This window comes from Heterodontus francisci, chromosome 23 (assembly GCF_036365525.1).
Source record: "Heterodontus francisci isolate sHetFra1 chromosome 23, sHetFra1.hap1, whole genome shotgun sequence".
Classification (NCBI taxonomy): domain Eukaryota; kingdom Metazoa; phylum Chordata; class Chondrichthyes; order Heterodontiformes; family Heterodontidae; genus Heterodontus; species Heterodontus francisci.
In genome coordinates this window covers 71867891-72156248 of record NC_090393.1, presented here as the reverse complement: position 1 = coordinate 72156248, position 288358 = coordinate 71867891, and positions in this window count along the sequence as shown.

Sequence of the window (288358 nt, the reverse complement as noted above, 5' to 3'; positions counted from 1 at the left end):
CCTGTTTCCGGGGTCACTGATCAAACTATTTCCGGGGTTACTGACCGCCCTGTTTCCAGGATAACTGACTGCCCTGTTTCCAGGTTAACTGACAGCCCTGTTTCCAGGGTAACTGACTGCCCTGTTTCCAGGGTAACTGACCGCCCTGTTTCCGGGGTAACTGATCTCCCTGTTTCTGGGGTAACTGACCGCCCTGTTTCCAGGATAACTGACTGCCCTGTTTCCAGGTTAACTGACTGCCCTGTTTCCAGTGTAACTGACTGCCCTGTTTCCAGGGTAACTGACCGCCCAGTTTCCAGGGTAACTGATCACCCTGTTTCCAGGATAACTGACTGCCCTGTTTCAGGGTAACTGACCGCCCTGTTTCCAGGGTAATTGATCTCCCTGTTTCCTGGGTAACTTATCACCCTTTTTCCGGGTAACTGACTGCCCTGTTTCCAGGGAAACTGATCTCCCTGTTTCCAGGGTAACTGATCACCCTGTTTCCGGGGTAACTGACTGACCAGTTTCCGGGGTAACTGATCACCCTGTTTCCGGGGTAACTGACTGCCCTGTTTCCAGGGGAACTGATCTCCCTGTTTCCAGTGTAACTGATCACCCTGTTTCCGGGGTAACAGACTGCCCTGTTTCCAGGGCAACTGACCGCCCTGTTTCTGGGGTAACTGACTGCCCTGTTTCCAGGGTAAATGTTCACCCTGTTTCCGGGGTAAATGATCACCCTGTTTCCGGGGTAACTGACTGCCCTGTTTCCAGGCTAACTGACCGCCCTGTTTCCGGGGTAACTGACTGCCCTGTTTCCAGGGTAACAGTTCACCCTGTTTCCGGGGTAAATGACTGCCCTGTTTTCGGGGTAACTGACCGCCCTGTTTCCAGGATAACTGACTGCCCTGTTTCCAGGGTAACTGATCACCCTGTTTCCGGGCTAACTGTGCGCCCTGTTTCCATGGTAAAAATCTGCCCTGTTTCCGGGGTAACTGACCGCCCTGTTTCCAGGATAACTGATCACCCTGTTTCCGGGTTAACTGAGTAATCTGTTTCCAGGGTCACCGACCGCCCTGTTTCCGGGGTAACTGACTGCCCAGTTTCCAGGGTAACTGACTGCCCAGTATCCATGGTAACTGATCACCCTGTTTCTGGGGTAACTGACCACCCTGTTTCCAGGGTAACTGACTGCCCAGTTTCCAGAGTAACTGATCATCCTGTTTCCGGGAAAACTAACTCCCCTGTTTCCAGGGTAACTGACTGCCCTGTTTCCAGGGTAACTGACTGCCCAGTTTCCAGGGTAACTGATCACCATGTTTCCGGGATAACTGACAGCCCTATTTCCGGGATAACTGACTGCCCTGTTTCCAGGGTAACTGACTGCCCTTTTTCCGGGGTAACTGACTGCCCTATTTCTAGGGTAACTGATCACCCTGTCTCCGGGAGAACTGACTGCCCTGTTTCCGGGATAACTGACTGGCTGTTTCCAGGGTAACTGACTGCGCTGTTTCCGGGATAACTGACTGCCCTGTTTCCAGGGTAACTGACTGCCCAGTTTCCAGGCTAACTGATCACGCTGTTTCGAGGGTAACTGACTAATCTGTTTCCAGGGTAACTGACTGCCCTGTTTCCGGGTTAACCGACTGCCCTGTTTCCGGGGTAACTGACTGCCCTGTTTCCGGGGTAACTGACTGCCCTGTTTCCGGGGTAACTGACAGCCCTGTTTCCAGGATAACTGATCACCCTGTTTCCGGGGTAACCGACCACCCTGTTTCCAGGGTAACTGACTGCCCAGTTTCCAGGGTAACTGATCTCCCTGTTTCCAGGGTAACTGACCGCCCTTTTCCAGGGTAACAGACTGCCCAGTTTCCAGGTTAACTGATCGCCCTGTTTCTGGCATAACTGACTGCCCTGTTTCCGGCATAACTGACTGCCCTGTTTCCAGGGAAACTGACTGCCCAGTTTCCAGGGGAGCTGACTGCCCTGTTTCCGGGGTAACTGACTAACCTGTTTCCAGGGTGACTGACTGCCCTGTTTCCAGGGTAACTGACTGCCCAGTTTCCGGGGTAACTGACTGCCCAGTTTCCAGGGTAACTGATCACCCTGTTTCCAGGATAACTGACTGCCCTGTTTCAGGGTAACTGACCGCCCTGTATCCAGGGTAATTGATCTCCCTGTTTCCTGGGTAACTGATCACCCTGTTTCCGGGTAACTGATCACCCTGTTTCCAGGGAAACTGATCTCCCTGTTTCCAGGGTAACTGATCACCCTGTTTCCGGGGTAACTGAATGACCTGTTTCCGGGGTAACTGATCACCCTGTTTCCGGGGTAACTGCCTGCGCTGTTTCCAGGGGAACTGATCTCCCTGTTTCCAGTGTAACTGATCACCCTGTTTCCGGGGTAACAGACTGCCCTGTTTTCAGGGCAACTGACCGCCCTGTTTCCGGGGTAACTGACTGCCCTGTTTCCAGGGTAACAGTTCAACCTGTTTCCGGGGTAAATGACTGCCCTGTTTTCGGGGTAACTGACCGCCCTGTTTCCAGGATAACTGACCGCCCTGTTTCCAGGGTAACTGACTGCCCAGTTTCCAGAGTAACTGATCATCCTGTTTCCGGGATAACTGACTCCCCTGTTTCCAGGGTAACTGACTGCCCTGTTTCCAGGGTAACTGATCACCCTGTTTCCGGGATAACTGACTGCCCTGTTTCCAGGGTAACTGAGTGCCCTTTTTCCGGGGTAACTGACTGCCCTATTTCTAGGGTAACTGATCACCCTGTTTCCGGGAGAACTGACTGCCCTGTTTCCGGGATAACTGACTGCCCGGTTTCCAGGTTAACTGACTGCCCTGCTCCGGGATAACTGACTGCCCTGTTTCCAGGGTAACTGACTGCCCAGTTTCCAGGGTAACTGATCACGGTGTTTCGAGGGTAACTGACTGATCTGTTTCCAGGGTAACTGACTGCCCTGTTTCCGGGTTAACCGACTGCCCTGTTTCCAGGGTAACTGACTGCCCTGTTTCCGGGGAAAGTGACTGACCTGTTTACAGGGTGACTGACTGTCCAGTTTCATGGATAACTGATCACCCTTTTTCCGGGATAACTGACTGCCCTGTTTCCGGGATAACTGAATGCCCTGTTTCCAGGGTAACTGACTGCCCTGTTTCCGGGGTAACTGACAGCCCTGTTTCCAGGATAACTGATCACCCTGTTTCCGGGGTAACCGACCACCCTTTTTCCAGGGTAACTGACTGCCCAGTTTCCAGGGTAACTGATCTCCCTGTTTCCGGGGTAACTGACCACCCTGTTTCCAGTATAACTGACTGCCCTGTTTCCAGGGTAACGGACCGCCCTGTTTCCAGGGTAACTGACTGCCCAGTTTCCAGGTTAACTGATCGCCCTGTTTCCGGCATAACTGACTGCCCTGTTTCCGGCATAACTGACTGCCCTGTTTCCAGGGTAACTGACTGCCCTGTTTCCAGGGGAACTGACAGCCCTGATTCCGTGGTAACTGACTAACCTGTTTCCAGGGTGACTGACTGCCCTGTTTGCAGGGTAACTGACAGCCCAGTTTCCGGGGTAACTGACTGCCCTGTTTCCAGGGTAACTGACTGCCCAGTTTCCAGGGTTACTGATCACCCTTTTTCCGGGATAACTGACTGCCCTGTTTCCGGAATAACTGACTGCCGTGTTTCCAGGGTAACTGATCACCCTGTTTCCGGGATAACTGACTGCCCTGTTTCCAGGGTAACTGTCTGCCCTGTTTCCGGGGTAACTGATCTCCCTGTGTCCGGGATAACTGACCGCCCTGTTTCCAGGATAACTGACCGACCTATTTCCGGGGTAACTGACTGCCCTGTTTCCAGGGTAACAGACTGCCCTGTTTCAAGGAAAACTGACTGCCCTGTTTCCATGGTAAATGACTGCCCAGTTTCCAGGGGAACTGATCACCCTGTTTCCAGGATAAATGACTGCCCTGTTTCCAGGGCAACTGACCGCCCTGTTTCCAGGGTAATTGATCTCCCGGTTTCCGGGGTAACTGATCACCATGTTTCCGGGAAACTGACTGCCCTGTTTCCAGGGTAACCGATCTCCCTGTTTCCAGGGTAACTGATCACCATGTTTCCGGGGTAACTGATCACCCTGTTGCCGGGAAACTGACTGCCCTGTTTCCAGGATAACTGACTGCCCTGTTTCCATGGTAACTGACTGCCCAGTTTCCAGGGTAACTGATCTCCCTGCTTCCAGGGTAACTGATCACCCTGTTACTGGGGTAACCGACTGCCCTGTTTCCGGGGTAACTGATCACCCTGTTTCCGGGGTAACTGATTAACCTATTTCCAGGGTAACTGACCGCCCTGTTTCCAGGGTAACTGACTGACCTCTTTCCGGGGTAAATGAGTGCCCTGTTTCCGGGATAACTGACTGCCCTGTTTCCAGGGTAACTGACTGCCCATTTTTCGGGGTAACTGATCACCCTGTTTCCGGGGTCACTGATCAAACTATTTCCGGGGTAACTGACCGCCCTGTTTCCAGGATAACTGACAGCCCTGTTTCCGGGTTAACAGACAGCCCTGTTTCCAGGGCAACTGACCGCCCTGTTTCCGGGGAAACTGACTGCCCTGTTTCCAGTGTAACTGACCGCCCTGTTTCCCTGGTAACTGTCTGCCCAGTTTCCAGGGTAACTGATCTCCCTGTTTCCAGGGTAACTGATCACCCTGTTTCCGGGGTAACTGACTGCCCTGTTTCCTTGGTAACTGATCACCCTGTTTCCAGTTTAACTGATCACCCTGTTTCCGGGGTAACTGACTGCCCTGTTTCCAGGGCAACTGACCGCCCTGTTTCCAGTTTAACTGACTGGCCTGTTTCCAGGGTAACTGTTCACCCTGTTTCCGGGGTAAATGATCACCCTGTTTCCGGGATAGCTCACTGCCCTGTTTCCAGGGTAACTGACTGCCCTGTTTCCAGGGGAAATGACTGCCCTGTTTCCGGGGTAACTGACTAACCTGTTTCCAGGGTGACTGACTGCCCTTTTTCCAGGGTAAATGACTGCCCAGTTTCCGGGGTAACTGACTGCCCTGTTTCCAGGCTAACTGACTGCCCTGTTTCCGGGGAAAGTGACTGCCCTGTTGACAGGGTGACTGACTGTCCAGTTTCCTGGATAACTGATCACCCTTTTTCCGGGATAACTGACTGCCCTGTTTCCGGGATAACTGAATGCCCTGATTCCAGGGTAACTGACTGCCCTGTTTCCGGGGTAACTGATCACCCTGTTTCCAGGGTAACTGATTAACCTATTTCCAGGGTAACTGACCGCCCTGTTTCCAGGTTAACTGACTGAACTGTTTACGGGGTAAATGACTGCCCTGTTTCCGGGATAACTGACTGCCCTGTTTCCAGGGTAACTGACTGCCCATTTTCGGGGGTAACTGATTAACCTATTTCCGGGGTAACTGACCGCCCTGTTTCCAGGTTAACTGACTGCCCTGTTTCCAGTGTAACTGACTGCCCTGTTTCCAGGGTAACTGACCGCCCTGTTTCCGGGGTAACTGATCTCCCTGTTTCCGGGGTAACTGACTGCCCTGTTTCCAGGATAACTGACCGCCCTATTTCCGGGTATCTGACCGCCCTGTTTCCAGGATAACTGACTGCCCTGTTTCCAGGATAACTGACTGCCCTGTTTCCATGGTAACTGACTGCCCAGTATCCAGGGTAACTGATCACCCTGTTTCCAGGATAACTGACTGCCCTGTTTCCAGGGCAACTGACCGCCCTGTTTCCAGGGTAATTGAGCTCCCTGTTTCCGGGGTAACTGACCACCCTGTTTCCGGGAAACTGACTGCCCTGTTTCCAGGGTAACTGATCTCCCTATTTCCAGGGTAACTGATCACCCTGTTTCCGGGGTAACTGATCACCCTGTTTCCGGGAAACTGACTGCCCTGTTTCCAGGATAACTGACTGCCCTGTTTCCATGGTAACTGACTGCCCAGTTTCCAGGGTAACTGATCTCCCTGTTTCCAGGGTAACTGATCACCCTGTTTCCGGGGTAACTGACTGCCCTGTTTCCTGGGTAACTGATCACCCTGTTTCCAGTTTAACTGATCACCCTGTTTCCGGGATAACTGACTGCCCTGTTTCCAGGGCAACTGACCGCCCTGCTTCCGGGGTAACTGACTGTCCTGTTTCCAGGGTAACTGTTCACCCTGTTTCCGGGGGAAATGATCACCCTGTTTCCAAGGTAACTGACTGCCCTGTTTCCAGGGTAACTGACCGCCCTGTTTCCGGGGTAACTGACCTCCCTGTTTCCAGGATAACTGACCGCCCTATTTCCGGGGTATCTGACCGCCCTGTTTCCAGGATAACTGACTGCCCTGTTTCCAGGGTAACTGACCGCCCTGTTTCCAGGGTAACTGACTGCCCAGATTCCAGGGTAACTGTTCACCCTGTTTCCGGGATAACTGACTGCCCTGTTTCCAGGGTAACTAACTGCCCTGTTTCCGGGATAACTGACTGCCCTGTTTCCGGGATAACTGAATGCCCTGTTTCCAGGGTAACTGACTGCCCTGTTTCCGGGGTAACTGATCACCCTGTTTCCAGGGTAACTGATTAACCTATTTCCAGGGTAACTGATCACCCTGTTTCCAGGGTAACTGATCACCCTGTTTCCAGGGTAACTGATCACCCTGTTTCCGGGGTAACTGACTGCCCTGTTTCCTTGGTAACTGATCACCCTGTTTCCAGTTTAACTGATCACCCTGTTTCCGGGGTAACTGACTGCCCTGTTTCCAGGGCAACTGACCGCCCTGTTTCCGGGGTAACTGACTGCCCTGTTTCCAGGGTAACTGTTCACCCTGTTTCCAGGGTAAATGATCACCCTGTTTGCGGGGTAACTGACTGCCCTATTTCCAGGGTAACTAACGGTCCTGTTTCCGGGGTAACTGACCGCACTGTTTCCAGGATAACTGACCGCCCTATTTCCGGGGTATCTGACCGCCCTGTTTCCAGGATAACTGACTGCCCTGTTTCCAGGGTAAATGACCGCCCTGTTTCCAGGGTAACTGACTGCCCAGTTTCCAGGGTAACTGTTCACCCTGTTTCCAGGGTAACTGACCGCCCTGTTTCCAGGGTAACTGCCTGCCCATTTTCCAGGGTAACTGTTCACACTGTTTCCGGGGTAACTGACTGCCCTGTTTCCGGGATAGCTCACTGCCCTGTTTCCAGGGTAACTGACTGCCCTGTTTCCAGGGGAAATGACTGCCCTGTTTCCGGGGTAACTGACTAACCTGTTTCCAGGGTGACTGACTGCCCTTTTTCCAGGGTAAATGACTGCCCAGTTTCCGGGGTAACTGACTGCCCTGTTTCCAGGCTAACTGACTGCCCTGTTTCCGGGGAAAGTGACTGCCCTTTTGACAGGGTGACTGACTGTCCAGTTTCCTGGATAACTGATCACCCTTTTTCCGGGATAACTGACTGCCCTGTTTCCGGGATAACTGAATGCCCTGTTTCCAGGGTAACTGACTGCCCTGTTTCCGGGGTAACTGATCACCCTGTTTCCAGGGTAACTGATTAACCTATTTCCAGGGTAACTGACCGCCCTGTTTCCAGGTTAACTGACTGAACTGTTTACGGGGTAAATGACTGCCCTGTTTCCGGGATAACTGACTGCCCTGTTTCCAGGGTAACTGACTGCCCATTTTCGGGGGTAACTGATTAACCTATTTCCGGGGTAACTGACCGCCCTGTTTCCAGGGTAACTGACTGCCCAGATTCCAGGGTAACTGATCACCCTGTTTCCGGGATAACTGACTAATCTGTTTCCAGGGTTACTGACCGCCCTGTTTCCAGGATAACTGACTGCCCTGTTTCCGGGGTAACTGACCGCCCTGTTTCCGGGGTAACTGATCTCCGTGTTTCCGGGGTAACTGACCGCCCTGTTTCCAGGATAACTGACCGCCCTATTTCCGGGTATCTGACCGCCCTGTTTCCAGGATAACTGACTGCCCTGTTTCCAGGATAACTGACTGCCCTGTTTCCATGGTAACTGACTGCCCAGTTTCCAGGGTAACTGATCACCCTGTTTCCAGGATAACTGACTGCCCTGTTTCCAGGGCAACTGACCGCCCTGTTTCCAGGGTAATTGAGCTCCCTGTTTCCGGGGTAACTGATCACCCTGTTTCCGGGAAACTGACTGCCCTGTTTCCAGGGTAACTGATCTCCCTATTTCCAGGGTAACTGATCACCCTGTTTCCGGGGTAACTGATCACCCTGTTTCCGGGAAACTGACTGCCCTGTATCCAGGATAACTGACTGCCCTGTTTCCATGGTAACTGACTGCCCAGTTTCCAGGGTAACTGATCTCCCTGTTTCCAGGGTAACTGATCACGCTGTTTCCGGGGTAACTGACTGCCCTGTTTCCTGGGTAACTGATCACCCTGTTTCCAGTTTAACTGATCACCCTGTTTCCGGGATAACTGACTGCCCTGTTTCCAGGGCAACTGACCGCCCTGCTTCCGGGGTAACTGACTGTCCTGTTTCCAGGGTAACTGTTCACCCTGTTTCCGGGGGAAATGATCACCCTGTTTCCAAGGTAACTGACTGCCCTGTTTCCAGGGTAACTGACCGCCCTGTTTCCGGGGTAACTGACCTCCCTGTTTCCAGGATAACTGACCGCCCTATTTCCGGGGTATCTGACCGCCCTGTTTCCAGGATAACTGACTGCCCTGTTTCCAGGGTAACTGACCGCCCTGTTTCCAGGGTAACTGACTGCCCAGATTCCAGGGTAACTGTTCACCCTGTTTCCGGGATAACTGACTGCCCTGTTTCCAGGGTAACTAACTGCCCTGTTTCCGGGATAACTGACTGCCCTGTTTCCGGGATAACTGAATGCCCTGTTTCCAGGGTAACTGACTGCCCTGTTTCCGGGGTAACTGATCACCCTGTTTCCAGGGTAACTGATTAACCTATTTCCAGGGTAACTGATCACCCTGTTTCCAGGGTAACTGACCGCCCTGTTTCCAGGGTAACTGACTGCCCAGTTTCCAGGGGAACTGTTCACCCTGTTTCCGGGATAACTGACCGCTCTGTTTCCGGGATAGCTCACTGCCCTGTTTCCAGGTTAACTGACTGCCCTGTTTCCAGGGGAAATGACTGCCCTGTTTCCAGGGTAACTAACTGCCCTGTTTCCGGGGAAACTGACTGCCCTGTTTCCGGGATAACTGACTGCCCTGTTTCCGGGATAACTGAATGCCCTGTTTCCAGGGTAACTGACTGCCCTGTTTCCGGGGTAACTGATCACCCTGTTTCCGGGGTAACTGATTAACCTATTTCCAGGGTAACTGACCGCCCTGTTTCCAGGGTAACTGACTGACCTGTTTCCGGGGTAAATGAGTGCCCTGTTTCCGGGATAACTGACTGCCCTGTTTCCAGGGTAACTGACTGCCCATTTTTCGGGGTAACTGATCACCCTGTTTCCGGGGTCACTGATCAAACTATTTCCGGGGTAATTGACCGCCCTGTTTCCAGGATAACTGACAGCCCTGTTTCCGGGTTAACAGACTGCCCTGTTTCCAGGGCAACTGACCGCCCTGTTTCCGGGGAAACTGACTGCCCTGTTTCCAGTGTAACTGACCGCCCTGTTTCCATGGTAACTGACTGCCCAGTTTCCAGGGTAACTGATCTCCCTGTTTCCAGGGTAACTGATCACCCTGTTTCCGGGGTAACTGACTGCCCTGTTTCCTTGGTAACTGATCACCCTGTTTCCAGTTTAACTGATCACCCTGTTTCCGGGGTAACTGACTGCCCTGTTTCCAGGGCAACTGACCGCCCTGTTTCCGGGGTAACTGACTGCCCTGTTTCCAGGGTAACTGTTCACCCTGTTTCCGGGGTAAATGATCACCCTGTTTGCGGGGTAACTGACTGCCCTATTTCCAGGGTAACTAACGGTCCTGTTTCCGGGGTAACTGACCGCCCTGTTTCCAGGATAACTGACCGCCCTATTTCCGGGGTATCTGACCGCCCTGTTTCCAGGATAACTGACTGCCCTGTTTCCAGGGTAAATGACCGCCCTGTTTCCAGGGTAACTGACTGCCCAGTTTCCAGGGTAACTGTTCACCCTGTTTCCAGGGTAACTGACCGCCCTGTTTCCAGGGTAACTGCCTGCCCAGTTTCCAGGGTAACTGTTCACACTGTTTCCGGGGTAACTGACTGCCCTGTTTCCGGGATAGCTCACTGCCCTGTTTCCAGGGTAACTGACTGCCCTGTTTCCAGGGGAAATGACTGCCCTGTTTCCGGGGTAACTGACTAACCTGTTTCCAGGGTGACTGACTGCCCTTTTTCCAGGGTAAATGACTGCCCAGTTTCCGGGGTAACTGACTGCCCTGTTTCCAGGCTAACTGACTGCCCTGTTTCCGGGGAAAGTGACTGCCCTTTTGACAGGGTGACTGACTGTCCAGTTTCCTGGATAACTGATCACCCTTTTTCCGGGATAACTGACTGCCCTGTTTCCGGGATAACTGAATGCCCTGTTTCCAGGGTAACTGACTGCCCTGTTTCCGGGGTAACTGATCACCCTGTTTCCAGGGTAACTGATTAACCTATTTCCAGGGTAACTGACCGCCCTGTTTCCAGGTTAACTGACTGAACTGTTTACGGGGTAAATGACTGCCCTGTTTCCGGGATAACTGACTGCCCTGTTTCCAGGGTAACTGACTGCCCATTTTCGGGGGTAACTGATTAACCTATTTCCGGGGTAACTGACCGCCCTGTTTCCAGGGTAACTGACTGCCCAGATTCCAGGGTAACTGTTCACCCTGTTTCCGGGATAACTGACTGCCCTGTTTCCAGGGTAACTAACTGCCCTGTTTCCGGGATAACTGACTGCTCTGTTTCCGGGATAACTGAATGCCCTGTTTCCAGGGTAACTGACTGCCCTGTTTCCGGGGTAACTGATCACCCTGTTTCCAGGGTAACTGATTAACCTATTTCCAGGGTAACTGATCACCCTGTTTCCAGGGTAACTGACCGCCCTGTTTCCAGGGTAACTGACTGCCCAGTTTCCAGGGGAACTGTTCACCCTGTTTCCGGGATAACTGACCGCTCTGTTTCCGGGATAGCTCACTGCCCTGTTTCCAGGTTAACTGACTGCCCTGTTTCCAGGGGAAATGACTGCCCTGTTTCCAGGGCAAGTAACTGCCCTGTTTCCGGGGAAACTGACTGCCCTGTTTCCGGGATAACTGACTGCCCTGTTTCCGGGATAACTGAATGCCCTGTTTCCGGGGTAACTGACTGCCCTGTTTCCGGGGTAACTGATCACCCTGTTTCCGGGATAACTGACCGCTCTGTTTCCGGGATAGCTCACTGCCCTGTTTCCAGGTTAACTGACTGCCCTGTTTCCAGGGGAAATGACTGCCCTGTTTCCAGGGCAAGTAACTGCCCTGTTTCCGGGGAAACTGACTGCCCTGTTTCCGGGATAACTGACTGCCCTGTTTCCGGGATAACTGAATGCCCTGTTTCCGGGGTAACTGACTGCCCTGTTTTATGGGGTAACTGATCACCCTGTTTCCGGGGTAACTGATTAACCTATTTCCAGGGTAACTGACCGCCCTGTTTCCAGGGTAACTGACTGACCTGTTTCCGGGATAACTGAATGCCCTGTTTCCAGGGTAACTGACTGCCCTGTTTCCGGGGTAACTGATCACCCTGTTTCCGGGGTAACTGATTAACCTATTTCCAGGGTAACTGACCGCCCTGTTTCCAGGGTAACTGACTGACCTGTTTCCGGGGTAAATGAGTGCCCTGTTTCCGGGATAACTGACTGCCCTGTTTCCAGGGTAACTGACTGCCCATGTTTCGGGGTAACTGATCACCCTGTTTCCGGGGTCACTGATCAAACTATTTCCGGGGTAACTGACCGCCCTGTTTCCAGGATAACTGACAGCCCTGTTTCCGGGTTAACAGACTGCCCTGTTTCCAGGGCAACTGACCGCCCTGTTTCCGGGGAAACTGACTGCCCTGTTTCCAGTGTAACTGACCGCCCTGTTTCCATGGTAACTGACTGCCCAGTTTCCAGGGTAACTGATCTCCCTGTTTCCAGGGTAACTGATCACCCTGTTTCCGGGGTAACTGACTGCCCTGTTTCCTTGGTAACTGATCACCCTGTTTCCAGTTTAACTGATCACCCTGTTTCCGGGGTAACTGACTGCCCTGTTTCCAGGGCAACTGACCGCCCTGTTTCCGGGGTAACTGACTGCCCTGTTTCCAGGGTAACTGTTCACCCTGTTTCCGGGGTAAATGATCACCCTGTTTGCGGGGTAACTGACTGCCCTATTTCCAGGGTAACTAACGGTCCTGTTTCCGGGGTAACTGACCGCCCTGTTTCCAGGATAACTGACCGCCCTATTTCCGGGGTATCTGACCGCCCTGTTTCCAGGATAACTGACTGCCCTGTTTCCAGGGTAAATGACCGCCCTGTTTCCAGGGTGACTGACTGCCCAGTTTCCAGGGTAACTGTTCACCCTGTTTCCAGGGTAACTGACCGCCCTGTTTCCAGGGTAACTGCCTGCCCAGTTTCCAGGGTAACTGTTCACACTGTTTCCGGGGTAACTGACTGCCCTGTTTCCGGGATAGCTCACTGCCCTGTTTCCAGGGTAACTGACTGCCCTGTTTCCAGGGGAAATGACTGCCCTGTTTCCGGGGTAACTGACTAACCTGTTTCCAGGGTGACTGACTGCCCTTTTTCCAGGGTAAATGACTGCCCAGTTTCCGGGGTAACTGACTGCCCTCTTTCCAGGCTAACTGACTGCCCTGTTTCCGGGGAAAGTGACTGCCCTTTTGACAGGGTGACTGACAGTCCAGTTTCCTGGATAACTGATCACCCTTTTTCCGGGATAACTGACTGCCCTGTTTCCGGGATAACTGAATGCCCTGTTTCCAGGGTAACTGACTGCCCTGTTTCCGGGGTAACTGATCACCCTGTTTCCAGGGTAACTGATTAACCTATTTCCAGGGTAACTGACCGCCCTGTTTCCAGGTTAACTGACTGAACTGTTTACGGGGTAAATGACTGCCCTGTTTCCGGGATAACTGACTGCCCTGTTTCCAGGGTAACTGACTGCCCATTTTCGGGGGTAACTGATTAACCTATTTCCGGGGTAACTGACCGCCCTGTTTCCAGGATAACTGACTGCCCTGTTTCCAGGTTAACTGACTGCCCTGTTTCCAGTGTAACTGACTGCCCTGTTTCCAGGGTAACTGACCGCCCTGTTTCCGGGGTAACTGATCTCCCTGTTTCCGGGGTAACTGACCGCCCTGTTTCCAGGATAACTGACCGCCCTATTTCCGGGTATCTGACCGCCCTGTTTCCAGGATAACTGACTGCCCTGTTTCCAGGATAACTGACTGCCCTGTTTCCATGGTAACTGACTGCCCAGTTTCCAGGGTAACTGATCACCCTGTTTCCAGGATAACTGACTGCCCTGTTTCCAGGGCAACTGACCGCCCTGTTTCCAGGGTAATTGAGCTCCATGTTTCCGGGGTAACTGATCACCCTGTTTCCGGGAAACAGACTGCCCTGTTTCCAGGGTAACTGATCTCCCTATTTCCAGGGTAACTGATCACCCTGTTTCCGGGGTAAGTGATCACCCTGTTTCCGGGAAACTGACTGCCCTGTTTCCAGGATAACTGACTGCCCTGTTTCCATGGTAACTGACTGCCCAGTTTCCAGGGTAACTGATCTCCCTGTTTCCAGGGTAACTGATCACCCTGTTTCCGGGGTAACTGACTGCCCTGTTTCCTGGGTAACTGATCACCCTGTTTCCAGTTTAACTGATCACCCTGTTTCCGGGATAACTGACTGCCCTGTTTCCAGGGCAACTGACCGCCCTGCTTCCGGGGTAACTGACTGTCCTGTTTCCAGGGTAACTGTTCACCCTGTTTCCGGGGGAAATGATCACCCTTTTTCCAAGGTAACTGACTGCCCTGTTTCCAGGGTAACTGACCGCCCTGTTTCCGGGGTAACTGACCGCCCTGTTTCCAGGATAACTGACCGCCCTATTTCCGGGGTATCTGACCGCCCTGTTTCCAGGATAACTGACTGCCCTGTTTCCAGGGTAACTGACCGCCCTGTTTCCAGGGTAACTGACTGCCCAGTTTCCAGGGTAACTGTTCACCCTGTTTCCGGGATAACTGACCGCCCTGTTTCCGGGAAAGCTCACTGCCCTGTTTCCAGGGTAACTGACTGCCATGTTTCCAGGGGAAATGACTGCCCTGTTTCCGGGGTAACTGACTGCCCAGTTTCCAGAGTAACTGATCATGCTGTTTCCGGGATAACTGACTCCCCTGTTTCCAGGGTAACTGACTGCCCTGTTTCCAGGGTAACTAACAGCCCAGTTTCCAGGGAAACTGATCACCCTGTTTCCGGGATAACTGACAGCCCTGTTTCCGGGATAACTGACTGCCCTGTTTCCAGGGTAACTGACTGCCCTTTTTCCAGGGTAACTGACTGCCCTATTTATAGGGTAACTGATCACCCTGTTTCCGGGAGAACTGACTGCCCTGTTTCCGGGATAACTGACTGCCCTGTTTCCAGGGTAACTGACTGCCCTGTTTCCGGGATAACTGACTGCCCTGTTTCCAGGGTAACTGACTGCCCAGTTTCCAGGGTAACTGATCACGCTGTTTCGAGGGTAAATGACTAATCTGTTTCCGGGGTAACTGACTGCCCTGTTTCCAGTGTAACTGACTGCCCTGTTTCCAGGGTAACTGACCGCCCTGTTTCCGGGGTAACTGATCTCCCTGTTTCCGGGGTAACTGACCGCCCTGTTTCCAGGATAACTGACCGCCCTATTTCCGGGTATCTGACCGCCCTGTTTCCAGGATAACTGACTGCCCTGTTTCCAGGATAACTGACTGCCCTGTTTCCATGGTAACTGACTGCCCAGTTTCCAGGGTAACTGATCACCCTGTTTCCAGGATAACTGACTGCCCTGTTTCCAGGGCAACTGACCGCCCTGTTTCCAGGGTAATTGAGCTCCATGTTTCCGGGGTAACTGATCACCCTGTTTCCGGGAAACAGACTGCCCTGTTTCCAGGGTAACTGATCTCCCTATTTCCAGGGTAACTGATCACCCTGTTTCCGGGGTAAGTGATCACCCTGTTTCCGGGAAACTGACTGCCCTGTTTGCAGGATAACTGACTGCCCTGTTTCCATGGTAACTGACTGCCCAGTTTCCAGGGTAACTGATCTCCCTGTTTCCAGGGTAACTGATCACCCTGTTTCCGGGGTAACTGACTGCCCTGTTTCCTGGGTAACTGATCACCCTGTTTCCAGTTTAACTGATCACCCTGTTTCCGGGATAACTGACTGCCCTGTTTCCAGGGCAACTGACCGCCCTGCTTCCGGGGTAACTGACTGTCCTGTTTCCAGGGTAACTGTTCACCCTGTTTCCGGGGGAAATGATCACCCTTTTTCCAAGGTAACTGACTGCCCTGTTTCCAGGGTAACTGACCGCCCTGTTTCCGGGGTAACTGACCGCCCTGTTTCCAGGATAACTGACCGCCCTATTTCCGGGGTATCTGACCGCCCTGTTTCCAGGATAACTGACTGCCCTGTTTCCAGGGTAACTGACCGCCCTGTTTCCAGGGTAACTGACTGCCCAGTTTCCAGGGTAACTGTTCACCCTGTTTCCGGGATAACTGACCGCCCTGTTTCCGGGAAAGCTCACTGCCCTGTTTCCAGGGTAACTGACTGCCATGTTTCCAGGGGAAATGACTGCCCTGTTTCCGGGGTAACTGACTGCCCAGTTTCCAGAGTAACTGATCATGCTGTTTCCGGGATAACTGACTCCCCTGTTTCCAGGGTAACTGACTGCCCTGTTTCCAGGGTAACTAACAGCCCAGTTTCCAGGGAAACGGATCATCCTGTTTCCGGGATAACTGACAGCCCTGTTTCCGGGATAACTGACTGCCCTGTTTCCAGGGTAACTGACTGCCCTTTTTCCAGGGTAACTGACTGCCCTATTTATAGGGTAACTGATCACCCTGTTTCCGGGAGAACTGACTGCCCTGTTTCCGGGATAACTGACTGCCCTGTTTCCAGGGTAACTGACTGCCCTGTTTCCGGGATAACTGACTGCCCTGTTTCCAGGGTAACTGACTGCCCAGTTTCCAGGGTAACTGATCACGCTGTTTCGAGGGTAAATGACTAATCTGTTTCCGGGGTAACTGACTGCCCTGTTTCCGGGGTAACTGACTGCCCTTTTTCCAGGGTAACTGACCGCCCTGTTTCCGGGGTAACTGACCGCCCTGTTTCCAGGATAACTGACCGCCCTATTTCCGGGGTATCTGACCGCCCTGTTTCCCGGATAACTGACTGCCCTGTTTCCAGGGTGACTGACTGCCCTTTTTCCAGGGTAACTGACTGCCCAGTTTCCGGGGTAACTGACTGCCCTGTTTCCAGGGTAACTGACTGCCCTGTTTCCGGGGAAAGTGACTGCCCAGTTTACAGGGTGACTGACTGTCCAGTTTCCTGGATAACTGATCACCCTTTTTCCGGGATAACTGACTGCCCTGTTTCCGGGATAACTGAATGCCCTGTTTCCAGGGTAACTGACTGCCCTGTTTCCGGGGTAACTGATCACCCTGTTTCCAGGGTAATTGATTAACCTATTTCCAGGGTAACTGACCGCCCTGTTTCCAGGGTAACTGACTGACCTGTTTACGGGGTAAATGACTGCCCTGTTTCCGGGATAACTGACTGCCCTGTTTCCAGGGTAACTGAACGCCCATTTTCCGGGGTAACTGCTCACCCTGTTTCCGGGGTAACTGATTTACCTATTTCCGGGGTAACTGACCGCCCTGTTTCCAGGATAACTGACTGCCCTATTTCCAGGTTAACTGACTGCCCTGTTTCCAGGGTAACTGACTGCCTTGTTTCCAGGGTAACTGACTGCCCTGTTTCCGGGATAACTGACTGCCCTGTTTCCAGGGTAACTGATCACGCTGTTTCGAGGGTAAATGACTAATCTGTTTCCGGGGTAACTGACTGCCCTGTTTCCGGGGTAACTGACAGCCCTGTTTCCAGGATAACTGATCACCCTGTTTCCGGGGTAACCGACCACCCTATTTCCAGGGTAACTGACTGCCCAGTTTCCAGGGTAACTGATCTCCCTGTTTCCGGGGTATCTGACCACCCTGTTTCCAGCATAACTGACTGCCCTGTTTCCAGGGTAACTGACCGCCCTGTTTCCAGGGTAACAGACTGCCCTGTTTCCAGGTTAACTGATCGCCCTGTTTCCGGCATAACTGACTGCCCTGTTTCCGGCATAACTGACTGCCCTGTTTCCAGGGTAACTGACTGCCCTGTTTCCAGGGGAACTGACTGCCCTGTTTCCGGGGTAACTGACTAACCTGTTTCCAGGGTGACTGACTGCCCTGTTTCCAGGGTAACTGACTGCCCAGTTTCCGGGGTAACTGACTGCCCTGTTTCCAGGGTAAAAAACTGCCCTGTTTTCGGGGTAACTGACTGCCCTGTTTCCAGGGTAACTGACTGCCCAGTTTCCAGGGTTACTGATCACCCTTTATCCGGGATAACTGACTGCCCTGTTTCCAGGATAACTGACTGCCGTGTTTCCAGGGTAACGGATCACCCTGTTTCCGGGATAACTGACAGCCCTGTTTCCAGGGTAACTGTCTGCTCTGTTTCCGGGGTAACTGATCTCCCTTTTTCCGGGATAACTGACCGCCCTGTTTCCAGGATAACTGACCGCCCTATTTCCGGGGTAACTGACTGCCCTGTTTCCAGGGTAACTGACTGCTCTGTTTCCAGGATAACTGACTGCCCTGTTTCCATGGTAACTGACTGCCCAGTTTCCAGGGTAACTGATCACCCTGTTTCCAGGATAAATGACTGCCCTGTTTCCAGGGCAACTGACCGCCCTGTTTCCAGGGTAATTGATCTCCCGGTTTCCGGGCTAACTGATCACCCTGTTTCCGGGAAACTGACTGCCCTGTTTCCAGGGTAACCGATCTCCCTGTTTCCAGGGTAACTGATCACCCTGTTTCCGGGGTAACTGATCACCCTGTTTCCGGGAAACTGACTGCCCTGTTTCCAGGATAACTGACTGCCCTGTTTCCATGACTGACTGCCCAGTTTCCAGGGTAACTGATCTCCCTGTTTCCAGGGTAACTGATCACCCTGTTTCCGGGGTAACTGACTGCCCTGTTTCCGGGGTAACTGATCACCCTTTTTCCAGTTTAACTGATCACCCTGTTTCCGGGGTAACTGACTGCCCTGTTTCCAGGGCAACTGACCGCCCTGTTTCCGGGGTTACTGACTGCCCTGTTTCCAGGGTAACTGTTCACCCTGTTTCCGGGGTAAATGATCACCCTGTTTCCGGGGTAACTGACTGCCCTGTTTCCAGGGTAACTGACCGCGATGTTTCCGGGGTAACTGACCGCCCTGTTTCCAGGATAACTGACCGCCCTATTTCCGGGGTAACTGACCGCCCTGTTTCCAGGATAACTGACTGCCCTGTTTCCAGGGTAACTGACCGCCCTGTTTCCAGGGTAACTGACTGCCCAGTTTCCAGGGTAACTGTTCACACTGTTTCCGGGATAACTGACCGCCCTGTTTCCGGGATAGCTCACTGCCCTGTTTCCAGGGTAACTGACTGCCCTGTTTCCAGGTGAAATGACTGCCCTGTTTCCGGGGTAAATGACTGCCCTGTTTCCAGGGTAACTGACCGCCCTGTTTCCGGGGAAACTGACTGCCCTGTTTCCAGGGTAACTGACTGCCCAGTTTCCTGGATAACTGATCACCCTTTTTCCCTGATAACTGACTGCCCTGTTTCCCGGATAACTGAATGCCCTGTTTCCAGGGTAACTGACTGCCCTGTTTCCGGGGTAACTGATCACCCTGTTTCCGGGGTAACTGATTAACCTATTTCCAGGGTAACTGACCGCCCTGTTTCCAGGGTAACTGTTCACCCTGTTTCCGGGCTAAATGACTGCCCTGTTTCCGGGATAACTGACTGCCGTGTTTCCAGGGTAACTGACTGCCCATTTTTCGGGGTAACTGATCACCCTGTTCCTGGGGTCACTGATCAAACTATTTCCGGGGTAACTGACCGCCCTGTTTCCAGGATAACTGACTGCCCTGTTTCCAGGTTAACTGACAGCCCTGCTTCCAGGGTAACTGACTGCCCTTTTTCCAGGGTAACTGACTGCCCAGTTTCCGGGGTAACTGACTGCCCTGTTTCCAGGGTAACTGACTGCCCTGTTTCCGGGGAAAGTGACTGCCCTGTTTACAGGGTGACTGACTGTCCAGTTTCCTGGATAACTGATCACCCTTTTTCCGGGATAACTGACTGCCCTGTTTCCGGGATAACTTTATGCCCTGTTTCCAGGGTAACTGACTGCCCTGTTTCCGGGGTAACTGATCACCCTGTTTCCAGGGTAATTGATTAACCTATTTCCAGGGTAACTGACCGCCCTGTTTCCAGGGTAACTGACTGACCTGTTTACGGGGTAAATGACTGCCCTGTTTCCGGGATAACTGACTGCCCTGTTTCCAGGGTAACTGAATGCCCATTTTCCGGGGTAACTGCTCACCCTGTTTCCGGGGTAACTGATTTACCTATTTCCGGGGTAACTGACCGCCCTGTTTCCAGGATAACTGACTGCCCTGTTTCCAGGTTAACTGACTGCCCTGTTTCCAGGGTAACTGACTGCCCTGTTTCCGGGATAACTGACTGCCCTGTTTCCAGGGTAACTGACTGCCCAGTTTCCAGGGTAACTGATCACGCTGTTTCGAGGGTAAATGACTAATCTGTTTCCGGGGTAACTGACTGCCCTGTTTCCGGGGTAACTGACAGCCCTGTTTCCAGGATAACTGATCACCCTGTTTCCGGGCTAACCGACCACCCTGTTTCCAGGGTAACTGACTGCCCAGTTTCCAGGGTAACTGATCTCCCTGTTTCCGGGGTAACTGACCACCCTGTTTCCAGCATAACTGACTGCCCTGTTTCCAGGGTAACTGACCGCCCTGTTTCGAGGGTAACAGACTGCCCTGTTTCCAGGTTAACTGATCGCCCTGTTTCCGGCATAACTGACTGCCCTGTTTCCGGCATAACTGACTGCCCTGTTTCCAGGGTAACTGACTGCCCTGTTTCCAGGGGATCTGACTGCCCTGTTTCCGGGGTAACTGACTAACCTGTTTCCAGGGTGACTGACTGCCCTGTTTCCAGGGTAACTGACTGCCCAGTTTCCGGGGTAACTGACTGCCCTGTTTCCAGGGTAACTGACTGCCCTGTTTCCGGGGTAACTGACTGCCCTGTTTCCAGGGTAACTGACTGCCCAGTTTCCAGGGTTACTGATCACCCTTTTTCCGGGATAACTGACTGCCCTGTTTCCGGGATAACTGACTGCCGTGTTTCCAGGGTAACGGATCACCCTGTTTCCGGGATAACTGACAGCCCTGTTTCCAGGGTAACTGTCTGCTCTGTTTCCGGGGTAACGGATCAACCTGTTTCCGGGATAACTGACTGCCCTGTTTCCAGGGTAACTGTCTGCTCTGTTTCCGGGGTAACTGATCTCCCTTTTTCCGGGATAACTGACCGCCCTGTGTCCAGGATAACTGACCGCCCTATTTCCGGGGTAACTGACTGCCCTGTTTCCAGGGTAACTGACTGCTCTGTTTCCAGGATAACTGACTGCCCTGTTTCCATGGTAACTGACTGCCCAGTTTCCAGGGTAACTGATCACCCTGTTTCCAGGATAAATGACTGCCCTGTTTCCAGGGCAACTGACCGCCCTGTTTCCAGAGTAATTGATCTCCCGGTTTCCGGGCTAACTGATCACCCGGTTTTCCAGGAAACTGAGTGCCCTGTTTCCAGGGTAACCGATCTCCCTGTTTCCAGGGTAACTGATCACCCTGTTTCCGGGGTAACTGATCACCCTGTTTCCAGGATAACTGACTGCCCTGTTTCCATGACTGACTGCCCAGTTTCCAGGGTAACTGATCTCCCTGTTTCCAGGGTAACTGATCACCCTGTTTCCGGGGTAACTGACTGCCCTGTTTCCGGGGTAACTGATCACCCTTTTTCCAGTTTAACTGATCACCCTGTTTCCGGGGTAACTGACTGCCCTGTTTCCAGGGCAACTGACCGCCCTGTTTCCGGGGTTACTGACTGCCCTGTTTCCAGGGTAACTGTTCACCCTGTTTCCGGGGTGAATGATCACCCTGTTTCCGGGGTAACTGACTGCCCTGTTTCCAGGGTAACTGACCGCGATGTTTCCGGGGTAACTGACCGCCCTGTTTCCAGGATAACTGACCGCCCTATTTCCGGGGTAACTGACCGCCCTGTTTCCAGGATAACTGACTGCCCTGTTTCCAGGGTAACTGACCGCCCTGTTTCCAGGGTAACTGACTGCCCAGTTTCCAGGGTAACTGTTCACACTGTTTCCGGGATAACTCACTGCCCTGTTTCCAGGGTAACTGACTGCCCTGTTTCCAGGGGAAATGCTGCCCTGTTTCCGGGGTAAATGACTGCCCTGTTTCCAGGGTAACTGACCGCCCTGTTTCCGGGGAAACTGACTGCCCTGTTTCCAGGGTAACTGACTGCCCAGTTTCCTGGATAACTGATCACCCTTTTTCCGGGATAACTGACTGCCCTGTTACCGGGATAACTGAATGCCCTGTTTCCAGGGTAACTGACTGCCCTGTTTCCAGGGGAACTGACTGCCCTGTTTCCGGGGTAACTGACTAACCCGTTTCCAGGGTGACTGACTGCCCTGTTTCCAGGGTAACTGACTGCCCAGTTTCCGGGGTAACTGACTGCCCTGTTTCCAGGGTAAAAAACTGCCCTGTTTTCGGGGTAACTGACTGCCCTGTTTCCAGGGTAACTGACTGCCCAGTTTCCAGGGTTACTGATCACCCTTTATCCGGGATAACTGACTGCCCTGTTTCCAGGATAACTGACTGCCGTGTTTCCAGGGTAACGGATCACCCTGTTTCCGGGATAACTGACAGCCCTGTTTCCAGGGTAACTGTCTGCTCTGTTTCCGGGGTAACTGATCTCCCTTTTTCCGGGATAACTGACCGCCCTGTTTCCAGGATAACTGACCGCCCTATTTCCGGGGTAACTGACTGCCCTGTTTCCAGGGTAACTGACTGCTCTGTTTCCAGGATAACTGACTGCCCTGTTTCCATGGTAACTGACTGCCCAGTTTCCAGGGTAACTGATCACCCTGTTTCCAGGATAAATGACTGCCCTGTTTCCAGGGCAACTGACCGCCCTGTTTCCAGGGTAATTGATCTCCCGGTTTCCGGGCTAACTGATCACCCTGTTTCCGGGAAACTGACTGCCCTGTTTCCAGGGTAACCGATCTCCCTGTTTCCAGGGTAACTGATCACCCTGTTTCCGGGGTAACTGATCACCCTGTTTCCGGGAAACTGACTGCCCTGTTTCCAGGATAAATGACTGCCCTGTTTCCATGACTGACTGCCCAGTTTCCAGGGTAACTGATCTCCCTGTTTCCAGGGTAACTGATCACCCTGTTTCCGGGGTAACTGACTGCCCTGTTTCCGGGGTAACTGATCACCCTTTTTCCAGTTTAACTGATCACCCTGTTTCCGGGGTAACTGACTGCCCTGTTTCCAGGGCAACTGACCGCCCTGTTTCCGGGGTTACTGACTGCCCTGTTTCCAGGGTAACTGTTCACCCTGTTTCCGGGGTAAATGATCACCCTGTTTCCGGGGTAACTGACTGCCCTGTTTCCAGGGTAACTGACCGCGATGTTTCCGGGGTAACTGACCGCCCTGTTTCCAGGATAACTGACCGCCCTATTTCCGGGGTAACTGACCGCCCTGTTTCCAGGATAACTGACTGCCCTGTTTCCAGGGTAACTGACCGCCCTGTTTCCAGGGTAACTGACTGCCCAGTTTCCAGGGTAACTGTTCACACTGTTTCCGGGATAACTGACCGCCCTGTTTCCGGGATAGCTCACTGCCCTGTTTCCAGGGTAACTGACTGCCCTGTTTCCAGGTGAAATGACTGCCCTGTTTCCGGGGTAAATGACTGCCCTGTTTCCAGGGTAACTGACCGCCCTGTTTCCGGGGAAACTGACTGCCCTGTTTCCAGGGTAACTGACTGCCCAGTTTCCTGGATAACTGATCACCCTTTTTCCCTGATAACTGACTGCCCTGTTTCCGGGATAACTGAATGCCCTGTTTCCAGGGTAACTGACTGCCCTGTTTCCGGGGTAACTGATCACCCTGTTTCCGGGGTAACTGATTAACCTATTTCCAGGGTAACTGACCGCCCTGTTTCCAGGGTAACTGTTCACCCTGTTTCCGGGGTAAATGACTGCCCTGTTTCCGGGATAACTGACTGCCGTGTTTCCAGGGTAACTGACTGCCCATTTTTCGGGGTAACTGATCACCCTGTTCCTGGGGTCACTGATCAAACAATTTCCGGGGTAACTGACCGCCCTGTTTCCAGGATAACTGACTGCCCTGTTTCCAGGTTAACTGACAGCCCTGCTTCCAGGGTAACTGACTGCCCTTTTTCCAGGGTAACTGACTGCCCAGTTTCCGGGGTAACTGACTGCCCTGTTTCCAGGGTAACTGACTGCCCTGTTTCCGGGGAAAGTGACTGCCCTGTTTACAGGGTGACTGACTGTCCAGTTTCCTGGATAACTGATCACCCTTTTTCCGGGATAACTGACTGCCCTGTTTCCAGGGTAACTGACTGCCCTGTTTCCGGGGTAACTGATCACCCTGTTTCCAGGGTAATTGATTAACCTATTTCCAGGGTAACTGACCGCCCTGTTTCCAGGGTAACTGACTGACCTGTTTACGGGGTAAATGACTGCCCTGTTTCCGGGATAACTGACTGCCCTGTTTCCAGGGTAACTGAATGCCCATTTTCCGGGGTAACTGCTCACCCTGTTTCCGGGGTAACTGATTTACCTATTTCCGGGGTAACTGACCGCCCTGTTTCCAGGATAACTGACTGCCCTGTTTCCAGGTTAACTGACTGCCCTGTTTCCAGGGTAACTGACTGCCCTGTTTCCGGGATAACTGACTGCCCTGTTTCCAGGGTAACTGACTGCCCAGTTTCCAGGGTAACTGATCACGCTGTTTCGAGGGTAAATGACTAATCTGTTTCCGGGGTAACTGACTGCCCTGTTTCCGGGGTAACTGACAGCCCTGTTTCCAGGATAACTGATCACCCTGTTTCCGGGGTAACCGACCACCCTGTTTCCAGGGTAACTGACTGCCCAGTTTCCAGGGTAACTGATCTCCCTGTTTCCGGGGTAACTGACCACCCTGTTTCCAGCATAACTGACTGCCCTGTTTCCAGGGTAACTGACCGCCCTGTTTCGAGGGTAACAGACTGCCCTGTTTCCAGGTTAACTGATCGCCCTGTTTCCGGCATAACTGACTGCCCTGTTTCCGGCATAACTGACTGCCCTGTTTCCAGGGTAACTGACTGCCCTGTTTCCAGGGGATCTGACTGCCCTGTTTCCGGGGTAACTGACTAACCTGTTTCCAGGGTGACTGACTGCCCTGTTTCCAGGGTAACTGACTGCCCAGTTTCCGGGGTAACTGACTGCCCTGTTTCCAGGGTAACTGACTGCCCTGTTTCCGGGGTAACTGACTGCCCTGTTTCCAGGGTAACTGACTGCCCAGTTTCCAGGGTTACTGATCACCCTTTTTCCGGGATAACTGACTGCCCTGTTTCCGGGATAACTGACTGCCGTGTTTCCAGGGTAACGGATCACCCTGTTTCCGGGATAACTGACAGCCCTGTTTCCAGGGTAACTGTCTGCTCTGTTTCCGGGGTAACGGATCAACCTGTTTCCGGGATAACTGACAGCCCTGTTTCCAGGGTAACTGTCTGCTCTGTTTCCGGGGTAACTGATCTCCCTTTTTCCGGGATAACTGACCGCCCTTTTTCCGGGATAACTGACCGCCCTATTTCCGGGGTAACTGACTGCCCTGTTTCCAGGGTAACTGACTGCTCTGTTTCCAGGATAAATGACTGCCCTGTTTTCAGGGCAACTGACCGCCCTGTTTCCAGGGTAATTGATCTCCCGGTTTCCGGGCTAACTGATCACCCTGTTTCCGGGAAACTGAGTGCCCTGTTTCCAGGGTAACCGATCTCCCTGTTTCCAGGGTAACTGATCACCCTGTTTCCGGGGTAACTGATCACCCTGTTTCCAGGATAACTGACTGCCCTGTTTCCATGACTGACTGCCCAGTTTCCAGGGTAACTGATCTCCCTGTTTCCAGGGTAACTGATCACCCTGTTTCCGGGGTAACTGACTGCCCTGTTTCCGGGGTAACTGATCACCCTTTTTCCAGTTTAACTGATCACCCTGTTTCCGGGGTAACTGACTGCCCTGTTTCCAGGGCAACTGACCGCCCTGTTTCCGGGGTTACTGACTGCCCTGTTTCCAGGGTAACTGTTCACCCTGTTTCCGGGGTAAATGATCACCCTGTTTCCGGGGTAACTGACTGCCCTGTTTCCAGGGTAACTGACCGCGATGTTTCCGGGGTAACTGACCGCCCTGTTTCCAGGATAACTGACCGCCCTATTTCCGGGGTAACTGACCGCCCTGTTTCCAGGATAACTGACTGCCCTGTTTCCAGGGTAACTGACCGCCCTGTTTCCAGGGTAACTGACTGCCCAGTTTCAAGGGTAACTGTTCACACTGTTTCCGGGATAACTCACTGCCCTGTTTCCAGGGTAACTGACTGCCCTGTTTCCAGGGGAAATGCTGCCCTGTTTCCGGGGTAAATGACTGCCCTGTTTCCAGGGTAACTGACCGCCCTGTTTCCGGGGAAACTGACTGCCCTGTTTCCAGGGTAACTGACTGCCCAGTTTCCTGGATAACTGATCACCCTTTTTCCGGGATAACTGACTGCCCTGTTTCCGGGATAACTGAATGCCCTGTTTCCAGGGTAACTGACTGCCCTGTTTCCGGGGTAACTGATCACCCTGTTTCCGGGGTAACTGATTAACCTATTTCCAGGGTAACTGACCGCCCTGTTTCCAGGGTAACTGTTCACCCTGTTTCCGGGGTAAATGACTGCCCTGTTTCCGGGATAACTGACTGCCGTGTTTCCAGGGTAACTGACTGCCCATTTTTCGGGGTAACTGATCACCCTGTTCCTGGGGTCACTGATCAAACTATTTCCGGGGTAACTGACCGCCCTGTTTCCAGGATAACTGACTGCCCTGTTTCCAGGTTAACTGACAGCCCTGTTTCCAGGGTAACTGACTGCCCTTTTTCCAGGGTAACTGACTGCCCAGTTTCCGGGGTAACTGACTGCCCTGTTTCCAGGGTAACTGACTGCCCTGTTTCCGGGGAAAGTGACTGCCCTGTTTACAGGGTGACTGACTGTCCAGTTTCCTGGATAACTGATCACCCTTTTTTTCGGGATAACTGACTGCCCTGTTTCCGGGATAACTGAATGCCCTGTTTCCAGGGTAACTGACTGCCCTGTTTCCGGGGTAACTGATCACCCTGTTTCCAGGGTAATTGATTAACCTATTTCCAGGGTAACTGACCGCCCTGTTTCCAGGGTAACTGACTGACCTGTTTACGGGGTAAATGACTGCCCTGTTTCCGGGATAACTGACTGCCCTGTTTCCAGGGTAACTGAATGCCCATTTTCCGGGGTAACTGCTCACCCTGTTTCCGGGGTAACTGATTTACCTATTTCCGGGGTAACTGACCGCCCTGTTTCCAGGATAACTGACTGCCCTGTTTCCAGGTTTACTGACTGCCCTGTTTCCAGGGTAACTGACTGCCCTGTTTCCGGGATAACTGACTGCCCTGTTTCCATGGTAACTGACTGCCCAGTTTCCAGGGTAACTGATCACGCTGTTTCGAGGGTAAATGACTAATCTGTTTCCGGGGTAACTGACTGCCCTGTTTCCGGGGTAACTGACAGCCCTGTTTCCAGGATAACTGATCACCCTGTTTCCGGGGTAACCGACCACCCTGTTTCCAGGGTAACTGACTGCCCAGTTTCCAGGGTAACTGATCTCCCTGTTTCCGGGGTAACTGACCACCCTGTTTCCAGCATAACTGACTGCCCTGTTTCCAGGGTAACTGACCGCCCTGTTTCGAGGGTAACAGACTGCCCTGTTTCCAGGTTAACTGATCGCCCTGTTTCCGGCATAACTGACTGCCCTGTTTCCGGCATAACTGACTGCCCTGTTTCCAGGGTAACTGACTGCCCTGTTTCCAGGGGATCTGACTGCCCTGTTTCCGGGGTAACTGACTAACCTGTTTCCAGGGTGACTGACTGCCCTGTTTCCAGGGTAACTGACTGCCCAGTTTCCGGGGTAACTGACTGCCCTGTTTCCAGGGAAACTGACTGCCCTGTTTCCGGGGTAACTGACTGCCCTGTTTCCAGGGTAACTGACTGCCCAGTTTCCAGGGTTACTGATCACCCTTTTTCCGGGATAACTGACTGCCCTGTTTCCGGGATAACTGACTGCCGTGTTTCCAGGGTAACGGATCACCCTGTTTCCGGGATAACTGACAGCCCTGTTTCCAGGGTAACTGTCTGCTCTGTTTCCGGGGTAACGGATCAACCTGTTTCCGGGATAACTGACAGCCCTGTTTCCAGGGTAACTGTCTGCTCTGTTTCCGGGGTAACTGATCTCCCTTTTTCCGGGATAACTGACCGCCCTGTGTCCAGGATAACTGACCGCCCTATTTCCGGGGTAACTGACTGCCCTGTTTCCAGGGTAACTGACTGCTCTGTTTCCAGGATAACTGACTGCCCTGTTTCCATGGTAACTGACTGCCCAGTTTCCAGGGTAACTGATCACCCTGTTTCCAGGATAAATGACTGCCCTGTTTCCAGGGCAACTGACCGCCCTGTTTCCAGGGTAATTGATCTCCCGGTTTCCGGGCTAACTGATCACCCTGTTTCCGGGAAACTGAGTGCCCTGTTTCCAGGGAAACCGATCTCCCTGTTTCCAGGGTAACTGATCACCCTGTTTCCGGGGTAACTGATCACCCTGTTTCCAGGATAACTGACTGCCCTGTTTCCATGACTGACTGCCCAGTTTCCAGGGTAACTGATCTCCCTGTTTCCAGGGTAACTGATCACCCTGTTTCCGGGGTAACTGACTGCCCTGTTTCCGGGGTAACTGATCACCCTTTTTCCAGTTTAACTGATCACCCTGTTTCCGGGGTAACTGACTGCCCTGTTTCCAGGGCAACTGACCGCCCTGTTTCCGGGGTTACTGACTGCCCTGTTTCCAGGGTAACTGTTCACCCTGTTTCCGGGGTAAATGATCACCCTGTTTCCGGGGTAACTGACTGCCCTGTTTCCAGGGTAACTGACCGCGATGTTTCCGGGGTAACTGACCGCCCTGTTTCCAGGATAACTGACCGCCCTATTTCCAGGGTAACTGACCGCCCTGTTTCCAGGGTAACTGACTGCCCAGTTTCCAGGGTAACTGTTCACACTGTTTCCGGGATAACTCACTGCCCTGTTTCCAGGGTAACTGACTGCCCTGTTTCCAGGGGAAATGCCGCCCTGTTTCCGGGGTAACTGATCACCCTGTTTCCGGGGTAACTGATTAACCTATTTCCAGGGTAACTGACCGCCCTGTTTCCAGGGTAACTGTTCACCCTGTTTCCGGGGTAAATGACTGCCCTGTTTCCGGGATAACTGACTGCCGTGTTTCCAGGGTAACTGACTGCCCATTTTTCGGGGTAACTGATCACCCTGTTCCTGGGGTCACTGATCAAACTATTTCAAGGGTAACTGACCGCCCTGTTTCCAGGATAACTGACTGCCCTGTTTCCAGGTTAACTGACAGCCCTGTTTCCGGGGTAACTGAATGCCCTTTTTCCAGGGTAACTGACTGCCCAGTTTCCGGGGTAACTGACTGCCCTGTTTCCAGGGTAACTGACTGCCCTGTTTCCGGGATAACTGAATGCCCTGTTTCCAGGGTAACTGACTGCCCTGTTTCCGGGGTAACTGATCACCCTGTTTCCAGGGTAATTGATTAACCTATTTCCAGGGTAACTGACCGCCCTGTTTCCAGGGTAACTGACTGACCTGTTTACGGGGTAAATGACTGCCCTGTTTCCGGGATAACTGACTGCCCTGTTTCCAGGGTAACTGAATGCCCATTTTCCGGGGTAACTGCTCACCCTGTTTCCGGGGTAACTGATTTACCTATTTCCGTGGTACCTGACCGCCCTGTTTCCAGGATAACTGACTGCCCTGTTTCCAGGTTAACTGACTGCCCTGCTTCCAGGGTAACTGACTGCCCTGTTTCCGGGATAACTGACTGCCCTGTTTCCAGGGTAACTGACTGCCCAGTTTCCAGGGTAACTGATCACGCTGTTTCGAGGGTAAATGACTAAGCTGTTTCCGGGGTAACTGACTGCCCTGTTTCCGGGGTAACTGACAGCCCTGTTTCCAGGATAACTGATCACCCTGTTTCCGGGCTAACCGACCACCCTGTTTCCAGGGTAACTGACTGCCCAGTTTCCAGGGTAACTGATCTCCCTGTTTCCGGGGTAACTGACCACCCTGTTTCCAGCATAACTGACTGCCCTGTTTCCAGGGTAACTGACCGCCCTGTTTCCAGGGTAACAGACTGCCCTGTTTCCAGGTTAACTGATCGCCCTGTTTCCGGCATAACTGACTGCCCTGTTTCCGGCATAACTGACTGCCCAGTTTCCAGGGGAACTGACTGCCCTGTTTCCAGGGGAACTGACTGCCCTGTTTCCGGGGTAACTGACTAACCTGTTTCCAGGGTGACTGACTGCCCTGTTTCCGGGGTAACTGACTGCCCTGTTTCCAGGGTAACTGACTGCCCAGTTTCCAGGGTTACTGATCACCCTTTATCCGGGATAACTGACTGCCCTGTTTCCGGGATAACTGACTGCCGTGTTTCCAGGGTAACGGATCACCCTGTTTCCGGGATAACTGACAGCCCTGTTTCCAGGGTAACTGCCTGCTCTGTTTCCGGGGTAACTGATCTCCCTATTTCCGGGATAACTGACCGCCCTGTTTCCAGGATAACTGACCGCCCTATTTCCGGGCTAACTGACTGCCCTGTTTCCGGGGTAACTGACTGCTCTGTTTCCAGGATAACTGACTGCCCTGTTTCCATGGTAACTGACTGCCCAGTTTCCAGGGTAACTGATCACCCTGTTTCCAGGATAAATGACTGCCCTGTTTCCAGGGCAACTGACCGCCCTGTTTCCAGGGTAATTGATCTCCCGGTTTCCGGGCTAACTGATCATACTGTTTCCGGGAAACTGACTGCCCTGTTTCCAGGGTAACCGATCTCCCTGTTTCCAGGGAAACTGATCACCCTGTTTCCGGGGTAACTGATCACCCTGTTTCCGGGAAACTGACTGCCCTGTTTCCAGGATAACTGACTGCCCTGTTTCCATGACTGACTGCCCAGTTTCCAGGGTAACTGATCTCCCTGTTTCCAGGGTAACTGATCACCCTGTTTCCGGGCTAACTGACTGCCCTGTTTCCGGGGTAACTGATCACCCTGTTCCTGGGGTCACTGATCAAACTATTTCCGGGGTCACTGACCGCCCTGTTTCCAGGATAACTGACTGCCCTGTTTCCAGGTTAACTGACAGCCCTGTTTCCAGGATAACTGACCGCCCTATTTCCGGGGTAACTGACCGCCCTGTTTCCAGGATAACTGACTGCCCTGTTTCCATGACTGACTGCCCAGTTTCCAGGGTAACTGATCTCCCTGTTTCCAGGGTAACTGATCACCCTGTTTCCGGGGTAACTGACTGCCCTGTTTCCGGGGTAACTGATCACCCTTTTTCCAGTTTAACTGATCACCCTGTTTCCGGGGTAACTGACTGCCCTGTTTCCAGGGCAACTGACCGCCCTGTTTCCGGGGTTACTGACTGCCCTGTTTCCAGGGTAACTGTTCACCCTGTTTCCGGGGTAAATGATCACCCTGTTTGCGGGGTAACTGACTGCCCTGTTTCCAGGGTAACTGACCGCGATGTTTCCGGGGTAACTGACCGCCCTGTTTCCAGGATAACTGACCGCCCTATTTCCGGGGTAACTGACCGCCCTGTTTCCAGGATAACTGACTGCCCTGTTTCCAGGGTAACTGACCGCCCTGTTTCCAGGGTAACTGACTGCCCAGTTTCCAGGGTAACTGTTCACACTGTTTCCGGGATAACTGACCGCCCTGTTTCCGGGATAGCTCACTGCCCTGTTTCCAGGGTAACTGACTGCCCTGTTTCCAGGGGAAATGCTGCCCTGTTTCCGGGGTAAATGACTGCCCTGTTTCCAGGGTAACTGACTGCCCTGTTTCCGGGGAAACTGACTGCCCTGTTTCCAGGGTAACTGACTGCCCAGTTTCCTGGATAACTGATCACCCTTTTTCCGGGATAACTGACTGCCCTGTTTCCGGGATAACTGAATGCCCTGTTTCCAGGGTAACTGTCTGCCCTGTTTCCGGGGTAACTGACCACCCTGTTTCCGGGGTAACTGATTAACCTATTTCCAGGGTAACTGACCGCCCTGTTTCCAGGGTAACTGTTCACCCTGTTTCCGGGGTAAATGACTGCCCTGTTTCCGGGATAACTGACTGCCGTGTTTCCAGGGTAACTGACTGCCCATTTTTCGGGGTAACTGATCACCCTGTTCCTGGGGTCACTGATCAAACTATTTCCGGGGTAACTGACCGCCCTGTTTCCAGGATAACTGACTGCCCTGTTTCCAGGTTAACTGACAGCTCTGTTTCCAGGATAACTGACCGCCCTATTTCCGGGGTAACTGACCGCCCTGTTTCCGGGATAACTGACTGCCCTGTTTCCAGGGTAACTGACCGCCCTGTTTCCAGGGTAACTGACTGCCCAGTTTCCAGGGTAACTGTTCACACTGTTTCCGGGATAACTGACCGCCCTGTTTCCGGGATAGCTCACTGCCCTGTTTCCAGGGTAACTGACTGCCCTGTTTCCAGGGGAAATGACTGCCCTGTTTCCGGGGTAAATGACTGCCCTGTTTCCAGGGTAACTGACCGCCCTGTTTCCAGGGAAACTGACTGCCCTGTTTCCAGGGTAACTGACTGCCCAGTTTCCTGGATAACAGATCACCCTTTTTCCGGGATAACTGACTGCCCTGTTTCCGGGATAACTGAATGCTCTGTTTCCAGGGTAACTGACTGCCCTGTTTCCGGGGTAACTGATCACCCTGTTTCCGGGGTAACTGATTAACCTATTTCCAGGGTAACTGACCGCCCTGTTTCCAGGGTAACTGTTCACCCTGTTTCCGGGGTAATTGACTGCCCTGTTTCCGGGATAACTGACTGCCGCGTTTCCAGGGTAACTGACTGCCCATTTTTCGGGGTAACTGACTGCCCTGTTTCCAGGGTAACTGATCACCCTGTTTCCGGGATAACTGACTGTCCTGTTTCCGGGATAACTGACTGCCCTGCTTCCAGACTAACTGACTGACCTGTTTCCAGGATAACTGATCACCCTGTTTCCGGGGTAACTGACTGCCCTGTTCCTGGGGTCACTGATCAAACTATTTCCGGGGTAACTGACCGCTCTGTTTCCAGGATAACTGACTGCCCTGTTTCCAGGTTAACTGACAGCCCTGTTTCCAGGGTAACTAACTGCCCTGTTTCCAGTGTAACTGACCGTCCTGTTTCCGGGGTAACTGATCTCCCTGTTTCCGGGGTAACTGACCGCCCTGTTTCCAGGATAACTGACCGCCCTATTTCCGGGTATCTGACCGCCCTGTTTCCAGGACAACTGACTGCCCTGTTTCCGGGATAACTGAATGCCCTGTTTCCATGGTAACTGACTGCCCAGTTTCCAGGGTAACTGATCACCCTGTTTCCAGGATAACTGAATGCCCTGTTTCAGGGTAACTGACCACCCTGTTTCCAGGGTATTTGATCTCCCTGTTTCCTGGGTAACTGATCACGCTGTTTCCGGGTAACTGACTGCCCTGTTTCCAGGGGAACTGATCTCCCTGTTTCCAGTGTAACTGATCACCCTGTTTCCGGGGTAACAGACTGCCCTGTTTCCGGGGCAACTGACTGCCCTGTTTCCGGGGTAACAGGCTGCCCTGTTTCCAGGGTAACTGTTCACCCTGTTTCCGGGGTAAATGATCACCCTGATTGCGGGGTAACTGACTGCCCTGTTTCCAGGGTAACTGACGGTCCTGTTTCCATGGTAACTGACTGCCCAGTTTCCAGGGTAACTAATCTCCCTGTTTCCAAGGTAACTGACCGCCCTGTTTCCGGGGTAACAGACTGCCCTGTTTCCAGGATAACTGTTCACCCTGTTTCCGGGGTAAATGATCACCCTGTTTCCGGGGTAACTGACTGCCCTGTTTCCGGGGTAACAGGCTGCCCTGTTTCCAGGGTAACTGTTCACCCTGTTTCCGGGGTAAATGATCACCCTGATTGCGGGGTAACTGACTGCCCTGTTTCCAGGGTAACTGACCGTCCTGTTTCCGGGGTAAGTGACCGCCCTGTTTCCAGGATAGCTGACCGCCCTATTTCCGGGGTATCTGACCACCCTGTTTCCAGGATAACTGACTGCCCTGTTTCCAGGGTAACTGACCGCCCTGTTTCCAGGGTAACTGACTGCACAGTTTCCAGGGTAACTGTTCACACTGTTTCCAGGATAACTGACTGCCCTGTTTCCGGGATAGCTCACTGCCCTGTTTCCAGGGTAACTAACTGCCCTGTTTCCAGGGGAAAAGACTGCCCTGTTTCCAAGGTAACTGTTCACCCTGTTTCCGGGATAACTGACCGCCCTGTTTCCGGGATAGCTCACTGCCCTGTTTCCAGGGTAACTAACTGCCCTGTTTCCAGGGGAAAAGACTGCCCTGTTTCCAAGGTAACTGTTCACCCTGTTTCCAGGGTAACTGACCGCCCTATTTCCGGGTATCTGACCGCCCGGTTTGCGTGGTTACTGATCACCCTGTTTCTGGGGTAACTGATTAACCTATTTCCAGGGTAACTGACCGCCCTGTTTCCATGGTAACTGACTGCCCAGTTTCCTGGGTAACTGACTGCCCTGTTTCCGGGGTAACTGATTACCCTGCTTCCAGTTTAACTGATCACCCTGTTTCCGGGATAACTGACTGCCCTGTTTCCAAGGTAACTGTTCACCCTGTTTCCGGGGTAAATGATCACCCTGTTTCCGGGGTAACTGACTGCCCTGTTTCCAGGGTAACTGACTGCCCTGTTTCCGGGGTAACTGACTGCCCTGTTTCCGGGGTAACTGATTAACCTATTTCCAGGGTAACTGACCGCCCTGTTTCCAGGGTAACTGTTCACCCTGTTTCCGGGGTAAATGACTGCCCTGTTTCCGGGATAACTGACTGCCGTGTTTCCAGGGTAACTGACTGCCCATTTTTCAGGGTAACTGATCACCCTGTTCCTGGGGTCACTGATCAAACTATTTCCGGGGTAACTGACCGCCCTGTTTCCAGGATAACTGACTGCCCTGTTTCCAGGTTAACTGACAGCCCTGTTTCCAGGATAACTGACCGCCCTATTTCCGGGGTAACTGACCGCCCTGTTTCCGGGATAACTGACTGCCCTGTTTCCAGGGTAACTGACCGCCCTGTTTCCAGGGTAACTGACTGCCCAGTTTCCAGGGTAACTGTTCACACTGTTTCCGGGATAACTGACCGCCCTGTTTCCGGGATAGCTCACTGCCCTGTTTCCAGGGTAACTGACTGCCCTGTTTCCAGGGGAAATGACTGCCCTGTTTCCGGGGTAAATGACTGCCCTGTTTCCAGGGTAACTGACCGCCCTGTTTCCGGGGAAACTGACTGCCCTGTTTCCAGGGTAACTGACTGCCCAGTTTCCTGGATAACAGATCACCCTTTTTCCGGGATAACTGACCGCCCTGTTTCCGGGATAACTGAATGCTCTGTTTCCAGGGTAACTGACTGCCCTGTTTCCGGGGTAACTGATCACCCTGTTTCCGGGGTAACTGATTAACCTATTTCCAGGGTAACTGACCGCCCTGTTTCCAGGGTAACTGTTCACCCTGTTTCCGGGGTAATTGACTGCCCTGTTTCCGGGATAACTGACTGCCGCGTTTCCAGGGTAACTGACTGCCCATTTTTCGGGGTAACTGACTGCCCTGTTTCCAGGGTAACTGATCACCCTGTTTCCGGGATAACTGACTGTCCTGTTTCCGGGATAACTGACTGCCCTGTTTCCAGGGTAACTGACTGCCCTGTTTCCGGGGTAACTGACTGCCCTGTTTCCAGACTAACTGACTGCCCTGTTTCCAGGATAACTGATCACCCTGTTTCCGGGGTAACTGACTGCCCTGTTCCTGGGGTCACTGATCAAACTATTTCCGGGGTAACTGACCGCCCTGTTTCCAGGATAACTGACTGCCCTGTTTCCAGGTTAACTGACAGCCCTGTTTCCAGGGTAACTAACTGCCCTGTTTCCAGGGTAACTGACCGCCCTGTTTCCGGGGTAACTGATCTCCCTGTTTCCGGGGTAACTGACCGCCCTGTTTCCAGGATAACTGACCGCCCTATTTCCGGGTATCTGACCGCCCTGTTTCCAGGACAACTGACTGCCCTGTTTCCAGGATAACTGACTGCCCTGTTTCCATGGTAACTGACTGCCCAGTTTCCAGGGTAACTGATCACCCTGTTTCCAGGATAACTGAATGCCCTGTTTCAGGGTAACTGACCGCCCTGTTTCCAGGGTAATTGATCTCCCTGTTTCCTGGGTAACTGATCACGCTGTTTCCGGGTAACTGACTGCCCTGTTTCCAGGGGAACTGATCTCCCTGTTTCCAGGGTAACTGATCACCCTGTTTCCGGGGTAACTGACTGACCTGTTTCCGGGGTATCTGATCACCCTGTTTCCGGGGTAACTGACTGCCCTGTTTCCAGGGGAACTGATCTCCCTGTTTCCAGTGTAACTGATCACCCTGTTTCCGGGGTAACAGACTGCCCTGTTTCCGGGGCAACTGACCGCCCTGTTTCCGGGGAAACTGACTGCCCTGTTTCCAGGGTAACTGTTCACCCTGTTTCCGGGGTAAATGATCACCCTGTTTGCGGGGTAAATGACTGCCCTGTTTCCAGGGTAACTGACGGTCCTGTTTCCATGGTAACTGACTGCCCAGTTTCCAGGGTAACTGATCTCCCTGTTTCCAAGGTAACTGACCGCCCTGTTTCCGGGGTAACAGACTGCCCTGTTTCCAGGATAACTGTTCACCCTGTTTCCGGGGTAAATGATCACCCTGTTTCCGGGGTAACTGACTGCCCTGTTTCCAGGGTAACTGACCGTACTGTTTCCGGGGTAACTGACCGCCCTGTTTCCAGGATAGCTGACCGCCCTATTTCCGGGGTATCTGACCACCCTGTTTCCAGGATAACTGACCGCCCTGTTTCCAGGGTAAGTGACCGCCCTGTTTCCAGGGTAACTGACTGCACAGTTTCCAGGGTAACTGTTCACACTGTTTCCAGGATAACTGACTGCACAGTTTCCAGGGTAACTGTTCACACTGTTTCCGGGATAACTGACTGCCCTGTTTCCGGGATAGCTCACTGCCCTGTTTCCAGGGTAACTAACTGCCCTGTTTCCAGGGGAAATGACTGCCCTGTTTAAAGGGTAACTGTTCACCCTGTTTCCGGGATAACTGACCGCCCTGTTTCCGGGATAGCTCACTGCCCTGTTTCAGGGTAACTGACTGCCCTGTTTCCGGGGTAACTGATCACCCTGTTTCCGGGGTAACTGATTAACCTATTTCCAGGGTAACTGACCGCCCTGTTTCCAGGGTAACTGACTGACCTGTTTCCGGGGTAAATGAGTGCCCTGTTTCCGGGATAACTGACTGCCCTGTTTCCAGGGTAACTGACTGCCCATTTTTCGGGGTAACTGATCACCCTGTTTCCGGGGTCACTGATCAAACTATTTCCGGGGTAACTGACCGCCCTGTTTCCAGGATAACTGACTGCCCTGTTTCCGGGTTAACAGACTGCCCTGTTTCCAGGGCAACTGACCGCCCTGTTTCCGGGGAACCTGACTGCCCTGTTTCCAGGGTAACTGACCGCCCTGTTTCCGGGGTAACTGACTGCCCAGTTTCCAGGGTAACTGATCTCCCTGTTTCCAGGGTAACTGATCACCCTGTTTCCGGGGTAACTGACTGCCCTGTTTCCTTGGTAACTGATCACCCTGTTCCCAGGGTATCTGATCACCCTGTTTCCGGGGTAACTGACTGCCCTGTTTCCAGGGCAACTGACCGCCCTGTTTCCGGGGTAACTGACTGCCCTGTTTCCAGGGTAACTGTTCACCCTGCTTCCGGGGTAAATGATCATCCTGTTTGCGGGGTAACTGACTGCCCTGTTTCCAGGGTAACTAACGGTCCTGTTTCCGGGGTAACTGACCGCCCTGTTTCCAGGATAACTGACCGCCCTATTTCCGGGGTATCTGACCGCCCTGTTTCCAGGATAACTGACTGCCCTGTTTCCAGGGTAACTGACCGCCCTGTTTCCAGGGTAACTGACTGCCCTGTTTCCGGGGTAACTGACTAACCTGTTTCCAGGGTGACTGACTGCCCTTTTTCCAGGGTAACTGACTGCCCAGTTTCCGGGGTAACTGACTGCCCTGTTTCCAGGCTAACTGACTGCCCTGTTTCCGGGGAAAGTGACTGCCCTGTTGACAGGGTGACTGACTGTCCAGTTTCCTGGATAACTGATCACCCTTTTTCCGGGATAACTGACTGCCCTGTTTCCGGGATAACTGAATGCCCTGTTTCCAGGGTAACTGACTGCCCTGTTTCCGGGGTAACTGATCACCCTGTTTCCAGGGTAACTGATTAACCTATTTCCAGGGTAACTGACCGCCCTGTTTCCAGGTTAACTGACTGAACTGTTTACGGGGTAAATGACTGCCCTGTTTCCGGGATAACTGACTGCCCTGTTTCCAGGGTAACTGACTGCCCATTTTCCGGGGTAACTGATTAACCTATTTCCGGGGTAACTGACCGCCCTGTTTCCCGGATAACTGACTGCCCTGTTTCCAGGTTAACTGACTGCCCTGTTTCCAGGGTAACTGACTGCCCTGTTTCCAGGGTAACTGACCGCCCTGTTTCCGGGGTAACTGATCTCCCTGTTTCCGGGGTAACTGACCGCCCTGTTTCCAGGATAACTGACCGCCCTATTTCCGGGTATCTGACCGCCCTGTTTCCAGGATAACTGACTGCCCTGTTTCCAGGATAACTGACTGCCCTGTTTTTTTTTTTTTTTCCTCTGTTTTTTTTTTAAGGTGGCCTTTATAACCCAGGCCCCTTTTATATTTTTCACATCGAGGGGGCCTTTATCCCTCAGGCCCCCTTTCTGTACATATTTACAGTTTTAAAATAACTTTATTAAAACAGATAAATAAACAAAAAACTCAAATTAAAATGCCATTCTCGGCGTCGACGATGCACTCCAGTCCCTGCGGTGCCCACCGGTCGCGGAAGGCCTCAAGCGTACCGGCGGACACCGCATGCTCCTTTTCCAGGGACACCCGGGCGCGAACGTAACCGCGGAAGAGGGGCAGGCAATCGGGGAGGACGGACCCCCCGACGGCCCGCAACCTGGACCTGTGAATTGCCACCTTGGCCAGGCCCAGGAGCAGACCGACGAGGAGATCCTCCTCCCGGCCCAAGCCCCTCCGCACCGGGTGCCCAAAGATCAGGAGCGTGGGACTGAAGTGCAGCCAGAATTTGAGGAGCAGCCCCTTCAGATACTCAAATAGGGGCTGCAACCTCGCACACTCCATATAAATGTGGAACACGGACTCGTCCAGGCCGCAGAAAGTACAGGTGGCCTGGGAGTCCGTGAACCTACTTAAAAGCCTATTGCACGGGACTGCTCTGTGCAGCACCCTCCACCCCAGGTCCCCGATGTAAAGGGGGAAGACTCCCGCGCAGAGAGACCTCCATCGGGGTTTCCACTCGCCGCCAGATGGCAACGCGGACCGCCAGGGCGTGTCCGGCCGGCTGACGAGGGCGAGGAAGTGGAGAGTGTGCAGGAGCAGCCCGTACAGGAAACCCCTCCGCGCCGATTGGAATGGCACGGAGGGCATTTCCGAGAGGCGGCTCGGGTTGTGCGGGACCGGCTCCCGAGGAGGGTTTCGGGGCCTGGGTCCGATGAGCAGTTCCGGCCGAGCGGGAGTCAGCTCGGCCGGGATCGCTCCGCACTCCCGAGCCCCCTCGCCACCCGCAGTGAGGGGCGTCCCGGGGGTTTCGGCTACTCCTCCGCCCGCCGGACCGTCCCCGGAGTCGGCCGCCCGGACAGCCGAGGCGCTCTCCTCCGCCGGCGGGGGAGCGCCCTGACTGGAGGCGACCATGTTCCAGACTCGGAAAAGATCCCGGTAAAAGACAGGCAACTCCCTCAGAGAGGCGCGGCTAACGGACTCCACCGGGAGTTGCGTGTCGTCTTGAAGGCAGTGACACTGGCGGAAAAAATACGTCGCCAGCGCACACCATCTGGGAGGACGCTCGACGTACAGGTATCTCTGCAGGGTACTGACTGCCCTGTTTCCATGGTAACTGACTGCCCAGTTTCCAGGGTAACTGATCACCCAGTTTCCAGGATAACTGACTGCCCTGTTTCCAGGGCAACTGACCGCCCTGTTTCCAGGGTAATTGAGCTCCCTGTTTCCGGGGTAACTGATCACCCTGTTTCCGGGAGACTGACTGCCCTGTTTCCAGGGTAACTGATCTCCCTATTTCCAGCATAACTGATCACCCTGTTTCCGGGGTAACTGATCACCCTGTTTCCGGGAAACTGACTGCCCTGTTTCCAGGATAACTGACTGCCCTGTTTCCACGGTAACTGACTGCCCAGTTTCCAGGGTAACTGATCTCCCTGTTTCCAGGGTAACTGATCACCCTGTTTCCGGGGTAACTGACTGCCCTGTTTCCGGGGAAACTGATCACCCTGTTTCCAGTTTAACTGATCACCCTGTTTCCAGGGTAACTGACCGCCCTGTTTCCAGGGTAACTGACTGCCCAGTTTCCAGGGTAACTGTTCACCCTGTTTCCGGGATAACTGACCGCCCTGTTTCCAGGGGAAATGACTGCCCTGTTTCCGGGGTAACTGACTGCCCTGTTTCCAGGGTAACTGACTGCCCTGTTTCCGGGGAAACTGACCGCCCTGTTTCCAGGGTAACTGACTGCCCAGTTTCCTGGATAACTGATCACCGTTTTTCCTGGATAACTGACTGCCCTGTTTCCGGGATAACTGAATGCCCTGTTTCCAGGGTAACTGACTGCCCTGTTTCCGGGGTAGCTGATCACCCTGTTTCCAGGGTAACTGATTAACCTATTTCCAGGGTAACTGACCGCCCTGTTTCCGGGGTAAATGACTGCCCTGTTTCCGGGATAACTGACTACCCTGTTTCCAGGGTAACTGACTGCCCATTTTACGGGGTAACTGATCACCCTGTTTCCGGGGTCACTGATCAAACTATTTCCGGGGTAACTGACCGCCCTGTTTCCAGGATAACTGACTGCCCTGTTTCCAGATGAACTGACAGCCCTGTTTCCAGGGTAACTGACTGCCCTGTTTCCAGGGTAACTGACCGCCCTGTTTCCGGGGTAACTGATCTCCCTGTTTCCGGGGTAACTGACCGCCCTGTTTCCAGGATAACTGACCGCCCTATTTCCGGGTATCTGACCGCCCTGTTTCCAGGACAACTGACTGCCCTGTTTCCAGGATAACTGACTGCCCTGTTTCCATGGCAACTGACTGCCCAGTTTCCAGGGTAACTGATCACCCTGTTTCCGGGGTAACTGACTGCCCTGTTTCCAGGGGAACTGATCTCCCTGTTTCCAGTGTAACTGATCACTCTGTTTCCGGGGTAACAGACTGCCCTGTTTCCAGGGCAACTGAACGCCCTGTTTCCGGGGTAACTGACTGCCCTGTTTCCAGGATAACTGTTCACCCTGTTTCCGGGGTAAATGATCACCCTGTTTCCGGGGTAACTGACTGCCCTTTTTCCGGGGTAAATGACTGCCCTGTTTTCGGGGTAACTGACCGCCCTGTTTCCAGGATAACTGACTGCCCTGTTTCCGGCGTAACTGATCACCCTGTTTCCGGGCTAACTGTGTGCCCTGTTTCCAGGGTAAAAAACTGCCCTGTTTCCGGGGTAACTGACCGCCCTGTTTCCAGGATAACTGATCACCCTGTTTCCGGGCTAACTGAGTAATCTGTTTCCAGGGTTACTGACCGCCCTGTTTCCGGGGTAACTGACTGCCCAGTTTCCAGGGTAACTGACTGCCCAGTATCCATGGTAACTGATCACCCTGTTTCTGGGGTAACTGACCACCCTGTTTCCAGGGTAACTGACTGCCCAGTTTCCAGGGTAAATGATCATCCTGTTTCCGGGATAACTGACTCCCCTGTTTCCAGGGTAACTGACTGCCCTGTTTCCAGGGTAACTGACTGCCCAGTTTCCAGGGTAACTGATCACCCTGTTTCCGGGATAACTGACTGCCCTGTTTCCAGGGTAACTGACTGCCCTGCTTCAGGGGTAACTGACTGCCCTATTTCGAGGGTAACTGATCACCCTTTTTCCAGGAGAACTGACTGCCCTGTTTCCGGGATAACTGACTGCCCTGTTTCCAGGGTAACTGACTGCCCAGTTTCCAGGGTAACTGATCACGCTGTTTCGAGGGTAACTGACTAATCTGGTTCCAGGGTAACTGACTGCCCTGTTTCCGGGTTAACCGACTGCCCTGTTTCCGGGGTAAATGACTGCCCTGTTTCCGGGGTAACTGACTGCCCTATTTCCAGGATAACTGATCACCCTGTTTCCGGGGTAACCGACCACCCTGTTTCCAGGGTAACTGACCGCCCTGTTTCCAGGGTAACAGACTGCCCAGTTTCCAGGTTAACTGATCGCCCTGTTTCCGGCAGAACTGACTGCCCTGTTTAAGGCATAACTGACTGCCCTGTTTCCAGGGTAACTGACTGCCCTGTTTCCAGGGGAACTGACTGCCCTGTTTCCGGGGTAACTGACTGACCTGTTTCCAGGGTGACTGACTGCCCTGTTTCCAGGGTAACTGACTGCCCAGTTTCCGGGGTAACTGACTGCCCTGTTTCCAAGGTAACTGACTGCCCTGTTTCCGGGGTAACTGACTGCCCTGTTTCCAGGGTAACTGACTGCCCAGTTTCCATGGTTACTGATCACCCTTTTTCCGGGATAACTGACTGCCCTGTTTCCGGGATAACTGACTTCCGTGTTTCCAGGGTAACTGATTACCCTATTTCCGGGATAACTGACTCCCCTGTTTCCAGGGTAACTGTCTGCCCTGTTTCCGGGGTAACTGATCTCCCTGTTTCCGGGATAACTGAGTGCCCAGTTTCCAGGATAACTGACCGCCCTATTTCCGGGGTAACTGACTGCCCTGTTTCCGGGGTAACTGACTGCCCTGTTTCCAGGATAACTGTTCACCCTGTTTCCGGGGTAAATGATCACCCTGTTTCCGGGGTAACTGACTGCCCTTTTTCCGGGGTAAATGACTGCCCTGTTTTCGGGGTAACTGACCGCCCTGTTTCCAGGATAACTGACTGCCCTGTTTCCGGCGTAACTGATCACCCTGTTTCCGGGCTAACTGTGTGCCCTGTTTCCAGGGTAAAAAACTGCCCTGTTTCCGGGGTAACTGACCGCCCTGTTTCCAGGATAACTGATCACCCTGTTTCCGGGCTAACTGAGTAATCTGTTTCCAGGGTTACTGACCGCCCTGTTTCCGGGGTAACTGACTGCCCAGTTTCCAGGGTAACTGACTGCCCAGTATCCATGGTAACTGATCACCCTGTTTCTAGGGTAACTGACCACCCTGTTTCCAGGGTAACTGACTGCCCAGTTTCCAGGGTAACTGATCATCCTGTTTCCGGGATAACTGACTCCCCTGTTTCCAGGGTAACTGACTGCCCTGTTTCCAGGGTAACTGACTGCCCAGTTTCCAGGGTAACTGATCACCCTGTTTCCGGGATAACTGACTGCCCTGTTTCCAGGGTAACTGACTGCCCTGCTTCAGGGGTAACTGACTGCCCTATTTCGAGGGTAACTGATCACCCTTTTTCCAGGAGAACTGACTGCCCTGTTTCCGGGATAACTGACTGCCCTGTTTCCAGGGTAACTGACTGCCCAGTTTCCAGGGTAACTGATCACGCTGTTTCGAGGGTAACTGACTAATCTGGTTCCAGGGTAACTGACTGCCCTGTTTCCGGGTTAACCGACTGCCCTGTTTCCGGGGTAAATGACTGCCCTGTTTCCGGGGTAACTGACTGCCCTATTTCCAGGATAACTGATCACCCTGTTTCCGGGGTAACCGACCACCCTGTTTCCAGGGTAACTGACCGCCCTGTTTCCAGGGTAACAGACTGCCCAGTTTCCAGGTTAACTGATCGCCCTGTTTCCGGCAGAACTGACTGCCCTGTTTAAGGCATAACTGACTGCCCTGTTTCCAGGGTAACTGACTGCCCTGTTTCCAGGGGAACTGACTGCCCTGTTTCCGGGGTAACTGACTGACCTGTTTCCAGGGTGACTGACTGCCCTGTTTCCAGGGTAACTGACTGCCCAGTTTCCGGGGTAACTGACTGCCCTGTTTCCAAGGTAACTGACTGCCCTGTTTCCGGGGTAAATGACTGCCCTGTTTCCAGGGTAACTGACTGCCCAGTTTCCATGGTTACTGATCACCCTTTTTCCGGGATAACTGACTGCCCTGTTTCCGGGATAACTGACTTCCGTGTTTCCAGGGTAACTGATTACCCTATTTCCGGGATAACTGACTCCCCTGTTTCCAGGGTAACTGTCTGCCCTGTTTCCGGGGTAACTGATCTCCCTGTTTCCGGGATAACTGAGTGCCCAGTTTCCAGGATAACTGACCGCCCTATTTCCGGGGTAACTGACTGCCCTGTTTCCGGGGTAACTGACTGCCCTGTTTCCAGGATAACTGTTCACCCTGTTTCCGGGGTAAATGATCACCCTGTTTCCGGGGTAACTGACTGCCCTTTTTCCGGGGTAAATGACTGCCCTGTTTTCGGGGTAACTGACCGCCCTGTTTCCGGGGTAACTGACTGCCCTGTTTCCGGCGTAACTGATCACCCTGTTTCCGGGCTAACTGTGTGCCCTGTTTCCAGGGTAAAAAACTGCCCTGTTTCCGGGGTAACTGTCTGCCCTGTTTCCGGGGTAACTGATCTCCCTGTTTCCGGGATAACTGAGTGCCCAGTTTCCAGGATAACTGACCGCCCTATTTCCGGGGTATCTGACCGCCCTGTTTCCAGGGTAACTGACTGCCCTGTTTCCAGGGTAACTGTTCACCCTGTTTCCAGGGTAACTGACCGCCCTGTTTCCAGGGTAACTGCCTGCCCAGTTTCCAGGGTAACTGTTCACATTGTTTCCAGGATAACTGACTGCCCTGTTTCCGGGATAGCTCACTGCCCTGTTTCCAGGGTAACTGACTGCCCTGTTTCCAGGGGAAATGACTGCCCTGTTTCCGGGGTAACTGACTAACCTGTTTCCAGGGTGACTGACTGCCCTTTTTCCAGGGTAACTGACTGCCCAGTTTCCGGGGTAACTGACTGCCCTGTTTCCAGGCTAACTGACAGCCCTGTTTCCGGGGAAAGTGACTGCCCTGTTTCCAGGGTAACTGACTGCCAAGTTTCCTGGATAACTGATCACCCTTTTTCCGGGATAACTGACTGCCCTGTTTCCGGGATAACTGAATGCCCTGTTTCCAGGGTAACTGACTGCCCTGTTTGCGGGGTAACTGATCACCCTGTTTCTGGGGTAAATGATTAACCTATTTCCAGGGTAACTGACCGCCCTGTTTCCAGGGTAACTGACTGACCTGTTTCCGGGGTAAATGACTGCCCTTTTTCCGGGATAACTGACTGCCCTGTTTCCATGGTAACTGACTGCCCAGTTTCCAGGGTAACTGATCTCCCTGTTTCCAGGGTAACTGATCACCCTGTTTCCGGGGTAACTGACTGCCCTGTTTCCGGGGTAACTGATCACCCTGTTTCCAGTTCAACTGATCACCCTGTTTCCCGGATAACTGACTGCCCTGTTTCCAGGGCAACTAACCGCCCTGTTTCCGGGGTAACTGACTGCCCTGTTGCCAGGGTAACTGTTCACCCTGTTTCCGGGGTAAATGATCACCCTGATTCCGGGGTAACTGACTGCCCTGTTTCCAGGGTAAATGACTGCCCTGTTTCCGGGGTAACTGACCGCCCTGTTTCCAGGATAACTGACCGCCCTATTTCCGGGGTATCTGACCGCCCTGTTTCCAGGATAACTGACTGCCCTGTTTCCAGGGTAACTGACCGCCCTGTTTCCAGGGTAACTGACTGCCCAGTTTCCAGGGTAACTGTTCACCCTGTTTCCGGGATAACTGACCGCCCTGTTTCCGGGATAGCTCACTGCCCTGTTTCCAGGGTAACTGACTGCCCTGTTTCCAGGGGAAATGACTGCCCTGTTTCCGGGGTAACTGACTGCCCTGTTTCCAGGGTAACTGACTGCCCTGTTTCCGGGGAATCTGACTGCCCTGTTTCCAGGTTAACTGACTGCCCAGTTTCCTGGATAACTGATCACCCTTTTTCCGGGATAACTGACTGCCCTGTTTCCGGGATAACTGAATGCCCTGTTTCCAGGGTAACTGACTGCCCTGTTTCCGGGGTAACTGATCACCCTGTTTCCGGGGTAACTGATTAACCTATTTCCAGGGTAACTGTCCGCCCTGTTTCCAGGGTAACTGATTGACCTGTTTCCGGGGTAAATGAGTGCCCTGTTTCCGGGATAACTGACTGCCCTGTTTCCAGGGTAACTGACTGCCCATTTTTCGGGGTAACTGATCACCCTGTTTCCGGGGTCACTGATCAAACTATTTCCGGGGTAACTGACCGCCCTGTTTCCAGGATAACTGACTGCCCTGTTTCCGGGGTAACAGACTGCCCTGTTTCCAGGGCAACTGACCGCCCTGTTTCCGGGGAAACTGACTGCCCTGTTTCCAGGGTAACTGTTCACCCTGTTTCCGGGGTAAATGATCACCCTGCTTCCGGGGTAACTGACTGCCCTGTTTCCAGGGTAACTGACCGCCCTGTTTCCATGGTAACTGACTGCCCCGTTTCCATGGTAACTGATCTCCCAGTTTCCAGGGTAACTGATCACCCTGTTTCCGGGGTAACTGACTGCCCTGCTTCCTGGGTTACTGATCACCCTGTTTCCAGTTTAACTGATCACCCTGTTTCCGGGGTAACTGACTGCCCTGTTTCCAGGGCAACTGACCGCCCTGTTTCCGGGGTAACTGACTGCCCTGTTTCCAGGGTAACTGTTCACCCTGTTTCCGGGGTAAATGATCACCCTGTTTGCGGGGTAACTGACTGCCCTGTTTCCGGGGTAACTGATCACCCTGTTTCCAGGGTAACTGATTAACCTATTTCCAGGGTAACTGACTGCCCTGTTTCCAGGTTAACTGACTGAACTGTTTACGGGGTAAATGACTGCCCTGTTTCCGGGATAACTGACTGCCCTGTTTCCAGGGTAACTGACTGCCCATTTTCCGGGGTAACTGATCACCCTGTTTCCGGGGTAACTGATTAACCTATTTCCGGGGTAACTGACTGCCCTGTTTCCAGGATAACTGATCACCCTGTTTCCGGGGTAACTGATCACCCTGTTTCCAGCTTAACTGATCACCCTGTTTCCGGGATAACTGACTGCCCTGTTTCCGGGATAACTGACTGCCCTGTTTCCAGGGTAACTGTTCACCCTGTTTCCAGGGTAAATGATCACCCTGTTTCCGGGGTAACTGACTGCCCTGTTTCCAGGGTAACTGACTGCCCTGTTTCCGGGGTAACTGACCGCCCTGTTTCCAGGATAACTGACCGCCCTAATTACGGGGTATCTGACCGCCCTGTTTCCGGGATAACTGACTGCCCTGTTTCCAGGGTAACTGATCACCCTGTTTCCGGGATAACTGAAAGCCCTGTTTCCGGGATAACTGACTGCCCTGTTTCCAGGGTAACTGACTGCCCTGCTTCAGGGGTAACTGACTGCCCTATTTCGAGGGTAACTGATCACCCTTTTTCCGGGAGAACAGACTGCCCTGTTTCCGGGATAACTGACTGCCCTGTTTCCAGGGTAACTGACTGCCCAGTTTCCAGGGTAACTGATCACGCTGTTTCGAGGGTAACTGACTAATCTGGTTCCAGGGTAACTGACTGCCCTGTTTCCGGGTTAACCGACTGCCCTGTTTCCGGGGTAAATGACTGCCCTGTTTCCGGGGTAACTGACTGCCCTATTTCCAGGATAACTGATCACCCTGTTTCCGGGGTAACCGACCACCCTGTTTCCAGGGTAACTGACCGCCCTGTTTCCAGGGTAACAGACTGCCCAGTTTCCAGGTTAACTGATCGCCCTGTTTCCGGCAGAACTGACTGCCCTGTTTAAGGCATAACTGACTGCCCTGTTTCCAGGGTAACTGACTGCCCTGTTTCCAGGGGAACTGACTGCCCTGTTTCCGGGGTAACTGACTAACCTGTTTCCAGGGTGACTGACTGCCCTGTTTCCAGGGTAACTGACTGCCCAGTTTCCGGGGTAACTGACTGCCCTGTTTCCAAGGTAACTGACTGCCCTGTTTCCGGGGTAACTGACTGCCCTGTTTCCAGGGTAACTGGCTGCCCAGTTTCCAGGGTTACTGATCACCCTTTTTCCGGGATAACTGACTGCCCTGTTTCCGGGATAACTGACTTCCGTGTTTCCAGGGTAACTGATCACCCTCTTTCCGGGATAACTGACTCCTCTGTTTCCAGGGTAACTGTCTGCCCTGTTTCCGGGTAACTGATCTCCCTGTTTCCGGGATAACTGAGTGCCCAGTTTCCAGGATAACTGACCGCCCTATTTCCGGGGTATCTGACCGCCCTGTTTCCAGGGTAACTGACTGCCCTGTTTCCAGGGTAACTGTTCACCCTGTTTCCAGGGTAACTGACCGCCCTGTTTCCAGGATAACTGACTGCCCTGTTTCCGGGATAGCTCACTGCCCTGTTTCCAGGGTAACTGACTGCCCTGTTTCCAGGGGAAATGACTGCCCTGTTTCCGGGGTAACTGACTAACCTGTTTCCAGGGTGACTGACTGCCCTTTTTCCAGGGTAACTGACTGCCCAGTTTCCGGGGTAACTGACTGCCCTGTTTCCAGGCTAACTGACAGCCCTGTTTCCGGGGAAAGTGACTGCCCTGTTTCCAGGGTAACTGACTGCCAAGTTTCCTGGATAACTGATCACCCTTTTTCCGGGATAACTGACTGCCCTGTTTCCGGGATAACTGAATGCCCTGTTTCCAGGGTAACTGACTGCCCTGTTTGCGGGGTAACTGATCACCCTGTTTCTGGGGTAAATGATTAACCTATTTCCAGGGTAACTGAACGCCCTGTTTCCAGGGTAACTGACTGACCTGTTTCCGGGGTAAATGACTGCCCTGTTTCCGGGATAACTGACTGCCCTGTTTCCATGGTAACTGACTGCCCAGTTTCCAGGGTAACTGATCTCCCTGTTTCCAGGGTAACTGATCACCCTGTTTCCGGGGTAACTGACTGCCCTGTTTCCGGGGTAACTGATCACCCTGTTTCCAATTCAACTGATCACCCTGTTTCCCGGATAACTGACTGCCCTGTTTCCAGGGCAACTAACCGCCCTGTTTCCAGGGTAACTGACTGCCCTGTTGCCAGGGTAACTGTTCACCCTGTTTCCGGGGTAAATGATCACCCTGTTTCCGGGGTAACTGACTGCCCTGTTTCCAGGGTAACTGACTGCCCTGTTTCCGGGGTAACTGACCGCCCTGTTTCCAGGATAACTGACCGCCCTATTTCCGGGGTATCTGACCGCCCTGTTTCCAGGATAACTGACTGCCCCGTTTGCAGGGTAACTGACCGCCCTCTTTCCAGGGTAACTGACTGCCCAGTTTCCAGGGTAACTGTTCACCCTGTTTCCAGGATAACTGACTGCCCTGTTTCCAGGGTAACTGACCGCCCTCTTTCCAGGGTAACTGACTGCCCAGTTTCCAGGGTAACTGTTCACCCTGTTTCCGGGATAACTGACCGCCCTCTTTCCAGGGTAACTGACTGCCCAGTTTCCAGGGTAACTGTTCACCCTGTTTCCAGGGTAACTGACTGCCCTGTTTCCAGGGGAAATGACTGCCCTGTTTCCGGGGTAACTGACTGCCCTGTTTCCAGGGTAACTGACTGCCCTGTTTCCGGGAATCTGACTGCCCTGTTTCCAGGTTAACTGACTGCCCAGTTTCCTGGATAACTGATCACCCTTTTTCCGGGATAACTGACTGCCCTGTTTCCGGGATAACTGAATGCCCTGTTTCCAGGGTAACTGACTGCCCTGTTTCCGGGGTAACTGATCACCCTGTTTCCGGGGTAACTGATTAACCTATTTCCAGGGTAACTGTCCGCCCTGTTTCCAGGGTAACTGACTGACCTGTTTCCGGGGTAAATGAGTGCCCTGTTTCCGGGATAACTGACTGCCCATTTTTCGGGGTAACTGATCACCCTGTTTCCGGGGTCACTGATCAAACTATTTCCGGGGTAACTGACCGCCCTGTTTCCAGGATAACTGACTGCCCTGTTTCCGGGGTAACAGACTGCCCTGTTTCCAGGGCAACTGACCACCCTGTTTCCGGGGAAACTGATTGCCCTGTTTCCAGGGTAACTGTTCACCCTGTTTCCGGGGTAAATGATCACCCTGCTTCCGGGGTAACTGACTGCCCTGTTTCCAGGGTAACTGACCGCCCTGTTTCCATGGTAACTGACTGCCCCGTTTCCAGGGTAACTGATCTCCCTGTTTCCAGGGTAACTGATCACCCTGTTTCCGGGGTAACTGACTGCCCTGCTTCCTTGGTAACTGATCACCCTGTTTCCAGTTTAACTGATCACCCTGTTTCCGGGGTAACTGACTGCCCTGTTTCCAGGGCAACTGACTGCCCAGTTTCCTGGATAACAGATCACCCTTTTTCCGGGATAACTGACTGCCCTGTTTCCGGGATAACTGAATGCTCTGTTTCCAGGTTAACTGACTGAACTGTTTACGGGGTAAATGACTGCCCTGTTTCCAGGGTAACTGACTGCCCAGTTTCCTGGATAACAGATCACCCTTTTTCCGGGATAACTGACTGCCCTGTTTCCGGGATAACTGAATGCTCTGTTTCCAGGGTAACTGACTGCCCTGTTTCCAGGGTAACTGACTGCCCTGTTTCCGGGGTAACTGACCACCCTGTTTCCGGGGTAACTGATTAACCTATTTCCAGGGTAACTGACCGCCCTGTTTCCAGGGTAACTGTTCACCCTGTTTCCGGGGTAATTGACTGCCCTGTTTCCGGGATAACTGACTGCCGTGTTTCCAGGGTAACTGACTGCCCATTTTTCGGGGTAACTGACTGCCCTGTTTCCAGGGTAACTGATCACCCTGTTTCCGGGATAACTGACTGTCCTGTTTCCGGGATAACTGACTGCCCTGTTTCCAGGGTAACTGACTGCCCTGTTTCCGGGGAAACTGACTGCCCTGTTTCCAGGGTAACTGACTGCCCAGTTTCCTGGATAACTGATCACCCTTTTTCCGGGATAACTGACTGCCCTGTTTCCGGGATAACTGAATGCCCTGTTTCCAGGGTAACTGACTGCCCTGTTTCCGGGGTAACTGACCACCCTGTTTCCGGGGTAACTGATTAACCTATTTCCAGGGTAACTGACCGCCCTGTTTCCAGGGTAACTGTTCACCCTGTTTCCGGGGTAAATGACTGCCCTGTTTCCGGGATAACTGACTGCCGTGTTTCCAGGGTAACTGACTGCCCATTTTTCGGGGTAACTGATCACCCTGTTCCTGGGGTCACTGATCAAACTATTTCCGGGGTAACTGACCGCCCTGTTTCCAGGATAACTGACTGCCCTGTTTCCAGGTTCACTGACAGCCCTGTTTCCAGGATAACTGACCGCCCTATTTCCGGGGTAACTGACCGCCCTGTTTCCGGGATAACTGACTGCCCTGTTTCCAGGGTAACTGACCGCCCTGTTTCCAGGCTAACTGACTGCCCAGTTTCCAGGGTAACTGTTCACACTGTTTCCGGGATAACTGACCGCCCTGTTTCCGGGATAGCTCACTGCCCTGTTTCCAGGGTAACTGACTGCCCTGTTTCCAGGGGAAATGACTGCCCTGTTTCCGGGGTAAATGACTGCCCTGTTTCCAGGGTAACTGACCGCCCTGTTTCCGGGGAAACTGACTGCCCTGTTTCCAGGGTAACTGACTGCCCAGTTTCCTGGATAACAGATCACCCTTTTTCCGGGATAACTGACTGCCCTGTTTCCGGGATAACTGAATGCTCTGTTTCCAGGGTAACTGACTGCCCTGTTTCCGGGGTAACTGATCACCCTGTTTCCGGGGTAACTGATTAACCTATTTCCAGGGTAACTGACCGCCCTGTTTCCAGGGTAACTGTTCACCCTGTTTCCGGGGTAATTGACTGCCCTGTTTCCGGGATAACTGACTGCCGTGTTTCCAGGGTAACTGACTGCCCATTTTTCGGGGTAACTGACTGCCCTGTTTCCAGGGTAACTGATCACCCTGTTTCCGGGATAACTGACTGTCCTGTTTCCGGGATAACTGACTGCCCTGTTTCCAGGGTAACTGACTGCCCTGTTTCCGGGGTAACTGACTGCCCTGTTTCCAGACTAACTGACTGACCTGTTTCCAGGATAACTGATCACCCTGTTTCCGGGGTAACTGACTGCCCTGTTCCTGGGGTCACTGATCAAACTATTTCCGGGGTAACTGACCGCCCTGTTTCCAGGATAACTGACTGCCCTGTTTCCAGGTTAACTGACAGCCCTGTTTCCAGGGTAACTAACTGCCCTGTTTCCAGTGTAACTGACCGTCCTGTTTCCGGGGTAACTGATCTCCCTGTTTCCGGGGTAACTGACCGCCCTGTTTCCAGGATAACTGACCGCCCTATTTCCGGGTATCTGACCGCCCTGTTTCCAGGACAACTGACTGCCCTGTTTCCAGGATAACTGACTGCCCTGTTTCCATGGTAACTGACTGCCCAGTTTCCAGGGTAACTGATCACCCTGTTTCCAGGATAACTGAATGCCCTGTTTCAGGGTAACTGAGCACACTTTTTCCAGGGTATTTGATCTCCCTGTTTCCTGGGTAACTGATCACGCTGTTTCCAGTTTAACTGATCACCCTGTTTCCGGGGTAACTGACTGCCCTGTTTCCAGGGCAACTGACCGCCCTGTTTCCGGGGTAACTGACTGCCCTGTTTCCAGGGTAACTGTTCACCCTGTTTCCGGGGTAAATGATCACCCTGTTTGCGGGGTAACTGACTGCCCTGTTTCCGGGGTAACTGATCACCCTGTTTCCAGGGTAACTGATTAACCTATTTCCAGGGTAACTGACCGCCCTGTTTCCAGGTTAACTGACTGAACTGTTTACGGGGTAAATGACTGCCCTGTTTCCGGGATAACTGACTGCCCTGTTTCCAGGGTAAATGACTGCCCATTTTCCGGGGTAACTGATCACCCTGTTTCCGGGGTAACTGATTAACCTATTTCCGGGGTAACTGACTGCCCTGTTTCCAGGATAACTGATCACCCTGTTTCCGGGGTAACTGACTGCCCTGTTTCCAGGGTAACTGACTGCCCAGTTTCCTGGATAACAGATCACCCTTTTTCCGGGATAACTGACTGCCCTGTTTCCGGGATAACTGAATGCTCTGTTTCCAGGGTAACTGACTGCCCTGTTTCCGGGGTAACTGATCACCCTGTTTCCGGGGTAACTGATTAACCTATTTCCAGGGTAACTGACCGCCCTGTTTCCAGGGTAACTGTTCACCCTGTTTCCGGGGTAATTGACTGCCCTGTTTCCGGGATAACTGACTGCCGTGTTTCCAGGGTAACTGACTGCCCATTTTTCGGGGTAACTGACTGCCCTGTTTCCAGGGTAACTGATCACCCTGTTTCCGGGATAACTGACTGTCCTGTTTCCGGGATAACTGACTGCCCTGTTTCCAGGGTAACTGACTGCCCTGTTTCCGGGGAAACTGACTGCCCTGTTTCCAGGGTAACTGACTGCCCAGTTTCCTGGATAACTGATCACCCTTTTTCCGGGATAACTGACTGCCCTGTTTCCGGGATAACTGAATGCCCTGTTTCCAGGGTAACTGACTGCCCTGTTTCCGGGGTAACTGACCACCCTGTTTCCGGGGTAACTGATTAACCTATTTCCAGGGTAACTGACCGCCCTGTTTCCAGGGTAACTGTTCACCCTGTTTCCGGGGTAAATGACTGCCCTGTTTCCGGGATAACTGACTGCCGTGTTTCCAGGGTAACTGACTGCCCATTTTTCGGGGTAACTGATCACCCTGTTCCTGGGGTCACTGATCAAACTATTTCCGGGGTAACTGACCGCCCTGTTTCCAGGATAACTGACTGCCCTGTTTCCAGGTTAACTGACAGCCCTGTTTCCAGGATAACTGACCACCCTATTTCCGGGGTAACTGACCGCCCTGTTTCCGGGATAACTGACTGCCCTGTTTCCAGGGTAACTGACCGCCCTGTTTCCAGGGTAACTGACTGCCCAGTTTCCAGGGTAACTGTTCACACTGTTTCCGGGATAACTGACCGCCCTGTTTCCGGGATAGCTCACTGCCCTGTTTCCAGGGTAACTGACTGCCCTGTTTCCAGGGGAAATGACTGCCCTGTTTCCGGGGTAAATGACTGCCCTGTTTCCAGGGTAACTGACCGCCCTGTTTCCGGGGAAACTGACTGCCCTGTTTCCAGGGTAACTGACTGCCCAGTTTCCTGGATAACAGATCACCCTTTTTCCGGGATAACTGACCGCCCTGTTTCCGGGATAACTGAATGCTCTGTTTCCAGGGTAACTGACTGCCCTGTTTCCGGGGTAACTGATCGCCCTGTTTCCGGGGTAACTGATTAACCTATTTCCAGGGGAACTGACCGCCCTGTTTCCAGGGTAATTGTTCACCCTGTTTCCGGGGTAATTGACTGCCCTGTTTCCGGGATAACTGACTGCCCTGTTTCCAGGGTAACTGACTGCCCAGTTTCCTGGATAACAGATCACCCTTTTTCCGGGATAACTGACTGCCCTGTTTCCGGGATAACTGAATGCTCTGTTTCCAGGGTAACTGACTGCCCTGTTTCCGGGGGAACTGATCTCCCTGTTTCCAGTGTAACTGATCACCCTGTTTCCGGGGTAACAGACTGCCCTGTTTCCGGGGCAACTGACCGCCCTGTTTCCGGGGTAACTGATCACCCTGTTTCCAGCTTAACTGATCACCCTGTTTCCGGGATAACTGACTGCCCTGTTTCCGGGATAACTGACTGCCCTGTTTCCAGGGTAACTGTTCACCCTGTTTCCAGGGTAAATAATCACCCTGTTTCCGGGGTAACTGACTGCCCTGTTTCCGGGGTAACTGACCGCCCTGTTTCCAGGATAACTGACCGCCCTAATTACGGGGTATCTGACCGCCCTGTTTCCGGGATAACTGACTGCCCTGTTTCCAGGGATATTGATCACCCTGTTTACGGGATAACTGAAAGCCCTGTTTCCGGGATAACTGACTGCCCTGTTTCCAGGGTAACTGACTGCCCTGTTTCCGGGGTAACTGACCACCCTGTTTCCGGGGTAACTGATTAACCTATTTCCAGGGTAACTGACCGCCCTGTTTCCAGGGTAACTGTTCACCCTGTTTCCGGGGTAATTGACTGCCCTGTTTCCGGGATAACTGGCTGCCGTGTTTCCAGGGTCACTGACTGCCCATTTTTCGGGGTAACTGAGTGCCCTGTTTCCAGACTAACTGACTGACCTGTTTCCAGGATAACTGATCACCCTGTTTCCGGGGTAACTGACTGCCCTGTTCCTGGGGTCACTGATCAAACTATTTCCGGGGTAACTGACCGCCCTGTTTCCAGGATAACTGACTGCCCTGTTTCCAGGTTAACTGACAGCCCTGTTTCCAGGGTAACTAACTGCCCTGTTTCCAGTGTAACTGACCGTCCTGTTTCCGGGGTAACTGATCTCCCTGTTTCCGGGGTAACTGACCGCCCTGTTTCCAGGATAACTGACCGCCCTATTTCCGGGTATCTGACCGCGCTGTTTCCAGGACAACTGACTGCCCTGTTTCCAGGATAACTGACTGCCCTGTTTCCATGGTAACTGACTGCCCAGTTTCCAGGGTAACTGATCACCCTGTTTCCAGGATAACTGAATGCCCTGTTTCAGCGTAACTGACCACCCTGTTTCCAGGGTATTTGATCTCCCTGTTTCCTGGGTAACTGATCACGCTGTTTCCGGGTAACTGACTGCCCTGTTTCCAGGGGAACTGATCTCCCTGTTTCCAGGGTAACTGATCACCCTGTTTCCGGGGTAACTGACTGACCTGTTTCCGGGGTATCTGATCACCCTGTTTCCGGGGTAACTGACTGCCCTGTTTCCAGGGGAACTGATCTCCCTGTTTCCAGTGTAACTGATCACCCTGTTTCCGGGGTAACAGACTGCCCTGTTTCCGGGGCAACTGACCGCCCTGTTTCCGGGGTAACTGATCACCCTGTTTCCAGCTTAACTGATCACCCTGTTTCCGGGATAACTGACTGCCCTGCTTCCGGGATAACTGACTGCCCTGTTTCCAGGGTAACTGTTCACCCTGTTTCCAGGGTAAATAATCACCCTGTTTCCGGGGTAACTGACTGCCCTGTTTCCGAGTTAACCGACTGCCCTGTTTCCGGGGTAAATGACTGCCCTGTTTCCGGGGTAACTGACTGCCCTATTTCCAGGATAACTGATCACCCTGTTTCCGGGGTAACCGACCACCCTGTTTCCAGGGTAACTGACCGCCCTGTTTCCAGGGTAACAGACTGCCCAGTTTCCAGGTTAACTGATCGCCCTGTTTCCGGCAGAACTGACTGCCCTGTTTAAGGCATAACTGACTGCCCTGTTTCCGGGATAACTGAATGCCCTGTTTCCAGGGTAACTGACTGCCCTGTTTCCGGGGTAACTGATCACCCTGTTTCCGGGGTAACTGATTAACCTATTTCCAGGGTAACTGACCGCCCTGTTTCCAGGGTAACTGACTGACCTGTTTCCGGGGTAAATGACTGCCCTGTTTCCGGGATAACTGACTGCCGTGTTTCCAGGGTAACTGACTGCCCATTTTTCGGGGTAACTGATCACCCTGTTCCTGGGGTCACTGATCAAACTATTTCCGGGGTAACTGACCGCCCTGTTTCCAGGATAACTGACTGCCCTGTTTCCAGGTTAACTGACAGCCCTGTTTCCAGGATAACTGACCGCCCTATTTCCGGGGTAACTGACCGCCCTGTTTCCGGGATAACTGACTGCCCTGTTTCCAGGGTAACTGACCGCCCTGTTTCCAGGGTAACTGACTGCCCAGTTTCCAGGGTAACTGTTCACACTGTTTCCGGGATAACTGACCGCCCTGTTTCCGGGATAGCTCACTGCCCTGTTTCCAGGGTAACTGACTGCCCTGTTTCCAGGGGAAATGACTGCCCTGTTTCCGGGGTAAATGACTGCCCTGTTTCCAGGGTAACTGACCGCCCTGTTTCCGGGGAAACTGACTGCCCTGTTTCCAGGGTAACTGACTGCCCAGTTTCCTGGATAACAGATCACCCTTTTTCCGGGATAACTGACCGCCCTGTTTCCGGGATAACTGAATGCTCTGTTTCCAGGGTAACTGACTGCCCTGTTTCCGGGGTAACTGATCACCCTGTTTCCGGGGTAACTGATTAACCTATTTCCAGGGGAACTGACCGCCCTGTTTCCAGGGTAATTGTTCACCCTGTTTCCGGGGTAATTGACTGCCCTGTTTCCGGGATAACTGACTGCCCTGTTTCCAGGGTAACTGACTGCCCAGTTTCCTGGATAACAGATCACCCTTTTTCCGGGATAACTGACTGCCCTGTTTCCGGGATAACTGAATGCTCTGTTTCCAGGGTAACTGACTGCCCTGTTTCCGGGGGAACTGATCTCCCTGTTTCCAGTGTAACTGATCACCCTGTTTCCGGGGTAACAGACTGCCCTGTTTCCGGGGCAACTGACCGCCCTGTTTCCGGGGTAACTGATCACCCTGTTTCCAGCTTAACTGATCACCCTGTTTCCGGGATAACTGACTGCCCTGTTTCCGGGATAACTGACTGCCCTGTTTCCAGGGTAACTGTTCACCCTGTTTCCAGGGTAAATAATCACCCTGTTTCCGGGGTAACTGACTGCCCTGTTTCCAGGGTAACTGACTGCCCTGTTTCCGGGGTAACTGACCGCCCTGTTTCCAGGATAACTGACCGCCCTAATTACGGGGTATCTGACCGCCCTGTTTCCGGGATAACTGACTGCCCTGTTTCCAGGGATATTGATCACCCTGTTTACGGGATAACTGAAAGCCCTGTTTCCGGGATAACTGACTGCCCTGTTTCCAGGGTAACTGACTGCCCTGTTTCCGGGGTAACTGACCACCCTGTTTCCGGGGTAACTGATTAACCTATTTCCAGGGTAACTGACCGCCCTGTTTCCAGGGTAACTGTTCACCCTGTTTCCGGGGTAATTGACTGCCCTGTTTCCGGGATAACTGGCTGCCGTGTTTCCAGGGTCACTGACTGCCCATTTTTCGGGGTAACTGAGTGCCCTGTTTCCAGACTAACTGACTGACCTGTTTCCAGGATAACTGATCACCCTGTTTCCGGGGTAACTGACTGCCCTGTTCCTGGGGTCACTGATCAAACTATTTCCGGGGTAACTGACCGCCCTGTTTCCAGGATAACTGACTGCCCTGTTTCCAGGTTAACTGACAGCCCTGTTTCCAGGGTAACTAACTGCCCTGTTTCCAGTGTAACTGACCGTCCTGTTTCCGGGGTAACTGATCTCCCTGTTTCCGGGGTAACTGACCGCCCTGTTTCCAGGATAACTGACCGCCCTATTTCCGGGTATCTGACCGCGCTGTTTCCAGGACAACTGACTGCCCTGTTTCCAGGATAACTGACTGCCCTGTTTCCATGGTAACTGACTGCCCAGTTTCCAGGGTAACTGATCACCCTGTTTCCAGGATAACTGAATGCCCTGTTTCAGCGTAACTGACCACCCTGTTTCCAGGGTATTTGATCTCCCTGTTTCCTGGGTAACTGATCACGCTGTTTCCGGGTAACTGACTGCCCTGTTTCCAGGGGAACTGATCTCCCTGTTTCCAGGGTAACTGATCACCCTGTTTCCGGGGTAACTGACTGACCTGTTTCCGGGGTATCTGATCACCCTGTTTCCGGGGTAACTGACTGCCCTGTTTCCAGGGGAACTGATCTCCCTGTTTCCAGTGTAACTGATCACCCTGTTTCCGGGGTAACAGACTGCCCTGTTTCCGGGGCAACTGACCGCCCTGTTTCCGGGGTAACTGATCACCCTGTTTCCAGCTTAACTGATCACCCTGTTTCCGGGATAACTGACTGCCCTGTTTCCGGGATAACTGACTGCCCTGTTTCCAGGGTAACTGTTCACCCTGTTTCCAGGGTAAATAATCACCCTGTTTCCGGGGTAACTGACTGCCCTGTTTCCAGGGTAACTGACTGCCCTGTTTCCGGGGTAACTGACCGCCCTGTTTCCAGGATAACTGACCGCCCTAATTAAGGGGTATCTGACCGCCCTGTTTCCGGGATAACTGACTGCCCTGTTTCCAGGGATATTGATCACCCTGTTTACGGGATAACTGAAAGCCCTGTTTCCGGGATAACTGATTGCCCTGTTTCCAGGGTAACTGACTGCCCTGCTTCAGGGGTAACTGACTGCCCTATTTCGAGGGTAACTGATCACCCTTTTTCCGGGAGAACAGACTGCCCTGTTTCCGGGATAACTGACTGCCCTGTTTCCAGGGTAACTGACTGCCCAGTTTCCAGGGTAACTGATCACGCTGTTTCGAGGGTAACTGACTAATCTGGTTCCAGGGTAACTGACTGCCCTGTTTCCGAGTTAACCGACTGCCCTGTTTCCGGGGTAAATGACTGCCCTGTTTCCGGGGTAACTGACTGCCCTATTTCCAGGATAACTGATCACCCTGTTTCCGGGGTAACCGACCACCCTGTTTCCAGGGTAACTGACCGCCCTGTTTCCAGGGTAACAGACTGCCCAGTTTCCAGGTTAACTGATCGCCCTGTTTCCGGCAGAACTGACTGCCCTGTTTAAGGCATAACTGACTGCCCTGTTTCCAGGGTAACGACTGCCCTGTTTCCAGGGGAACTGACTGCCCTCTTTCCGGGGTAACAGACTAACCTGTTTCCAGGGTGACTGACTGCCCTGTTTCCAGGATAACTGAGTGCCCAGTTTCCGGGGTAACTGACTGCCCTGTTTCCAAGGTAACTGACTGCCCTGTTTCCGGGGTAACTGACTGCCCTGTTTCCAGGGTAACTGACTGCCCAGTTTCCAGGGTTACTGATCACCCTTTTTCCGGGATAACTGACTGCCCTGTTTCTGGGATAACTGACTTCCGTGTTTCCAGGGTAACTGATCACCCTATTTCCGGGATAACTGACTCCCCTGTTTCCAGGGTAACTGTCTGCCCTGTTTCCGGGGTAACTGATCTCCCTGTTTCCGGGATAACTGAGTGCCCAGTTTCCAGGATAACTGACCGCCCTATTTCCGGGGTAACTGACTGCCCTGTTTCCAGGGTAACTGACTGCCCTGTTTCCAGGGTAACTGTTCACCCTGTTTCCAAGGTAACTGACCGCCCTGTTTCCAGGGTAACTGCCTGCCCAGTTTCCAGGGTAACTGTTCACACTGTTTCCAGGATAACGGACTGCCCTGTTTCCGGGATAGCTCACTGCCCTGTTTCCAGGGTAACTGACTGCCCTGTTTCCAGGGGAAATGACTGCCCTGTTTACGGGGTAACTGACTAACCTGTTTCCAGGGTGACTGACTGCCCTTTTTCCAGGGTAACTGACTGCCCAGTTTCCGGGGTAACTGACTGCCCTGTTTCCAGGCTAACTGACTGCCCTGTTTCCGGGGAAAGTGACTGCCCTGTTGACAGGGTGACTGACTGTCCAGTTTCCTGGATAACTGATCACCCTTTTTCCGGGATAACTGACTGCCCTGTTTGCGGGATAACTGAATGCCCTGTTTCCAGGGTAACTGACTGCCCTGTTTCCGGGGTAACTGATCACCCTGTTTCCGGGGTAATTGACTGCCCTGTTTCCGGGATAACTGACTGCCGTGTTTCCAGGGTAACTGACTGCCCATTTTTCGGGGTAACTGACTGCCCTGTTTCCAGACTAACTGACTGACCTGTTTCCAGGATAACTGATCACCCTGTTTCCGGGGTAACTGACTGCCCTGTTCCTGGGGTCACTGATCAAACTATTTCCGGGGTAACTGACCGCCCTGTTTCCAGGATAACTGACTGCCCTGTTTCCAGGTTAACTGACAGCCCTGTTTCCAGGGTAACTAACTGCCCTGTTTCCAGTGTAACTGACCGTCCTGTTTCCGGGGTAACTGATCTCCCTGTTTCCGGGGTAACTGACCGCCCTGTTTCCAGGATAACTGACCGCCCTATTTCCGGGTATCTGACCGCCCTGTTTCCAGGACAACTGACTGCCCTGTTTCCAGGATAACTGACTGCCCTGTTTCCATGGTAACTGACTGCCCAGTTTCCAGGGTAACTGATCACCCTGTTTCCAGGATAACTGAATGCCCTGTTTCAGGGTAACTGACCACCCTGTTTCCGGGGTAACTGATCTCCCTGTTTCCGGGATAACTGAGTGCCCAGTTTCCAGGATAACTGACCGCCCTATTTCCGGGGTAACTGACTGCCCTGTTTTAGGGGTAACTGACTGCCCTGTTTCCAGGGTAACTGTTCACCCTGTTTCCAGGGTAACTGACCGCCCTGTTTCCAGGGTAACTGCCTGCCCAGTTTCCAGGGTAACTGTTCACACTGTTTCCAGGATAACGGACTGCCCTGTTTCCGGGATAGCTCACTGCCCTGTTTCCAGGGTAACTGACTGCCCTGTTTCCAGGGGAAATGACTGCCCTGTTTCCGGGGTAACTGACTAACCTGTTTCCAGGGTGACTGACTGCCCTTTTTCCAGGGTAACTGACTGCCCAGTTTCCGGGGTAACTGACTGCCCTGTTTCCAGGCTAACTGACTGCCCTGTTTCCGGGGAAAGTGACTGCCCTGTTGACAGGGTGACTGACTGTCCAGTTTCCTGGATAACTGATCACCCTTTTTCCGGGATAACTGACTGCCCTGTTTGCGGGATAACTGAATGCCCTGTTTCCAGGGTAACTGACTGCCCTGTTTCCGGGGTAACTGATCACCCTGTTTCCGGGGTAATTGACTGCCCTGTTTCCGGGATAACTGACTGCCGTGTTTCCAGGGTAACTGACTGCCCATTTTTCGGGGTAACTGACTGCCCTGTTTCCAGACTAACTGACTGACCTGTTTCCAGGATAACTGATCACCCTGTTTCCGGGGTAACTGACTGCCCTGTTCCTGGGGTCACTGATCAAACTATTTCCGGGGTAACTGACCGCCCTGTTTCCAGGATAACTGACTGCCCTGTTTCCAGGATAACTGACAGCCCTGTTTCCAGGGTAACTAACTGCCCTGTTTCCAGTGTAACTGACCGTCCTGTTTCCGGGGTAACTGATCTCCCTGTTTCCGGGGTAACTGACCGCCCTGTTTCCAGGATAACTGACCGCCCTATTTCCGGGTATCTGACCGCCCTGTTTCCAGGACAACTGACTGCCCTGTTTCCAGGATAACTGACTGCCCTGTTTCCATGGTAACTGACTGCCCAGTTTCCAGGGTAACTGATCACCCTGTTTCCAGGATAACTGAATGCCCTGTTTCAGGGTAACTGACCACCCTGTTTCCAGGGTATTTGATCTCCCTGTTTCTTGGGTAACTGATCACGCTGTTTCTGGGTAACTGACTGCCCTGTTTCCAGGGGAACTGATCTCCCTGTTTCCAGGGTAACTGATCACCCTGTTTCCGGGGTAACTGACTGACCTGTTTCCGGGGTATCTGATCACCCTGTTTCCGGGGTAACTGACTGCCCTGTTTCCAGGGGAACTGATCTCCCTGTTTCCAGTGTAACTGATCACGCTGTTTCCGGGGTAACAGACTGCCCTGTTACCGGGGCAACTGACCGCCCTGTTTCCGGGGTAACAGATCACCCTGTTTCCAGCTTAACTGATCACCCTGTTTCCGGGATAACTGACTGCCCTGTTTCCGGGATAACTGACTGCCCTGTTTCCAGGGTAACTGTTCACCCTGTTTCCAGGGTAAATAATCACCCTGTTTCCGGGGTAACTGACTGCCCTGTTTCCAGGGTAACTGACTGCCCTGTTTCCGGGGTAACTGACCGCCCTGTTTCCAGGATAACTGACCGCCCTAATTACGGGGTATCTGACCGCCCTGTTTCCGGGATAACTGACTGCCCTGTTTCCAGGGATATTGATCACCCTGTTTACGGGATAACTGAAAGCCCTGTTTCCGGGATAACTGACTGCCCTGTTTCCAGGGTAACTGACTGCCCTGCTTCAGGGGTAACTGACTGCCCTATTTCGAGGGTAACTGATCACCCTTTTTCCGGGAGAACAGACTGCCCTGTTGCCGGGATAACTGACTGCCCTGTTTCCAGGGTAACTGATCACCCTTTTTCCGAGAGAACAGACTGCCCTGTTTCCGGGATAACTGACTGCCCTGTTTCCAGGGTAACTGACGCCCAGTTTCCAGGGAAACTGATCACGCTGTTTCGAGGGTAACTGACTAATCTGGTTCCAGGGTAACTGACTGCCCTGTTTCCGGGTTAACCGACTGCCCTGTTTCCGGAGTAAATGACTGCCCTGTTTCCGGGGTAACTGACTGCCCTATTTCCAGGATAACTGATCACCCTGTTTCCGGGGTAACCGACCACCCTGTTTCCAGGGTAACTGACCGCCCTGTTTCCAGGGTAACAGACTGCCCAGTTTCCAGGTTAACTGATCGCCCTGTTTCCGGCAGAACTGACTGCCCTGTTTAAGGCATAACTGACTGCCCTGTTTCCAGGGTAACGACTGCCCTGTTTCCAGGGGAACTGACTGCCCTGTTTCCGGGGTAACTGACTAACCTGTTTCCAGGGTGACTGACTGCCCTGTTTCCAGGGTAACTGACTGCCCAGTTTCCGGGGTAACTGACTGCCCTGTTTCCAAGGTAACTGACTGCCCTGTTTCCGGGGTAACTGACTGCCCTGTTTCCAGGGTAACTGACTGCCCAGTTTCCAGGGTTACTGATCACCCTTTTTCCGGGATAACTGACTGCCCTGTTTCTGGGATAACTGACTTCCGTGTTTCCAGGGTAACTGATCACCCTATTTCCGGGATAACTGACTCCCCTGTTTCCAGGGTAACTGTCTGCCCTTTTTCCGGGGTAACTGATCTCCCTGTTTCCGGGATAACTGAGTGCCCAGTTTCCAGGATAACTGACCGCCCTATTTCCGGGGTAACTGACTGCCCTGTTTCCAGGGTAACTGACTGCCCTGTTTCCAGGGTAACTGTTCACCCTGTTTCCAGGGTAACTGACCGCCCTGTTTCCAGGGTAACTGCCTGCCCAGTTTCCAGGGTAACTGTTCACACTGTTTCCAGGATAACTGACTGCCCTGTTTCCGGGATAGCTCACTGCCCTGTTTCCAGGGGAACTGATCTCCCTGTTTCCAGGGTAACTGATCACCCTGTTTCCGGGATAACTGACCGCCCTATTTCCGGGGTATCTGATCACCCTGTTTCCGGGGTAACTGACTGCCCTGTTTCCAGGGGAACTGATCACCCTGTTTCCAGTGTAACTGATCACGCTGTTTCCGGGGTAACAGACTGCCCTGTTTCCGGGGCAACTGACCGCCCTGTTTCCGGGGTAACTGATCACCCTGTTTCCAGCTTAACTGATCACCCTGTTTCCGGGATAACTGACTGCCCTGTTTCCGGGATAACTGACTGCCCTGTTTCAAGGGTAACTGTTCACCCTGTTTCCAGGGTAAATAATCACCCTGTTTCCCGGGTAACTGACTGCCCTGTTTCCAGGGTAACTGACTGCCCTGTTTCCGGGGTAACTGACCGCCCTGTTTCCAGGATAACTGACCGCACTAATTACGGGGTATCTGACCGCCCTGTTTCCGGGATAACTGACTGCCCTGTTTCCAGGGATATTGATCACCCTGTTTACGGGATAACTGAAAGCCCTGTTTCCGGGATAACTGACTGCCCTGTTTCCAGGGTAACTGACTGCCCTGCTTCAGGGGTAACTGACTGCCCTATTTCGAGGGTAACTGATCACCCTTTTTCCGGGAGAACAGACTGCCCTGTTTCCGGGATAACTGACTGCCCTGTTTCCAGGGTAACTGACTGCCCAGTTTCCAGGGAAACTGATCACGCTGTTTCGATGGTAACTGACTAATCTGGTTCCAGGGTAACTGACTGCCCTGTTTCCGGGTTAACCGACTGCCCTGTTTCCGGGGTAAATGACTGCCCTGTTTCCGGGGTAACTGACTGCCCTATTTCCAGGATAACTGATCACCCTGTTTCCGGGGTAACCGACCACCCTGTTTCCAGGGTAACTGACCGCCCTGTTTCCAGGGTAACAGACTGCCCAGTTTCCAGGTTAACTGATCGCCCTGTTTCCGGCAGAACTGACTGCCCTGTTTAAGGCATAACTGACTGCCCTGTTTCCAGGGTAACGACTGCCCTGTTTCCAGGGGAACTGACTGCCCTGTTTCCGGGGTAACTGACTAACCTGTTTCCAGGGTGACTGACTGCCCTGTTTCCAGGGTAACTGACTGCCCAGTTTCCGGGGTAACTGACTGCCCTGTTTCCAAGGTAACTGACTGCCCTGTTTCCGGGGTAACTGACTGCCCTGTTTCCAGGGTAACTGACTGCCCAGTTTCCAGGGTTACTGATCACCCTTTTTCCGGGATAACTGACTGCCCTGTTTCTGGGATAACTGACTTCCGTGTTTCCAGGGTAACTGATCACCCTATTTCCGGGATAACTGACTCCCCTGTTTCCAGGGTAACTGTCTGCCCTGTTTCCGGGGTAACTGATCTCCCTGTTTCCGGGATAACTGAGTGCCCAGTTTCCAGGATAACTGACCGCCCTATTTCCGGGGTATCTGACCGCCCTGTTTCCAGGGTAACTGACTGCCCTGTTTCCAGGGTAACTGTTCACCCTGTTTCCAGGGTAACTGACCGCCCTGTTTCCAGGGTAACTGCCTGCCCAGTTTCCAGGGTAACTGTTCACATTGTTTCCAGGATAACTGACTGCCCTGTTTCCGGGATAGCTCACTGCCCTGTTTCCAGGGTAACTGACTGCCCTGTTTCCAGGGGAAATGACTGCCCTGTTTCCGGGGTAACTGACTGACCTGTTTCCGGGGTATCTGATCACCCTGTTTCCGGGGTAACTGACTGCCCTGTTTCCAGGGGAACTGATCACCCTGTTTCCAGTGTAACTGATCACGCTGTTTCCGGGGTAACAGACTGCCCTGTTTCCGGGGCAACTGACCGCCCTGTTTCCGGGGTAACTGATCACCCTGTTTCCAGCTTAACTGATCACCCTGTTTCCGGGATAACTGACTGCCCTGTTTCCGGGATAACTGACTGCCCTGTTTCCAGGGTAACTGTTCACCCTGTTTCCAGGGTAAATAATCACCCTGTTTCCGGGGTAACTGAGTGCCCTGTTTCCAGGGTAACTGACTGCCCTGTTTCCGGGGTAACTGACCGCCCTGTTTCCAGGATAACTGACCGCCCTAATTACGGGGTATCTGACCGCCCTGTTTCCGGGATAACTGACTGCCCTGTTTCCAGGGATATTGATCACCCTGTTTACGGGATAACTGAAAGCCCTGTTTCCGGGATAACTGACTGCCCTGTTTCCAGGGTAACTGACTGCCCTGCTTCAGGGGTAACTGACTGCCCTATTTCGAGGGTAACTGATCACCCTTTTTCCGGGAGAACAGACTGCTCTGTTTCCGGGATAACTGACTGCCCTGTTTCCAGGGTAACTGACTGCCCAGTTTCCAGGGAAACTGATCACGCTGTTTCGAGGGTAACTGACTAATCTGGTTCCAGGGTAACTGACTGCCCTGTTTCCGGGTTAACCGACTGCCCTGTTTCCGGGGTAAATGACTGCCCTGTTTCCGGGGTAACTGACTGCCCTATTTCCAGGATAACTGATCACCCTGTTTCCGGGGTAACCGACCACCCTGTTTCCAGGGTAACTGACCGCCCTGTTTCCAGGGTAACAGACTGCCCAGTTTCCAGGTTAACTGATCGCCCTGTTTCCGGCAGAACTGACTGCCCTGTTTAAGGCATAACTGACTGCCCTGTTTCCAGGGTAACGACTGCCCTGTTTCCAGGGGAACTGACTGCCCTGTTTCCGGGGTAACTGACTAACCTGTTTCCAGGGTGACTGACTGCCCTGTTTCCAGGGTAACTGACTGCCCAGTTTCCGGGGTAACTGACTGCCCTGTTTCCAAGGTAACTGACTGCCCTGTTTCCGGGGTAACTGACTGCCCTGTTTCCAGGGTAACTGACTGCCCAGTTTCCAGGGTTACTGATCACCCTTTTTCCGGGATAACTGACTGCCCTGTTTCTGGGATAACTGACTTCCGTGTTTCCAGGGTAACTGATCACCCTATTTCCGGGATAACTGACTCCCCTGTTTCCAGGGTAACTGTCTGCCCTGTTTCCGGGGTAACTGATCTCCCTGTTTCCGGGATAACTGAGTGCCCAGTTTCCAGGATAACTGACCGCCCTATTTCCGGGGTAACTGACTGCCCTGTTTCCAGGGTAACTGACTGCCCTGTTTCCAGGGTAACTGTTCACCCTGTTTCCAGGGTAACTGACCGCCCTGTTTCCAGGGTAACTGCCTGCCCAGTTTCCAGGGTAACTGTTCACACTGTTTCCAGGATAACTGACTGCCCTGTTTCCGGGATAGCTCACTGCCCTGTTTCCAGGGTAACTGACTGCCCTGTTTCCAGGGGAAATGACTGCCCTGTTTCCGGGGTAACTGACTAACCTGTTTCCAGGGTGACTGACTGCCCTTTTTCCAGGGTAACTGACTGCCCAGTTTCCGGGGTAACTGACTGCCCTGTTTCCAAGGTAACTGACTGCCCTGTTTCCGGGGAAAGTGACTGCCCTGTTGACAGGGTGACTGACTGTCCAGTTTCCTGGATAACTGATCACCCTTTTTCCGGGATAACTGACTGCCCTGTTTGCGGGATAACTGAATGCCCTGTTTCCAGGGTAACTGACTGCCCTGTTTCCGGGGTAACTGATCACCCTGTTTCCAGGGTAACTGATTAACCTATTTCCGGGGTAACTGACCGCCCTGTTTCCAGGATAACTGACTGCCCTGTTTCCAGGTTAACTGACTGCCCTGTTTCCAGGGTAACTGACTGCCCAGTTTCCAGGGTAACTGATCACGCTGTTTCGAGGGTAACTGACTAATCTGGTTCCAGGGTAACTGACTGCCCTGTTTCCGGGGTAACTGACTGCCCTGTTTCCGGGGTAACTGATTTACCTATTTCCGGGATAACTGACCGCCCTGTTTCCAGGATAACTGACTGCCCTGTTTCCAGGTTAACTGACTGCCCTGTTTCCAGGGTAACTGACTGCCTTGTTTCCAGGGTAACTGACTGCCCTGTTTCCGGGATAACTGACTGCCCTGTTTCCAGGGTAACTGACTGCCCAGTTTCCAGGGTAACTGATCACGCTGTTTCGAGGGTAAATGACTAATCTGTTTCCGGGGTAACTGACTGCCCTGTTTCCGGGGTAACTGACAGCCCTGTTTCCAGGATAACTGATCACCCTGTTTCCGGGGTAACCGACCACCCTATTTCCAGGGTAACTGACTGCCCAGTTTCCAGGGTAACTGATCTCCCTGTTTCCGGGGTATCTGACCACCCTGTTTCCAGCATAACTGACTGCCCTGTTTCCAGGGTAACTGACCGCCCTGTTTCCAGGGTAACAGACTGCCTTTTTCCAGGTTAACTGATCGCCCTGTTTCCGGCATAACTGACTGCCCTGTTTCCGGCATAACTGACTGCCCTGTTTCCAGGGTAACTGACTGCCCTGTTTCCAGGGGAACTGACTGCCCTGTTTCCGGGGTAACTGACTAACCTGTTTCCAGGGTGACTGACTGCCCTCTTTCCAGGGTAACTGACTGCCCAGTTTCCGGGGTAACTGACTGCCCTGTTTCCAGGGTAACTGACTGCCCACTTTCAAGGGTTACTGATCACCCTTTATCCAGGATAACTGACTGCCCTGTTTCCGGGATAACTGACTGCCGTGTTTCCAGGGTAACGGATCACCCTGTTTCCGGGATAACTGACAGCCCTGTTTCCAGGGTAACTGTCTGCTCTGTTTCCGGGGTAACTGATCTCCCTGTTTCCGGGATAACTGACCGCCCTGTTTCCAGGATAACTGACCGCCCTATTTCCGGGGTAACTGACTGCCCTGTTTCCGGGGTAACTGACTGCTCTGTTTCCAGGATAACTGACTGCCCTGTTTCCATGGTAACTGACTGCCCAGTTTCCAGGGTAACTGATCACCCTGTTTCCAGGATAAATGACTGCCCTGTTTCCAGGGCAACTGACCGCCCTGTTTCCAGGGTAATTGATCTCCCGGTTTCCGGGCTAACTGATCACCCTGTTTCCGGGAAACTGACTGCCCTGTTTCCAGGGTAACCGATCTCCCTGTTTCCAGGGAAACTGATCACCCTGTTTCCGGGGTAACTGATCACCCTGTTTCCGGGAAACTGACTGCCCTGTTTCCAGGATAACTGACTGCCCTGTTTCCATGACTCACTGCCCAGTTTCCAGGGTAACTGATCTCCCTGTTTCCAGGGTAACTGATCACCCTGTTTCCGGGGTAACTGACTGCCCTGTTTCCGGGGTAACTGATCACCCTTTTTCCAGTTTAACTCATCACCCTGTTTCCAGGGTAACTGACCGCGATGTTTCCGGGGTAACTGACCGCCCTGTTTCCAGGATAACTGACCGCCCTATTTCCGGGGTAACTGACCGCCCTGTTTCCAGGGTAACTGACTGCCCAGTTTCCAGGGTAAATGTTCACACTGTTTCCGGGATAACTGACCGCACTGTTTCCGGGATAGCTCACAGCCCTGTTTCCAGGGTAACTGACTGCCCTGTTTCCAGGGGAAATGCTGCCCTGTTTCCGGGGTAAATGACTGCCCTGATTCCAGGGTAACTGACTGCCCTGTTTCCGGGGAAACTGACTGCCCTGTTTCCAGGGTAACTGACTGCCCAGTTTCCTGGATAACTGATCTCCCTTTTTCCGGGATAACTGACTGCCCTGTTTCCGGGATAACTGAATGCCCTGTTTCCAGGGTAACTGACTGCCCTGTTTCCGGGGTAACTGACCACCCTGTTTCCGGGGTAACTGATTAACCTATTTCCAGGGTAACTGACCGCCCTGTTTCCAGGGTAACTGTTCACCCTGTTTCCGGGGTAAATGACTGCCCCGTTTCCGGGATAACTGACTGCCGTGTTTCCAGGGTAACTGACTGCCCATTTTTCGGGGTAACTGATCACCCTGTTCCTGGGGTCACTGATCAAACTATTTCCGGGGTAACTGACCGCCCTGTTTCCAGGATAACTGACTGCCCTGTTTCCAGGTTAACTGACAGCCCTGTTTCCAGGATAACTGACCGCCCTATTTCCGGGGTAACTGACCGCCCTGTTTCCGGGATAACTGACTGCCCTGTTTCCAGGGTAACTGACCGCCCTGTTTCCAGGGTAACTGACTGCCCAGTTTCCAGGGTAACTGTTCACACTGTTTCCGGGATAACTGACCGCCCTGTTTCCGGGATAGCTCACTGCCCTGTTTCCAGGGTAACTGAATGCCCTGTTTCCAGGGGAAATGACTGCCCTGTTTCCGGGGTAAATGACTGCCCTGTTTCCAGGGTAACTGACCGCCCTGTTTCCGGGGAAACTGACTGCCCTGTTTCCAGGGTAACTGACTGCCCAGTTTCCTGGATAACAGATCACCCTTTTTCCGGGATAACTGACTGCCCTGTTTCCGGGATAACTGAATGCTCTGTTTCCAGGGTAACTGACTGCCCTGTTTCCGGGTTAACTGATCACCCTGTTTCCGGGGTAACTGAATAACCTATTTCCAGGGTAACTGACCGCCCTGTTTCCAGGGTAACTGTTCACCCTGTTTCCGGGGTAATTGACTGCCCTGTTTCCGGGATAACTGACTGCCGTGTTTCCAGGGTAACTGACTGCGCATTTTTCGGGGTAACTGACTGCCCTGTTTCCAGGGTAACTGATCACCCTGTTTCCGGGATAACTGACTGTCCTGTTTCCGGGAAAACTGACTGCCCTGTTTCCAGGGTAACTGACTGCCCTGTTTCCGGGGTAACTGACTGCCCTGTTTCCAGACTAACGGACTGACCTGTTTCCAGGATAACTGATCACCCTGTTTCCGGGGTAACTGACTGCCCTGTTCCTGGGGTCACTGATCAAACTATTTCCGGGGTAACTGACCGCCCTGTTTCCAGGATAACTGACTGCCCTGTTTCCAGGTTAACTGACAGCCCTGTATCCAGGGTAACTAACTGCCCTGTTTCCAGTGTAACTGACCGTCCTGTTTCCGGGGTAACTGATCTCCCTGTTTCCGGGGTAACTGACCGCCCTGTTTCCAGGATAACTGACCGCCCTATTTCCGGGTATCTGACCGCCCTGTTTCCAGGACAACTGACTGCCCTGTTTCCAGGATAACTGACTGCCCTGTTTCCATGGTAACTGACTGCCCAGTTTCCAGGGTAACTGATCACCCTGTTTCCAGGATAACTGAATGCCCTGTTTCAGGGTAACTGACCACTCTGTTTCCAGGGTATTTGATCTCCCTGTTTCCTGGGTAACTGATCACGCTGTTTCCGGGTAACTGACTGCGCTGTTTCCAGGGGAACTGATCTCCCTGTTTCCAGGGTAACTGATCACCCTGTTTCCGGGGTAACTGATTAACCTATTTCCAGGGTAACTGACCGCCCTGTTTCCAGGGTAACTGTTCACCCTGTTTCCGGGGTAAATGACTGCCCCGTTTCCGGGATAACTGACTGCCGTGTTTCCAGGGTAACTGACTGCCCATTTTTCGGGGTAACTGATCACCCTGTTCCTGGGGTCACTGATCAAACTATTTCCGGGGTAACTGACCGCCCTGTTTCCAGGATAACTGACTGCCCTGTTTCCAGGTTAACTGACAGCCCTGTTTCCAGGATAACTGACCGCCCTATTTCCGGGGTAACTGACCGCCCTGTTTCCGGGATAACTGACTGCCCTGTTTCCAGGGTAACTGACCGCCCTGTTTCCAGGGTAACTGACTGCCCAGTTTCCAGGGTAACTGTTCACCCTGTTTCCGGGATAACTGACCGCCCTGTTTCCGGGATAGCTCACTGCCCTGTTTCCAGGGTAACTGACTGCCCTGTTTCCAGGGGAAATGACTGCCCTGTTTCCGGGGTAAATGACTGCCCTGTTTCCAGGGTAACTGACCGCCCTGTTTCCGGGGAAACTGACTGCCCTGTTTCCAGGGTAACTGACTGCCCAGTTTCCTGGATAACAGATCACCCTTTTTCCGGGATAACTGACCGCCCTGTTTCCGGGATAACTGAATGCTCTGTTTCCAGGGTAACTGACTGCCCTGTTTCCGGGGTAACTGATCACCCTGTTTCCGGGGTAACTGATTAACCTATTTCCAGGGTAACTGACCGCCCTGTTTCCAGGGTAACTGTTCACCCTGTTTCCGGGGTAATTGACTGCCCTGTTTCCGGGATAACTGACTGCCGTGTTTCCAGGGTAACTGACTGCGCATTTTTCGGGGTAACTGACTGCCCTGTTTCCAGGGTAACTGATCACCCTGTTTCCGGGATAACTGACTGTCCTGTTTCCGGGAAAACTGACTGCCCTGTTTCCAGGGTAACTGACTGCCCTGTTTCCGGGGTAACTGACTGCCCTGTTTCCAGACTAACGGACTGACCTGTTTCCAGGATAACTGATCACCCTGTTTCCGGGGTAACTGACTGCCCTGTTCCTGGGGTCACTGATCAAACTATTTCCGGGGTAACTGACCGCCCTGTTTCCAGGATAACTGACTGCCCTGTTTCCAGGTTAACTGACAGCCCTGTTTCCAGGGTAACTAACTGCCCTGTTTCCAGTGTAACTGACCGTCCTGTTTCCGGGGTAACTGATCTCCCTGTTTCCGGGGTAACTGACCGCCCTGTTTCCAGGATAACTGACCGCCCTATTTCCGGGTATCTGACCGCCCTGTTTCCAGGACAACTGACTGCCCTGTTTCCAGGATAACTGACTGCCCTGTTTCCATGGTAACTGACTGCCCAGTTTCCAGGGTAACTGATCACCCTGTTTCCAGGATAACTGAATGCCCTGTTTCAGGGTAACTGACCACCCTGTTTCCAGGGTATTTGATCTCCCTGTTTCCTGGGTAACTGATCACGCTGTTTCCGGGTAACTGACTGCCCTGTTTCCAGGGGAACTGATCTCCCTGTTTCCAGGGTAACTGATCACCCTGTTTCCGGGGTAACTGACTGACCTGTTTCCGGGGTATCTGATCACCCTGTTTCCGGGGTAACTGACTGCCCTGTTTCCAGGGGAACTGATCTCCCTGTTTCCAGTGTAACTGATCACCCTGTTTCCGGGGTAACAGACTGCCCTGTTTCCGGGGCAACTGACCGCCCTGTTTCCGGGGAAACTGACTGCCCTGTTTCCAGGGTAACTGTTCACCCTGTTTCCGGGGTAAATGATCACCCTGTTTGCGGGGTAAATGACTGCCCTGTTTCCAGGGTAACTGACGGTCCTGTTTCCATGGTAACTGACTGCCCAGTTTCCAGGGTAACTGATCTCCCTGTTTCCAAGGTAACTGACCGCCCTGTTTCCGGGGTAACAGACTGCCCTGTTTCCAGGATAACTGTTCACCCTGTTTCCGCGGTAAATGATCACCCTGTTTCCGGGGTAACTGACTGCCCTGTTTCCAGGGCAACTGACCGCCCTGTTTCCGGGGTAACAGGCTGCCCTGTTTCCAGGGTAACTGTTCACCCTGTTTCCGGGGTAAATGATCACCCTGATTGCGGGGTAACTGACTGCCCTGTTTCCAGGGTAACTGACCGTCCTGTTTCCGGGGTAAGTGACCGCCCTGTTTCCAGGATAGCTGACCGCCCTATTTCCGGGGTATCTGACCACCCTGTTTCCAGGATAACTGACTGCCCTGTTTCCAGGGTAACTGACCGCCCTGTTTCCAGGGTAACTGTTCACCCTGTTTCCGGGGTAAATGACTGCCCCGTTTCCGGGATAACTGACTGCCGTGTTTCCAGGGTAACTGACTGCCCATTTTTCGGGGTAACTGATCACCCTGTTCCTGGGGTCACTGATCAAACTATTTCCGGGGTAACTGACCGCCCTGTTTCCAGGATAACTGACTGCCCTGTTTCCAGGTTAACTGACAGCCCTGTTTCCAGGATAACTGACCGCCCTATTTCCGGGGTAACTGACCGCCCTGTTTCCGGGATAACTGACTGCCCTGTTTCCAGGGTAACTGACCGCCCTGTTTCCAGGGTAACTGACTGCCCAGTTTCCAGGGTAACTGTTCACCCTGTTTCCGGGATAACTGACCGCCCTGTTTCCGGGATAGCTCACTGCCCTGTTTCCAGGGTAACTGACTGCCCTGTTTCCAGGGGAAATGACTGCCCTGTTTCCGGGGTAAATGACTGCCCTGTTTCCAGGGTAACTGACCGCCCTGTTTCCGGGGAAACTGACTGCCCTGTTTCCAGGGTAACTGACTGCCCAGTTTCCTGGATAACAGATCACCCTTTTTCCGGGATAACTGACCGCCCTGTTTCCGGGATAACTGAATGCTCTGTTTCCAGGGTAACTGACTGCCCTGTTTCCGGGGTAACTGATCACCCTGTTTCCGGGGTAACTGATTAACCTATTTCCAGGGTAACTGACCGCCCTGTTTCCAGGGTAACTGTTCACCCTGTTTCCGGGGTAATTGACTGCCCTGTTTCCGGGATAACTGACTGCCGTGTTTCCAGGGTAACTGACTGCGCATTTTTCGGGGTAACTGACTGCCCTGTTTCCAGGGTAACTGATCACCCTGTTTCCGGGATAACTGACTGTCCTGTTTCCGGGAAAACTGACTGCCCTGTTTCCAGGGTAACTGACTGCCCTGTTTCCGGGGTAACTGACTGCCCTGTTTCCAGACTAACGGACTGACCTGTTTCCAGGATAACTGATCACCCTGTTTCCGGGGTAACTGACTGCCCTGTTCCTGGGGTCACTGATCAAACTATTTCCGGGGTAACTGACCGCCCTGTTTCCAGGATAACTGACTGCCCTGTTTCCAGGTTAACTGACAGCCCTGTTTCCAGGGTAACTAACTGCCCTGTTTCCAGTGTAACTGACCGTCCTGTTTCCGGGGTAACTGATCTCCCTGTTTCCGGGGTAACTGACCGCCCTGTTTCCAGGATAACTGACCGCCCTATTTCCGGGTATCTGACCGCCCTGTTTCCAGGACAACTGACTGCCCTGTTTCCAGGATAACTGACTGCCCTGTTTCCATGGTAACTGACTGCCCAGTTTCCAGGGTAACTGATCACCCTGTTTCCAGGATAACTGAATGCCCTGTTTCAGGGTAACTGACCACCCTGTTTCCAGGGTATTTGATCTCCCTGTTTCCTGGGTAACTGATCACGCTGTTTCCGGGTAACTGACTGCCCTGTTTCCAGGGGAACTGATCTCCCTGTTTCCAGGGTAACTGATCACCCTGTTTCCGGGGTAACTGACTGACCTGTTTCCGGGGTATCTGATCACCCTGTTTCCGGGGTAACTGACTGCCCTGTTTCCAGGGGAACTGATCTCCCTGTTTCCAGTGTAACTGATCACCCTGTTTCCGGGGTAACAGACTGCCCTGTTTCCGGGGCAACTGACCGCCCTGTTTCCGGGGAAACTGACTGCCCTGTTTCCAGGGTAACTGTTCACCCTGTTTCCGGGGTAAATGATCACCCTGTTTGCGGGGTAAATGACTGCCCTGTTTCCAGGGTAACTGACGGTCCTGTTTCCATGGTAACTGACTGCCCAGTTTCCAGGGTAACTGATCTCCCAGTTTCCAAGGTAACTGACCGCCCTGTTTCCGGGGTAACAGACTGCCCTGTTTCCAGGATAACTGTTCACCCTGTTTCCGGGGTAAATGATCACCCTGTTTCCGGGGTAACTGACTGCCCTGTTTCCAGGGCAACTGACCGCCCTGTTTCCGGGGTAACAGGCTGCCCTGTTTCCAGGGTAACTGTTCACCCTGTTTCCGGGGTAAATGATCACCCTGATTGCGGGGTAACTGACTGCCCTGTTTCCAGGGTAACTGACCGTCCTGTTTCCGGGGTAAGTGACCGCCCTGTTTCCAGGATAGCTGACCGCCCTATTTCCGGGGTATCTGACCACCCTGTTTCCAGGATAACTGACTGCCCTGTTTCCAGGGTAACTGACCGCCCTGTTTCCAGGGTAACTGACTGCACAGTTTCCAGGGTAACTGTTCACACTGTTTCCAGGATAACTGACTGCCCTGTTTCCGGGATAGCTCACTGCCCTGTTTCCAGGGTAACTAACTGCCCTGTTTCCAGGGGAAAAGACAGCCCTGTTTCCAGGGTAACTGTTCACCCTGTTTCCGGGATAACTGACCGCCCTGTTTCCGGGATAGCTCACTGCCCTGTTTCCAGGGTAACTGACCGCCCTATTTCCAGGTATCTGACCGCCCGGTTTGCGTGGTAACTGATCACCCTGTTTCTGGGGTAACTGATTAACCTATTTCCAGGGTAACTGACCGCCCTGTTTCCATGGTAACTGACTGCCCAGTTTCCTGGGTAACTGACTGCCCTGTTTCCGGGGTAACTGATTACCCTGTTTCCAGTTTAACTGATCACCCTGTTTCCGGGATAACTGACTGCCCTGTTTCCAGGGTAACTGTTCACCCTGTTTCCGGGGTAAATGATCACCCTGTTTCCGGGGTAACTGACTGCCCTGTTTCCAGGGTAACTGACTGCCCTGTTTCCGGGGTAACTGACTGCCCTGTTTCCAGGATAACTGACCGCCCCATTTCCGGGGTTTTTCACCGCCCTGTTTCCAGGATAACTGACTGCCCTGTTTCCAGGGTAACTGACCGCCCTGTTTCCAGGGTAACTGACTGCCCAGTTTCCAGGGTAACTGTTCACCCTGTTTCCGGGATAACTGATCTCCCTGTTTCCGGGGTAACTGACCGCCCTGTTTCCAGGATAACTGACCGCCCTATTTCCGGGTATCTGACCGCCCTGTTTCCAGGACAACTGACTGCCCTGTTTCCAGGATAACTGACTGCCCTGTTTCCATGGTAACTGACTGCCCAGTTTCCAGGGTAACTGATCACCCTGTTTCCAGGATAACTGAATGCCCTGTTTCAGGGTAACTGACCACCCTGTTTCCAGGGTATTTGATCTCCCTGTTTCCTGGGTAACTGATCACGCTGTTTCCGGGTAACTGACTGCCCTGTTTCCAGGGGAACTGATCTCCCTGTTTCCAGGGTAACTGATCACCCTGTTTCCGGGGTAACTGACTGACCTGTTTCCGGGGTATCTGATCACCCTGTTTCAGGGGTAACTGACTGCACTGTTTCCAGGGGAACTGATCTCCCTGTTTCCAGTGTAACTGATCACCCTGTTTCCGGGGTAACAGACTGCCCTGTTTCCGGGGCAACTGACCGCCCTGTTTCCGGGGAAACTGACTGCCCTGTTTCCAGGGTAAATGTTCACCCTGTTTCCGGGGTAAATGATCACCCTGTTTGCGGGGTAAATGACTGCCCTGTTTCCAGGGTAACTGACGGTCCTGTTTCCATGGTAACTGACTGCCCAGTTTCCAGGGTAACTTATCTCCCTGTTTCCAAGGTAACTGACCGCCCTGTTTCCGGGGTAACAGACTGCCCTGTTTCCAGGATAACTGTTCACCCTGTTTCCGGGGTAAATGATCACCCTGTTTCCGGGGTAACTGACTGCCCTGTTTCCAGGGTAACTGACCGTCCTGTTTCCGGGGTAACTGACCGCCCTGTTTCCAGGATAGCTGACCGCCCTATTTCCGGGGTATCTGACCACCCTGTTTCCAGGATAACTGACTGCCCTATTTCCAGGGTAACTGACCGCCCTGTTTCCAGGGTAACTGACTGCACAGTTTCCAGGGTAACTGTTCACACTGTTTCCAGGATAACTGACTGCCCTGTTTCCGGGATAGCTCACTGCCCTGTTTCCATGGTAACTGACTGCCCTGTTTCCAGGGGAAAAGACTGCCCTGTTTCCAGGGTAACTAACTGCCCTGTTTCCAGGGGAAAAGACTGCCCTGTTTCCAGGGTAACTGTTCACCCTGTTTCCGGGATAACTGACCGCCCTGTTTCCGGGATAGCTCACTGCCCTGTTTCCAGGGTAACTGACCGCCCTATTTCCGGGTATCTGACCGCCCGGTTTGCGTGGTAACTGATCACCCTGTTTCTGGGGTAACTGATTAACCTATTTCCAGGGTAACTGACCGCCCTGTTTCCATGGTAACTGACTGCCCAGTTTCCTGGGTAACTGACTGCCCTGTTTCCGGGGTAACTGATCACCCTGTTTCCAGTTTAACTGATCACCCTGTTTCCGGGATAACTGACTGCCCTCTTTCCAGGGTAACTGTTCACCCTGTTTCCGGGGTAAATGATCACCCTGTTTCCGGGGTAACTGACTGCCCTGTTTCCAGGGTAACTGACTGCCCTGTTTCCGGGGTAACTGACCGCCCTGTTTCCAGGATAACTGACTGCCCTGTTTCCAGGGTAACTGACCGCCCTGTTTCCAGGGTAACTGACTGCCCAGTTTCCAGGGTAACTGTTCACCCTGTTTCCGGGATAACTGATCTCCCTGTTTCCGGGATAGCTCACTGCCCTGTTTCCAGGGTAAATGACTGCCCTGCTTCCAGGGGAAATGACTGCCCTGTTTCCATGGTAACTGACTGCCCTGTTTCCAGGGTAACTAACTGCCCTGTTTCCGGGGAAACTGACTGCCCTGTTTCCAGGTTAACTGACTGCCCAGTTTCCTGGATAACTGATCACCCTTTTTCCGGGATAACTGACTGCCCTGTTTCCGGGATAACTGAATGCCCTGTTTCCAGGGTAACTGACTGCCCTGTTTCCGGGGTAACTGATCACCCTGTTTCCGGGGTAACTGATTAACCTATTTCCAGGGTAACTGACCGCCCTGTTTCCAGGGTAACTGACTGACCTGTTTCCGGGGTAAATGACTGCCCTGTTTCCGGGATAACTGACTGCCGTGTTTCCAGGGTAACTGACTGCCCATTTTTCGGGGTAACTGATCACCCTGTTCCTGGGGTCACTGATCAAACTATTTCCGGGGTAACTGACCGCTCTGTTTCCAGGATAACTGACTGCCCTGTTTCCAGGTTAACTAACAGCCCTGTTTCCAGGGTAACTGACTGCCCTGTTTCCAGGGTAACTGACCGCCCTGTTTCCGGGGTAACTGATCTCCCTGTTTCCGGGGTAACTGACCGCCCTGTTTCCAGGATAACTGACCGCCCTATTTCCGGGTATCTGACCGCCCTGTTTCCAGGACAACTGACTGCCCTGTTTCCAGGATAACTGACTGCCCTGTTTCCATGGTAACTGACTGCCCAGTTTCCAGGGTAACTGATCACCCTGTTTCCAGGATAACTGAATGCCCTATTTCAGGGTAACTGACCGCCCTGTTTCCAGGGTAATTGATCTCCCTGTTTCCTGGGTAACTGATCACGCTGTTTCCGGGTAACTGACTGCCCTGTTTCCAGGGGAACTGATCTCCCTGTTTCCAGGGTAACTGATCACCCTGTTTCCGGGGTAACTGACTGACCTGTTTCCGGGGTAACTGATCACCCTGTTTCCGGGGTAACTGTCTGCCCTGTTTCCAGGGGAACTGATCTCCCTGTTTCCAGTGTAACTGATCACCCTGTTTCCGGGGTAACAGACTGCCCTGTTTCCGGGGCAACTGACCGCCCTGTTTCCGGGGAAACTGACTTCCCTGTTTCCGGGGTAACTGACGGTCCTGTTTCCATGGTAACTGACTGCCCAGTTTCCAGGGTAACTGATCTCCCTGTTTCAAAGGTAACTGACCGCCCTGTTTCCGGGGCAACAGACTGCCCTGTTTCCAGGATAACTGTTCACCCTGTTTCCGGGGTAAATAATCACCCTGTTTCCAGGGCAACTGACCGCCCTGTGTCCGGGGTAACTGACTGCCCTGTTTCCAGGGTAACTGACCGTCCTGTTTCCGGGGTAACTGACCGCCCTGTTTCCAGGATAACTGACCGCCCTATTTCCGGGGTATCTGACCATCCTGTTTCCAGGATAACTGACTGCCCAGTTTCCAGGGTAACTGATCACCCTGTTTCCAGGATAACTGAATGCCCTGTTTCAGGGTAACTGACCACCCTGTTTCCAGGGTATTTGATCTCCCTGTTTCCTGGGTAACTGATCACGCTGTTTCCGGGTAACTGACTGCCCTGTTTCCAGGGGAACTGATCTCCCTGTTTCCAGGGTAACTGATCACCCTGTTTCCGGGGTAACTGACTGACCTGTTTCCGGGGTATCTGATCACCCTGTTTCAGGGGTAACTGACTGCCCTGTTTCCAGGGGAACTGATCTCCCTGTTTCCAGTGTAACTGATCACCCTGTTTCCGGGGTAACAGACTGCCCTGTTTCCGGGGCAACTGACCGCCCTGTTTCCGGGGAAACTGACTGCCCTGTTTCCAGGGTAAATGTTCACCCTGTTTCCGGGGTAAATGATCACCCTGTTTGCGGGGTAAATGACTGCCCTGTTTCCAGGGTAACTGACGGTCCTGTTTCCATGGTAACTGACTGCCCAGTTTCCAGGGTAACTGATCTCCCTGTTTCCAAGGTAACTGACCGCCCTGTTTCCGGGGTAACAGACTGCCCTGTTTCCAGGATAACTGTTCACCCTGTTTCCGGGGTAAATGATCACCCTGTTTCCGGGGTAACTGACTGCCCTGTTTCCAGGGTAACTGACCGTCCTGTTTCCGGGGTAACTGACCGCCCTGTTTCCAGGATAGCTGACTGCCCTATTTCCGGGGTATCTGACCACCCTGTTTCCAGGATAACTGACTGCCCTATTTCCAGGGTAACTGACCGCCCTGTTTCCAGGGTAACTGACTGCACAGTTTCCAGGGTAACTGTTCACACTGTTTCCAGGATAACTGACTGCCCTGTTTCCGGGATAGCTCACTGCCCTGTTTCCATGGTAACTGACTGCCCTGTTTCCAGGGGAAAAGACTGCCCTGTTTCCAGGGTAACTAACTGCCCTGTTTCCAGGGGAAAAGACTGCCCTGTTTCCAGGGTAACTGTTCACCCTGTTTCCGGGATAACTGACCGCCCTGTTTCCGGGATAGCTCACTGCCCTGTTTCCAGGGTAACTGACCGCCCTATTTCCGGGTATCTGACCGCCCGGTTTGCGTGGTAACTGATCACCCTGTTTCTGGGGTAACTGATTAACCTATTTCCAGGGTAACTGACCGCCCTGTTTCCATGGTAACTGACTGCCCAGTTTCCTGGGTAACTGACTGCCCTGTTTCCGGGGTAACTGATCACCCTGTTTCCAGTTTAACTGATCACCCTGTTTCCGGGATAACTGACTGCCCTCTTTCCAGGGTAACTGTTCACCCTGTTTCCGGGGTAAATGATCACCCTGTTTCCGGGGTAACTGACTGCCCTGTTTCCAGGGTAACTGACTGCCCTGTTTCCGGGGTAACTGACCGCCCTGTTTCCAGGATAACTGACCGCCCTATTTCCGGGGTTTTTGACCGCCCTGTTTCCAGGATAACTGACTGCCCTGTTTCCAGGGTAACTGACCGCCCTGTTTCCAGGGTAACTGACTGCCCAGTTTCCAGGGTAACTGTTCACCCTGTTTCCGGGATAACTGACCGCCCTGTTTCCGGGATAGCTCACTGCCCTGTTTCCAGGGTAAATGACTGCCCTGCTTCCAGGGGAAATGACTGCCCTGTTTCCATGGTAACTGACTGCCCTGTTTCCAGGGTAACTAACTGCCCTGTTTCCGGGGAAACTGACTGCCCTGTTTCCAGGTTAACTGACTGCCCAGTTTCCTGGATAACTGATCACCCTTTTTCCGGGATAACTGACTGCCCTGTTTCCGGGATAACTGAATGCCCTGTTTCCAGGGTAACTGACTGCCCTGTTTCCGGGGTAACTGATCACCCTGTTTCCGGGGTAACTGATTAACCTATTTCCAGGGTAACTGACCGCCCTGTTTCCAGGGTAACTGACTGACCTGTTTCCGGGGTAAATGACTGCCCTGTTTCCGGGATAACTGACTGCCGTGTTTCCAGGGTAACTGACTGCCCATTTTTCGGGGTAACTGATCACCCTGTTCCTGGGGTCACTGATCAAACTATTTCCGGGGTAACTGACCGCTCTGTTTCCAGGATAACTGACTGCCCTGTTTCCAGGTTAACTAACAGCCCTGTTTCCAGGGTAACTGACTGCCCTGTTTCCAGGGTAACTGACCGCCCTGTTTCCGGGGTAACTGATCTCCCTGTTTCCGGGGTAACTGACCGCCCTGTTTCCAGGATAACTGACCGCCCTATTTCCGGGTATCTGACCGCCCTGTTTCCAGGACAACTGACTGCCCTGTTTCCAGGATAACTGACTGCCCTGTTTCCATGGTAACTGACTGCCCAGTTTCCAGGGTAACTGATCACCCTGTTTCCAGGATAACTGAATGCCCTATTTCAGGGTAACTGACCGCCCTGTTTCCAGGGTAATTGATCTCCCTGTTTCCTGGGTAACTGATCACGCTGTTTCCGGGTAACTGACTGCCCTGTTTCCAGGGGAACTGATCTCCCTGTTTCCAGGGTAACTGATCACCCTGTTTCCGGGGTAACTGACTGACCTGTTTCCGGGGTAACTGATCACCCTGTTTCCGGGGTAACTGTCTGCCCTGTTTCCAGGGGAACTGATCTCCCTGTTTCCAGTGTAACTGATCACCCTGTTTCCGGGGTAACAGACTGCCCTGTTTCCGGGGCAACTGACCGCCCTGTTTCCGGGGAAACTGACTTCCCTGTTTCCGGGGTAACTGTTCACCCTGTTTCCGGGGTAAATTATCACCCTGTTTCCGGGGTAACTGACTGCCCTGTTTCCAGGGTAACTGACGGTCCTGTTTCCATGGTAACTGACTGCCCAGTTTCCAGGGTAACTGATCTCCCTGTTTCAAAGGTAACTGACCGCCCTGTTTCCGGGGTAACAGACTGCCCTGTTTCCAGGATAACTGTTCACCCTGTTTCCGGGGTAAATAATCACCCTGTTTCCAGGGCAACTGACCGCCCTGTTTCCGGGGTAACAGACTGCCCTGTTTCCAGGGTAACTGACCGTCCTGTTTCCGGGGTAACTGACCGCCCTGTTTCCAGGATAACTGACCGCCCTATTTCCGGGGTATCTGACCATCCTGTTTCCAGGATAACTGACTGCCCTGTTTCCAGGTTAACTGACCGCCCTGTTTCCAGGGTAACTGACTGCACAGTTTCCAGGGTAACTGTTCACACTGTTTCCGGGATAACTGACTGCCCTGTTTCCGGGATAGCTCACTGCCCTGTTTCCAGGGTAACTAACTGCCCTGTTTCCAGGGGAAATGACTGCCCTGTTTCCAGGGTAACTGTTCACCCTGTTTCCGGGATAACTGACCGCCCTGTTTCCGGGATAGCTCACTGCCCTGTTTCCAGGGTAACTGACCGCCCTATTTCCGGGTATCTGACCGCCCGGTTTCCATGGTAACTGACTGCCCAGTTTCCTGGGTAACTGACTGCCCTGTTTCCGGGGTAACTGATCACCCTGTTTCCAGTTTAACTGATCACCCTGTTTCCGGGATAACTGATTGCCCTGTTTCCAGGGTAACTGTTCACCCTGTTTCCGGGGTAAATGATCACCCTGTTTCCGGGGTAACTGACTGCCCTGTTTCCAGGGTAACTGACTGCCCTGTTTCCGGGGTAACTGACTGCCCTGTTTCCAGGATAACTGACCGCCCTATTTCCGGGGTTTTGACCGCCCTGTTTCCAGGATAACTGACTGCCCTGTTTCCAGGGTAACTGACCGCCCTGTTTCCAGGGTAACTGACTGCCCAGTTTCCAGGGTAACTGTTCACCCTGTTTCCGGGATAACTGACCGCCCTGTTTCCGGGATAGCTCACTGCCCTGTTTCCAGGGTAAATGACTGCCCTGCTTCCAGGGGAAATGACTGCCCTGTTTCCGGGGTAACTGACTGCCCTGTTTCCAGGGTAACTAACTGCCCTGTTTCCGGGGAAACTGACTGCCCTGTTTCCAGGTTAACTGACTGCCCAGTTTCCTGGATAACTGATCACCCTTTTTCCGGGATAACTGACTGCCCTGTTTCCAGGGTAACTGACTGACCTGTTTCCGGGGTAAATGAGTGACCTGTTTCCGGGATAACTGACTGCCCTGTTTCCAGGGTAACTGACTGCCCATTTTTCGGGGTAACTGATCACCCTGTTTCCGGGGTCACTGATCAAACTATTTCCGGGGTAACTGACCGCCCTGTTTCCAGGATAACTGACTGCCCTGTTTCCGGGTTAACAGACTGCCCTGTTTCCAGGGCAACTGACCGCCCTGTTTCCGGGGAACCTGACTGCCCTGTTTCCAGGGTAACTGACCGCCCTGTTTCCGGGGTAACTGACTGCCCAGTTTCCAGGGTAACTGATCTCCCTGTTTCCAGGGTAACTGATCACCCTGTTTCCGGGGTAACTGACTGCCCTGTTTCCTTGGTAACTGATCACCCTGTTCCCAGGGTATCTGATCACCCTGTTTCCGGGGTAACTGACTGCCCTGTTTCCAGGGCAACTGACCGCCCTGTTTCCGGGGTAACTGACTGCCCTGTTTCCAGGGTAACTGTTCACCCTGCTTCCGGGGTAAATGATCATCCTGTTTGCGGGGTAACTGACTGCCCTGTTTCCAGGGTAACTAACGGTCCTGTTTCCGGGGTAACTGACCGCCCTGTTTCCAGGATAACTGACCGCCCTATTTCCGGGGTATCTGACCGCCCTGTTTCCAGGATAACTGACTGCCCTGTTTCCAGGGTAACTGACCGCCCTGTTTCCAGGGTAACTGACTGCCCAGTTTCCAGGGTAACTGTTCACCCTGTTTCCAGGGTAACTGACCGCCCTGTTTCCAGGGTAACTGCCTGCCCAGTTTCCAGGGTAACTGTTCACACTGTTTCCAGGATAACTGACTGCCCTGTTTCCGGGATAGCTCACTGCCCTGTTTCCAGGGTAACTGACTGCCCTGTTTCCAGGGGAAATGACTGCCCTGTTTCCGGGGTAACTGACTAACCTGTTTCCAGGGTGACTGACTGCCCTTTTTCCAGGGGAACTGACTGCCCAGTTTCCGGGGTAACTGACTGCCCTGTTTCCAGGCTAACTGACTGCCCTGTTTCCGGGGAAAGTGACTGCCCTGTTGACAGGGTGACTGACTGTCCAGTTTCCTGGATAACTGATCACCCTTTTTCCGGGATAACTGACTGCCCTGTTTCCGGGATAACTGAATGCCCTGTTTCCAGGGTAACTGACTGCCCTGTTTCCGGGGTAACTGATCACCCTGTTTCCAGGGTAACTGATTAACCTATTTCCAGGGTAACTGACCGCCCTGTTTCCAGGTTAACTGACTGAACTGTTTACGGGGTAAATGACTGCCCTGTTTCCGGGATAACTGACTGCCCTGTTTCCAGGGTAACTGACTGCCCATTTTCCGGGGTAACTGATTAACCTATTTCCGGGGTAACTGACCGCCATGTTTCCCGGATAACTGACTGCCCTGTTTCCAGGTTAACTGACTGCCCTGTTTCCAGGGTAACTGACTGCCCTGTTTCCAGGGTAACTGACCGCCCTGTTTCCGGGGTAACTGATCTCCCTGTTTCCGGGGTAACTGACCGCCCTGTTTCCAGGATAACTGACCGCCCTATTTCCGGGCATCTGACCGCCCTGTTTCCAGGATAACTGACTGCCCTGTTTCCAGGATAACTGACTGCCCTGTTTTTTTTTTTTTTTCCTCTGTTTTTTTTTAAGGTGGCCTTTATAACCCAGGCCCCTTTTATATTTTTCACATCGAGGGGGCCTTTATCCCTCAGGCCCCCTTTATGTACATATTTACAGTTTTAAAATAACTTTATTAAAACAGATAAATAAACAAAAAACTCAAATTAAAATGCCATTCTCGGCGTCGACGATGCACTCCAGTCCCTGCGGTGCCCACCGGTCGCGGAAGGCCTCAAGCGTACCGGCGGACACCGCATGCTCCTTTTCCAGGGACACCCGGGCGCGAACGTAACCGCGGAAGAGGGGCAGGCAATCGGGGAGGACGGACCCCCCGACGGCCCGCAACCTGGACCTGTGAATTGCCACCTTGGCCAGGCCCAGGAGCAGACCGATGAGGAGATCCTCCTCCCGGCCCAAGCCCCTCCGCACCGGGTGCCCAAAGATCAGGAGCGTGGGACTGAAGTGCAGCCAGAATTTGAGGAGCAGCCCCTTCAGATACTCAAATAGGGGCTGCAAACTCGCACACTCCATATAAATGTGGAACACGGACTCGTCCAGGCCGCAGAAAGTACAGGTGGCCTGGGAGTCCGTGAACCTACTTAAAAGCCTATTGCACGGGACTGCTCTGTGCAGCACCCTCCACCCCAGGTCCCCGATGTAAAGGGGGAAGACTCCCGCGCAGAGAGACCTCCATCGGGGTTTCCACTCGCCGCCAGATGGCAACGCGGACCGCCAGGGCGTGTCCGGCCGGCTGACGAGGGCGAGGAAGTGGAGAGTGTGCAGGAGCAGCCCGTACAGGAAACCCCTCCGCGCCGATTGGAATGGCACGGAGGGCATTTCCGAGAGGCGGCTCGGGTTGTGTGGGACCGGCTCCCGAGGAGGGTTTCGGGGCCTGGGTCCGATGAGCAGTTCCGGCCGAGCGGGGGTCAGCTCGGCCGGGATCGCTCCGCACTCCCGAGCCCCCTCGCCACCCGCAGTGAGGGGCGTCCCGGGGGTTTCGGCTACTCCTCCGCCCGCCGGACCGTCCCCGGAGTCGGCCGCCCGGACAGCCGAGGCGCTCTCCTCCGCCGGCGGGGGAGCGCCCTGACTGGAGGCGACCATGTTCCAGACTCGGAAAAGATCCCGGTAAAAGACAGGCAACTCCCTCAGAGAGGCGCGGCTAATGGACTCCACCGGGAGTTGCGTGTCGTCTTGAAGGCAGTGACACTGGCGGAAAAAATACGTCGCCAGCGCACACCATCTGGGAGGACGCTCGACGTACAGGTATCTCTGCAGGGTACTGACTGCCCTGTTTCCATGGTAACTGACTGCCCAGTTTCCAGGGTAACTGATCACCCAGTTTCCAGGATAACTGACTGCCCTGTTTCCAGGGCAACTGACCGCCCTGTTTCCAGGGGAATTGAGCTCCCTGTTTCCGGGGTAACTGATCACCCTGTTTCCGGGAGACTGACTGCCCTGTTTCCAGGGTAACTGATCTCCCTATTTCCAGCATAACTGATCACCCTGTTTCCGGGGTAACTGATCACCCTGTTTCCGGGAAACTGACTGCCCTGTTTCCAGGATAACTGACTGCCCTGTTTCCATGGTAACTGACTGCCCAGTTTCCAGGGTAACTGATCTCCCTGTTTCCAGGGTAACTGATCACCCTGTTTCCGGGGTAACTGACTGCCCTGTTTCCGGGGAAACTGATCACCCTGTTTCCAGTTTAACTGATCACCCTGTTTCCAGGGTAACTGACTGCCCTGTTTCCAGGGTAACTGACTGCCCAGTTTCCAGGGTAACTGTTCACCCTGTTTCCGGGATAACTGACCGCCCTGTTTCCAGGGGAAATGACTGCCCTGTTTCCGGGGTAACTGACTGCCCAGTTTCCAGGGTAACTGATCTCCCTGTTTCCAGGGTAACTGATCACCCTGTTTCCGGGGTAACTGACTGCCCTGTTTCCGGGGAAACTGATCACCCTGTTTCCAGTTTAACTGATCACCCTGTTTCCAGGGTAACTGACTGCCCTGTTTCCAGGGTAACTGACTGCCCAGTTTCCAGGGTAACTGTTCACCCTGTTTCCGGGATAACTGACCGCCCTGTTTCCAGGGGAAATGACTGCCCTGTTTCCGGGGTAACTGACTGCCCTGTTTCCAGGGTAACTGACTGCCCTGTTTCCGGGGAAACTGACCGCCCAGTTTCCTGGATAACTGATCACCGTTTTTCCTGGATAACTGACTGCCCTGTTTCCGGGATAACTGAATGCCCTGTTTCCAGGGTAACTGACTGCCCTGTTTCCGGGGTAACTGATCACCCTGTTTCCAGGGTAACTGATTAACCTATTTCCAGGGTAACTGACCGCCCTGTTTCCGGGGTAAATGACTGCCCTGTTTCCGGGATAACTGACTACCCTGTTTCCAGGGTAACTGACTGCCCATTTTACGGGGTAACTGATCACCCTGTTTCCGGGGTCACTGATCAAACTATTTCCGGGGTAACTGACCGCCCTGTTTCCAGGATAACTGACTGCCCTGTTTCCAGATGAACTGACAGCCCTGTTTCCAGGGTAACTGACTGCCCTGTTTCCAGGGTAACTGACCGCCCTGTTTCCGCGGTAACTGATCTCCCTGTTTCCGGGGTAACTGACCGCCCAGTTTCCAGGATAACTGACCGCCCTATTTCTGGGTATCTGACCGCCCTGTTTCCAGGACAACTGACTGCCCTGTTTCCAGGATAACTGACTGCCCTGTTTCCATGGTAACTGACTGCCCAGTTTCCAGGGTAACTGATCACCCTGTTTCCGGGGTAACTGACTGCCCTGTTTCCAGGGGAACTGATCTCCCTGTTTCCAGTGTAACTGATCACTCTGTTTCCGGGGTAACAGACTGCCCTGTTTCCAGGGCAACTGAACGCCCTGTTTCCGGGGTAACTGACTGCCCTGTTTCCAGGATAACTGTTCACCCTGTTTCCGGGGTAAATGATCACCCTGTTTCCGGGGTAACTGACTGCCCTTTTTCCGGGGTAAATGACTGCCCTGTTTTCGGGGTAACTGACCGCCCTGTTTCCAGGATAACTGACTGCCCTGTTTCCGGGGTAACTGATCACCCTGTTTCCGGGCTAACTGTGTGCCCTGTTTCCAGGGTAAAAAACTGCCCTGTTTCCGGGGTAACTGACCGCCCTGTTTCCAGGATAACTGATCACCCTGTTTCCGGGCTAACTGAGTAATCTGTTTCCAGGGTTACTGACCGCCCTGTTTCCGGGGTAACTGACTGCCCAGTTTCCAGGGTAACTGACTGCCCAGTATCCATGGTAACTGATCACCCTGTTTCTGGGGTAACTGACCACCCTGTTTCCAGGGTAACTGACTGCCCAGTTTCCAGGGTAACTGATCATCCTGTTTCCGGGATAACTGACTCCCCTGTTTCCAGGGTAACTGACTGCCCTGTTTCCAGGGTAACTGACTGCCCAGTTTCCAGGGTAACTGATCACCCTGTTTACGGGATAACTGAAAGCCCTGTTTCCGGGATAACTGACTGCCCTGTTTCCAGGGTAACTGACTGCCCTGCTTCAGGGGTAACTGACTGCCCTATTTCGAGGGTAACTGATCACCCTTTTTCCAGGAGAACTGACTGCCCTGTTTCCGGGATAACTGACTGCCCTGTTTCCAGGGTAACTGACGGCCCAGTTTCCAGGGTAACTGATCACGCTGTTTCGAGGGTAACTGACTAATCTGGTTCCAGGGTAACTGACTGCCCTGTTTCCGGGTTAACCGACTGCCCTGTTTCCGGGGTAAATGACTGCCCTGTTTCCGGGGTAACTGACTGCCCTATTTCCAGGATAACTGATCACCCTGTTTCCGGGGTAACCGACCACCCTGTTTCCAGGGTAACTGACCGCCCTGTTTCCAGGGTAACAGACTGCCCAGTTTCCAGGTTAACTGATCGCCCTGTTTCCGGCAGAACTGACTGCCCTGTTTAAGGCATAACTGACTGCCCTGTTTCCAGGGTAACTGACTGCCCTGTTTCCAGGGGAACTGACTGCCCTGTTTCCGGGGTAACTGACTGACCTGTTTCCAGGGTGACTGACTGCCCTGTTTCCAGGGTAACTGTCTGCCCAGTTTCCGGGGTAACTGACTGCCCTGTTTCCAAGGTAACTGACTGCCCTGTTTCCGGGGTAACTGACTGCCCTGTTTCCAGGGTAACTGACTGCCCAGTTTCCATGGTTACTGATCACACTTTTTCCGGGATAACTGACTGCCCTGTTTCCGGGATAACTGACTTCCGTGTTTCCAGGGTAACTGATTACCCTATTTCCGGGATAACTGACTCCCCTGTTTCCAGGGTAACTGTCTGCCCTGTTTCCGGGGTAACTGATCTCCCTGTTTCCGGGATAACTGAGTGCCCAGTTTCCAGGATAACTGACCGCCCTATTTCCGGGGTAACTGACTGCCCTGTTTCCAGGGTAAATGACTGCCCTGTTTCCAGGGTAACTGTTCACCCTGTTTCCAGGGTAACTGACCGCCCTGTTTCCAGGGTAACTGCCTGCCCAGTTTCCAGGGTAACTGTTCACACTGTTTCCAGGATAACTGACTGCCCTGTTTCCGGGATAGCTCACTGCCCTGTTTCCAGGGTAACTGACTGCCCTGTTTCCAGGGGAAATGACTGCCCTGTTTCCGGGGTAACTGACTAACCTGTTTCCAGGGTGACTGACTGCCCTTTTTCCAGGGTAACTGACTGCCCAGTTTCCGGGGTAACTGACTGCCCTGTTTCCAGGCTAACTGACTGCCCTGTTTCCGGGGAAAGTGACTGCCCTGTTGACAGGGTGACTGACTGTCCAGTTTCCTGGATAACTGATCACCCTTTTTCCGGGATAACTGACTGCCCTGTTTCCGGGATAACTGAATGCCCTGTTTCCAGGGTAACTGACTGCCCTGTTTCCGGGGTAACTGATCACCCTGTTTCCAGGGTAACTGATTAACCTATTTCCAGGGTAACTGACCGCCCTGTTTCCGGGGTAAATGACTGCCCTGTTTCCGGGATAACTGACTACCCTGTTTCCAGGGTAACTGACTGCCCATTTTACGGGGTAACTGATCACCCTGTTTCCGGGGTCACTGATCAAACTATTTCCGGGGTAACTGACCGCCCTGTTTCCAGGATAACTGACTGCCCTGTTTCCAGATGAACTGACAGCCCTGTTTCCAGGGTAACTGACTGCCCTGTTTCCAGGGTAACTGACCGCCCTGTTTCCGGGGTAACTGATATCCCTGTTTCCGGGGTAACTGACCGCCCTGTTTCCAGGATAACTGACCGCCCTATTTCCGGGTATCTGACCGCCCTGTTTCCAGGACAACTGACTGCCCTGTTTCCAGGATAACTGACTGCCCTGTTTCCATGGTAACTGACTGCCCAGTTTCCAGGGTAACTGATCACCCTGTTTCCGGGGTAACTGACTGCCCTGTTTCCAGGGCAACTGATCTCCCTGTTTCCAGTGTAACTGATCACTCTGTTTCCGGGGTAACAGACTGCCCTGTTTCCAGGGCAACTGAACGCCCTGTTTCCGGGGTAACTGACTGCCCTGTTTCCAGGATAACTGTTCACCCTGTTTCCGGGGTAAATGATCATCCTGTTTCCGGGGTAACTGACTGCCCTTTTTCCGGGGTAAATGACTGCCATGTTTTCGGGGTAACTGACCGCCCTGTTTCCAGGATAACTGACTGCCCTGTTTCCGGGGTAACTGATCACCCTGTTTCCGGGCTAAATGTGTGCCCTGTTTCCAGGGTATAAAACTGCCCTGTTTCCGGGGTAACTGACCGCCCTGTTTCCAGGATAACTGATCACCCTGTTTCCGGGCTAACTGAGAAATCTGTTTCCAGGGTTACTGACCGCCCTGTTTCCGGGGTAACTGACTGCCCAGTTTCCAGGGTAACTGACTGCCCAGTATCCATGGTAACTGATCACCCTGTTTCCGGGGTAACTGATCTCCCTGTTTCCGGGATAACTGAGTGCCCAGTTTCCAGGATAACTGACCGCCCTATTTCCGGGGTAACTGACTGCACTGTTTCCAGGGTAACTGACTGCCCTGTTTCCAGGGTAACTGTTCACCCTGTTTCCAGGGTAACTGACCGCCCTGTTTCCAGGGTAACTGCCTGCCCTGTTTCCAGGGTAACTGTTCACCCTGTTTCCAGGGTAACTGACCGCCCTGTTTCCAGGGTAACTGCCTGCCCAGTTTCCAGGGTAACTGTTCACACTGTTTCCAGGGTAACTGACTGCCCTGTTTCCAGGGGAAATGACTGCCCTGTTTCCGGGGTAACTGACTAACCTGTTTCCAGTGTGACTGACTGCCCTTTTTCCAGGGTAACTGACTGCCCAGTTTCCGGGGTAACTGACTGCCCTGTTTCCAGGCTAACTGACTGCCCTGTTTCCGGGGAAAGTGACTGCCCTGTTGACAGGGTGACTGACTGTCCAGTTTCCTGGATAACTGATCACCCTTTTTCCGGGATAACTGACTGCCCTGTTTCCGGGATAACTGAATGCCCTGTTTCCAGGGTAACTGACTGCCCTGTTTCCGGGGTAACTGATCACCCTGTTTCCAGGGTAACTGATTAACCTATTTCCAGGGTAACTGACCGCCCTGTTTCCAGGTTAACTGACTGAACTGTTTACGGGGTAAATGACTGCCCTGTTTCCGGGATAACTGACTGCCCTGTTTCCAGGGTAACTGACTGCCCATTTTCCGGGGTAACTGATTAACCTATTTCCGGGGTAACTGACCGCCCTGTTTCCAGGATAACTGACTGCCCTGTTTCCAGGTTAACTGACTGCCCTGTTTCCAGGGTAACTGACTGCCCTGTTTCCAGGGTAACTGACCGCCCTGTTTCCGGGGTAACTGATCTCCCTGTTTCCGGGGTAACTGACCGCCCTGTTTCCAGGATAACTGACCGCCCTATTTCCGGGTATCTGACCGCCCTGTTTCCAGGATAACTGACTGCCCTGTTTCCAGGATAACTGACTGCCCTGTTTCCATGGAAACTGACTGCCCAGTTTCCAGGGTAACTGATCACCCTGTTTCCAGGATAACTGACTGCCCTGTTTCCAGGGCAACTGACCGCCCTGTTTCCAGGGTAATTGAGCTCCCTGTTTCCGGGGTAACTGATCACCCTGTTTCCGGGAGACTGACTGCCCTGTTTCCAGGGTAATTGATCTCCCTGTTTCCAGGGTAATTGAGCTCCCTGTTTCCGGGGTAACTGATCACCCTCTTTCCGGGAGACTGACTGCCCTGTTTCCAGGGTAACTGATCTCCCTATTTCCAGCATAACTGATCACCCTGTTTCCGGGGTAACTGATCACCCTGTTTCCGGGAAACTGACTGCCCTGTTTCCAGGAAAACTGACTGCCCTGTTTCCATGGTAACTGACTGCCCAGTTTCCAGGGTAACTGATCTCCCTGTTTCCAGGGTAACTGATCACCCTGTTTCCGGGGTAACTGACTGCCCAGTTTCCAGGGTAACTGACTGCCCAGTATCCATGGTAACTGATCACCCTGTTTCTGGGGTAACTGACCACCCTGTTTCCAGGGTAACTGACTGCCCAGTTTCCAGGGGAACTGATCATCCTGTTTCCGGGATAACTGACTCCCCTGTTTCCAGGGTAACTGACTGCCCTGTTTCCAGGCTAACTGACTGCCCAGTTTCCAGGGTAACTGATCACCCTGTTTACGGGATAACTGAAAGCCCTGTTTCCGGGATAACTGACTGCCCTGTTTCCAGGGTATAAAACTGCCCTGTTTCCGGGGTAACTGACCGCCCTGTTTCCAGGATAACTGATCACCCTGTTTCCGGGCTAACTGAGAAATCTGTTTCCAGGGTTACTGACCGCCCTGTTTCCGGGGTAACTGACTGCCCAGTTTCCAGGGTAACTGACTGCCCAGTATCCATGGTAACTGATCACCCTGTTTCTGGGGTAACTGACCACCCTGTTTCCAGGGTAACTGACTGCCCAGTTTCCAGGGTAACTGATCATCCTGTTTCCGGGATAACTGACTCCCCTGTTTCCAGGGTAACTGACTGCCCTGTTTCCAGGCTAACTGACTGCCCAGTTTCCAGGGTAACTGATCACCCTGTTTACGGGATAACTGAAAGCCCTGTTTCCGGGATAACTGACTGCCCTGTTTCCAGGGTAACTGACTGCCCTGCTTCAGGGGTAACTGACTGCCCTATTTCGAGGGTAACTGATCACCCTTTTTCCAGGAGAACTGACTGCCCTGTTTCCGGGATAACTGACTGCCCTGTTTCCAGGGTAACTGAATGCCCAGTTTCCAGGGTAACTGATCACGCTGTTTCGAGGGTAACTGACTAATCTGGTTCCAGGGTAACTGACTGCCCTGTTTCCGGGTTAACCGACTGCCCTGTTTCCGGGGTAAATGACTGCCCTGTTTCCGGGGTAACTGACTGCCCTATTTCCAGGATAACTGATCACCCTGTTTCCGGGGTAACCGACCACCCTGTTTCCAGGGTAACTGACCGCCCTGTTTCCAGGGTAACAGACTGCCCAGTTTCCAGGTTAACTGATCGCCCTGTTTCCGGCAGAACTGACTGCCCTGTTTAAGGCATAACTGACTGCCCTGTTTCCAGGGTAACTGACTGCCCTGTTTCCAGGGGAACTGACTGCCCTGTTTCCGGGGTAACTGACTGACCTGTTTCCAGGGTGACTGACTGCCCTGTTTCCAGGGTAACTGTCTGCCCAGTTTCCGGGGTAACTGACTGCCCTGTTTCCAAGGTAACTGACTGCCCTGTTTCCGGGGTAACTGACTGCCCTGTTTCCAGGGTAACTGACTGCCCAGTTTCCATGGTTACTGATCACACTTTTTCCGGGATAACTGACTGCCCTGTTTCCGGGATAACTGACTTCCGTGTTTCCAGGGTAACTGATTACCCTATTTCCGGGATAACTGACTCCCCTGTTTCCAGGGTAACTGTCTGCCCTGTTTCCGGGGTAACTGATCTCCCTGTTTCCGGGATAACTGAGTGCCCAGTTTCCAGGATAACTGACCGCCCTATTTCCGGGGTAACTGACTGCCCTGTTTCCAGGGTAAATGACTGCCCTGTTTCCAGGGTAACTGTTCACCCTGTTTCCAGGGTAACTGACCGCCCTGTTTCCAGGGTAACTGCCTGCCCAGTTTCCAGGGTAACTGTTCACACTGTTTCCAGGATAACTGACTGCCCTGTTTCCGGGATAGCTCACTGCCCTGTTTCCAGGGTAACTGAATGCCCTGTTTCCAGGGGAAATGACTGCCCTGTTTCCGGGGTAACTGACTAACCTGTTTCCAGGGTGACTGACTGCCCTTTTTCCAGGGTAACTGACTGCCCAGTTTCCGGGGTAACTGACTGCCCTGTTTCCAGGCTAACTGACTGCCCTGTTTCCGGGGAAAGTGACTGCCCTGTTGACAGGGTGACTGACTGTCCAGTTTCCTGGATAACTGATCACCCTTTTTCCGGGATAACTGACTGCCCTGTTTCCGGGATAACTGAATGCCCTGTTTCCAGGGTAACTGACTGCCCTGTTTCCGGGGTAACTGATCACCCTGTTTCCAGGGTAACTGATTAACCTATTTCCAGGGTAACTGACCGCCCTGTTTCCGGGGTAAATGACTGCCCTGTTTCCGGGATAACTGACTACCCTGTTTCCAGGGTAACTGACTGCCCATTTTACGGGGTAACTGATCACCCTGTTTCCGGGGTCACTGATCAAACTATTTCCGGGGTAACTGACCGCCCTGTTTCCAGGATAACTGACTGCCCTGTTTCCAGATGAACTGACAGCCCTGTTTCCAGGGTAACTGACTGCCCTGTTTCCAGGGTAACTGACCGCCCTGTTTCCGGGGTAACTGATATCCCTGTTTCCGGGGTAACTGACCGCCCTGTTTCCAGGATAACTGACCGCCCTATTTCCGGGTATCTGACCGCCCTGTTTCCAGGACAACTGACTGCCCTGTTTCCAGGATAACTGACTGCCCTGTTTCCATGGTAACTGACTGCCCAGTTTCCAGGGTAACTGATCACCCTGTTTCCGGGGTAACTGACTGCCCTGTTTCCAGGGCAACTGATCTCCCTGTTTCCAGTGTAACTGATCACTCTGTTTCCGGGGTAACAGACTGCCCTGTTTCCAGGGCAACTGAACGCCCTGTTTCCGGGGTAACTGACTGCCCTGTTTCCAGGATAACTGTTCACCCTGTTTCCGGGGTAAATGATCATCCTGTTTCCGGGGTAACTGACTGCCCTTTTTCCGGGGTAAATGACTGCCCTGTTTTCGGGGTAACTGACCGCCCTGTTTCCAGGATAACTGACTGCCCTGTTTCCGGGGTAACTGATCACCCTGTTTCCGGGCTAAATGTGTGCCCTGTTTCCAGGGTATAAAACTGCCCTGTTTCCGGGGTAACTGACCGCCCTGTTTCCAGGATAACTGATCACCCTGTTTCCGGGCTAACTGAGAAATCTGTTTCCAGGGTTACTGACCGCCCTGTTTCCGGGGTAACTGACTGCCCAGTTTCCAGGGTAACTGACTGCCCAGTATCCATGGTAACTGATCACCCTGTTTCCGGGGTAACTGATCTCCCTGTTTCCGGGATAACTGAGTGCCCAGTTTCCAGGATAACTGACCGCCCTATTTCCGGGGTAACTGACTGCACTGTTTCCAGGGTAACTGACTGCCCTGTTTCCAGGGTAACTGTTCACCCTGTTTCCAGGGTAACTGACCGCCCTGTTTCCAGGGTAACTGCCTGCCCTGTTTCCAGGGTAACTGTTCACACTGTTTCCAGGGTAACTGACTGCCCTGTTTCCAGGGGAAATGACTGCCCTGTTTCCGGGGTAACTGACTAACCTGTTTCCAGTGTGACTGACTGCCCTTTTTCCAGGGTAACTGACTGCCCAGTTTCCGGGGTAACTGACTGCCCTGTTTCCAGGCTAACTGACTGCCCTGTTTCCGGGGAAAGTGACTGCCCTGTTGACAGGGTGACTGACTGTCCAGTTTCCTGGATAACTGATCACCCTTTTTCCGGGATAACTGACTGCCCTGTTTCCGGGATAACTGAATGCCCTGTTTCCAGGGTAACTGACTGCCCTGTTTCCGGGGTAACTGATCACCCTGTTTCCAGGGTAACTGATTAACCTATTTCCAGGGTAACTGACCGCCCTGTTTCCAGGTTAACTGACTGAACTGTTTACGGGGTAAATGACTGCCCTGTTTCCGGGATAACTGACTGCCCTGTTTCCAGGGTAACTGACTGCCCATTTTCCGGGGTAACTGATTAACCTATTTCCGGGGTAACTGACCGCCCTGTTTCCAGGATAACTGACTGCCCTGTTTCCAGGTTAACTGACTGCCCTGTTTCCAGGGTAACTGACTGCCCTGTTTCCAGGGTAACTGACCGCCCTGTTTCCGGGGTAACTGATCTCCCTGTTTCCGGGGTAACTGACCGCCCTGTTTCCAGGATAACTGACCGCCCTATTTCCGGGTATCTGACCGCCCTGTTTCCAGGATAACTGACTGCCCTGTTTCCAGGATAACTGACTGCCCTGTTTCCATGGAAACTGACTGCCCAGTTTCCAGGGTAACTGATCACCCTGTTTCCAGGATAACTGACTGCCCTGTTTCCAGGGCAACTGACCGCCCTGTTTCCAGGGTAATTGAGCTCCCTGTTTCCGGGGTAACTGATCACCCTGTTTCCGGGAGACTGACTGCCCTGTTTCCAGGGTAATTGATCTCCCTGTTTCCAGGGTAATTGAGCTCCCTGTTTCCGGGGTAACTGATCACCCTCTTTCCGGGAGACTGACTGCCCTGTTTCCAGGGTAACTGATCTCCCTATTTCCAGCATAACTGATCACCCTGTTTCCGGGGTAACTGATCACCCTGTTTCCGGGAAACTGACTGCCCTGTTTCCAGGAAAACTGACTGCCCTGTTTCCATGGTAACTGACTGCCCAGTTTCCAGGGTAACTGATCTCCCTGTTTCCAGGGTAACTGATCACCCTGTTTCCGGGGTAACTGACTGCCCAGTTTCCAGGGTAACTGACTGCCCAGTATCCATGGTAACTGATCACCCTGTTTCTGGGGTAACTGACCACCCTGTTTCCAGGGTAACTGACTGCCCAGTTTCCAGGGGAACTGATCATCCTGTTTCCGGGATAACTGACTCCCCTGTTTCCAGGGTAACTGACTGCCCTGTTTCCAGGCTAACTGACTGCCCAGTTTCCAGGGTAACTGATCACCCTGTTTACGGGATAACTGAAAGCCCTGTTTCCGGGATAACTGACTGCCCTGTTTCCAGGGTATAAAACTGCCCTGTTTCCGGGGTAACTGACCGCCCTGTTTCCAGGATAACTGATCACCCTGTTTCCGGGCTAACTGAGAAATCTGTTTCCAGGGTTACTGACCGCCCTGTTTCCGGGGTAACTGACTGCCCAGTTTCCAGGGTAACTGACTGCCCAGTATCCATGGTAACTGATCACCCTGTTTCTGGGGTAACTGACCACCCTGTTTCCAGGGTAACTGACTGCCCAGTTTCCAGGGTAACTGATCATCCTGTTTCCGGGATAACTGACTCCCCTGTTTCCAGGGTAACTGACTGCCCTGTTTCCAGGCTAACTGACTGCCCAGTTTCCAGGGTAACTGATCACCCTGTTTACGGGATAACTGAAAGCCCTGTTTCCGGGATAACTGACTGCCCTGTTTCCAGGGTAACTGACTGCCCTGCTTCAGGGGTAACTGACTGCCCTATTTCGAGGGTAACTGATCACCCTTTTTCCAGGAGAACTGACTGCCCTGTTTCCGGGATAACTGACTGCCCTGTTTCCAGGGTAACTGAATGCCCAGTTTCCAGGGTAACTGATCACGCTGTTTCGAGGGTAACTGACTAATCTGGTTCCAGGGTAACTGACTGCCCTGTTTCCGGGTTAACCGACTGCCCTGTTTCCGGGGTAAATGACTGCCCTGTTTCCGGGGTAACTGACTGCCCTATTTCCAGGATAACTGATCACCCTGTTTCCGGGGTAACCGACCACCCTGTTTCCAGGGTAACTGACCGCCCTGTTTCCAGGGTAACAGACTGCCCAGTTTCCAGGTTAACTGATCGCCCTGTTTCCGGCAGAACTGACTGCCCTGTTTAAGGCATAACTGACTGCCCTGTTTCCAGGGTAACTGACTGCCCTGTTTCCAGGGGAACTGACTGCCCTGTTTCCGGGGTAACTGACTGACCTGTTTCCAGGGTGACTGACTGCCCTGTTTCCAGGGTAACTGACTGCCCAGTTTCCGGGGTAACTGACTGCCCTGTTTCCAAGGTAACTGACTGCCCTGTTTCCGGGGTAACTGACTGCCCTGTTTCCAGGGTAACTGACTGCCCAGTTTCCATGGTTACTGATCACCCTTTTTCCGGGATAACTGACTGCCCTGTTTCCGGGATAACTGACTTCCGTGTTTCCAGGGTAACTGATTACCCTATTTCCGGGATAACTGACTCCCCTGTTTCCAGGGTAACTGTCTGCCCTGTTTCCGGGGTAACTGATCTCCCTGTTTCCGGGATAACTGAGTGCCCAGTTTCCAGGATAACTGACCGCCCTATTTCCGGGGTAACTGACTGCACTGTTTCCAGGGTAACTGACTGCCCTGTTTCCAGGGTAACTGTTCACCCTGTTTCCAGGGTAACTGACCGCCCTGTTTCCAGGGTAACTGCCTGCCCAGTTTCCAGGGTAACTGTTCACACTGTTTCCAGGGTAACTGACTGCCCTGTTTCCAGGGGAAATGACTGCCCTGTTTCCGGGGTAACTGACTAACCTGTTTCCAGTGTGACTGACTGCCCTTTTTCCAGGGTAACTGACTGCCCAGTTTCCGGGGTAACTGACTGCCCTGTTTCCAGGCTAACTGACTGCCCTGTTTCCGGGGAAAGTGACTGCCCTGTTGACAGGGTGACTGACTGTCCAGTTTCCTGGATAACTGATCACCCTTTTTCCGGGATAACTGACTGCCCTGTTTCCGGGATAACTGAATGCCCTGTTTCCAGGGTAACTGACTGCCCTGTTTCCGGGGTAACTGATCACCCTGTTTCCAGGGTAACTGATTAACCTATTTCCAGGGTAACTGACCGCCCTGTTTCCAGGTTAACTGACTGAACTGTTTACGGGGTAAATGACTGCCCTGTTTCCGGGATAACTGACTGCCCTGTTTCCAGGGTAACTGACTGCCCATTTTCCGGGGTAACTGATTAACCTATTTCCGGGGTAACTGACCGCCCTGTTTCCAGGATAACTGACTGCCCTGTTTCCAGGTTAACTGACTGCCCTGTTTCCAGGGTAACTGACTGCCCTGTTTCCAGGGTAACTGACCGCCCTGTTTCCGGGGTAACTGATCTCCCTGTTTCCGGGGTAACTGACCGCCCTGTTTCCAGGATAACTGACCGCCCTATTTCCGGGTATCTGACCGCCCTGTTTCCAGGATAACTGACTGCCCTGTTTCCAGGATAACTGACTGCCCTGTTTCCATGGAAACTGACTGCCCAGTTTCCAGGGTAACTGATCACCCTGTTTCCAGGATAACTGACTGCCCTGTTTCCAGGGCAACTGACCGCCCTGTTTCCAGGGTAATTGAGCTCCCTGTTTCCGGGGTAACTGATCACCCTGTTTCCGGGAGACTGACTGCCCTGTTTCCAGGGTAATTGATCTCCCTGTTTCCAGGGTAATTGAGCTCCCTGTTTCCGGGGTAACTGATCACCCTCTTTCCGGGAGACTGACTGCCCTGTTTCCAGGGTAACTGATCTCCCTATTTCCAGCATAACTGATCACCCTGTTTCCGGGGTAACTGATCACCCTATTTCCGGGAAACTGACTGCCCTGTTTCCAGGAAAACTGACTGCCCTGTTTCCATGGTAACTGACTGCCCAGTTTCCAGGGTAACTGATCTCCCTGTTTCCAGGGTAACTGATCACCCTGTTTCCGGGGTAACTGACTGCCCTGTTTCCGGGGAAACTGATCACCCTGTTTCCAGTTTAACTGATCACCCTGTTTCCGGGATAACTGACTGCCCTGTTTCCAGGGCAACTGACCGCCCTGCTTCCGGGGTAACTGACTGTCCTGTTTCCAGGGTAACTGTTCACCCTGTTTCCGGGGGAAATGATCACCCTGTTTCCAAGGTAACTGACTGCCCTGTTTCCAGGGTAACTGACCGCCCTGTTTCCGGGGTAACTGACCGCCCTGTTTCCAGGATAACTGACCGCCCTATTTCCGGGGTATCTGACCGCCCTGTTTCCAGGATAACTGACTGCCCTGTTTCCAGGGTAACTGACCGCCCTGTTTCCAGGGTAACTGACTGCCCAGTTTCCAGGGTAACTGTTCACCCTGTTTCCAGGATAACTGACCGCCCTGTTTCCAGGGGAAATGACTGCCCTGTTTCCGGGGTAACTGACTGCCCTGTTTCCAGGGTAACTGACTGCCCTGTTTCCGGGGAAACTGACCGCCCTGTTTCCAGGGTAACTGACTGCCCAGTTTCCTGGATAACTGATCACCGTTTTTCCTGGATAACTGACTGCCCTGTTTCCGGGATAACTGACTGCCCTGTTTCCAGGGTAACTGATTAACCTATTTCCAGGGTAACTGACCGCCCTGTTTCCGGGGTAAATGACTGCCCTGTTTCCGGGATAACTGACTACCCTGTTTCCAGGGTAACTGACTGCCCATTTTTCGGGGTAACTGATCACCCTGTTTCCGGGGTCACTGATCAAACTATTTCCGGGGTAACTGACCGCCCTGTTTCCAGGATAACTGACTGCCCTGTTTCCAGGTGAACTGACAGCCCTGTTTCCAGGGTAACTGACTGCCCTGTTTCCAGGGTAACTGACCGCCCTGTTTCCGGGGTAACTGATCTCCCTGTTTCCGGGGTAACTGTCCGCCCTGTTTGCAGGCTAACTGACCGCCCTATTTCCGGGTATCTGACCGCCCTGTTTCCAGGACAACTGACTGCCCTGTTTCCAGGATAACAGACTGCCCTGTTTCCATGGTAACTGACTGCCCAGTTTCAAGGGTAACTGATCACCCTGTTTCCAGGATAACTGACTGCCCTGTTTCAGGGTAACTGCCCGCCCTGTTTCCAGGGTAATTGATCTCACTGATTCCGGGGTAACTGATCACCCTGTTTCCGGGTAACTGACTGCCCTGTTTCCAGGGTAACTGATCTCCCTGTTTCCAGGGTAACTGATCACCCTGTTTCCGGGGTAACTGACTGACATGTTTCCGGGGTAACTGATCACCCTGTTTCCGGGGTAACTGACTGCCCTGTTTCCAGGGCAACTGATCTCCCTGTTTCCAGTGTAACTGATCACCCTGTTTCCGGGGTAACAGACTGCCCTGTTTCCAGGGCAACTGAACGCCCTGTTTCCGGGGTAACTGACTGCCCTGTTTCCAGGATAACTGTTCACCCTGTTTCCGGGGTAATATATCACCCTGTTTCCGGGGTAACTGACTGCCCTTTTTCCGGGGTAAATGACTGCCCTGTTTTAGGGGTAACTGACCGCCCTGTTTCCAGGATAACTGACTGCCCTGTTTCCGGGGTAACTGATCACCCTGTTTCCGGGCTAACTGTGTGCCCTGTTTCCAGGGTAAAAAACTGCCCTGTTTCCGGGGTAACTGACCGCCCTGTTTCCAGGATAACTGATCACCCTGTTTCCGGGCTAACTGAGTAATCTGTTGCCAGGGTTACTGACCACCCTGTTTCCGGGGTAACTGACTGCCCAGTTTCCAGGGTAACTGACTGCCCAGTATCCATGGTAACTGATCACCCTGTTTCTGGGGTAACTGACCACCCTGTTTCCAGGGTAACTGACTGCCCAGTTTCCAGGGTAACTGATCATCCTGTTTCCGGGATAACTGACTCCCCTGTCTCCAGGGTAACTGACTGCCCTGTTTCCAGGGTAACTGACTGCCCAGTTTCCAGGGTAACTGATCACCCTGTTTACGGGATAACTGAAAGCCCTGTTTCCGGGATAACTGACTGCCCTGTTTCCAGGGTAACTGAATGCCCTGCTTCAGGGGTAACTGACTGCCCTATTTCGAGGGTAACTGATCACCCTTTTTCCGGGAGAACTGACTGCCCTGTTTCCGGGATAACTGACTGCCCTGTTTCCAGGGTAACTGACTGCCCAGTTTCCAGGGTAACTGATCACGCTGTTTCGAGGGTAACTGACTAATCTGGTTCCAGGGTAACTGACTGCCCTGTTTCCGGGTTAACCGACTGCCCTGTTTCCGGGGTAAATGACTGCCCTGTTTCCGGGGTAACTGACTGCCCTATTTCCAGGATAACTGATCACCCTGTTTCCGGGGTAACCGACCACCCTGTTTCCAGGGTAACTGACCGCCCTGTTTCCAGGGTAACAGACTGCCCAGTTTCCAGGTTAACTGATCGCCCTGTTTCCGGCAGAACTGACTGCCCTGTTTAAGGCATAACTGACTGCCCTGTTTCCAGGGTAACTGACTGCCCTGTTTCCAGGGGAACTGACTGCCCTGTTTCCGGGGTAACTGACTAACCTGTTTCCAGGGTGACTGACTGCCCTGTTTCCAGGGTAACTGACTGCCCAGTTTCCGGGGTAACTGACTGCCCTGTTTCCAAGGTAACTGACTGCCCTGTTTCCGGGGTAACTGACTGCCCTGTTTCCAGGGTAACTGACTGCCCAGTTTCCAGGGTTACTGATCACCCTTTTTCCGGGATAACTGACTGCCCTGTTTCCGGGATAACTGACTTCCGTGTTTCCAGGGTAACTGATCACCCTATTTCCGGGATAACTGACTCCCCTGTTTCCAGGGTAACTGTCTGCCCTGTTTCCGGGGTAACTGATCTCCCTGTTTCCGGGATAACTGAGTGCCCAGTTTCCAGGATAACTGACCGCCCTATTTCCGGGGTAACTGACTGCCCTGTTTCCAGGGTAACTGACCGCCCTGTTTCCGGGGTAACTGACCGCACAGTTTCCAGGGTAACTGTTCACCCTATTTCCGGGATAACTTACTGCCCTGTTTCCGGGACAGCTCACTGCCCTTTTTCCAGGGTAACTGACTGCCCTGTTTCCAGGGGAAATGACTGCCCTGTTTCCGGGGTAACTGACTAACCTGTTTCCAGAGTGACTGACTGCCCTTTTTCCAGGGTAACTGACTGCCCAGTTTCCGGGGTAACTGACTGCCCTGTTTCCAGGGTAACTGACAGCCCTGTTTCCGGGGAAAGTGACTGCCCTGTTTCCAGGGTAACTGACTGCCAAGTTTCCTGGATAACTGATCACCCTTTTTCCGGGATAACTGACTGCCCTGTTTCCGGGATAACTGAATGCCCTGTTTCCAGGGTAACTGACTGCCCTGTTTGCGGGGTAACTGATCACCCTGTTTCTGGGGTAAATGATTAACCTATTTCCAGGGTAACTGACCGCACTGTTTCCAGGGTAACTGACTGACCTGTTTCCGGGGTAAATGACTGCCCTGTTTCCGGGATAACTGACTGCCCTGTTTCCATGGTAACTGACTGCCCAGTTTCCAGGGTAACTGATCACCCTGTTTCCGGGGTAACTGACTGCCCTGTTTCCGGGGTAACTGATCACCCTGTTTCCAGTTCAACTGATCACCCTGTTTCCCGGATAACTGAATGCCCTGTTTCCAGGGCAACTGACCGCCCTGTTTCCGGGGTAACTGACTGCCCTGTTTCCAGGGTAACTGTTCACCCTGTTTCCGGGGTAAATGATCACCCTGTTTCCGGGGTAACTGACTGCCATGTTTCCAGGGTAACTGACTGCCCTGTTTCCGGGGTAACTGACCGCCCTGTTTCCAGGATAACTGACCGCCCTATTTCCGGGGTATCTGACCGCCCTGTTTCCAGGGTAACTGACTGCCCTGTTTCCAGGGTAACTGACTGCCCAGTTTCCAGGGTAACTGTTCACCCTGTTTCCGGGATAACTGACCGCCCTGTTTCCGGGATAGCTCACTGCCCTGTTTCCAGGGTAACTGACTGCCCTGTTTCCAGGGGAAATGACTGCCCTGTTTCCGGGGTAACTGACTGCCCTGTTTCCAGGGTAACTGACTGCCCTGTTTCCGGGGAATCTGACTGCCCTGTTTCCAGGTTAACTGACTGCCCAGTTTCCTGGATAACTGATCACCCTTTTTCCGGGATAACTGACTGCCCTGTTTCCGGGATAACTGAATGCCCTGTTTCCAGGGTAACTGACTGCCCTGTTTCCGGGGTAACTGATCACCCTGTTTCCGGGGTAACTGATTAACCTATTTCCAGGGTAACTGACCGCCCTGTTTCCAGGGTAACTGACTGACCTGTTTCCGGGGTAAATGAGTGCCCTGTTTCCGGGATAACTGACTGCCCTGTTTCCAGGGTAACTGACTGCCCATTTTTCGGGGTAACTGATCACCCTGTTTCCGGGGTCACTGATCAAACTATTTCCGGGGTAACTGACCGCCCTGTTTCCAGGATAACTGACTGCCCTGTTTCCGGGGTAACAGACTGCCCTGTTTCCAGGGCAACTGACCGCCCTGTTTCCGGGGAAACTGATTGCCCTGTTTCCAGGGTAACTGTTCACCCTGTTTCCGGGGTAAATGATCACCCTGCTTCTGGGGTAACTGACTGCCCTGTTTCCAGGGTAACTGACCGCCCTGTTTCCATGGTAACTGACTGCCCCGTTTCCAGGGTAACTGATCTCCCTGTTTCCAGGGTAACTGATCACCCTGTTTCCGGGGTAACTGACTGCCCTGCTTCCTTGGTAACTGATCACCCTGTTTCCAGTTTAACTGATCACCCTGTTTCCGGGGTAACTGACTGCCCTGTTTCCAGGGCAACTGACCGCCCTGTTTCCGGGGTAACTGACTACCCTGTTTCCAGGGTAACTGTTCACCCTGTTTCCGGGGTAAATGATCACCCTGTTTGCGGGGTAACTGACTGCCCTGTTTCCGGGGTAACTGATCACCCTGTTTCCAGGGTAACTGATTAACCTATTTCCAGGGTAACTGACCGCCCTGTTTCCAGGTTAACTGACTGAACTGTTTACGGGGTAAATGAATGCCCTGTTTCCGGGATAACTGACTGCCCTGTTTCCAGGGTAACTGACTGCCCATTTTCCGGGGTAACTGATCACCCTGTTTCCGGGGTAACTGATTAACCTATTTCCGGGGTAACTGACTGCCCTGTTTCCAGGATAACTGATCACCCTGTTTCCGGGGTAACTGATCACCCTGTTTCCAGCTTAACTGATCACCCTGTTTCCGGGATAACTGACTGCCCTGTTTCCGGGATAACTGACTGCCCTGTTTCCAGGGTAACTGTTCACCCTGTTTCCAGGGTAAATGATCACCCTGTTTCCGGGGTAACTGACTGCCCTGTTTCCAGGGTAACTGACTGCCCTGTTTCCGGGGTAACTGACCGCCCTGTTTCCAGGATAACTGACCGCCCTAATTACGGGGTATCTGACCGCCCTGTTTCCGGGATAACTGACTGCCCTGTTTCCAGGGTAACTGATCACCCTGTTTCCGGGATAACTGAAAGCCCTGTTTCCGGGATAACTGACTGCCCTGTTTCCAGGGTAACTGACTGCCCTGCTTCAGGGGTAACTGACTGCCCTATTTCGAGGGTAACTGATCACCCTTTTTCCGGGAGAACAGACTGCCCTGTTTCCGGGATAACTGACTGCCCAGTTTCCAGGGTAACTGACTGCCCAGTTTCCAGGGTAACTGATCACGCTGTTTCGAGGGTAACTGACTAATCTGGTTCCAGGGTAACTGACTGCCCTGTTTCCGGGTTAACCGACTGCCCTGTTTCCGGGGTAAATGACTGCCCTGTTTCCGGGGTAACTGACTGCCCTATTTCCAGGATAACTGATCACCCTGTTTCCGGGGTAACCGACCACCCTGTTTCCAGGGTAACTGACCGCCCTGTTTCCAGGGTAACAGACTGCCCAGTTTCCAGGTTAACTGATCGCCCTGTTTCCGGCAGAACTGACTGCCCTGTTTAAGGCATAACTGACTGCCCTGTTTCCAGGGTAACTGACTGCCCTGTTTCCAGGGGAACTGACTGCCCTGTTTCCGGGGTAACTGACTAACCTGTTTCCAGGGTGACTGACTGCCCTGTTTCCAGGGTAACTGACTGCCCAGTTTCCGGGGTAACTGACTGCCCTGTTTCCAAGGTAACTGACTGCCCTGTTTCCGGGGTAACTGACTGCCCTGTTTCCAGGGTAACTGACTGCCCAGTTTCCAGGGTTACTGATCACCCTTTTTCCGGGATAACTGACTGCCCTGTTTCCGGGATAACTGACTTCCGTGTTTCCAGGGTAACTGATCACCCTATTTCCGGGATAACTGACTCCCCTGTTTCCAGGGTAACTGTCTGCCCTGTTTCCGGGGTAACTGATCTCCCTGTTTCCGGGATAACTGAGTGCCCAGTTTCCAGGATAACTGACCGCCCTATTTCCGGGGTATCTGACCGCCCTGTTTCCAGGGTAACTGACTGCCCTGTTTCCAGGGTAACTGTTCACCCTGTTTCCAGGGTAACTGACCGCCCTGTTTCCAGGGTAACTGCCTGCCCAGTTTCCAGGGTAACTGTTCACACTGTTTCCAGGATAACTGAATGCCCTGTTTCCGGGATAGCTCACTGCCCTGTTTCCAGGGTAACTGACTGCCCTGTTTCCAGGGGAAATGACTGCCCTGTTTCCGGGGTAACTGACTAACCTGTTTCCAGGGTGACTGACTGCCCTTTTTCCAGGGTAACTGACTGCCCAGTTTCCGGGGTAACTGACTGCCCTGTTTCCAGGCTAACTGACAGCCCTGTTTCCGGGGAAAGTGACTGCCCTGTTTCCAGGGTAACTGACTGCCAAGTTTCCTGGATAACTGATCACCCTTTTTCCGGGATAACTGACTGCCCTGTTTCCGGGATAACTGAATGCCCTGTTTCCAGAATAACTGACTTCCCTGTTTGCGGGGTAACTGATCACCCTGTTTCTGGGGTAAATGATTAACCTATTTCCAGGGTAACTGACCGCCCTGTTTCCAGGGTAACTGACTGACCTGTTTCCGGGGTAAATGTCTGCCCTGTTTCCGGGATAACTGACTGCCCTGTTTCCGGGGTAATTGACTGCCCTGTTTCCGGGGTAACTGATCACCCTGTTTCCAGTTCAACTGATCACCCTGTTTCCCGGATAACTGACTGCCCTGTTTCCAGGGCAACTGACCGCCCTGTTTCCGGGGTAACTGACTGCCCTGTTGCCAGGGTAACTGTTCACCCTGTTTCCGGGGTAAATGATCACCCTGTTTCCGGGGTAACTGACTGCCCTGTTTCCAGGGTAACTGACTGCCCTGTTTCCGGGGTAACTGACCGCCCTGTTTCCAGGATAATTGACCGCCCTATTTCCGGGGTATCTGACCGCCCTGTTTCCAGGATAACTGACTGCCCTGTTTCCAGGGTAACTGACCGCCCTGTTTGCGGGGTAACTGATCACCCTGTTTCTGGGGTAAATGATTAACCTATTTCCAGGGTAACTGACCGCACTGTTTCCAGGGTAACTGACTGACCTGTTTCCGGGGTAAATGACTGCCCTGTTTCCGGGATAACTGACTGCCCTGTTTCCATGGTAACTGACTGCCCAGTTTCCAGTGTAACTGATCTCCCTGTTTCCAGGGTAACTGATCACCCTGTTTCCGGGGTAACTGACTGCCCTGTTTCCGGGGTAACTGATCACCCTGTTTCCAGTTCAACTGATCACCCTGTTTCCCGGATAACTGAATGCCCTGTTTCCAGGGCAACTGACCGCCCTGTTTCCGGGGTAACTGACTGCCCTGTTTCCAGGGTAACTGTTCACCCTGTTTCCGGGGTAAATGATCACCCTGTTTCCGGGGTAACTGACTGCCCTGTTTCCAGGGTAACTGTCTGCCCTGTTTCCGGGGTAACTGACCGCCCTGTTTCCAGGATAACTGACCGCCCTATTTCCGGGGTATCTGACCGCCCTGTTTCCAGGGTAACTGACTGCCCTGTTTCCAGGGTAACTGACTGCCCAGTTTCCAGGGTAACTGTTCACCCTGTTTCCGGGATAACTGACCGCCCTGTTTCCGGGATAGCTCACTGCCCTGTTTCCAGGGTAACTGACTGCCCTGTTTCCAGGGGAAATGACTGCCCTGTTTCCGGGGTAACTGACTGCCCTGTTTCCAGGGTAACTGACTGCCCTGTTTCCGGGGAATCTGACTGCCCTGTTTCCAGGTTAACTGACTGCCCAGTTTCCTGGATAACTGATCACCCTTTTTCCGGGATAACTGACTGCCCTGTTTCCGGGATAACTGAATGCCCTGTTTCCAGGGTAACTGCCTGCCCTGTTTCCGGGGTAACTGATCACCCTGTTTCCGGGGTAACTGATAAACCTATTTCCTGGGTAACTGACTGCCCTGTTTCCAGGATAACTGATCACCCTGTTTCCGGGGTAACTGATCACCCTGTTTCCAGCTTAACTGATCACCCTGTTTCCGGGATAACTGACTGCCCTGTTTCCGGGATAACTGACTGCCCTGTTTCCAGGGTAACTGTTCACCCTGTTTCCAGGGTAAATAATCACCCTGTTTCCGGGGTAACTGACCGCCCTGTTTCCAGGGTAACTGACTGCCCTGTTTCCGGGGTAACTGACCGCCCTGTTTCCAGGATAACTGACCGCCCTAATTACGGGGTATCTGACCGCCCTGTTTCCGGGATAACTGATCTGCCCTGTTTCCAGGGTAACTGATCACCCTGTTTACGGGATAACTGAAAGCCCTGTTTCCGGGATAACTGACTGCCCTGTTTCCAGGGTAACTGACTGCCCTGCTACAGGGGTAACTGACTGCCCTGTTTCCAGGGTAACTGTTCACCCTGTTTCCGGGGTAAATGATCACCCTGTTTGCGGGGTAACTGACTGCCCTGTCTCCGGGGTAACTGATCACCCTGTTTCCAGGGTAACTGATTAACCTATTTCCAGGGTAACTGACCGCCCTGTTTCCAGGTTAACTGACTGAACTGTTTACGGGGTAAATGAATGCCCTGTTTCCGGGATAACTGACTGCCCTGTTTCCAGGGTAACTGACTGCCCATTTTCCGGGGTAACTGATCACCCTGTTTCCGGGGTAACTGATAAACCTATTTCCGGGGTAACTGACTGCCCTGTTTCCAGGATAACTGATCACCCTGTTTCCGGGGTAACTGATCACCCTGTTTCCAGCTTAACTGATCACCCTGTTTCCGGGATAACTGACTGCCCTGTTTCCGGGATAACTGACTGCCCTGTTTCCAGGGTAACTGTTCACCCTGTTTCCAGGGTAAATAATCACCCTGTTTCCGGGGTAACTGACTGCCCTGTTTCCAGGGTAACTGACTGCCCTGTTTCCGGGGTAACTGACCGCCCTGTTTCCAGGATAACTGACCGCCCTAATTACGGGGTATCTGACCGCCCTGTTTCCGGGATAACTGACTGCCCTGTTTCCAGGGTAACTGATCACCCTGTTTACGGGATAACTGAAAGCCCTGTTTCCGGGATAACTGACTGCCCTGTTTCCAGGGTAACTGACTGCCCTGCTTCAGGGGTAACTGACTGCCCTGTTTCCAGGGTAACTGTTCACCCTGTTTCCGGGGTAAATGATCACCCTGTTTGCGGGGTAACTGACTGCCCTGTTTCCGGGGTAACTGATCACCCTGTTTCCAGGGTAACTGATTAACCTATTTCCAGGGTAACTGACCGCCCTGTTTCCAGGTTAACTGACTGAACTGTTTACGGGGTAAATGACTGCCCTGTTTCCGGGATAACTGACTGCCCTGTTTCCAGGGTAACTGACTGCCCATTTTCCGGGGTAACTGATCACCCTGTTTCCGGGGTAACTGATAAACCTATTTCCGGGGTAACTGACTGCCCTGTTTCCAGGATAACTGATCACCCTGTTTCCGGGGTAACTGATCACCCTGTTTCCAGCTTAACTGATCACCCTGTTTCCGGGATAACTGACTGCCCTGTTTCCGGGATAACTGACTGCCCTGTTTCCAGGGTAACTGTTCACCCTGTTTCCAGGGTAAATAATCACCCTGTTTCCGGGGTAACTGACTGCCCTGTTTCCAGGGTAACTGACTGCCCTGTTTCCGGGGTAACTGACCGCCCTGTTTCCAGGATAACTGACCGCCCTAATTACGGGGTATCTGACCGCCCTGTTTCCGGGATAACTGACTGCCCTGTTTCCAGGGTAACTGATCACCCTGTTTACGGGCTAACTGAAAGCCCTGTTTCCGGGATAACTGACTGCCCTGTTTCCAGGGTAACTGACTGCCCTGCTTCAGGGGTAACTGACTGCCCTATTTCGAGGGTAACTGATCACCCTTTTTCCGGGAGAACAGACTGCCCTGTTTCCGGGATAACTGACTGCCCTGTTTCCAGGGTAACTGACTGCCCAGTTTCCAGGGTAACTGATCACGCTGTTTCGAGGGTAACTGACTAATCTGGTTCCAGGGTAACTGACTGCCCTGTTTCCGGGTTAACCGACTGCCCTGTTTCCGGGGTAAATGACTGCCCTGTTTCCGGGGTAACTGACTGCCCTATTTCCAGGATAACTGATCACCCTGTTTCCGGGGTAACCGACCACCCTGTTTCCAGGGTAACTGACTGCCCTGTTTCCAGGGTAACAGACTGCCCAGTTTCCAGGTTAACTGATCGCACTGTTTCCGGCAGAACTGACTGCCCTGTTTAAGGCATAACTGACTGCCCTGTTTCCAGGGTAACGACTGCCCTGTTTCCAGGGGAACTGACTGCCCTGTTTCCGGAGTAACTGACTAACCTGTTTCCAGGGTGACTGACTGCCCTGTTTCCAGGGTAACTGACTGCCCAGTTTCCGGGGTAACTGACTGCCCTGTTTCCAAGGTAACTGACTGCCCTGTTTCCGGGGTAACTGACTGCCCTGTTTCCAGGGTAACTGACTGCCCAGTTTCCAGGGTTACTGATCACCCTTTTTCCGGGATAACTGACTGCCCTGTTTCTGGGGTAAATGAGTGCCCTGTTTCCGGGATAACTGACTGCCCTGTTTCCAGGGTAACTGACTGCCCATTTTTCGGGGTAACTGATCACCCTGTTTCCGGGGTCACTGATCAAACTATTTCCGGGGTAACTGACTGCCCTGTTTCCAGGATAACTGACTGCCCTGTTTCCGGGGTAACAGACTGCCCTGTTTCCAGGGCAACTGACCGCCCTGTTTCCGGGGAAACTGATTGCCCTGTTTCCAGGGTAACTGTTCACCCTGTTTCCGGGGTAAATGATCACCCTGCTTCCGGGGTAACTTACTGCCCTGTTTCCAGGGTAACTGACCGCCCTGTTTCCATGGTAACTGACTGCCCCGTTTCCAGGGTGACTGATCTCCCTGTTTCCAGGGTAACTGATCACCCTGTTTCCGGGGTAACTGACTGCCCTGCTTCCAGGGTAACTGATCACCCTGTTTCCAGTTTAACTGATCACCCTGTTTCCGGGGTAACTGACTGCCCTGTTTCCAGGGCAACTGACCGCCCTGTTTCCGGGGTAACTGACTGCCCTGTTTCCAGGGTAACTGTTCACCCTGTTTCCGGGGTAAATGATCACCCTGTTTGCGGGGTAACTGACTGCCCTGTTTCCGGGGTAACTGATCACCCTGTTTCCAGGGTAACTGATTAACCTATTTCCAGGGTAACTGACCGCCCTGTTTCCAGGTTAACTGACTGAACTGTTTACGGGGTAAATGACTGCCCTGTTTCCGGGATAACTGACTGCCCTGTTTCCGGGGTAACTGACTGCCCATTTTCCGAGGTAACTGATCACCCTGTTTCCGGGGTAACTGATTAACCTATTTCCGGGGTAACTGACTGCCCTGTTTCCAGGATAACTGATCACCCTGTTTCCGGGGTAACTGATCACCCTGTTTCCAGCTTAACTGATCACCCTGTTTCCGGGATAACTGACTGCCCTGTTTCCGGGATAACTGACTGCCCTGTTTCCAGGGTAACTGTTCACCCTGTTTCCAGGGTAAATAATCACCCTGTTTCCGGGGTAACTGACTGCCCTGTTTCCAGGGTAACTGACTGCCCTGTTTCCGGGGTAACTGACCGCCCTGTTTCCAGGATAACTGACCGCCCTAATTACGGGGTATCTGACCGCCCTGTTTCCGGGATAACTGACTGCCCTGTTTCCAGGGTAACTGATCACCCTGTTTACGGGCTAACTGAAAGCCCTGTTTCCGGGATAACTGACTGCCCTGTTTCCAGGGTAACTGACTGCCCTGCTTCAGGGGTAACTGACTGCCCTATTTCGAGGGTAACTGATCACCCTTTTTCCGGGAGAACAGACTGCCCTGTTTCCGGGATAACTGACTGCCCTGTTTCCAGGGTAACTGACTGCCCAGTTTCCAGGGTAACTGATCACGCTGTTTCGAGGGTAACTGACTAATCTGGTTCCAGGGTAACTGACTGCCCTGTTTCCGGGTTAACCGACTGCCCTGTTTCCGGGGTAAATGACTGCCCTGTTTCCGGGGTAACTGACTGCCCTATTTCCAGGATAACTGATCACCCTGTTTCTGGGGTAACCGACCACCCTGTTTCCAGGGTAACTGACCGCCCTGTTTCCAGGGTAACAGACTGCCCAGTTTCCAGGTTAACTGATCGCCCTGTTTCCGGCAGAACTGACTGCCCTGTTTAAGGCATAACTGACTGCCCTGTTTCCAGGGTAACGACTGCCCTGTTTCCAGGGGAACTGACTGCCCTGTTTCCGGGGTAACTGACTAACCTGTTTCCAGGGTGACTGACTGCCCTGTTTCCAGGGTAACTGACTGCCCAGTTTCCGGGGTAACTGACTGCCCTGTTTCCAAGGTAACTGACTGCCCTGTTTCCGGGGTAACTGACTGCCCTGTTTCCAGGGTAACTGACTGCCCAGTTTCCAGGGTTACTGATCACCCTTTTTCCGTGATAACTGACTGCCCTGTTTCTGGGATAACTGACTTCCGTGTTTCCAGGGTAACTGATCACCCTATTTCCGGGATAACTGACTCCCCTGTTTCCAGGGTAACTGTCTGCCCTGTTTCCGGGGTAACTGATCTCCCTGTTTCCGGGATAACTGAGTGCCCAGTTTCCAGGATAACTGACCGCCCTGTTTCCGGGGTAACTGACTGCCCTGTTTCCAGGGTAACTGACTGCCCTGTTTCCAGGGTAACTGTTCACCCTGTTTCCAGGGTAACTGACCGCCCTGTTTCCAGGGTAACTGCCTGCCCAGTTTCCAGGGTAACTGTTCACACTGTTTCCAGGATAACTGACTGCCCTGTTTCCGGGATAGCTCACTGCCCTGTTTCCAGGGTAACTGACTGCCCTGTTTCCAGGGGAAATGACTGCCCTGTTTCCGGGGTAAGCGACTAACCTTTTTCCAGGGTGACTGACTGCCCTTTTTCCAGGGTAACTGACTGCCCAGTTTCCGGGGTAACTGACTGCCCTGTTTCCAGGCTAACTGGCTGCCCTGTTTCCGGGGAAAGTGACTGCCCTGTTGACAGGGTGACTGACTGTCCAGTTTCCTGGATAACTGATCACCCTTTTTCCGGGATAACTGACTGCCCTGTTTCCGGGATAACTGAATGCCCTGTTTCCAGGGTAACTGACTGCCCTGTTTCCGGGGTAACTGATCACCCTGTTTCCAGGGTAACTGATTAACCTATTTCCGGGGTAACTGACCGCCCTGTTTCCAGGATAACTGACTGCCCTGTTTCCAGGTTAACTGACTGCCCTGTTTCCAGGGTAACTGACTGCCCTGTTTCCAGGGTAACTGACCGCCCTGTTTCCGGGGTAACTGATCTCCCTGTTTCCGGGGTAACTGACCGCCCTGTTTCCAGGATAACTGACCGCCCTATTTCCGGGTATCTGACCGCCCTGTTTCCAGGATAACTGACTGCCCTGTTTCCAGGATAACTGACTGCCCTGTTTCCATGGTAACTGACTGCCCAGTTTCCAGGGTAACTGATCACCCTGTTTCCAGGATAACTGACTGCCCTGTTTCCAGGGTAACTGATCTCCCTATTTCCAGCATAACTGATCACCCTGTTTCCGGGGTAACTGATCACCCTGTTTCCGGGAAACTGACTGCCCTGTTTCCAGGATAACTGACAGCCCTGTTTCCATGGTAACTGACTGCCCAGTTTCCAGGGTAACTGATCTCCCTGTTTCCAGGGTAACTGATCACCCTGTTTCCGGGGTAACTGACTGCCCTGTTTCCGGGGAAACTGATCACCCTGTTTCCAGTTTAACTGATCACCCTGTTTCCGGGATAACTGACTGCCCTGTTTCCAGGGCAACTGACCGCCCTGCTTCCGGGATAACTGACTGTCCTGTTTCAAGGGTAACTGTTCACCCTGTTTCCGGGGGAAATGATCACCCTGTTTCCAAGGTAACTGACTGCCCTGTTTCCAGGGTAACTGACCGCCCTGTTTCCGGGGTAACTGACCGCCCTGTTTCCAGGATAACTGACCGCCCTATTTCCGGGGTATCTGACCGCCCTGTTTCCAGGATAACTGACTGCCCTGTTTCCAGGGTAACTGACCGCCCTGTTTCCAGGGTAACTGACTGCCCAGTTTCCAGGGTAACTGTTCACCCTGTTTCCGGGATAACTGACCGCCCTGTTTCCAGTGGAAATGACTGCCCTGTTTCCGGGGTAACTGACTGCCCTGTTTCCAGGGTAACTGACTGCCCTGTTTCCGGGGAAACTGACCGCCCTGTTTCCAGGGTAACTGACTGCCCAGTTTCCTGGATAACTGATCACCGTTTTTCCTGGATAACTGACTGCCCTGTTTCCGGGATAACTGACTGCCCTGTTTCCAGGGTAACTGACTGCCCTGTTTCCGGGGTAACTGATCACCCTGTTTCCAGGGTAACTGATTAACCTATTTCCAGGGTAACTGACCACCCTGTTTCCGGGGTAAATGACTGCCCTGTTTCCGGGATAACTGACTACCCTGTTTCCAGGGTAACTGACTGCCCATTTTTCGGGGTAACTGAACACCCTGTTTCCGGGGTCACTGATCAAACTGTTTCCGTGGTATCTGACTGCCCTGTTTCCAGGTGAACTGACAGCCCTGTTTCCAGGGTAACTGACTGCCCTGTTTCCAGGGTAACTGACCGCCCTGTTTCCGGGGTAACTGATCTCCCTGTTTCCGGGGTAACTGACCGCCCTGTTTCCAGGATAACTGACCGCCCTATTTCCGGGTATCTGACCGCCCTGTTTCCAGGACAACTGACTGCCCTGTTTCCAGGATAACAGACTGCCCTGTTTCCATGGTAACTGACTGCCCAGTTTCAAGGGTAACTGATCACCCTGTTTCCAGGATAACTGACTGCCCTGTTTCAGGGTAACTGCCCGCCCTGTTTCCAGGGTAATTGATCTCCCTGTTTCCTGGGTAACTGATCACCCTGTTTCCGGGTAACTGACTGCCCTGTTTCCAGGGTAACTGATCACCCTGTTTCCGGGGTAACTGACTGACATGGTTCCAGGGTAACTGATCACCCTGTTTCCGGGGTAACTGACTGCCCTGTTTCCAGGGCAACTGATCTCCCTGTTTCCAGTGTAACTGATCACCCTGTTTCCGGGGTAACAGACTGCCCTGTTTCCAGGGCAACTGAACGCCCTGTTTCCGGGGTAACTGACTGCCCTGTTTCCAGGATAACTGTTCACCCTGTTTCCGTGGTAAATGATCACCCTGTTTCCGGGGTAACTGACTGCCCTTTTTCCGGGGTAAATGACTGCCCTGTTTTCGGGGTAACTGACCGCCCTGTTTCCAGGATAACTGACTGCCCTGTTTCCGGGGTAACTGATCACCCTGTTTCCGGGCTAACTGTGTGCCCTGTTTCCAGGGTAAAAAACTGCCCTGTTTCCGGGGTAACTGACCGCCCTGTTTCCAGGATAACTGATCACCCTGTTTCCGGGCTAACTGAGAAATCTGTTTCCAGGGTTACTGACCGCCCTGTTTCCGGGGTAACTTACTGCCCAGTTTCCAGGGTAACTGACTGCCCAGTATCCATGGTAACTGATCACCCTGTTTCTGGGGTAACTGACCACCCTGTTTCCAGGGTAACTGACTGCCCAGTTTCCAGGGTAACTGATCATCCTGTTTCCGGGATAACTGACTCCCCTGTTTCCAGGGTAACTGACTGCCCTGTTTCCAGGGTAACTGACTGCCCAGTTTCCAGGGTAACTGATCACCCTGTTTACGGGATAACTGAAAGCCCTGTTTCCGGGATAACAGACTGCCCTGTTTCCAGGGTAACTGACTGCCCTGCTTCAGGGGTAACTGACTGCCCTATTTCGAGGGTAACTGATCACCCTTTTTCCGGGAGAACTGACTGCCCTGTTTCCGGGATAACTGACTGCCCTGTTTCCAGGGTAACTGACTGCCCAGTTTCCAGGGTAACTGATCACGCTGTTTCGAGGGTAACTGACTAATCTGGTTCCAGGGTAACTGACTGCCCTGTTTCCGGGTTAACCGACTGCCCTGTTTCCGGGGTAAATGACTGCCCTGTTTCCGGGGTAACTGACTGCCCTATTTCCAGGATAACTGATCACCCTGTTTCCGGGGTAACCGACCACCCTGTTTCCAGGGTAACTGACCGCCCTGTTTCCAGGGTAACAGACTGCCCAGTTTCCAGGTTAACTGATCGCCCTGTTTCCGGCAGAACTGACTGCCCTGTTTAAGGCATAACTGACTGCCCTGTTTCCAGGGTAACTGACTGCCCTGTTTCCAGGGGAACTGACTGCCCTGTTTCCGGGGTAACTGACTAACCTGTTTCCAGGGTGACTGACTGCCCTGTTTCCAGGGTAACTGACTGCCCAGTTTCCGGGGTAACTGACTGCCCTGTTTCCAAGGTAACTGACTGCCCTGTTTCCGGGGTAACTGACTGCCCTGTTTCCAGGGTAACTGACAGCCCAGTTTCCAGGGTTACTGATCAAGCTTTTTCCGGGATAACTGACTGCCCTGTTTCCGGGATAACTGACTTCCGTGTTTCCAGGGTAACTGATCACCCTATTTCCGGGATAACTGACTCCCCTGTTTCCAGGGTAACTGTCTGCCCTGTTTCCGGGGTAACTGATCTCCCTGTTTCCGGGATAACTGAGTGCCCAGTTTCCAGGATAACTGACCGCCCTATTTCCGGGGTAACTGACTGCCCTGTTTCCAGGGTAACTGACCGCCCTGTTTCCAGGGTAACTGACCGCACAGTTTCCAGGGTAACTGTTCACCCTATTTCCGGGATAACTTACTGCCCTGTTTCCGGGACAGCTCACTGCCCTTTTTCCAGGGTAACTGACTGCCCTGTTTCCAGGGGAAATGACTGCCCTGTTTCCGGGGTAACTGACTAACCTGTTTCCAGAGTGACTGACTGCCCTTTTTCCAGAGTAACTGACTGCCCAGTTTCCGGGGTAACTGACTGCCCTGTTTCCAGGGTAACTGACAGCCCTGTTTCCTGGGAAAGTGACAGCCCTGTTTCCAGGGTAACTGACTGCCAAGTTTCCTGGATAACTGATCACCCTTTTTCCGGGATAACTGACTGCCCTGTTTCCGGGATAACTGAATGCCCTGTTTCCAGGGTAACTGACTGCCCTGTTTGCGGGGTAACTGATCACCCTGTTTCTGGGGTAAATGATTAACCTATTTCCAGGGTAACTGACCGCCCTGTTTCCAGGGTAACTGACTGACCTGTTTCCGGGGTAAATGACTGCCCTGTTTCCGGGATAACTGACTGCCCTGTTTCCATGGTAACTGACTGCCCAGTTTCCAGGGTAACTGATCTCCCTGTTTCCAGGGTAACTGATCACCCTGTTTCCGGGGTAACTGACTGCCCTGTTTCCGGGGTAACTGATCACCCTGTTTCCAGTTCAACTGATCACCCTGTTTCCCGGATAACTGACTGCCCTGTTTCCAGTGCAACTGACCGCCCTGTTTCCGGGGTAACTGACTGCCCTGTTTCCAGGGTAACTGTTCACCCTGTTTCCGGGGTAAATGATCACCCTGTTTCCGGGGTAACTGACTGCCCTGTTTCCAGGGTAACTGACTGCCCTGTTTCCGGGGTAACTGACCGCCCTGTTTCCAGGATAACTGACCGCCCTATTTCCGGGGTATCTGACCGCCCTGTTTCCAGGATAACTGACTGCCCTGTTTCCAGGGTAACTGACCGCCCTGTTTCCAGGGTAACTGACTGCCCAGTTTCCAGGGTAACTGTTCACCCTGTTTCCGGGATAACTGACCGCCCTGTTTCCGGGATAGCTCACTGCCCTGTTTCCAGGGTAACTGACTGCCCTGTTTCCAGGGGAAATGACTGCCCTGTTTCCGGGGTAACTGACTGCCCTGTTTCCAGGGTAACTGACTGCCCTGTTTCCGGGGAATCTGACTGCCCTGTTTCCAGGTTAACTGACTGCCCAGTTTCCTGGATAACTGTTCACCCTTTTTCCGGGATAACTGACTGCCCTGTTTCCGGGATAACTGAATGCCCTGTTTCCAGGGTAACTGACTGCCCTGTTTCCGGGGTAACTGATCACCCTGTTTCCGGGGTAACTGATTAACCTATTTCCAGGGTAACTGACCGCCCTGTTTCCAGGGTAACTGACTGACCTGTTTCCGGGGTAAATGACTGCCCTGTTTCCGGGATAACTGACTGCCCTGTTTCCAGGGTAACTGACTGCCCATTTTTCGGGGTAACTGATCACCCTGTTTCCGGGGTCACTGATCAAACTATTTCTGGGGTAACTGACCGCCCTGTTTCCAGGATAACTGACTGCCCTGTTTCCGGGGTAACAGACTGCCCTGTTTCCAGGGCAACTGACCGCCCTGTTTCCGGGGAAACTGACTGCCCTGTTTCCAGGGTAACTGTTCACCCTGTTTCCGGGGTAAATGATCACCCTGCTTCCGGGGTAACTGACTGCCCTGTTTCCGGGGTAACTGACCGCCCTGTTTCCATGGTAACTGACTGTCCCGTTTCCAGGGTAACTGACCTCCCTGTTTCCAGGGTAACTGACCGCCCTATTTACGGGGTATCTGACCGCCCTGTTTCCGGGATAACTGACTGCCCTGTTTCCAGGGTAACTGACCGCCCTGTTTCCAGGGTAACTGACTGCCCAGTTTCCAGGGTAACTGTTCACCCTGTTTCCGGGATAACTGACCGCCCTGTTTCCGGGATAGCTCACTGCCCTGTTTCCAGGGTATCTGACTGCCCTGTTTCCAGGGGAAATGACTGCCCTGTTTCCGGGGTAACTGACTGCCCTGTTTCCAGGGTAACTGACTGCCCTGTTTCCGGGGAAACTGACTGCCCTGTTTCCAGGTTAACTGACTGCCCAGTTTCCTGGAAAACTGATCACCCTTTTTCCGGGATAACTGACTGCCCTGTTTCCGGGATAACTGAATGCCCTGTTTCCAGGGTAACTGACTGCCCTGTTTCCGGGGTAACTGATCACCCTGTTTCCGGGGTAACTGATTAACCTATTTCCAGGGTAAATGACAGCCCTGTTTCCGGGATAACTGACTGCCCTGTTTCCAGGGTAACTGACTGCCCATTTTTCGGGGTAACTGATCACCCTATTACCGGGGTCACTGATCAAACTATTTCCGGGGTAACTGACCGCCCTGTTTCCAGGATAACTGACTGCCCTGTTTCCGGGTTAACAGACTGCCCTGTTTCCAGGGCAACTGACCGCCCTGTTTCTGGGGAAACTGACTGCCCTGTTTCCAGGGTAACTGTTCTCCCTGTTTCCGGGGTAAATGATCACCCTGTTTCCGGGGTAACTGACTGCCCTGTTTCCAGGGTAACTGACCGCCCTGTTTCCATGGTAACTGACTGCCCACATTCCAGGGTAACTGATCTCCCTGCTTCCAGGGTAACTGATCACACTGTTTCCGGGGTAACTGACTGCCCTGTTTCCTTGGTAACTGATCACCCTGTTTCCAGTTTAACTGATCACCCTGTTTCCGGGGTAACTGACTGCCCTGTTTCCAGGGCAACTGACCGCCCTGTTTCCGGGGTAACTGACTACCCTGTTTCCAGGGTAACTGTTCACCCTGTTTCCGGGGTAAATGATCACCCTGTTTGCGGGGTAACTGACTGCCCTGTTTCCAGGGTAACTGACCGTCCTGTTTCCGGGGTAACTGACCGCCCTATTTCCAGGATAACTGACCGCCCTATTTCCGGGGTATCTGACCGCCCTGTTTCCAGGATAATTGACTGCCCTGTTTCCAGGGTAACTGACCGCCCTGTTTCCAGGGTAACTGACCGCCCAGTTTCCAGGGTAACTGTTCACTCTGTTTCCAGGGTAACTGACCGCCCTGTTTCCAGGGTAACTGACTGCCCAGTTTCCAGGGTAACTGTTCACACTGTTTCCAGGATAACTGACTGCCCTGTTTCCGGAATAGCTCACTGCCCTGTTTCCAGGGTAACTGACTGCCCTGTTTCCAGGGGAAATGACTGCCCAGTTTCCGGGGTAACTGACTGCCCTGTTTCCAGGCTAACTGACTGCCCTGTTTCCGGGCAAAGTGACTGCCCTGTTTACAGGGTGACTGACTGTCCAGTTTCCAGGATAACTGATCACCCTTTTTACGGGATAACTGACTGCCCTGTTTCCGGGATAACTGAATGCCCTGTTTCCAGGGTAACTGACTGCCCTGTTTCCGGGGTAACTGATCACCCTGTTTCCAGGGTAACTGATTAACCTATTTCCAGGGTAACTGACTGAACTGTTTACGGGGTAAATGACTGCCCTGTTTCCGGGATAACTGACTGCCCTGTTTCCAGGGTAACTGACTGCCCATTTTCCGGGGTAACTGATCACCCTGTTGCCGGGGTAACTGATTAACCTATTTCCGGGGTAACTGACCGCCCTGTTTCCAGGATAACTGACTGCCCTGTTTCCAGGTTAACTGACTGCCCTGTTCCCAGGGTAACTGACTGCCCTGTTTCCAGGGTAACTGACCGCCCTGTTTCCGGGGTAACTGATCTCCCTGTTTCCGGGGTAACTGACCGCCCTGTTTCCAGGATAACTGACCGCCCTATTTCCGGGTATCTGACCGCCCTGTTTCCAGGATAACTGATCACCCTGTTTCCAGGATAACTGACTGCCCTGTTTCCAGGGCAACTGACCGCCCTGTTTCCAGGGGAATTGAGCTCCCTGTTTCCAGGGTAACTGATCACCCTGTTTCCGGGAAACTGACTGCCCAGTTTCCAGGGTAACTGATCTCCCTATTTCCAGGGTAACTGATCGCCCTGTTTCCGGGGTAACTGATCACCCTGTTTCCGGGAAACTGACTGCCCTGTTTCCAGGATAACTGACTGCCCTGTTTCCATGGTAACTGACTGCCCAGTTTCCAGGGTAACTGATCAGCCTGTTTCCGGGGTAACTGACTGCCCTGTTTCCGGGGTAACTGATCACCCTGTTTCCAGTTTAACTGATCACCCTGTTTCCGGGATAACTGACTGCCCTGTTTCCAGGGCAACTGACCGCCTTCTTCCAGTGTAACTGACTGTCCTGTTTCCAGGGTAACTGTTCACCCTGTTTCCGGGGGAAATGATCACCCTGTTTCCAAGGTAACTGACTGCCCTGTTTCCAGGGTAACTGACCGCCCTGTTTCCGAGGTAACTGACCGCCCTGTTCCCAGGATAACTGACCGCCCTATTTCCGGGATATCTGACCGCCCTGTTTCCAGGATAACTGACTGCCCTGTTTCCAGGGTAACTGACCGCCCTGTTTCCAGGGTAACTGACTGCCCAGTTTCCAGGGTAACTGTTCACCCTGTTTCCGGGATAACTGACCGCCCTGTTTCCGGGATAGCACACTGCCCTGTTTCCAGGGTAACTGACTGCCATGTTTCCAGGGGAAACGACTGCCCTGTTTCCGGGGAAACTGACTGCCCTGTTTCCAGGGTAACTGTTCACCCTGTTTCCGGGGGAAATGATCACCCTGTTTCCAAGGTAACTGACTGCCCTGTTTCCAGGGTAACTGACCGCCCTGTTTCCGAGGTAACTGACCGCCCTGTTCCCAGGATAACTGACCGCCCTGTTTCCAGGGTAACTGACTGCCCTGTTTCCGGGGAAACTGACTGCCCTGTTTCCAGGGTAACTGACTGCCCAGTTTCCTGGATAACTGATCACCCTTTTTCCAGGATAACTGACTGCCCTGTTTCCGGGATAACTGAATGCCCTGTTTCCAGGGTAACTGACTGCCCTGTTTCCGGGATAACTGAATGCCCTGTTTCCAGTGTAACTGACTGACCTGTTTCCGGGGTAACTGACTGCCCTGTTTCCAGGATAACTGACTGCCCTATTTCCAGGGTTACTGACTGCCCATTTTTCGGGGTAACTGATCACCCTGTTTCCAGGATAACTGACTGCCCTGTTTCCAGGTTAACTGACAGCCCTGTTTCCAGGGTAACTGACTGCCCTGTTTCCAGGGTAACTGACCGCCCTGTTTCCGGGGTAACTGATCTCCCTGTTTCCGGGGTAACTGACCGCCCTGTTTCCAGGATAACTGACCGCCCTATTTCCGGGTATCTGACCGCCCTGTTTCCAGGACAACTGACTGCCCTGTTTCCAGGATAACTGACTGCCCTGTTTCCAGGGTAACTGACTGCCCAGTTTCCGGGGTAACTGACTGCCCTGTTTCCAGGGTAACTGACAGCCCTGTTTCCGGGGAAAGTGACTGCCCTGTTTCCAGGGTAACTGACTGCCAAGTTTCCTGGATAACTGATCACCCTTTTTCGGGGATAACTGACTGCCCTGTTTCCGGGATAACTGAATGCCCTGTTTCCAGGGTAACTGACTGCCCTGTTTGCGGGGTAACTGATCACCCTGTTTCTGGGGTAACTGATTAACCTATTTCCAGGGTAACTGACCGCCCTGTTTCCAGGGTAACTGACTGACCTGTTTCCGGGGTAACTGATCACCCTGTTTCCAGTTTAACTGACCGCCCTGTTTCCAGGATAACTGACTGCCCTGTTTCCAGGGTAACTGACTGCCCTGTTTCCGGGGTAACTGATCACCATGTTTCCAGATTAACTGATCGCCCTGTTTCCGGGATAACTGACTGCCCTGTTTCCAGGGCAATTGACCGCCCTATTTCCGGGGTAACTGACTGCCCTGTTTCCAGGGTAACTGTTCACCCAGTTTCCGGGGTAAATGATCACCCTGTTTCCGTGGTAACTGACTGCCCTGTTTCCAGGGTAACTGACTGCCCTCTTTCCGGGGTAACTGACCGCCCTGTTTCCAGGATAACTGACCGCCCTATTTCCGGGGTATCTGACCGCCCTGTTTCCAGGATAACTGACTGCCCTGTTTCCAGGGTAACTGACCGCCCTGTTTCCAGGGTAACTGACTGCCCAGTTTCCAGGGTAACTGTTCACCCTGTTTCCGGGATAACTGACCGCCCTGTTTCCGGGATAGCTCACTGCCCTGTTTCCAGGGTAACTGACTGCCCTGTTTCCAGGGGAAATGACTGCCCTGTTTCCGGGGTAACTGACTGCCCTGTTTCCAGGGTAACTGACTGCCCTGTTTCCGGGGAAACTGACTGCCCTGTTTCCAGGTTAACTGACTGCCCAGTTTCCTGGATAACTGATCACCCTTTTTCCGGAATAACTGACTGCCCTGTTTCCGGGATAACTGAATACCCTGTTTCCAGGGTAACTGACTGCCCTGTTTCCGGGGTAACTGATCACCCTGTTTCCGGGGTAACTGATTAACCTATTTCCAGGGTAACTGACCGCCCTGTTTCCAGGGTAACTGACTGACCTGTTTCCGGGGTAAATGAGTGCCCTGTTTCCGGGATAACTGACTGCCCATTTTTCGGGGTAACTGATCACCCTGTTTCCGGGGTCACTGATCAAACTATTTCCGGGGTAATTGACCGCCCTGTTTCCATGATAACTGACTGCCCTGTTTCCAGGTTAACTGACAGCCCTGTTTCCAGGGTAACTGACTGCCCTGTTTCCAGGGTAACTGACCGCCCTGTTTCCGGGGTAACTGATCTCCCTGTTTCTGGGGTAACTGACCGCCCTGTTTCCAGGATAACTGACCGCCCTATTTCCGGTATCTGACCGCCCTGTTTCCATGACAACTGACTGCCTTGTTTCCAGGATAACTGACTGCCCTGTTTCCATGGTAACTGACTGCCCAGTTTCCAGGGTAACTGATCACCCTGTTTCCAGGAAAACTGACTGCCCTGTTTCAGGGTAACTGACCGCCCTGTTTCCAGGGTAATTGATCTCCCTGTTTCCTGGGTAACTGATCGCCCTGTTTCCGGGTAACTGACTGCCCTGTTTCCAGGGTAACTGATCTCCCTGTTTCCAGGGTAACTGATCACCCTGTTTCCGGGGTAACTGACTGCCCTGTTTCCAGGGGAACTGATCTCCCTGTTTCCAGTGTAACTGATCACCCTGTTTCCGGGGTAACAGACTGCCCTGTTTCCAGGGCAACTGACCGCCCTGTTTCCGGGGTAACTGACTGCCATGTTTCCAGGGTAACTGTTCACCCTGTTTCCGGGGTAAATGATCACACTGTTTCCGGGGTCACTGATCAAACTATTTCCGGGGTAACTGACCGCCCTGTTTCCAGGATAACTGACTGCCCTGTTTCCAGGTTAACTGACAGCCCTGTTTCCAGGGTAACTGACTGCCCTGTTTCCAGGGTAACTGACCGCCCTGTTTCCGGGGTAACTGATCTCCCTGTTTCCGGGGTAACTGACCGCCCTGTTTCCAGGATAGCTGACCGCCCTATTTGCGGGTATCTGACCGCCCTATTTCCAGGACAACTGACTGCCCTGTTTCCAGGATAACTGACTGCCCTGTTTCCATGGTAACTGACTGCCCAGTTTCCAGGGTAACTGATCACCCTGTTTCCAGGATAACTGACTGCCCTGTTTCAGGGTAACTGACCGCCCTGTTTCCAGGGTAATTGATCTCCCTGTTTCCTGGGTAACTGATCACCCTGTTTTCGGGGTAACTGACCGCCCTGTTTCCAGGATAACTGACTGCCCTGTTTCCAGGGTAACTGATCACCCTGTTTCCGGGCTAACTGTGTGCCCTGTTTCCAGGGTAAAAAACTGCCCTGTTTCCAGGGTAACTGACCGCCCTGTTTCCAGGATAACTGATCACCCTGTTTCCGGGGTAACTGAGTAATCTGTTTCCAGGGTTACTGACCACCCTGTTTCCGGGGTAAGTGACTGCCCAGTTTCCAGGGTAACTGACTGCCCAGTATCCATGGCAACTGATCACCCTGTTTCTGGGGTAACTGACCACCCTGTTTCCAGGGTAACTGACTGCCCAGTTTCCAGGGTAACTGATCATCCTGTTTCCGGGATAACTGACTGCCCTGTTTCAGGGTAACTGACCGCCCTGTTTCCAGGGTAATTGATCTCCCTGTTTCCTGGGTAACTGATCACCCTGTTTCCGGGTAACTGACTGCCCTGTTTCCAGGGTAACTGATCTCCCTGTTTCCAGGGTAACTGATCACCCTGTTTCCGGGGTAACTGACTGACCTGTTTACGAGGTAACTGATCACCCTGTTTCCTGGGTAACTGACTGCCCTGTTTCCAGGGGAACTGATCTCCCTGTTTCTGGCGTAACTGATTAACCTATTTCCAGGGTAACTGACCGCCCTGTTTCCAGGTAACTGACTGACCTGTTTCCGGGGTAAATGACTGCCCTGTTTTCGGTGTAACTGACCGCCCTGTTTCCGGGATAACTGGATGCCCTGTTTCCAGGGAAACTGACTGCCCTGTTTGCAGGGTAACTGATCACCCTGTTTCTGGCGTAACTGATTAACCTATTTCCAGGGTAACTGACCGCCCTGTTTCCAGGGTAACTGACTGACCTGTTTCCGGGGTAAATGACTGCCCTGTTTTCGGTGTAACTGACTGCCCTGTTTCCAGGATAACTGACTGCCCTGTTTCCGGGGTAAGTGATCACCCTGTTTCCAGTTTAACTGATCACCCTGTTTCCGGGATAAATGACTGCCCTGTTTCCAGGGCAACTGACCGCCCTGTTTCCGGGGTAACTGAATGCCCTGTTTCCAGGGGAAATGACTGCCCTGTTTCCGGGGTAACTGACTGCCCTGTTTCCAGGGTAACTGACTGCCCTGTTTCCGGGGAAACTGATTGCCCTGTTTCCAGGGTAACTGACTGCCCAGTTTCCTGGATAAGTGATCACCCTTTTTCCGGGATAACTGACTGCCCTGTTTCCGGGATAACTGAATGCCCTGTTTCCAGGGTAACTGACTGCCCAGTTTCCGGGTTAACTGATCACCCTGTCTCCGGGGTAACTCATTAACCTATTTCCAGGGTAACTGACCGCCCTGTTTCCAGGGTAACTGACTGACCTGTTTCCGGGGTAACTGACCGCCCTGTTTCCAGGATAACTGACTGCCCTGTTTCCAGGTTAACTGACAGCCCTGTTTCCAGGGTAACTGACCGCCCTGTTTCCGGGGTAACTGATCTCCCTGTTTCCGGGGTAACTGACCGCCCTGTTTCCAGGATAACTGACCGCCCTATTTCCGGGTATCTGACCGCCATGTTTCCAGGACAACTGACTGCCCTGTTTCCAGGATAACTGACTGCCCTGTTTCCACGGTAACTGACTGCCCAGTTTCCAGGGTAACTGATCACCCTGTTTCCAGGATAACTGACTGCCCTGTTTCAGGGTAACTGACCGCCCTGTTTCCAGGGTAATTGATCTCCCTGTTTCCTGGGTTGCTGATCTCCCTGTTTCCGGGTAACTGACTGCCCTGTTTCCAGGGTAACTGATCTCCCTGTTTCCAGGGTAACTGATCACCCTGTTTCCGGGGTAACTGACTGACCTGTTTCCGGGGTAACTGATCACCCTGTTTCCGGGGTAACTGACTGCCCTGTTTCCAGGGTAACTGACTGCCCGGTTTCCAGGGTAACTGATCATCCTGTTTCCGGGATAACTGTCTCCCCTGTTTCCAGGGTAACTGTCTGCCCTGTTTCCAGGGTAAATGACTGCCCAGTTTCCAGGGTAACTGATCACCCTGTTTCCGGGATAACTGACAGCCCTGTGTCCGGGATAACTGACTGCCCTGTTTCCAGGGTAACTGACTGCCCTATTTCCGGGGTAACTGACTGCCCTGTTTCCAGGGTAACTGACTGCCCAGTTTCCAGGGTTACTGATCACCCTGTTTCCGGGATAACTGACAGCCCTGTTTCCGGGATAACTGACTGCCCTGTTTCCAGGGTAACTGACTGCCCTGTTTCCAGGGGAAATGACTGCCCTGTTTCCGGGGTAACTGACTAACCTGTTTCCAGGGTGACTGACTGCCCTGTTTCCAGGGTAACTGACTGCCCAGTTTCCGGGGTAACTGACTGCCCTGTTTCCAGGCTAACTGACAGCCCTGTTTCTGGGGAAAGTGACTGCCCTGTTTCCAGGGTAACTGACTGCCAAGTTTCCTGGATAACTGATCACCCTTTTTCCGGGATAACTGACTGCCCTGTTTCCGGGATAACTGAATGCCCTGTTTCCAGGGAAACTGACTGCCCTGTTTGCAGGGTAACTGATCACCCTGTTTCTGGGGTAACTCATTAACCTATTTCCAGGGTAACTGACCGCCCTGTTTCCAGGGTAACTGACTGACCTGTTTCCGGGGTAAATGACTGCCCTGTTTTCGGTGTAACTGACCGCCCTGTTTCCATGATAACTGACTGCCCTGTTTCCAGGGTAACTGACTGCCCTGTTTCCGGGGTAAGTGATCACCCTGTTTCCAGTTTAACTGATCACCCTGTTTCCGGGATAAATGACTGCCCTGTTTCCAGGGCAACTGACCGCCCTGTTTCCGGGGTAACTGACTTCCCTGTTTCCAGGGGAAATGACTGCCCTGTTTCCGGGGTAACTGACTGCCCTGTTTCCAGGGTAACTGACTGCCCTGTTTCCGGGGAAACTGACTGCCCTGTTTCCAGGGTAACTGACTGCCCAGTTTCCTGGATAAGTGATCACCCTTTTTCAGGGATAACTGACTGCCCTGTTTCCGGGATAACTGAATGCCCTGTTTCCAGGGTAACTGACTGCCCAGTTTCCGGGTTAACTGATCACCCTGTCTCCGGGGTAACTCATTAACCTATTTCCAGGGTAACTGACCGCCCTGTTTCCAGGGTAACTGACTGACCTGTTTCCGGGGTAACTGACCGCCCTGTTTCCAGGATAACTGACTGCCCTGTTTCCAGGTTAACTGACAGCCCTGTTTCCAGGGTAACTGACTGCCCTGTTTCCAGGGTAACTGACCGCCCTGTTTCCGGGGTAACTGATCTCCCTGTTTCCGGGGTAACTGACCGCCCTGTTTCCAGGATAACTGACCGCCCTATTTCCGGGTATCTGACCGCCATGTTTCCAGGACAACTGACTGCCCTGTTTCCAGGATAACTGACTGCCCTGTTTCCACGGTAACTGACTGCCCAGTTTCCAGGGTAACTGATCACCCTGTTTCCAGGATAACTGACTGCCCTGTTTCAGGGTAACTGACCGCCCTGTTTCCAGGGTAATTGATCTCCCTGTTTCCTGGGTTGCTGATCTCCCTGTTTCCGGGTAACTGACTGCCCTGTTTCCAGGGTAACTGATCTCCCTGTTTCCAGGGTAACTGATCACCCTGTTTCCGGGGTAACTGACTGACCTGTTTCCGGGGTAACTGATCACCCTGTTTCCGGGGTAACTGACTGCCCTGTTTCCAGGGTAACTGACTGCCCGGTTTCCAGGGTAACTGATCATCCTGTTTCCGGGATAACTGTCTCCCCTGTTTCCAGGGTAACTGTCTGCCCTTTTTCCAGGGTAAATGACTGCCCAGTTTCCAGGGTAACTGATCACCCTGTTTCCGGGATAACTGACAGCCCTGTGTCCGGGATAACTGACTGCCCTGTTTCCAGGGTAACTGACTGCCCAATTTCCGGGGTAACTGACTGCCCTGTTTCCAGGGTAACTGACTGCCCAGTTTCCAGGGTTACTGATCACCCTGTTTCCGGGATAACTGACAGCCCTGTTTCCGGGATAACTGACTGCCCTGTTTCCAGGGTAACTGACTGCCCTGTTTCCAGGGGAAATGACTGCCCTGTTTCCGGGGTAACTGACTAACCTGTTTCCAGGGTGACTGACTGCCCTGTTTCCAGGGTAACTGACTGCCCAGTTTCCGGGGTAACTGACTGCCCTGTTTCCAGGCTAACTGACAGCCCTGTTTCTGGGGAAAGTGACTGCCCTGTTTCCAGGGTAACTGACTGCCAAGTTTCCTGGATAACTGATCACCCTTTTTCCGGGATAACTGACTGCCCTGTTTCCGGGATAACTGAATGCCCTGTTTCCAGGGAAACTGACTGCCCTGTTTGCAGGGTAACTGATCACCCTGTTTCTGGGGTAACTCATTAACCTATTTCCAGGGTAACTGACCGCCCTGTTTCCAGGGTAACTGACTGACCTGTTTCCGGGGTAAATGACTGCCCTGTTTTCGGTGTAACTGACCGCCCTGTTTCCATGATAACTGACTGCCCTGTTTCCAGGGTAACTGACTGCCCTGTTTCCGGGGTAAGTGATCACCCTGTTTCCAGTTTAACTGATCACCCTGTTTCCGGGATAAATGACTGCCCTGTTTCCAGGGCAACTGACCGCCCTGTTTCCGGGGTAACTGACTTCCCTGTTTCCAGGGGAAATGACTGCCCTGTTTCCGGGGTAACTGACTGCCCTGTTTCCAGGGTAACTGACTGCCCTGTTTCCGGGGAAACTGACTGCCCTGTTTCCAGGGTAACTGACTGCCCAGTTTCCTGGATAAGTGATCACCCTTTTTCAGGGATAACTGACTGCCCTGTTTCCGGGATAACTGAATGCCCTGTTTCCAGGGTAACTGACTGCCCAGTTTCCGGGTTAACTGATCACCCTGTCTCCGGGGTAACTCATTAACCTATTTCCAGGGTAACTGACCGCCCTGTTTCCAGGGTAACTGACTGACCTGTTTCCGGGGTAACTGACCGCCCTGTTTCCAGGATAACTGACTGCCCTGTTTCCAGGTTAACTGACAGCCCTGTTTCCAGGGTAACTGACTGCCCTGTTTCCAGGGTAACTGACCGCCCTGTTTCCGGGGTAACTGATCTCCCTGTTTCCGGGGTAACTGACCGCCCTGTTTCCAGGATAACTGACCGCCCTATTTCCGGGTATCTGACCGCCATGTTTCCAGGACAACTGACTGCCCTGTTTCCAGGATAACTGACTGCCCTGTTTCCACGGTAACTGACTGCCCAGTTTCCAGGGTAACTGATCACCCTGTTTCCAGGATAACTGACTGCCCTGTTTCAGGGTAACTGACCGCCCTGTTTCCAGGGTAATTGATCTCCCTGTTTCCTGGGTTGCTGATCTCCCTGTTTCCGGGTAACTGACTGCCCTGTTTCCAGGGTAACTGATCTCCCTGTTTCCAGGGTAACTGATCACCCTGTTTCCGGGGTAACTGACTGACCTGTTTCCGGGATAACTGATCACCCTGTTTCCGGGGTAACTGACTGCCCTGTTTCCAGGGTAACTGACTGCCCGGTTTCCAGGGTAACTGATCATCCTGTTTCCGGGATAACTGTCTCCCCTGTTTCCAGGGTAACTGTCTGCCCTGTTTCCAGGGTAAATGACTGCCCAGTTTCCAGGGTAACTGATCACCCTGTTTCCGGGATAACTGACAGCCCTGTGTCCGGGATAACTGACTGCCCTGTTTCCAGGGTAACTGACTGCCCTATTTCCGGGGTAACTGACTGCCCTGTTTCCAGGGTAACTGACTGCCCAGTTTCCAGGGTTACTGATCACCCTGTTTCCGGGATAACTGACAGCCCTGTTTCCGGGATAACTGACTGCCCTGTTTCCAGGGTAACTGACTGCCCTGTTTCCAGGGGAAATGACTGCCCTGTTTCCGGGGTAACTGACTAACCTGTTTCCAGGGTGACTGACTGCCCTGTTTCCAGGGTAACTGACTGCCCAGTTTCCGGGGTAACTGACTGCCCTGTTTCCAGGCTAACTGACAGCCCTGTTTCCGGGGAAAGTGACTGCCCTGTTTCCAGGGTAACTGACTGCCAAGTTTCCTGGATAACTGATCACCCTTTTTCCGGGATAACTGACTGCCCTGTTTCCGGGATAACTGAATGCCCTGTTTCCAGGGAAACTGACTGCCCTGTTTGCAGGGTAACTGATCACCCTGTTTCTGGGGTAACTCATTAACCTATTTCCAGGGTAACTGACCGCCCTGTTTCCAGGGTAACTGACTGACCTGTTTCCGGGGTAAATGACTGCCCTGTTTTCGGTGTAACTGACCGCCCTGTTTCCATGATAACTGACTGCCCTGTTTCCAGGGTAACTGACTGCCCTGTTTCCGGGGTAAGTGATCACCCTGTTTCCAGTTTAACTGATCACCCTGTTTCCGGGATAAATGACTGCCCTGTTTCCAGGGCAACTGACCGCCCTGTTTCCGGGGTAACTGACTTCCCTGTTTCCAGGGGAAATGACTGCCCTGTTTCCGGGGTAACTGACTGCCCTGTTTCCAGGGTAACTGACTGCCCTGTTTCCGGGGAAACTGACTGCCCTGTTTCCAGGGTAACTGACTGCCCAGTTTCCTGGATAAGTGATCACCCTTTTTCAGGGATAACTGACTGCCCTGTTTCCGGGATAACTGAATGCCCTGTTTCCAGGGTAACTGACTGCCCAGTTTCCGGGTTAACTGATCACCCTGTCTCCGGGGTAACTCATTAACCTATTTCCAGGGTAACTGACCGCCCTGTTTCCAGGGTAACTGACTGACCTGTTTCCGGGGTAACTGACCGCCCTGTTTCCAGGATAACTGACTGCCCTGTTTCCAGGTTAACTGACAGCCCTGTTTCCAGGGTAACTGACTGCCCTGTTTCCAGGGTAACTGACCGCCCTGTTTCCGGGGTAACTGATCTCCCTGTTTCCGGGGTAACTGACCGCCCTGTTTCCAGGATAACTGACCGCCCTATTTCCGGGTATCTGACCGCCATGTTTCCAGGACAACTGACTGCCCTGTTTCCAGGATAACTGACTGCCCTGTTTCCACGGTAACTGACTGCCCAGTTTCCAGGGTAACTGATCACCCTGTTTCCAGGATAACTGACTGCCCTGTTTCAGGGTAACTGACCGACCTGTTTCCAGGGTAATTGATCTCCCTGTTTCCTGGGTTGCTGATCACCCTGTTTCCGGGTAACTGACTGCCCTGTTTCTAGGGTAACTGATCTCCCTGTTTCCAGGGTAACTGATCACCCTGTTTCCGGGGTAACTGACTGACCTGTTTCCGGGTTAACTGATCACCCTGTTTCCGGGGTAACTGACTGCCCTGTTTCCAGGGGAACTGATCTCCCTGTTTCCAGTGTAACTGATCACCCTGTTTCCGGGGTAACAGACTGCCCTGTTTCCAGGGCAACTGAACGCCCTGTTTCCGGGGTAACTGACTGCCCTGTTTCCAGGATAACTGTTCACCCTGTTTCCGGGGTAAATGATCACCCTGTTTCCGGGGTAACTGACTTCCCTGTTTCCAGGGTAACTGACCGCTCTGTTTCCGGGGTAACTGACTGCCCTGTTTCCAGGGTAACAGTTCACCCTGTTTCCGGGGTAAATGACTGCCCTGTTTTCGGGGTAACTGACCGCCCTGCTTCCAGGATAACTGACTGCCCTGTTTCCAGGATAACTGATCACCCTGTTTCCGGGCTAACTGTGTGCCCTGTTTCCAGGGTAAAAAACTGCCCTGTTTCCAGGGTAACTGACCGCCCTGTTTCCAGGATAACTGATCACCCTGTTTCCGGGGTAACTGAGTAATCTGTTTCCAGGGTTAATGACCGCCCTGTTTCCGGGGTAACTGACTGCCCAGTTTCCAGGGTAACTGACTGCCCAGTATCCATGGTAACTGATCACCCTGTTTCTGGGGTAACTGACCACCCTGTTTCCAGGGTAACTGACTGCCCAGTTTCCAGGGTAACTGATCATCCTGTTTCCGGGATAACTGACTCCCCTGTTTCCAGGGTAACTGTCTGCCCTGTTTCCAGCGTAACTGACTGCCCAGTTTCCAGGGTAACTGATCACCCTGTTTCCGGGATAACTGACAGCCCTGTTTCCGGGATAACTGACTGCCCTGTTTCCAGGGTAACTGACTGCCCTGTTTCCGGGGTAACTGACTGCCCTGTTTCCAGGGTAACTGACTGCCCAGTTTCCAGGGTGACTGATCACCCTTTTTCCGGGGAAAGTGACTGCCCTGTTTCCGGGATAACTGACTGCCGTGTTTCCAGGGTAACTGATCACCCTGTTTCCGGGATAACTGACTCCCCTGTTTCCAGGGTAACTGTCTGCCCTGTTTCCGGGGTAACTGATCTCCCTGTTTCCGGGATAACTGAGTGCCCTGTTTCCAGGATAACTGACCGCCCTATTTCCGGGGTAACTGACAGCCCTGTTTCCAGGGTAACTGACTGCCCTGTTTCCAGGGTAACTGACTGCACAGTTTCCAGGGTAACTGTTCACCCTGTTTCCGGGATAACTTACTGCCCTGTTTCCGGGATAGCTCACTGCCCTGTTTCCAGGGTAACTGATTGCCCTGTTTCCAGGGGAAATGACTGCCCTGTTTCCGGGGTAACTGACTAACCTGTTTCCAGGGTGACTGACTGCCCTGTTTCCAGGGTAACTGACTGCCCAGTTTCCGGGGTAACTGACTGCCCTGTTTCCAGGGTAACTGACAGCCCTGTTTCCGGGGAAAGTGACTGCCCTGTTTCCAGGGTAACTGACTGCCAAGTTTCCTGGATAACTGATCACCCTTTTTCCGGGATAACTGACTGCCCTGTTTCCGGGATAACTGAATGCCCTGTTTCCAGGGAAACTGACTGCCCTGTTTGCGGGGTAACTGATCACCCTGTTTCTGGGGTAACTGATTAACCTATTTCCAGGGTAACTGACCGCCCTGTTTCCAGGGTAACTGACTGACCTGTTTCCGGGATAAATGACTGCCCTGTTTTCGGTGTAACTGACCGCCCTGTTTCCAGGATAACTGACTGCCCTGTTTCCAGGGTAACTGACTGCCCTGTTTCCGGGGTAAGTGATCACCCTGTTTCCAGTTTAACTGATCACCCTGTTTCCGGGATAAATGACTGCCCTGTTTCCAGGGCAACTGACCGCCCTGTTTCCGGGGTAACTGACTGCCCTGTTTCCAGGGGAAATGACTGCCCTGTTTCCGGGGTAACTGACTGCCCTGTTTCCAGGGTAACTGACTGCCCTGTTTCCGGGGAAACTGACTGCCCTGTTTCCAGGGTAACTGACTGCCCAGTTTCCTGGATAAGTGATCACCCTTTTTCTGGGATAACTGACTGCCCTGTTTCCGGGATAACTGAATGCCCTGTTTCCAGGGTAACTGACTGCCCTGTTTCCGGGTTAACTGATCACCCTGTCTCCGGGGTAACTCATTAACCTATTTCCAGGGTAACTGACCGCCCTGTTTCCAGGGTAACTGACTGACCTGTTTCCGGGGTAACTGACCGCCCTGTTTCCAGGATAACTGACTGCCCTGTTTCCAGGTTAACTGACAGCCCTGTTTCCAGGGTAACTGACTGCCCTGTTTCCAGGGGAACTGACCGCCCTGTTTCCGGGGTAACTGATCTCCCTGTTTCCGGGGTAACTGACCGCCCTGTTTCCAGGATAACTGACCGCCCTATTTCCGGGTATCTGACCGCCATGTTTCCAGGACAACTGACTGCCCTGTTTCCAGGATAACTGACTGCCCTGTTTCCACGGTAACTGACTGCCCAGTTTCCAGGGTAACTGATCACCCTGTTTCCAGGATAACTGACTGCCCTGTTTCAGGGTAACTGACCGCCCTGTTTCCAGGGTAATTGATCTCCCTGTTTCCTGGGTTACTGATCACCCTGTTTCCGGGTAACTGACTGCCCTGTTTCCAGGGTAACTGATCTCCCTGTTTCCAGGGTAACTGATCACCCTGTTTCCGGGGTAACTGACTGACTTGTTTCCAGGATAACTGACCGCCCTATTTCCGGGTATCTGACCGCCCTGTTTCCAGGATAACTGACTGCCCTGTTTCCAGGATAACTGACTGCCCTGTTTCCATGGAAACTGACTGCCCAGTTTCCAGGGTAACTGATCACCCTGTTTCCAGGATAACTGACTGCCCTGTTTCCAGGGCAACTGACCGCCCTGTTTCCAGGGTAATTGAGCTCCCTGTTTCCGGGGTAACTGATCACCCTGTTTCCGGGAGACTGACTGCCCTGTTTCCAGGGTAATTGATCTCCCTGTTTCCAGGGTAATTGAGCTCCCTGTTTCCGGGGTAACTGATCACCCTCTTTCCGGGAGACTGACTGCCCTGTTTCCAGGGTAACTGATCTCCCTATTTCCAGCATAACTGATCACCCTGTTTCCGGGGTAACTGATCACCCTGTTTCCGGGAAACTGACTGCCCTGTTTCCAGGAAAACTGACTGCCCTGTTTCCATGGTAACTGACTGCCCAGTTTCCAGGGTAACTGATCTCCCTGTTTCCAGGGTAACTGATCACCCTGTTTCCGGGGTAACTGACTGCCCTGTTTCCGGGGAAACTGATCACCCTGTTTCCAGTTTAACTGATCACCCTGTTTCCGGGATAACTGACTGCCCTGTTTCCAGGGCAACTGACCGCCCTGCTTCCGGGGTAACTGTCTGTCCTGTTTCCAGGGTAACTGTTCACCCTGTTTCCGGGGGAAATGATCACCCTGTTTCCAAGGTAACTGACTGCCCTGTTTCCAGGGTAACTGACCGCCCTGTTTCCGGGGTAACTGACCGCCCTGTTTCCAGGATAACTGACCGCCCTATTTCCGGGGTATCTGACCGCCCTGTTTCCAGGATAACTGACTGCCCTGTTTCCAGGGTAACTGACCGCCCTGTTTCCAGGGTAACTGACTGCCCAGTTTCCAGGGTAACTGTTCACCCTGTTTCCGGGATAACTGACCGCCCTGTTTCCAGGGGAAATGACTGCCCTGTTTCCGGGGTAACTGACTGCCCTGTTTCCAGGGTAACTGACTGCCCTGTTTCCGGGGAAACTGACCGCCCTGTTTCCAGGGTAACTGACTGCCCAGTTTCCTGGATAACTGATCACCGTTTTTCCTGGATAACTGACTGCCCTGTTTCCGGGATAACTGACTGCCCTGTTTCCAGGGTAACTGATTAACCTATTTCCAGGGTAACTGACCGCCCTGTTTCCGGGGTAAATGACTGCCCTGTTTCCGGGATAACTGACTACCCTGTTTCCAGGGTAACTGACTGCCCATTTTTCGGGGTAACTGATCACCCTGTTTCCGGGGTCACTGATCAAACTATTTCCGGGGTAACTGACCGCCCTGTTTCCAGGATAACTGACTGCCCTGTTTCCAGGTGAACTGACAGCCCTGTTTCCAGGGTAACTGACTGCCCTGTTTCCAGGGTAACTGACCGCCCTGTTTCCGGGGTAACTGATCTCCCTGTTTCCGGGGTAACTGTCCGCCCTGTTTCCAGGCTAACTGACCGCCCTATTTCCGGGTATCTGACCGCCCTGTTTCCAGGACAACTGACTGCCCTGTTTCCAGGATAACAGACTGCCCTGTTTCCATGGTAACTGACTGCCCAGTTTCAAGGGTAACTGATCACCCTGTTTCCAGGATAACTGACTGCCCTGTTTCAGGGTAACTGCCCGCCCTGTTTCCAGGGTAATTGATCTCACTGATTCCGGGGTAACTGATCACCCTGTTTCCGGGTAACTGACTGCCCTGTTTCCAGGGTAACTGATCTCCCTGTTTACAGGGTAACTGATCACCCTGTTTCCGGGGTAACTGACTGACATGTTTCCGGGGTAACTGATCACCCTGTTTCCGGGGTAACTGACTGCCCTGTTTCCAGGGCAACTGATCTCCCTGTTTCCAGTGTAACTGATCACCCTGTTTCCGGGGTAACAGACTGCCCTGTTTCCAGGGCAACTGAACGCCCTGTTTCCGGGGTAACTGACTGCCCTGTTTCCAGGATAACTGTTCACCCTGTTTCCGGGGTAATATATCACCCTGTTTCCGGGGTAACTGACTGCCCTTTTTCCGGGGTAAATGACTGCCCTGTTTTAGGGGTAACTGACCGCCCTGTTTCCAGGATAACTGACTGCCCTGTTTCCGGGGTAACTGATCACCCTGTTTCCGGGCTAACTGTGTGCCCTGTTTCCAGGGTAAAAAACTGCCCTGTTTCCGGGGTAACTGACCGCCCTGTTTCCAGGATAACTGATCACCCTGTTTCCGGGCTAACTGAGTAATCTGTTTCCAGGGTTACTGACCACCCTGTTTCCGGGGTAACTGACTGCCCAGTTTCCAGGGTAACTGACTGCCCAGTATCCATGGTAACTGATCACCCTGTTTCTGGGGTAACTGACCACCCTGTTTCCAGGGTAACTGACTGCCCAGTTTCCAGGGTAACTGATCATCCTGTTTCCGGGATAACTGACTCCCCTGTTTCCAGGGTAACTGACTGCCCTGTTTCCAGGGTAACTGACTGCCCAGTTTCCAGGGTAACTGATCACCCTGTTTACGGGATAACTGAAAGCCCTGTTTCCGGGATAACTGACTGCCCTGTTTCCAGGGTAACTGAATGCCCTGCTTCAGGGGTAACTGACTGCCCTATTTCGAGGGTAACTGATCACCCTTTTTCCGGGAGAACTGACTGCCCTGTTTCCGGGATAACTGACTGCCCTGTTTCCAGGGTAACTGACTGCCCAGTTTCCAGGGTAACTGATCACGCTGTTTCGAGGGTAACTGACTAATCTGGTTCCAGGGTAACTGACTGCCCTGTTTCCGGGTTAACCGACTGCCCTGTTTCCGGGGTAAATGACTGCCCTGTTTCCGGGGTAACTGACTGCCCTATTTCCAGGATAACTGATCACCCTGTTTCCGGGGTAACCGACCACCCTGTTTCCAGGGTAACTGACCGCCCTGTTTCCAGGGTAACAGACTGCCCAGTTTCCAGGTTAACTGATCGCCCTGTTTCCGGCAGAACTGACTGCCCTGTTTAAGGCATAACTGACTGCCCTGTTTCCAGGGTAACTGACTGCCCTGTTTCCAGGGGAACTGACTGCCCTGTTTCCGGGGTAACTGACTAACCTGTTTCCAGGGTGACTGACTGCCCTGTTTCCAGGGTAACTGACTGCCCAGTTTCCGGGGTAACTGACTGCCCTGTTTCCAAGGTAACTGACTGCCCTGTTACCGGGGTAACTGACTGCCCTGTTTCCAGGGTAACTGACTGCCCAGTTTCCAGGGTTACTGATCACCCTTTTTCCGGGATAACTGACTGCCCTGTTTCCGGGATAACTGACTTCCGTGTTTCCAGGGTAACTGATCACCCTATTTCCGGGATAACTGACTCCCCTGTTTCCAGGGTAACTGTCTGCCCTGTTTCCGGGGTAACTGATCTCCCTGTTTCCGGGATAACTGAGTGCCCAGTTTCCAGGATAACTGACCGCCCTATTTCCGGGGTAACTGACTGCCCTGTTTCCAGGGTAACTGACCGCCCTGTTTCCGGGGTAACTGACCGCACAGTTTCCAGGGTAACTGTTCACCCTATTTCCGGGATAACTTACTGCCCTGTTTCCGGGACAGCTCACTGCCCTTTTTCCAGGGTAACTGACTGCCCTGTTTCCAGGGGAAATGACTGCCCTGTTTCCGGGGTAACTGACTAACCTGTTTCCAGAGTGACTGACTGCCCTTTTTCCAGAGTAACTGACTGCCCAGTTTCCGGGGTAACTGACTGCCCTGTTTCCAGGGTAACTGACAGCCCTGTTTCCGGGGAAAGTGACTGCCCTGTTTCCAGGGTAACTGACTGCCAAGTTTCCTGGATAACTGATCACCCTTTTTCCGGGATAACTGACTGCCCTGTTTACGGGATAACTGAATGCCCTGTTTCCGGGGTAACTGACTGCCCTGTTTCCAGGGTAACTGTTCACCCTGTTTCCGGGGTAAATGATCACCCTGTTTGCGGGGTAACTGACTGCCCTGTTTCCGGGGTAACTGATCACCCTGTTTCCAGGGTAACTGATTAACCTATTTCCAGGGTAACTGACCGCCCTGTTTCCAGGTTAACTGACTGAACTGTTTACGGGGTAAATGACTGCCCTGTTTCCGGGATAACTGACTGCCCTGTTTCCAGGGTAACTGACTGCCCATTTTCCGGGGTAACTGATCACCCTGTTTCCGGGGTAACTGATTAACCTATTTCCGGGGTAACTGACTGCCCTGTTTCCAGGATAACTGATCACCCTGTTTCCGGGGTAACTGATCACCCTGTTTCCAGCTTAACTGATCACCCTGTTTCCGGGATAACTGACTGCCCTGTTTCCGGGATAACTGACTGCCCTGTTTCCAGGGTAACTGTTCACCCTGTTTCCAGGGTAAATGATCACCCTGTTTCCGGGGTAACTGACTGCCCTGTTTCCAGGGTAACTGACTGCCCTGTTTCCGGGGTAACTGACCGCCCTGTTTCCAGGATAACTGACCGCCCTAATTACGGGGTATCTGACCGCCCTGTTTCCGGGATAACTGACTGCCCTGTTTCCAGGGTAACTGATCACCCTGTTTCCGGGATAACTGAAAGCCCTGTTTCCGGGATAACTGACTGCCCTGTTTCCAGGGTAACTGACTGCCCTGCTTCAGGGGTAACTGACTGCCCTATTTCGAGGGTAACTGATCACCCTTTTTCCGGGAGAACAGACTGCCCTGTTTCCGGGATAACTGACTGCCCTGTTTCCAGGGTAACTGACTGCCCAGTTTCCAGGGTAACTGATCACGCTGTTTCGAGGGTAACTGACTAATCTGGTTCCAGGGTAACTGACTGCCCTGTTTCCGGGTTAACCGACTGCCCTGTTTCCGGGGTAAATGACTGCCCTGTTTCCGGGGTAACTGACTGCCCTATTTCCAGGATAACTGATCACCCTGTTTCCGGGGTAACCGACCACCCTGTTTCCAGGGTAACTGACCGCCCTGTTTCCAGGGTAACAGACTGCCCAGTTTCCAGGTTAACTGATCGCCCTGTTTCCGGCAGAACTGACTGCCCTGTTTAAGGCATAACTGACTGCCCTGTTTCCAGGGTAACTGACTGCCCTGTTTCCAGGGGAACTGACTGCCCTGTTTCCGGGGTAACTGACTAACCTGTTTCCAGGGTGACTGACTGCCCTGTTTCCAGGGTAACTGACTGCCCAGTTTCCGGGGTAACTGACTGCCCTGTTTCCAAGGTAACTGACTGCCCTGTTTCCGGGGTAACTGACTGCCCTGTTTCCAGGGTAACTGACTGCCCAGTTTCCAGGGTTACTGATCACCCTTTTTCCGGGATAACTGACTGCCCTGTTTCCGGGATAACTGACTTCCGTGTTTCCAGGGTAACTGATCACCCTATTTCCGGGATAACTGACTCCCCTGTTTCCAGGGTAACTGTCTGCCCTGTTTCCGGGGTAACTGATCTCCCTGTTTCCGGGATAACTGAGTGCCCAGTTTCCAGGATAACTGACCGCCCTATTTCCGGGGTATCTGACCGCCCTGTTTCCAGGGTAACTGACTGCCCTGTTTCCAGGGTAACTGTTCACCCTGTTTCCAGGGTAACTGACCGCCCTGTTTCCAGGGTAACTGCCTGCCCAGTTTCCAGGGTAACTGTTCACACTGTTTCCAGGATAACTGAATGCCCTGTTTCCGGGATAGCTCACTGCCCTGTTTCCAGGGTAACTGACTGCCCTGTTTCCAGGGGAAATGACTGCCCTGTTTCCGGGGTAACTGACTAACCTGTTTCCAGGGTGACTGACTGCCCTTTTTCCAGGGTAACTGACTGCCCAGTTTCCGGGGTAACTGACTGCCCTGTTTCCAGGCTAACTGACAGCCCTGTTTCCGGGGAAAGTGACTGCCCTGTTTCCAGGGTAACTGACTGCCAAGTTTCCTGGATAACTGATCACCCTTTTTCCGGGATAACTGACTGCCCTGTTTCCGGGATAACTGAATGCCCTGTTTCCAGGGTAACTGACTGCCCTGTTTGCGGGGTAACTGATCACCCTGTTTCTGGGGTAAATGATTAACCTATTTCCAGGGTAACTGACCGCCCTGTTTCCAGGGTAACTGACTGAACTGTTTCCGGGGTAAATGACTGCCCTGTTTCCGGGATAACTGACTGCCCTGTTTCCATGGTAACTGACTGCCCAGTTTCCAGGGTAACTGATCTCCCTGTTTCCAGGGTAACTGATCACCCTGTTTCCGGGGTAACTGACTGCCCTGTTTCCGGGGTAACTGATCACCATGTTTCCAGTTCAACTGATCAACCTGTTTCCCGGATAACTGACTGCCCTGTTTCCAGGGCAACTGACCGCCCTGTTTCCGGGGTAACTGACTGCCCTGTTGCCAGGGTAACTGTTCACCCTGTTTCCGGGGTAAATGATCACCCTGTTTCCGGGGTAACTGACTGCCCTGTTTCCAGGGTAACTGACTGCCCTGTTTCCGGGGTAACTGACCGCCCTGTTTCCAGGATAATTGACCGCCCTATTTCCGGGGTATCTGACCGCCCTGTTTCCAGGATAACTGACTGCCCTGTTTCCAGGGTAACTGACCGCCCTGTTTGCGGGGTAACTGATCACCCTGTTTCTGGGGTAAATGATTAACCTATTTCCAGGGTAACTGACCGCACTGTTTCCAGGGTAACTGACTGACCTGTTTCCGGGGTAAATGACTGCCCTGTTTCCGGGATAACTGACTGCCCTGTTTCCATGGTAACTGACTGCCCAGTTTCCAGGGTAACTGATCTCCCTGTTTCCAGGGTAACTGATCACCCTGTTTCCGGGGTAACTGACTGCCCTGTTTCCGGGGCAACTGATCACCCTGTTTCCAGTTCAACTGATCACCCTGTTTCCCGGATAACTGAATGCCCTGTTTCCAGGGCAACTGACCGCCCTGTTTCCGGGGTAACTGACTGCCCTGTTTCCAGGGCAACTGTTCACCCTGTTTCCGGGGTAAATGATCACCCTGTTTCCGGGGTAACTGACTGCCCTGTTTCCAGGGTAACTGACTGCCCTGTTTCCGGGGTAACTGACCGCCCTGTTTCCAGGATAACTGACCGCCCTATTTCCGGGGTATCTGACCGCCCTGTTTCCAGGGTAACTGACTGCCCTGTTTCCAGGGTAACTGACTGCCCAGTTTCCAGGGTAACTGTTCACCCTGTTTCCGGGATAACTGACCGCCCTGTTTCCGGGATAGCTCACTGCCCTGTTTCCAGGGTAACTGACTGCCCTGTTTCCAGGGGAAATGACTGCCCTGTTTCCGGGGTAACTGACTGCCCTGTTTCCAGGGTAACTGACTGCCCTGTTTCCGGGGAATCTGACTGCCCTGTTTCCAGGTTAACTGACTGCCCAGTTTCCTGGATAACTGATCACCCTTTTTCCGGGATAACTGACTGCCCTGTTTCCGGGATAACTGAATGCCCTGTTTCCAGGGTAACTGCCTGCCCTGTTTCCGGGGTAACTGATCACCCTGTTTCCGGGGTAACTGATAAACCTATTTCCGGGGTAACTGACTGCCCTGTTTCCAGGATAACTGATCACCCTGTTTCCGGGGTAACTGATCACCCTGTTTCCAGCTTAACTGATCACCCTGTTTCCGGGATAACTGACTGCCCTGTTTCCGGGATAACTGACTGCCCTGTTTCCAGGGTAACTGTTCACCCTGTTTCCAGGGTAAATAATCACCCTGTTTCCGGGGTAACTGACTGCCCTGTTTCCAGGGTAACTGACTGCCCTGTTTCCGGGGTAACTGACCGCCCTGTTTCCAGGATAACTGACCGCCCTAATTACGGGGTATCTGATCACCCTGTTTCCGGGATAACTGACTGCCCTGTTTCCAGGGTAACTGATCACCCTGTTTACGGGATAACTGAAAGCCCTGTTTCCGGGATAACTGACTGCCCTGTTTCCAGGGTAACTGACTGCCCTGCTTCAGGGGTAACTGACTGCCCTGTTTCCAGGGTAACTGTTCACCCTGTTTCCGGGGTAAATGATCACCCTGTTTGCGGGGTAACTGACTGCCCTGTTTCCGGGGTAACTGAATGCCCTGTTTCCAGGGAAACTGACTGCCCTGTTTGCAGGGTAACTGATCACCCTGTTTCTGGGGTAACTCATTAACCTATTTCCAGGGTAACTGACCGCCCTGTTTCCAGGGTAACTGACTGACCTGTTTCCGGGGTAAATGACTGCCCTGTTTTCGGTGTAACTGACCGCCCTGTTTCCATGATAACTGACTGCCCTGTTTCCAGGGTAACTGACTGCCCTGTTTCCGGGGTAAGTGATCACCCTGTTTCCAGTTTAACTGATCACCCTGTTTCCGGGATAAATGACTGCCCTGTTTCCAGGGCAACTGACCGCCCTGTTTCCGGGGTAACTGACTTCCCTGTTTCCAGGGGAAATGACTGCCCTGTTTCCGGGGTAACTGACTGCCCTGTTTCCAGGGTAACTGACTGCCCTGTTTCCAGGGGAACTGACTGCCCTGTTTCCGGGGTAACTGACTAACCTGTTTCCAGGGTGACTGACTGCCCTGTTTCCAGGGTAACTGACTGCCCAGTTTCCGGGGTAACTGACTGCCCTGTTTCCAAGGTAACTGACTGCCCTGTTTCCGGGGTAACTGACTGCCCTGTTTCCAGGGTAACTGACTGCCCAGTTTCCAGGGTAACTGATCACGCTGTTTCGAGGGTAACTGACTAATCTGGTTCCAGGGTAACTGACTGCCCTGTTTCCGGGTTAACCGACTGCCCTGTTTCCGGGGTAAATGACTGCCCTGTTTCCGGGGTAACTGACTGCCCTATTTCCAGGATAACTGATCACCCTGTTTCCGGGGTAACCGACCACCCTGTTTCCAGGGTAACTGACCGCCCTGTTTCCAGGGTAACAGACTGCCCAGTTTCCAGGTTAACTGATCGCCCTGTTTCCGGCAGAACTGACTGCCCTGTTTAAGGCATAACTGACTGCCCTGTTTCCAGGGTAACTGACTGCCCTGTTTCCAGGGGAACTGACTGCCCTGTTTCCGGGGTAACTGACTAACCTGTTTCCAGGGTGACTGACTGCCCTGTTTCCAGGGTAACTGACTGCCCAGTTTCCGGGGTAACTGACTGCCCTGTTTCCAAGGTAACTGACTGCCCTGTTTCCGGGGTAACTGACTGCCCTGTTTCCAGGGTAACTGACTGCCCAGTTTCCAGGGTTACTGATCACCCTTTTTCCGGGATAACTGACTTCCGTGTTTCCAGGGTAACTGATCACCCTATTTCCGGGATAACTGACTCCCCTGTTTCCAGGGTAACTGTCTGCCCTGTTTCCGGGGTAACTGATCTCCCTGTTTCCGGGATAACTGAGTGCCCAGTTTCCAGGATAACTGACCGCCCTATTTCCGGGGTATCTGACCGCCCTGTTTCCAGGGTAACTGACTGCCCTGTTTCCAGGGTAACTGTTCACCCTGTTTCCAGGGTAACTGACCGCCCTGTTTCCAGGGTAACTGCCTGCCCAGTTTCCAGGGTAACTGTTCACACTGTTTCCAGGATAACTGAATGCCCTGTTTCCGGGATAGCTCACTGCCCTGTTTCCAGGGTAACTGACTGCCCTGTTTCCAGGGGAAATGACTGCCCTGTTTCCGGGGTAACTGACTAACCTGTTTCCAGGGTGACTGACTGCCCTTTTTCCAGGGTAACTGACTGCCCAGTTTCCGGGGTAACTGACTGCCCTGTTTCCAGGCTAACTGACAGCCCTGTTTCCGGGGAAAGTGACTGCCCTGTTTCCAGGGTAACTGACTGCCAAGTTTCCTGGATAACTGATCACCCTTTTTCCGGGATAACTGACTGCCCTGTTTCCGGGATAACTGAATGCCCTGTTTCCAGGGTAACTGACTGCCCTGTTTGCGGGGTAACTGATCACCCTGTTTCTGGGGTAAATGATTAACCTATTTCCAGGGTAACTGACCGCCCTGTTTCCAGGGTAACTGACTGAACTGTTTCCGGGGTAAATGACTGCCCTGTTTCCGGGATAACTGACTGCCCTGTTTCCATGGTAACTGACTGCCCAGTTTCCAGGGTAACTGATCTCCCTGTTTCCAGGGTAACTGATCACCCTGTTTCCGGGGTAACTGACTGCCCTGTTTCCGGGGTAACTGATCACCATGTTTCCAGTTCAACTGATCAACCTGTTTCCCGGATAACTGACTGCCCTGTTTCCAGGGCAACTGACCGCCCTGTTTCCGGGGTAACTGACTGCCCTGTTGCCAGGGTAACTGTTCACCCTGTTTCCGGGGTAAATGATCACCCTGTTTCCGGGGTAACTGACTGCCCTGTTTCCAGGGTAACTGACTGCCCTGTTTCCGGGGTAACTGACCGCCCTGTTTCCAGGATAATTGACCGCCCTATTTCCGGGGTATCTGACCGCCCTGTTTCCAGGATAACTGACTGCCCTGTTTCCAGGGTAACTGACCGCCCTGTTTGCGGGGTAACTGATCACCCTGTTTCTGGGGTAAATGATTAACCTATTTCCAGGGTAACTGACCGCACTGTTTCCAGGGTAACTGACTGACCTGTTTCCGGGGTAAATGACTGCCCTGTTTCCGGGATAACTGACTGCCCTGTTTCCATGGTAACTGACTGCCCAGTTTCCAGGGTAACTGATCTCCCTGTTTCCAGGGTAACTGATCACCCTGTTTCCGGGGTAACTGACTGCCCTGTTTCCGGGGCAACTGATCACCCTGTTTCCAGTTCAACTGATCACCCTGTTTCCCGGATAACTGAATGCCCTGTTTCCAGGGCAACTGACCGCCCTGTTTCCGGGGTAACTGACTGCCCTGTTTCCAGGGCAACTGTTCACCCTGTTTCCGGGGTAAATGATCACCCTGTTTCCGGGGTAACTGACTGCCCTGTTTCCAGGGTAACTGACTGCCCTGTTTCCGGGGTAACTGACCGCCCTGTTTCCAGGATAACTGACCGCCCTATTTCCGGGGTATCTGACCGCCCTGTTTCCAGGGTAACTGACTGCCCTGTTTCCAGGGTAACTGACTGCCCAGTTTCCAGGGTAACTGTTCACCCTGTTTCCGGGATAACTGACCGCCCTGTTTCCGGGATAGCTCACTGCCCTGTTTCCAGGGTAACTGACTGCCCTGTTTCCAGGGGAAATGACTGCCCTGTTTCCGGGGTAACTGACTGCCCTGTTTCCAGGGTAACTGACTGCCCTGTTTCCGGGGAATCTGACTGCCCTGTTTCCAGGTTAACTGACTGCCCAGTTTCCTGGATAACTGATCACCCTTTTTCCGGGATAACTGACTGCCCTGTTTCCGGGATAACTGAATGCCCTGTTTCCAGGGTAACTGCCTGCCCTGTTTCCGGGGTAACTGATCACCCTGTTTCCGGGGTAACTGATAAACCTATTTCCGGGGTAACTGACTGCCCTGTTTCCAGGATAACTGATCACCCTGTTTCCGGGGTAACTGATCACCCTGTTTCCAGCTTAACTGATCACCCTGTTTCCGGGATAACTGACTGCCCTGTTTCCGGGATAACTGACTGCCCTGTTTCCAGGGTAACTGTTCACCCTGTTTCCAGGGTAAATAATCACCCTGTTTCCGGGGTAACTGACTGCCCTGTTTCCAGGGTAACTGACTGCCCTGTTTCCGGGGTAACTGACCGCCCTGTTTCCAGGATAACTGACCGCCCTAATTACGGGGTATCTGATCACCCTGTTTCCGGGATAACTGACTGCCCTGTTTCCAGGGTAACTGATCACCCTGTTTACGGGATAACTGAAAGCCCTGTTTCCGGGATAACTGACTGCCCTGTTTCCAGGGTAACTGACTGCCCTGCTTCAGGGGTAACTGACTGCCCTGTTTCCAGGGTAACTGTTCACCCTGTTTCCGGGGTAAATGATCACCCTGTTTGCGGGGTAACTGACTGCCCTGTTTCCGGGGTAACTGAATGCCCTGTTTCCAGGGAAACTGACTGCCCTGTTTGCAGGGTAACTGATCACCCTGTTTCTGGGGTAACTCATTAACCTATTTCCAGGGTAACTGACCGCCCTGTTTCCAGGGTAACTGACTGACCTGTTTCCGGGGTAAATGACTGCCCTGTTTTCGGTGTAACTGACCGCCCTGTTTCCATGATAACTGACTGCCCTGTTTCCAGGGTAACTGACTGCCCTGTTTCCGGGGTAAGTGATCACCCTGTTTCCAGTTTAACTGATCACCCTGTTTCCGGGATAAATGACTGCCCTGTTTCCAGGGCAACTGACCGCCCTGTTTCCGGGGTAACTGACTTCCCTGTTTCCAGGGGAAATGACTGCCCTGTTTCCGGGGTAACTGACTGCCCTGTTTCCAGGGTAACTGACTGCCCTGTTTCCAGGGTAACTGACTGCCCTGTTTCCGGGGAAACTGACTGCCCTGTTTCCAGGGTAACTGACTGCCCAGTTTCCTGGATAAGTGATCACCCTTTTTCAGGGATAACTGACTGCCCTGTTTCCGGGATAACTGAATGCCCTGTTTCCAGGGTAACTGACTGCCCAGTTTCCGGGTTAACTGATCACCCTGTCTCCGGGGTAACTCATTAACCTATTTCCAGGGTAACTGACCGCCCTGTTTCCAGGGTAACTGACTGACCTGTTTCCGGGGTAACTGACCGCCCTGTTTCCAGGATAACTGACTGCCCTGTTTCCAGGTTAACTGACAGCCCTGTTTCCAGGGTAACTGACTGCCCTGTTTCCAGGGTAACTGACCGCCCTGTTTCCGGGGTAACTGATCTCCCTGTTTCCGGGGTAACTGACCGCCCTGTTTCCAGGATAACTGACCGCCCTATTTCCGGGTATCTGACCGCCATGTTTCCAGGACAACTGACTGCCCTGTTTCCAGGATAACTGACTGCCCTGTTTCCACGGTAACTGACTGCCCAGTTTCCAGGGTAACTGATCACCCTGTTTCCAGGATAACTGACTGCCCTGTTTCAGGGTAACTGACCGACCTGTTTCCAGGGTAATTGATCTCCCTGTTTCCTGGGTTGCTGATCACCCTGTTTCCGGGTAACTGACTGCCCTGTTTCTAGGGTAACTGATCTCCCTGTTTCCAGGGTAACTGATCACCCTGTTTCCGGGGTAACTGACTGACCTGTTTCCGGGTTAACTGATCACCCTGTTTCCGGGGTAACTGACTGCCCTGTTTCCAGGGGAACTGATCTCCCTGTTTCCAGTGTAACTGATCACCCTGTTTCCGGGGTAACAGACTGCCCTGTTTCCAGGGCAACTGAACGCCCTGTTTCCGGGGTAACTGACTGCCCTGTTTCCAGGATAACTGTTCACCCTGTTTCCGGGGTAAATGATCACCCTGTTTCCGGGGTAACTGACTTCCCTGTTTCCAGGGTAACTGACCGCTCTGTTTCCGGGGTAACTGACTGCCCTGTTTCCAGGGTAACAGTTCACCCTGTTTCCGGGGTAAATGACTGCCCTGTTTTCGGGGTAACTGACCGCCCTGCTTCCAGGATAACTGACTGCCCTGTTTCCAGGATAACTGATCACCCTGTTTCCGGGCTAACTGTGTGCCCTGTTTCCAGGGTAAAAAACTGCCCTGTTTCCAGGGTAACTGACCGCCCTGTTTCCAGGATAACTGATCACCCTGTTTCCGGGGTAACTGAGTAATCTGTTTCCAGGGTTAATGACCGCCCTGTTTCCGGGGTAACTGACTGCCCAGTTTCCAGGGTAACTGACTGCCCAGTATCCATGGTAACTGATCACCCTGTTTCTGGGGTAACTGACCACCCTGTTTCCAGGGTAACTGACTGCCCAGTTTCCAGGGTAACTGATCATCCTGTTTCCGGGATAACTGACTCCCCTGTTTCCAGGGTAACTGTCTGCCCTGTTTCCAGCGTAACTGACTGCCCAGTTTCCAGGGTAACTGATCACCCTGTTTCCGGGATAACTGACAGCCCTGTTTCCGGGATAACTGACTGCCCTGTTTCCAGGGTAACTGACTGCCCTGTTTCCGGGGTAACTGACTGCCCTGTTTCCAGGGTAACTGACTGCCCAGTTTCCAGGGTGACTGATCACCCTTTTTCCGGGGAAAGTGACTGCCCTGTTTCCGGGATAACTGACTGCCGTGTTTCCAGGGTAACTGATCACCCTGTTTCCGGGATAACTGACTCCCCTGTTTCCAGGGTAACTGTCTGCCCTGTTTCCGGGGTAACTGATCTCCCTGTTTCCGGGATAACTGAGTGCCCAGTTTCCAGGATAACTGACCGCCCTATTTCCGGGGTAACTGACAGCCCTGTTTCCAGGGTAACTGACTGCCCAGTTTCCAGGGTAACTGTTCACCCTGTTTCCGGGATAACTTACTGCCCTGTTTCCGGGATAGCTCACTGCCCTGTTTCCAGGGTAACTGATTGCCCTGTTTCCAGGGGAAATGACTGCCCTGTTTCCGGGGTAACTGACTAACCTGTTTCCAGGGTGACTGACTGCCCTGTTTCCAGGGTAACTGACTGCCCAGTTTCCGGGGTAACTGACTGCCCTGTTTCCAGGGTAACTGACAGCCCTGTTTCCGGGGAAAGTGACTGCCCTGTTTCCAGGGTAACTGAATGCCCTGTTTCCAGGGAAACTGACTGCCCTGTTTGCGGGGTAACTGATCACCCTGTTTCTGGGGTAACTGATTAACCTATTTCCAGGGTAACTGACCGCCCTGTTTCCAGGGTAACTGACTGACCTGTTTCCGGGATAAATGACTGCCCTGTTTTCGGTGTAACTGACCGCCCTGTTTCCAGGATAACTGACTGCCCTGTTTCCAGGGTAACTGACTGCCCTGTTTCCGGGGTAAGTGATCACCCTGTTTCCAGTTTAACTGATCACCCTGTTTCCGGGATAAATGACTGCCCTGTTTCCAGGGCAACTGACCGCCCTGTTTCCGGGGTAACTGACTGCCCTGTTTCCAGGGGAAATGACTGCCCTGTTTCCGGGGTAACTGACTGCCCTGTTTCCAGGGTAACTGACTGCCCTGTTTCCGGGGAAACTGACTGCCCTGTTTCCAGGGTAACTGACTGCCCAGTTTCCTGGATAAGTGATCACCCTTTTTCTGGGATAACTGACTGCCCTGTTTCCGGGATAACTGAATGCCCTGTTTCCAGGGTAACTGACTGCCCTGTTTCCGGGTTAACTGATCACCCTGTCTCCGGGGTAACTCATTAACCTATTTCCAGGGTAACTGACCGCCCTGTTTCCAGGGTAACTGACTGACCTGTTTCCGGGGTAACTGACCGCCCTGTTTCCAGGATAACTGACTGCCCTGTTTCCAGGTTAACTGACAGCCCTGTTTCCAGGGTAACTGACTGCCCTGTTTCCAGGGGAACTGACCGCCCTGTTTCCGGGGTAACTGATCTCCCTGTTTCCGGGGTAACTGACCGCCCTGTTTCCAGGATAACTGACCGCCCTATTTCCGGGTATCTGACCGCCATGTTTCCAGGACAACTGACTGCCCTGTTTCCAGGATAACTGACTGCCCTGTTTCCACGGTAACTGACTGCCCAGTTTCCAGGGTAACTGATCACCCTGTTTCCAGGATAACTGACTGCCCTGTTTCAGGGTAACTGACCGCCCTGTTTCCAGGGTAATTGATCTCCCTGTTTCCTGGGTTACTGATCACCCTGTTTCCGGGTAACTGACTGCCCTGTTTCCAGGGTAACTGATCTCCCTGTTTCCAGGGTAACTGATCACCCTGTTTCCGGGGTAACTGACTGACTTGTTTCCAGGATAACTGACCGCCCTATTTCCGGGTATCTGACCGCCCTGTTTCCAGGATAACTGACTGCCCTGTTTCCAGGATAACTGACTGCCCTGTTTCCATGGAAACTGACTGCCCAGTTTCCAGGGTAACTGATCACCCTGTTTCCAGGATAACTGACTGCCCTGTTTCCAGGGCAACTGACCGCCCTGTTTCCAGGGTAATTGAGCTCCCTGTTTCCGGGGTAACTGATCACCCTGTTTCCGGGAGACTGACTGCCCTGTTTCCAGGGTAATTGATCTCCCTGTTTCCAGGGTAATTGAGCTCCCTGTTTCCGGGGTAACTGATCACCCTCTTTCCGGGAGACTGACTGCCCTGTTTCCAGGGTAACTGATCTCCCTATTTCCAGCATAACTGATCACCCTGTTTCCGGGGTAACTGATCACCCTGTTTCCGGGAAACTGACTGCCCTGTTTCCAGGAAAACTGACTGCCCTGTTTCCATGGTAACTGACTGCCCAGTTTCCAGGGTAACTGATCTCCCTGTTTCCAGGGTAACTGATCACCCTGTTTCCGGGGTAACTGACTGCCCTGTTTCCGGGGAAACTGATCACCCTGTTTCCAGTTTAACTGATCACCCTGTTTCCGGGATAACTGACTGCCCTGTTTCCAGGGCAACTGACCGCCCTGCTTCCGGGGTAACTGACTGTCCTGTTTCCAGGGTAACTGTTCACCCTGTTTCCGGGGGAAATGATCACCCTGTTTCCAAGGTAACTGACTGCCCTGTTTCCAGGGTAACTGACCGCCCTGTTTCCGGGGTAACTGACCGCCCTGTTTCCAGGATAACTGACCGCCCTATTTCCGGGGTATCTGACCGCCCTGTTTCCAGGATAACTGACTGCCCTGTTTCCAGGGTAACTGACCGCCCTGTTTCCAGGGTAACTGACTGCCCAGTTTCCAGGGTAACTGTTCACCCTGTTTCCGGGATAACTGACCGCCCTGTTTCCAGGGGAAATGACTGCCCTGTTTCCGGGGTAACTGACTGCCCTGTTTCCAGGGTAACTGACTGCCCTGTTTCCGGGGAAACTGACCGCCCTGTTTCCAGGGTAACTGACTGCCCAGTTTCCTGGATAACTGATCACCGTTTTTCCTGGATAACTGACTGCCCTGTTTCCGGGATAACTGACTGCCCTGTTTCCAGGGTAACTGATTAACCTATTTCCAGGGTAACTGACCGCCCTGTTTCCGGGGTAAATGACTGCCCTGTTTCCGGGATAACTGACTACCCTGTTTCCAGGGTAACTGACTGCCCATTTTTCGGGGTAACTGATCACCCTGTTTCCGGGGTCACTGATCAAACTATTTCCGGGGTAACTGACCGCCCTGTTTCCAGGATAACTGACTGCCCTGTTTCCAGGTGAACTGACAGCCCTGTTTCCAGGGTAACTGACTGCCCTGTTTCCAGGGTAACTGACCGCCCTGTTTCCGGGGTAACTGATCTCCCTGTTTCCGGGGTAACTGTCCGCCCTGTTTCCAGGCTAACTGACCGCCCTATTTCCGGGTATCTGACCGCCCTGTTTCCAGGACAACTGACTGCCCTGTTTCCAGGATAACAGACTGCCCTGTTTCCATGGTAACTGACTGCCCAGTTTCAAGGGTAACTGATCACCCTGTTTCCAGGATAACTGACTGCCCTGTTTCAGGGTAACTGCCCGCCCTGTTTCCAGGGTAATTGATCTCACTGATTCCGGGGTAACTGATCACCCTGTTTCCGGGTAACTGACTGCCCTGTTTCCAGGGTAACTGATCTCCCTGTTTACAGGGTAACTGATCACCCTGTTTCCGGGGTAACTGACTGACATGTTTCCGGGGTAACTGATCACCCTGTTTCCGGGGTAACTGACTGCCCTGTTTCCAGGGCAACTGATCTCCCTGTTTCCAGTGTAACTGATCACCCTGTTTCCGGGGTAACAGACTGCCCTGTTTCCAGGGCAACTGAACGCCCTGTTTCCGGGGTAACTGACTGCCCTGTTTCCAGGATAACTGTTCACCCTGTTTCCGGGGTAATATATCACCCTGTTTCCGGGGTAACTGACTGCCCTTTTTCCGGGGTAAATGACTGCCCTGTTTTAGGGGTAACTGACCGCCCTGTTTCCAGGATAACTGACTGCCCTGTTTCCGGGGTAACTGATCACCCTGTTTCCGGGCTAACTGTGTGCCCTGTTTCCAGGGTAAAAAACTGCCCTGTTTCCGGGGTAACTGACCGCCCTGTTTCCAGGATAACTGATCACCCTGTTTCCGGGCTAACTGAGTAATCTGTTTCCAGGGTTACTGACCACCCTGTTTCCGGGGTAACTGACTGCCCAGTTTCCAGGGTAACTGACTGCCCAGTATCCATGGTAACTGATCACCCTGTTTCTGGGGTAACTGACCACCCTGTTTCCAGGGTAACTGACTGCCCAGTTTCCAGGGTAACTGATCATCCTGTTTCCGGGATAACTGACTCCCCTGTTTCCAGGGTAACTGACTGCCCTGTTTCCAGGGTAACTGACTGCCCAGTTTCCAGGGTAACTGATCACCCTGTTTACGGGATAACTGAAAGCCCTGTTTCCGGGATAACTGACTGCCCTGTTTCCAGGGTAACTGAATGCCCTGCGTCAGGGGTAACTGACTGCCCTATTTCGAGGGTAACTGATCACCCTTTTTCCGGGAGAACTGACTGCCCTGTTTCCGGGATAACTGACTGCCCTGTTTCCAGGGTAACTGACTGCCCAGTTTCCAGGGTAACTGATCACGCTGTTTCGAGGGTAACTGACTAATCTGGTTCCAGGGTAACTGACTGCCCTGTTTCCGGGTTAACCGACTGCCCTGTTTCCGGGGTAAATGACTGCCCTGTTTCCGGGGTAACTGATCACCCTGTTTCCGGGGTAACCGACCACCCTGTTTCCAGGGTAACTGACCGCCCTGTTTCCAGGGTAACAGACTGCCCAGTTTCCAGGTTAACTGATCGCCCTGTTTCCGGCAGAACTGACTGCCCTGTTTAAGGCATAACTGACTGCCCTGTTTCCAGGGTAACTGACTGCCCTGTTTCCAGGGGAACTGACTGCCCTGTTTCCGGGGTAACTGACTAACCTGTTTCCAGGGTGACTGACTGCCCTGTTTCCAGGGTAACTGACTGCCCAGTTTCCGGGGTAACTGACTGCCCTGTTTCCAAGGTAACTGACTGCCCTGTTTCCGGGGTAACTGACTGCCCTGTTTCCAGGGTAACTGACTGCCCAGTTTCCAGGGTTACTGATCACCCTTTTTCCGGGATAACTGACTGCCCTGTTTCCAGGGCAACTGACCGCCCTGCTTCCGGGGTAACTGACTGTCCTGTTTCCAGGGTAACTGTTCACCCTGTTTCCGGGGGAAATGATCACCCTGTTTCCAAGGTAACTGACTGCCCTGTTTCCATGGTAACTGACTGCCCAGTTTCCAGGGTAACTGATCTCCCTGTTTCCAGGGTAACTGATCACCCTGTTTCCGGGGTAACTGACTGCCCTGTTTCCGGGGAAACTGATCACCCTGTTTCCAGTTTAACTGATCACCCTGTTTCCGGGATAACTGACTGCCCTGTTTCCAGGGCAACTGACCGCCCTGCTTCCGGGGTAACTGACTGTCCTGTTTCCAGGGTAACTGTTCACCCTGTTTCCGGGGGAAATGATCACCCTGTTTCCAAGGTAACTGACTGCCCTGTTTCCAGGGTAACTGACCGCCCTGTTTCCGGGGTAACTGACCGCCCTGTTTCCAGGATAACTGACCGCCCTATTTCCGGGGTATCTGACCGCCCTGTTTCCAGGATAACTGACTGCCATGTTTCCAGGGTAACTGACCGCCCTGTTTCCAGGGTAACTGACTGCCCAGTTTCCAGGGTAACTGTTCACCCTGTTTCCGGGATAACTGACCGCCCTGTTTCCAGGGGAAATGACTGCCCTGTTTCCGGGGTAACTGACTGCCCTGTTTCCAGGGTAACTGACTGCCCTGTTTCCGGGGAAACTGACCGCCCTGTTTCCAGGGTAACTGACTGCCCAGTTTCCTGGATAACTGATCACCGTTTTTCCTGGATAACTGACTGCCCTGTTTCCGGGATAACTGACTGCCCTGTTTCCAGGGTAACTGATTAACCTATTTCCAGGGTAACTGACCGCCCTGTTTCCGGGGTAAATGACTGCCCTGTTTCCGGGATAACTGACTACCCTGTTTCCAGGGTAACTGACTGCCCATTTTTCGGGGTAACTGATCACCCTGTTTCCGGGGTCACTGATCAAACTATTTCCGGGGTAACTGACCGCCCTGTTTCCAGGATAACTGACTGCCCTGTTTCCAGGTGAACTGACAGCCCTGTTTCCAGGGTAACTGACTGCCCTGTTTCCAGGGTAACTGACCGCCCTGTTTCCGGGGTAACTGATCTCCCTGTTTCCGGGGTAACTGTCCGCCCTGTTTCCAGGCTAACTGACCGCCCTATTTCCGGGTATCTGACCGCCCTGTTTCCAGGACAACTGACTGCCCTGTTTCCAGGATAACAGACTGCCCTGTTTCCATGGTAAGTGACTGCCCAGTTTCAAGGGTAACTGATCACCCTGTTTCCAGGATAACTGACTGCCCTGTTTCAGGGTAACTGCCCGCCCTGTTTCCAGGGTAATTGATCTCACTGATTCCGGGGTAACTGATCACCCTGTTTCCGGGTAACTGACTGCCCTGTTTCCAGGGTAACTGATCTCCCTGTTTACAGGGTAACTGATCACCCTGTTTCCGGGGTAACTGACTGACATGTTTCCGGGGTAACTGATCACCCTGTTTCCGGGGTAACTGACTGCCCTGTTTCCAGGGCAACAGATCTCCCTGTTTCCAGTGTAACTGATCACCCTGTTTCCGGGGTAACAGACTGCCCTGTTTCCAGGGCAACTGAACGCCCTGTTTCCGGGGTAACTGACTGCCCTGTTTCCAGGATAACTGTTCACCCTGTTTCCGGGGTAATATATCACCCTGTTTCCGGGGTAACTGACTGCCCTTTTTCCGGGGTAAATGACTGCCCTGTTTTAGGGGTAACTGACCGCCCTGTTTCCAGGATAACTGACTGCCCTGTTTCCGGGGTAACTGATCACCCTGTTTCCGGGCTAACTGTGTGCCCTGTTTCCAGGGTAAAAAACTGCCCTGTTTCCGGGGTAACTGACCGCCCTGTTTCCAGGATAACTGATCACCCTGTTTCCGGGCTAACTGAGTAATCTGTTTCCAGGGTTACTGACCACCCTGTTTCCGGGGTAACTGACTGCCCAGTTTCCAGGGTAACTGACTGCCCAGTATCCATGGTAACTGATCACCCTGTTTCTGGGGTAACTGACCACCCTGTTTCCAGGGTAACTGACTGCCCAGTTTCCAGGGTAACTGATCATCCTGTTTCCGGGATAACTGACTCCCCTGTTTCCAGGGTAACTGACTGCCCTGTTTCCAGGGTAACTGACTGCCCAGTTTCCAGGGTAACTGATCACCCTGTTTACGGGATAACTGAAAGCCCTGTTTCCGGGATAACTGACTGCCCTGTTTCCAGGGTAACTGAATGCCCTGCTTCAGGGGTAACTGACTGCCCTATTTCGAGGGTAACTGATCACCCTTTTTCCGGGAGAACTGACTGCCCTGTTTCCGGGATAACTGACTGCCCTGTTTCCAGGGTAACTGACTGCCCAGTTTCCAGGGTAACTGATCACGCTGTTTCGAGGGTAACTGACTAATCTGGTTCCAGGGTAACTGACTGCCCTGTTTCCGGGTTAACCGACTGCCCTGTTTCCGGGGTAAATGACTGCCCTGTTTACGGGGTAACTGATCACCCTGTTTCCGGGGTAACCGACCACCCTGTTTCCAGGGTAACTGACCGCCCTGTTTCCAGGGTAACAGACTGCCCAGTTTCCAGGTTAACTGATCGCCCTGTTTCCGGCAGAACTGACTGCCCTGTTTAAGGCATAACTGACTGCCCTGTTTCCAGGGTAACTGACTGCCCTGTTTCCAGGGGAACTGACTGCCCTGTTTCCGGGGTAACTGACTAACCTGTTTCCAGGGTGACTGACTGCCCTGTTTCCAGGGTAACTGACTGCCCAGTTTCCGGGGTAACTGACTGCCCTGTTTCCAAGGTAACTGACTGCCCTGTTTCCGGGGTAACTGACTGCCCTGTTTCCAGGGTAACTGACTGCCCAGTTTCCAGGGTTACTGATCACCCTTTTTCCGGGATAACTGACTGCCCTGTTTCCGGGATAACTGACTTCCGTGTTTCCAGGGTAACTGATCACCCTATTTCCGGGATAACTGACTCCCCTGTTTCCAGGGTAACTGTCTGCCCTGTTTCCGGGGTAACTGATCTCCCTGTTTCCGGGATAACTGAGTGCCCAGTTTCCAGGATAACTGACCGCCCTATTTCCGGGGTAACTGACTGCCCTGTTTCCAGGGTAACTGACCGCCCTGTTTCCGGGGTAACTGACCGCACAGTTTCCAGGGTAACTGTTCACCCTATTTCCGGGATAACTTACTGCCCTGTTTCCGGGACAGCTCACTGCCCTTTTTCCAGGGTAACTGACTGCCCTGTTTCCAGGGGAAATGACTGCCCTGTTTCCGGGGTAACTGACTAACCTGTTTCCAGAGTGACTGACTGCCCTTTTTCCAGGGTAACTGACTGCCCAGTTTCCGGGGTAACTGACTGCCCTGTTTCCAGGGTAACTGACAGCCCTGTTTCCGGGGAAAGTGACTGCCCTGTTTCCAGGGTAACTGACTGCCAAGTTTCCTGGATAACTGATCACCCTTTTTCCGGGATAACTGACTGCCCTGTTTACGGGATAACTGAATGCCCTGTTTCCGGGGTAACTGACTGCCCTGTTTCCAGGGTAACTGTTCACCCTGTTTCCGGGGTAAATGATCACCCTGTTTGCGGGGTAACTGACTGCCCTGTTTCCGGGGTAACTGATCACCCTGTTTCCAGGGTAACTGATTAACCTATTTCCAGGGTAACTGACCGCCCTGTTTCCAGGTTAACTGACTGAACTGTTTACGGGGTAAATGACTGCCCTGTTTCCGGGATAACTGACTGCCCTGTTTCCAGGGTAACTGACTGCCCATTTTCCGGGGTAACTGATCACCCTGTTTCCGGGGTAACTGATTAACCTATTTCCGGGGTAACTGACTGCCCTGTTTCCAGGATAACTGATCACCCTGTTTCCGGGGTAACTGATCACCCTGTTTCCAGCTTAACTGATCACCCTGTTTCCGGGATAACTGACTGCCCTGTTTCCGGGATAACTGACTGCCCTGTTTCCAGGGTAACTGTTCACCCTGTTTCCAGGGTAAATGATCACCCTGTTTCCGGGGTAACTGACTGCCCTGTTTCCAGGGTAACTGACTGCCCTGTTTCCGGGGTAACTGACCGCCCTGTTTCCAGGATAACTGACCGCCCTAATTACGGGGTATCTGACCGCCCTGTTTCCGGGATAACTGACTGCCCTGTTTCCAGGGTAACTGATCACCCTGTTTCCGGGATAACTGAAAGCCCTGTTTCCGGGATAACTGACTGCCCTGTTTCCAGGGTAACTGACTGCCCTGCTTCAGGGGTAACTGACTGCCCTATTTCGAGGGTAACTGATCACCCTTTTTCCGGGAGAACAGACTGCCCTGTTTCCGGGATAACTGACTGCCCTGTTTCCAGGGTAACTGACTGCCCAGTTTCCAGGGTAACTGATCACGCTGTTTCGAGGGTAACTGACTAATCTGGTTCCAGGGTAACTGACTGCCCTGTTTCCGGGTTAACCGACTGCCCTGTTTCCGGGGTAAATGACTGCCCTGTTTCCGGGGTAACTGACTGCCCTATTTCCAGGATAACTGATCACCCTGTTTCCGGGGTAACCGACCACCCTGTTTCCAGGGTAACTGACCGCCCTGTTTCCAGGGTAACAGACTGCCCAGTTTCCAGGTTAACTGATCGCCCTGTTTCCGGCAGAACTGACTGCCCTGTTTAAGGCATAACTGACTGCCCTGTTTCCAGGGTAACTGACTGCCCTGTTTCCAGGGGAACTGACTGCCCTGTTTCCGGGGTAACTGACTAACCTGTTTCCAGGGTGACTGACTGCCCTGTTTCCAGGGTAACTGACTGCCCAGTTTCCGGGGTAACTGACTGCCCTGTTTCCAAGGTAACTGACTGCCCTGTTTCCGGGGTAACTGACTGCCCTGTTTCCAGGGTAACTGACTGCCCAGTTTCCAGGGTTACTGATCACCCTTTTTCCGGGATAACTGACTGCCCTGTTTCCGGGATAACTGACTTCCGTGTTTCCAGGGTAACTGATCACCCTATTTCCGGGATAACTGACTCCCCTGTTTCCAGGGTAACTGTCTGCCCTGTTTCCGGGGTAACTGATCTCCCTGTTTCCGGGATAACTGAGTGCCCAGTTTCCAGGATAACTGACCGCCCTATTTCCGGGGTATCTGACCGCCCTGTTTCCAGGGTAACTGACTGCCCTGTTTCCAGGGTAACTGTTCACCCTGTTTCCAGGGTAACTGACCGCCCTGTTTCCAGGGTAACTGCCTGCCCAGTTTTCAGGGTAACTGTTCACACTGTTTCCAGGATAACTGAATGCCCTGTTTCCGGGATAGCTCACTGCCCTGTTTCCAGGGTAACTGACTGCCCTGTTTCCAGGGGAAATGACTGCCCTGTTTCCGGGGTAACTGACTAACCTGTTTCCAGGGTGACTGACTGCCCTTTTTCCAGGGTAACTGACTGCCCAGTTTCCGGGGTAACTGACTGCCCTGTTTCCAGGCTAACTGACAGCCCTGTTTCCGGGGAAAGTGACTGCCCTGTTTCCAGGGTAACTGACTGCCAAGTTTCCTGGATAACTGATCACCCTTTTTCCGGGATAACTGACTGCCCTGTTTCCGGGATAACTGAATGCCCTGTTTCCAGGGTAACTGACTGCCCTGTTTGCGGGGTAACTGATCACCCTGTTTCTGGGGTAAATGATTAACCTATTTCCAGGGTAACTGACCGCCCTGTTTCCAGGGTAACTGACTGAACTGTTTCCGGGGTAAATGACTGCCCTGTTTCCGGGATAACTGACTGCCCTGTTTCCATGGTAACTGACTGCCCAGTTTCCAGGGTAACTGATCTCCCTGTTTCCAGGGTAACTGATCACCCTGTTTCCGGGGTAACTGACTGCCCTGTTTCCGGGGTAACTGATCACCATGTTTCCAGTTCAACTGATCAACCTGTTTCCCGGATAACTGACTGCCCTGTTTCCAGGGCAACTGACCGCCCTGTTTCCGGGGTAACTGACTGCCCTGTTGCCAGGGTAACTGTTCACCCTGTTTCCGGGGTTAATGATCACCCTGTTTCCGGGGTAACTGACTGCCCTGTTTCCAGGGTAACTGACTGCCCTGTTTCCGGGGTAACTGACCGCCCTGTTTCCAGGATAATTGACCGCCCTATTTCCGGGGTATCTGACCGCCCTGTTTCCAGGATAACTGACTGCCCTGTTTCCAGGGTAACTGACCGCCCTGTTTGCGGGGTAACTGATCACCCTGTTTCTGGGGTAAATGATTAACCTATTTCCAGGGTAACTGACCGCACTGTTTCCAGGGTAACTGACTGACCTGTTTCCGGGGTAAATGACTGCCCTGTTTCCGGGATAACTGACTGCCCTGTTTCCATGGTAACTGACTGCCCAGTTTCCAGGGTAACTGATCTCCCTGTTTCCAGGGTAACTGATCACCCTGTTTCCGGGGTAACTGACTGCCCTGTTTCCGGGGTAACTGATCACCCTGTTTCCAGTTCAACTGATCACCCTGTTTCCCGGATAACTGAATGCCCTGTTTCCAGGGCAACTGACCGCCCTGTTTCCGGGGTAACTGACTGCCCTGTTTCCAGGGCAACTGTTCACCCTGTTTCCGGGGTAAATGATCACCCTGTTTCCGGGGTAACTGACTGCCCTGTTTCCAGGGTAACTGACTGCCCTGTTTCCGGGGTAACTGACCGCCCTGTTTCCAGGATAACTGACCGCCCTATTTCCGGGGTATCTGACCGCCCTGTTTCCAGGGTAACTGACTGCCCTGTTTCCAGGGTAACTGACTGCCCAGTTTCCAGGGTAACTGTTCACCCTGTTTCCGGGATAACTGACCGCCCTGTTTCCGGGATAGCTCACTGCCCTGTTTCCAGGGTAACTGACTGCCCTGTTTCCAGGGGAAATGACTGCCCTGTTTCCGGGGTAACTGACTGCCCTGTTTCCAGGGTAACTGACTGCCCTGTTTCCTGGGAATCTGACTGCCCTGTTTCCAGGTTAACTGACTGCCCAGTTTCCTGGATAACTGATCACCCTTTTTCCGGGATAACTGACTGCCCTGTTTCCGGGATAACTGAATGCCCTGTTTCCAGGGTAACTGCCTGCCCTGTTTCCGGGGTAACTGATCACCCTGTTTCCGGGGTAACTGATAAACCTATTTCCGGGGTAACTGACTGCCCTGTTTCCAGGATAACTGATCACCCTGTTTCCGGGGTAACTGATCACCCTGTTTCCAGCTTAACTGATCACCCTGTTTCCGGGATAACTGACTGCCCTGTTTCCGGGATAACTGACTGCCCTGTTTCCAGGGTAACTGTTCACCCTGTTTCCAGGGTAAATAATCACCCTGTTTCCGGGGTAACTGACTGCCCTGTTTCCAGGGTAACTGACTGCCCTGTTTCCGGGGTAACTGACCGCCCTGTTTCCAGGATAACTGACCGCCCTAATTACGGGGTATCTGATCACCCTGTTTCCGGGATAACTGACTGCCCTGTTTCCAGGGTAACTGATCACCCTGTTTACGGGATAACTGAAAGCCCTGTTTCCGGGATAACTGACTGCCCTGTTTCCAGGGTAACTGACTGCCCTGCTTCAGGGGTAACTGACTGCCCTGTTTCCAGGGTAACTGTTCACCCTGTTTCCGGGGTAAATGATCACCCTGTTTGCGGGGTAACTGACTGCCCTGTTTCCGGGGTAACTGATCACCCTGTTTCCAGGGTAACTGATTAACCTATTTCCAGGGTAACTGACCGCCCTGTTTCCAGGTTAACTGACTGAACTGTTTACGGGGTAAATGACTGCCCTGTTTCCGGGATAACTGACTGCCCTGTTTCCAGGGTAACTGACTGCCCATTTTCCGGGGTAACTGATCACCCTGTTTCCGGGGTAACTGATAAACCTATTTCCGGGGTAACTGACTGCCCTGTTTCCAGGATAACTGATCACCCTGTTTCCGGGGTAATTGATCACCCTGTTTCCAGCTTAACTGATCACCCTGTTTCCGGGATAACTGACTGCCCTGTTTCCGGGATAACTGACTGCCCTGTTTCCAGGGTAACTGTTCACCCTGTTTCCAGGGTAAATAATCACCCTGTTTCCGGGGTAACTGACTGCCCTGTTTCCAGGGTAACTGACTGCCCTGTTTCCGGGGTAACTGACCTCCCTGTTTCCAGGATAACTGACCGCCCTAATTACGGGGTATCTGACCGCCCTGTTTCCGGGATAACTGACTGCCCTGTTTCCAGGGTAACTGATCACCCTGTTTACGGGATAACTGAAAGCCCTGTTTCCGGGATAACTGACTGCCCTGTTTCCAGGGTAACTGACTGCCCTGCTTCAGGGGTAACTGACTGCCCTGTTTCCAGGGTAACTGTTCACCCTCTTTCCGGGGTAAATGATCACCCTGTTTGCGGGGTAACTGACTGCCCTGTTTCCGGGGTAACTGATCACCCTGTTTCCAGGGTAACTGATTAACCTATTTCCAGGGTAACTGACCGCCCTGTTTCCAGGTTAACTGACTGAACTGTTTACGGGGTAAATGACTGCCCTGTTTCCGGGATAACTGACTGCCCTGTTTCCAGGGTAACTGACTGCCCATTTTCCGGGGTAACTGATCACCCTGTTTCCGGGGTAACTGATAAACCTATTTCCGGGGTAACTGACTGCCCTGTTTCCAGGATAACTGATCACCCTGTTTCCGGGGTAACTGATCACCCTGTTTCCAGCTTAACTGATCACCCTGTTTCCGGGATAACTGACTGCCCTGTTTCCGGGATAACTGACTGCCCTGTTTCCAGGGTAACTGTTCACCCTGTTTCCAGGGTAAATAATCACCCTGTTTCCGGGGTAACTGACTGCCCTGTTTCCAGGGTAACTGACTGCCCTATTTCCGGGGTAACTGACCGCCCTGTTTCCAGGATAACTGACCGCCCTAATTACGGGGTATCTGACCGCCCTGTTTCCGGGATAACTGACTGCCCTGTTTCCAGGGTAACTGATCACCCTGTTTACGGGATAACTGAAAGCCCTGTTTCCGGGATAACTGACTGCCCTGTTTCCAGGGTAACTGACTGCCCTGCTTCAGGGGTAACTGACTGCCCTATTTCGAGGGTAACTGATCACCCTTTTTCCGGGAGAACAGACTGCCCTGTTTCCGGGATAACTGACTGCCCTGTTTCCAGGGTAACTGACTGCCCAGTTTCCAGGGTAACTGATCACGCTGTTTCGAGGGTAACTGACTAATCTGGTTCCAGGGTAACTGACTGCCCTGTTTCCGGGTTAACCGACTGCCCTGTTTCCGGGGTAAATGACTGCCCTGTTTCCGGGGTAACTGAATGCCCTATTTCCAGGATAACTGATCACCCTGTTTCCGGGGTAACCGACCACCCTGTTTCCAGGGTAACTGACTGCCCTGTTTCCAGGGTAACAGACTGCCCAGTTTCCAGGTTAACTGTTCGCACTGTTTCCGGCAGAACTGACTGCCCTGTTTAAGGCATAACCGACTGCCCTGTTTCCAGGGGAACTGACAGCCCTGTTTCCGGGGTAACTGACTAACCTGTTTCCAGGGTGACTGACTGCCCTGTTTCCAGGGTAACTGACTGCCCAGTTTCCGGGGTAACTGACTGCCCTGTTTCCAAGGTAACTGACTGCCCTGTTTCCGGGGTAACTGACTGCCCTGTTTCCAGGGTAACTGACTGCCCAGTTTCCAGGGTTACTGATCACCCTTTTTCCGGGATAACTGACTGCCCTGTTTCTGGGGTAAATGAGTGCCCTGTTTCCGGGATAACTGACTGCCCTGTTTCCAGGGTAACTGACTGCCCATTTTTCGGGGTAACTGATCACCCTGTTTCCGGGGTCACTGATCAAACTATTTCCGGGGTAACTGACCGCCCTGTTTCCAGGATAACTGACTGCCCTGTTTCCGGGGTAACAGACTGCCCTGTTTCCAGGGCAACTGGCCGCCCTGTTTCCGGGGAAACTGATTGCCCTGTTTCCAGGGTAACTGTTCACCCTGTTTCCGGGGTAAATGATCACCCTGCTTCCGGGGTAACTGACTGCCCTGTTTCCAGGGTAACTGACCGCCCTGTTTCCATGGTAACTGACTGCCCCGTTTCCAGGGTAACTGATCTCCCTGTTTCCAGGGTAACTGATCACCCTGTTTCCGGGGTAACTGACTGCCCTACTTCCTTGGTAACTGATCACCCTGTTTCCAGTTTAACTGATCACCCTGTTTCCGGGGTAACTGACTGCCCTGTTTCCAGGGCAACTGACCGCCCTGTTTCCGGGGTAACTGACTGCCGTGTTTCCAGGGTAACTGTTCACCCTGTTTCCGGGGTAAATGATCACCCTGTTTGCGGGGTAACTGACTGCCCTGTTTCCGGGGTAACTGATCACCCTGTTTCCAGGGTAACTGATTAACCTATTTCCAGGGTAACTGACCGCCCTGTTTCCAGGTTAACTGACTGAACTGTTTACGGGGTAAATGACTGCCCTGTTTCCGGGATAACTGACTGCCCTGTTTCCAGGGTAACTGACTGCCCATTTTCCGGGGTAACTGATCACCCTGTTTCCGGGGTAACTGATTAACCTATTTCCGGGGTAACTGACTGCCCTGTTTCCAGGATAACTGATCACCCTGTTTCCGGGGTAACTGATCACCCTGTTTCCAGCTTAACTGATCACCCTGTTTCCGGGATAACTGACTGCCCTGTTTCCGGGATAACTGACTGCCCTGTTTCCAGGGTAACTGTTCACCCTGTTTCCAGGGTAAATAATCACCCTGTTTCCGGGGTAACTGACTGCCCTGTTTCCAGGGTAACTGACTGCCCTGTTTCCGGGGTAACTGACCGCCCTGTTTCCAGGATAACTGACCGCCCTAATTACGGGGTATCTGACCGCCCTGTTTCCGGGATAACTGACTGCCCTGTTTCCAGGGTAACTGATCACCCTGTTTACGGGATAACTGAAAGCCCTGTTTCCGGGATAACTGACTGCCCTGTTTCCAGGGTAACTGACTGCCCTGCTTCAGGGGTAACTGACTGCCCTATTTCGAGGGTAACTGATCACCCTTTTTCCGGGAGAACAGACTGCCCTGTTTCCGGGATAACTGACTGCCCTGTTTCCAGGGTAACTGACTGCCCAGTTTCCAGGGTAACTGATCACGCTGTTTCGAGGGTAACTGACTAATCTGGTTCCAGGGTAACTGACTGCCCTGTTTCCGGGTGAACCGACTGCCCTGTTTCCGGGGTAAATGACTGCCCTGTTTCCGGGGTAACTGACTGCCCTATTTCCAGGATAACTGATCACCCTGTTTCCGGGGTAACCGACCACCCTGTTTCCAGGGTAACTGACCGCCCTGTTTCCAGGGTAACAGACTGCCCAGTTTCCAGGTTAACTGATCGCCCTGTTTCCGGCAGAACTGACTGCCCTGTTTAAGGCATAACTGACTGCCCTGTTTCCAGGGTAACTAACTGCCCTGTTTCCAGGGGAACTGACTGCCCTGTTTCCGGGGTAACTGATTAACCTATTTCCGGGGTAACTGACCGCCCTGTTTCCAGGGTAACTGACTGCCCTGTTTCCAGGTTAACTGACTGCCCTGTTTCCAGGGTAACTGTCTGCCCTGTTTCCAGGGTAACTGACCGCCCTGTTTCCGGGGTAACTGAATCTCCCTGTTTCCGGGGTAACTGACCGCCCTGTTTCCAGGATAACTGACCGCCCTATTTCCGGGTATCTGACCGCCCTGTTTCCAGGATAACTGACTGCCCTGTTTCCAGGATAACTGACTGCCCTGTTTCCGGGGTAACTGATCACCCTGTTTCCAGGGTAACTGATTAACCTATTTCCGGGGTAACTGACCGCCCTGTTTCCAGGATAACTGACTGCCCTGTTTCCAGGTTAACTGACTGCCCTGTTTCCAGGGTAACTGTCTGCCCTGTTTCCAGGGTAACTGACCGCCCTGTTTCCGGGGTAACTGAATCTCCCTGTTTCCGGGGTAACTGACCGCCCTGTTTCCAGGATAACTGACCGCCCTATTTCCGGGTATCTGACCGCCCTGTTTCCAGGATAACTGACTGCCCTGTTTCCAGGATAACTGACTGCCCTGTTTCCATGGTAACTGACTGCCCAGTTTCCAGGGTAACTGATCACCCTGTTTCCAGGATAACTGACTGCCCTGTTTCCAGGGCAACTGACCGCCCTGTTTCCAGGGTAATTGAGCTCCCTGTTTCCGGGGTAACTGATCACCCTGTTTCCGGGAGACTGACTGCCCTGTTTCCAGGGTAACTGATCTCCCTATTTCCAGCATAACTGATCACCCTGTTTCCAGGGTAACTGATCACCCTGTTTCCATGGTAACTGACTGCCCAGTTTCCAGGGTAACTGATCTCCCTGTTTCCAGGGTAACTGATCACCCTGTTTCCGGGGTAACTGACTGCCCTGTTTCCGGGGAAACTGATCACCCTGTTTCCAGTTTAACTGATCACCCTGTTTCCGGGATAACTGACTGCCCTGTTTCCAGGGCAACTGACCGCCCTGCTTCCGGGATAACTGACTGTCCTGTTTCAAGGGTAACTGTTCACCCTGTTTCCGGGGGAAATGATCACCCTGTTTCCAAGGTAACTGACTGCCCTGTTTCCAGGGTAACTGACCGCCCTGTTTCCGGGGTAACTGACCGCCCTGTTTCCAGGATAACTGACCGCCCTATTTCCGGGGTATCTGACCGCCCTGTTTCCAGGATAACTGACTGCCCTGTTTCCAGGGTAACTGACCGCCCTGTTTCCAGGGTAACTGACTGCCCAGTTTCCAGGGTAACTGTTCACCCTGTTTCCGGGATAACTGACCGCCCTGTTTCCAGGGGAAATGACTGCCCTGTTTCCGGGGTAACTGACTGCCCTGTTTCCAGGGTAACTGACTGCCCTGTTTCCGGGGAAACTGACCGCCCTGTTTCCAGGGTAACTGACTGCCCAGTTTCCTGGATAACTGATTACCGTTTTTCCTGGATAACTGACTGCCCTGTTTCCGGGATAACTGACTGCCCTGTTTCCAGGGGAACTGACTGCCCTGTTTCCGGGGTAACTGATCACCCTGTTTCCAGGGTAACTGATTAACCTATTTCCAGGGTAACTGACCGCCCTGTTTCCGGGGTAAATGACTGCCCTGTTTCCGGGATAACTGACTACCCTGTTTCCAAGGTAACTGACTGCCCATTTTTCGGGGTAACTGATCACCCTGTTTCCGGGGTCACTGATCAAACTATTTCCGGGGTATCTGACTGCCCTGTTTCCAGGTGAACTGACAGCCCTGTTTCCAGGGTAACTGACTGCCCTGTTTCCAGGGTAACTGACCGCCCTGTTTCCGGGGTAACTGATCTCCCTGTTTCCGGGGTAACTGACCGCCCTGTTTCCAGGATAACTGACCGCCCTATTTCCGGGTATCTGACCGCCCTGTTTCCAGGACAACTGACAGCCCTGTTTCCAGGATAACAGACTGCCCTGTTTCCATGGTAACTGACTGCCCAGTTTCAAGGGTAACTGATCACCCTGTTTCCAGGATAACTGACTGCCCTGTTTCAGGGTAACTGCCCGCCCTGTTTCCAGGGTAATTGATCTCCCTGTTTCCTGGGTAACTGATCACCCTGTTTCCGGGTAACTGACTGCCCTGTTTCCAGGGTAACTGATCTCCCTGTTTCCAGGGTAACTGATCACCCTGTTTCCGGGGTAACTGACTGACATGTTTCCGGGGTAACTGATCACCCTGTTTCCGGGGTAACTGACTGCCCTGTTTCCAGGGCAACTGATCTCCCTGTTTCCAGTGTAACTGATCACCCTGTTTCCGGGGTAACAGACTGCCCTGTTTCCAGGGCAACTGAACGCCCTGTTTCCGGGGTAACTGACTGCCCTGTTTCCAGGATAACTGTTCACCCTGTTTCCGGGGTAACTGATCACCCTGTTTCCGGGCTAACTGTGTGCCCTGTTTCCAGGGTAAAAAACTGCCCTGTTTCCGGGGTAACTGACCGCCCTGTTTCCAGAATAACTGATCACCCTGTTTCCGGGCTAACTGAGAAATCTGTTTCCAGGGTTACTGACCGCCCTGTTTCCGGGGTAACTGACTGCCCAGTTTCCAGGGTAACTGACTGCCCAGTATCCATGGTAACTGATCACCCTGTTTCTGGGGTAACTGACCACCCTGTTTCCAGGGTAACTGACTGCCCAGTTTCCAGGGTAACTGATCATCCTGTTTCCGGGATAACTGACTCCCCTGTTTCCAGGGTAACTGACTGCCCTGTTTCCAGGGTAACTGACTGCCCAGTTTCCAGGGTAACTGATCACCCTGTTTACGGGATAACTGAAAGCCCTGTTTCCGGGATAACAGACTGCCCTGTTTCCAGGGTAACTGACTGCCCTGCTTCAGGGGTAACTGACTGCCCTATTTCGAGGGTAACTGATCACCCTTTTTCCGGGAGAACTGACTGCCCTATTTCCGGGATAACTGACTGCCCTGTTTCCAGGGTAACTGACTGCCCAGTTTCCAGGGTAACTGATCACGCTGTTTCGAGGGTAACTGACTAATCTGGTTCCAGGGTAACTGACTGCCCTGTTTCCGGGTTAACCGACTGCCCTGTTTCCGGGGTAAATGACTGCCCTGTTTCCGGGGCAACTGACTGCCCTATTTCCAGGATAACTGATCACCCTGTTTCCGGGGTAACCGACCACCCTGTTTCCAGGGTAACTGACCGCCCTGTTTCCAGGGTAACAGACTGCCCAGTTTCCAGGTTAACTGATCGCCCTGTTTCCGGCAGAACTGACTGCCCTGTTTAAGGCATAACTGACTGCCCTGTTTCCAGGGTAACTGACTGCCCTGTTTCGAGGGGAACTGACTGCCCTGTTTCCGGGGTAACTGACTAACCTGTTTCCAGGGTGACTGACTGCCCTGTTTCCAGGGTAACTGACTGCCCAGTTTCCGGGGTAACTGACTGCCCTGTTTCCAAGGTAACTGACTGCCCAGTTTCCGGGGTAACTGACTGCCCTGTTTCCAGGGTAACTGACTGCCCAGTTTCCAGGGTTACTGATCAACCTTTTTCCGGGATAACTGACTGCCCTGTTTCCGGGATAACTGACTTCCGTGTTTCCAGGGTAACTGATCACCCTATTTCCGGGATAACTGACTCCCCTGTTTCCAGGGTAACTGTCTGCCCTGTTTCCGGGGTAACTGATCTCCCTGTTTCCGGGATAACTGAGTGCCCAGTTTCCAGGATAACTGACCGCCCTATTTCCGGGGTAACTGACTGCCCTGTTTCCAGGGTAACTGACCGCCCTGTTTCCAGGGTAACTGACCGCACAGTTTCCAGGGTAACTGACCGCCCTATTTCCGGGGTAACTGACTGCCCTGTTTCCAGGATAACTGACCGCCCTATTTCCGGGATAACTTACTGCCCTGTTTCCGGGACAGCACACTGCCCTTTTTCCAGGGTAACTGACTGCCCTGTTTCCAGGGGAAATGACTGCCCTGTTTCCGGGGTAACTGACTAACCTGTTTCCAGAGTGACTGACTGCCCTTTTTCCAGAGTAACTGACTGCCCAGTTTCCGGGGTAACTGACTGCCCTGTTTCCAGGGTAACTGACAGCCCTGTTTCCGGGGAAAGTGACAGCCCTGTTCCAGGGTAACTGACTGCCAAGTTTCCTGGATAACTGATCACCCTTTTTCCGGGATAACTGACTGCCCTGTTTCCGGGATAACTGAATGCCCTGTTTCCAGGGTAACTGACTGCCCTGTTTGCGGGGTAACTGATCACCCTGTTTCTGGGGTAAATGATTAACCTATTTCCAGGGTAACTGACCGCCCTGTTTCCAGGGTAACTGACTGACCTGTTTCCGGGGTAAATGACTGCCCTGTTTCCGGGATAACTGACTGCCCTGTTTCCATGGTAACTGACTGCCCAGTTTCCAGGGTAACTGATCTCCCTGTTTCCAGGGTAACTGATCACCCTGTTTCCGGGGTAACTGACTGCCCTGTTTCCGGGGTAACTGATCACCCTGTTTCCAGTTCAACTGATCACCCTGTTTCCCGGATAACTGACTGCCCTGTTTCCAGTGCAACTGACCGCCCTGTTTCCGGGGTAACTGACTGCCCTGTTTCCAGGGTAACTGTTCACCCTGTTTCCGGGGTAAACGATCACCCTGTTTCCGGGGTAACTGACTGCCCTGTTTCCAGGGTAACTGACTGCCCTGTTTCCGGGGTAACTGACCGCCCTGTTTCCAGGATAACTGACCGCCCTATTTCCGGGGTATCTGACCGCCCTGTTTCCAGGATAACTGACTGCCCTGTTTCCAGGGTAACTGACCGCCCTGTTTCCAGGGTAACTGACTGCCCAGTTTCCAGGGTAACTGTTCACGCTGTTTCCGGGATAACTGACCGCCCTGTTTCCGGGATAGCTCACTGCCCTGTTTCCAGGGTAACTGACTGCCCTGTTTCCAGGGGAAATGACTGCCCTGTTTCCGGGGTAACTGACTGCCCTGTTTCCAGGGTAACTGACTGCCCTGTTTCCGGGGAATCTGACTGCCCTGTTTCCAGGTTAACTGACTGCCCAGTTTCCTGGATAACTGTTCACCCTTTTTCCGGGATAACTGACTGCCCTTTTTCCGGGTTAACTGAATGCCCTGTTTCCAGGGTAACTGACTGCCCTGTTTCCGGGGTAACTGATCACCCTGTTTCCGGGGTAACTGATTAACCTATTTCCAGGGTAACTGACCGCCCTGTTTCCAGGGTAACTGACTGACCTGTTTCCGGGGTAAATGACTGCCCTGTTTCCGGGATAACTGACTGCCCTGTTTCCAGGGTAACTGACTGCCCATTTTTCGGGGTAACTGATCACCCTGTTTCCGGGGTCACTGATCAAACTATTTCCGGGGTAACTGACCGCCCTGTTTCCAGGATAACTGACTGCCCTGTTTCCGGGGTAACAGACTGCCCTGTTTCCAGGGCAACTGACCGCCCTGTTTCCGGGGAAACTGACTGCCCTGTTTCCAGGGTAACTGTTCACCCTGTTTCCGGGGTAAATGATCACCCTGCTTCCGGGGTAACTGACTGCCCTGTTTCCAGGGTAACTGACCGCCCTGTTTCCATGGTAACTGACTGTCCCGTTTCCAGGGTAACTGACCTCCCTGTTTCCAGGGTAACTGATCACCCTGTTTCCGGGGTAACTGACTGCCCTGCTTCCTTGGTAACTGATCACCCTGTTTCCAGTTTAACTGATCACCCTGTTTCCGGGGTAACTGACTGCCCTGTTTCCAGGGCAACTGTTCACCCTGTTTCCGGGGTAAATGATCACCCTGTTTCCGGGGTAACTGACTGCCCTGTTTCCAGGGCAACTGACCGCCCTGTTTCCGGGGAAACTGACTGCCCTGTTTCCAGGGTAACTGTTCACCCTGTTTCCGGGGTAAATGATCACCCTGCTTCCGGGGTAACTGACTGCCCTGTTTCCAGGGTAACTGACCGCCCTGTTTCCATGGTAACTGACTGTCCCGTTTCCAGGGTAACTGACCTCCCTGTTTCCAGGGTAACTGATCACCCTGTTTCCGGGGTAACTGACTGCCCTGCTTCCTTGGTAACTGATCACCCTGTTTCCAGTTTAACTGATCACCCTGTTTCCGGGGTAACTGACTGCCCTGTTTCCAGGGCAACTGACCGCCCTGTTTCCGGGGTAACTGACTGCCCTGTTTCCAGGGTAACTGTTCACCCTGTTTCCGGGGTAAATGATAACCCTGTTTGCGGGGTAACTGACTGCCCTGTTTCCGGGGTAACTGATCACCCTGTTTCCAGGATAACTGATTAACCTATTTCCAGGGTAACTGACCGCCCTGTTTCCAAATTAACTGACTGAACTGTTTACGGGGTAAATGACTGCCCTCTTTCCGGGATAACTGACTGCCCTGTTTCCAGGGTAACTGACTGCCCATTTTCCGGGGTAACTGATCACCCTGTTTCCGGGGTAACTGATTAACCTATTTCCGGGGTAACTGACTGCCCTGTTTCCAGGATAACTGATCTCCCAGTTTCCAGGGTAACTGATCACCCTGTTTCCGGGGTAACTGATCACCCTGTTTCCAGCTTAACTGATCACCCTGTTTCCGGGATAACTGACTGCCCTGTTTCCGGGATAACTGACTGCCCTGTTTCCAGGGTAACTGTTCACCCTGTTTCCAGGGTAAATGATCACCCTGTTTCCGGGGTAACTGACTGCCCTGTTTCCAGGGTAACTGACTGCCCTGTTTCCGGGGTAACTGACCGCCCTGTTTCCAGGATAACTGACCGCCCTATTTACGGGGTATCTGACCGCCCTGTTTCCGGGATAACTGACTGCCCTGTTTCCAGGGTAACTGACCGCCCTGTTTCCAGGGTAACTGACTGCCCAGTTTCCAGGGTAACTGTTCACCCTGTTTCCGGGATAACTGACCGCCCTGTTTCCGGGATAGCTCACTGCCCTGTTTCCAGGGTATCTGACTGCCCTGTTTCCAGGGGAAATGACTGCCCTGTTTCCGGGGTAACTGACTGCCCTGTTTCCAGGGTAACTGACTGCCCTGTTTCCGGGGAAACTGACTGCCCTGTTTCCAGGTTAACTGACTGCCCAGTTTCCTGGAAAACTGATCACCCTTTTTCCGGGATAACTGACTGCCCTGTTTCCGGGATAACTGAATGCCCTGTTTCCAGGGTAACTGACTGCCCTGTTTCCGGGGTAACTGATCACCCTGTTTCCGGGGTAACTGATTAACCTATTTCCAGGGTAAATGACTGCCCTGTTTCCGGGATAACTGACTGCCCTTTTTCCAGGGTAACTGACTGCCCATTTTTCGGGGTAACTGATCACCCTATTACCGGGGTCACTGATCAAACTATTTCCGGGGTAACTGACCGCCCTGTTTCCAGGATAACTGACTGCCCTGTTTCCGGGTTAACAGACTGCCCTGTTTCCAGGGCAACTGACCGCCCTGTTTCTGGGGAAACTGACTGCCCTGTTTCCAGGGTAACTGTTCTCCCTGTTTCCGGGGTAAATGATCACCCTGTTTCCGGGGTAACTGACTGCCCTGTTTCCAGGGTAACTGACCGCCCTGTTTCCATGGTAACTGACTGCCCACATTCCAGGGTAACTGATCTCCCTGTTTCCAGGGTAACTGATCACACTGTTTCCGGGGTAACTGACTGCCCTGTTTCCTTGGTAACTGATCACCCTGTTTCCAGTTTAACTGATCACCCTGTTTCCGGGGTAACTGACTGCCCTGTTTCCAGGGCAACTGACCGCCCTGTTTCCGGGGTAACTGACTACCCTGTTTCCAGGGTAACTGTTCACCCTGTTTCCGGGGTAAATGATCACCCTGTTTGCGGGGTAACTGACTGCCCTGTTTCCAGGGTAACTGACCGTCCTGTTTCCGGGGTAACTGACCGCCCTGTTTCCAGGATAACTGACCGCCCTATTTCCGGGGTATCTGACCGCCCTGTTTCCAGGATAATTGACTGCCCTGTTTCCAGGGTAACTGACCGCCCTGTTTCCAGGGTAACTGACCGCCCAGTTTCCAGGGTAACTGTTCACTCTGTTTCCAGGGTAACTGACCGCCCTGTTTCCGGAATAGCTCACTGCCCTGTTTCCAGGGTAACTGACTGCCCTGTTTCCAGGGGAAATGACTGCCCAGTTTCCGGGGTAACTGACTGCCCTGTTTCCAGGCTAACTGACTGCCCTGTTTCCGGGCAAAGTGACTGCCCTGTTTACAGGGTGACTGACTGTCCAGTTTCCTGGATAACTGATCACCCTTTTTCCGGGATAACTGACTGCCCTGTTTCCGGGATAACTGAATGCCCTGTTTCCAGGGTAACTGACAGCCCTGTTTCCGGGGTAACTGATCACCCTGTTTCCAGGGTAACTGATTAACCTATTTCCAGGGTAACTGACTGAACTGTTTACGTGGTAAATGACTGCCCTGTTTCCGGGATAACTGACTGCCCTGTTTCCAGGGTAACTGACTGCCCATTTTCCGGGGTAACTGATCACCCTGTTGCCGGGGTAACTGATCACCCTGTTTCCAGGATAACTGACTGCCCTGTTTCCAGGTTAACTGACTGCCCTGTTCCCAGGGTAACTGACTGCCCTGTTTCCAGGGTAACTGACCGCCCTGTTTCCGGGGTAACTGATCTCCCTGTTTCCGGGGTAACTGACCGCCCTGTTTCCAGGATAACTGACCGCCCTATTTCCGGGTATCTGACCGCCCTGTTTCCAGGATAACTGATCACCCTGTTTCCAGGATAACTGACTGCCCTGTTTCCAGGGCAACTGACCGCCCTTTTTCCAGGGGAATTGAGCTCCCTGTTTCCAGGGTAACTGATCACCCTGTTTCCGGGAAACTGACTGCCCAGTTTCCAGGGTAACTGATCTGCCTATTTCCAGGGTAACTGATCGCCCTGTTTCCGGGGTAACTGATCACCCTGTTTCCGGGAAACTGACTGCCCTGTTTCCAGGATAACTGACTGCCCTGTTTCCATGGTAACTGACTGCCCAGTTTCCAGGGTAACTGATCAGCCTGTTTCCGGGGTAACTGACTGCCCTGTTTCCGGGGTAACTGATCACCCTGTTTCCAGTTTAACTGATCACCCTGTTTCCGGGATAACTGACTGCCCTGTTTCCAGGGCAACTGACCGCCCTGCTTCCAGTGTAACTGACTGTCCTGTTTCCAGGGTAACTGTTCACCCTGTTTCCGGGGGAAATGATCACCCTGTTTCCAAGGTAACTGACTGCCCTGTTTCCAGGGTAACTGACCGCCCTGTTTCCGAGGTAACTGACCGCCCTGTTCCCAGGATAACTGACCGCCCTATTTCCGGGATATCTGACCGCCCTGTTTCCAGGATAACTGACTGCCCTGTTTCCAGGGTAACTGACCGCCCTGTTTCCAGGGTAACTGACTGCCCAGTTTCCAGGGTAACTGTTCACCCTGTTTCCGGGATAACTGACCGCCCTGTTTCCGGGATAGCTCACTGCCCTGTTTCCAGGGTAACTGACTGCCATGTTTCCAGGGGAAACGACTGCCCTGTTTCCGGGGAAACTGACTGCCCTGTTTCCAGGGTAACTGTTCACCCTGTTTCCGGGGGAAATGATCACCCTGTTTCCAAGGTAACTGACTGCCCTGTTTCCAGGGTAACTGACCGCCCTGTTTCCGAGGTAACTGACCGCCCTGTTCCCAGGATAACTGACCGCCCTGTTTCCAGGGTAACTGACTGCCCTGTTTCCGGGGAAACTGACTGCCCTGTTTCCAGGATAACTGACTGCCCAGTTTCCTGGATAACTGATCACCCTTTCTCCAGGATAACTGACTGCCCTGTTTCCGGGATAACTGAATGCCCTGTTTCCAGGGTAACTGACTGCCCTGTTTCCGGGATAACTGAATGCCCTGTTTCCAGTGTAACTGACTGACCTGTTTCCGGGGTAAATGACTGCCCTGTTTCCAGGATAACTGACTGCCCTATTTCCAGGGTTACTGACTGCCCATTTTTCGGGGTAACTGATCACCCTGTTTCCAGGATAACTGACTGCCCTGTTTCCAGGTTAACTGACAGCCCTGTTTCCAGGGTAACTGACTGCCCTGTTTCCAGGGTAACTGACCGCCCTGTTTCCGGGGTAACTGATCTCCCTGTTTCCGGGGTAACTGACCGCCCTGTTTCCAGGATAACTGACCGCCCTATTTCCGGGTATCTGACCGCCCTGTTTCCAGGACAACTGACTGCCCTGTTTCCAGGATAACTGACTGCCCTGTTTCCATGGTAACTGACTGCCCAGTTTCCAGGGTAATTGATCACCATGTTTCCAGGATAATTGACTGCCCTGTTTCAGGGTAACTGACCGCCCTGTTTCCAGGGTAATTGATCTCCCTGTTTCCTGGGTTACTGATCACCCTGTTTCCGGGTAACTGACTGCCCTGTTTCCAGGATGACTGATCTCCCTGTTTCCAGGGTAACTGATCACCCTGTTTCCGGGGTAACTGACTGACCTGTTTCCGGGGTAACTGATCACCCTGTTTCCGGGGTAACTGACTGCCCTGTTTCCAGAGGAACTGATCTCCCTGTTTCCAGTGCAAAAGATCACCCTGTTTCCGGGGTAACAGACTGCCCTGTTTCCAGGGCAACTGAACGCCCTGTTTCCGGGGTAACTGACTGCCCTGTTTCCAGGATAACTGTTCACCCTGTTTCCGGGATAACTGACCGCCCTGTTTCCGGGATAGCTCACTGCCCTGTTTCCAGGGTAACTGACTGCCATGTTTCCAGGGGAAATGACTGCCCTGTTTCCGGGGTATCTGACTGTCCTGTTTCCATGGTAACTGACTGCCCAGTTTCCAGGGTAACTGATCACCCTGTTTCCAGGATAACTGACTGCCCTGTTTCCAGGGTAACTGACCGCCCTGTTCCCGGGGTAACTGACCGCCCTGTTTCCAGGATAACTGACCGCCCTATTTCCGGGGTATCTGACCGCCCTGTTTCCAGGATAACTGACTGCCCTGTTTCCTGGGTAACTGACTGCCCTGTTTCCAGGGTAACTGACTGCCCAGTTTCCTGGATAAGTGATCACCCTTTTTCTGGGATAACTGACTGCCCTGTTTCCGGGATAACTGACTCCCCTGTTTCCAGGGTAACTGTCTGCCCTGTTTCCGGGGTAACTGATCTCCCTGTTTCCGAGATAACTGAGTGCCCTGTTTCCAGGATAACTGACTGCCCTGTTTCCAGGGTAACTGACTGCACAGTTTCCAGGGTAACTGTTCACTCTGTTTCCGGGATAACTTACTGCCCTGTTTCCGGGATAGCTCACTGCCCTGTTTCCGGGTAACTGACTGCCCTGTTTCCAGGATGACTGATCTCCCTGTTTCCAGGGTAACTGATCACCCTGTTTCCGGGGTAACTGACTGACCTGTTTCCGGGGTAACTGATCGCCCTGTTTCCGGGGTAACTGACTGCCCTGTTTCCAGGGGAACTGATCTCCCTGTTTCCAGTGTAACTGATCACCCTGTTTCCGGGGTAACAGACTGCCCTGTTTCCAGGGCAACTGAACGCCCTGTTTCCGGGGTAACTGACTGCCCTGTTTCCAGGATAACTGTTCACCCTGTTTCCGGGGTAAATGATCACCCTGTTTCCGGGGTAACTGACTGCCCTGTTTCCAGGGTAACTGACCGCCCTGTTTCCGGGGTAACTGACTGCCCTATTTCCAGGGTAACAGTTCACCCTGTTTCCGGGGTAAATGACTGCCCTGTTTTCGGGGTAACTGACCACCCTGTTTCCGGGCTAACTGTGTGCCCTGTTTCCAGGGTAAAAAACTGCCCTGTTTCCAGGGTAACTGACCGCCCTGTTCCCGGGGTAACTGACCGCCCTGTTTCCAGGATAACTGACCGCCCTATTTCCGGGGTATCTGACCGCCCTGTTTCCAGGATAACTGACTGCCCTGTTTCCTGGGTAACTGACTGCCCTGTTTCCAGGGTAACTGACTGCCCAGTTTCCTGGATAAGTGATCACCCTTTTTCTGGGATAACTGACTGCCCTGTTTCCGGGATAACTGACTCCCCTGTTTCCAGGGTAACTGTCTGCCCTGTTTCCGGGGTAACTGATCTCCCTGTTTCCGAGATAACTGAGTGCCCTGTTTCCAGGATAACTGACTGCCCTGTTTCCAGGGTAACTGACTGCACAGTTTCCAGGGTAACTGTTCACTCTGTTTCCGGGATAACTTACTGCCCTGTTTCCGGGATAGCTCACTGCCCTGTTTCCAGGGTAACTGACTGCCCTGTTTCCAGGGGAAATGACTGCCCTGTTTCCGGGGTAACTGACTAACCTGTTTCCAGGGTGACTGACTGCCCTGTTTCCAGGGTAACTGACTGCCCAGTTTCCGGGGTAACTGACTGCCCTGTTTCCAGGGTAACTGACAGCCCTGTTTCTGGGGAAAGTGACTGCCCTGTTTCCAGGGTAACTGACTGCCAAGTTTCCTGGATAACTGATCACCCTTTTTCGGGGATAACTGACTGCCCTGTTTCCGGGGTAACTGACCGCCCTGTTTCCATGATAACTGACTGCCCTGTTTCCAGGTTAACTGACAGCCCTGTTTCCAGGGTAACTGACCGCCCTGTTTCCAGGGTAACTGACCGCCCTGTTTCCGGGGTAACTGATCTCCCTGTTTCTGGGGTAACTGACCGCCCTGTTTCCAGGATAACTGACCGCCCTATTTCCGGGTATCTGACCGCCCTGTTTCCATGACAACTGACTGCCTTGTTTCCAGGATAACTGACTGCCCTGTTTCCATGGTAACTGACTGCCCAGTTTCCAGGGTAACTGATCACCCTGTTTCCAGGAAAACTGACTGCCCTGTTTCAGGGTAACTGACCGCCCTGTTTCCAGGGTAATTGATCTCCCTGTTTCCTGGGTAACTGATCACCCTGTTTCCGGGTAACTGACTGCCCTGTTTCCAGGGTAACTGATCTCCCTGTTTCCAGGGTAACTGATCACCCTGTTTCCGGGGTAACTGACTGCCCTGTTTCCAGGGGAACTGATCTCCCTGTTTCCAGTGTAACTGATCACCCTGTTTCCGGGGTAACAGACTGCCCTGTTTCCAGGGCAACTGACCGCCCTGTTTCCGGGGTAACTGACTGCCATGTTTCCAGGGTAACTGTTCACCCTGTTTCCGGGGTAAATGATCACACTGTTTCCGGGGTCACTGATCAAACTATTTCCGGGGTAACTGACCGCCCTGTTTCCAGGATAACTGACTGCCCTGTTTCCAGGTTAACTGACAGCCCTGTTTCCAGGGTAACTGACTGCCCTGTTTCCAGGGTAACTGACCGCCCTGTTTCCGGGGTAACTGATCTCCCTGTTTCCGGGGTAACTGACCGCCCTGTTTCCAGGATAGCTGACCGCCCTATTTGCGGGTATCTGACCGCCCTATTTCCAGGACAACTGACTGCCCTGTTTCCAGGATAACTGACTGCCCTGTTTCCATGGTAACTGACTGCCCAGTTTCCAGGGTAACTGATCACCCTGTTTCCAGGATAACTGACTGCCCTGTTTCAGGGTAACTGACCGCCCTGTTTCCAGGGTAATTGATCTCCCTGTTTCCTGGGTAACTGATCACCCTGTTTTCGGGGTAACTGACCGCCCTGTTTCCAGGATAACTGACTGCCCTGTTTCCAGGGTAACTGATCACCCTGTTTCCGGGCTAACTGTGTGCCCTGTTTCCAGGGTAAAAAACTGCCCTGTTTCCAGGGTAACTGACCGCCCTGTTTCCAGGATAACTGATCACCCTGTTTCCGGGGTAACTGAGTAATCTGTTTCCAGGGTTACTGACCACCCTGTTTCCGGGGTAAGTGACTGCCCAGTTTCCAGGGTAACTGACTGCCCAGTATCCATGGCAACTGATCACCCTGTTTCTGGGGTAACTGACCACCCTGTTTCCAGGGTAACTGACTGCCCAGTTTCCAGGGTAACTGATCATCCTGTTTCCGGGATAACTGACTGCCCTGTTTCAGGGTAACTGACCGCCCTGTTTCCAGGGTAATTGATCTCCCTGTTTCCTGGGTAACTGATCACCCTGTTTCCGGGTATCTGACTGCCCTGTTTCCAGGGTAACTGATCTCCCTGTTTCCAGGGTAACTGATCACCCTGTTTCCGGGGTAACTGACTGACCTGTTTCCGAGGTAACTGATCACCCTGTTTCCGGGGTAACTGACTGCCCTGTTTCCAGGGGAACTGATCTCCCTGTTTCTGGCGTAACTGATTAACCTATTTCCAGGGTAACTGACCGCCCTGTTTCCAGGGTAACTGACTGACCTGTTTCCGGGGTAAATGACTGCCCTGTTTTCGGTGTAACTGACTGCCCTGTTTTCGGTGTAACTGACTGCCCTGTTTCCAGGATAACTGACTGCCCTGTTTCCGGGGTAAGTGATCACCCTGTTTCCAGTTTAACTGATCACCCTGTTTCCGGGATAAATGACTGCCCTGTTTCCAGGGCAACTGACCGCCCTGTTTCCGGGGTAACTGAATGCCCTGTTTCCAGGGGAAATGACTGCCCTGTTTCCGGGGTAACTGACTGCCCTGTTTCCAGGGTAACTGACTGCCCTGTTTCCGGGGAAACTGACTGCCCTGTTTCCAGGGTAACTGACTGCCCAGTTTCCTGGATAAGTGATCACCCTTTTTCCGGGATAACTGACTGCCCTGTTTCCGGGATAACTGAATGCCCTGTTTCCAGGGTAACTGACTGCCCAGTTTCCGGGTTAACTGATCACCCTGTCTCCGGGGTAACTCATTAACCTATTTCCAGGGTAACTGACCGCCCTGTTTCCAGGGTAACTGACTGACCTGTTTCCGGGGTAACTGACCGCCCTGTTTCCAGGATAACTGACTGCCCTGTTTCCAGGTTAACTGACAGCCCTGTTTCCAGGGTAACTGACTGCCCAGTTTCCAGGGTAACTGACCGCCCTGTTTCCGGGGTAACTGATCTCCCTGTTTCCGGGGTAACTGACCGCCCTGTTTCCAGGATAACTGACCGCCCTATTTCCGGGGTAACTGAGTAATCTGTTTCCAGGGTTACTGACCACCCTGTTTCCGGGGTAAGTGACTGCCCAGTTTCCAGGGTAACTGACTGCCCAGTATCCATGGCAACTGATCACCCTGTTTCTGGGGTAACTGACCACCCTGTTTCCAGGGTAACTGACTGCCCAGTTTCCAGGGTAACTGATCATCCTGTTTCCGGGATAACTGACTGCCCTGTTTCAGGGTAACTGACCGCCCTGTTTCCAGGGTAATTGATCTCCCTGTTTCCTGGGTAACTGATCACCCTGTTTCCGGGTATCTGACTGCCCTGTTTCCAGGGTAACTGATCACCCTGTTTCCGGGGTAACTGACTGACCTGTTTCCGAGGTAACTGATCACCCTGTTTCCGGGGTAACTGACTGCCCTGTTTCCAGGGGAACTGATCTCCCTGTTTCTGGCGTAACTGATTAACCTATTTCCAGGGTAACTGACCGCCCTGTTTCCAGGGTAACTGACTGACCTGTTTCCGGGGTAAATGACTGCCCTGTTTTCGGTGTAACTGACTGCCCTGTTTTCGGTGTAACTGACTGCCCTGTTTCCAGGATAACTGACTGCCCTGTTTCCGGGGTAAGTGATCACCCTGTTTCCAGTTTAACTGATCACCCTGTTTCCGGGATAAATGACTGCCCTGTTTCCAGGGCAACTGACCGCCCTGTTTCCGGGGTAACTGAATGCCCTGTTTCCAGGGGAAATGACTGCCCTGTTTCCGGGGTAACTGACTGCCCTGTTTCCAGGGTAACTGACTGCCCTGTTTCCGGGGAAACTGACTGCCCTGTTTCCAGGGTAACTGACTGCCCAGTTTCCTGGATAAGTGATCACCCTTTTTCCGGGATAACTGACTGCCCTGTTTCCGGGATAACTGAATGCCCTGTTTCCAGGGTAACTGACTGCCCAGTTTCCGGGTTAACTGATCACCCTGTCTCCGGGGTAACTCATTAACCTATTTCCAGGGTAACTGACCGCCCTGTTTCCAGGGTAACTGACTGACCTGTTTCCGGGGTAACTGACCGCCCTGTTTCCAGGATAACTGACTGCCCTGTTTCCAGGTTAACTGACAGCCCTGTTTCCAGGGTAACTGACTGCCCAGTTTCCAGGGTAACTGACCGCCCTGTTTCCGGGGTAACTGATCTCCCTGTTTCCGGGGTAACTGACCGCCCTGTTTCCAGGATAACTGACCGCCCTATTTCCGGGTATCTGACCGCCATGTTTCCAGGACAACTGACTGCCCTGTTTCCAGGATAACTGACTGCCCTCTTTCCACGGTAACTGACTGCCCAGTTTCCAGGGTAATTGATCACCCTGTTTCCAGGATAATTGACTGCCCTGTTTCAGGGTAACTGACCGCCCTGTTTCCAGGGTAATTGATCTCCCTGTTTCCTGGGTTACTGATCACCCTGTTTCCGGGTAACTGACTGCCCTGTTTCCAGGATGACTGATCTCCCTGTTTCCAGGGTAACTGATCACCCTGTTTCCGGGGTAACTGACTGACCTGTTTCCGGGGTAACTGATCGCCCTGTTTCCGGGGTAACTGACTGCCCTGTTTCCAGGGGAACTGATCTCCCTGTTTCCAGTGTAACTGATCACCCTGTTTCCGGGGTAACAGACTGCCCTGTTTCCAGGGCAACTGAACGCCCTGTTTCCGGGGTAACTGACTGCCCTGTTTCCAGGATAACTGTTCACCCTGTTTCCGGGGTAAATGATCACCCTGTTTCCGGGGTAACTGACTGCCCTGTTTCCAGGGTAACTGACCGCCCTGTTTCCGGGGTAACTGACTGCCCTATTTCCAGGGTAACAGTTCACCCTGTTTCCGGGGTAAATGACTGCCCTGTTTTCGGGGTAACTGACCACCCTGTTTCCGGGCTAACTGTGTGCCCTGTTTCCAGGGTAAAAAACTGCCCTGTTTCCAGGGTAACTGACCGCCCTGTTCCCGGGGTAACTGACCGCCCTGTTTCCAGGATAACTGACCGCCCTATTTCCGGGGTATCTGACCGCCCTGTTTCCAGGATAACTGACTGCCCTGTTTCCTGGGTAACTGACTGCCCTGTTTCCAGGGTAACTGACTGCCCAGTTTCCTGGATAAGTGATCACCCTTTTTCTGGGATAACTGACTGCCCTGTTTCCGGGATAACTGACTCCCCTGTTTCCAGGGTAACTGTCTGCCCTGTTTCCGGGGTAACTGATCTCCCTGTTTCCGAGATAACTGAGTGCCCTGTTTCCAGGATAACTGACTGCCCTGTTTCCAGGGTAACTGACTGCACAGTTTCCAGGGTAACTGTTCACTCTGTTTCCGGGATAACTTACTGCCCTGTTTCCGGGATAGCTCACTGCCCTGTTTCCAGGGTAACTGACTGCCCTGTTTCCAGGGGAAATGACTGCCCTGTTTCCGGGGTAACTGACTAACCTGTTTCCAGGGTGACTGACTGCCCTGTTTCCAGGGTAACTGACTGCCCAGTTTCCGGGGTAACTGACTGCCCTGTTTCCAGGGTAACTGACAGCCCTGTTTCTGGGGAAAGTGACTGCCCTGTTTCCAGGGTAACTGACTGCCAAGTTTCCTGGATAACTGATCACCCTTTTTCGGGGATAACTGACTGCCCTGTTTCCGGGGTAACTGACCGCCCTGTTTCCATGATAACTGACTGCCCTGTTTCCAGGTTAACTGACAGCCCTGTTTCCAGGGTAACTGACCGCCCTGTTTCCAGGGTAACTGACCGCCCTGTTTCCGGGGTAACTGATCTCCCTGTTTCTGGGGTAACTGACCGCCCTGTTTCCAGGATAACTGACCGCCCTATTTCCGGGTATCTGACCGCCCTGTTTCCATGACAACTGACTGCCTTGTTTCCAGGATAACTGACTGCCCTGTTTCCATGGTAACTGACTGCCCAGTTTCCAGGGTAACTGATCACCCTGTTTCCAGGAAAACTGACTGCCCTGTTTCAGGGTAACTGACCGCCCTGTTTCCAGGGTAATTGATCTCCCTGTTTCCTGGGTAACTGATCACCCTGTTTCCGGGTAACTGACTGCCCTGTTTCCAGGGTAACTGATCTCCCTGTTTCCAGGGTAACTGATCACCCTGTTTCCGGGGTAACTGACTGCCCTGTTTCCAGGGGAACTGATCTCCCTGTTTCCAGTGTAACTGATCACCCTGTTTCCGGGGTAACAGACTGCCCTGTTTCCAGGGCAACTGACCGCCCTGTTTCCGGGGTAACTGACTGCCATGTTTCCAGGGTAACTGTTCACCCTGTTTCCGGGGTAAATGATCACACTGTTTCCGGGGTCACTGATCAAACTATTTCCGGGGTAACTGACCGCCCTGTTTCCAGGATAACTGACTGCCCTGTTTCCAGGTTAACTGACAGCCCTGTTTCCAGGGTAACTGACTGCCCTGTTTCCAGGGTAACTGACCGCCCTGTTTCCGGGGTAACTGATCTCCCTGTTTCCGGGGTAACTGACCGCCCTGTTTCCAGGATAGCTGACCGCCCTATTTGCGGGTATCTGACCGCCCTATTTCCAGGACAACTGACTGCCCTGTTTCCAGGATAACTGACTGCCCTGTTTCCATGGTAACTGACTGCCCAGTTTCCAGGGTAACTGATCACCCTGTTTCCAGGATAACTGACTGCCCTGTTTCAGGGTAACTGACCGCCCTGTTTCCAGGGTAATTGATCTCCCTGTTTCCTGGGTAACTGATCACCCTGTTTTCGGGGTAACTGACCGCCCTGTTTCCAGGATAACTGACTGCCCTGTTTCCAGGGTAACTGATCACCCTGTTTCCGGGCTAACTGTGTGCCCTGTTTCCAGGGTAAAAAACTGCCCTGTTTCCAGGGTAACTGACCGCCCTGTTTCCAGGATAACTGATCACCCTGTTTCCGGGGTAACTGAGTAATCTGTTTCCAGGGTTACTGACCACCCTGTTTCCGGGGTAAGTGACTGCCCAGTTTCCAGGGTAACTGACTGCCCAGTATCCATGGCAACTGATCACCCTGTTTCTGGGGTAACTGACCACCCTGTTTCCAGGGTAACTGACTGCCCAGTTTCCAGGGTAACTGATCATCCTGTTTCCGGGATAACTGACTGCCCTGTTTCAGGGTAACTGACCGCCCTGTTTCCAGGGTAATTGATCTCCCTGTTTCCTGGGTAACTGATCACCCTGTTTCCGGGTATCTGACTGCCCTGTTTCCAGGGTAACTGATCTCCCTGTTTCCAGGGTAACTGATCACCCTGTTTCCGGGGTAACTGACTGACCTGTTTCCGAGGTAACTGATCACCCTGTTTCCGGGGTAACTGACTGCCCTGTTTCCAGGGGAACTGATCTCCCTGTTTCTGGCGTAACTGATTAACCTATTTCCAGGGTAACTGACCGCCCTGTTTCCAGGGTAACTGACTGACCTGTTTCCGGGGTAAATGACTGCCCTGTTTTCGGTGTAACTGACTGCCCTGTTTTCGGTGTAACTGACTGCCCTGTTTCCAGGATAACTGACTGCCCTGTTTCCGGGGTAAGTGATCACCCTGTTTCCAGTTTAACTGATCACCCTGTTTCCGGGATAAATGACTGCCCTGTTTCCAGGGCAACTGACCGCCCTGTTTCCGGGGTAACTGAATGCCCTGTTTCCAGGGGAAATGACTGCCCTGTTTCCGGGGTAACTGACTGCCCTGTTTCCAGGGTAACTGACTGCCCTGTTTCCGGGGAAACTGACTGCCCTGTTTCCAGGGTAACTGACTGCCCAGTTTCCTGGATAAGTGATCACCCTTTTTCCGGGATAACTGACTGCCCTGTTTCCGGGATAACTGAATGCCCTGTTTCCAGGGTAACTGACTGCCCAGTTTCCGGGTTAACTGATCACCCTGTCTCCGGGGTAACTCATTAACCTATTTCCAGGGTAACTGACCGCCCTGTTTCCAGGGTAACTGACTGACCTGTTTCCGGGGTAACTGACCGCCCTGTTTCCAGGATAACTGACTGCCCTGTTTCCAGGTTAACTGACAGCCCTGTTTCCAGGGTAACTGACTGCCCAGTTTCCAGGGTAACTGACCGCCCTGTTTCCGGGGTAACTGATCTCCCTGTTTCCGGGGTAACTGACCGCCCTGTTTCCAGGATAACTGACCGCCCTATTTCCGGGTATCTGACCGCCATGTTTCCAGGACAACTGACTGCCCTGTTTCCAGGATAACTGACTGCCCTCTTTCCACGGTAACTGACTGCCCAGTTTCCAGGGTAATTGATCACCCTGTTTCCAGGATAATTGACTGCCCTGTTTCAGGGTAACTGACCGCCCTGTTTCCAGGGTAATTGATCTCCCTGTTTCCTGGGTTACTGATCACCCTGTTTCCGGGTAACTGACTGCCCTGTTTCCAGGATGACTGATCTCCCTGTTTCCAGGGTAACTGATCACCCTGTTTCCGGGGTAACTGACTGACCTGTTTCCGGGGTAACTGATCGCCCTGTTTCCGGGGTAACTGACTGCCCTGTTTCCAGGGGAACTGATCTCCCTGTTTCCAGTGTAACTGATCACCCTGTTTCCGGGGTAACAGACTGCCCTGTTTCCAGGGCAACTGAACGCCCTGTTTCCGGGGTAACTGACTGCCCTGTTTCCAGGATAACTGTTCACCCTGTTTCCGGGGTAAATGATCACCCTGTTTCCGGGGTAACTGACTGCCCTGTTTCCAGGGTAACTGACCGCCCTGTTTCCGGGGTAACTGACTGCCCTATTTCCAGGGTAACAGTTCACCCTGTTTCCGGGGTAAATGACTGCCCTGTTTTCGGGGTAACTGACCACCCTGTTTCCGGGCTAACTGTGTGCCCTGTTTCCAGGGTAAAAAACTGCCCTGTTTCCAGGGTAACTGACCGCCCTGTTCCCGGGGTAACTGACCGCCCTGTTTCCAGGATAACTGACCGCCCTATTTCCGGGGTATCTGACCGCCCTGTTTCCAGGATAACTGACTGCCCTGTTTCCTGGGTAACTGACTGCCCTGTTTCCAGGGTAACTGACTGCCCAGTTTCCTGGATAAGTGATCACCCTTTTTCTGGGATAACTGACTGCCCTGTTTCCGGGATAACTGACTCCCCTGTTTCCAGGGTAACTGTCTGCCCTGTTTCCGGGGTAACTGATCTCCCTGTTTCCGAGATAACTGAGTGCCCTGTTTCCAGGATAACTGACTGCCCTGTTTCCAGGGTAACTGACTGCACAGTTTCCAGGGTAACTGTTCACCCTGTTTCCGGGATAACTTACTGCCCTGTTTCCGGGATAGCTCACTGCCCTGTTTCCAGGGTAACTGACTGCCCTGTTTCCAGGGGAAATGACTGCCCTGTTTCCGGGGTAACTGACTAACCTGTTTCCAGGGTGACTGACTGCCCTGTTTCCAGGGTAACTGACTGCCCAGTTTCCGGGGTAACTGACTGCCCTGTTTCCAGGGTAACTGACAGCCCTGTTTCTGGGGAAAGTGACTGCCCTGTTTCCAGGGTAACTGACTGCCAAGTTTCCTGGATAACTGATCACCCTTTTTCGGGGATAACTGACTGCCCTGTTTCCGGGGTAACTGACCGCCCTGTTTCCATGATAACTGACTGCCCTGTTTCCAGGTTAACTGACAGCCCTGTTTCCAGGGTAACTGACCGCCCTGTTTCCAGGGTAACTGACCGCCCTGTTTCCGGGGTAACTGATCTCCCTGTTTCTGGGGTAACTGACCGCCCTGTTTCCAGGCTAACTGACCGCCCTATTTCCGGGTATCTGACCGCCCTGTTTCCATGACAACTGACTGCCTTGTTTCCAGGATAACTGACTGCCCTGTTTCCATGGTAACTGACTGCCCAGTTTCCAGGGTAACTGATCACCCTGTTTCCAGGAAAACTGACTGCCCTGTTTCAGGGTAACTGACCGCCCTGTTTCCAGGGTAATTGATCTCCCTGTTTCCTGGGTAACTGATCACCCTGTTTCCGGGTAACTGACTGCCCTGTTTCCAGGGTAACTGATCTCCCTGTTTCCAGGGTAACTGATCACCCTGTTTCCGGGGTAACTGACTGCCCTGTTTCCAGGGGAACTGATCTCCCTGTTTCCAGTGTAACTGATCACCCTGTTTCCGGGGTAACAGACTGCCCTGTTTCCAGGGCAACTGACCGCCCTGTTTCCGGGGTAACTGACTGCCATGTTTCCAGGGTAACTGTTCACCCTGTTTCCGGGGTAAATGATCACACTGTTTCCGGGGTCACTGATCAAACTATTTCCGGGGTAACTGACCGCCCTGTTTCCAGGATAACTGACTGCCCTGTTTCCAGGTTAACTGACAGCCCTGTTTCCAGGGTAACTGACTGCCCTGTTTCCAGGGTAACTGACCGCCCTGTTTCCGGGGTAACTGATCTCCCTGTTTCCGGGGTAACTGACCGCCCTGTTTCCAGGATAGCTGACCGCCCTATTTGCGGGTATCTGACCGCCCTATTTCCAGGACAACTGACTGCCCTGTTTCCAGGATAACTGACTGCCCTGTTTCCATGGTAACTGACTGCCCAGTTTCCAGGGTAACTGATCACCCTGTTTCCAGGATAACTGACTGCCCTGTTTCAGGGTAACTGACCGCCCTGTTTCCAGGGTAATTGATCTCCCTGTTTCCTGGGTAACTGATCACCCTGTTTTCGGGGTAACTGACCGCCCTGTTTCCAGGATAACTGACTGCCCTGTTTCCAGGGTAACTGATCACCCTGTTTCCGGGCTAACTGTGTGCCCTGTTTCCAGGGTAAAAAACTGCCCTGTTTCCAGGGTAACTGACCGCCCTGTTTCCAGGATAACTGATCACCCTGTTTCCGGGGTAACTGAGTAATCTGTTTCCAGGGTTACTGACCACCCTGTTTCCGGGGTAAGTGACTGCCCAGTTTCCAGGGTAACTGACTGCCCAGTATCCATGGCAACTGATCACCCTGTTTCTGGGGTAACTGACCACCCTGTTTCCAGGGTAACTGACTGCCCAGTTTCCAGGGTAACTGATCATCCTGTTTCCGGGATAACTGACTGCCCTGTTTCAGGGTAACTGACCGCCCTGTTTCCAGGGTAATTGATCTCCCTGTTTCCTGGGTAACTGATCACCCTGTTTCCGGGTATCTGACTGCCCTGTTTCCAGGGTAACTGATCTCCCTGTTTCCAGGGTAACTGATCACCCTGTTTCCGGGGTAACTGACTGACCTGTTTCCGAGGTAACTGATCACCCTGTTTCCGGGGTAACTGACTGCCCTGTTTCCAGGGGAACTGATCTCCCTGTTTCTGGCGTAACTGATTAACCTATTTCCAGGGTAACTGACCGCCCTGTTTCCAGGGTAACTGACTGACCTGTTTCCGGGGTAAATGACTGCCCTGTTTTCGGTGTAACTGACTGCCCTGTTTTCGGTGTAACTGACCGCCCTGTTTCCAGGATAACTGACTGCCCTGTTTCCGGGGTAAGTGATCACCCTGTTTCCAGTTTAACTGATCACCCTGTTTCCGGGATAAATGACTGCCCTGTTTCCAGGGCAACTGACCGCCCTGTTTCCGGGGTAACTGAATGCCCTGTTTCCAGGGGAAATGACTGCCCTGTTTCCGGGGTAACTGACTGCCCTGTTTCCAGGGTAACTGACTGCCCTGTTTCCGGGGAAACTGACTGCCCTGTTTCCAGGGTAACTGACTGCCCAGTTTCCTGGATAAGTGATCACCCTTTTTCCGGGATAACTGACTGCCCTGTTTCCGGGATAACTGAATGCCCTGTTTCCAGGGTAACTGACTGCCCAGTTTCCGGGTTAACTGATCACCCTGTCTCCGGGGTAACTCATTAACCTATTTCCAGGGTAACTGACCGCCCTGTTTCCAGGGTAACTGACTGACCTGTTTCCGGGGTAACTGACCGCCCTGTTTCCAGGATAACTGACTGCCCTGTTTCCAGGTTAACTGACAGCCCTGTTTCCAGGGTAACTGACTGCCCAGTTTCCAGGGTAACTGACCGCCCTGTTTCCGGGGTAACTGATCTCCCTGTTTCCGGGGTAACTGACCGCCCTGTTTCCAGGATAACTGACCGCCCTATTTCCGGGTATCTGACCGCCATGTTTCCAGGACAACTGACTGCCCTGTTTCCAGGATAACTGACTGCCCTCTTTCCACGGTAACTGACTGCCCAGTTTCCAGGGTAATTGATCACCCTGTTTCCAGGATAATTGACTGCCCTGTTTCAGGGTAACTGACCGCCCTGTTTCCAGGGTAATTGATCTCCCTGTTTCCTGGGTTACTGATCACCCTGTTTCCGGGTAACTGACTGCCCTGTTTCCAGGATGACTGATCTCCCTGTTTCCAGGGTAACTGATCACCCTGTTTCCGGGGTAACTGACTGACCTGTTTCCGGGGTAACTGATCGCCCTGTTTCCGGGGTAACTGACTGCCCTGTTTCCAGGGGAACTGATCTCCCTGTTTCCAGTGTAACTGATCACCCTGTTTCCGGGGTAACAGACTGCCCTGTTTCCAGGGCAACTGAACGCCCTGTTTCCGGGGTAACTGACTGCCCTGTTTCCAGGATAACTGTTCACCCTGTTTCCGGGGTAAATGATCACCCTGTTTCCGGGGTAACTGACTGCCCTGTTTCCAGGGTAACTGACCGCCCTGTTTCCGGGGTAACTGACTGCCCTATTTCCAGGGTAACAGTTCACCCTGTTTCCGGGGTAAATGACTGCCCTGTTTTCGGGGTAACTGACCACCCTGTTTCCGGGCTAACTGTGTGCCCTGTTTCCAGGGTAAAAAACTGCCCTGTTTCCGGGGTAACTGACCGCCCTGTTTCCAGGATAACTGATCACCCTGTTTCCGGGCTAACTGAGTAATCTGTTTCCAGGCTTACTGACCGCCCTGTTTCCGGGGTAACTGACTGCCCAGTTTCCAGGGTAACTGAATGACCAGTATCCATGGTTACTGATCACCCTGTTTCTGGGGTAACTGACCACCCTGTTTCCAGGGTAACTGACTGCCCAGTTTCCAGGGTAACTGATCATCCTGTTTCCGGGATAACTGACTCCCCTGTTTCCAGGGTAACTGACTGCCCTGTTTCTAGGGTAACTGACTGCCCAGTTTCCAGGGTAACTGATCACCCTGTTTCCGGGATAACTGAAAGCCCTGTTTCCGGGATAACTGACTGCCCTTTTTCCGAGGTAACTGACTGCCCTATTTCTAGGTTAACTGATCACCCTGTTTCCGGGAGAACTGACTGCCCTGTTTCCGGGATAACTGACTGCCCTGGTTCCAGGGAAACTGACTGCCTTGTTTCCGGGATAACTGACTGCCCTGTTTCCAGGGTAACTGACTGCCCATTTTCCAGGGTAACTGATCACGCTGTTTCGAGGGTAACTGACTAATCTGGTTCCAGGGTAACTGACTGCCCTGTTTCCGGGTTAACCGACTGCCCTGTTTCCGGGGTAACTGACTGCCCTGTTTCCGGGGTAACTGACTGCCCTATTTCCAGGATCACTGATCACCCTGTTTCCGGGGTAACCGACCACCCTGTTTCCAGGGTAACTGACTGCCCAGTTTCCAGGGTAACTGATCTCCCTGTTTCCGGGGTAACTGACCACCCTGTTTCCAGTATAACTGACTGCCCTGTTTCCAGGGTAACTGACCGCCCTGTTTCCAGGGTAACAGACTGCCCAGTTTCCAGGTTAACTGATCGCCCTGTTTCCGGCATAACAGACTGCCCTGTTTCCGGCATAACTGACTGCCCTGTTTCCAGGGTAACTGACTTACCTGTTTCCAGGGTGACTGACTGCCCTGTTTCCCGGGTAACTGACTGCCCAGTTTCCGGGGTAACTGACCGCCCTATTTCCGGGGTAACTGACTGCCCTGTTTCCAGGGTAACTGACTGCCCTGTTTCCGGGGTAACTGACTGCCCTGTTTCCAGGGTAACTGACTGCCCAGTTTCCAGGGTTACTGATCACCCTTTTTCCGGGATAACTGACTGCCCTGTTTCCGGGATAACTGACTGCCGTGTTTCCAGGGTAACTGATCACCCTGTTTCCGGGATAACTGACTCCCCTGTTTCCAGGGTAACTGTCTGCCCTGTTTCCGGGGTAACTGATCTCCCTGTTTCCGAGATAACTGAGTGCCCTGTTTCCAGGATAACTGACTGCCCTGTTTCCAGGGTAACTGACTGCACAGTTTCCAGGGTAACTGTTCACCCTGTTTCCGGGATAACTTACTGCCCTGTTTCCGGGATAGCTCACTGCCCTGTTTCCAGGGTAACTGACTGCCCTGTTTCCAGGGGAAATGACTGCCCTGTTTCCGGGGTAACTGACTAACCTGTTTCCAGGGTGACTGACTGCCCTGTTTCCAGGGTAACTGACTGCCCAGTTTCCGGGGTAACTGACTGCCCTGTTTCCAGGGTAACTGACAGCCCTGTTTCTGGGGAAAGTGACTGCCCTGTTTCCAGGGTAACTGACTGCCAAGTTTCCTGGATAACTGATCACCCTTTTTCGGGGATAACTGACTGCCCTGTTTCCGGGGTAACTGACCGCCCTGTTTCCATGATAACTGACTGCCCTGTTTCCAGGTTAACTGACAGCCCTGTTTCCAGGGTAACTGACTGCCCTGTTTCCAGGGTAACTGACCGCCCTGTTTCCGGGGTAACTGATCTCCCTGTTTCTGGGGTAACTGACCGCCCTGTTTCCAGGATAACTGACCGCCCTATGTCCGGGTATCTGACCGCCCTGTTTCCATGACAACTGACTGCCTTGTTTCCAGGATAACTGACTGCCCTGTTTCCATGGTAACTGACTGCCCAGTTTCCAGGGTAACTGATCACCCTGTTTCCAGGAAAACTGACTGCCCTGTTTCAGGGTAACTGACCGCCCTGTTTCCAGGGTAATTGATCTCCCTGTTTCCTGGGTAACTGATCACCCTGTTTCCGGGTAACTGACTGCCCTGTTTCCAGGGTAACTGATCTCCCTGTTTCCAGGGTAACTGATCACCCTGTTTCCGGGGTAACTGACTGCCCTGTTTCCAGGGGAACTGATCTCCCTGTTTCCAGTGTAACTGATCACCCTGTTTCCGGGGTAACAGACTGCCCTGTTTCCAGGGCAACTGACCGTCCTGTTTCCGGGGTAACTGACTGCCATGTTTCCAGGGTAACTGTTCACCCTGTTTCCGGGGTAAATGATCACACTGTTTCCGGGGTCACTGATCAAACTATTTCCGGGGTAACTGACCGCCCTGTTTCCAGGATAACTGACTGCCCTGTTTCCAGGTTAACTGACAGCCCTGTTTCCAGGGTAACTGACTGCCCTGTTTCCAGGGTAACTGACCGCCCTGTTTCTGGGGTAACTGATCTCCCTGTTTCCGGGGTAACTGACCGCCCTGTTTCCAGGATAGCTGACCGCCCTATTTGCGGGTATCTGACCGCCCTATTTCCAGGACAACTGACTGCCCTGTTTCCAGGATAACTGACTGCCCTGTTTCCATGGTAACTGACTGCCCAGTTTCCAGGGTAACTGATCACCCTGTTTCCAGGATAACTGACTGCCCTGTTTCAGGGTAACTGACCGCCCTGTTTCCAGGGTAATTGATCTCCCTGTTTCCTGGGTAACTGATCACCCTGTTTTCGGGGTAACTGACCGCCCTGTTTCCAGGATAACTGACTGCCCTGTTTCCAGGGTAACTGATCACCCTGTTTCCGGGCTAACTGTGTGCCCTGTTTCCAGGGTAAAAAACTGCCCTGTTTCCAGGGTAACTGACCGCCCTGTTTCCAGGATAACTGATCACCCTGTTTCCGGGGTAACTGAGTAATCTGTTTCCAGGGTTACTGACCACCCTGTTTCCGGGGTAAGTGACTGCCCAGTTTCCAGGGTAACTGACTGCCCAGTATCCATGGCAACTGATCACCCTGTTTCTGGGGTAACTGACCACCCTGTTTCCAGGGTAACTGACTGCCCAGTTTCCAGGGTAACTGATCATCCTGTTTCCGGGATAACTGACTGCCCTGTTTCAGGGTAACTGACCGCCCTGTTTCCAGGGTAATTGATCTCCCTGTTTCCTGGGTAACTGATCACCCTGTTTCCGGGTAACTGACTGCCCTGTTTCCAGGGTAACTGATCTCCCTGTTTCCAGGGTAACTGATCACCCTGTTTCCGAGGTAACTGATCACCCTGTTTCCGGGGTAACTGACTGCCCTGTTTCCAGGGGAACTGATCTCCCTGTTTCTGGCGTAACTGATTAACCTATTTCCAGGGTAACTGACCGCCCTGTTTCCAGGGTAACTGACTGACCTGTTTCCGGGGTAAATGACTGCCCTGTTTTCGGTGTAACTGACTGCCCTGTTTCCAGGATAACAGACTGCCCTGTTTCCGGGGTAAGTGATCACCCTGTTTCCAGTTTAACTGATCACCCTGTTTCCGGGATAAATGACTGCCCTGTTTCCAGGGCAACTGACCGCCCTGTTTCCGGGGTAACTGAATGCCCTGTTTCCAGGGTAACTGACTGCCCTGTTTCCGGGGAAACTGACTGCCCTGTTTCCAGGGTAACTGACTGCCCAGTTTCCTGGATAAGTGATCACCCTTTTTCCGGGATAACTGACTGCCCTGTTTCCGGGATAACTGAATGCCCTGTTTCCAGGGTAACTGACTGCCCAGTTTCCGGGTTAACTGATCACCCTGTCTCCGGGGTAACTCATTAACCTATTTCCAGGGTAACTGACCGCCCTGTTTCCAGGGTAACTGACTGACCTGTTTCCGGGGTAACTGACCGCCCTGTTTCCAGGATAACTGACTGCCCTGTTTCCAGGTTAACTGACAGCCCTGTTTCCAGGGTAACTGACTGCCCAGTTTCCAGGGTAACTGACCGCACTGTTTCCGGGGTAACTGATCTCCCTGTTTCCGGGGTAACTGACCGCCCTGTTTCCAGGATAACTGACCGCCCTATTTCCGGGTATCTGACCGCCATGTTTCCAGGACAACTGACTGCCCTGTTTCCAGGATAACTGACTGCCCTGTTTCCACGGTAACTGACTGCCCAGTTTCCAGGGTAACTGATCACCCTGTTTCCAGGATAACTGACTGCCCTGTTTCAGGGTAACTGACCGCCCTGTTTCCAGGGTAATTGATCTCCCTGTTTCCTGGGTTGCTGATCACCCTGTTTCCGGGTAACTGACTGCCCTGTTTCCAGGGTAACTGATCTCCCTGTTTCCAGGGTAACTGATCACCCTGTTTCCGGGGTAACTGACTGACCTGTTTCCGGGGTAACTGATCACCCTGTTTCCGGGGTAACTGACTGCCCTGTTTCCAGGGTAACTGACTGCCCAGTTTCCAGGGTAACTGATCATCCTGTTTCCGGGATAACTGTCTCCCCTGTTTCCAGGGTAACTGTCTGCCCTGTTTCCAGGGTAAATGACTGCCCAGTTTCCAGGGTAACTGATCACCCTGTTTCCGGGATAACTGACAGCCCTGTTTCCGGGATAACTGACTGCCCTGTTTCCAGGGTAACTGACTGCCCTGTTTCCGGGGTAACTGACTGCCCTGTTTCCAGGGTAACTGACTGCCCAGTTTCCAGGGTTAATGATCACCCTGTTTCCGGGATAACTGACAGCCCTGTTTCCGGGATAACTGACTGCCCTGTTTCCAGGGTAACTGACTGCCCTGTTTCCAGGGGAAATGACTGCCCTGTTTCCGGGGTAACTGACTAACCTGTTTCCAGGGTGACTGACTGCCCTGTTTCCAGGGTAACTGACTGCCCAGTTTCCGGGGTAACTGACTGCCCTGTTTCCAGGCTAACTGACAGCCCTGTTTCCGGGGAAAGTGACTGCCCTGTTTCCAGGGTAACTGACTGCCAAGTTTCCTGGATAACTGATCACCCTTTTTCCGGGATAACTGACTGCCCTGTTTCCGGGATAACTGAATGCCCTGTTTCCAGGGAAACGGACTGCCCTGTTTGCAGGGTAACTGATCACCCTGTTTCTGGGGTAACTCATTAACCTATTTCCAGGGTAACTGACCGCCCTGTTTCCAGGGTAACTGACTGACCTGTTTCCGGGGTAAATGACTGCCCTGTTTTCGGTGTAACTGACCGCCCTGTTTCCATGATAACTGACTGCCCTGTTTCCAGGGTAACTGACTGCCCTGTTTCCGGGGTAAGTGATCACCCTGTTTCCAGTTTAACTGATCACCCTGTTTCCGGGATAAATGACTGCCCTGTTTCCAGGGCAACTGACCGCCCTGTTTCCGGGGTAACTGACTGCCCTGTTTCCAGGGGAAATGACTGCCCTGTTTCCGGGGTAACTGACTGCCCTGTTTCCAGGGTAACTGACTGCCCTGTTTCCGGGGAAACTGACTGCCCTGTTTCCAGGGTAACTGACTGCCCAGTTTCCTGGATAAGTGATCACCCTTTTTCCGGGATAACTGACTGCCCTGTTTCCGGGATAACTGAATGCCCTGTTTCCAGGGTAACTGACTGCCCAGTTTCCGGGTTAACTGACTGCCCTGTTTCCAGGGTAACTGACCGCCCTGTCTCCGGGGTAACTCATTAACCTATTTCCAGGGTAACTGACCGCCCTGTTTCCAGGGTAACTGACTGACCTGTTTCCGGGGTAACTGACCGCCCTGTTTCCAGGATAACTGACTGCCCTGTTTCCAGGTTAACTGACAGCCCTGTTTCCAGGGTAACTGACTGCCCTGTTTCCAGGGTAACTGACCGCCCTGTTTCCGGGGTAACTGATCTCCCTGTTTCCGGGGTAACTGACCGCCCTGTTTCCAGGATAACTGACCGCCCTATTTCCGGGTATCTGACCGCCATGTTTCCAGGACAACTGACTGCCCTGTTTCCAGGATAACTGACTGCCCTGTTTCCACGGTAACTGACTGCCCAGTTTCCAGGGTAACTGATCACCCTGTTTCCAGGATAACTGACTGCCCTGTTTCAGGGTAACTGACCGCCCTGTTTCCAGGGTAATTGATCTCCCTGTTTCCTGGGTTGCTGATCACCCTGTTTCCGGGTAACTGACTGCCCTGTTTCTAGGGTAACTGATCTCCCTGTTTCCAGGGTAACTGATCACCCTGTTTCCGGGGTAACTGACTGACCTGTTTCCGGGTTAACTGATCACCCTGTTTCCGGGGTAACTGACTGCCCTGTTTCCAGGGGAACTGATCTCCCTGTTTCCAGTGTAACTGATCACCCTGTTTCCGGGGTAACAGACTGCCCTGTTTCCAGGGCAACTGAACGCCCTGTTTCCGGGGTAACTGACTGCCCTGTTTCCAGGATAACTGTTCACCCTGTTTCCGGGGTAAATGATCACCCTGTTTCCGGGGTAACTGACTTCCCTGTTTCCAGGGTAACTGACCGCTCTGTTTCCGGGGTAACTGACTGCCCTGTTTCCAGGGTAACAGTTCACCCTGTTTCCGGGGTAAATGACTGCCCTGTTTTCGGGGTAACTGACCGCCCTGTTTCCAGGATAACTGACTGCCCTGTTTCCAGGATAACTGATCACCCTGTTTCCGGGCTAACTGTGTGCCCTGTTTCCAGGGTAAAAAACTGCCCTGTTTCCAGGGTAACTGACTGCCCTGTTTCCAGGATAACTGATCACCCTGTTTCCGGGGTAACTGAGTAATCTGTTTCCAGGGTTAATTACCGCCCTGTTTCCGGGGTAACTGACTGCCCAGTTTCCAGGGTAACTGACTGCCCAGTATCCATGGTAACTGATCACCCTGTTTCTGGGGTAACTGACCACCCTGTTTCCAGGGTAACTGACTGCCCAGTTTCCAGGGTAACTGATCATCCTGTTTCCGGGATAACTGACTCCCCTGTTTCCAGGGTAACTGTCTGCCCTGTTTCCAGGGTAACTGACTGCCCAGTTTCCAGGGTAACTGATCACCCTGTTTCCGGGATAACTGACAGCCCTGTTTCCGGGATAACTGACTGCCCTGTTTCCAGGGTAACTGACTGCCCTGTTTCCGGGGTAACTGACTGCCCTGTTTCCAGGGTAACTGACTGCCCAGTTTCCAGGGTTACTGATCACCCTTTTTCCGGGGAAAGTGACTGCCCTGTTTCCGGGATAACTGACTGCCGTGTTTCCAGGGTAACTGATCACCCTGTTTCCGGGATAACTGACTCCCCTGTTTCCAGGGTAACTGTCTGCCCTGTTTCCGGGGTAACTGATCTCCCTGTTTCCGGGATAACTGAGTGCCCAGTTTCCAGGATAACTGACCGCCCTATTTCCGGGGTAACTGACTGCCCTGTTTCCAGGGTAACTGACTGCCCTGTTTCCAGGGTAACTGACTGCACAGTTTCCAGGGTAACTGTTCACCCTGTTTCCGGGATAACTTACTGCCCTGTTTCCGGGATAGCTCACTGCCCTGTTTCCAGGGTAACTGATTGCCCTGTTTCCAGGGGAAATGACTGCCCTGTTTCCGGGGTAACTGACTAACCTGTTTCCAGGGTGACTGACTGCCCTGTTTCCAGGGTAACTGACTGCCCAGTTTCCGGGGTAACTGACTGCCCTGTTTCCAGGGTAACTGACAGCCCTGTTTCCGGGGAAAGTGACTGCCCTGTTTCCAGGGTAACTGACTGTCAAGTTTCCTGGATAACTGATCACCCTTTTTCCGGGATAACTGACTGCCCTGTTTCCGGGATAACTGAATGCCCTGTTTCCAGGGAAACTGACTGCCCTGTTTGCGGGGTAACTGATCACCCTGTTTCTGGGGTAACTGATTAACCTATTTCCAGGGTAACTGACCGCCCTGTTTCCAGGGTAACTGACTGACCTGTTTCCGGGATAACTGACTGCCCTGTTTTCGGTGTAACTGACCGCCCTGTTTCCAGGATAACTGACTGCCCTGTTTCCAGGGTAACTGACTGCCCTGTTTCCGGGGTAAGTGATCACCCAGTTTCCAGTTTAACTGATCACCCTGTTTCCGGGATAAATGACTGCCCTGTTTCCAGGGCAACTGACCGCCCTGTTTCCGGGGTAACTGACTGCCCTGTTTCCAGGGGAAATGACTGCCCTGTTTCCGGGGTAACTGACTGCCCTGTTTCCAGGGTAACTGACTGCCCTGTTTCCGGGGAAACTGACTGCCCTGTTTCCAGGGTAACTGACTGCCCAGTTTCCTGGATAAGTGATCACCCTTTTTCTGGGATAACTGACTGCCCTGTTTCCGGGATAACTGAATGCCCTGTTTCCAGGGTAACTGACTGCCCTGTTTCCGGGTTAACTGATCACCCTGTCTCCGGGGTAACTCATTAACCTATTTCCAGGGTAACTGACCGCCCTGTTTCCAGGGTAACTGACTGACCTGTTTCCGGGGTAACTGACCGCCCTGTTTCCAGGATAACTGACTGCCCTGTTTCCAGGTTAACTGACAGCCCTGTTTCCAGGGTAACTGACTGCCCTGTTTCCAGGGGAACTGACCGCCCTGTTTCCGGGGTAACTGATCTCCCTGTTTCCGGGGTAAATGACCGCCCTGTTTCCAGGATAACTGACCGCCCTATTTCCGGGTATCTGACCGCCATGTTTCCAGGACAACTGACTGCCCTGTTTCCAGGATAACTGACTGCCCTGTTTCCACGGTAACTGACTGCCCAGTTTCCAGGGTAACTGATCACCCTGTTTCCAGGATAACTGACTGCCCTGTTTCAGGGTAACTGACCGCCCTGTTTCCAGGGTAATTGATCTCCCTGTTTCCTGGGTTACTGATCACCCTGTTTCCGGGTAACTGACTGCCCTGTTTCCAGGGTAACTGATCTCCCTGTTTCCAGGGTAACTGATCACCCTGTTTCCGGGGTAACTGACTGACCTGTTTCCGGGGTAACTGATCACCCTGTTTCCGGGGTAACTGACTGCCCTGTTTCCAGGGGAACTGATCTCCCTGTTTCCAGTGTAACTGATCACCCTGTTTCCGGGGTAACAGACAGCCCTGTTTCCAGGGCAACTGAACGCCCTGTTTCCGGGGTAACTGACTGCCCTGTTTCCAGGATAACTGTTCACCCTGTTTCCGGGGTAAATGATCACCCTGTTTCCGGGGTAACTGACTTCCCTGTTTCCAGGGTAACTGACCGCCCTGTTTCCGGGGTAACTGACTGCCCTGTTTCCAGGGTAACAGTTCACCCTGTTTCCGGGGTAAATGACTGCCCTGTTTTAGGGGTAACTGACCGCCCTGTTTCCAGGATAACTGACTGCCCTGTTTCCAGGATAACTGATCACCCAGTTTCCGGGCTAACTGTGTGCCCTGCTTCCAGGGTAAAAAACTGCCCTGTTTCCAGGGTAACTGACCGCCCTGTTTCCAGGATAACTGATCACCCTGTTTCCGGGGTAACTGAGTAATCTGTTTCCAGGGTTACTGACCGCCCTGTTTCCGGGGTAACTGACTGCCCAGTTTCCAGGGTAACTGACTGCCCAGTATCCATGGTAACTGATCACCCTGTTTCTGGGGTAACTGACCACCCTGTTTCCAGGGTAACTGACTGCCCAGTTTCCAGGGTAACTGATCATCCTGTTTCCGGGATAACTGACTCCCCTGTTTCCAGGGTAACTGTCTGCCCTTTTTCCAGGGTAACTGACTGCCCAGTTTCCAGGGTAACTGATCACCCTGTTTCCGGGATAACTGACAGCCCTGTTTCCGGGATAACTGACTGCCCTGTTTCCAGGGTAACTGACTGCCCTGTTTCCGGGGTAACTGACTGCCCTGTTTCCAGGGTAACTGACTGCCCAGTTTCCAGGGTTACTGATCACCCTTTTTCCGGGATAACTGAATGCCCTGTTTCCGGGATAACTGACTGCCGTGTTTCCAGGGTAACTGATCACCCTGTTTACGGGATAACTGACTCCCCTGTTTCCAGGGTAACTGTCTGCCCTGTTTCCGGGGTAACTGATCTCCCTGTTTCCGGGATAACTGAGTGCCCAGTTTCCAGGATAACTGACCGCCCTATTTCCGGGGTAACTGACTGCCCTGTTTCCAGGGTAACTGACTGCCCTGTTTCCAGGGTAACTGACTGCACAGTTTCCAGGGTAACTGTTCACCCTGTTTCCGGGATAACTTACTGCCCTGTTTCCGGGATAGCTCACTGCCCTGTTTCCAGGGTAACTGATTGCCCTGTTTCCAGGGGAAATGACTGCCCTGTTTCCGGGGTAACTGACTAACCTGTTTCCAGGGTGACTGACTGCCCTGTTTCCAGGGTAACTGACTGCCCAGTTTCCGGGGTAACTGACTGCCCTGTTTCCAGGGTAACTGACAGCCCTGTTTCCGGGGAAAGTGACTGCCCTGTTTCCAGGGTAACTGACTGCCAAGTTTCCTGGATAACTGATCACCCTTTTTCCGGGATAACTGACTGCCCTGTTTCCGGGATAACTGAATGCCCTGTTTCCAGGGAAACTGACTGCCCTGTTTGTGGGGTAATTGATCACCCTGTTTCTGGGGTAACTGATTAACCTATTTCCAGGGTAACTGACCGCCCTGTTTCCAGGGTAACTGACTGACCTGTTTCCGGGGTAAATGACTGCCCTGTTTTCGGTGTAACTGACCGCCCTGTTTCCAGGATAACTGACTGCCCTGTTTCCAGGGTAACTGACTGCCCTGTTTCCGGGGTAAGTGATCACCCTGTTTCCAGTTTAACTGATCACCCTGTTTCCGGGATAAATGACTGCCCTGTTTCCAGGGCAACTGACTGCCCTGTTTCCGGGGAAACTGACTGCCCTGTTTCCAGGGTAACTCACTGCCCAGTTTCCTGGATAAGTGATCACCCTTTTTCCGGGATAACTGACTGCCCTGTTTCCGGGATAACTGAATGCCCTGTTTCCAGGGTAACTGACTGCCCTGTTTCCAGGTTAACTGATCACCCTGTCTCCGGGGTAACTCATTAACCTATTTCCAGGGTAACTGACCGCCCTGTTTCCAGGGTAACTGACTGACCTGTTTCCGGGGTAACTGACCGCCCTGTTTCCAGGATAACTGACTGCCCTGTTTCCAGGTTAACTGACAGCCCTGTTTCCAGGGTAACTGACTGCCCAGTTTCCAGGGTAACTGATCACCCTGTTTCCGGGGTAACTGATCTCCCTGTTTCCGGGGTAACTGACCGGCCTGTTTCCAGGGTAATTGATCTCCCTGTTTCCTGGGTTACTGATCACCCTGTTTCCGGGTAACTGACTGCCCTGTTTCCAGGGTAACTGATCTCCCTGTTTCCAGGGTAACTGATCACCCTGTTTCCGGGGTAACTGACTGACCTGTTTCCGGGGTAACTGATCACCCTGTTTCCGGGGTAACTGACTGCCCTGTTTCCAGGGGAACTGATCTCCCTGTTTCCAGTGTAACTGATCACCCTGTTTCCGGGGTAACAGACTGCCCTGTTTCCAGGGCAACTGAACGCCCTGTTTCCGGGGTAACTGACTGCCCTGTTTCCAGGATAACTGTTCACCCTGTTTCCGGGGTAAATGATCACCCTGTTTCCGGGGTAACTGACTTCCCTGTTTCCAGGGTAACTGACCGCCCTGTTTCCGGGGTAACTGACTGCCCTGTTTCCAGGGTAACAGTTCACCCTGTTTCCGGGGTAAATGACTGCCCTGTTTTCGGGGTAACTGACCGCCCTGTTTCCAGGATAACTGACTGCCCTGTTTCCAGGATAACTGATCACCCTGTTTCCGGGGTAACAGACTGCCCTGTTTCCAGGGCAACTGAACGCCCTGTTTCCGGGGTAACTGACCGCCCTGTTTCCAGGATAACTGATCACCCTGTTTCCGGGGTAACTGAGTAATCTGTTTCCAGGGTTACTGACCGCCCTGTTTCCGGGGTAACTGACTGCCCAGTTTCCAGGGTAACTGACTGCCCAGTATCCATGGTAACTGATCACCCTGTTTCTGGGTTAACTGACTGCCCTGTTTCCGGGGAAACTGACTGCCCTGTTTCCAGGGTAACTGACTGCCCAGTTTCCTGGATAAGTGATCACCCTTTTTCCGGGATAACTGACTGCCCTGTTTCCGGGATAACTGAATGCCCTGTTTCCAGGGTAACTGACTGCCCTGTTTCCGGGTTAACTGATCACCCTGTCTCCGGGGTAACTCATTAACCTATTTCCAGGGTAACTGACCGCCCTGTTTCCAGGGTAACTGACTGACCTGTTTCCGGGGTAACTGACAGCCCTGTTTCCAGGATAACTGACTGCCCTGTTTCCAGGTTAACTGACAGCCCTGTTTCCAGGGTAACTGACTGCCCTGTTTCCAGGGTAACTGACCGCCCTGTTTCCGGGGTAACTGATCTCCCTGTTTCCGGGGTAACTGACCGCCCTGTTTCCAGGATAACTGACCGCCCTATTTCCGGGTATCTGACCGCCATGTTTCCAGGACAACTGACTGCCCTGTTTCCAGGATAACTGACTGCCCTGTTTCCACGGTAACTGACTGCCCAGTTTCCAGGGTAACTGATCACCCTGTTTCCTGGGTTACTGATCACCCTGTTTCCGGGTAACTGACTGCCCTGTTTCCAGGGTAACTGATCTCCCTGTTTCCAGGGTAACTGATCACCCTGTTTCCGGGGTAACTGACTGACCTGTTTCCGGGGTAACTGATCACCCTGTTTCCGGGGTAACTGACTGCCCTGTTTCCAGGGGAACTGATCTCCCTGTTTCCAGTGTAACTGATCACCCTGTTTCCGGGGTAACAGACTGCCCTGTTTCCAGGGCAACTGAACGCCCTGTTTCCGGGGTAACTGACTGCCCTGTTTCCAGGATAACTGTTCACCCTGTTTCCGGGGTAAATGATCACCCTGTTTCCGGGGTAACTGACTTCCCTGTTTCCAGGGTAACTGACCGCCCTGTTTCCGGGGTAACAGTTCACCCTGTTTCCGGGGTAAATGACAGCCCTGTTTTCGGGGTAACTGACCGCCCTGTTTCCAGGATAACTGACTGCCCTGTTTCCAGGATAACTGATCACCCTGTTTCCGGGCTAACTGTGTGCCCTGTTTCCAGGGTAAAAAACTGCCCTGTTTCCAGGGTAACTGACCGCCCTGTTTCCAGGATAACTGATCACCCTGTTTCCGGGGTAACTGAGTAATCTGTTTCCAGGGTTACTGACCGCCCTGTTTCCGGGGTAACTGACTGCCCAGTTTCCAGGGTAACTGACTGCTCAGTATCCATGGTAACTGATCACCCTGTTTCTGGGGTAACTGACCACCCTGTTTCCAGGGTAACTGACTGCCCAGTTTCCAGGGTAACTGATCATCCTGTTTCCGGGATAACTGACTCCCCTGTTTCCAGGGTAACTGTCTGCCCTGTTTCCAGGGTAACTGACTGCCCAGTTTCCAGGGTAACTGATCACCCTGTTTCCGGGATAACTGACAGCCCTGTTTCCGGGATAACTGACTGCCCTGTTTCCAGGGTAACTGACTGCCCTGTTTCCGGGGTAACTGACTGCCCTGTTTCCAGGGAAACTGACTGCCCAGTTTCCAGGGTTACTGATCACCCTTTTTCCGGGATAACTGACTGCCCTGTTTCCGGGATAACTGACTGCCGTGTTTCCAGGGTAACTGATCACCCTGTTTACGGGATAACTGACTCCCCTGTTTCCAGAGTAACTGTCTGCCCTGTTTCCGGGGTAACTGATCTCCCTGTTTCCGGGATAACTGACAGCCCTGTTTCCGGGATAACTGACTGCCCTGTTTCCAGGGTAACTGACTGCCCTGTTTCCGGGGTAACTGACTGCCCTGTTTCCAGGGAAACTGACTGCCCAGTTTCCAGGGTTACTGATCACCCTTTTTCCGGGATAACTGACTGCCCTGTTTCCGGGATAACTGACTGCCGTGTTTCCAGGGTAACTGATCACCCTGTTTACGGGATAACTGACTCCCCTGTTTCCAGAGTAACTGTCTGCCCTGTTTCCGGGGTAACTGATCTCCCTGTTTCCGGGATAAATGACTGCCCTGTTTCCAGGGCAACTGACTGCCCTGTTTCCGGGGAAACTGACTGCCCTGTTTCCAGGGTAACTCACTGCCCAGTTTCCTGGATAAGTGATCACCCTTTTTCCGGGATAACTGACTGCCCTGTTTCCGGGATAACTGAATGCCCTGTTTCCAGGGTAACTGACTGCCCTGTTTCCAGGTTAACTGATCACCCTGTCTCCGGGGTAACTCATTAACCTATTTCCAGGGTAACTGACCGCCCTGTTTCCAGGGTAACTGACTGACCTGTTTCCGGGGTAACTGACCGCCCTGTTTCCAGGATAACTGACTGCCCTGTTTCCAGGTTAACTGACAGCCCTGTTTCCAGGGTAACTGACTGCCCTGTTTCCAGGGTAACTGACCGCCCTGTTTCCGGGGTAACTGATCTCCCTGTTTCCGGGGTAACTGACCGCCCTGTTTCCAGGACAACTGACCGCCCTATTTCCGGGGATCTGACCGCCATGTTTCCAGGACAACTGACTGCCCTGTTTCCAGGATAACTGACTGCCCTGTTTCCACGGTAACTGACTGCCCAGTTTCCAGGGTAACTGATCACCCTGTTTCCAGGATAACTGACTGCCCTGTTTCAGGTTAATTGATCTCCCTGTTTCCTGGGTTACTGATCACCCTGTTTCCGGGTAACTGACTGCCCTGTTTCCAGGGTAACTGATCTCCCTGTTTCCAGGGTAACTGATCACCCTGTTTCCGGGGTAACTGACTGACCTGTTTCCGGGGTAACTGATCACCCTGTTTCCGGGGTAACTGACTGCCCTGTTTCCAGGGGAACTGATCTCCCTGTTTCCAGTGTAACTGATCACCCTGTTTCCGGGGTAACAGACTGCCCTGTTTCCAGGGCAACTGAACGCCCTGTTTCCGGGGTAACTGACTGCCCTGTTTCCAGGATAACTGTTCACCCTGTTTCCGGGGTAAATGATCACCCTGTTTCCGGGGTAACTGACTTCCCTGTTTCCAGGGTAACTGACCGCCCTGTTTCCGGGGTAACAGTTCACCCTGTTTCCGGGGTAAATGACTGCCCTGTTTTCGGGGTAACTGACCGCCCTGTTTCCATGATAACTGACTGCCCTGTTTCCAGGATAACTGATCACCCTGTTTCCGGGCTAACTGTGTGCCCTGTTTCCAGGGTAAAAAACTGCCCTGTTTCCAGGGTAACTGACCGCCCTGTTTCCAGGATAACTGATCACCCTGTTTCCGGGGTAACTGAGTAATCTGTTTCCAGGGTTACTGACCGCCCTGTTTCCGGGGTAACTGACTGCCCAGTTTCCAGGGTAACTGACTGCCCAGTATCCATGGTAACTGATCACCCTGTTTCTGGGGTAACTGACCACCCTGTTTCCAGGGTAACTGACTGCCCAGTTTCCAGGGTAACTGATCATCCTGTTTCCGGGATAACTGACTCCCCTGTTTCCAGGGTAACTGTCTGCCCTGTTTCCAGGGTAACTGACTGCCCAGTTTCCAGGGTAACTGATCACCCTGTTTCCGGGATAACTGACAGCCCTGTTTCCGGGATAACTGACTGCCCTGTTTCCAGGGTAACTGACTGCCCTGTTTCCGGGGTAACTGACTGCCCTGTTTCCAGGGAAACTGACTGCCCAGTTTCCAGGGATACTGATCACCCTTTTTTCGGGATAACTGACTGCCCTGTTTCCGGGATAACTGACTGCCGTGTTTCCAGGGTAACTGATCACCCTGTTTACGGGATAACTGACTCCCCTGTTTCCAGAGAAACTGTCTGCCCTGTTTCCGGGGTAACTGATCTCCCTGTTTCCGGGATAAGTGACTGCCCTGTTTCCAGGGCAACTGACTGCCCTGTTTCCGGGGAAACTGACTGCCCTGTTTCCAGGGTAACTCACTGCCCAGTTTCCTGGATAAGTGATCACCCTTTTTCCGGGATAACTGACTGCCCTGTTTCCGGGATAACTGAATGCCCTGTTTCCAGGGTAACTGACTGCCCTGTTTCCAGGTTAACTGATCACCCTGTGTCCGGGGTAACTCATTAACCTATTTCCAGGGTAACTGACCGTCCTGTTTCCAGGGTAACTGACTGACCTGTTTCCGGGGTAACTGACCGCCCTGTTTCCAGGATAACTGACTGCCCTGTTTCCAGGTTAACTGACAGCCCTGTTTCCAGGGTAACTGACTGCCCTGTTTCCAGGGTAACTGACCGCCCTGTTTCCGGGGTAACTGATCTCCCTGTTTCCGGGGTAACTGACCGCCCTGTTTCCAGGACAACTGACCGCCCTATTTCCGGGTATCTGACCGCCATGTTTCCAGGACAACTGACTGCCCTGTTTCCAGGATAACTGACTGCCCTGTTTCCACGGTAACTGACTGCCCAGTTTCCAGGGTAACTGATCACCCTGTTTCCAGGATAACTGACTGCCCTGTTTCAGGTTAATTGATCTCCCTGTTTCCTGGGTTACTGATCACCCTGTTTCCGGGTAACTGACTGCCCTGTTTCCAGGGTAACTGATCTCCCTGTTTCCAGGGTAACTGATCACCCTGTTTCCGGGGTAACTGACTGACCTGTTTCCGGGGTAACTGATCACCCTGTTTCCGGGGTAACTGACTGCCCTGTTTCCAGGGGAACTGATCTCCCTGTTTCCAGTGTAACTGATCACCCTGTTTCCGGGGTAACAGACTGCCCTGTTTCCAGGGCAACTGAACGCCCTGTTTCCGGGGTAACTGACTGCCCTGTTTCCAGGATAACTGTTCACCCTGTTTCCGGGGTAAATGATCACCCTGTTTCCGGGGTAACTGACTTCCCTGTTTCCAGGGTAACTGACCGCCCTGTTTCCGGGGTAACAGTTCACCCTGTTTCCGGGGTAAATGACTGCCCTGTTTTCGGGGTAACTGACCGCCCTGTTTCCATGATAACTGACTGCCCTGTTTCCAGGATAACTGATCACCCTGTTTCCGGGCTAACTGTGTGCCCTGTTTCCAGGGTAAAAAACTGCCCTGTTTCCAGGGTAACTGACCGCCCTGTTTCCAGGATAACTGATCACCCTGTTTCCGGGGTAACTGAGTAATCTGTTTCCAGGGTTACTGACCGCCCTGTTTCCGGGGTAACTGACTGCCCAGTTTCCAGGGTAACTGACTGCCCAGTATCCATGGTAACTGATCACCCTGTTTCTGGGGTAACTGACCACCCTGTTTCCAGGGTAACTGACTGCCCAGTTTCCAGGGTAACTGATCATCCTGTTTCCGGGATAACTGACTCCCCTGTTTCCAGGGTAACTGTCTGCCCTGTTTCCAGGGTAACTGACTGCCCAGTTTCCAGGGTAACTGATCACCCTGTTTCCGGGATAACTGACAGCCCTGTTTCCGGGATAACTGACTGCCCTGTTTCCAGGGTAACTGACTGCCCTGTTTCCGGGGTAACTGACTGCCCTGTTTCCAGGGTAACTGACTGCCCAGTTTCCAGGGTTACTGATCACCCTTTTTCCGGGATAACTGACTGCCCTGTTTCCGGGATAACTGACTGCCGTGTTTCCAGGGTAACTGATCACCCTGTTTACGGGATAACTGACTCCCCTGTTTCCAGGGTAACTGTCTGCCCTGTTTCCGGGGTAACTGATCTCCCTGTTTCCGGGATAAATGACTGCCCTGTTTCCAGGGCAAATGACTGCCCTGTTTCTGGGGAAACTGACTGCCCTGTTTCCAGGGTAACTCACTGCCCAGTTTCCTGGATAAGTGATCACCCTTTTTCCGGGATAACTGACTGCCCTGTTTCCGGGATAACTGAATGCCCTGTTTCCAGGGTAACTGACTGCCCTGTTTCCGGGATAACTGAATGCCCTGTTTCCAGGGTAACTGACTGCCCTGTTTCCGGGTTAACTGATCACCCTGTCTCCGGGGTAACTCATTAACCTATTTCCAGGGTAACTGACCGCCCTGTTTCCAGGGTAACTGACTGACCTGTTTCCGGGGTAACTGACCGCCCTGTTTCCAGGATAACTGACTGCCCTGTTTCCAGGTTAACTGACAGCCCTGTTTCCAGGGAAACTGACTGCCCTGTTTCCAGGGTAACTGACCGCCCTGTTTCCGGGGTAACTGATCTCCCTGTTTCCGGGGTAACTGACCGCCCTGTTTCCAGGATAACTGACCGCCCTATTTCCGGGTATCTGACCGCCATGTTTCCAGGACAACTGACTGCCCTGTTTCCAGGATAACTGACTGCCCTGTTTCCACGGTATCTGACTGCCCAGTTTCCAGGGTAACTGATCACCCTGTTTCCTGGGTTACTGATCACCCTGTTTCCGGGTAACTGACTGCCCTGTTTCAAGGGTAACTGATCTCCCTGTTTCCAGGGTAACTGATCACCCTGTTTCCGGGGTAACTGACTGACCTGTTTCCGGGGTAACTGATCACCCTGTTTCCGGGGTAACTGACTGCCCTGTTTCCAGGGGAACTGATCTCCCTGTTTCCAGTGTAACTGATCACCCTGTTTCCGGGGTAACAGACTGCCCTGTTTCCAGGGCAACTGAACGCCCTGTTTCCGGGGTAACTGACTGCCCTGTTTCCAGGATAACTGTTCACCCTGTTTCCGGGGTAAATGATCACCCTGTTTCCGGGGTAACTGACTTCCCTGTTTCCAGGGTAACTGACCGCCCTGTTTCCGGGGTAAAAGTTCACCCTGTTTCCGGGGTAAATGACAGCCCTGTTTTCGGGGTAACTGACCGCCCTGTTTCCAGGGTAACTGACCGCCCTGTTTCCAGGATAACTGATCACCCTGTTTCCGGGGTAACTGAGTAATCTGTTTCCAGGGTTACTGACCGCCCTGTTTCCGGGGTAACTGACTGCCCAGTTTCCAGGGTAACTGACTGCTCAGTATCCATGGTAACTGATCACCCTGTTTCTGGGGTAACTGACCACCCTGTTTCCAGGGTAACTGACTGCCCAGTTTCCAGGGTAACTGATCATCCTGTTTCCGGGATAACTGACTCCCCTGTTTCCAGGGTAACTGTCTGCCCTGTTTCCAGGGTAACTGACTGCCCAGTTTCCAGGGTAACTGATCACCCTGTTTCCGGGATAACTGACTGCCCTGTTTCCAGGGTAACTGACTGCCCTGTTTCCGGGGTAACTGACTGCCCTGTTTCCAGGGAAACTGACTGCCCAGTTTCCAGGGTTACTGATCACCCTTTTTCCGGGATAACTGACTGCCCTGTTTCCGGGATAACTGACTGCCGTGTTTCCAGGGTAACTGATCACCCTGTTTACGGGATAACTGACTCCCCTGTTTCCAGAGTAACTGTCTGCCCTGTTTCCGGGGTAACTGATCTCCCTGTTTCCGGGATAACTGACAGCCCTGTTTCCGGGATAACTGACTGCCCTGTTTCCAGGGTAACTGACTGCCCTGTTTCCGGGGTAACTGACTGCCCTGTTTCCAGGGAAACTGACTGCCCAGTTTCCAGGGTTACTGATCACCCTTTTTCCGGGATAACTGACTGCCCTGTTTCCGGGATAACTGACTGCCGTGTTTCCAGGGTAACTGATCACCCTGTTTACGGGATAACTGACTCCCCTTTTTCCAGAGTAACTGTCTGCCCTGTTTCCGGGGTAACTGATCTCCCTGTTTCCGGGATAAATGACTGCCCTGTTTCCAGGGCAACTGACTGCCCTGTTTCTGGGGAAACTGACTGCCCTGTTTCCAGGGTAACTCACTGCCCAGTTTCCTGGATAAGTGATCACCCTTTTTCCGGGATAACTGACTGCCCTGTTTCCGGGATAACTGAATGCCCTGTTTCCAGGGTAACTGACTGCCCTGTTTCCAGGTTAACTGATCACCCTGTCTCCGGGGTAACTCATTAACCTATTTCCAGGGTAACTGACCGCCCTGTTTCCAGGGTAACTGACTGACCTGTTTCCGGGGTAACTGACCGCCCTGTTTCCAGGATAACTGACTGCCCTGTTTCCAGGTTAACTGACAGCCCTGTTTCCAGGGTAACTGACTGCCCTGTTTCCAGGGTAACTGACCGCCCTGTTTCCGGGGTAACTGATCTCCCTGTTTCCGGGGTAACTGACCGCCCTGTTTCCAGGACAACTGACCGCCCTATTTCCGGGGATCTGACCGCCATGTTTCCAGGACAACTGACTGCCCTGTTTCCAGGATAACTGACTGCCCTGTTTCCACGGTAACTGACTGCCCAGTTTCCAGGGTAACTGATCACCCTGTTTCCAGGATAACTGACTGCCCTGTTTCAGGTTAATTGATCTCCCTGTTTCCTGGGTTACTGATCACCCTGTTTCCGGGTAACTGACTGCCCTGTTTCCAGGGTAACTGATCTCCCTGTTTCCAGGGTAACTGATCACCCTGTTTCCGGGGTAACTGACTGACCTGTTTCCGGGGTAACTGATCACCCTGTTTCCGGGGTAACTGACTGCCCTGTTTCCAGGGGAACTGATCTCCCTGTTTCCAGTGTAACTGATCACCCTGTTTCCGGGGTAACAGACTGCCCTGTTTCCAGGGCAACTGAACGCCCTGTTTCCGGGGTAACTGACTGCCCTGTTTCCAGGATAACTGTTCACCCTGTTTCCGGGGTAAATGATCACCCTGTTTTCGGGGTAACTGACTTCCCTGTTTCCAGGGTAACTGACCGCCCTGTTTCCGGGGTAACAGTTCACCCTGTTTCCGGGGTAAATGACTGCCCTGTTTTCGGGGTAACTGACCGCCCTGTTTCCATGATAACTGACTGCCCTGTTTCCAGGATAACTGATCACCCTGTTTCCGGGCTAACTGTGTGCCCTGTTTCCAGGGTAAAAAACTGCCCTGTTTCCAGGGTAACTGACCGCCCTGTTTCCAGGATAACTGATCACCCTGTTTCCGGGGTAACTGAGTAATCTGTTTCCAGGGTTACTGACCGCCCTGTTTCCGGGGTAACTGACTGCCCAGTTTCCAGGGTAACTGACTGCCCAGTATCCATGGTAACTGATCACCCTGTTTCTGGGGTAACTGACCACCCTGTTTCCAGGGTAACTGACTGCCCAGTTTCCAGGGTAACTGATCATCCTGTTTCCGGGATAACTGACTCCCCTGTTTCCAGGGTAACTGTCTGCCCTGTTTCCAGGGTAACTGACTGCCCAGTTTCCAGGGTAACTGATCACCCTGTTTCCGGGATAACTGACAGCCCTGTTTCCGGGATAACTGACTGCCCTGTTTCCAGGGTAACTGACTGCCCTGTTTCCGGGGTAACTGACTGCCCTGTTTCCAGGGAAACTGACTGCCCAGTTTCCAGGGTTACTGATCACCCTTTTTCCGGGATAACTGACTGCCCTGTTTCCGGGATAACTGACTGCCGTGTTTCCAGGGTAACTGATCACCCTGTTTACGGGATAACTGACTCCCCTGTTTCCAGAGTAACTGTCTGCCCTGTTTCCGGGGTAAATGATCTCCCTGTTTCCGGGATAAGTGACTGCCCTGTTTCCAGGGCAACTGACTGCCCTGTTTCCGGGGAAACTGACTGCCCTGTTTCCAGGGTAACTCACTGCCCAGTTTCCTGGATAAGTGATCACCCTTTTTCCGGGATAACTGACTGCCCTGTTTCCGGGATAACTGAATGCCCTGTTTCCAGGGTAACTGACTGCCCTGTTTCCAGGTTAACTGATCACCCTGTCTCCGGGGTAACTCATTAACCTATTTCCAGGGTAACTGACCGCCCTGTTTCCAGGGTAACTGACTGACCTGTTTCCGGGGTAACTGACCGCCCTGTTTCCAGGATAACTGACTGCCCTGTTTCCAGGTTAACTGACAGCCCTGTTTCCAGGGTAACTGACTGCCCTGTTTCCAGGGTAACTGACCGCCCTGTTTCCGGGGTAACTGATCTCCCTGTTTCCGGGGTAACTGACCGCCCTGTTTCCAGGACAACTGACCGCCCTATTTCCGGGTATCTGACCGCCATGTTTCCAGGACAACTGACTGCCCTGTTTCCAGGATAACTGACTGCCCTGTTTCCACGGTAACTGACTGCCCAGTTTCCAGGGTAACTGATCACCCTGTTTCCAGGATAACTGACTGCCCTGTTTCAGGTTAATTGATCTCCCTGTTTCCTGGGTTACTGATCACCCTGTTTCCGGGTAACTGACTGCCCTGTTTCCAGGGTAACTGATCTCCCTGTTTCCAGGGTAACTGATCACCCTGTTTCCGGGGTAACTGACTGACCTGTTTCCGGGGTAACTGATCACCCTGTTTCCGGGGTAACTGACTGCCCTGTTTCCAGGGGAACTGATCTCCCTGTTTCCAGTGTAACTGATCACCCTGTTTCCGGGGTAACAGACTGCCCTGTTTCCAGGGCAACTGAACGCCCTGTTTCCGGGGTAACTGACTGCCCTGTTTCCAGGATAACTGTTCACCCTGTTTCCGGGGTAAATGATCACCCTGTTTCCGGGGTAACTGACTTCCCTGTTTCCAGGGTAACTGACCGCCCTGTTTCCGGGGTAACAGTTCACCCTGTTTCCGGGGTAAATGACTGCCCTGTTTTCGGGGTAACTGACCGCCCTGTTTCCATGATAACTGACTGCCCTGTTTCCAGGATAACTGATCACCCTGTTTCCGGGCTAACTGTGTGCCCTGTTTCCAGGGTAAAAAACTGCCCTGTTTCCAGGGTAACTGACCGCCCTGTTTCCAGGATAACTGATCACCCTGTTTCCGGGGTAACTGAGTAATCTGTTTCCAGGGTTACTGACCGCCCTGTTTCCAGGGTAACTGACTGACCTGTTTCCGGGGTAACTGACCGCCCTGTTTCCAGGATAACTGACTGCCCTGTTTCCAGGTTAACTGACAGCCCTGTTTCCAGGGTAACTGACTGCCCTGTTTCCAGGGTAACTGACCGCCCTGTTTCCGGGGTAACTGATCTCCCTGTTTCCGGGGTAACTGACCGCCCTGTTTCCAGGACAACTGACCGCCCTATTTCCGGGGATCTGACCGCCATGTTTCCAGGACAACTGACTGCCCTGTTTCCAGGATAACTGACTGCCCTGTTTCCACGGTAACTGACTGCCCAGTTTCCAGGGTAACTGATCACCCTGTTTCCAGGATAACTGACTGCCCTGTTTCAGGTTAATTGATCTCCCTGTTTCCTGGGTTACTGATCACCCTGTTTCCGGGTAACTGACTGCCCTGTTTCCAGGGTAACTGATCTCCCTGTTTCCAGGGTAACTGATCACCCTGTTTCCGGGGTAACTGACTGACCTGTTTCCGGGGTAACTGATCACCCTGTTTCCGGGGTAACTGACTGCCCTGTTTCCAGGGGAACTGATCTCCCTGTTTCCAGTGTAACTGATCACCCTGTTTCCGGGGTAACAGACTGCCCTGTTTCCAGGGCAACTGAACGCCCTGTTTCCGGGGTAACTGACTGCCCTGTTTCCAGGATAACTGTTCACCCTGTTTCCGGGGTAAATGATCACCCTGTTTTCGGGGTAACTGACTTCCCTGTTTCCAGGGTAACTGACCGCCCTGTTTCCGGGGTAACAGTTCACCCTGTTTCCGGGGTAAATGACTGCCCTGTTTTCGGGGTAACTGACCGCCCTGTTTCCATGATAACTGACTGCCCTGTTTCCAGGATAACTGATCACCCTGTTTCCGGGCTAACTGTGTGCCCTGTTTCCAGGGTAAAAAACTGCCCTGTTTCCAGGGTAACTGACCGCCCTGTTTCCAGGATAACTGATCACCCTGTTTCCGGGGTAACTGAGTAATCTGTTTCCAGGGTTACTGACCGCCCTGTTTCCGGGGTAACTGACTGCCCAGTTTCCAGGGTAACTGACTGCCCAGTATCCATGGTAACTGATCACCCTGTTTCTGGGGTAACTGACCACCCTGTTTCCAGGGTAACTGACTGCCCAGTTTCCAGGGTAACTGATCATCCTGTTTCCGGGATAACTGACTCCCCTGTTTCCAGGGTAACTGTCTGCCCTGTTTCCAGGGTAACTGACTGCCCAGTTTCCAGGGTAACTGATCACCCTGTTTCCGGGATAACTGACAGCCCTGTTTCCGGGATAACTGACTGCCCTGTTTCCAGGGTAACTGACTGCCCTGTTTCCGGGGTAACTGACTGCCCTGTTTCCAGGGAAACTGACTGCCCAGTTTCCAGGGTTACTGATCACCCTTTTTCCGGGATAACTGACTGCCCTGTTTCCGGGATAACTGACTGCCGTGTTTCCAGGGTAACTGATCACCCTGTTTACGGGATAACTGACTCCCCTGTTTCCAGAGTAACTGTCTGCCCTGTTTCCGGGGTAACTGATCTCCCTGTTTCCGGGATAAGTGACTGCCCTGTTTCCAGGGCAACTGACTGCCCTGTTTCCGGGGAAACTGACTGCCCTGTTTCCAGGGTAACTCACTGCCCAGTTTCCTGGATAAGTGATCACCCTTTTTCCGGGATAACTGACTGCCCTGTTTCCGGGATAACTGAATGCCCTGTTTCCAGGGTAACTGACTGCCCTGTTTCCAGGTTAACTGATCACCCTGTCTCCGGGGTAACTCATTAACCTATTTCCAGGGTAACTGACCGCCCTGTTTCCAGGGTAACTGACTGACCTGTTTCCGGGGTAACTGACCGCCCTGTTTCCAGGATAACTGACTGCCCTGTTTCCAGGTTAACTGACAGCCCTGTTTCCAGGGTAACTGACTGCCCTGTTTCCAGGGTAACTGACCGCCCTGTTTCCGGGGTAACTGATCTCCCTGTTTCCGGGGTAACTGACCGCCCTGTTTCCAGGACAACTGACCGCCCTATTTCCGGGTATCTGACCGCCATGTTTCCAGGACAACTGACTGCCCTGTTTCCAGGATAACTGACTGCCCTGTTTCCACGGTAACTGACTGCCCAGTTTCCAGGGTAACTGATCACCCTGTTTCCAGGATAACTGACTGCCCTGTTTCAGGTTAATTGATCTCCCTGTTTCCTGGGTTACTGATCACCCTGTTTCCGGGTAACTGACTGCCCTGTTTCCAGGGTAACTGATCTCCCTGTTTCCAGGGTAACTGATCACCCTGTTTCCGGGGTAACTGACTGACCTGTTTCCGGGGTAACTGATCACCCTGTTTCCGGGGTAACTGACTGCCCTGTTTCCAGGGGAACTGATCTCCCTGTTTCCAGTGTAACTGATCACCCTGTTTCCGGGGTAACAGACTGCCCTGTTTCCAGGGCAACTGAACGCCCTGTTTCCGGGGTAACTGACTGCCCTGTTTCCAGGATAACTGTTCACCCTGTTTCCGGGGTAAATGATCACCCTGTTTCCGGGGTAACTGACTTCCCTGTTTCCAGGGTAACTGACCGCCCTGTTTCCGGGGTAACAGTTCACCCTGTTTCCGGGGTAAATGACTGCCCTGTTTTCGGGGTAACTGACCGCCCTGTTTCCATGATAACTGACTGCCCTGTTTCCAGGATAACTGATCACCCTGTTTCCGGGCTAACTGTGTGCCCTGTTTCCAGGGTAAAAAACTGCCCTGTTTCCAGGGTAACTGACCGCCCTGTTTCCAGGATAACTGATCACCCTGTTTCCGGGGTAACTGAGTAATCTGTTTCCAGGGTTACTGACCGCCCTGTTTCCGGGGTAACTGACTGCCCAGTTTCCAGGGTAACTGACTGCCCAGTATCCATGGTAACTGATCACCCTGTTTCTGGGGTAACTGACCACCCTGTTTCCAGGGTAACTGACTGCCCAGTTTCCAGGGTAACTGATCATCCTGTTTCCGGGATAACTGACTCCCCTGTTTCCAGGGTAACTGTCTGCCCTGTTTCCAGGGTAACTGACTGCCCAGTTTCCAGGGTAACTGATCACCCTGTTTCCGGGATAACTGACAGCCCTGTTTCCGGGATAACTGACTGCCCTGTTTCCAGGGTAACTGACTGCCCTGTTTCCGGGGTAACTGACTGCCCTGTTTCCAGGGTAACTGACTGCCCAGTTTCCAGGGTTACTGATCACCCTTTTTCCGGGATAACTGACTGCCCTGTTTCCGGGATAACTGACTGCCGTGTTTCCAGGGTAACTGATCACCCTGTTTACGGGATAACTGACTCCCCTGTTTCCAGGGTAACTGTCTGCCCTGTTTCCGGGGTAACTGATCTCCCTGTTTCCGGGATAAATGACTGCCCTGTTTCCAGGGCAAATGACTGCCCTGTTTCTGGGGAAACTGACTGCCCTGTTTCCAGGGTAACTCACTGCCCAGTTTCCTGGATAAGTGATCACCCTTTTTCCGGGAAAACTGACTGCCCTGTTTCCGGGATAACTGAATGCCCTGTTTCCAGGGTAACTGACTGCCCTGTTTCCCGGTTAACTGATCACCCTGTCTCCGGGGTAACTCATTAACCTATTTCCAGGGTAACTGACCGCCCTGTTTCCAGGGTAACTGACTGACCTGTTTCCGGGGTAACTGACCGCCCTGTTTCCAGGATAACTGACTGCCCTGTTTCCAGGTTAACTGACAGCCCTGTTTCCAGGGTAACTGACTGCCCTGTTTCCAGGGTAACTGACCGCCCTGTTTCCGGGGTAACTGATCTCCCTGTTTCCGGGGTAACTGACCGCCCTATTTCCAGGACAACTGACCGCCCTATTTCCGGGTATCTGACCGCCATGTTTCCAGGACAACTGACTGCCCTGTTTCCAGGATAACTGACTGCCCTGTTTCCACGGTAACTGACTGCCCAGTTTCCAGGGTAACTGATCACCCTGTTCCCAGGATAACTGACTGTCCTGTTTCAGGGTAACTGACCGCCCTGTTTCCAGGGTAATTGATCTCCCTGTTTCCTGGGTTACTGATCACCCTGTTTCCGGGTAACTGACTGCCCTGTTTCCAGGGTAACTGATCTCCCTGTTTCCAGGGTAACTGATCACCCTGTTTCCGGGGTAACTGACTGACCTGTTTCCGGGGTAACTGATCACCCTGTTTCTGGGGTAACTGACTGCCCTGTTTCCAGGGGAACTGATCTCCCTGTTTCCAGTGTAACTGATCACCCTGTTTCCGGGGTAACAGACTGCCCTGTTTCCAGGGCAACTGAACGCCCTGTTTCCGGGGTAACTGACTGCCCTGTTTCCAGGATAACTGTTCACCCTGTTTCCGGGGTAAATGATCACCCTGTTTCCGGGGTAACTGACTTCCCTGTTTCCAGGGTAACTGACCGCCCTGTTTCCGGGGTAACTGACTGCCCTGTTTCCAGGGTAACAGTTCACCCTGTTTCCGGGGTAAATGACTGCCCTGTTTTCGGGGTAACTGACCGCCCTGTTTCCAGGATAACTGACTGCCCTGTTTCCAGGATAACTGATCACCCTGTTTCCGGGCTAACTGTGTGCCCTGTTTCCAGGGTAAAAAACTGCCCTGTTTCCAGGGTAACTGACCGCCCTGTTTCCAGGATAACTGATCACCCTGTTTCCGGGGTAACTGAGTAATCTGTTTCCAGGGTTACTGACCGCCCTGTTTCCGGGGTAACTGACTGTCGAGCTTCCAGGGTAACTGACTGCCCAGTATCCATGGTAACTGATCACCCTGTTTCTGGGGTAACTGACTGCCCTGTTTCCGGGGAAACTGACTGCCCTGTTTCCAGGGTAACTGACTGCCCAGTTTCCTGGATAAGTGATCACCCTTTTTCCGGGATAACTGACTGCCCTGTTTCCGGGATAACTGAATGCCCTGTTTCCAGGGTAACTGACTGCCCTGTTTCCGGGTTAACTGATCACCCTGTCTCCGGGGTAACTCATTAACCTATTTCCAGGGTAACTGACCGCCCTGTTTCCAGGGTAACTGACTGACCTGTTTCCGGGGTAACTGACCGCCCTGTTTCCAGGATAACTGACTGCCCTGTTTCCAGGTTAACTGACAGCCCTGTTTCAAGGGTAACTGACTGCCCTGTTTCCAGGGTAACTGACCGCCCTGTTTCCGGGGTAACTGATCTCCCTGTTTCCGGGGTAACTGACCGCCCTGTTTCCAGGATAACTGACCGCCCTATTTCCGGGTATCTGACCGCCATGTTTCCAGGACAACTGACTGCCCTGTTTCCAGGATAACTGACTGCCCTGTTTCCACGGTAACTGACTGCCCAGTTTCCAGGGTAACTGATCACCCTGTTTCCTGGGTTACTGATCACCCTGTTTCCGGGTAACTGACTGCCCTGTTTCCAGGGTAACTGATCTCCCTGTTTCCAGGGTAACTGATCACCCTGTTTCCGGGGTAACAGACTGCCCTGTTTCCAGGGCAAATGAACGCCCTTTTTCCGGGGTAACTGACTGCCCTGTTTCCAGGATAACTGTTCACCCTGTTTCCGGGGTAAATGATCACCCTGTTTCCGGGGTAACTGACTTCCCTGTTTCCAGGGTAACTGACCGCCCTGTTTCCGGGGTAACAGTTCACCCTGTTTCCGGGGTTAATGACTGCCCTGTTTTCGGGGTAACTGACCGCCCTGTTTCCAGGATAACTGACTGCCCTGTTTCCAGGATAACTGATCACCCTGTTTCCGGGCTAACTGTGTGCCCTGTTTCCAGGGTAAAAAACTGCCCTGTTTCCAGGGTAACTGACCGCCCTGTTTCCAGGATAACTGATCACCCTGTATCCGGGGTAACTGATTAATCTGTTTCCAGGGTTACTGACCGCCCTGTTTCCGGGGTAACTGACTGCCCAGTTTCCAGGGTAACTGACTGCCCAGTATCCATGGTAACTGATCACCCTGTTTCTGGGGTAACTGACCACCCTGTTTCCAGGGTAACTGACTGCCCAGTTTCCAGGGTAACTGATCATCCTGTTTCCGGGATAACTGACTCCCCTGTTTCCAGGGTAACTGTCTGCCCTGTTTCCAGGGTAACTGACTGCCCAGTTTCCAGGGTAACTGATCACCCTGTTTCCGGGATAACTGACAGCCCTGTTTCCGGGATAACTGACTGCCCTGTTTCCAGGGTAACTGACTGCCCTGTTTCCGGGGTAACTGACTGCCCAGTTTCCAGGGTTACTGATCACCCTTTTTCCGGGATAACTGACTGCCCTGTTTCCGGGATAACTGACTGCCGTGTTTCCAGGGTAACTGATCACCCTGTTTACGGGATAACTGACTCCCCTGTTTCCAGGGTAACTGTCTGCCCTGTTTCCGGGGTAACTGATCTCCCTGTTTCCGGGATAACTGAGTGCCCAGTTTCCAGGATAACTGACCGCCCTATTTCCGGGGTAACTGACTGCCCTGTTTCCAGGGTAACTGACTGCCCTGTTTCCAGGGTAACTGACTGCACAGTTTCCAGGGTAACTGTTCACCCTGTTTCCGGGATAACTTACTGCCCTGTTTCCGGGATAGCTCACTGCCCTGTTTCCAGGGTAACTGATTGCCCTGTTTCCAGGGGAAATGACTGCCCTGTTTCCGGGGTAACTGACTAAACTGTTTCCAGGGTGACTGACTGCCCTGTTTCCAGGGTAACTGACTGCCCAGTTTCCGGGATAACTGACTGCCCTGTTTCCAGGGTAACTGACAGCCCTGTTTCCGGGGAAAGTGACTGCCCTGTTTCCAGGGTAACTGACTGCCAAGTTTCCTGGATAACTGATCACCCTTTTTCCGGGATAACTGACTGCCCTGTTTCCGGGATAACTGAATGCCCTGTTTCCAGGGAAACTGACTGCCCTGTTTGCGGGGTAACTGATCACCCTGTTTCTGGGGTAACTGATTAACCTATTTCCAGGGTAACTGACCGCCCTGTTTCCAGGGTAACTGACTGACCTGTTTCCGGGGTAAATGACTGCCCTGTTTTCGGTGTAACTGACCGCCCTGTTTCCAGGATAACTGACTGCCCTGTTTCCAGGGTAACTGACTGCCCAGTTTCCTGGATAAGTGATCACCCTTTTTCCGGGATAACTGACTGCCCTGTTTCCGGGATAACTGAATGCCCTGTTTCCAGGGTAACTGACTGCCCTGTTTCCAGGTTAACTGATCACCCTGTCTCCGGGGTAACTCATTAACCTATTTCCAGGGTAACTGACCGCCCTGTTTCCAGGGTAACTGACTGACCTGTTTCCGGGGTAACTGACCACCCTGTTTCCAGGATAACTGACTGCCCTGTTTCCAGGTTAACTGACAGCCCTGTTTCCAGGGTAACTGACTGCCCTGTTTCCAGGGTAACTGACCGCCCTGTTTCCGGGGTAACTGATCTCCCTGTTTCCGGGGTAACTGACCGCCCTGTTTCCAGGATAACTGACCGCCCTATTTCCGGGTATCTGACCGCCATGTTTCCAGGACAACTGACTGCCCTGTTTCCAGGATAACTGACTGCCCTGTTTCCACGGTAACTGACTGCCCAGTTTCCAGGGTAACTGATCACCCTGTTTCCAGGATAACTGACTGCCCTGTTTCAGGGTAACTGACCGCCCTGTTTCCAGGGTAATTGATCTCCCTGTTTCCTGGGTTACTGATCACCCTGTTTCCGGGTAACTGACTGCCCTGTTTCCAGGGTAACTGATCTCCCTGTTTCCAGGGTAACTGATCACCCTGTTTCCGGGGTAACTGACTGACCTGTTTCCGGGGTAACTGATCACCCTGTTTCCGGGGTAACTGACTGCCCTGTTTCCAGGGGAACTGATCTCCCTGTTTCCAGTGTAACTGATCACCCTGTTTCCGGGGTAACAGACTGCCCTGTTTCCAGGGCAACTGAACGCCCTGTTTCCGGGGTAACTGACTGCCCTATTTCCAGGATAACTGTTCACCCTGTTTCCGGGGTAAATGATCACCCTGTTTCCGGGGTAACTGACTTCCCTGTTTCCAGGGTAACTGACCGCCCTGTTTCCGGGGTAACTGACTGCCCTGTTTCCAGGGTAACAGTTCACCCTGTTTCCGGGGTAAATGACTGCCCTGTTTTCGGGGTAACTGACCGCCCTGTTTCCAGGATAACTGACTGCCCTGTTTCCAGGATAACTGATCACCCTGTTTCCGGGCTAACTGTGTGCCCTGTTTCCAGGGTAAAAAACTGCCCTGTTTCCAGGGTAACTGACCGCCCTGTTTCCAGGATAACTGATCACCCTGTTTCCGGGGTAACTGAGTAATCTGTTTCCAGGGTTACTGACCGCCCTGTTTCCGGGGTAACTGACTGCCCAGTTTCCAGGGTAACTGACTGCCCAGTATCCATGGTAACTGATCACCCTGTTTCTGGGGTAACTGACTGCCCTGTTTCCAGGGAAACTGACTGCCCTGCTTCCAGGGTAACTGACTGCCCAGTTTCCTGGATAAGTGATCACCCTTTTTCCGGGATAACTGACTGCCCTGTTTCCGGGATAACTGAATGCCCTGTTTCCAGGGTAACTGACTGCCCTGTTTCCGGGTTAACTGATCACCCTGTCTCCGGGGTAACTCATTAACCTATTTCGAGGGTAACTGACCGCCCTGTTTCCAGGGTAACTGACTGACCTGTTTCCGGGGTAACTGACCGCCCTGTTTCCAGGTTAACTGACAGCCCTGTTTCCAGGGTAACTGACTGCCCTGTTTCCAGGGTAACTGACCGCCCTGTTTCCGGGGTAACTGATCTCCCTGTTTCCGGGGTAACTGACCGCCCTGTTTCCAGGATAACTGACCGCCCTATTTCCGGGTATCTGACCGCCATGTTTCCAGGACAACTGACTGCCCTGTTTCCAGGATAACTGACTGCCCTGTTTCCACGGTAACTGACTGCCCAGTTTCCAGGGTAACTGATCACCCTGTTTCCAGGATAACTGACTGCCCTGTTTCAGGGTAATTGATCTCCCTGTTTCCTGGGTTACTGATCACCCTGTTTCTAGGGTAACTGACTGCCCTGTTTCCAGGGTAACTGATCTCCCTGTTTCCAGGGTAACTGATCACCCTGTTTCCGGGGTAACTGACTGACCTGTTTCCGGGGTAACTGATCACCCTGTTTCCGGGGTAACTGACTGCCCTGTTTCCAGGGGAACTGATCTCCCTGTTTCCAGTGTAACTGATCACCCTGTTTCCGGGGTAACAGACTGCCCTGTTTCCAGGGCAACTGAACGCCCTGTTTCCGGGGTAACTGACTGCCCTGTTTCCAGGATAACTGTTCACCCTGTTTCCGGGGTAAATGATCACCCTGTTTCCGGGGTAACTGACTTCCCTGTTTCCAGGGTAACTGACCGCCCTGTTTCCGGGGTAACAGTTCACCCTGTTTCCGGGGTAAATGACTGCCCTGTTTTCGGGGTAACTGACCGCCCTGTTTCCAGGATAACTGACTGCCCTGTTTCCAGGATAACTGATCACCCTGTTTCCGGGCTAACTGTGTGCCCTGTTTCCAGGGTAAAAAACTGCCCTGTTTCCAGGGTAACTGACCGCCCTGTTTCCAGGATAACTGATCACCCTGTTTCCGGGGTAACTGAGTAATCTGTTTCCAGGGTTACTGACCGCCCTGTTTCCGGGGTAACTGACTGCCCAGTTTCCAGGGTAACTGACTGCCCAGTATCCATGGTAACTGATCACCCTGTTTCTGGGGTAACTGACCACCCTGCTTCCAGGGTAACTGACTGCCCAGTTTCCAGGGTAACTGATCATCCTGTTTCCGGGATAACTGACTCCCCTGTTTCCAGGGTAACTGTCTGCCCTGTTTCCAGGGTAACTGACTGCCCAGTTTCCAGGGCAACTGATCACCCTGTTTCCAGGATTACTGACAGCCCTGTTTCCGGGATAACTGACTGCCCTGTTTCCGGGGTAACTGACTGCCCTGTTTCCAGGGTAACTGACTGCCCAGTTTCCAGGGTTACTGATCACCCTTTTTCCGGGATAACTGACTGCCCTGTTTCCGGGATAACTGACTGCCGTGTTTCCAGCGTAACTGATCACCCCGTTTACGGGATAACTGACTCCCCTGTTTCCAGGGTAACTGTCTGCCCTGTTTCCGGGGTAACTGATCTCCCTGTTTCCGGGATAACTGAGTGCCCAGTTTCCAGGATAACTGACCGCCCTATTTCTGGGGTAACTGACTGCCCTGTTTCCAGGGTAACTGACTGCCCTGTTTCCAGGGTAACTGTTCACCCTGTTTCCGGGATAACTTACTGCCCTGCTTCCGGGATAGCTCACTGCCCTGTTTCCAGGGTAACTGATTGCCCTGTTTCCAGGGGAAATGACTGCCCTGTTTCCGGGGTAACTGACTAAACTGTTTCCAGGGTGACTGACTGCCCAGTTTCCAGGGTAACTGACTGCCCAGTATCCATGGTAACTGATCACCCTGTTTCTGGGGTAACTGACTGCCCTGTTTCCAGGGAAACTGACTGCCCTGTTTCCAGGGTAACTGACCGCCCTGTTTCCAGGATAACTGATCACCCTGTTTCCGGGGTAACTGAGTAATCTGTTTCCAGGGTTACTGACCGCCCTGTTTCCGGGGTAACTGACTGCCCAGTTTCCAGGGTAACTGACTGCCCAGTATCCATGGTAACTGATCACCCTGTTTCTGGGGTAACTGACTGCCCTGTTTCCAGGGAAACTGACTGCCCTGCTTCCAGGGTAACTGACTGCCCAGTTTCCTGGATAAGTGATCACCCTTTTTCCGGGATAACTGACTGCCCTGTTTCCGGGATAACTGAATGCCCTGTTTCCAGGGTAACTGACTGCCCTGTTTCCGGGTTAACTGATCACCCTGTCTCCGGGGTAACTCATTAACCTATTTCGAGGGTAACTGACCGCCCTGTTTCCAGGGTAACTGACTGACCTGTTTCCGGGGTAACTGACCGCCCTGTTTCCAGGTTAACTGACAGCCCTGTTTCCAGGGTAACTGACTGCCCTGTTTCCAGGGTAACTGACCGCCCTGTTTCCGGGGTAACTGATCTCCCTGTTTCCGGGGTAACTGACCGCCCTGTTTCCAGGATAACTGACCGCCCTATTTCCGGGTATCTGACCGCCATGTTTCCAGGACAACTGACTGCCCTGTTTCCAGGATAACTGACTGCCCTGTTTCCACGGTAACTGACTGCCCAGTTTCCAGGGTAACTGATCACCCTGTTTCCAGGATAACTGACTGCCCTGTTTCAGGGTAATTGATCTCCCTGTTTCCTGGGTTACTGATCACCCTGTTTCTAGGGTAACTGACTGCCCTGTTTCCAGGGTAACTGATCTCCCTGTTTCCAGGGTAACTGATCACCCTGTTTCCGGGGTAACTGACTGACCTGTTTCCGGGGTAACTGATCACCCTGTTTCCGGGGTAACTGACTGCCCTGTTTCCAGGGGAACTGATCTCCCTGTTTCCAGTGTAACTGATCACCCTGTTTCCGGGGTAACAGACTGCCCTGTTTCCAGGGCAACTGAACGCCCTGTTTCCGGGGTAACTGACTGCCCTGTTTCCAGGATAACTGTTCACCCTGTTTCCGGGGTAAATGATCACCCTGTTTCCGGGGTAACTGACTTCCCTGTTTCCAGGGTAACTGACCGCCCTGTTTCCGGGGTAACAGTTCACCCTGTTTCCGGGGTAAATGACTGCCCTGTTTTCGGGGTAACTGACCGCCCTGTTTCCAGGATAACTGACTGCCCTGTTTCCAGGATAACTGATCACCCTGTTTCCGGGCTAACTGTGTGCCCTGTTTCCAGGGTAAAAAACTGCCCTGTTTCCAGGGTAACTGACCGCCCTGTTTCCAGGATAACTGATCACCCTGTTTCCGGGGTAACTGAGTAATCTGTTTCCAGGGTTACTGACCGCCCTGTTTCCGGGGTAACTGACTGCCCAGTTTCCAGGGTAACTGACTGCCCAGTATCCATGGTAACTGATCACCCTGTTTCTGGGGTAACTGACCACCCTGCTTCCAGGGTAACTGACTGCCCAGTTTCCAGGGTAACTGATCATCCTGTTTCCGGGATAACTGACTCCCCTGTTTCCAGGGTAACTGTCTGCCCTGTTTCCAGGGTAACTGACTGCCCAGTTTCCAGGGCAACTGATCACCCTGTTTCCAGGATTACTGACAGCCCTGTTTCCGGGATAACTGACTGCCCTGTTTCCGGGGTAACTGACTGCCCTGTTTCCAGGGTAACTGACTGCCCAGTTTCCAGGGTTACTGATCACCCTTTTTCCGGGATAACTGACTGCCCTGTTTCCGGGATAACTGACTGCCGTGTTTCCAGCGTAACTGATCACCCCGTTTACGGGATAACTGACTCCCCTGTTTCCAGGGTAACTGTCTGCCCTGTTTCCGGGGTAACTGATCTCCCTGTTTCCGGGATAACTGAGTGCCCAGTTTCCAGGATAACTGACCGCCCTATTTCTGGGGTAACTGACTGCCCTGTTTCCAGGGTAACTGACTGCCCTGTTTCCAGGGTAACTGTTCACCCTGTTTCCGGGATAACTTACTGCCCTGCTTCCGGGATAGCTCACTGCCCTGTTTCCAGGGTAACTGATTGCCCTGTTTCCAGGGGAAATGACTGCCCTGTTTCCGGGGTAACTGACTAAACTGTTTCCAGGGTGACTGACTGCCCAGTTTCCAGGGTAACTGACTGCCCAGTATCCATGGTAACTGATCACCCTGTTTCTGGGGTAACTGACTGCCCTGTTTCCAGGGAAACTGACTGCCCTGTTTCCAGGGTAACTGACCGCCCTGTTTCCAGGATAACTGATCACCCTGTTTCCGGGGTAACTGAGTAATCTGTTTCCAGGGTTACTGACCGCCCTGTTTCCGGGGTAACTGACTGCCCAGTTTCCAGGGTAACTGACTGCCCAGTATCCATGGTAACTGATCACCCTGTTTCTGGGGTAACTGACTGCCCTGTTTCCAGGGAAACTGACTGCCCTGCTTCCAGGGTAACTGACTGCCCAGTTTCCTGGATAAGTGATCACCCTTTTTCCGGGATAACTGACTGCCCTGTTTCCGGGATAACTGAATGCCCTGTTTCCAGGGTAACTGACTGCCCTGTTTCCGGGTTAACTGATCACCCTGTCTCCGGGGTAACTCATTAACCTATTTCGAGGGTAACTGACCGCCCTGTTTCCAGGGTAACTGACTGACCTGTTTCCGGGGTAACTGACCGCCCTGTTTCCAGGTTAACTGACAGCCCTGTTTCCAGGGTAACTGACTGCCCAGTTTCCAGGGTAACTGACTGCCCAGTTTCCAGGGTAACTGATCATCCTGTTTCCGGGATAACTGACTCCCCTGTTTCCAGGGTAACTGTCTGCCCTGTTTCCAGGGTAACTGACTGCCCAGTTTCCAGGGCAACTGATCACCCTGTTTCCAGGATTACTGACAGCCCTGTTTCCGGGATAACTGACTGCCCTGTTTCCAGCGTAACTGACTGCCCTGTTTCCGGGGTAACTGACTGCCCTGTTTCCAGGGTAACTGACTGCCCAGTTTCCAGGGTTACTGATCACCCTTTTTCCGGGATAACTGACTGCCCTGTTTCCGGGATAACTGACTGCCGTGTTTCCAGCGTAACTGATCACCCCGTTTACGGGATAACTGACTCCCCTGTTTCCAGGGTAACTGTCTGCCCTGTTTCCGGGGTAACTGATCTCCCTGTTTCCGGGATAACTGAGTGCCCAGTTTCCAGGATAACTGACCGCCCTATTTCTGGGGTAACTGACTGCCCTGTTTCCAGGGTAACTGACTGCCCTGTTTCCAGGGTAACTGTTCACCCTGTTTCCGGGATAACTTACTGCCCTGCTTCCGGGATAGCTCACTGCCCTGTTTCCAGGGTAACTGATTGCCCTGTTTCCAGGGGAAATGACTGCCCTGTTTCCGGGGTAACTGACTAAACTGTTTCCAGGGTGACTGACTGCCCTGTTTCCAGGGAAACTGACTGCCCAGTTTCCGGGGTAACTGACTGCCCTGTTTCCAGGGTAACTGACAGCCCTGTTTCCGGGGAAAGTGACTGCCCTGTTTCCAGGGTAACTGACTGCCAAGTTTCCTGGATAACTGATCACCCTTTTTCCGGGATAACTGACTGCCCTGTTTCCGGGATAACTGAATGCCCTGTTTCCAGGGAAACTGACTGCCCTGTTTGCGGGGTAACTGATCACCCTGTTTCTGGGGTAACTGATTAACCTATTTCCAGGGTAACTGACCGCCCTGTTTCCAGGGTAACTGACTGACCTGTTTCCGGGGTAAATGACTGCCCTGTTTTCGGTGTAACTGACCGCCCTGTTTCCAGGATAACTGACGGCTCTGTTTCCAGGGTAACTGACTGCCCTGTTTCCGGGGTAAGTGATCACCCTGTTTCCAGTTTAACTGATCACCCTGTTTCCGGGATAAATGACTGCCCTGTTTCCAGGGCAACTGACCGCCCTGTTTCCGGGGTAACTGACTGCCCTGTTTCCAGGGGAAATGACTGCCCTGTTTCCGGGGTAACTGACTGCCCTGTTTCCAGGGTAACTGACTGCCCTGTTTCCGGGGAAACTGACTGCCCTGTTTCCAGGGTAACTGACTGCCCAGTTTCCTGGATAAGTGATCACCCTTTTTCCGGGATAACTGACTGCCCTGTTTCCGGGTTAACTGAATGCCCTGTTTCCAGGGTAACTGACTGCCCTGTTTCCGGTTTAACTGATCACCCTGTCTCCGGGGTAACTCATTAACCTATTTCCAGGGTAACTGACCGCCCTGTTTCCAGGGTAACTGACCGCCCTGTTTCCAGGATAACTGACTGCCCTGTTTCCAGGTTAACTGACAGCCCTGTTTCCAGGGTAACTGACTGCCCTGTTTCCAGGGTAACTGACCGCCCTGTTTCCGGGGTAACTGATCTCCCTGTTTCCGGGGTAACTGACCGCCCTGTTTCCAGGATAACTGACCACCCTATTTCCGGGTATCTGACCGCCATGTTTCCAGGACAACTGACTGCCCTGTTTCCAGTATAACTGACTGCCCTGTTTCCACGGTAACTGACTGCCCAGTTTCCAGGGAAACTGATCACCCTGTTTCCAGGATAACTGACTGCCCTGTTTCAGGGTAACTGACCGCCCTGTTTCCAGGGTAATTGATCTCCCTGTTTCCTGGGTTACTGATCACCCTGTTTCCGGGTAACTGACTGCCCTGTTTCCAGGGTAACTGATCTCCCTGTTTCCAGGGTAACTGATCACCCTGTTTCCGGGGTAACTGACTGACCTGTTTCCGGGGTAACTGATCACCCTGTTTCCGGGGTAACTGACAGCTCTGTTTCCAGGGGAACTGATCTCCCTGTTTCCAGTGTAACTGATCACCCTGTTTCCGGGGTAACAGACTGCCCTGTTTCCAGGGCAACTGAACGCCCTGTTTCCGGGGTAACTGACTGCCCTGTTTCCAGGATAACTGTTCACCCTGTTTCCGGGGTAAATGATCACCCTGTTTCCGGGGTAACTGACTTCCCTGTTTTCAGGGTAACTGACAGCCCTGTTTCCGGGGTAACTGACTGCCCTGTTTCCAGGGTAACAGTTCACCCTGTTTCCGGGGTAAATGACTGCCCTGTTTTCGGGGTAACTGACCGCCCTGTTTCCAGGATAACTGACTGCCCTGTTTCCAGGATAACTGATCACCCTGTTTCCGGGCTAACTGTGTGCCCTGTTTCCAGGGTAAAAAACTGCCCTGTTTCAGGGGTAACTGACTGCCCTGTTTCCGGGTTAACTGATCACCCTGTCTCCGGGGTAACTCATTAACCTATTTCGAGGGTAACTGACCGCCCTGTTTCCAGGGTAACTGACTGACCTGTTTCCGGGGTAACTGACCGCCCTGTTTCCAGGTTAACTGACAGCCCTGTTTCCAGGGTAACTGACTGCCCTGTTTCCAGGGTAACTGACCGCCCTGTTTCCGGGGTAACTGATCTCCCTGTTTCCGGGGTAACTGACCGCCCTGTTTCCAGGATAACTGACCGCCCTATTTCCGGGTATCTGACCGCCATGTTTCCAGGACAACTGACTGCCCTGTTTCCAGGATAACTGACTGCCCTGTTTCCACGGTAACTGACTGCCCAGTTTCCAGGGTAACTGATCACCCTGTTTCCAGGATAACTGACTGCCCTGTTTCAGGGTAATTGATCTCCCTGTTTCCTGGGTTACTGATCACCCTGTTTCTAGGGTAACTGACTGCCCTGTTTCCAGGGTAACTGATCTCCCTGTTTCCAGGGTAACTGATCACCCTGTTTCCGGGGTAACTGACTGACCTGTTTCCGGGGTAACTGATCACCCTGTTTCCGGGGTAACTGACTGCCCTGTTTCCAGGGGAACTGATCTCCCTGTTTCCAGTGTAACTGATCACCCTGTTTCCGGGGTAACAGACTGCCCTGTTTCCAGGGCAACTGAACGCCCTGTTTCCGGGGTAACTGACTGCCCTGTTTCCAGGATAACTGTTCACCCTGTTTCCGGGGTAAATGATCACCCTGTTTCCGGGGTAACTGACTTCCCTGTTTCCAGGGTAACTGACCGCCCTGTTTCCGGGGTAACAGTTCACCCTGTTTCCGGGGTAAATGACTGCCCTGTTTTCGGGGTAACTGACCGCCCTGTTTCCAGGATAACTGACTGCCCTGTTTCCAGGATAACTGATCACCCTGTTTCCGGGCTAACTGTGTGCCCTGTTTCCAGGGTAAAAAACTGCCCTGTTTCCAGGGTAACTGACCGCCCTGTTTCCAGGATAACTGATCACCCTGTTTCCGGGGTAACTGAGTAATCTGTTTCCAGGGTTACTGACCGCCCTGTTTCCGGGGTAACTGACTGCCCAGTTTCCAGGGTAACTGACTGCCCAGTATCCATGGTAACTGATCACCCTGTTTCTGGGGTAACTGACCACCCTGCTTCCAGGGTAACTGACTGCCCAGTTTCCAGGGTAACTGATCATCCTGTTTCCGGGATAACTGACTCCCCTGTTTCCAGGGTAACTGTCTGCCCTGTTTCCAGGGTAACTGACTGCCCAGTTTCCAGGGCAACTGATCACCCTGTTTCCAGGATTACTGACAGCCCTGTTTCCGGGATAACTGACTGCCCTGTTTCCAGCGTAACTGACTGCCCTGTTTCCGGGGTAACTGACTGCCCTGTTTCCAGGGTAACTGACTGCCCAGTTTCCAGGGTTACTGATCACCCTTTTTCCGGGATAACTGACTGCCCTGTTTCCGGGATAACTGACTGCCGTGTTTCCAGCGTAACTGATCACCCCGTTTACGGGATAACTGACTCCCCTGTTTCCAGGGTAACTGTCTGCCCTGTTTCCGGGGTAACTGATCTCCCTGTTTCCGGGATAACTGAGTGCCCAGTTTCCAGGATAACTGACCGCCCTATTTCTGGGGTAACTGACTGCCCTGTTTCCAGGGTAACTGACTGCCCTGTTTCCAGGGTAACTGTTCACCCTGTTTCCGGGATAACTTACTGCCCTGCTTCCGGGATAGCTCACTGCCCTGTTTCCAGGGTAACTGATTGCCCTGTTTCCAGGGGAAATGACTGCCCTGTTTCCGGGGTAACTGACTAAACTGTTTCCAGGGTGACTGACTGCCCTGTTTCCAGGGAAACTGACTGCCCAGTTTCCGGGGTAACTGACTGCCCTGTTTCCAGGGTAACTGACAGCCCTGTTTCCGGGGAAAGTGACTGCCCTGTTTCCAGGGTAACTGACTGCCAAGTTTCCTGGATAACTGATCACCCTTTTTCCGGGATAACTGACTGCCCTGTTTCCGGGATAACTGAATGCCCTGTTTCCAGGGAAACTGACTGCCCTGTTTGCGGGGTAACTGATCACCCTGTTTCTGGGGTAACTGATTAACCTATTTCCAGGGTAACTGACCGCCCTGTTTCCAGGGTAACTGACTGACCTGTTTCCGGGGTAAATGACTGCCCTGTTTTCGGTGTAACTGACCGCCCTGTTTCCAGGATAACTGACGGCTCTGTTTCCAGGGTAACTGACTGCCCTGTTTCCGGGGTAAGTGATCACCCTGTTTCCAGTTTAACTGATCACCCTGTTTCCGGGATAAATGACTGCCCTGTTTCCAGGGCAACTGACCGCCCTGTTTCCGGGGTAACTGACTGCCCTGTTTCCAGGGGAAATGACTGCCCTGTTTCCGGGGTAACTGACTGCCCTGTTTCCAGGGTAACTGACTGCCCTGTTTCCGGGGAAACTGACTGCCCTGTTTCCAGGGTAACTGACTGCCCAGTTTCCTGGATAAGTGATCACCCTTTTTCCGGGATAACTGACTGCCCTGTTTCCGGGTTAACTGAATGCCCTGTTTCCAGGGTAACTGACTGCCCTGTTTCCGGTTTAACTGATCACCCTGTCTCCGGGGTAACTCATTAACCTATTTCCAGGGTAACTGACCGCCCTGTTTCCAGGGTAACTGACCGCCCTGTTTCCAGGATAACTGACTGCCCTGTTTCCAGGTTAACTGACAGCCCTGTTTCCAGGGTAACTGACTGCCCTGTTTCCAGGGTAACTGACCGCCCTGTTTCCGGGGTAACTGATCTCCCTGTTTCCGGGGTAACTGACCGCCCTGTTTCCAGGATAACTGACCACCCTATTTCCGGGTATCTGACCGCCATGTTTCCAGGACAACTGACTGCCCTGTTTCCAGTATAACTGACTGCCCTGTTTCCACGGTAACTGACTGCCCAGTTTCCAGGGAAACTGATCACCCTGTTTCCAGGATAACTGACTGCCCTGTTTCAGGGTAACTGACCGCCCTGTTTCCAGGGTAATTGATCTCCCTGTTTCCTGGGTTACTGATCACCCTGTTTCCGGGTAACTGACTGCCCTGTTTCCAGGGTAACTGATCTCCCTGTTTCCAGGGTAACTGATCACCCTGTTTCCGGGGTAACTGACTGACCTGTTTCCGGGGTAACTGATCACCCTGTTTCCGGGGTAACTGACAGCTCTGTTTCCAGGGGAACTGATCTCCCTGTTTCCAGTGTAACTGATCACCCTGTTTCCGGGGTAACAGACTGCCCTGTTTCCAGGGCAACTGAACGCCCTGTTTCCGGGGTAACTGACTGCCCTGTTTCCAGGATAACTGTTCACCCTGTTTCCGGGGTAAATGATCACCCTGTTTCCGGGGTAACTGACTTCCCTGTTTTCAGGGTAACTGACCGCCCTGTTTCCGGGGTAACTGACTGCCCTGTTTCCAGGGTAACAGTTCACCCTGTTTCCGGGGTAAATGACTGCCCTGTTTTCGGGGTAACTGACCGCCCTGTTTCCAGGATAACTGACTGCCCTGTTTCCAGGATAACTGATCACCCTGTTTCCGGGCTAACTGTGTGCCCTGTTTCCAGGGTAAAAAACTGCCCTGTTTCAGGGGTAACTGACCGCCCTGTTTCCAGGATAACTGATCACCCTGTTTCCGGGCTAACTGAGTAATCTGTTTCCAGGGTTACTGACCGCGCTGTTTCAAGGGTAACTGACTGCCCAGTTTCCAGGGTAACTGACTGCCCAGTATCCATGGTAACTGATCACCCTGTTTCTGGGGTAACTGACCACCCTGTTTCCAGGGTAACTGACTGCCCAGTTTCCAGGGTAACTGATCATCCTGTTTCGGGGATAACTGACTCCCCTGTTTCCAGGGTAACTGACTGCCCTGTTTCCAGGGTAACTGACTGCCCAGTGTCCAGGGTAACTTATCACCCTGTTTCCGGGATAACTGAAAGCCCTGATTCCGGGATAACTGACTGCCCTTTTTCTGGGGTAACTGACTGCCCTATTTCTAGGGTAACTGATCACCGTGTTTCCGGGAGAACTGACTGCCCTGTTTTCGGGATAACTGACTGCCCTGTTTCCAGGGTAACTGACTGCTCTGTTTCCGGGACAACTGACTGCCCTGTTTCCAGGGTAACTGATCACGCTGTTTCGAGGGTGACTGACTAATCTGTTTCCGGGGTAACTGACTGCCCTGTTTCCGGGGTAACTGACTGCCCTGTTTCCAGGGAAACTGATCACGCTGTTTCGAGGGTGACTGACTAATCTGTTTCCGGGGTAACTGATCACCCTGTTTCCGGGGTAACTGACTCCCCTGTTTCCAGGGGAACTGACTGCCCTGTTTCCAGTGTAACTGATCACCCTGTTTCCGGGGTAACAGACTGCCCTGTTTCCAGGGCAACTGAACACCCTGTTTCCGGGGTAACTGACTGCCCTGTTTCCAGGATAACTGTTCACCCTGTTTCCGTGGTAAATGATCACCCTGTTTCCGGGGTAACTGACTTCCCTGTTTCCAGGGTAACTGACCGCCCTGTTTCCGGGGTAACTGACTGCCCTATTTCCAGGTTAACAGTTCACCCTGTTTTCGGGGTAACTGACCGCCCTGTTTCTAGGATAACTGACTGCCCTGCTTCCAGGATAACTGATCACCCTGTTTCCGGGCTAACTGTGTGCCCTGTTTCCAGGGTAAAAAACTGCCCTGTTTCCGGGGTAACTGACCGCCCTGTTTCCAGGATAACTGATCACCCTGTTTCCGGGCTAACTGAGTAATCTGTTTCCAGGGTTACTGACCGCCCTGTTTCCGGGGTAACTGACTGCCCAGTTTCCAGGGTAACTGACTGCCCAGTATCCATGGTAACTGATCACCCTGTTTCTGGGGTAACTGACCACACTGTTTCCAGGGTAACTGACTGCCCAGTTTCCAGGGTAACTGATCATCCTGTTTCCGGGATAACTGACTCCCCTGTTTCCAGGGTAACTGACTGCCCTGTTTCCAGGGTAACTGATCTCCCTGTTTCCGGGGTAAATGACCACCCTGTTTCCAGTATAACTGTCTGCCCTATTTCTAGGGTAACTGATCACCGTGTTTCCGGGAGAACTGACTGCCCTGTTTCCGGGATAACTGACTGCCCTGTTTCCAGGTTAACTGACTGCCCTGTTTCCGGGATAACTGACTGCCCCTGTTTCCAGGGTAACTGACTGCCCAGTCTCCAGGGTAACTGATCACGCTGTTTCGAGGGTAACTGACTGCCCTATTTCCAGGATAACTGATCACCCTGCTTCCGGGGTAACCGACCACCCTGTTTCCAGGGTAACTGACTGCCCAGTTTCCAGGGTAACTGATCTCCCTGTTTCCGGGGTAACTGACCACCCTGTTTCCAGTATAACTGACTGCCCTGTTTCCAGGGTAACTGACCGTCCTGTTTCCAGGGTAACAGACTGCCCAGTTTCCAGGTTAACTGATCGCCCTGTTTCCGGCATAACAGACTGCCCTGTTTCCGGCATAACTGACTGCCCTGTTTCCAGGGTAACTGACTGCCCTGTTTCCAGGGGAACTGACTGCCCTGTTTCCGGGGTAACTGACTAACCTGTTTCCAGGGTGACTGACTGCCCTGTTTCCAGGGTAACTGACTGCCCAGTTTCCGGGGTAACTGACTGCCCTGTTTCCAGGGTAACTGACTGCCCTGTTTCCGGGGTAACTGACTGCCCTGTTTCCAGGGTAACTGACTGCCCAGTTTCCAGGGTTACTGATCACCCTTTTTCCGGGATAACTGACTGCCCTGTTTCCGGGATAACTGACTGCCGTGTTTCCAGGGTAACTGATCACCCTGTTTCCAGGGTAACTGTCTGCCCTGTTTCCGGGGTAACTGATCTCCCTGTTTCCGGGATAACTGAGTGCCCAGTTTCCAGGATAACTGACCGCCCTATTTCCGGGGTAACTGACTGCCCTGTTTCCAGGGTAACTGACTGCCCTGTTTCCAGGGTACCTGACTGCACAGTTTCCAGGGTAACTGTTCACCCTGTTTCCGGGATAACTTACTGCCCTGTTTCCGGGATAGCTCACTGCCCTGTTTCCGGGGTAACTGACTAACCTGTTTCCAGGGTGACTGACTGCCCTGAATTTCCAGGGTAACTGACTGCCCAGTTTCCGGGGTAACTGACTGCCCTGTTTCCAGGGTAACTGACAGCCATGTTTCCAGGGAAAGTGACTACCCTGTTTCCAGGGTAACTGACTGCCAAGTTTCCTGGATAACTGATCACCCTTCTTCCGGGATAACTGACTGCCCATGTTTCCGGGATAACTGAATGCCCTGTTTCCAGGGTAACTGACTGCCCTGTTTGCAGGTTAACTGATCACCCTGTTCCTGGGGTAACTGATTAACCTATTTCCACGGTAACTGACCGCCCTGTTTCCAGGGTAACTGACTGACCTGTTTCCGGGGTAACTGACCGCCCTGTTTCCAGGATAACTGACTGCCCTGTTTCCAGGTTAACTGACAGCCCTGTTTCCAGGGTAACTGACTGCCCTGTTTCCAGGGTAACTGACCGCCCTGTTTCCGGGGTAACTGATCTCCCTGTTTCCGGGGTAACTGACCGCCCTGTTTCCAGGATAACTGACCGCCCTATTTCCGGGTATCTACCCGCCATGTTTCCAGGACAACTGACTGCCCTGTTTCCAGGATAACTGACTGCCCTGTTTCCACGGTAACTGACTGCCCAGTTTCCAGGGTAACTGATCACCCTGTTTCCAGGATAACTGACTGCCCTGTTTCAGGGTAACTGACTGCCCTGTTTCCAGGGTCATTGATCTCCCTGTTTCCTGGGTTACTGATCACCATGTTTCCGGGTAACTGACTGCCCTGTTTCCAGGGTAACTGATCTCCCTGTTTCCAGGGTAACTGATCACCCTGTTTCCGGGGTAACTGACTGACCTGTTTCCGGGGTAACTGATCACCCTGTTTCCGGGGTAACTGACTGCCCTGTTTCCAGGGGAACTGATCTCCCTGTTTCCAGTGTAACTGATCACCCTGTTTCCGGGGTAACAGACTGCCCTGTTTCCAGGGCAACTGAACGCCCTGTTTCCGGGGTAACTGACTGCCCTGTTTCCAGGATAACTGTTCACCCTGTTTCCGGGGTAAATGATCACCCTGTTTCCGGGGTAACTGACTTCCCTGTTTCCAGGTTAACTGACCGCCCTGTTTCCGGGGTAACTGACTGCCCTGTTTCCAGGGTAACAGTTCACCCTGTTTCCGGGGTAAATGACTGCCCTGTTTTCGGGGTAACTGACCGCCCTGTTTCCAGGATAACTGACTGCCCTGTTTCCAGGATAACTGATCACCCTGTTTCCGGGCTAACTGTGTGCCCTGTTTCCAGGGTAAAAAACTGCCCTGTTTCCAGGGTAACTGACCGCCCTGTTTCCAGGATAACTGATCACCCTGTTTCCGGGGTAACTGAGTAATCTGTTTCCAGGGTTACTGACCGCCCTGTTCCCGGGGTAACTGACTGCCCAGTTTCCAGGGTAACTGACTGCCCAGTATCCATGGTAACTGATCACCCTGTTTCTGGGGTAACTGACCACCCTGTTTCCAGGGTAACTGACTGCCCAGTTTCCAGGGTAACTGATCATCCTGTTTCCGGGATAACTGACTCCGCTGTTTCCAGGGTAACTGTCTGCCCTGTTTCCAGGGTAACTGACTGCCCAGTTTCCAGGGTAACTGATCACCCTGTTTCCGGGATAACTGACAGCCCTGTTTCCGGGATAACTGACTGCCCTGTTTCCAGGGAAACTGACTGCCCTGTTTCCGGGGTAACTGACTGTCCTGTTTCCAGGGTAACTGACTGCCCAGTTTCCAGGGTTACTGATCACCCTTTTTGCGGGATAACTGACTGCCCTGTTTCCGGGATAACTGACTGCCGTGTTTCCAGGGTAACTGATCACCCTGTTTACGGGATTACTGACTGCCCAGTTTCCAGGGTAAATGACTGCCCAGTATCCATGGTAACTGATCACCCTGTTTCTGGGGTAACTGACCACCCTGTTTCCAGGGTAACTGACTGCCCAGTTTCCAGGGTAACTGATCATCCTGTTTCCGGGATAACTGACTCCCCTGTTTCCAGGGTAACTGTCTGCCCTGTTTCCAGGGTAACTGACTGCCCAGTTTCCTGGGTAACTGATCACCCTGTTTCCGGGATAACTGACAGCCCTGTTTCCGGGATAACTGACTGCCCTGTTTCCAGGGTAACTGACTGCCCTGTTTCCGGGGTAACTGACTGCCCTGTTTCCAGGGTAACTGACTGCCCAGTTTCCAGGGTTACTGATCACCCTTTTTCCGGGATAACTGACTGCCCTGTTTCCGGGATAACTGACTGCCGTGTTTCCAGGGTAACTGATCACCCTGTTTACAGGATAACTGACTCCCCTGTTTCCAGGGTAACTGTCTGCCCTGTTTCCGGGGTAACTGATCTCCCTGTTTCCGGGATAACTGAGTGCCCAGTTTCCAGGATAACTGACCGCCCTATTTCCGGGGTAACTGACTGCCCTGTTTCCAGGGTAACTGACTGCCCTGTTTCCAGGGTAACTGACTGCACAGTTTCCAGGGTAACTGTTCACCCTGTTTCCGGGTTAACTTACTGCCCTGTTTCCGGGATAGCACACTGCCCTGTTTCCAGGGTAACTGATTGCCCTGTTTCCAGGGGAAATGACTGCCCTGTTTCCGGGGTAACTGACTAAACTGTTTCCAGGGTGACTGACTGCCCTGTTTCCAGGGTAACTGACTGCCCAGTTTCCGGGGTAACTGACTGCCCTGTTTCCAGGGTAACTGACAGCCCTGTTTCCGGGGAAAGTGACTGCCCTGTTTCCAGGGTAACTGACTGCCAAGTTTCCTGGATAACTGATCACCCTTTTTCCGGGATAACTGACTGCCCTGTTTCCGGGATAACTGAATGCCCTGTTTCCAGGGAAACTGACTGCCCTGTTTGCGGGGGAACTGATCACCCTGTTTCTGGGGTAACTGATTAACCTATTTCCAGGGTAACTGACCGCCCTGTTTCCAGGGTAACTGACTGACCTGTTTCCGGGGTAAATGACTGCCCTGTTTCCAGGGTAACTGACTGCCCAGTTTCCAGGGTAACTGATCATCCTGTTTCCGGGATAACTGACTCCCCTGTTTCCAGGGTAACTGACTGCCCTGTTTCCAGGGTAACTGATCTCCCTGTTTCCGGGGTAACTGACCACCCTGTTTCCAGTATAACTGACTGCCCTATTTCTAGGGTAACTGATCACCGTGTTTCCGGGAGAACTGATTAACCTATTTCCAGGGTAACTGACCGCCCTGTTTCCAGGGTAACTGACTGACCTGTTTCCGGGGTAAATGACTGCCCTGTTTCCAGGGTAACTGACTGCCCAGTTTCCGGGGTAACTGACTGCCCTGTTTCCAGGGTAACTGACAGCCCTGTTTCCGGGGAAAGTGACTGCCCTGTTTCCAGGGTAACTGACTGCCAAGTTTCCTGGATAACTGATCACCCTTTTTCCGGGATAACTGACTGCCCTGTTTCCGGGATAACTGAATGCCCTGTTTCCAGGGAAACTGACTGCCCTGTTTGCGGGGTAACTGATCACCCTGTTTCTGGGGTAACTGATTAACCTATTTCCAGGGTAACTGACCGCCCTGTTTCCAGGGTAACTGACCGCCCTGTTTCCAGGATAACTGACTGCCCTGTTTCCAGGGTAACTGACTGCCCAGTTTCCTGGATAAGTGATCACCCTTTTTCCGGGATAACTGACTGCCCTGTTTCCGGGATAACTGAATGCCCTGTTTCCAGGGTAACTGACTGCCCTGTTTCCAGGTTAACTGATCACCCTGTCTCCGGGGTAACTCATTAACCTATTTCCAGGGTAACTGACCGCCCTGTTTCCAGGGTAACTGACTGACCTGTTTCCGGGGTAACTGACCGCCCTGTTTCCAGGATAACTGACTGCCCTGTTTCCAGGTTAACTGACAGCCCTGTTTCCAGGGTAACTGACTGCCCTGTTTCCAGGGTAACTGACCGCCCTGTTTCCGGGGTAACTGATCTCCCTGTTTCCGGGGTAACTGACCGCCCTGTTTCCAGGATAACTGACCGCCCTATTTCCGGGTATCTGACCGCCATGTTTCCAGGACAACTGACTGCCCTGTTTCCAGGATAACTGACTGCCCTGTTTCCAGGGTAACTGACTGCACAGTTTCCAGGGTAACTGTTCACCCTGTTTCCGGGATAACTTACTGCCCTGTTTCCGGGATAGCACACTGCCCTGTTTCCAGGGTAACTGATTGCCCTGTTTCCAGGGGAAATGACTGCCCTGTTTCCGGGGTAACTGACTAAACTCTTTCCAGGGTGACTGACTGCCCTGTTTCCAGGGTAACTGACTGCCCAGTTTCCGGGGTAACTGACTGCCCTGTTTCCAGGGTAACTGACAGCCCTGTTTCCGGGGAAAGTGACTGCCCTGTTTCCAGGGTAACTGACTGCCAAGTTTCCTGGATAACTGATCACCCTTTTTCCGGGATAACTGACTGCCCTGTTTCCGGGATAACTGAATGCCCTGTTTCCAGGGAAACTGACTGCCCTGTTTGCGGGGGAACTGATCACCCTGTTTCTGGGGTAACTGATTAACCTATTTCCAGGGTAACTGACCGCCCTGTTTCCAGGGTAACTGACTGACCTGTTTCCGGGGTAAATGACTGCCCTGTTTCCAGGGTAACTGACTGCCCAGTTTCCGGGGTAACTGACTGCCCTGTTTCCAGGGTAACTGACAGCCCTGTTTCCGGGGAAAGTGACTGCCCTGTTTCCAGGGTAACTGACTGCCAAGTTTCCTGGATAACTGATCACCCTTTTTCCGGGATAACTGACTGCCCTGTTTCCGGGATAACTGAATGCCCTGTTTCCAGGGAAACTGACTGCCCTGTTTGCGGGGTAACTGATCACCCTGTTTCTGGGGTAACTGATTAACCTATTTCCAGGGTAACTGACCGCCCTGTTTCCAGGGTAACTGACCGCCCTGTTTCCAGGATAACTGACTGCCCTGTTTCCAGGGTAACTGACTGCCCAGTTTCCTGGATAAGTGATCACCCTTTTTCCGGGATAACTGACTGCCCTGTTTCCGGGATAACTGAATGCCCTGTTTCCAGGGTAACTGACTGCCCTGTTTCCAGGTTAACTGATCACCCTGTCTCCGGGGTAACTCATTAACCTATTTCCAGGGTAACTGACCGCCCTGTTTCCAGGGTAACTGACTGACCTGTTTCCGGGGTAACTGACCGCCCTGTTTCCAGGATAACTGACTGCCCTGTTTCCAGGTTAACTGACAGCCCTGTTTCCAGGGTAACTGACTGCCCTGTTTCCAGGGTAACTGACCGCCCTGTTTCCGGGGTAACTGATCTCCCTGTTTCCGGGGTAACTGACCGCCCTGTTTCCAGGATAACTGACCGCCCTATTTCCGGGTATCTGACCGCCATGTTTCCAGGACAACTGACTGCCCTGTTTCCAGGATAACTGACTGCCCTGTTTCCACGGTAACTGACTGCCCAGTTTCCTGGATAACTGATCACCCTTTTTCCGGGATAACTGACTGCCCTGTTTCCGGGATGGCTCACTGCCCTGTTTCCAGGGTAACTGATTGCCCTGTTTCCAGGGGAAATGACTGCCCTGTTTCCGGGGTAACTGCCTAAACTGTTTCCAGGGTGACTGACTGCCCTGTTTCCAGGGTAACTGACTGCCCAGTTTCCGGGGTAACTGACTGCCCTGTTTCCAGGGTAACTGACAGCCATGTTTCCGGGGAAAGTGACTGCCCTGTTTCCAGGGTAACTGACTGCCAAGTTTCCTGGATAACTGATCACCCTTTTTCCGGGATAACTGACTGCCCTGTTTCCGGGATAACTGAATGCCCTGTTTCCAGGGAAACTGACTGCCCTGTTTGCGGGGTAACTGATCACCCTGTTTCTGGGGTAACTGATTAACCTATTTCCAGGGTAACTGACCGCCCTGTTTCCAGGGTAACTGACTGACCAGTTTCCGGGGTAAATGACTGCCCTGTTTCCAGGGTAACTGACTGCCCAGTTTCCGGGGTAACTGACTGCCCTGTTTCCAGGGTAACTGACAGCCCTGTTTCCGGGGAAAGTGACTGCCCTGTTTCCAGGGTAACTGACTGCCAAGTTTCCTGGATAACTGATCACCCTTTTTCCGGGATAACTGACTGCCCTGTTTCCGGGATAACTGAATGCCCTGTTTCCAGGGAAACTGACTGCCCTGTTTGCGGGGTAACTGATCACCCTGTTTCTGGGGTAACTGATTAACCTATTTCCAGGGTAACTGACCGCCCTGTTTCCAGGGTAACTGACCGCCCTGTTTCCAGGATAACTGACTGCCCTGTTTCCAGGGTAACTGACTGCCCAGTTTCCTGGATAAGTGATCACCCTTTTTCCGGGATAACTGACTGCCCTGTTTCCGGGATAACTGAATGCCCTGTTTCCAGGGTAACTGACTGCCCTGTTTCCAGGTTAACTGATCACCCTGTCTCCGGGGTAACTCATTGACCTATTTCCAGGGTAACTGACCGCCCTGTTTCCAGGGTAACTGACTGACCTGTTTCCGGGGTAACTGACCGCCCTGTTTCCAGGATAACTGACTGCCCTGTTTCCAGGTTAACTGACAGCCCTGTTTCCAGGGTAACTGACTGCCCTGTTTCCAGGGGAACTGACCGCCCTGTTTCCGGGGTAACTGATCTCCCTGTTTCCGGGGTAACTGACCGCCCTGTTTCCAGGATAACTGACCGCCCTATTTCCGGGTATCTGACCGCCATGTTTCCAGGACAACTGACTGCCCTGTTTCCAGGATAACTGACTGCCCTGTTTCCACGGTAACTGACTGCCCAGTTTCCAGGGTAACTGATCACCCTGTTTCCAGGATAACTGACTGCCCTGTTTCAGGGTAACTGACCGCCCTGTTTCCAGGGTAATTGATCTCCCTGTTTCCTGGGTTACTGATCACCCTGTTTCCGGGTAACTGACTGCCCTGTTTCCAGGGTAACTGATCTCCCTGTTTCCAGGATAACTGACTGCCCTGTTTCAGGGTAACTGACCGCCCTGTTTCCTGGGTAATTGATCTCCCTGTTTCCTGGGTTACTGATCACCCTGTTTCCGGGTAACTGACTGCCCTGTTTCCAGGGTAACTGATCACCCTGTTTCCGGGGTAACTGACTGACCTGTTTCCGGGGTAACTGATCACCCTGTTTCCGGGGTAACTGACTGCCCTGTTTCCAGGGGAACTGATCTCCCTGTTTCCAGTGTAACTGATCACCCTGTTTCCGGGGTAACAGACTGCCCTGTTTCCAGGGCAACTGAACGCCCTGTTTCCGGGGTAACTGACTGCCCTGTTTCCAGGATAACTGTTCACCCTGTTTCCGGGGTAAATGATCACCCTGTTTCCGGGGTAACTGACTTCCCTGTTTCCAGGGTAACTGACCGCCCTGTTTCCGGGGTAACTGACTGCCCTGTTTCCAGGGTAACAGTTCACCCTGTTTCCGGGGTAACTGACTGCCCAGTTTCCAGGGTTACTGATCACCCTTTTTCCGGGATAACTGACTGCCCTGCTTCCGGGATAACTGACTGCCGTGTTTCCAGGGTAACTGATCACCCTGTTTACGGGATAACTGACTCCCCTGTTTCCAGGGTAACTGTCTGCCCTGTTTCCGGGGTAACTGATCTCCCTGTTTCCGGGATAACTGAGTGCCCAGTTTCCAGGATAACTGACCGCCCTATTTCCGGGGTAACTGACTGCCCTGTTTCCAGGGTAACTGACTGCCCTGTTTCCAGGGTAACTGACTGCACAGTTTCCAGGGTAACTGTTCACCCTGTTTCCGGGATAACTTACTGCCCTGTTTCCGGGATGGCTCACTGTCCTGTTTCCAGGGTAACTGATTGCCCTGTTTCCAGGGGAAATGACTGCCCTGTTTCCGGGGTAACTGACTAAACTGTTTCCAGGGTGACTGACTGCCCTGTTTCCAGGGTAACTGACTGCCCAGTTTCCAGGGTAACTGACAGCCCTGTTTCCGGGGAAAGTGACTGCCCTGTTTCCAGGGTAACTGACTGCCAAGTTTCCTGGATAACTGATCACCCTTTTTCCGGGATAACTGACTGCCCTGTTTCCGGGATAACTGAATGCCCTGTTTCCAGGGAAACTGACTGCCCTGTTTGCGGGGTAACTGATCACCCTGTTTCTGGGGTAACTGATTAACCTATTTCCAGGGTAACTGACCGCCCTGTTTCCAGGGTAACTGACTGACCTGTTTCCGGGGTAAATGACTGCCCTGTTTCCAGGGTAACTGACTGCCCAGTTTCCGGGGTAACTGACTGCCCTGTTTCCAGGGTAACTGACAGCCCTGTTTCCGGGGAAAGTGACTGCCCTGTTTCCAGGGTAACTGACTGCCAAGTTTCCTGGATAACTGATCACCCTTTTTCCGGGATAACTGACTGCCCTGTTTCCGGGATAACTGAATGCCCTGTTTCCAGGGAAACTGACTGCCCTGTTTGCGGGGTAACTGATCACCCTGTTTCTGGGGTAACTGATTAACCTATTTCCAGGGTAACTGACCGCCCTGTTTCCAGGGTAACTGACCGCCCTGTTTTCAGGATAACTGACTGCCCTGTTTCCAGGGTAACTGACTGCCCAGTTTCCTGGATAAGTGATCACCCTTTTTCCGGGATAACTGACTGCCCTGTTTCCGGGATAACTGAATGCCCTGTTTCCAGGGTAACTGACTGCACTGTTTCCAGGTTAACTGATCACCCTGTCTCCGGGGTAACTCATTAACCTATTTCCAGGGTAACTGACCGCCCTGTTTCCAGGGTAACTGACTGACCTGTTTCCGGGGTAACTGACCGCCCTGTTTCCAGGATAACTGACTGCCCTGTTTCCAGGTTAACTGACAGCCCTGTTTCCAGGGTAACTGACTGCCCTGTTTCCAGGGGAACTGACCGCCCTGTTTCCGGGGTAACTGATCTCCCTGTTTCCGGGGTAACTGACCGCCCTGTTTCCAGGATAACTGACCGCCCTATTTCCGGGTATCTGACCGCCATGTTTCCAGGACAACTGACTGCCCTGTTTCCAGGATAACTGACTGCCCTGTTTCCACGGTAACTGACTGCCCAGTTTCCAGGGTAACTGATCACCCTGTTTCCAGGATAACTGACTGCCCTGTTTCAGGGTAACTGACCGCCCTGTTTCCAGGGTAATTGATCTCCCTGTTTCCTGGGTTACTGATCACCCTGTTTCCGGGTAACTGACTGCCCTGTTTCCAGGGTAACTGATCTCCCTGTTTCCAGGATAACTGACTGCCCTGTTTCCAGGGTAACTGACAGCCCTGTTTCCGGGGAAAGTGACTGCCCTGTTTCCAGGGTAACTGACTGCCAAGTTTCCTGGATAACTGATCACCCTTTTTCCGGGATAACTGACTGCCCTGTTTCCGGGATAACTGAATGCCCTGTTTCCAGGGAAACTGACTGCCCTGTTTGCGGGGTAACTGATCACCCTGTTTCTGGGGTAACTGATTAACCTATTTCCAGGGTAACTGACCGCCCTGTTTCCAGGGTAACTGACTGACCTGTTTCCGGGGTAAATGACTGCCCTGTTTCCAGGGTAACTGACTGCCCAGTTTCCGGGATAACTGACTGCCCTGTTTCCAGGGTAACTGACAGCCCTGTTTCCGGGGAAAGTGACTGCCCTGTTTCCAGGGTAACTGACTGCCAAGTTTCCTGGATAACTGATCACCCTTTTTCCGGGATAACTGACTGCCCTGTTTCCGGGATAACTGAATGCCCTGTTTCCAGGGAAACTGACTGCCCTGTTTGCGGGGTAACTGATCACCCTGTTTCTGGGGTAACTGATTAACCTATTTCCAGGGTAACTGACCGCCCTGTTTCCAGGGTAACTGACCGCCCTGTTTCCAGGATAACTGACTGCCCTGTTTCCAGGGTAACTGACTGCCCAGTTTCCTGGATAAGTGATCACCCTTTTTCCGGGATAACTGACTGCCCTGTTTCCGGGATAACTGAATGCCCTGTTTCCAGGGTAACTGACTGCACTGTTTCCAGGTTAACTGATCACCCTGTCTCCGGGGTAACTCATTAACCTATTTCCAGGGTAACTGACCGCCCTGTTTCCAGGGTAACTGACTGACCTGTTTCCGGGGTAACTGACCGCCCTGTTTCCAGGATAACTGACTGCCCTGTTTCCAGGTTAACTGACAGCCCTGTTTCCAGGGTAACTGACTGCCCTGTTTCCAGGGGAACTGACCGCCCTGTTTCCGGGGTAACTGATCTCCCTGTTTCCGGGGTAACTGACCGCCCTGTTTCCAGGATAACTGACCGCCCTATTTCCGGGTATCTGACCGCCATGTTTCCAGGACAACTGACTGCCCTGTTTCTAGGATAACTGACTGCCCTGTTTCCACGGTAACTGACTGCCCAGTTTCCAGGGTAACTGATCACCCTGTTTCCAGGATAACTGACTGCCCTGTTTCAGGGTAACTGACCGCCCTGTTTCCAGGGTAATTGATCTCCCTGTTTCCTGGGTTACTGATCACCCTGTTTCCGGGTAACTGACTGCCCTGTTTCCAGGGTAACTGATCACCCTGTTTCCGGGGTAACTGACTGACCTGTTTCCGGGGTAACTGATCACCCTGTTTCCGGGGTAACTGACTGCCCTGTTTCCAGGGGAACTGATCTCCCTGTTTCCAGTGTAACTGATCACCCTGTTTCCGGGGTAACTGACTGACCTGTTTCCGGGGTAACTGATCACCCTGTTTCCGGGGTAACTGACTGACCTGTTTCCGGGGTAACTGATCACCCTGTTTCCGGGTAACTGACTGCCCTGTTTCCAGGGTAACTGATCACCCTGTTTCCGGGGTAACTGACTGACCTGTTTCCGGGGTAACTGATCACCCTGTTTCCGGGGTAACTGACTGCCCTGTTTCCAGGGGAAATGACTGCCCTGTTTCCGGGGTAACTGACTGCCCTGTTTCCAGGGTAACTGACTGCCCTGTTTCCGGGGAAACTGACTGCCCTGTTTCCAGGGTAACTGACTGCCCAGTTTCCTGGATAAGTGATCACCCTTTTTCCGGGATAACTGACTGCCCTGTTTCCGGGATAACTGAATGCCCTGTTTCCAGGGTAACTGACTGCCCTGTTTCCGGGTTAACTGATCACCCTGTCTCCGGGGTAACTCATTAACCTATTTCCAGGGTAACTGACCGCCCTGTTTCCAGGGTAACTGACTGACCTGTTTCCGGGGTAACTGACCGCCCTGTTTCCAGGATAACTGACTGCCCTGTTTCCAGGTTAACTGACAGCCCTGTTTCCAGGGTAACTGACTGCCCTGTTTCCAGGGTAACTGATCGCCCTGTTTCCGGGGTAACTGATCTCCCTGTTTCCGGGGTAACTGACCGCCCTGTTTCCAGGATAACTGACCGCCCTATTTCCGGGTATCTGACCGCCATGTTTCCAGGACAACTGACTGCCCTGTTTCCAGGATAACTGACTGCCCTGTTTCCACGGTAACTGACTGCCCAGTTTCCAGGGTAACTGATCACCCTGTTTCCAGGACAACTGACTGCCCTGTTTCAGGGTAACTGACCGCCCTGTTTCCAGGGTAATTGATCTCCCTGTTTCCTGGGTTACTGATCACCCTGTTTCCGGGTAACTGACTGCCCTGTTTCCAGGGTAACTGATCTCCCTGTTTCCAGGGTAACTGATCACCCTGTTTCCGGGGTAACTGACTGACCTGTTTCCGGGGTAACTGATCACCCTGTTTCCGGGGTAACTGACAGCCCTGTTTCCAGGGGAACTGATCTCCCTGTTTCCAGTGTAACTGATCACCCTGTTTCCGGGGTAACAGACTGCCCTGTTTCCAGGGCAACTGAACGCCCTGTTTCCGGGGTAACTGACTGCCCTGTTTCCAGGATAACTGTTCACCCTGTTTCCGGGGTAAATGATCACCCTGTTTCCGGGGTAACTGACTTCCCTGTTTCCAGGGTAACTGACCGCCCTGTTTCCGGGGTAACTGACTGCCCTGTTTCCAGGGTAACAGTTCACCCTGTTTCCGGGGTAAATGACTGCCCTGTTTTCGGGGTAACTGACCGCCCTGTTTCCAGGATAACTGACTGCCCTGTTTCCAGGATAACTGATCACCCTGTTTCCGGGCTAACTGTGTGCCCTGTTTCCAGGGTAAAAAACTGCCCTGTTTCCGGGGTAACTGACCGCCCTGTTTCCAGGATAACTGATCACCCTGTTTCCGGGCTAACTGAGTAATCTGTTTCCAGGGTTACTGACCGCCCTGTTTCAAGGGTAACTGACTACCCAGTTTCCAGGGTAACTGACTGCCCAGTATCCATGGTAACTGATCACCCTGTTTCTGGGGTAACTGACCACCCTGTTTCCAGGGTAACTGACTGCCCAGTTTCCAGGGTAACTGATCATCCTGTTTCGGGGATAACTGACTCCCCTGTTTCCAGGGTAACTGACTGCCCTGTTTCCAGGGTAACTGACTGCCCAGTTTCCAGGGTAACTGATCACCCTGTTTCCGGGATAACTGAAAGCCCTGTTTCCGGGATAACTGACTGCCCTTTTTCTGGGGTAACTGACAGCCCTATTTCTAGGGTAACTGATCACCGTGTTTCCGGGAGAACTGACTGCCCTGTTTCCGGGATAACTGACTGCCCTGTTTCCAGGGTAACTGACTGCTCTGTTTCCGGGACAACTGACTGCCCTGTTTCCAGGGTAACTGATCACGCTGTTTCGAGGGTGACCGACTAATCTGTCTCCGGGGTAACTGATCACCCTGTTTCCGGGGTAACTGACTGCCCTGTTTCCAGGGGAACTGACTGCCCTGTTTCCAGTGTAACTGATCACCCTGTTTCCGGGGTAACAGACTGCCCTGTTTCCAGGGCAACTGAACACCCTGTTTCCGGGGTAACTGACTGCCCTGTTTCAGGATAACTGTTCACCCTGTTTCCGGGGTAAATGATCACCCTGTTTCCGGGGTAACTGACTTCCCTGTTTCCAGGGTAACTGACCGCCCTGTTTCCGGGGTAACTGACTGCCCTGTTTCCAGGGTAACAGTTCACCCTGTTTCCGGGGTAAATGACTGCCCTGTTTTCGGGGTAACTGACCGCCCTGTTTCCAGGATAACTGACTGCCCTGTTTCCAGGATAACTGATCACCCTGTTTCCGGGCTAACTGTGTGCCCTGTTTCCAGGGTAAAAAACTGCCCTGTTTCCAGGGTAACTGACCGCCCTGTTTCCAGGATAACTGATCACCCTGTTTCCGGGGTAACTGAGTAATCTGTTTCCAGGGTTACTGACCGCTCTGTTTCCGGGGTAACTGACTGCCCAGTTTCCAGGGTAACTGACTGCCCAGTATCCATGGTAACTGATCACCCTGTTTCTGGGATAACTGACTCCCCTGTTTCCAGGGTAACTGTCTGCCCTGTTTCCAGGGTAACTGACTGCCCAGTTTCCAGGGTAACTGATCACCCTGTTTCCGGGATAACTGACAGCCCTGTTTCCGGGATAACTGACTGCCCTGTTTCCAGGGTAACTGACTGCCCTGTTTCCGGGGTAACTGACTGCCCTGTTTCCAGGGTAACTGACTGCCCAGTTTCCAGGGTTACTGATCACCCTTTTTCCGGGATAACTGACTGCCCTGTTTCTGGGATAACTGACTGCCGTGTTTCCAGGGTAACTGATCACCCTGTTTACGGGATAACTGACTCCCCTGTTTCCAGGGTAACTGTCTGCCCTGTTTCCGGGGTAACTGATCTCCCTGTTTCTGGGATAACTGAGTGCCCAGTTTCCAGGATAACTGACCGCCCTATTTCCGGGGTAACTGACTGCCCTGTTTCCAGGGTAACTGACTGCCCTGTTTCCAGGGTAACTGTTCACCCTGTTTCCGGGATAACTTACTGCCCTGCTTCCGGGATAGCTCACTGCCCTGTTTCCAGGGTAACTGATTGCCCTGTTTCCAGGGGAAATGACTGCCCTGTTTCCGGGGTAACTGACTAAACTGTTTCCAGGGTGACTGACTGCCCTGTTTCCAGGGTAACTGACTGCCCAGTTTCCGGGGTAACTGACTGCCCTGTTTCCAGGGTAACTGACAGCCCTGTTTCCGGGGAAAGTGACTGCCCTGTTTCCAGGGTAACTGACTGCCAAGTTTCCTGGATAACTGATCACCCTTTTTCCGGGATAACTGACTGCCCTGTTTCCGGGATAACTGAATGCCCTGTTTCCAGGGAAACTGACTGCCCTGTTTGCGGGGTAACTGATCACCCTGTTTCTGGGGTAACTGATTAACCTATTTCCAGGGTAACTGACCGCCCTGTTTCCAGGGTAACTGACTGACCTGTTTCCGGGGTAAATGACTGCCCTGTTTTCGGTGAAACTGACCGCCCTTTTTCCAGGATAACTGACTGCCCTGTTTCCAGGGTAACTGACTGCCCTGTTTCCGGGGTAACTGACTGCCCTGTTTCCAGGGTAACTGACTGCCCTGTTTCCGGGGAAACTGACTGCCCTGTTTCCAGGGTAACTGACTGCCCAGTTTCCTGGATAAGTGATCACCCTTTTTCCGGGATAACTGACTGCCCTGTTTCCGGGATAACTGAATGCCCTGTTTCCAGGGTAACTGACTGCCCTGTTTCCGGGTTAACTGATCACCCTGTCTCCGGGGTAACTCATTAACCTATTTCCAGGGTAACTGACCGCCCTGTTTCCAGGGTAACTGACTGACCTGTTTCCGGGGTAACTGACCGCCCTGTTTCCAGGATAACTGACTGCCCTGTTTCCAGGTTAACTGACAGCCCTGTTTCCAGGGTAACTGACTGCCCTGTTTCCAGGGTAACTGATCGCCCTGTTTCCGGGGTAACTGATCTCCCTGTTTCCGGGGTAACTGACCGCCCTGTTTCCAGGATAACTGACCGCCCTATTTCCGGGTATCTGACCGCCATGTTTCCAGGACAACTGACTGCCCTGTTTCCATGATAACTGACTGCCCTGTTTCCACGGTAACTGACTGCCCAGTTTCTAGGGTAACTGATCACCCTGTTTCCAGGACAACTGACTGCCCTGTTTCAGGGTAACTGACCGCCCTGTTTCCAGGGTAATTGATCTCCCTGTTTCCTGGGTTACTGATCACCCTGTTTCCGGGTAACTGACTGCCCTGTTTCCAGGGTAACTGATCTCCCTGTTTCCAGGGTAACTGATCACCCTGTTTCCGGGGTAACTGACTGACCTGTTTCCGGGGTAACTGATCACCCTGTTTCCGGGGTAACTGACAGCCCTGTTTCCAGGGGAACTGATCTCCCTGTTTCCAGTGTAACTGATCACCCTGTTTCCGGGGTAACAGACTGCCCTGTTTCCAGGGCAACTGAACGCCCTGTTTCCGGGGTAACTGACTGCCCTGTTTCCAGGATAACTGCTCACCCTGTTTCCGGGGTAAATGATCACCCTGTTTCCGGGGTAACTGACTTCCCTGTTTCCAGGGTAACTGACCGCCCTGTTTCCGGGGTAACTGACTGCCCTGTTTCCAGGGTAACAGTTCACCCTGTTTCCGGGGTAAATGACTGCCCTGTTTTCGGGGTAACTGACCGCCCTGTTTCCAGGATAACTGACTGCCCTGTTTCCAGGATAACTGATCACCCTGATTCCGGGCTAACTGTGTGCCCTGTTTCCAGGGTAAAAAACTGCCCTGTTTCCGGGGTAACTGACCGCCCTGTTTCCAGGATAACTGATCACCCTGTTTCCGGGCTAACTGAGTAATCTGTTTCCAGGGTTACTGACCGCCCTGTTTCAAGGGTAACTGACTGCCCAGTTTCCAGGGTAACTGACTGCCCAGTATCCATGGTAACTGATCACCCTGTTTCTGGGGTAACTGACCACCCTGTTTCCAGGGTAACTGACTGCCCAGTTTCCAGGGTAACTGATCATCCTGTTTCGGGGATAACTGACTCCCCTGTTTCCAGGGTAACTGACTGCCCTGTTTCCAGGGTAACTGACTGCCCAGTTTCCAGGGTAACTGATCACCCTGTTTCCGGGATAACTGAAAGCCCTGTTTCCGGGATAACTGACTGCCCTTTTTCTGGGGTAACTGACAGCCCTATTTCTAGGGTAACTGATCACCGTGTTTCCGGGAGAACTGACTGCCCTGTTTCCGGGATAACTGACTGCCCTGTTTCCAGGGTAACTGACTGCTCTGTTTCCGGGACAACTGACTGCCCTGTTTCCAGGGTAACTGATCACGCTGTTTCGAGGGTGACTGACTAATCTGTTTCCGGGGTAACTGATCACCCTGTTTCCGGGGTAACTGAATGCCCTGTTTCCAGGGGAACTGACTGCCCTGTTTCCAGTGTAACTGATCACCCTGTTTCCGGGGTAACAGACTGCCCTGTTTCCAGGGCAACTGAACACCCTGTTTCCGGGGTAACTGACTGCCCTGTTTCCAGGATAACTGTTCACCCTGTTTCCGGGGTAAATGATCACCCTGTTTCCGGGGTAACTGACTTCCCTGTTTCCAGGGTAACTGACCGCCCTGTTTCCGGGGTAACTGACTGCCCTGTTTCCAGGGTAACAGTTCACCCTGTTTCCGGGGTAAATGACTGCCCTGTTTTCGGGGTAACTGACCGCCCTGTTTCCAGGATAACTGACTGCCCTGTTTCCAGGATAACTGATCACCCTGTTTCCGGGCTAACTGTGTGCCCTGTTTCCAGGGTAAAAAACTGCCCTGTTTCCAGGGTAACTGACCGCCCTGTTTCCAGGATAACTGATCACCCTGTTTCCGGGGTAACTGAGTAATCTGTTTCCAGGGTTACTGACCGCCCTGTTTCCGGGGTAACTGACTGCCCAGTTTCCAGGGTAACTGACTGCCCAGTATCCATGGTAACTGATCACCCTGTTTCTGGGGTAACTGACCACCCTGTTTCCAGGGTAACTGACTGCCCAGTTTCCAGGGTAACTGATCATCCTGTTTCCGGGATAACTGACTCCCCTGTTTCCAGGGTAACTGTCTGCCCTGTTTCCAGGGTAACTGACTGCCCAGTTTCCAGGGTAACTGATCACCCTGTTTCCGGGATAACTGACAGCCCTGTTTCCGGGATAACTGACTGCCCTGTTTCCAGGGTAACTGACTGCCCTGTTTCTGGGGTAACTGACTGCCCTGTTTCCAGGGTAACTGACTGCCCAGTTTCCAGGGTTACTGATCACCCTTTTTCCGGGATAACTGACTGCCCTGTTTCTGGGATAACTGACTGCCGTGTTTCCAGGGTAACTGATCACCCTGTTTACGGGATAACTGACTCCCCTGTTTCCAGGGTAACTGTCTGCCCTGTTTCCGGGGTAACTGATCTCCCTGTTTCCGGGATAACTGAGTGCCCAGTTTCCAGGATAACTGACCGCCCTATTTCCGGGGTAACTGACTGCCCTGTTTCCAGGGTAACTGACTGCCCTGTTTCCAGGGTAACTGTTCACCCTGTTTCCGGGATAACTTACTGCCCTGCTTCCGGGATAGCTCACTGCCCTGTTTCCAGGGTAACTGATTGCCCTGTTTCCAGGGGAAATGACTGCCCTGTTTCCGGGGTAACTGACTAAACTGTTTCCAGGGTGACTGACTGCCCTGTTTCCAGGGTAACTGACTGCCCAGTTTCCGGGGTAACTGACTGCCCTGTTTCCAGGGTAACTGACAGCCCTGTTTCCGGGGAAAGTGACTGCCCTGTTTCCAGGGTAACTGACTGCCAAGTTTCCTGGATAACTGATCACCCTTTTTCCGGGATAACTGACTGCCCTGTTTCCGGGATAACTGAATGCCCTGTTTCCAGGGAAACTGACTGCCCTGTTTGCGGGGTAACTGATCACCCTGTTTCTGGGGTAACTGATTAACCTATTTCCAGGGTAACTGACCGCCCTGTTTCCAGGGTAACTGACTGACCTGTTTCCGGGGTAAATGACTGCCCTGTTTTCGGTGAAACTGACCGCCCTGTTTCCAGGATAACTGACTGCCCTGTTTCCAGGGTAACTGACTGCCCTGTTTCCGGGGTAAGTGATCAACCTGTTTCCAGTTTAACTGATCACCCTGTTTCCGGGATAAATGACTGCCCTGTTTCCAGGGCAACTGACCGCCCTGTTTCCGGGGTAACTGACTGCCCTGTTTCCAGGGGAAATGACTGCCCTGTTTCCGGGGTAACTGACTGCCCTGTTTCCAGGGTAACTGACTGCCCTGTTTCCGGGGAAACTGACTGCCCTGTTTCCAGGGTAACTGACTGCCCAGTTTCCTGGATAAGTGATCACCCTTTTTCCGGGATAACTGACTGCCCTGTTTCCGGGATAACTGAATGCCCTGTTTCCAGGGTAACTGACTGCCCTGTTTCCGGGTTAACTGATCACCCTGTCTCCGGGGTAACTCATTAACCTATTTCCAGGGTAACTGACCGCCCTGTTTCCAGGGTAACTGACTGACCTGTTTCCGGGGTAACTGACCGCCCTGTTTCCAGGATAACTGACTGCCCTGTTTCCAGGTTAACTGACAGCCCTGTTTCCAGGGTAACTGACTGCCCTGTTTCCAGGGTAACTGATCGCCCTGTTTCCGGGGTAACTGATCTCCCTGTTTCCGGGGTAACTGACCGCCCTGTTTCCAGGATAACTGACCGCCCTATTTCCGGGTATCTGACCGCCATGTTTCCAGGACAACTGACTGCCCTGTTTCCAGGATAACTGACTGCCCTGTTTCCACGGTAACTGACTGCCCAGTTTCCAGGGTAACTGATCACCCTGTTTCCAGGACAACTGACTGCCCTGTTTCAGGGTAACTGACCGCCCTGTTTCCAGGGTAATTGATCTCCCTGTTTCCTGGGTTACTGATCACCCTGTTTCCGGGTAACTGACTGCCCTGTTTCCAGGGTAACTGATCTCCCTGTTTCCAGGGTAACTGATCACCCTGTTTCCGGGGTAACTGACTGACCTGTTTCCGGGTTAACTGATCACCCTGTTTCCGGGGTAACTGACAGCCCTGTTTCCAGGGGAACTGATCTCCCTGTTTCCAGTGTAACTGATCACCCTGTTTCCGGGGTAACAGACTGCCCTGTTTCCAGGGCAACTGAACGCCCTGTTTCCGGGGTAACTGACTGCCCTGTTTCCAGGATAACTGTTCACCCTGTTTCCGGGGTAAATGATCACCCTGTTTCCGGGGTAACTGACTTCCCTGTTTCCAGGGTAACTGACCGCCCTGTTTCCGGGGTAACTGACTGCCCTGTTTCCAGGGTAACAGTTCACCCTGTTTCCGGGGTAAATGACTGCCCTGTTTTCGGGGTAACTGACCGCCCTGTTTCCAGGATAACTGACTGCCCTGTTTCCAGTTTAACTGATCACCCTGTTTCCGGGATAAATGACTGCCCTGTTTCCAGGGCAACTGACCGCCCTGTTTCCGGGGTAACTGACTGCCCTGTTTCCAGGGGAAATGACTGCACTGTTTCCGGGGTAACTGACTGCCCTGTTTCCAGGGTAACTGACTGCCCTGTTTCCGGGGAAACTGACTGCCCTGTTTCCAGGGTAACTGACTGCCCAGTTTCCTGGATAAGTGATCACCCTTTTTCCGGGATAACTGACTGCCCTGTTTCCGGGATAACTGAATGCCCTGTTTCCAGGGTAACTGACTGCCCTGTTTCCGGGTTAACTGATCACCCTGTCTCCGGGGTAACTCATTAACCTATTTCCAGGGTAACTGACCGCCCTGTTTCCAGGGTAACTGACTGACCTGTTTCCGGGGTAACTGACCGCCCTGTTTCCAGGATAACTGACTGCCCTGTTTCCAGGTTAACTGACAGCCCTGTTTCCAGGGTAACTGACTGCCCTGTTTCCAGGGTAACTGATCGCCCTGTTTCCGGGGTAACTGATCTCCCTGTTTCCGGGGTAACTGACCGCCCTGTTTCCAGGATAACTGACCGCCCTATTTCCGGGTATCTGACCGCCATGTTTCCAGGACAACTGACTGCCCTGTTTCCAGGATAACTGACTGCCCTGTTTCCACGGTAACTGACTGCCCAGTTTCCAGGGTAACTGATCACCCTGTTTCCAGGACAACTGACTGCCCTGTTTCAGGGTAACTGACCGCCCTGTTTCCAGGGTAATTGATCTCCCTGTTTCCTGGGTTACTGATCACCCTGTTTCCGGGTAACTGACTGCCCTGTTTCCAGGGTAACTGATCTCCCTGTTTCCAGGGTAACTGATCACCCTGTTTCCGGGGTAACTGACTGACCTGTTTCCGGGGTAACTGATCACCCTGTTTCCGGGGTAACTGACAGCCCTGTTTCCAGGGGAACTGATCTCCCTGTTTCCAGTGTAACTGATCACCCTGTTTCCGGGGTAACAGACTGCCCTGTTTCCAGGGCAACTGAACGCCCTGTTTCCGGGGTAACTGACTGCCCTGTTTCCAGGATAACTGTTCACCCTGTTTCCGGGGTAAATGATCACCCTGTTTCCGGGGTAACTGACTTCCCTGTTTCCAGGGTAACTGACCGCCCTGTTTCCGGGGTAACTGACTGCCCTGTTTCCAGGGTAACAGTTCACCCTGTTTCCGGGGTAAATGACTGCCCTGTTTTCGGGGTAACTGACCGCCCTGTTTCCAGGATAACTGACTGCCCTGTTTCCAGGATAACTGATCACCCTGTTTCCGGGCTAACTGTGTGCCCTGTTTCCAGGGTAAAAAACTGCCCTGTTTCCGGGGTAACTGACCGCCCTGTTTCCAGGATAACTGATCACCCTGTTTCCTGGCTAACTGAGTAATCTGTTTCCAGGGTTACTGACCGCCCTGTTTCAAGGGTAACTGACTGCCCAGTTTCCAGGGTAACTGACTGCCCAGTATCCATGGTAACTGATCACCCTGTTTCTGGGGTAACTGACCACCCTGTTTCCAGGGTAACTGACTGCCCAGTTTCCAGGGTAACTGATCATCCTGTTTCGGGGATAACTGACTCCCCTGTTTCCAGGGTAACTGACTGCCCTGTTTCCAGGGTAACTGACTGCCCAGTTTCCAGGGTAACTGATCACCCTGTTTCCGGGATAACTGAAAGCCCTGTTTCCGGGATAACTGACTGCCCTTTTTCTGGGGTAACTGACAGCCCTATTTCTAGGGTAACTGATCACCGTGTTTCCGGGAGAACTGACTGCCCTGTTTCCGGGATAACTGACTGCCCTGTTTCCAGGGTAACTGACTGCTCTGTTTCCGGGACAACTGACTGCCCTGTTTCCAGGGTAACTGATCACGCTGTTTCGAGGGTGACTGACTAATCTGTTTCCGGGGTAACTGACTGCCCTGTTTCCGGGGTAACTGACTGCCCTGTTTCCAGGGTAACTGATCACGCTGTTTCGAGGGTGACTGACTAATCTGTTTCCGGGGTAACTGATCACCCTGTTTCCGGGGTAACTGACTGCCCTGTTTCCAGGGGAACTGACTGCCCTGTTTTCAGTGTAACTGATCACCCTGTTTCCGGGGTAACAGACTGCCCTGTTTCCAGGGCAACTGAACACCCTGTTTCCGGGGTAACTGACTGCCCTGTTTCCAGGATAACTGTTCACCCTGTTTCCGGGGTAAATGATCACCCTGTTTCCGGGGTAACTGACTTCCCTGTTTCCAGGGTAACTGACCGCCCTGTTTCCGGGGTAACTGACTGCCCTATTTCCAGGTTAACAGTTCACCCTGTTTCCGGGGTAAATGACTGCCCTGTTTTCGGGGTAACTGACCGCCCTGTTTCTAGGATAACTGACTGCCCTGTTTCCAGGATAACTGATCACCCTGTTTCCGGGCTAACTGTGTGCCCTGTTTCCAGGGTAAAAAACTGCCCTGTTTCCGGGGTAACTGACCGCCCTGTTTCCAGGATAACTGATCACCCTGTTTCCGGGCTAACTGAGTAATCTGTTTCCAGGGTTACTGACCGCCCTGTTTCCGGGGTAACTGACTGCCCAGTTTCCAGGGTAACTGACTGCCCAGTATCCATGGTAATTGATCACCCTGTTTCTGGGGTAACTGACCACCCTGTTTCCAGGGTAACTGACTGCCCAGTTTCCAGGGTAACTGATCATCCTGTTTCCGGGATAACTGACTCCCCTGTTTCCAGGGTCACTGACTGCCCTGTTTCCAGCGTAACTGACTGCCCAGTTTCCAGGGTAACTGATCACCCTGTTTCCGGGATAACTGAAAGCCCTGTTTCCGGGATAACTGACTGCCCTTTTTCCGGGGTAACTGACTGCCCTATTTCTCGGGTAACTGATCACCGTGTTTCCGGGAGAACTGACTGCCCTGTTTCCGGGATAACTGACTGCCCTGTTTCCAGGGTAACTGACTGCCCTGTTTCCGGGATAACTGACTGCCCTGTTTCCAGGGTAACTGACTGCCCAGTCTCCAGGGTAACTGATCACGCTGTTTCGAGGGTAACTGACTAATCTGGTTCCAGGGTAACTGACTGCCCTGTTTCCGGGTTAACCGACTGCCCTGTTTCCGGGGTAACTGACTGCCCTGTTTCCGGGGTAACTGACTGCCCTATTTCCAGGATAACTGATCACTCTGTTTCCAGGGTAACTGACTGCCCAGTTTCCAGGGTAACTGATCTCCCTGTTTCCGGGGTAACTGACCACCCTGTTTCCAGTATAACTGACTGCCCTGTTTCCAGGGTAACTGACCGTCCTGCTTCCAGGGTAACAGACTGCCCAGTTTCCAGGTTAACTGATCGCCCTGTTTCCGGCAGAACTGACTGCCCTGTTTCCGGCATAACTGACTGCCCTGTTTCCAGGGTAACTGACTGCCCTGTTTCCAGGGGAACTGACTGCCCTGTTTCCGGGGTAACTGACTAACCTGTTTCCAGGGTGACTGACTGCCCTGTTTCCAGGGTAACTGACTGCCCAGTTTCCGGGGTAACTGACTGCCCTGTTTCCAGGGTAACTGACTGCCCTGTTTCCGGGTAACTGACTGCCCTGTTTCTAGGGTAACTGACTGCCCAGTTTCCAGGGTTACTGATCACCCTTTTTCCGGGATAACTGACTGCCGTGTTTCCAGGGTAACTGATCACCCTGTTTCCAGGGTAACTGTCTGCCCTGTTTCCGGGGTAACTGATCTCCCTGTTTCCGGGATAACTGAGTGCCCAGTTTCCAGGATAACTGACCGCCCTGTTTCCGGGGTAACTGACTGCCCTGTTTCCAGGGTAACTGACTGCCCTGTTTCCAGGGTACCTGACTGCACAGTTTCCAGGGTAACTGTTCACCCTGTTTCCGGGATAACTTACTGCCCTGTTTCCGGGATAGCTCACTGCCCTGTTTCCGGGGTAACTGACTAACCTGTTTCCAGGGTGACTGACTGCCCTGAATTTCCAGGGTAACTGACTGCCCAGTTTCCGGGGTAACTGACTGCCCTGTTTCCAGGGTAACTGACAGCCATGTTTCCGGGGAAAGTGACTACCCTGTTTCCAGGGTAACTGACTGCCAGGTTTCCTGGATAACTGATCACCCTTTTTCCGGGATAACTGACTGCCCATGTTTCCGGGATAACTGAATGCCCTGTTTCCAGGGTAACTGACTGCCCTGTTTGCAGGTTAACTGATCACCCTGTTCCTGGGGTAACTGATTAACCTATTTCCAGGGTAACTGACCGCCCTGTTTCCAGGGTAACTGACTGACCTGTTTCCGGGGTAAATGACTGCCCTGTTTTCGGGGTAACTGACCGCCCTGTTTCCAGGATAACTGACTGCCCTGTTTCCAGGGTAACTGACTGCCCTGTTTCCGGGGTAACTGATCACCCTGTTTCCAGTTTTACTGATCACCCTGTTTCCGGGATAACTGACTGCCCTGTTTCCAGGGCAACTGACCGCCCTGTTTCCGGGGTAACTGACTGCCCTGTTTCCAGGGTAACTGTTCACCCTGTTTCCGGGGTAAATGATCACCCTGTTTCCGGGCTAACTGACTGCCCTTTTTCCAGGGTAACTGACCGCCCTGTTTCCAGGGTAACTGACTGCCATGTTTCCAGGGGAAATGACTGCCCTGTTTCCGAAGTAACTAACTGCCCTGTTTCCAGGGTAACTGACTGCCCTGTTTCCGGGGAAACTGACTGCCCTGTTTCCAGGTTAACTGACTGCCCAGTTTCCTGGATAACTGATCACCCTTTTTCCGGGATAACTGACTGCCCTGTTTCCGGGATAACTGAATGCAATGTTTCCAGGGTAACTGACTGCCCTGTTTCAGGGGTAACTGATCACCCTGTTTCCGGGGTAACTGATTAACCTATTTCCAGGGTAACTGACCGCCCTGTTTCCAGGGTAACTGACTGACCTGTTTCCGGGGTAAATGAGTGCCCTGTTTCCGGGATAACTGACTGCCCATTTTTCGGGGTAACTGATCACCCTGTTTCCGGGGTCACTGATCAAACTATTTCCGGGGTAACTGACCGCCCTGTTTCCAGGATAACTGACTGCCCTGTTTCCAGGTTAACTGACAGCCCTGTTTCCAGGGGAAATGACTGCCCTGTTTCCGGGGTAACTGACTGCCCTGTTTCCAGGGTAACTGACTGCCCTGTTTCCGGGGAAACTGACTGCCCTGTTTCCAGGGTAACTGACTGACCAGTTTCCTGGATAAGTGATCACCCTTTTTCCGGGATAACTGACTGCCCTGTTTCCGGGATAACTGAATGCCCTGTTTCCAGGGTAACTGACTGCCCTGTTTCCGGGTTAACTGATCACCCTGTCTCCGGGGTAACTCATTAACCTATTTCCAGGGTAACTGACCACCCTGTTTCCAGGGTAACTGACTGACCTGTTTCCGGGGTAACTGACCGCCCTGTTTCCAGGATAACTGACTGCCCTGTTTCCAGGTTAACTGACAGCCCTGTTTCCAGGGTAACTGACTGCCCTGTTTCCAGGGTAACTGACCGCCCTGTTTCCGGGGTAACTGATCTCCCTGTTTCCGGGGTAACTGACCGCCCTGTTTCCAGGATAACTGACCGCCCTATTTCCGGGTATCTGACCGCCATGTTTCCAGGACAACTGACTGCCCTGTTTCCAGGATAACTGACTGCCCTGTTTCCACGGTAACTGACTGCCCAGTTTCCAGGGTAACTGATCACCCTGTTTCCAGGATAACTGACTGCCCTGTTTCAGGGTAACTGACCGCCCTGTTTCCAGGGTAATTGATCTCCCTGTTTCCTGGGTAACTGACTGCCCTGTTTCCAGGGTAACTGATCTCCCTGTTTCCAGGGTAACTGATCACCCTGTTTCCGGGGTAACTGACTGACCTGTTTCCGGGGTAACTGATCACCCTGTTTCCGGGGTAACTGACTGCCCTGTTTCCAGGGGAACTGATCTCCCTGTTTCCAGTGTAACTGATCACCCTGTTTCCGGGGTAACAGACTGCCCTGTTTCCAGGGCAACTGAACGCCCTGTTTCCGGGGTAACTGACTGCCCTGTTTTCAGGATAACTGTTCACCCTGTTTCCGGGGTAAATGATCACCCTGTTTCCGGGGTAACTGACTTCCCTGTTGCCAGGGTAACTGAACGCCCTGTTTCCGGGGTAACTGACTGCCCTGTTTCCAGGGTAACAGTTCACCCTGTTTCCGGGGTAAATGACTGCCCTGTTTTCGGGGTAGCTGACCGCCCTGTTTCCAGGATAACTGACTGCCCTGTTTCCAGGATTACTGATCACCCTGTTTCCGGGCTAACTGTGTGCCCTGTTTCCAGGGTAAAAAACTGCCCTGTTTCCAGGGTAACTGACCGCCCTGTTTCCAGGATAACTGATCACCCTGTTTCCGGGGTAACTGAGTAATCTGTTTCCAGGGTTACTGACCGCCCTGTTTCCGGGGTAACTGACTGCCCAGTTTCCAGGGTAACTGACTGCCCAGTATCCATGGTAACTGATCACCCTGTTTCTGGGGTAACTGACCACCCTGTTTCCAGGGTAACTGACTGCCCAGTTTCCAGGGTAACTGATCATCCTGTTTCCGGGATAACTGACTCCCCTGTTTCCAGGGTAACTGTCTGCCCTGTTTCCAGGGTAACTGACTGCCCAGTTTCCAGGGTAACTGATCACCCTGTTTCCGGGATAACTGACAGCCCTGTTTCCGGGATAACTGACTGCCCTGTTTCCAGGGTAACTGACTGCCCTGTTTCCGGGGTAACTGACTGCCCTGTTTCCAGGGTAACTGACTGCCCAGTTTCCAGGGTTACTGATCACCCTTTTTCCGGGATAACTGACTGCCCTGTTTCCGGGATAACTGACTGCCGTGTTTCCAGGGTAACTGATCACCCTGTTTACGGGATAACTGACTCCCCTGTTTCCAGGGTAACTGTCTGCCCTGTTTCCGGGGTAACTGATCTCCCTGTTTCCGGGATAACTGAGTGCCCAGTTTCCAGGATAACTGACCGCCCTATTTCCGGGGTAACTGACTGCCCTGTTTCCAGGGTAACTGACTGCCCTGTTTCCAGGGTAACTGACTGCACAGTTTCCAGGGTAACTGTTCACCCTGTTTCCGGGATAACTTACTGCCCTGTTTCCGGGATAGCTCACTGCCCTGTTTCCAGGGTAACTGATTGCCCTGTTTCCAGGGGAAATGACTGCCCTGTTTCCGGGGTAACTGACTAACCTGTTTCCAGGGTGACTGACTGCCCTGTTTCCAGGGTAACTGACTGCCCAGTTTCCGGGGTAACTGACTGCCCTGTTTCCAGGGTAACTGACAGCCCTGTTTCCGGGGAAAGTGACTGCCCTGTTTCCAGGGTAACTGACTGCCAAGTTTCCTGGATAACTGATCACCCTTTTTCTGGGATAACTGACTGCCCTGTTTCCGGGATAACTGAATGCCCTGTTTCCAGGGAAACTGACTGCCCTGTTTGCGGGGTAACTGATCACCCTGTTTCTGGGGTAACTGATTAACCTATTTCCAGGGTAACTGACTGCCCTGTTTCCAGGGTAACTGACTGCCCTGTTTCCGGGGTAAGTGATCACCCTGTTTCCAGTTTAACTGATCACCCTGTTTCCGGGATAAATGACTGCCCTGTTTCCAGGGCAACTGACCGCCCTGTTTCCGGGGTAACTGACTGCCCTGTTTCCAGGGGAAATGACTGCCCTGTTTCCGGGGTAACTGACCGCCCTGTTTCCAGGGTAACTGACTGCCCTGTTTCCGGGATAACTGAATGCCCTGTTTCCAGGGTAACTGACTGCCCTGTTTCCGGGTTAACTGATCACCCTGTCTCCGGGGTAACTCATTAACCTATTTCCAGGGTAACTGACCGCCCTGTTTCCAGGGTAACTGACTGACCTGTTTCCGGGGTAACTGACCGCCCTGTTTCCAGGATAACTGACTGCCCTGTTTCCAGGTTAACTGACAGCCCTGTTTCCAGGGTAACTGACTGCCCTGTTTCCAGGGTAACTGACCGCCCTGTTTCCGGGGTAACTGATCTCACTGTTTCCGGGGTAACTGACCGCCCTGTTTCCAGGATAACTGACTGCCCAGTTTCCGGGTATCTGACCGCCATGTTTCCAGGACAACTGACTGCCCTGTTTCCAGGATAACTGACTGCCCTGTTTCCACGGTAACTGACTGCCCAGTTTCCAGGGTAACTGATCACCCTGTTTCCAGGATAACTGACTGCCCTGTTTCAGGGTAACTGACCGCCCTGTTTCCAGGGTAATTGATCTCCCTGTTTCCTGGGTTACTGATCACCCTGTTTCCGGGTAACTGACTGCCCTGTTTCCAGGGTAACTGATCTCCCTGTTTCCAGGGTAACTGATCACACTGTTTCCGGGGTAACTGACTGACCTGTTTCCGGGGTAACTGATCACCCTGTTTCCGGGGTAACTGACTGCCCTGTTTCCAGGGGAACTGATCTCCTGTTTCCAGTGTAACTGATCACCCTGTTTCCGGGGTAACAGACTGCCCTGTTTCCAGGGCAACTGAACACCCTGTTTCCGGGGTAACTGACTGCCCTGTTTCCAGGATAACTGTTCACCCTGTTTCCGGGGTAAATGATCACCCTGTTTCCGGGGTAACTGACTTCCCTGTTTCCAGGGTAACTGACCGCCCTGTTTCCGGGATAACTGACTGCCCTATTTCCAGGTTAACAGTTCACCCTGTTTCCGGGGTAAATGACTGCCCTGTTTTCGGGGTAACTGACCGCCCTGTTTCTAGGATAACTGACTGCCCTGTTTCCAGGATAACTGATCACCCTGTTTCCGGGATAACTGTGTGCCCTGTTTCCAGGGTAAAAAACTGCCCTGTTTCCGGGGTAACTGACCGCCCTGTTTCCAGGATAACTGATCACCCTGTTTCCGGGCTAACTGAGTAATCTGTTTCCAGGGTTACTGACCGCCCTGTTTCCGGGGTAACTGACTGCCCAGTTTCCAGGGTACCTGACTGCCCAGTATCCATGGTAACTGATCACCCTGTTTCTGGGGTAACTGACCACCCTGTTTCCAGGGTAACTGACTGCCCAGTTTCCAGGGTAACTGATCATCCTGTTTCCGGGATAACTGACTCCCCTGTTTCCAGGGTAACTGACTGCCCTGTTTCCAGGGTAACTGACTGCCCAGTTTCCAGGGTAACTGATCACCCTGTTTCCGGGATAACTGAAAGCCCTGTTTCCGGGATAACTGACTGCCCTTTTTCCGGGATAACTGACTGCCCTATTTCTCGGGTAACTGATCACCGTGTTTCCGGGAGAACTGACTGCCCTGTTTCCGGGTTAACTGACTGCCCTGTTTCCAGGGTAACTGACTGCCCTGTTTCCGGGATAACTGACTGCCCTGTTTCCAGGGTAACTGACTGCCCAGTCTCCAGGGTAACTGATCACGCTGTTTCGAGGGTAACTGACTAATCTGGTTCCAGGGTAACTGACTGCCCTGTTTCCGGGTTAACCGACTGCCCTGTTTCCGGGGTAACTGACTGCCCTGTTTCCGGGGTAACTGACTGCCCTATTTCCAGGATAACTGATCACCCTGCTTCCGGGGTAACCGACCACCCTGTTTCCAGGGTAACTGACTGCCCAGTTTCCAGGGTAACTGATCTCCCTGTTTCCGGGGTAACTGACCACCCTGTTTCCAGTATAACTGACTGCCCTGTTTCCAGGGTAACTGACCGTCCTGTTTCCAGGGTAACAGACTGCCCAGTTTCCAGGTTAACTGATCGCCCTGTTTCCAGCATAACAGACTGCCCTGTTTCCGGCATAACTGACTGCCCTGTTTCCAGGGTAACTGACTGCCCTGTTTCCAGGGGAACTGACTGCCCTGTTTCCGGGGTAACTGACTAACCTGTTTCCAGGGTGACTGACTGCCCTGTTTCCAGGGTAACTGACTGCCCAGTTTCCGGGGTAACTGACTGCCCTGTTTCCAGGGTAACTGACTGCCCTGTTTCCGGGGTAACTGACTGCCCTGTTTCTAGGGTAACTGACTGCCCTGTTTCCAGGGTTACTGATCACCCTTTTTCCGGGATAACTGACTGCCCTGTTTCCGGGATAACTGACTGCCGTGTTTCCAGGGTAACTGATCACCCTGTTTCCAGGGTAACTGTCTGCCCTGTTTACGGGGTAACTGATCTCCCTGTTTCCGGGATAACTGAGTGCCCAGTTTCCAGGATAACTGACCGCCCTATTTCCGGGGTAACTGACTGCCCTGTTTCCAGGGTAACTGACTGCCCTGTTTCCAGGGTACCTGACTGCACAGTTTCCAGGGTAACTGTTCACCCTGTTTCCGGGATAACTTACTGCCCTGTTTCCGGGATAGCTCACTGCCCTGTTTCCGGGGTAACTGACTAACCTGTTTCCAGGGTGACTGACTGCCCTGAATTTCCAGGGTAACTGACTGCCCAGTTTCCGGGGTAACTGACTGCCCTGTTTCCAGGGTAACTGACAGCCATGTTTCCGGGGAAAGTGACTACCCTGTTTCCAGGGTAACTGACTGCCAAGTTTCCTGGATAACTGATCACCCTTTTTCCGGGATAACTGACTGCCCATGTTTCCGGGATAACTGAATGCCCTGTTTCCAGGGTAACTGACTGCCCTGTTTGCAGGTTAACTGATCACCCTGTTCCTGGGGTAACTGATTAACCTATTTCCAGGGTAACTGACCGCCCTGTTTCCAGGGTAACTGACTGACCTGTTTCCGGGGTAAATGACTGCCCTGTTTTCGGGGTAACTGACCGCCCTGTTTCCAGGATAACTGACTGCCCTGTTTCCAGGGTAACTGACTGCCCTGTTTCCGGGGTAACTGATCACCCTGTTTCCAGTTTTACTGATCACCCTGTTTCCGGGATAACTGACTGCCCTGTTTCCAGGGCAACTGACCGCCCTGTTTCCGGGGTAACTGACTGCCCTGTTTCCAGGGTAACTGTTCACCCTGTTTCCGGGGTAAATGATCACCCTGTTTCCGGGCTAACTGACTGCCCTTTTTCCAGGGTAACTGACCGCCCTGTTTCCAGAGTAACTGACTGCCATGTTTCCAGGGGAAATGACTGCCCTGTTTCCGAAGTAACTAACTGCCCTGTTTCCAGGGTAACTGACTGCCCTGTTTCCGGGGAAACTGACTGCCCTGTTTCCAGGTTAACTGACTGCCCAGTTTCCTGGATAACTGATCACCCTTTTTCCGGGATAACTGACTGCCCTGTTTCCGGGATAAATGAATGCACTGTTTCCAGGGTAACTGACTGCCCTGTTTCAGGGGTAACTGATCACCCTGTTTCCGGGGTAACTGATTAACCTATTTCCAGGGTAACTGACCGCCCTGTTTCCAGGGTAACTGACTGACCTGTTTCCGGGGTAAATGAGTGCCCTGTTTCCGGGATAACTGACTGCCCATTTTTCGGGGTAACTGATCACCCTGTTTCCGGGGTCACTGATCAAACTATTTCCGGGGTAACTGACCGCCCTGTTTCCAGGATAACTGACTGCCCTGTTTCCAGGTTAACTGACAGCCCTGTTTCCAGGGGAAATGACTGCCCTGTTTCCGGGGTAACTGACTGCCCTGTTTCCAGGGTAACTGACTGCCCTGTTTCCGGGGAAACTGACTGCCCTGTTTCCAGGGTAACTGACTGACCAGTTTCCTGGATAAGTGATCACCCTTTTTCCGGGATAACTGACTGCCCTGTTTCCGGGATAACTGAATGCCCTGTTTCCAGGGTAACTGACTGCCCTGTTTCCGGGTTAACTGATCACCCTGTCTCCGGGGTAACTCATTAACCTATTTCCAGGGTAACTGACCGCCCTGTTTCCAGGGTAACTGACTGACCTGTTTCCGGGGTAACTGACCGCCCTGTTTCCAGGATAACTGACTGCCCTGTTTCCAGGTTAACTGACAGCCCTGTTTCCAGGGTAACTGACTGCCCTGTTTCCAGGGTAACTGACCGCCCTGTTTCCGGGGTAACTGATCTCCCTGTTTCCGGGGTAACTGACCGCCCTGTTTCCAGGATAACTGACCGCCCTATTTCCGGGTATCTGACCGCCATGTTTCCAGGACAACTGACTGCCCTGTTTCCAGGATAACTGACTGCCCTGTTTCCACGGTAACTGACTGCCCAGTTTCCAGGGTAACTGATCACCCTGTTTCCAGGATAACTGACTGCCCTGTTTCAGGGTAACTGACCGCCCTGTTTCCAGGGTAATTGATCTCCCTGTTTCCTGGGTAACTGATCACCCTGTTTCCGGGTAACTGACTGCCCTGTTTCCAGGGTAACTGATCTCCCTGTTTCCAGGGTAACTGATCACCCTGTTTCCGGGGTAACTGACTGACCTGTTTCCGGGGTAACTGATCACCCTGTTTCCGGGGTAACTGACTGCCCTGTTTCCAGGGGAACTGATCTCCCTGTTTCCAGTGTAACTGATCACCCTGTTTCCGGGGTAACAGACTGCCCTGTTTCCAGGGCAACTGAACGCCCTGTTTCCGGGGTAACTGACTGCCCTGTTTCCAGGATAACTGTTCACCCTGTTTCCGGGGTAAATGATCACCCTGTTTCCGGGGTAACTGACTTCCCTGTTTCCAGGGTAACTGACCGCCCTGTTTCCGGGGTAACTGACTGCCCTGTTTCCAGGGTAACAGTTCACCCTGTTTCCGGGGTAAATGACTGCCCTGTTTTCGGGGTAACTGACCGCCCTGTTTCCAGGATAACTGACTGCCCTGTTTCCAGGATAACTGATCACCCTGTTTCCGGGCTAACTGTGTGCCCTGTTTCCAGGGTAAAAAACTGCCCTGTTTCCAGGGTAACTGACCGCCCTGTTTCCAGGATAACTGATCACCCTGTTTCCGGGGTAACTGAGTAATCTGTTTCCAGGGTTACTGACCGCCCTGTTTCCGGGGTAACTGACTGCCCAGTTTCCAGGGTAACTGACTGCCCAGTATCCATGGTAACTGATCACCCTGTTTCTGGGGTAACTGACTGCCCTGTTTCCAGGGTAACTGACTGCCCAGTTTCCAGGGTAACTGATCATCCTGTTTCCGGGATAACCGACTCCCCTGTTTCCAGGGTAACTGTCTGCCCTGTTTCCAGGGTAACTGACTGCCCAGTTTCCAGGGTAACTGATCACCCTGTTTCCGGGATAACTGACAGCCCTGTTTCCGGGATAACTGACTGCCCTGTTTCCAGGGTAACTGACTGCCCTGTTTCCGGGGTAACTGACTGCCCTGTTTCCAGGGTAACTGACTGCCCAGTTTCCAGTGTTACTGATCACCCTTTTTCCGGGATAACTGACTGCCCTGTTTCCGGGATAACTGACTGCCGTGTTTCCAGGGTAACTGATCACCCTGTTTACGGGATAACTGACTCCCCTGTTTCCGGGGTAACTGTCTGCCCTGTTTCCGGGGTAACTGAGCTCCCTGTTTCCGGGATAACTGAGTGCCCAGTTTCCAGGATAACTGACCGCCCTATTTCCGGGGTAACTGACTGCCCTGTTTCCAGGGTAACTGACTGCACAGTTTCCAGGGTAACTGTTCACCCTGTTTCCGGGATAACTTACTGCCCTGTTTCCGGGATAGCTCACTGCCCTGTTTCCAGGGTAACTGATTGCCCTGTTTCCAGGGGAAATGACTGCCCTGTTTCCGGGGTAACTGACTAACCTGTTTCCAGGGTGACTGACTGCCCTGTTTCCAGGGTAACTGACTGCCCAGTTTCCGGGGTAACTGACTGCCCTGTTTCCAGGGTAACTGACAGCCCTGTTTCCGGGGAAAGTGACTGCCCTGTTTCCAGGGTAACTGACTGCCAAGTTTCCTGGATAACTGATCACCCTTTTTCCGGGATAACTGACTGCCCTGTTTCCGGGATAACTGAATGCCCTGTATCCAGGGAAACTGACTGCCCTGTTTGCGGGGTAACTGATCACCCTGTTTCCGGGGAAAATGACCGCCCTGTTTTCGGTGTAACTGACCGCCCTGTTTCCAGGATAACTGACTGCCCTGTTTCCAGGGTAACTGACTGCCCTGTTTCCGGGGAAACTGACTGCCCTGTTTCCAGGGTAACTGACTGACCAGTTTCCTGGATAAGTGATCACCCTTTTTCCGGGATAACTGACTGCCCTGTTTCCGGGATAACTGAATGCCCTGTTTCCAGGGTAACTGACTGCCCTGTTTCCGGGTTAACTGATCACCCTGTCTCCGGGGTAACTCATTAACCTATTTCCAGGGTAACTGACCGCCATGTTTCCAGGGTAACTGACTGACCTGTTTCCGGGGTAACTGACCGCCCTGTTTCCAGGATAACTGACTGCCCTGTTTCCAGGTTAACTGACAGCCCTGTTTCCAGGGTAACTGACTGCCCTGTTTCCAGGGTAACTGACCGCCCTGTTTCCGGGGTAACTGATCTCCCTGTTTCCGGGGTAACTGACCGCCCTGTTTCCAGGATAACTGACCGCCCTATTTCCGGGTATCTGACCGCCATGTTTCCAGGACAACTGACTGCCCTGTTTCCAGGATAACTGACTGCCCTGTTTCCACGGTAACTGACTGCCCAGTTTCCAGGGTAACTGATCACCCTGTTTCCAGGATAACTGACTGCCCTGTTTCAGGGTAACTGACCGCCCTGTTTCCAGGGTAATTGATCTCCCTGTTTCCTGGGTAACTGATCACCCTGTTTCCGGATAACTGACTGCCCTGTTTCCAGGGTAACTGATCTCCCTGTTTCCAGGGTAACTGATCACCCTGTTTCCGGGGTAACTGACTGACCTGTTTACGGGGTAACTGACTGCCCTGTTTCCAGGGGAACTGATCTCCCTGTTTCCAGTGTAACTGATCACCCTGTTTCCGGGGTAACAGACTGCCCTGTTTCCAGGGCAACTGAACGCCCTGTTTCCGGGGTAACTGACTGCCCTGTTTCCAGGATAACTGTTCACCCTGTTTCCGGGGTAAATGATCACCCTGTTTCCGGGGTAACTGACTTCCCTGTTTCCAGGGTAACTGACCGCCCTGTTTCCGGGGTAACTGACTGCCCTGTTTCCAGGGTAACAGTTCACCCTGTTTCCGGGGTAAATGACTGCCCTGTTTTCGGGGTAACTGACCGCCCTGTTTCCAGGATAACTGACTGCCCTGTTTCCAGGATAACTGATCACCCTGTTTCCGGGCTAACTGTGTGCCCTGTTTCCAGGGTAAAAAACTGCCCTGTTTCCAGGGTAACTGACCGCCCTGTTTCCAGGATAACTGATCACCCTGTTTCCGGGGTAACTGAGTAATCTGTTTCCAGGGTTACTGACCGCCCTGTTTCCGGGGTAACTGACTGCCCAGTTTCCAGGGTAACTGACTGCCCAGTATCCATGGTAACTGATCACCCTGTTTCTGGGGTAACTGACCACCCTGTTTCCAGGGTAACTGACTGCCCAGTTTCCAGGGTAACTGATCATCCTGTTTCCGGGGTAACTGAGTAATCTGTTTCCAGGGTTACTGACCGCCCTGTTTCCGGGGTAACTGACTGCCCAGTTTCCAGGGTAACTGACTGCCCAGTATCCATGGTAACTGATCACCCTGTTTCTGGGGTAACTGACCACCCTGTTTCCAGGGTAACTGTCTGCCCTGTTTCCAGGGTAACTGACTGCCCAGTTTCCAGGGTAACTGATCACCCTGTTTCCGGGATAACTGACAGCCCTGTTTCCGGGATAACTGACTGCCCTGTTTCCAGGGTAACTGACTGCCCTGTTTCCGGGGTAACTGACTGCCCTGTTTCCAGGGTAACTGACTGCCCAGTTTCCAGGGTTACTGATCACCCTTTTTCCGGGATAACTGACTGCCCTGTTTCCGGGATAACTGACTGCCGTGTTTCCAGGGTAACTGATCACCCGGTTTACGGGATAACTGACTGCCCTGTTTCCAGGGTAACAGTTCACCCTGTTTCCGGGGTAAATGACTGCCCTGTTTTAGGGGTAACTGACCGCCCTGTTTCCAGGATAACTGACTGCCCTGTTTCCAGGATAACTGATCATCCAGTTTCCGGGCTAACTGTGTGCCCTGTTTCCAGGGTAAAAAACTGCCCTGTTTCCAGGGTAACTGACCGCCCTGTTTCCAGGATAACTGATCACCCTGTTTCCGGGGTAACTGAGTAATCTGTTTCCAGGGTTACTGACCGCCCTGTTTCCGGGGTAACTGACTGCCCAGTTTCCAGGGTAACTGACTGCCCAGTATCCATGGTAACTGATCACCCTGTTTCTGGGGTAACTGACCACCCTGTTTCCAGGGTAACTGACTGCCCAGTTTCCAGGGTAACTGATCATCCTGTTTCCGGGATAACTGACTCCCCTGTTTCCAGGGTAACTGTCTGCCCTTTTTCCAGGGTAACTGACTGCCCAGTTTCCAGGGTAACTGATCACCCTGTTTCCGGGATAACTGACAGCCCTGTTTCCGGGATAACTGACTGCCCTGTTTCCAGGGTAACTGACTGCCCTGTTTCCGGGGTAACTGACTGCCCTGTTTCCAGGGTAACTGACTGCCCAGTTTCCAGGGTTACTGATCACCCTTTTTCCGGGATAACTGACTGCCCTGTTTCCGGGATAACTGACTGCCGTGTTTCCAGGGTAACTGATCACCCTGTTTACGGGATAACTGACTCCCCTGTTTCCAGGGTAACTGTCTGCCCTGTTTCCGGGGTAACTGATCTCCCTGTTTCCGGGATAACTGAGTGCCCAGTTTCCAGGATAACTGACCGCCCTATTTCCGGGGTAACTGACTGCCCTGTTTCCAGGGTAACTGACTGCCCTGTTTCCAGGGTAACTGACTGCACAGTTTCCAGGGTAACTGTTCACCCTGTTTCCGGGATAACTTACTGCCCTGTTTCCGGGATAGCTCACTGCCCTGTTTCCAGGGTAACTGATTGCCCTGTTTCCAGGGTAACTGACTGCCCAGTTTCCGGGGTAACTGACTGCCCTGTTTCCAGGGTAACTGACAGCCATGTTTCCAGGGAAAGTGACTACCCTGTTTCCAGGGTAACTGACTGCCAAGTTTCCTGGATAACTGATCACCCTTTTTCCGGGATAACTGACTGCCCATGTTTCCGGGATAACTGAATGCCCTGTTTCCAGGGTAACTGACTGCCCTGTTTGCAGGTTAACTGATCACCCTGTTCCTGGGGTAACTGATTAACCTATTTCCAGGGTAACTGACCGCCCTGTTTCCAGGGTAACTGACTGACCTGTTTCCGGGGTAAATGACTGCCCTGTTTTCGGGGTAACTGACCGCCCTGTTTCCAGGATAACTGACTGCCCTGTTTCCAGGGTAACTGACTGCCCTGTTTCCGGGGTAACTGATCACCCTGTTTCCAGTTTTACTGATCACCCTGTTTCCGGGATAACTGACTGCCCTGTTTCCAGGGCAACTGACCGCCCTGTTTCCGGGGTAACTGACTGCCCTGTTTCCAGGGTAACTGTTCACCCTGTTTCCGGGGTAAATGATCACCCTGTTTCCGGGCTAACTGACTGCCCTTTTTCCAGGGTAACTGACCGCCCTGTTTCCAGAGTAACTGACTGCCATGTTTCCAGGGGAAATGACTGCCCTGTTTCCGAAGTAACTAACTGCCCTGTTTCCAGGGTAACTGACTGCCCTGTTTCCGGGGAAACTGACTGCCCTGTTTCCAGGTTAACTGACTGCCCAGTTTCCTGGATAACTGATCACCCTTTTTCCGGGATAACTGACTGCCCTGTTTCCGGGATAACTGAATGCACTGTTTCCAGGGTAACTGACTGCCCTGTTTCAGGGGTAACTGATCACCCTGTTTCCGGGGTAACTGATTAACCTATTTCCAGGGTAACTGACCGCCCTGTTTCCAGGGTAACTGACTGACCTGTTTCCGGGGTAAATGAGTGCCCTGTTTCCGGGATAACTGACTGCCCATTTTTCGGGGTAACTGATCACCCTGTTTCCGGGGTCACTGATCAAACTATTTCCGGGGTAACTGACCGCCCTGTTTCCAGGATAACTGACTGCCCTGTTTCCAGGTTAACTGACAGCCCTGTTTCCAGGGGAAATGACTGCCCTGTTTCCGGGGTAACTGACTGCCCTGTTTCCAGGGTAACTGACTGCCCTGTTTCCGGGGAAACTGACTGCCCTGTTTCCAGGGTAACTGACTGACCAGTTTCCTGGATAAGTGATCACCCTTTTTCCGGGATAACTGACTGCCCTGTTTCCGGGATAACTGAATGCCCTGTTTCCAGGGTAACTGACTGCCCTGTTTCCGGGTTAACTGATCACCCTGTCTCCGGGGTAACTCATTAACCTATTTCCAGGGTAACTGACCGCCCTGTTTCCAGGGTAACTGACTGACCTGTTTCCGGGGTAACTGACCGCCCTGTTTCCAGGATAACTGACTGCCCTGTTTCCAGGTTAACTGACAGCCCTGTTTCCAGGGTAACTGACTGCCCTGTTTCCAGGGTAACTGACCGCCCTGTTTCCGGGGTAACTGATCTCCCTGTTTCCGGGGTAACTGACCGCCCTGTTTCCAGGATAACTGACCGCCCTATTTCCGGGTATCTGACCGCCATGTTTCCAGGACAACTGACTGCCCTGTTTCCAGGATAACTGACTGCCCTGTTTCCACGGTAACTGACTGCCCAGTTTCCAGGGTAACTGATCACCCTGTTTCCAGGATAACTGACTGCCCTGTTTCAGGGTAACTGACCGCCCTGTTTCCAGGGTAATTGATCTCCCTGTTTCCTGGGTAACTGATCACCCTGTTTCCGGGTAACTGACTGCCCTGTTTCCAGGGTAACTGATCTCCCTGTTTCCAGGGTAACTGATCACCCTGTTTCCGGGGTAACTGACTGACCTGTTTCCGGGGTAACTGATCACCCTGTTTCCGGGGTAACTGACTGCCCTGTTTCCAGGGGAACTGATCTCCCTGTTTCCAGTGTAACTGATCACCCTGTTTCCGGGGTAACAGACTGCCCTGTTTCCAGGGCAACTGAACGCCCTGTTTCCGGGGTAACTGACTGCCCTGTTTCCAGGATAACTGTTCACCCTGTTTCCGGGGTAAATGATCACCCTGTTTCCGGGGTAACTGACTTCCCTGTTTCCAGGGTAACTGACCGCCCTGTTTCCGGGGTAACTGACTGCCCTGTTTCCAGGGTAACAGTTCACCCTGTTTCCGGGGTAAATGACTGCCCTGTTTTCGGGGTAACTGACCGCCCTGTTTCCAGGATAACTGACTGCCCTGTTTCCAGGATAACTGATCACCCTGTTTCCGGGCTAACTGTGTGCCCTGTTTCCAGGGTAAAAAACTGCCCTGTTTCCAGGGTAACTGACCGCCCTGTTTCCAGGATAACTGATCACCCTGTTTCCGGGGTAACTGAGTAATCTGTTTCCAGGGTTACTGACCGCCCTGTTTCCGGGGTAACTGACTGCCCAGTTTCCAGGGTAACTGACTGCCCAGTATCCATGGTAACTGATCACCCTGTTTCTGGGGTAACTGACCACCCTGTTTCCAGGGTAACTGACTGCCCAGTTTCCAGGGTAACTGATCATCCTGTTTCCGGGATAACCGACTCCCCTGTTTCCAGGGTAACTGTCTGCCCTGTTTCCAGGGTAACTGACTGCCCAGTTTCCAGGGTAACTGATCACCCTGTTTCCGGGATAACTGACAGCCCTGTTTCCGGGATAACTGACTGCCCTGTTTCCAGGGTAACTGACTGCCCTGTTTCCGGGGTAACTGACTGCCCTGTTTCCAGGGTAACTGACTGCCCAGTTTCCAGGGTTACTGATCACCCTTTTTCCGGGATAACTGACTGCCCTGTTTCCGGGATAACTGACTGCCGTGTTTCCAGGGTAACTGATCACCCTGTTTACGGGATAACTGACTCCCCTGTTTCCGGGGTAACTGTCTGCCCTGTTTCCGGGGTAACTGAGCTCCCTGTTTCCGGGATAACTGAGTGCCCAGTTTCCAGGATAACTGACCGCCCTATTTCCGGGGTAACTGACTGCCCTGTTTCCAGGGTAACTGACTGCACAGTTTCCAGGGTAACTGTTCACCCTGTTTCCGGGATAACTTACTGCCCTGTTTCCGGGATAGCTCACTGCCCTGTTTCCAGGGTAACTGATTGCCCTGTTTCCAGGGGAAATGACTGCCCTGTTTCCGGGGTAACTGACTAACCTGTTTCCAGGGTGACTGACTGCCCTGTTTCCAGGGTAACTGACTGCCCAGTTTCCGGGGTAACTGACTGCCCTGTTTCCAGGGTAACTGACAGCCCTGTTTCCGGGGAAAGTGACTGCCCTGTTTCCAGGGTAACTGACTGCCAAGTTTCCTGGATAACTGATCACACTTTTTCCGGGATAACTGACTGCCCTGTTTCCGGGATAACTGAATGCCCTGTATCCAGGGAAACTGACTGCCCTGTTTGCGGGGTAACTGATCACCCTGTTTCCGGGGAAAATGACCGCCCTGTTTTCGGTGTAACTGACCGCCCTGTTTCCAGGATAACTGACTGCCCTGTTTCCAGGGTAACTGACTGCCCTGTTTCCGGGGAAACTGACTGCCCTGTTTCCAGGGTAACTGACTGACCAGTTTCCTGGATAAGTGATCACCCTTTTTCCGGGATAACTGACTGCCCTGTTTCCGGGATAACTGAATGCCCTGTTTCCAGGGTAACTGACTGCCCTGTTTCCGGGTTAACTGATCACCCTGTCTCCGGGGTAACTCATTAACCTATTTCCAGGGTAACTGACCGCCCTGTTTCCAGGGTAACTGACTGACCTGTTTCCGGGGTAACTGACCGCCCTGTTTCCAGGATAACTGACTGCCCTGTTTCCAGGTTAACTGACAGCCCTGTTTCCAGGGTAACTGACTGCCCTGTTTCCAGGGTAACTGACCGCCCTGTTTCCGGGGTAACTGATCTCCCTGTTTCCGGGGTAACTGACCGCCCTGTTTCCAGGATAACTGACCGCCCTATTTCCGGGTATCTGACCGCCATGTTTCCAGGACAACTGACTGCCCTGTTTCCAGGATAACTGACTGCCCTGTTTCCACGGTAACTGACTGCCCAGTTTCCAGGGTAACTGATCACCCTGTTTCCAGGATAACTGACTGCCCTGTTTCAGGGTAACTGACCGCCCTGTTTCCAGGGTAATTGATCTCCCTGTTTCCTGGGTAACTGATCACCCTGTTTCCGGATAACTGACTGCCCTGTTTCCAGGGTAACTGATCTCCCTGTTTCCAGGGTAACTGATCACCCTGTTTCCGGGGTAACTGACTGACCTGTTTCCGGGGTAACTGACTGCCCTGTTTCCAGGGGAACTGATCTCCCTGTTTCCAGTGTAACTGATCACCCTGTTTCCGGGGTAACAGACTGCCCTGTTTCCAGGGCAACTGAACGCCCTGTTTCCGGGGTAACTGACTGCCCTGTTTCCAGGATAACTGTTCACCCTGTTTCCGGGGTAAATGATCACCCTGTTTCCGGGGTAACTGACTTCCCTGTTTCCAGGGTAACTGACCGCCCTGTTTCCGGGGTAACTGACTGCCCTGTTTCCAGGGTAACAGTTCACCCTGTTTCCGGGGTAAATGACTGCCCTGTTTTCGGGGTAACTGACCGCCCTGTTTCCAGGATAACTGACTGCCCTGTTTCCAGGATAACTGATCACCCTGTTTCCGGGCTAACTGTGTGCCCTGTTTCCAGGGTAAAAAACTGCCCTGTTTCCAGGGTAACTGACCGCCCTGTTTCCAGGATAACTGATCACCCTGTTTCCGGGGTAACTGAGTAATCTGTTTCCAGGGTTACTGACCGCCCTGTTTCCGGGGTAACTGACTGCCCAGTTTCCAGGGTAACTGACTGCCCAGTATCCATGGTAACTGATCACCCTGTTTCTGGGGTAACTGACCACCCTGTTTCCAGGGTAACTGTCTGCCCTGTTTCCAGGGTAACTGACTGCCCAGTTTCCAGGGTAACTGATCACCCTGTTTCCGGGATAACAGACAGCCCTGTTTCCGGGATAACTGACTGCCCTGTTTCCAGGGTAACTGACTGCCCTGTTTCCGGGGTAACTGACTGCCCTGTTTCCAGGGTAACTGACTGCCCAGTTTCCAGGGTTACTGATCACCCTTTTTCCGGGATAACTGACTGCCCTGTTTCCGGGATAACTGACTGCCGTGTTTCCAGGGTAACTGATCACCCGGTTTACGGGATAACTGACTGCCCTGTTTCCAGGGTAACAGTTCACCCTGTTTCCGGGGTAAATGACTGCCCTGTTTTAGGGGTAACTGACCGCCCTGTTTCCAGGATAACTGACTGCCCTGTTTCCAGGATAACTGATCATCCAGTTTCCGGGCTAACTGTGTGCCCTGTTTCCAGGGTAAAAAACTGCCCTGTTTCCAGGGTAACTGACCGCCCTGTTTCCAGGATAACTGATCACCCTGTTTCCGGGGTAACTGAGTAATCTGTTTCCAGGGTTACTGACCGCCCTGTTTCCGGGGTAACTGACTGCCCAGTTTCCAGGGTAACTGACTGCCCAGTATCCATGGTAACTGATCACCCTGTTTCTGGGGTAACTGACCACCCTGTTTCCAGGGTAACTGACTGCCCAGTTTCCAGGGTAACTGATCATCCTGTTTCCGGGATAACTGACTCCCCTGTTTCCAGGGTAACTGTCTGCCCTTTTTCCAGGGTAACTGACTGCCCAGTTTCCAGGGTAACTGATCACCCTGTTTCCGGGATAACTGACAGCCCTGTTTCCGGGATAACTGACTGCCCTGTTTCCAGGGTAACTGACTGCCCTGTTTCCGGGGTAACTGACTGCCCTGTTTCCAGGGTAACTGACTGCCCAGTTTCCAGGGTTACTGATCACCCTTTTTCCGGGATAACTGACTGCCCTGTTTCCGGGATAACTGACTGCCGTGTTTCCAGGGTAACTGATCACCCTGTTTACGGGATAACTGACTCCCCTGTTTCCAGGGTAACTGTCTGCCCTGTTTCCGGGGTAACTGATCTCCCTGTTTCCGGGATAACTGAGTGCCCAGTTTCCAGGATAACTGACCGCCCTATTTCCGGGGTAACTGACTGCCCTGTTTCCAGGGTAACTGACTGCCCTGTTTCCAGGGTAACTGACTGCACAGTTTCCAGGGTAACTGTTCACCCTGTTTCCGGGATAACTTACTGCCCTGTTTCCGGGATAGCTCACTGCCCTGTTTCCAGGGTAACTGATTGCCCTGTTTCCAGGGGAAATGACTGCCCTGTTTCCGGGGTAACTGACTAACCTGTTTCCAGGGTGACTGACTGCCCTGTTTCCAGGGTAACTGACTGCCCAGTTTCCGGGGTAACTGACTGCCCTGTTTCCAGGGTAACTGACAGCCCTGTTTCCGGGGAAAGTGACTGCCCTGTTTCCAGGGTAACTGACTGCCAAGTTTCCTGGATAACTGATCACCCTTTTTCCGGGATAACTGACTGCCCTGTTTCCGGGATAACTGAATGCCCTGTTTCCAGGGAAACTGACTGCCCTGTTTGCGGGGTAACTGATCACCCTGTTTCTGGGGTAACTGATTAACCTATTTCCAGGGTAACTGACCGCCCTGTTTCCAGGGTAACTGACTGACCTGTTTCCGGGGAAAATGACCGCCCTGTTTTCGGTGTAACTGACCGCCCTGTTTCCAGGATAACTGACTGCCCTGTTTCCAGGGTAACTGACAGCCCTGTTTCCGGGGTAAGTGATCACCCTGTTTCCAGTTTAACTGATCACCCTGTTTCCGGGATAAATGACTGCCCTGTTTCCAGGGCAACTGACCGCCCTGTTTCCGGGGTAACTGACTGCCCTGTTTCCAGGGGAAATGACTGCCCTGTTTCCGGGGTAACTGACCGCCCTGTTTCCAGGGTAACTGACTGCCCTGTTTCCGGGATAACTGAATGCCCTGTTTCCAGGGTAACTGACTGCCCTGTTTCCGGGTTAACTGATCACCCTGTCTCCGGGGTAACTCATTAACCTATTTCCAGGGTAACTGACCGCCCTGTTTCCAGGGTAACTGACTGACCTGTTTCCGGGGTAACTGACCGCCCTGTTTCCAGGATAACTGACTGCCCTGTTTCCAGGTTAACTGACAGCCCTGTTTCCAGGGTAACTGACTGCCCTGTTTCCAGGGTAACTGACCGCCCTGTTTCCGGGGTAACTGATCTCCCTGTTTCCGGGGTAACTGACCGCCCTGTTTCCAGGATAACTGACCGCCCTATTTCCGGGTATCTGACCGCCATGTTTCCAGGACAACTGACTGCCCTGTTTCCAGGATAACTGACTGCCCTGTTTCCACGGTAACTGACTGCCCAGTTTCCAGGGTAACTGATCACCCTGTTTCCAGGATAACTGACTGCCCTGTTTCAGGGTAACTGACCGCCCTGTTTCCAGGGTAATTGATCTCCCTGTTTCCTGGGTAACTGATCACCCTGTTTCCGGGTAACTGACTGCCCTGTTTCCAGGGTAACTGATCTCCCTGTTTCCAGGGTAACTGATCACCCTGTTTCCGGGGTAACTGACTGACCTGTTTCCGGGGTAACTGATCACCCTGTTTCCGGGGTAACTGACTGCCCTGTTTCCAGGGGAACTGATCTCCCTGTTTCCAGTGTAACTGATCACCCTGTTTCCGGGGTAACAGACTGCCCTGTTTCCAGGGCAACTGAACGCCCTGTTTCCGGGGTAACTGACTGCCCTGTTTCCAGGATAACTGTTCACCCTGTTTCCGGGGTAAATGATCACCCTGTTTCCGGGGTAACTGACTTCCCTGTTTCCAGGGTAACTGACCGCCCTGTTTCCGGGGTAACTGACTGCCCTGTTTCCAGGGTAACAGTTCACCCTGTTTCCGGGGTAAATGACTGCCCTGTTTTCGGGGTAACTGACCGCCCTGTTTCCAGGATAACTGACTGCCCTGTTTCCAGGATAACTGATCACCCTGTTTCCGGGCTAACTGTGTGCCCTGTTTCCAGGGTAAAAAACTGCCCTGTTTCCAGGGTAACTGACCGCCCTGTTTCCAGGATAACTGATCACCCTGTTTCCGGGGTAACTGACTGCCCTGTTTCCGGGGAAACTGACTGCCCTGCTTCCAGGGTAACTGACTGCCCAGTTTCCTGTTTAAGTGATCACCCTTTTTCCGGGATAACTGACTGCCCTGTTTCCGGGATAACTGAATGCCCTGTTTCCAGGGTAACTGACTGCCCTGTTTCCGGGTTAACTGATCACCCTGTCTCCGGGGTAACTCATTAACCTATTTCCAGGGTAACTGACCGCCCTGTTTCCAGGGTAACTGACTGACCTGTTTCCGGGGTAACTGACCGCCCTGTTTCCAGGATAACTGACTGCCCTGTTTCCAGGTTAACTGACAGCCCTGTTTCCAGGGTAACTGACTGCCCTGTTTCCGGGGTAACTGACCGCCCTGTTTCCAGGATAACTGACCGCCCTATTTCCGGGTATCTGACCGCCATGTTTCCAGGACAACTGACTGCCCTGTTTCCAGGATAACTGACTGCCCTGTTTCCACGGTAACTGACTGCCCAGTTTCCAGGGTAACTGATCACCCTGTTTCCAGGATAACTGACTGCCCTGTTTCAGGGTAATTGATCTCCCTGTTTCCTGGGTTACTGATCACCCTGTTTCCGGGTAACTGACTGCGCTGTTTCCAGGGTAACTGATCTCCCTGTTTCCAGGGTAACTGATCACCCTGTTTCCGGGGTAACTGACTGACCTGTTTCCGGGGTAACTGATCACCCTGTTTCCGGGGTAACTGACTGCCCTGTTTCCAGGGGAACTGATCTCCCTGTTTCCAGTGTAACTGATCACCCTGTTTCCGGGGTAACAGACTGCCCTGTTTCCAGGGCAACTGAACGCCCTGTTTCCGGGGTAACTGACTGCCCTGTTTCCAGGATAACTGTTCACCCTGTTTCCGGGGTAAATGATCACCCTGTTTCCGGGGTAACTGACTTCCCTGTTTCCAGGGTAACTGACCGCCCTGTTTCCGGGGTAACAGTTCACCCTGTTTCCGGGGTAAATGACTGCCCTGTTTTCGGGGTAACTGACCGCCCTGTTTCCAGGATAACTGACTGCCCTGTTTCCAGGATAACTGATCACCCTGTTTCCGGGCTAACTGTGTGCCCTGTTTCCAGGGTAAAAAACTGCCCTGTTTCCAGGGTAACTGACCGCCCTGTTTCCAGGATAACTGATCACCCTGTTTCCGGGGTAACTGAGTAATCTGTTTCCAGGGTTACTGACCGCCCTGTTTCCGGGGTAACTGACTGCCCAGATTCCAGGGTAACTGACTGCCCAGTATCCATGGTAACTGATCACCCTGTTTCTGGGGTAACTGACCACCCTGTTTCCAGGGTAACTGACTGCCCAGTTTCCAGGGTAACTGATCATCCTGTTTCCGGGATAACTGACTCCCCTGTTTCCAGGGTAACTGTCTGCCCTGTTTCCAGGGTAACTGACTGCCCAGTTTCCAGGGTAACTGATCACCCTGTTTCCGGGATAACTGACCGCCCTATTTCCGGGTATCTGACCGCCATGTTTCCAGGACAACTGACTGCCCTGTTTCCAGGATAACTGACTGCCCTGTTTCCACGGTAACTGACTGCCCAGTTTCCAGGGTAACTGATCACCCTGTTTCCAGGATAACTGACTGCCCTGTTTCAGGGTAACTGACCGCCCTGTTTCCAGGGTAATTGATCTCCCTGTTTCCTGGGTAACTGATCACCCTGTTTCCGGATAACTGACTGCCCTGTTTCCAGGGTAACTGATCTCCCTGTTTCCAGGGTAACTGATCACCCTGTTTCCGGGGTAACTGACTGACCTGTTTACGGGGTAACTGACTGCCCTGTTTCCAGGGGAACTGATCTCCCTGTTTCCAGTGTAACTGATCACCCTGTTTCCGGGGTAACAGACTGCCCTGTTTCCAGGGCAACTGAACGCCCTGTTTCCGGGGTAACTGACTGCCCTGTTTCCAGGATAACTGTTCACCCTGTTTCCGGGGTAAATGATCACCCTGTTTCCGGGGTAACTGACTTCCCTGTTTCCAGGGTAACTGACCGCCCTGTTTCCGGGGTAACTGACTGCCCTGTTTCCAGGGTAACAGTTCACCCTGTTTCCGGGGTAAATGACTGCCCTGTTTTCGGGGTAACTGACCGCCCTGTTTCCAGGATAACTGACTGCCCTGTTTCCAGGATAACTGATCACCCTGTTTCCGGGCTAACTGTGTGCCCTGTTTCCAGGGTAAAAAACTGCCCTGTTTCCAGGGTAACTGACCGCCCTGTTTCCAGGATAACTGATCACCCTGTTTCCGGGGTAACTGAGTAATCTGTTTCCAGGGTTACTGACCGCCCTGTTTCCGGGGTAACTGACTGCCCAGTTTCCAGGGTAACTGACTGCCCAGTATCCATGGTAACTGATCACCCTGTTTCTGGGGTAACTGACCACCCTGTTTCCAGGGTAACTGACTGCCCAGTTTCCAGGGTAACTGATCATCCTGTTTCCGGGGTAACTGAGTAATCTGTTTCCAGGGTTACTGACCGCCCTGTTTCCGGGGTAACTGACTGCCCAGTTTCCAGGGTAACTGACTGCCCAGTATCCATGGTAACTGATCACCCTGTTTCTGGGGTAACTGACCACCCTGTTTCCAGGGTAACTGTCTGCCCTGTTTCCAGGGTAACTGACTGCCCAGTTTCCAGGGTAACTGATCACCCTGTTTCCGGGATAACTGACAGCCCTGTTTCCGGGATAACTGACTGCCCTGTTTCCAGGGGAACTGACCGCCCTGTTTCCAGGGTAATTAATCTCCCTGTTTCCGGGGTAACTCATCACCCTGTTTCCGGGTAACTGACTGCCCTGTTTCCAGGGTAACTGATCTCCCTGTTTCCAGGGTAACTGATCACCCTGTTTCCGGGGTAACTGACTGCCCTGTTTCCGGGGTAACTGATCACCCTGTTTCCGGGGTAACTGACTGCCCTGTTTCCAGGGTAACTGATCTCCCTGTTTCCATTGTAACTGATCACCCTGTTTCCGGGTTAACTGACTGCCCTGTTTCCAGGGCCACTGACCGCCCTATTTCCGGGGTAACTGACTGCCCTGTTTCCAGGGTAACTGTTCACCCTGTTTCCGGGGTAAATGATCACCCTGTTTCCGGGGAACTGACTGCCCTGATTCCAGGGTAACTGACCGCCCTGTTTCCGGGGTAACTGACTGCCCTGTTTCCAGGGTAACAGTTCACCCTGTTTCCGGGGTAAATGACGGCCCTGTTTCCAGGGTAACTGACCGCCCTGTTTTCGGGGTAACTGACCGCCCTCTTTCCAGGATAACTGACTGCCCACTTTCCAGGGTAACTGATCACCCTGTTTCCGGGATAACTGTGCGCCCTGTTTCCAGGGTAAAAAAGTGCCCTGTTTCCGGGATAACTGACCGCCCTGTTTCCAGGATAACTGATCACCCTGTTTCTGGGGTAACTGAGTAATCTGTTTCCAGGGTTACTGACCGCCCAGTTTCCGGGGGAACTGACTGCCCAGTTTCCAGGGTAACTGACTGCACAGTATCCAGGGTAACTGATCACCCTGTTTCTGGGGTAACTGACCACCCTGTTTCCAGGGTAACTGACTGCCCTGTTTCCAGGGTAACTGATCATCCAGTTTCCGGGATAACTGACTCCCCTGTTTCCAGGGTAACTGACTGCCCAGTTTCCAGGGTAACTGACTGCCCAGTTTCCAGGGCAACTGATCACCCTGTTTCCGGGATAACTGACTGACCTGTTTCCGGATAACTGACTGCCCTGTTTCCATGGTAACTGACTGCCCTGTTTCCGGGGTAACCGACTGCCCTGTTTCCAGGGTAACTGACTGCCCTGTTTCCAGGGTAACTGATCATCCAGTTTCCGGGATAACTGACTCCCCTGTTTCCAGGGTAACTGACTGCCCTGTTTCCAGGGTAACTGACCGCCCAGTTTCCAGGGCAACTGATCACCCTGTTTCTGGGATAACTGACTGACCTGTTTCCGGGATAACTGACTGCCCTGTTTCCAGGGTAACTGATCACCCTGTTTCCGGGATAACTGACTGCCCCGTTTCCGGGATATCTGACTGCCCTGTATCCAGGGAAACTGACTGCCCTGTTTCCGGGGTAACTGACTGCCCTGTTTCCAGGCTAACTGACTGCCCTGTTTCCAGGATAAATGATCACCCTGTTTCCGGGGTAACTGACTAATCATTTTCCAGGGTAACTGAACGCCCTGTTTCCGAGGTAACTGACTGCCCTGTTTCCAGGGTAACTGACTGCCCAGTTTCCAGGGTAACTGATCACCATTTTCAGGGGATAACTGACTGCCCTGTTTCCGGGATAACTGACAGCCCTGTTTCCAGGGTAACTGATCACCCTGTTTCCGGGATAACTGACTGCCCTGTTTCCAGGGTAACTGACTGCCCAGTTTCCAGGGTAACTGACTGCCCTGTTTCCGGGGTAACTGACTGCCCTGTTTCCAGGGTAACTGACTGCCCAGTTTCCAGGGTAACTGATCACCCTGTTTCCGGGATAACTGATCACCCTGTTTACGGGATAACTGACTGCCCTGTTTCCGGGATAACTGACTGCCCTGTTTCCAGGGTAACTGACTGCCCTGTTTCCGGGTTAACTGACTGCCCTGTGTCCAGGCTAACTGACTGCCCTGTTTCCAGGATAACTGATCACGCTGTTTCCGGGGTAACTGACTAATCAGTTTCCAGGGTAACTGACCGCCCTGTTTCCGGGGTAACTGACTGCCCTGTTTCCAGGGTAACTGACTTCCCAGTTTCCAGGGTAACTGATCACCCTTTTTCCGGGATAACTGACTGCCCTGTTTCCGGGATAACTGACTGCCCTGTTTGCAGGGTAACTGATCACCCTTTTTCCGGGATAACTGACTGCCCTGTTTCCACGGTAACTGACTGCCCAGTTTCCAGAGTAACTGACTGCCCTGTTTCAGGGGTAAATGACTGCCCTGTTTCCAGGGTAACTGACTGCCCATTTTCCAGGGCAACTGATCACCCTGTTTCCGGGATAACTGACTGCCCTGTTTCTGGGATATGTGACTGCCCTGTTTCCTGGTTAACTGACTGCCCTGTTTCCAGGGTAACTGATCTCCCTGTTTCCGGGGTAACTGTCCGCCCTGTTTCCAGGATAACTGACCGCCCTATTTCCGTGGTATCTGACTGCCCTGTTTCCAGGGTAACTGACTGCCCAGTTTCCAGGGTAACTGACTGCCCTGTTTCCGGGGTAACTGACTGCCCTGTTTCCAGGGTAACTGACTGCCCAGTTTCCAGGGTAACTGATCACCCTGTTTCCGGGATAACTGATCACCCTGTTTACGGGATAACTGACTGCCCTGTTTCCGGGATAACTGACTGCCCTGTGTCCAGGGTAACTGACTGCCCTGTTTCCGGGTTAACTGACTGCCCTGTTTCCAGGCTAACTGACTGCCCTGTTTCCAGGATAACTGATCACGCTGTTTCCGGGGTAACTGACTAATCAGTTTCCAGGGTAACTGACCGCCCTGTTTCCGGGGTAACTGACTGCCCTATTTCCAGGGTAACTGACTTCCCAGTTTCCAGGGTAACTGATCACCCTTTTTCCGGGATAACTGACTGCCCTGTTTCCGGGATAACTGACTGCCCTGTTTCCAGGGTAACTGATCACCCTGTTTCCGGGATAACTGACTGCCCTGTTTCCACGGTAACTGACTGCCCTGTTGCCAGGATAACTGATCACCCTGTTTCCGGGGTAACTGACTGCCCTGTTTCCAGGCTAACTGACTGCCCTGTTTCCAGGATAACTGATCACCCTGTTTCCCGGGTAACTGACTGCCCTGTTTCCACGGTAAATGACTGCCCTGTTTCCAGGGTAACTGATCACCCTGTTTCCGGGATAACTGACTAATCTGTTTCCAGGGTTACTGACCGCCCTGTTTCCAGGGTAACTGACTGCCCTGTTTCCGGGGTAACTGACCGCCCTGTTTCCAGGGTAACTGATCAACCTGTTTCCGGGATAACTGACTGCCCTGTTTCCAGGGTAACTGACTGCCCAGTTTCCAGGTTAACTGACTGCCCTGTTTCCGGGGTAAGTGACTGCCCTGTTTCCAGATTAACTGACTGCCCAGTTTCCAGGGTAACTGATCACCCTGTTTCCGCGATAACTGACTGCCCTGTTTCCGGGATAACTGTCTGCCCTGTTTCCAGGGTAACTGACTGCCCTGTTTCCGGGGTAAGTGACTGCCCTGTTTCCAGGGTAACTGAACACCCTGTTTCAGGGATAACTGACTGCCCTGTTTCCGGGATAACTGACTGCCCTGTTTCCAGGGTAACTGACTGCCCAGTTTCCAGGGTAACTGATCACCCTGTTTCCGGGATAACTGACTGCCCTGTTTCCGTGGTAACTGACTGCCCAGTTTCCAGGGTAACTGACTGCCCTGTTTCCGGGGTAACTGACTGCCCTTTTTCCAGATGAACTGACTGCCCAGTTTCCAGGGTAACTGATCACCCAGTTTCTGGGATAACTGACTGCCCTGTTTCCGGGATAACTGTCTGCCCTGTTTCCAGGGTAACTGACTGCCCTGTTTCCGGGGTAACTGACTGCCCTTTTTCCATGGTAACTGATCACCCTGTTTCCGGGATAACTGACTGCCCTGTTTCCGGGATAACTGACTGCCCTGATTCCGGGGTAACTGACTGCCCTGCTTCCGGGGTAACTGACTGCCCTGTTTCCAGGCTAACTGACTGCCCTGTTTCCAGGATAACTGATCACCCTGTTTCCGGGGTAACTGACTGCCCTGTTTCCAGGATAACTGACTGCCCTGTTGCCAGGATAACTGATCACCCTTTTTCCGGGGTAACTGACTGCCCTGTTTCCAGGGTAACTGACTGCCCTGTTGCCAGGATAACTGATCACCCTGTTTCCGGGGTAACTGACTAATCTGTTTCCAGGGTTACTGACCGCCCTGTATCCGGGGTAACTGACTGCCCTGTTTCCGGGGTAACTGACCGCCCTGTTTCCAGGATAACTGATCACCCTGTTTCCGGGATAACAGACTGCCCTGTTTCCAGGGTTACTGACTGCCCAGTTTCCAGGGTAACTGACTGCCCTGTTTCCGGGGTAACTGACTGCCCTGTTTCCAGGATAACTGACTGCCGTGTTTCCAGGGTAACTGATCACCCTGTTTCCGGGATAACTAACTGCCCTGTTTCCGGGATAACTGTCTGCCCTGTTTCCAGTGTAACTGACTGCCCTGTTTCCGGGGTAACTGTCTGCCCTGTTTCCAGGGTAACTGATCACCCTGTTTCCGGGGTAACTGACTGCCCTGTTTCCAGGGTAACTGACTGCCCTGTTGCCAGGATAACTGATCACCCTGTTTCCCTGGGAACTGACTGCCCTGCTTCCAGGGTTACTGACCGCCCTGTTTCTGGGGTAACTGACTGCCCTGTTTCCAGGATAACTGATCACCCTGTTTCCGGGGTAACTGACCACCCTGTTTCCAGGGTAACTGACTGCCCTGTTTCCAGGGTAACTGACCGCCCTGTTTCCAGGATAACTGATCACCCTGTTTCCGGGGTAACTGAGTAATCTGTTTCCAGGGTGACTGACCACCCTATTTCTGAAGTATCTGACTGCCCTGTTTCCAGGGTAACTGACTGCCCATTTTCCGGGGTAACTGATCACTCTGTTTCCGGGGAAACTGATTAACCTATTTCCGGGGTAACTGACCGCCCTGTTTCCAGGATAACTGACTGCCCTGTTTCCAGGTTAACTGACTGCCCTGTTTCCAGGGTAACTGACCGCCCAGTTTCCGGGGTAACTGATCTCCCTGTTTCCGGGGTAACTGACCGCCCTGTTTCCAGGATAACTGACCGCCCTATTTCCGGTTATCTGACCGCCCTGTTTCCAGGATAACTGTCTGCCCTTTTTTCAGGATAACTGACTGCCCTGTTTCCAGGATAACTGACTGCCCTGTTTCCAGGATAACTGTCTGCCCTTTTTTCAGGATAACTGACTGCCCTGTTTCCAGGGTAACTGATCGTCCTGTTTCCAGGATAACTGACTGCCCTGTTTCCAGGGGAACTGACCGCCCTGTTTCCAGGGTAATTAATCTCCCTGTTTCCGGGGTAACTCATCACCCTGTTTCCGGGTAACTGGCTGCCCTGTTTCCAGGGTAACTGATCTCCCTGTTTCCAGGGTAACTGATCACCCTGTTTCCGGGGTAACTGACTGCCCTGTTTCCGGGGTAACTGATCACCCTGTTTCCGGGGTAACTGACTGCCCTGTTTCCAGGGTAACTGATGTCCCTGTTTCCATTGTAACTGATCACCCTGTTTCCGGGCTAACTGACTGCCCTGTTTCCAGGGCCACTGACCGCCCTATTTCCGGGGTAACTGACTGCCCTGTTTCCAGGGTAACTGTTCACACTGTTTCCGGGGTAAATGATCACCCTGTTTCCGGGGAACTGACTGCCCTGATTCCAGGGTAA